This window comes from Hippocampus bargibanti, linkage group LG01 (assembly GCF_051943395.1).
Source record: "Hippocampus bargibanti isolate YZ-2025 linkage group LG01, ASM5194339v1, whole genome shotgun sequence".
Classification (NCBI taxonomy): domain Eukaryota; kingdom Metazoa; phylum Chordata; class Actinopteri; order Syngnathiformes; family Syngnathidae; genus Hippocampus; species Hippocampus bargibanti.
Window position 1 is genome coordinate 21,063,521 of NC_142734.1, and position 243,793 is coordinate 21,307,313.

At 42.3% G+C, this 243,793-nt stretch overlaps 11 protein-coding genes across 18 annotated transcripts in view; 6 read left to right on the plus strand and 5 right to left on the minus strand.

Annotated features, from left to right (window-relative positions):
• igf3 (insulin-like growth factor 3) overlaps nucleotides 1–4,470 on the plus strand; it is an 8,576-nt gene extending 4,106 nt beyond the window's left edge. Inside the window, exons 2-4 of the mRNA XM_089003342.1 lie at nucleotides 1–97; nucleotides 1,404–1,591; nucleotides 2,376–4,470. The exon at nucleotides 1–97 is cut by the window's left edge and continues 36 nt beyond it. Coding sequence (XP_088859468.1) covers nucleotides 1–97; nucleotides 1,404–1,591; nucleotides 2,376–2,567 — 477 coding nt within the window. The 3' untranslated portion in view covers nucleotides 2,568–4,470. The remainder of the gene's footprint in view (nucleotides 98–1,403; nucleotides 1,592–2,375) is intronic.
• A 30,527-nt stretch (nucleotides 4,471–34,997) lies between these two features.
• LOC148903474 (uncharacterized) lies at nucleotides 34,998–43,839 on the minus strand. Its single transcript, XM_089003361.1, has 2 exons — nucleotides 35,392–43,839; nucleotides 34,998–35,352 (listed from the first exon to the last, which is right to left on the minus strand). The coding sequence occupies exon 1, from the start codon at nucleotides 42,726–42,728 to the stop codon at nucleotides 39,975–39,977; it is 2,754 nt and encodes a 917-aa protein (XP_088859487.1). The 5' UTR covers nucleotides 42,729–43,839; the 3' UTR covers nucleotides 34,998–35,352; nucleotides 35,392–39,974.
• Nucleotides 43,840–70,071: 26,232 nt separating this feature from the next.
• On the plus strand, nucleotides 70,072–96,173 carry LOC148903475 (DENN domain-containing protein 2D-like). The gene is made up of 14 exons (XM_089003374.1): nucleotides 70,072–70,367; nucleotides 79,361–79,399; nucleotides 79,955–80,047; nucleotides 80,314–80,489; nucleotides 86,781–86,893; nucleotides 87,000–87,069; nucleotides 87,146–87,223; nucleotides 87,496–87,636; nucleotides 92,921–93,069; nucleotides 94,860–95,031; nucleotides 95,157–95,207; nucleotides 95,305–95,386; nucleotides 95,466–95,711; nucleotides 95,886–96,173. Exons 1-14 carry the CDS (start codon nucleotides 70,304–70,306, stop codon nucleotides 95,951–95,953), a joined length of 1,542 nt encoding a protein of 513 aa, XP_088859500.1. The 5' UTR covers nucleotides 70,072–70,303; the 3' UTR covers nucleotides 95,954–96,173.
• Nucleotides 96,174–97,287: 1,114 nt separating this feature from the next.
• Nucleotides 97,288–119,274, plus strand: LOC148903476 (serine/threonine-protein kinase 38). 3 transcript variants are annotated; one of them, XR_016115876.1, is made up of 15 exons: nucleotides 97,288–97,370; nucleotides 98,804–98,941; nucleotides 99,064–99,115; nucleotides 99,196–99,318; nucleotides 100,589–100,672; nucleotides 100,747–100,870; nucleotides 100,962–101,116; nucleotides 104,244–104,346; nucleotides 104,848–104,909; nucleotides 108,143–108,260; nucleotides 108,367–108,490; nucleotides 108,670–108,765; nucleotides 109,207–109,301; nucleotides 115,236–116,047; nucleotides 116,416–119,274. XR_016115876.1 is itself a non-coding variant. In XM_089003397.1 (14 exons), exons 2-14 carry the CDS (start codon nucleotides 98,811–98,813, stop codon nucleotides 115,274–115,276), a joined length of 1,308 nt encoding a protein of 435 aa, XP_088859523.1. In that variant the 5' UTR covers nucleotides 97,288–97,370; nucleotides 98,804–98,810; the 3' UTR covers nucleotides 115,277–119,274. The 3 variants fall into 3 exon arrangements, 2 of the variants coding, with proteins under 2 accessions (XP_088859523.1, XP_088859514.1); XM_089003397.1 differs by having other exon boundaries at nucleotides 115,236–119,274; XM_089003388.1 differs by lacking the exons at nucleotides 115,236–116,047; nucleotides 116,416–119,274 and adding an exon at nucleotides 110,602–113,222 and having other exon boundaries at nucleotides 97,289–97,370.
• A 136-nt stretch (nucleotides 119,275–119,410) lies between these two features.
• Nucleotides 119,411–136,268, minus strand: LOC148903477 (mitochondrial carrier homolog 1-like). 2 transcript variants are annotated; one of them, XM_089003408.1, is made up of 12 exons: nucleotides 136,055–136,268; nucleotides 134,073–134,157; nucleotides 130,951–131,057; nucleotides 130,794–130,859; nucleotides 126,546–126,603; nucleotides 123,173–123,224; nucleotides 122,780–122,839; nucleotides 122,588–122,684; nucleotides 121,472–121,519; nucleotides 121,323–121,390; nucleotides 120,567–120,642; nucleotides 119,411–120,484 (listed from the first exon to the last, which is right to left on the minus strand). In XM_089003408.1, exons 1-12 carry the CDS (start codon nucleotides 136,133–136,135, stop codon nucleotides 120,419–120,421), a joined length of 864 nt encoding a protein of 287 aa, XP_088859534.1. In that variant the 5' UTR covers nucleotides 136,136–136,268; the 3' UTR covers nucleotides 119,411–120,418. The 2 variants fall into 2 exon arrangements, with proteins under 2 accessions (XP_088859534.1, XP_088859545.1); XM_089003419.1 differs by having other exon boundaries at nucleotides 130,794–130,856; nucleotides 136,055–136,266.
• A 7,475-nt stretch (nucleotides 136,269–143,743) lies between these two features.
• On the minus strand, nucleotides 143,744–157,897 carry stk35 (serine/threonine kinase 35). 2 transcript variants are annotated; one of them, XM_089003453.1, is made up of 4 exons: nucleotides 157,153–157,897; nucleotides 155,013–155,830; nucleotides 145,503–145,601; nucleotides 143,744–145,416 (listed from the first exon to the last, which is right to left on the minus strand). In XM_089003453.1, the coding sequence occupies exons 1-2, from the start codon at nucleotides 157,706–157,708 to the stop codon at nucleotides 155,088–155,090; spliced, it is 1,299 nt and encodes a 432-aa protein (XP_088859579.1). In that variant the 5' UTR covers nucleotides 157,709–157,897; the 3' UTR covers nucleotides 143,744–145,416; nucleotides 145,503–145,601; nucleotides 155,013–155,087. The 2 variants fall into 2 exon arrangements, with proteins under 2 accessions (XP_088859579.1, XP_088859571.1); XM_089003445.1 differs by having other exon boundaries at nucleotides 143,752–145,601.
• A 190-nt stretch (nucleotides 157,898–158,087) lies between these two features.
• pdyn (prodynorphin) lies at nucleotides 158,088–194,879 on the plus strand. Of its 2 annotated transcripts, none has more exons than XM_089003487.1 (3): nucleotides 158,088–158,268; nucleotides 193,290–193,426; nucleotides 194,135–194,879. In XM_089003487.1, the coding sequence occupies exons 2-3, from the start codon at nucleotides 193,304–193,306 to the stop codon at nucleotides 194,684–194,686; spliced, it is 675 nt and encodes a 224-aa protein (XP_088859613.1). In that variant the 5' UTR covers nucleotides 158,088–158,268; nucleotides 193,290–193,303; the 3' UTR covers nucleotides 194,687–194,879. The 2 variants fall into 2 exon arrangements, with proteins under 2 accessions (XP_088859613.1, XP_088859604.1); XM_089003478.1 differs by lacking the exon at nucleotides 158,088–158,268 and adding an exon at nucleotides 192,450–193,112.
• Nucleotides 194,880–195,373: 494 nt separating this feature from the next.
• Nucleotides 195,374–202,939, minus strand: gmeb2 (glucocorticoid modulatory element binding protein 2). The gene is made up of 10 exons (XM_089003433.1): nucleotides 202,673–202,939; nucleotides 202,360–202,496; nucleotides 202,197–202,279; nucleotides 201,877–202,001; nucleotides 200,922–201,025; nucleotides 200,452–200,648; nucleotides 200,039–200,101; nucleotides 199,802–199,939; nucleotides 199,558–199,680; nucleotides 195,374–197,049 (listed from the first exon to the last, which is right to left on the minus strand). The coding sequence occupies exons 2-10, from the start codon at nucleotides 202,485–202,487 to the stop codon at nucleotides 196,457–196,459; spliced, it is 1,554 nt and encodes a 517-aa protein (XP_088859559.1). The 5' UTR covers nucleotides 202,488–202,496; nucleotides 202,673–202,939; the 3' UTR covers nucleotides 195,374–196,456.
• A 539-nt stretch (nucleotides 202,940–203,478) lies between these two features.
• tpk2 (thiamin pyrophosphokinase 2) lies at nucleotides 203,479–207,821 on the plus strand. Its single transcript, XM_089003464.1, has 8 exons — nucleotides 203,479–203,792; nucleotides 203,867–204,108; nucleotides 205,340–205,403; nucleotides 205,466–205,596; nucleotides 205,881–205,999; nucleotides 206,459–206,591; nucleotides 207,053–207,149; nucleotides 207,256–207,821. The coding sequence occupies exons 1-8, from the start codon at nucleotides 203,723–203,725 to the stop codon at nucleotides 207,324–207,326; spliced, it is 927 nt and encodes a 308-aa protein (XP_088859590.1). The 5' UTR covers nucleotides 203,479–203,722; the 3' UTR covers nucleotides 207,327–207,821.
• Nucleotides 207,822–217,273: 9,452 nt separating this feature from the next.
• Nucleotides 217,274–225,717, plus strand: tpx2 (TPX2 microtubule nucleation factor). Its single transcript, XM_089003521.1, has 15 exons — nucleotides 217,274–217,402; nucleotides 217,575–217,725; nucleotides 219,266–219,352; nucleotides 219,430–219,505; nucleotides 219,613–219,672; nucleotides 222,366–222,480; nucleotides 222,703–222,871; nucleotides 222,954–223,077; nucleotides 223,314–223,527; nucleotides 223,628–223,726; nucleotides 223,804–223,974; nucleotides 224,059–224,205; nucleotides 224,296–224,407; nucleotides 224,837–225,003; nucleotides 225,186–225,717. Exons 2-15 carry the CDS (start codon nucleotides 217,614–217,616, stop codon nucleotides 225,294–225,296), a joined length of 1,764 nt encoding a protein of 587 aa, XP_088859647.1. The 5' UTR covers nucleotides 217,274–217,402; nucleotides 217,575–217,613; the 3' UTR covers nucleotides 225,297–225,717.
• Nucleotides 225,718–225,862: 145 nt separating this feature from the next.
• Nucleotides 225,863–241,990, minus strand: plod1a (procollagen-lysine, 2-oxoglutarate 5-dioxygenase 1a). Of its 3 annotated transcripts, XM_089003512.1 has the most exons (20): nucleotides 241,778–241,990; nucleotides 240,289–240,380; nucleotides 240,070–240,200; nucleotides 239,603–239,766; nucleotides 239,201–239,313; nucleotides 239,037–239,100; nucleotides 238,122–238,219; nucleotides 235,757–235,858; nucleotides 235,516–235,647; nucleotides 234,968–235,089; nucleotides 232,702–232,806; nucleotides 232,443–232,568; nucleotides 232,213–232,354; nucleotides 231,991–232,104; nucleotides 231,640–231,705; nucleotides 229,896–230,000; nucleotides 229,574–229,720; nucleotides 228,538–228,663; nucleotides 228,155–228,280; nucleotides 225,863–226,514 (listed from the first exon to the last, which is right to left on the minus strand). In XM_089003512.1, the coding sequence occupies exons 1-20, from the start codon at nucleotides 241,962–241,964 to the stop codon at nucleotides 226,359–226,361; spliced, it is 2,418 nt and encodes an 805-aa protein (XP_088859638.1). In that variant the 5' UTR covers nucleotides 241,965–241,990; the 3' UTR covers nucleotides 225,863–226,358. The 3 variants fall into 3 exon arrangements, with proteins under 3 accessions (XP_088859638.1, XP_088859627.1, XP_088859624.1); XM_089003501.1 differs by lacking the exon at nucleotides 228,155–228,280 and having other exon boundaries at nucleotides 241,778–241,987; XM_089003498.1 differs by lacking the exon at nucleotides 228,538–228,663 and having other exon boundaries at nucleotides 241,778–241,985.
• Nucleotides 241,991–243,793: the final 1,803 nt, after the last annotated feature.

The window sequence follows — 243,793 nt, forward strand, 5'->3', positions numbered from 1 at the left end:
AGCGGGCCTCTTTGCTGTGAGGGAGCCAAGCTTCGTTGCGGCTCAGAACTCCTCAATGACCTCCTGTTTGTGTGTGGTGATCGTGGGTTTTACTTAGGTATGTGCAGCTTCTTGAGTTCTGTTGCTTAGTTGATTTTTCATCCTTTCCAGGGGTATGTTTTGAAATGGTGCAGTTTTACTCATGCTGACCGAATGTATTTTGTATTTACATCAACTGTAAACAAAACCACTCATCTTTTTGATTCAAGCCGACAAACATTTGACAAAAAAGTGCTCCTTGGACATAATTCCTTTTTATTTTTTGCGACATAGGACAGCGATGTCAATTTCTTTTCCACATATTGTGTTCATGATTCCAATTTTAAAAATGATAACACGATGATAGAGCATTCAGTGATTGTTTACTTGGCAGGTGTCACCTATATGCATGGTCAGAAAGTGACATGGCACACATGCATTGTCATTCCCGAGTACATATTTATCCATACCAAATATTAAAATGAAGACTAATTCATTTCACATTTGCACAACGAAAGTCACCCGTGGGCCCTTTCACCCAATTACCTTTCTCCTCTTCTGACCGAGGCTGCGGTCTCCGTCTGGTATCAAAGTGGTGGCAATATTTCAAAATGGGAGCAAACCCACCGGTGCACCGTGCCACATCGTGTGATAGCATTATTGTTGTAGCACTTGCTATCTGAGAGGATCTTTGTTTTCAGGGAAAGGTACAGGAGGGAAAAGAGAGAGAGAGAAAGAGAACAGTGCTGACTGACACTAACACTGCCTGGATGGCAGTATTACGATTATGGAGCCCATTTTAAATAGTACCGATGTTGTGATTTAGTTGCTAAAGAGTCAACATTGTACCACCATTGTGAATCAATATAACAATATAACCTCATAATACCCATTTTATTGCTTCTTACTTGATTTAGGGCCCGGGGGCCAAATCTAGCCCCCCATATCATTTTATTCGGCCCGCGAAAGCAAAACAAGCATGTCAAGTGCAATGATGCTTGCTAAAGTCCAAACCAAAATTTCAAATTGTCGTATGTAAAACACTATAACAGTCATTATTCTGACTTCAGATTTGAACACTTGTTATTCATTCATATGTTGTGCATTCTGTATGTAATATATGGGGAGATGAAACATTGTAATGGTTTCCCCAAATTCATAACGGCCCCTGAGAGTCAACTGTAACTACAATGTGGCCGTGGCAAAAAATATGTTCCACACCCCTGATTTAGAGTAATCTTATTTTGCTTGTCATTGTCTCATTCAGTGTATTGAATTACTATAAAAAAGTAAAATGTGCATCTTAGTCACCGAGCACAGTCCAGAACATTTACAGCCAAAATTTTGAAAACAGACCCTAACGGATTGTGTTTGTCTTATGACAGGCAAAGGTACGTGGTCTGGTTATGGTTCTCGACCCAGAGGGAAGGGGATTGTGGACAAATGCTGCCGCTCAAATGGCTGTGACCTGCATCATTTGGAGCTGTATTGTGCTAAGGCAAAGAAGCAACAGCCGACTACAGCATGGCCAACTACAAGTAGTCAAGGCCGTACCACGCAACAAACGAAAGTGGTAAGAACAGCATTTACTGACAATAAAAGCATGCGTTTTGTTTAACGAGTGAGGAAATGTGCATCAGTACATCAACCTCGCGATTCACACCTCTTGCCCAACATAATTTGTGGTAGGCTCCAGCTCATCCGTGATCCCCTTGAGTGCCATCAATGACGAATTAATTTGATATCAATAGTCATCCATTAATGCCCATGCGAAGTGAAGTTAATTTACACTGAACTACTATGGGGAGCGATTTCTTTCCTGGTTTTTAATCAGAATGTTGGTATGCCTCAGCTGTTGAATAAGGTGATACGTTTTGTAAATGTAATTTACTCAACAGCTAAACTAATTTATTGAAGCACTTCACATTTAAGCGACAATGTAGCAAAGAAAATGAAGATCAGAATCAGAATACCTTTATTCGTCCCACAATGGGGAAATTTGCAGTCCACAGCAGCAATTGAAAAGGGATGGGGGTGGGGTGAAAGGATAGAAAACAAGATATTCTAAGATGATTGTTTCCATTCACTGATCATAAACGTCTTACTAAATAGGTGAGCAAAACATGTCTTAATTATGTCAGTCTGTTAAAATGATCATGTCGAAGGAAAATAATCATTTACCAGATAATAGAATGTAAATAAAAGCATGCGCTTAATAATGCATGAATCATAACAAGTTCGTGCCAACCCATCAAATCAGTTCAGGTCATACAAAGGCCCAAGGTCATCTGATGCAGAAAAGACGATGGTTTCCAAGTCCTTGAAACGCTTTATTGTTCCTTATCGTTGTCTTGCAGGCCTATCAGTTCCAAGTGGTTTTTCAGAAAAGACTTTTACAGCACCTGGGGCCAACCGACAGTCCAGAGCGAGAGACTTATAGGAGAAAAATAAAAGCCTCATCACGCAGGAAGACGACCCGACAGCATACGATATCAAGGGAAGACCCGTTGATGACCACAACAAGGACAGGCATCCTTTTAACCGGCTGAGCTCTTGGGATGATGTTCTGTCACCATTTAAGTGAGTCTATCCAATGGAGTCTCCTTCTAGAACTGCCCTGACTCTCACCATAGGGTGGTTTATATCATGTAATCATTTTGTATTTTGGGAAAATGCTGCTGTTCATTTCATATTGTATATTTCAGTTAAGTATAACCTGCATCACTGATGCAGTAAATCACACGGGTGACTTCAAAGCTGCATGTTCAGGTTGCTTTACGATGAAAGATGTTTCGCTCATTCGGAATGGAAACTTTCCATGGGGATTAATCAGAATTTGGGGGAATTTAGTTTCAAACATTGAGGCTGTCTTCAAATAGGGAACATAATTATTGGAAGTGAAATTATATAATTTAACTCATTCACTGCCAGATGTGCGTCCACTGCAGAATGTGTCCACTGCAGTTCCAGGGATTTTGTCATCCTCACTCAAATTGCAGGACCCACAGAATATTGTGTTTTAAATTGTATGGGTCTGGAGTTATATGAGCTTGATATGTACAAAAAGCAAATACTGCCCCCTTGTGGAAAAAACATTGCCAGGGGTCTGACCAACGTTTTATCGGCACCCCCGGCAAGATAAACCAAAATGCAAACAAATTTGGGAATGGTGCTCCACGCCACATTTCAACTCCCGAATAAATTTGTGAATGGCAGCGACCTAGTTAATCCTGACAAAAAGCTCCCAATCAGCTGTAAAATAGATTTCAAAATTCTTGGTTGATTTTGGTTTATAAATCACTGAATGATGTGTGTCCTGAATACACTAAAGAAATACGAATTGAGCATGAATTTAGTCGGAGTATGAGATCTGGGACTCACGTAAGTGGAGGCCATGTATCAAACAGTGACGTGCGGTGAGGTTCATGGCTGGTGAGGCACTGACGTCATCATAGTCAGATTTACAAACATATGAATTCTACAGAGTAGTTTATTCACCATTTGATTGGCAACAGTTAACGTATTTTGTTTAAAATTTCATGTCAGCATTCTTTATATATACAAACTGTAGCATAGAAAAAAATAATTAAAAAAAAAACGTTTTTATCGTGTTACCTTTAGTCCATGCGCCGCTCCTTCTGAAGAAAGGCATCGATAACTCCTTTGTAGAAGCCCTCCTTATCTTTCTTCAGTTTTAAAAGTCTCTCTGTCTCAACGGAGATCACTGCCAGTGAAGAAAGTCGTCCTTGATCAGTCCTGTTCCGACTGTATATTTTCAGTGCTGAGAATGACAATCTCGTCTACTTCTACAGCAACAAATGGGGCTGCACCGATCTCCTTTTTAATGTCATTTCTAATGACATCACCAACTGCTTCAATTAAATCGTTCTGTATTCTGTTTCACAGGCTAGAAAATATAGTGGATGTCCCAAAATGCTAGCCTGTCATCTTTCTGAGCGAAAGCATGTAATAGTTCAACATAGTTGCCACGATGAGCAGAGCCCTTACTTTCATCATTTCCACGAAATGCCAGCTGTTGTTTGGCAAGGAAGCAGGTGGCATTGATGAGATCTTTTAAAATCTCCCGGTTCTCTTTTACCTTAGCATTGTGGATGCTGATGTTGAGTCTTCGCTCATGTTTGATGAGGCTCCGTTGTAAAATTTTCAGGTCGCAATATCCCATTTGAGTCCAGACATTGTCACAAGTTGAGAACAGAAGGCAGGAAAAGCAGAAAAGGCGGTTTCTTGCTGGACATCCACACAGCCAGCCTTTTCGTGTGTACCAGTCCGCCTGAAAAGAGCGAGTATTGTGTCCCGTTGTCTGAAGCAAACCTTTTAGCTCCGGTGTTGGTCTTCCTTTAATTATTACCTCCTGCTTCGATTGAAAGTCCAGTTTAGAAAATTCTTTAAATTTAGATATGTAATCCTCCATTCTGAAAGTGTCTAAGCAATTATTTGCTAACTGTTTACTGTAGCTTTCTGTCTCTAATTCTATTATTCTGCAGACGTGGAGTAAGAAGTATCTCTGGAATCACAAGCGCCCCCTGCCTGTCATGAGGCGGGAGAACTGTTTGCCTCACCTACGCACAGCGTTTTGATAAAAATAAAACAAAATAAACACTGTAGTACAGTGTTTATAATGTACAATGACTCTACATTATATACACCAGCTAAACTGTAGAAATTTAGTTCATATACTAAACGTGTTTGAACGCTTTAATAGCGATATGCAGAAGGACAGCAATACGGTCTCACTGCAGAGCAAGCCAGCACAGTAAGCATAGTGATTGCGCAATCCATGGTGAGGATCAGCCGGCTGGTGCCTCACTGCTCGTCTCTACTTAGTATTTGAACGGTAAATGTGAAAATTCAGCGATTTTGAAAAAAATCCTAAAACGGTGAAGTTAAATGGACAAGAACTTTAAAGTACAAATCACTAAATACATATAACCGTTTAATTTATTTTTTCATTTGATATTTCCATGACAGCTTTCCATGATGACAGGTGAGGCACTGCCTCCCCTGCCTCCACTGACTGCACGTCACTGGTATCAAACCATATACGGTGAAGGGGCACTCAGCTGTTATGCTGCATGCAAGTGGACTAAAATGCCAACCAAAATTAAGTCAAGATCAACTGTAAATTCTTTTCAATCCAAATTTGTAACTAAACCCCCATACGCCCATTGAATTTTTGCCCATTGAATCAAAATTCAATTTAAAGTACAGTATATTTGAATGGTACTTTTCATTTCTATACCATGCTTTTAAATGTCTTTAAATCTTAAACATGTTTAATTTTTTTCAATTCAAATCCCTGTAGCGAAAGTCAAGAAGCTACCTTTGTTCCCTTCACTTTGGTTTTGAATGGCTTTAGCTATTATTTTTGTAAATGTTTTTAGGTGTTGTGCTTTTGCTTTTGTGAAGCACACTGAGTTGTCTTGTCGATAAAACATGTTACCTTCCCTTAAAGGACAACCGACGTCACTTTTTTGTTTCCTGACTGACATCAGAAAAACGTTCTATAGCATCTAAAATACCCAAAACACGCAGTATGATATTTTTATTCAAATGCAAAACACCAATAAAAAGTGACTTGAAGTGTCCAAAATCTGCAAAAAATTGAGCTGCGAATTGGGCATTTTCAGAAAGTTACGCCCCCAGTTCGTGACGTCACGCCAAGATGTCTTGCATTGCTGGAGAATCAAAACAATGGTTTCAGATTCGGAGAATATGCTTTCTTGTGATACTCCAGTTATGAATATGATTCAAATAGTTCGGAAGACGAAAGCATACATGTTTGCAATCGATTAAAGAATTGATTCCGTGTCATTTTGAGGCATCTGGACCTCTTGTAGACGTGACAGTGTATTGCGTTTCCACAGGCTGATAAATTCCTTATATGGAGCTTGGACACCCTCTTCTGGCGCAACACGAGGTTTTCAGATCAAATAAGCATTGACGTGATGGAAGGACTGCTGCAATGTGACCTTTTTTTTCGGTTAGGGGCCTTTCCAGCAGCTCATGTATTTTGTTTTTCTACTTTCATTCCTTTCATCACTTTGCTGCTGTGAAATGTAAATTTCTCAACTGAGAGACTAATAAAGGCAAATCCAATCCAATCCTTCAGTGACGTCACCAACTCAAAAACAAGACTTCCGGAATATTCAGCACGAGTCTTAAAACGTAAAATATAGCTATATGCTGTGGAAACTTTGTAAAATACGCTCAGTAGAAGTAATTTGAAGCCATTTTACAAATTATGGACACAACTTGTCCAGAGACGTCGGTTGTCCTTCAAAGCCAGTTTTTAAAATGACATTAGTTACTCGTTTAGTAAGTTTACCATTTTTCTACATTCCCTCATGACCATCGTTCCCAATTTTCAGATTTGCCCATTTCAAATTCCCATGGAAATGTAAGAACTTTTCAAAAAATGTTTTGCTCCCTCTCCCAATTTGTGGAGCCTGATTGATGGGATACTTTAACTGTTTTCTATCCATTTTCTCACTACTAATCTCACACTCTCACACTTGTTTTTTTTGCTTTAAACTCTGTCATCTCCCTTTCGTGTGTGTGTGTGTGTGTTTTCTCACTCTCTCTCTATCTGTCTGTGTCTTTAATGTCTAACCCCCTCCTCCCCCCACTGCTGGGTTCTTGACCAATCACATGGCTTTAACCGAAGACGCCATTTTGTTTTTGGGAGAACGGCCTCACTCTCTGTCTGTAACCCCATGCCGCACTGCTACGTTCTTGACCAATCACGTGGCTTTAACCAAAGACTGGAGGCAGGGAATAGAGGACAAAAACAGTGGCCACCATTTTCTTGTTAGGAGAATGGGCTCATTTGTGAACGACACATCACTCATTGTGGCAGCTCCGTGTGTATCCCGAAAAATAGTTTGTATGCCAAGGTAAAATTTGCAGAAATGTAACATTCCTAAACCAAAAAGTGCGTAAGCCAAGGGGTTCGTAAACCGAGGTCTCACTGTATTTATTCCTCTTTGACAACATGGTATGACTGTTGAGATTGAAAGATGTTGATGTTACTTTTGTATTGATCGAATTGTTATCATCAAAAGAATGAATATATGGATGAAAACAACATGACTGAGTGGTTTCTTTTTGAGTGACTTGAAGCGTTTCGGGTTATGATTTTTACTTCAACGACATTTCATAACAATATGTTGTTTACCATGGCGTGACCTTATGTTTTGACTTTGAGTCTTTGTGACATGGAAAACAGCTGATCACTTTATAACAAGACTGAAGTTATCTAGTCCCTTCCCTAGAGTTCAGAAGGCCATCGCAGTAAAGTTGCGCTTGCATTGTTTAGAGAGTCGTGATATCAAAATTATGTAATTGTGAACTCCTTATCTATATTCAATTCATACGTAATGCATATGTTGTAGCATTTTGCCTTGTGCAGCTAGCACATAGACTAATTGGGGACAGGGCACAATGTTTTTAAAGCTGAGGAGATTTTATTTAGCTTCAATCAGCGATTGCTATTCCACCCAAGTGCAGTTTTCTTGCTTGTACATACCGTGAAAAACCATCAAATGTTAGCGACAGGGAAGAATTTAATTCCAAGGCTGCCCAAGGCCAATTTTTGAGCAGGCATAGTGGCCTTCTGTGCAGTCCTTGGCCTTGTCTTGAGAAGCATCCACAATCATTTTCCTCATGCTGAGCGCCTGTATCAAATATTTAATAATGTAACTTAAATTACCCCTAAAATGTTTAATCTGACTGCTTGGTCCTGAGAACATCATGGAATGACATCTTTCTCACAAACAGTTTTCATACAAACATATTTTCACTTCACGTACAACACATGCAAATAACATAAATATAAGCATCATAGAACGAGTGGTCAGTTTTCAATTTTGGATTCGAATTGACTCCATTCCAGCGATATATAATTTCTGAACTCCACGAGTCCACAACAAAGTAACTAATGTTCACTGTTGGTCTGATAAGACCAGAAGGGTGCCGTGTCTCCTGTGGGTTGCTGGTATCTCCTTTATATAGCTCCTACATTTCATTCTCCTTTTCAATCATTTGCTTGCAATGGATAAATATGCGCAATTAAAATAATGTGCAGTTAACATAATGTGCAATTAATATTCAAAACTATAAATCTACTTGCAAAAATGTCTCAATTGTTAAAATCTTGCTTTACACAGTGTCGTCTGTGTAAGCTCTCAGTCGTACAGGAGTGGTCCATCGATGAGAAGGTTTCTTCAGCCGTCATCTGTACAAAGTGAAGGTTTCGGACGTTTCGCCTCCTATCCAAGAGGCTTCGTCAGCGAACTAAAGTCTGACTGGTCGTATCGGCCCCATTTATATATCCCTAATGTCCAGACCTGGTGGCGCCGGACACAGCTATGATAGGTCCCTACTCTCAGGTTCGGGGGGGGGCGCGGGACCCCCCCCTGTGGCCCCACTGATTGTTCCTACATTCCTGACTAACGATTGGCCTATTACACCCACTCCCCCCGGTATCACCTCATCAGCATAACGACCCTCATCAGCATTGCGAAAGTTGCCTAACCTGTTTTGCCTGAGCAGGCTATTGTATGAACGATCCAAATTGAACCTCACACCACCAGACCGGTTTAATGAAGGATTTTGTTGTTTTATAAGAATCGCCTCTTTTACCCCCCTTTCAAACCATCTATGTTCTTTCGCTAAGATTTTAACTAATTTTTAATTTTACACAGTGTCTGAAACTCGTGACAAAAAGTTAGCAGAAACCAGGGCAGACAACTCTGAAAAGTTGCCTGCCCGGCCATAAAGTTGCCTGCCCCATTTTTCACAACTTGAAACACAGACGACTAATCGCAAAAAAAAAAAACAGTATTAAGGATTTTTTTTAAATTAAGGATGTACCTACCACAAATGCTCCCTTGCTTAATTTATAGTAACTATCCCTTGCTGAAGATTTTGCTCCAGTTGTCGTTTGTCCATACACTTCCCGGCAGGTTGCACAATGCAATGTTTGCGTTGTGTTGTCTGCTACACACCACGTAAACTCCTCTTTCCACGATGCTTTTAATAATAATACATTTAATTTCTAAGCACCTTTCAAAACTCTCAAGGACACTTTACAGTCCTGGATAATGTACGTTTATGTTTTGTAGCGTCATAAATTTCTTTAGCTTCATTTGAATCTTTTTTCTGGGGCTGAGGTTCTGTGAATCTACTTTGGAAAATGATATGCGAATGCACAACCTTATAACACTCGGGGAAGCACGAAGCAGGGTTCTGATTGGCTGCCGTGTCGAGTATGCAAATTGGCAAACGAACCGAAATTCCAAAATTTCCAAATCGAACGAAGATTTCGAAATCGGAATAATTTATTCAGATTTTGAAATCATTCAAACGTTTGCTTTATTGAATAAAGCAAACGGTTGATTCGAAAAATATGTACAGTAAAGTCTCGTTATATTGATATTCAAGGGAGTCCGAAAAAATATCGATATAACCGGGACTATCGATATATCCGACCCTGTTTGCATGTAATTTTCTCCGTGCGTGCATAGAAATAGTATCGATATAACCGGGACTATCGGTATATCCGATATCGATATAACGAGACTTTACTGTATATATATTTGAAGAAGTTGTCGGCCACCCGGGCGGAGACGTTTTGTAAGTTGTACGCCCGACGTAAAAGTTGCACGCCCCGAGCGTCCGGGCAGACGTTATTTCAGACACTGCTTTATGTAATCATGAGCCTGGTAGTGTGGTTGTACAATTGTTAACACTGCTGCCTCTCAACAGTTAGATTCAAGCTTGGACATGACTTGTATGATTTAAGGAGACAAGACGACGTAAAGCACAAAATAATATCCATTCTTCCGTCCATTTTCTGATACACCATATCCTCACAAGTGTTGATTTTTTTTACACATACTGTGATGCCTATTTCTGTTTTGCACATCTTCATGGTGGTCGGAGTGTGACATGAGTTCAGATGACTGATAATGTCCGAAAAATGCAGACATTCATCAAACTAAAGATGTTTTTGTTTCTATCACGTTTCCGTGTGCGACTAAAAGGTAGCGCTGTGTGGGCCCCGCCTGCAGCTACACAGGTGTTGTTCGTTTTAATCAGTGGCAGTTAAAAGGACTCCCGGAACGACCATTCAGTGTCGGGTCATTGTTTGTTTCACCATGTCAGGTTTGTTTCGAGTTGTCATGTTTTATTCATGGTTTTGTTTGCTACTTTGGACCTTTTAGTTCCGAAGACTTTGTTGTTTGAGATTCGACTTTATTTAATACAGTTTGTGAAATACACCCCGCTCCTCCCTCCCTCCTGCCTGCATTTTTGGCGTCCACCACCAATCACCACCTTGCAAATTGTGACAATTTCTCATAGTACTAAGAAAATGTCAGCGTGTGACTATGTCACACGCCGATTGTATGTATGTCAATTGTCAATGTAAAAGAAAACACTTTCAATGACCGCTGTTTGTACTTGAATTGAAGATGCACCTGTCGGCGTCTGACCTATGCGGTGTGAATTTCACCCAACAGAGTAGCCACCTGTCTCTACTCAGTGTGTACTAAGTGATGTTGATAACAAATGAACAGTGTACGCACTTTATATACCTTGCACTCAATGATAAACATTCAACGGCACACCTGCAATGCACATGAGCTTCATAACCGTAGAATGATATGATAAACTAAAGTTGATAAAATCAGCCACGACAATGAGTACGTCTGCATTTTAGATCAGATGCCTCGTGGCTGTCTATAGTATCAGCATAGCTTCAAAAACAGATTCTGATGTGCATGAGTAACATTCACAGGAGCCAGCTATTTAACTTTCATGCATTCACATTTTATCCCTTGCAGTGAGACGAGAGCGTACTCGTCTAGTTCTGTCGTGTCTGTGGTGTAGCACAGAAATTTCTTATCTGCAGGATACACAAATGATTCAGCCAGTGGGAAAAACCATTCCTCCAACCATCTGCTCACATTTGGTTCAACAATCTAACAACAGATGAGATCAAGCCACCAAACACACAAAGACACTGAGGAATTTGTTCGGCAGGACATGATGTCTATGTGTCTTCATGCCACTGTCATATCAGAGAACAGTTTGTGTTTGTTTCAACTGATTCACTGCACCTGTTGTGTGGCTTGAGTTTTCATTGTGTTGGTTCCTTAAGCCATGAAAAGGGGTCAGCCTATATAAAATCTTGAATGTCATTTTAGGGTAGCTTGTCAGTTTTTCAATTTCTCTCCTTTTGATCGTGTCCATGTTTACTAACACAAATGAAGGAAGCGGTTGAGAAAAACACATTTCATTTAAAGAAATTAATTAAAATAAAGTGAGATGGTGTGCTGACATTTTTAGGTGAGTGTATAAATTTGTGTCTGGTACTGTTGCAGATACAGTAGATCACTTTAAAGAGTCAATCCCGCTTAGCTCCATATTGGAATGTAATGGGAATGTGTGTGTGTGTGTGGGGGGGGGGGGGGGAGAGTTGCATACATATTTGGAAATCACTGTTTGCTCACCAACCATGTGAGAACATTAAGAAATCCTGTTGTTGAAATGTCACTAACAGAAGAGCCTCTTGGGCCCTTTTCCACCACGCTGGTGGTAGTGCCCAGTTTTCTTTTTCCAGCACCACAATTGGCGCGAGGACTCATTCTGGTGCTTGAAACTGGTCCTTAAACTGGCCCCATTTATTTGTTGGGCCAAATTGACACCATGGGGTGGGGGGCGGGGCTATCACAAAGATGACAGAATTAGAGGAAAGACTGCGTAGACCAGCGGTGCTCACACTTTTTCAGCATACGAGCTACTTATAAAAACTACCAAGTCAAAATGATCTACCCACGACAAAAATGCAAAACATAATTATTTTCAAATGTTTTAAGGATTCTTTGTATGTACAATGTATGTTGATGTACCTTGCATAACTGAATAAGCCAATATTGCACAACACACATAACTACATATACATAACATAATAAATAACTTAACATTTTTTGTAATTACCTGAGTTTACTTTGATGACTAGCCCTGAATTAAATCAGCCAGGGATGCATAGTCCGGACAGTAGCTGCTGACAGCCAGCCTCAAGCCCATTTCCAAATGTTCATCATTCATGGTGGAACGGTATTTGGACTTAATGATCTTCATGTAGGAAAAGGCTGACTCACATAAATAAGTGGAGCCGAATAATGCAGTCAAGGAGGTAGCACATTTCCTCATGTTGGGGTACTTTTCCTGTGTGAGTAAGTTACAGAACTGTCCATGAGCCCTGGACTTCAGCAGTGAGAACACTCACAATCTCTGATGTCTTTCCACATTTGCTGGGTTAAATCCTCAGCCAGGGCTTCACAGCGCCGTGTAACTGCATGTCTTGACAGCTGCAGAGCTTTGATTAAAGATAATATCTCAGAATCAGAATCAGAATCAGAATCATCTTTATTGCCAAGTATGTAGAACACACAAGGAATTTGTTTCCGGTAGAACACGCTGCACTAGTATCGTTGTCAAAAAAACTACTAAGTGGTCTGCCTTATTTTTAAAGTCTTTGAACAAGGAGTGAGCTGCTTCAACGAGTGCTTCTTTTACCTCTCCTCTTTATCTCTCCGTCTTGGAAGGACTTATTGTTTTTAACGATGGCGTGACTCACCCGGAACGATGCTTCGGTGGCGGCTTTCGCTTTTGAAGTATGTTGAGTGAAAAATGACTGCTGTCCGGACAACTGGGATTTTAGTTCGTCCACCGTTCTCTTTCTCAGCTAGCTTTTCGGCGGGAAGTCAATGTCGTATTTTCCATGAACAGTCCGAAAATGACGCTCCACATTTTCCCATTCCGTATGAAAGTAATATGTTTTGCCCCCTTACTTGGTCCCGCTTTCTCACTCATTTTGATCACCATATGTTTTAGCAAGGGCTTAAAATCTGAGGTAATTCGCTGACTAGCTTGTAAATTTTGTTGCGTTTAGCGCCGTTGTTTACGCATGCACGGCGACCTAAAGGTAAAAATTCAATTGTCATCTGAATGGTTGCCCTGTATGTCAATCAAGTGACGGGACGTTTGATAGGCTGACAAATGTTTTTTTTTACTGTCACGCTGCGATCAACCAGTACTACCTCCGATCGACCAGTAGATCGCGATCGACGTAATGAGCACCCCTGGCCTAGACACACGAACGTTTTGCACAAATGGTTGAGAGGTAAACTCTGGCACAATTGTGTCCCGACCAAAAGAGCGATTGCGGATCTTCCCAGATAGCATGCGATACCCGACTCACATTGATTATCTACAGTGATGAGGAAATATATATTTGCTCATTGCATGTCCCTGTTATATATTACATAGCTGCACTGTATAAGTATAATTGACTCAATGCTAAATTGCCTACCAGTTGCTTACAACGCTTTATTATTATTATTACTTTTTATTATTATTACTATTTTTATTGTTATTATTATTGATGAAAAGGTTTCTTCAGCCGTCATCTGTAGTTCTTTGAAGGTGTCGGATGTTTCGCTTTTTATCCAAGAAACTTCGTCAGCATACTAAAGTCTTACTGGTAGTTTAGCCCCTATATAGTCTGGACAGTAGGGATATATGTATAGGGCCTAAACTACCAGTAAGACTTTAGTTTGCTGACGAAGTTTCTTGGATAAGAAGCGAAACGCCCGACACCTTCAAAGAATTACAGATGACGGCTGAAGAAACCTTTTCGTTGATGGACCACTCCTGTACGACTGAGAGCTTACACAGATGTATTATTATTATTAATATTAATATTATTATTATTATTATTATTATTATTATTATTATTATTATTATTATAAATTCAGCCAATTGTCACCATTGTAATCATTGCACTTTTTTTCATTATTCAAATGATTTCAACATTATTATTAATATTATTGTTATCATTGCTTTTACCATTGTTATTATTGTTGTTGTTATAAATATTGTTGTTTGCTGACGAAGTTTCTTGGATAAGAAGCGAAACGCCCGACACCTTCAAAGAATTACAGATGACGGCTGAAGAAACCTTTTCGTTGATGGACCACTCCTGTACGACTGAGAGCTTACACAGATGTATTATTATTATTAATATTATTATTATTATTATTATTATTACTATTATTATTATTATTATAAATTCAGCCAATTGTCACCATTGTAATCATTGCACTTTTTTTTCATTATTCAAATGATTTCAACATTATTATTAATATTATTGTTATCATTGCTTTTACCATTGTTATTATTGTTGTTGTTATAAATATTGTTGTTATTGTTGTTATTGTCATTATTGTTATTATTAAGCATAGCAATACTGTTCTAAGTATTCAGATTTACATATTGCCTATCAAGGAACTCAAACATGCTTCAAAATACAGTATCTAATGTATAAAATGAAAACAATGAGTATGTTATAACAACACGCAAGCAGTTGAGGGTTTTTTTTTTTCTGGATCAACCTCCAAATTGTAAAGCTTGCTAATGTGAGTTTTGGACCATTGGACCATGACTCACTTCAAGCAAGTTTAAATTGTTGTCAAAGTTTTTGCTGCGGCCATTTGAAACATCTGATATAGTTGAGGCCCAGTTAAAGTTCTTTTACTTCAGACAAAAGGTGCAAACCACATTTTAAGATGTTTGCATCCGGTCTATTCTTGCAATATTGTGTTAGCAGCTGAATGTGACTGGCAATGAGCTATCTGCATTGCCATGTTTGAACTTTAACATGATGCAGAAAACATTGTTTCATCATCTGTCTAAAATCGCAACAATTGTACGTCATAGATAAATTTGAACATGTGGGGCAAGGACTGTGATTAGATGCAAGTTTCTGTTGCAAGTTGTTTGTGATCTGTTTCTCAAATGTCCAGATTATGCGTCTCCCACTCAGACAACTCCACTCAATAGCTCAACCATGATGCTGTATGATTAAACAGATTGAACATCAGAAAAAGACGCATTTGTTGCAAATGTGTGTGATGACAATGAGATCAAAGCCATGCAAGTTCTGCTGAATCAAATGCACATAAGCACTCTTTTGCGGACCTTTGCATAGAATTGTCCAAATATCTCCAATCCATCGTGATTGTCTGTACAATACAGTGTCGGGGAATGCCATGCAAATATACAAATGTGTAGTGTTTGATTCTGGTTATATTCTTTGTAATATGTGTTATATTACACTGGTCAACAGCAAATTTTAATTAGAGAAGGCTCTATGTGTATATTTGTATTTTTGACACTGATTTTTTGTTTTTCAAGCACACCAGGTTATTGAGATATTTTCCTTTTTTGTTGTTTTTAAATTTAACCTGTACAGATACATGCTTGCATAAAACATGTGCCACGCATTGGAATTTATCGCCATGATGTGTCAGAAAATAAAAATACAAATAGACTGATGAACCTATAGCTATGCAATTTGTTCCGATGGCTAGTTCAATGGATGGATGGATGGGTAGATGGATGGATGGGTAGATGGATCTCTGGCAGCCGGACGGGCGGATAGATCAGTGGTTGAAAGATGCAGATGTTCATTACATCAAGTTGAAAACTGAAACACAGCTCCATGCTGCCCTATGCTGGACAAAACTGACATGCAAAAACTCTCCACTTAATTTGTTTTGAATAGATCTTAGCATACCAAGACACATTTTATTATTGTATTTTAAACAACAACAGTCACACATTTGTTGTTCCTATTTTTAACTGGTGGGTGTTTTTCATCAGAATGTTAAAAATATAATTTCTCTTTGGTAGATGACACCACTCTAGTGCAAACAAGCAACTCCTGCACAATCTATATCAGTGGTTCTTAATCTTGTTGGAGGCACTGAACCCCACCAGTTTCATATGCTCATTCACCAAACTGTTCTCCCAATGACTGTGCCTACTAACTGCAGACGAGTCTGAGGGATGGACCTCTGTGGCGGAGGATCTCCCCTGAGACCGACTCACCGAACCTCTCGGGTTCGATCGAACCCAGGTTAAAGGACATAATCACAACATTTATTATTCAAGTAATCTTTTGAAAAATCATCCCCCATATACTTTTTTTTATGTAAATACATTTTTCATGACCATTTAAAACGTTATCACAGTGTACCATAACTAGCTGATGCAGATATTGTAACATTTGTACATATGAACCACTAAGACACACGCACACACTTCCAAAGTGCAAAGTGTATTTAGTGCTTATTGGCTGGATTATTTAACTCCAGTTTGCAACAAACGTGGAAAAGCAAAACTGATAGAGTGCTTTATGCACATTAGCAAACATATTATCTTATTTCACATTTAGATTAGTAAATATGTTATTCACGTTTAGATTAGTAAACATATGTTATTCATGTTTAGATTAGTAAACATATTATGTTATCCCATGTTAGTTTAGTACAGGGGTCGGGAACCTATGGCTCGCCAGCCATACATGGCTCTTTTGATGATTGCATATGGCTCGCCGATAAATATTACATATTATAATACATATTGTCATTTTTTTCGCCGTTCATTTCCCGTTGGGGCTGCAGTTGGCGGAAAGCACAATTTTGATTGGATGACACTGACCTAGAATGGCCGAAAGCGCCATGTTGATTGGATGATAGTGGCCTTCATGTTGAAACAGGTAAACGGCCCTTTAAATGAGCCCAACTTGTGCACTTCAGCCTGAATGCACTGGAGCATTAGAGGAGAGAAAATGTTCTGATTCTAATTTGCAATGAAACAATACCATCGATGAAACAGTCGAATGTCAGTCACATTTTAACAAGCCCCATGTTAACGTTATCATCGACATACTTCTGCGAGAAGTAGATTGCAGACAGCAAGTGTGGAAGCTTATGAGCCATGTGCAGGCTAGCTAGCAGTAACTTCGCCTCTGGACCGGCAAATTGAATTTCATTCCGATTGTTTTCTTGGATTTTTAAATAAGTTATAGTTACAAGTTATTTTAAATAATACATTCTGATATTTTGTTAAAGTGGCCGCGCGTGCGTGTGTGTGCGCGCGCGCGCACGTGCGTGTGGCTCTCGCTGAAAAACATTTCTAAATATTTTACTTTTATGGCTCTCTTAGTCAAAAAAGTTCCCGACCCCTGGTTTAGTACATATGATTATTGCATGTTTAATTTAGTTTACATGAAGTACTGAAGTTTAAATGTGCAACAGGAGGGAATGATAGTGTTTTATGCACATTAGCAAACATATTATCTTATTTCACATTTAGATTAGTCAACATGTTATTCACGTTTAGATTAGTAAACATATGTTATCCCATGTTAGTTTAGTACATATTATGATTATTGCATGTTTAATTTAGTTTACATGGCATTATCAAGCTTATTAGTTGAATAGTTGTTGCAAGAGGCAACAACTCCAAATTTCAGTCTAAGTTCCTCCCAACATACTTGTCCGTAGCCGATTGGACAGAAGATCGACTTGTCCGCAACTGATTGGTCAACAGACTGTCGCGGTATTCTTTAAACTAAGCCTGAGGAGGCAGGCGGTTGTTCTTCTTTTGTCCAGCTCCACCTAGAGATGTTGCTCTCGATTGTTACTGAATAAAGTAGTTTTTGCTGTGTACCAACTATCGACTCAACTGGCATTTCATCAAGAAACTCGACGAACTCCGAACCAGACAAAGATAAATGAATTTTACCCAACATTAATTGGTGCCGAAACCCAAGCCATAGTCGGGTCCCCGACAGAGAAAGAGTCCCCGGCGCGTCGCTAACGAGAGGAGACGGAGGATCCCTCCGGTGGAGCCAGTCCGAGAATTCTTTCACGGGAGACAGATAGAGATTTAATCTCACTGGTGGCACCTGCCTGCTTGCTGTGACGTGGTGGAGGCTCCCATCCATTCTGACGACCTGAAAACACGGCTGACTTTGTTCGAGTTTCTCGGTGAGTGATGCGCTAGCGAGTTAGCACGCAGCCATTTTGTTGAATGTGTTAAGAGATTCCTTTTAGGCCTAAAGGTGTCTTTTTCATGTTAATCCATGTATTTTGAAGGGCTTGTGACGCGGGATCTGGATATCACCCGGTTCTGATTCCAGCTTGATTCTGGTTTTAGATCCGGTGGTTTGACCGAGCGGGTCTCCAGACTCGGGCCCCGGTGTATTAACGTACAAATACACGCGACTGATCGATACTAATACAGTGAGATCTCAATTTACGAACTTAATTGGTTCCCAGACAGAGTGTGTAAGGCGAAAAGTGTGTATCTCAAAAAAAGAATTCCCATAGGAAACCACTAAAATGGGAATAATCCGTTCCCGGGTTTCCATAAAATATAGTTTTTAACTAAATAAGCCTTAAAACTACACACAACATACCTTATTATATGTAGACAAAAAAGTGGAACCTGGGGTTTGGAGAATGGTGCATGATTTGCGACAGATAAATAAATCTATACAATCACGTGCTCCGTGTGTGCCAGACCCGCACACATTATTGAACAGTTTAAAACCTGTCAAAAAAATGGTTTACAGTAATTGATTTGAGCAATGCCTTTTTCTCCATTCCGTTACACAAAAATTCACGTCATTGGTTCGGATTTACATTTAATGGGAAAAATTATACATATACAAGATTGCCACAAGGGTTTACAGATAGCCCTACAATTTTTTTCACAGGAAATGTCTTCGTGTATTGCTGATTTTAAACATCCTGAAACTTCTCAAATTCTTTTGTACGTTGACGACATCTTAATTGCTTCACCGACTGAAGACGAGAACAAGACTGTATCAATAGCTTTGTTCCAATAATTAGCGAATACAGGTAACAAAGCTTCTTTGGATAAGTTACAGTTTTGCCAAAAATAAGATGTTTTTCTGGGACATCTTTTGTCAAGAAAGGGAAGAGAATTGACAACTAAAAGAAAACAAGCAATTTTGCAGGTTCCCTGACCTAAGACGAAAAAACAGATGATGACGTTTTTGGGACTGTGTAATTATTGCAGAACTTGGATTCCGCATTATGCACAAGTCACTCAACCATTATTGACACTTATATACCAAGACGAAATGGCACTGAAAGACTCTAGTCCAGGGGTGGGCAAACTTTTTGACTCGCGGGCCACATTGGGTTCTAAAATTTGACAGAGGGGTCGGGCCAGGAGCATTTGGAGGGAGTGTTTGGGCCGGAAATACTCCGAACAAGTTATGTCCATAATTTATAAAATCACTTCAAATGACTTCGACTGAGCGTATTTTACAAAGATTCCACAGCATATAGCTATAGTTTACGTTTTAAGACTTGCGCTGAATATATGAAGTCTTGTTTTCGAGTTGATGACGATCATCATGTGACGTCACGTTTGGACCGCCCCTGACCGAGAAAGCGACATACAATGCATTTTGGGTACTTTGTTTGGTCTGAAAACTTCGTGTTAATCCGTGTTGATCCGTGTTGATGGCGAAATTAGAAGGAAAACACATAAATAACGCCATGGTGAATCGTTGTGTGTTGCACCAAGACAACTACAGTAAAGTCTCGTTATATCGATATCGGATATATCGATAGTCCCGGTTATATCGATACTATTTCTATGCACGCACGGAGAAAATTACATGCAAACAGGGTCGGATATATCGATAGTCCCGGTTATATCGATATTTTTTCGGACTCCCTTGAATATCGATATAACGAGACTTTACTGTATTTGATATTCGCTGACACAAATTCCCAGCTGACAAATCAGCCCATTTCCAACGGCGCTTGGGCGCCATCTTCTGCTTTTTCTGGGTGCTACATTGCTGTCATTGACGGCTCGAATTGATATGGGAGGACTCCTAGAATCAATTGCAAACATTTATGCTTTCCTCTTCAGAAGAACAAGAACAAGAAAACATCTTCTCCGAATCTGAAGCCATTGTTTTGATTCTCGAGCAAGGCAAGACGTCTCGGCGTGACGTCACGAACAGAGGGGTGGGACCTTCTGAAACTGACCATTTCCGGATTCATTTTGAAGTCATTTTTATTGGTGTTTTTCATTTAACTAAAAATATCAGCCTGCCTGATTTGGGTATTTTAGATGCTATAAAACGTTTTTCTGATGTCAGTGGGAAACAAAAACAAAAAATGGTGCCGGTTGTCCTTTAAATGTAGTATGTACAAACCTCATAGCACAGTAAGAACACTACAACCCAATTTATTAACTGTCTTTCAAATGTGAAAAATATCCCTGATCAGTTAATAAATTTGTCTCAAGGAATATGCAAGATATGGCATTTACAGACTATTTCGCATATACTTGGAGGAGGAAATGGAAATAGATTAAAATGACATATGCACTGTGATTTATCAAGATTGCGTCTGTTTTTAAGTTTCCATCGAAGGGGCAAAGTTAAAGAAATCAACATTTATTGAAAAATGGAATCACTTTCAACATTCAAAACATATTATTCCACAACGAAATATTCAAGCTCAATAATACCTACTTGTGTTAAATTCCGCCAAATCATAGATGGTTTGTCCTGACCGCGCGCTCAACAAACTCCTCACTGACGCCCTCGCCTTCACGCGCAAACAATACACGTGTACCGTCGCCGAGCACACAAACATAGACTACCTGCAGTTGAAATTTGCATACTCGGCACGGCAGCCAATCAGAAGCCTGCTTCTTTCTTCCGGACTTTCGCAAGCGTTATAAAGTTGTGCATTTGCATGTCATTTTCCAAAATAGATGCACAGAACCTCAGCCCAGAAAAAAAGATTCAAAAGAAGCTAAGAACATATGTGACGCTACAAAACGTAAATTTACATTAAACCGTGACTGTAAAGTGTACGTGAGACTTATGAAAGGGGCTTAGTGGCTCGTAGATAGCAAAGCAGACGTTGCATTGTGCACCTCAATGACAATCGACTACTGCAGCACAATCTACAGCCATGCACATTTACCGTAAATTAAGCAAGGTAGCATTTGTAGTAGGTACGTTCTTGATTTAAAAAAAACTTTATGCTTTGTGACAATGTTTTTTAATGTGATTAGTTGTCTCATTGTGCTTCAAGTTGTGAAAAATGGGGCAGGCAACTTTTCAGTTATCTGCCCTGTTGTTCGCTAGCTTTTTGTCATGAGTTTTAGACACTGTTTGTACTATAATTTGGGCAAGTTCGGCGGGCCGGATTGAAAAGCCTAACGGGCCGTATGTGGCCCGCGGGCCGTAGTTTGCCCATGTCTGCTCTAGTCAGTGGACTGAAGAGGGCAGTAAAGCATTTACAGAATTAAAAGATTTGATAGCCAATACTAGTGTTTTGGCCTTGCCTGACTATGACAAACCTTTTGTTCAAACAGTTGACTGCAAAGACAAATACATTACTTCAGTCTTGTTACAAAAGCATGGACAAAAGCTGAGACCAGTTGCATTTTATTCTAAAAGACTGGATCCAGTGGCTGCAGCTCTTCCAGCATGTGTTAGAGCAGTGTGTGTCGCAGCATTGGCAGTTCAGTCGTCAGCTGAACTCGTAATTTTCCATCCCACAACGCTGATGGTACCACACTCAGTTGACTTATTGATTACAGGCACGAAAATGACCTTCTTGTCACCAGCACGACATTTGTCTATTGTCCGGTTAAAACTTCGTGCTACAACACTGGGTCCCCTTCACGCATTTGTTGATACAAAACCTTTGCGTAATTCACCTGAGAATTAGTTATCATATTCATTAGCATTGTTCTTAAGCATGGAATAATACAACCAATGACTAAGAAAATAAGTACAATCACAATTGCGAATGGGATAAACAGTCTGAGCAAAGTCTTATACCAAGAGCCCCCAAAGAGCCCGTCAAAGATCCACGGTTGATCAGGCCGGTGATCTTTGGCCATGGCATCTCTGAGATCCCTGACAACAGACAGAGCATCAGTCATGTTTATGGAATTCGCTTCTTCGGGTATGTACGTACAACAAGTATCACCCACCATAGCACAGACGCCCCCTTGTGGCGCGGTCAAAAGGTCCAAAACCATTCTATTTTGCAGCACCATTTGTCTAATTGCTGCAATTTCAGTGTTTTGCATTTCATCTACTTCCAAACTGGCGTTTACAAACACTTGAAACCTGTAGTCAATTGTTTCAATTCGTAGCATGTTTTTAGCTACTCCAATTTGTGGAAAAAGAGCTAACATTACCTTACTTCCCGTGCTATGGTGTTTGAATTGTTCTGGAACATCAGTTCCCCAGATCGAATCGTGGGGCTTAAACGACACTCTTCTTTTCACATGATGGTGTGCTGGACGACTGGTAATGATGAAAGTATTGTCAGTCACAGTAACAGGTGCGCACATACCGTAGGCTTTCGGAGGAATAAAAGAATATACTTTCCAACCACATAACCACCAAAGATGTGAAGATACAGGTAAAATGGTGACATTGGTGTTTAACGGTAGCACGTATAAACATCTATTCTCATCTATAAAACCTAGGTTTTGACCTGTACCGTACATTGCAACGCATACTGGTAATCGCAATCCGCTCTCGGTCATAACCTGATTTTCAGTTTCCAAAATGGTATCCAAACTTGGAACAATCTCTCCTCTCGAAGCATTGCGAAGAACTGGAAAATGTTGGTCAGGTTTATGCGAAGATATTAACATATACGCAGCTCGAGCCATTTTATCTCCAAATACCTTTGAATGCACTCTTTGTTGCGTTACAGAATGTGGCATAAAAGAACAAACAAAGCAATTACTTTTCCTATTTTGTTTAGCAATTAATGTAGCATAACGATACCACGTGTTTGATAACAACGGATTCCAGTCATGTTTTTCTCCTGCAAATGGTTGATATAATGCGTCCATGACATCTGAATTTTGGGCTTTTTTGTCAGGTGTTTCCATCCAGGCTGTCGGTTTGATATGCGGTTTGCGCTGGAAAGGCGATGTCACGACTGGTGTTGTCAAAGATGACAACATGCATATAGTTACAGGAAAACCAGTGTGATGTTCACGAAAATCAGGACAGAGTCTCAAGTCCATGCATCCCGCAACCTTGTGGGTTACGATAACGAGTTGGATATCTGTCATTGTGCCAGTTCCAGTTCCTAACCAGTTCCCTTGAGTTATCTTTCTGACAATTCGTTTTGCTTCTTGGGCACAGCTATTTTGAACCCATTTTGTTTTGGGCTCAGAATGGACCACAACTGAGTCCCAACCAGTGGTCCAAGTCTTCCCTGACTTGATACGAGCGTACCAAGGACCATGAGGGTAATCACTTCCCGTTTGTCGTGCTTCGTTCCTGAGGATGTTAAGAGGAAATGAGATGATTCCTGCATCTTGTAGTGGCAAGCAGGCTACAGGATGTGCCATGCTAGGGCACTTTTCTGTCATCGTTGGTTGCAATGGTGGAGTTTGGCAGGCTGATGGAATGGGAGGCTTTACGTGCGTCATCTGGATTGCCTCCACTAATTCATACAGCAAGATGATGTGGACCAAACCCATGGCTATTGAGTGGTTTGGCTCCGTCTCTCTTCCACCTGCTCCGGATCTGGTTGGTGAACGATTTTGCAGTGGCTTTGATGCACCCAGGTGGACCTCTCGGCGATTTTGATGGCAGTTGGCGTTGTTATCAGCACGGTGAATGGCCCCTCCCACTTTGGCGCAGACCTTGATCAGCGCCTTCGGGGAGCCCAGCAGCCTCTCTGTTCCTGCAAAGGGAACACAGGACTGCGGCAGTACATGTGCTGTGGACCTCTTTGTTGTTGTACAACATTTCACACAACCATTTTGCCAACAAAGCGCCTGGATCTGAATTATTCTTTTAGAATAAAATGCAACTGGTCTCAGCTTTTGTCCATGCTTTTGTAACAGGACTGAAGTCATGTATTTGTCTTTGCAGTCAACTGTTTGAACAAAAGGTTTGTCATAGTCAGGTAAAGCTAAGACGCTAGTGTTTGCTATCAAATTTTTTAATTCTGTAAATGCTTTACTGCCCTCTTCGGTCCACTGAATAGAGTCTTTCAGTGCCATTTCGTCTTGGTATATAAGTGTCAATAATGGTTGGGTAACTTGTGCATAATGCGGAATCCAAGTTCTGCAATAATTGCACAGTCCCAAAAACGTCATCATCTGTTTTTTCGTCTTAGGTCGAGGAACCTGCAAAATTGTCTGTTTTCTCTTAGTTGTCAACTCTCTTCCCTTTCTTGACAAAAGATGTCCTAAGAAAACTACTTCTTGTTGACAGAACTGCAATTTATCCAAAGAAGCTTTGTTACCTGTATTCGCTAAATATTGGAACAAAGCTATTGATACAGTCTTGTTCTCATCTTCAGTCGGTGAAGCAATTAAGATGTCGTCAACATACAAAAGAATCTGAGAAGATTCAGGATGTTTAAAATCAGCAATACACGAAGACATTTCCTGTGAAAAAATTGTAGGACTATCTGTAAACCCTTGTGGTAATCTTGTATATGTATATTTTTTCCCATTAAATGTAAATCCGAACCAATGACGTGAATTTTTGTGTAATGGAATGGAGAAAAAGGCATTGCTCAAATCAATCACTGTAAACCATTTTTTGTCAGGTTTTAAACTGTTCAATAATGTGTGCGGGTCTGGCACACACGGAGCACGTGATTGTATGGATTTATTTACCTGTCGTAAATCATGCACCATTCTCCAAACTCCAGATTCCACTTTTTTAACAGGAAATATCGGTGTATTACATTCACAAGTTGGGTCTTCAATCAAAATACCAGCTTTCACCATATCCCGTATTACAGGGGTGATGCCAATAATAGCGTCCTGTTTCAATGGATATTGTTTAAGTCTTGGTCGATAAGTCGTTTTAGGCAATACTTCAACTGGTTTCGCTGTTTTAAGTAAGCCCACATCAGTTTTTCCCGATGACCAAAGGGTGGCAGGGACGTCTGGAAAGTCCTCCGCCCCTAAAGTGGCCATCAGTCATAATTCTAATGAATCGACCTTTACTGGGTCCCCCATAGCGTCAACTACGAAGGACTCCAGAAAATTCACTTTTTTGGGTTTATACCCTTCTTCTGTTGGTATTAAAGCTATTTGCAATTTTTGTAACAGGTCTCTCCCCAACAAATTTATAGGACACTCTCCACTCAAGACCATAGTGACCTTGTATGGACTTAGTCCCTCATCTAAAATTTTTATTGGTTTAGAAATCGGTAACAATGTCACTTTCCCATCTGCAGATACCACAGAAATTTGTTGTCGACTCGGAGTGACACCTGGAATGGTGTCTCTTAACACTGATCTGCATGCACCACTATCGCAAAGAAATTTGACATCCTTTTTCCCGATTTTTAGCCAATAATAAGGTTTTTCGTTTTCCGGTAAAGTTAAGGCAAACACATTAGTCAAATCCAAGATTTCAACTGGTTTTATTGATTCCCATTCCTCACTGTTGTGACTGTTGTCATCAGTGTTGAAATGGGGTTCCTCGCGTCAATCTGAATGTTTTGTTTTATGTCCTTCACCATATCGCGTATTATATGGTGGAGGTCTGTAAGATTTCCCATGTTTCCTCTTCGGTATAGGTTTCTTTTTGCAGTGGCGAGCCATATGCCCTACACTGCCACAACTGTAGCATCGATCATTGTGCGGCATCCGTCTCTTCATCCGATCCTGGTATAACACGTTCTCCATTATGTTACCCATGGTAGATGCCATCACATGTTCCATCGGCGAATCTGCACCATTTCCCCACTTTTTTTCTCACCACTTCTTGGGCGTGTATTGCCCATTCCATGAGATCAACCAACCTTCCAGTCCGGTGTTGGACATAATGTTTGCGAATGAAATCTCCAATTTCCGGCGTCAAATTCTGCAAAAATGTTTGCTTGAATTGGTTGACATATATAGAATTCTCATCAGCAGATTCAGGAATACAGCAGTGGTTTCGAAAAACATTTTCCAAGCGTCCCCGAAAAATGTTAATATCTTCCCCACGTAACTGTCTACAATTCTGAATCAAGCCAAAGTTTGGTGTTTTCTTCCATAATGTTCGGATGTTTTCACAAACCAATCTTCGTTGGGTTGACGCTTCCTCGTACGTCATATTTGTTCCCATCGATGTTTTCCCAGTAAAGTCACCTTTCACCCGATTCCAATGGTGTCCCAAGCATCTCCTGAAAACCTTAAGTGTTTCTTGTCCATTCAACTGATAAGAAGCACATAATTCCTCAAAATTCTCAGTCCAACTTTCTGCATTTTCAACAACATTACCTAGTCCTTTACACGCCTCTGCAACATCACTGTCGCCCCATGGCCGATAAACCAAGATAGTTTGATCATGTATGCTTGAAGAATTAGGATTTGCTACCTGAATCAGTGGCAAAGCGTCACAGTCGCTTCCATTATTCATTTCAGTTCCATTCAACTCTTCAAACGGATACAATTGTCCAGAACAATTTGCTTTGCTCCTCGTACGCGAAGAGACACAATCAGCGGCAATCTGATTTGCCATCTCAGGTTGTAATCCTCGTATTCCTCCAGTAGGGGTCATAAACGCTCCATTCTGCTGGTCTGCCCAACAGACATTTGGAGTCATCACCTGGGGGGCCCACGCAGGGGGGCCCACCCGCCCCACAGGGGTTGAACAAATGGCGTCCTCCCCCTTCTTCAGCTCCGCGGAGGATGGGTAGAAGGAGTGGTAGGAGGGGGGTTGCTTGGGGCAGCCCCCCGCCTCTCCCCCTCGCCTCCCGTGGGGGAGCCCTGGGGTTTGAAACAATGGCTGCTCTCCATTTTCCACCAACTTTTCATTGGGACGTGCAACAGACGAAGCCACAGTTTCATCGTCAGAGCTCACTTTGGAAGACATTGCAACTATCGCTTTCTCCTCTTTTTTCATCCGTTTGGCTTCCATTTCTCTCTCTCTGATTTTTGCTTGCGCAATCCAAGCTTCGCAGGCAATTATCTCGGCACGTATCTTTCCAAGAGATTTTTTTCATCGCGGATGCTTCTTGAAGTTTCAATAGAAACAAAACTTCCTTCAAAGGCTGGAGTCGCAATGCACCAGAGAACGTACTACAGTCCATCCACTTCTTGCAATAAAGTTCGCTACCTGGGAACTTTTTGGACATAAACTCTACGTCCCTATGAATTGGGGTCTTTTTAGAAAAAATAGCACCCATTTTCACGATTGCAACAACAAATTCCTTCTTCAGCTATCACAAGAAAGGAAGCACACCTCGCGATGTTGATTCAAACCCAAGAACAAAGGGCGTGATTCGCGCCAGTCCTCAGCCAGGATGCGCGTTCACGCACACACACAAGGAATGCTCTCACGCACACACACACACACCAACACACACACCAACGGCTCAAATGACTTCGCCCCCACCCTTTCTTCTCTCCGAGACAAAGAACTTTCTCTGAGCCACGATGCTAGCATAGACAAACCAAGTTAAGAATGTATTTTTGATCTTATTTCTTTCCTCTCGACTCAGTACAATAGCAGCTGCCCTAAAACACTTCCGCTCTACAGACTAAAAGCGGTCCACCACACAAACTGAATCCCAGCTATCACCACCTTGTGAACAATATTCTTTCGCTGGAAAACTTCCGATTCACATTTCGGCGTGTGGATATTGCGTGCACCTTAATATGCACTCCTCCACCGGCACACGTATTCTCATTTGGCCACCTTGCCTAACGAAAATCGCTTCACACCGGTCCGTACGTGAGTCAAGTGGAAAAGAGACTCTCTGGCCAGGAGGTCTCACAATGCATTCAAACAATGGCTGCTAGCTAGCGCGCTACTTACTTAGTGAACTTTTGAATGCTGCCGTGTAGTCCTTCAGCCAGAACGCGAGGAGCACAACTGCCACCAGAAAGTTGTGATTCCTTCTGTCTCTCGCGTGGAGGATTTTCCGCGAACAGGCTTTAGTGAAGAACGAAAAAAAAAAACTTCGTTTCTTCCGTAGGTCGCCCCAATCAAAGCGCAGATTTGACGCGCATCTCAATGCGGGTCTCCCGTCGAAAAATCATAAAACGGGTCAATCGCCAAGAGCTTCTTTAGCTCCCGTCTCGCTTTGACTGGTCACCCAGGTTGTGGTCCTCGAGCAAAGGCTGGTCGACGTAGCACGGGTTTTTCGGCACCAATTAATGTCCGGTTAAAACTTCGTTTTCTCTCCTGGTTCGCGCATTGTCTGGAGTTCACTTGATAAAAATATCAGCAAGTACAATAGATGGTGGACAAACATCTACTTTATTCTAATGAGGCAGAGAAAGCACTTCTCCTCTCGGTGGAACGAAGACATGAGCACAAGAGCACAAAGAATAAAGAGAAAGCAAGAGCGCAAAAAAGCAAAAGAGAACGAGCTCCCGCTCCTACAAGTTTTAAACGTACAGAGTGGCGATCTGTTGTCCAATCAGTTGCGAACAAGTCGACCTTTCCCGTCCAATCGGTTACGAGCAACTCAGTGTTGGGCGGGTCTTAGATTGAAGTTGGAGCCGCTGCTTTTTTCCTTCCACGGCTATTGTACTAATAAGACTGATAGTTTTATTTAACTAAATTAGACTGAAATTAACCGTGCACAATTCATAATATATACTAAGCTAAACATGAAAAAACATATGTTTACTAATATAAACATGAAATAACGTAATATGTTTACTAATGTGCATAAACACTCTATCACTATCATGACAACTTTGCTGGAACAACCACATATAACTGTTGAGAGGTGCAATAGCATTAACCCAGCGACACTTGTACCTCTACCTGTTGACGGACAACCACATTCATGCGTTGACAGAATAAATGAGAACTGCAAACCACGGCCAGACTTGAAAGACACACCCTTACCTGACAGCATCCACCTGTATGTTGACGGCTCTGCGTCTAGGTCAGATGCAGGGGCTAACAGGGTAGGCTATGCTGTTGTGTCCGACTTTGAAATCATTGCTGATGGCTCATTACCAAACACGTATTCAGCACAAGCAGCAGAAATTGTTGCATTGACTGAAGCGTGTAAATGGGTGGAAGGAAAAACAGTGACGATTTTTACAGACAGTTAATATGCGTTTTCCACACTTCACTGCTTTGCAGCTCAGTGGAACCGCAGAGGAATGACTACATCGAACGGAAAATCTGTTGAACATGCAGATTTATTGAGAGGCTTATTGAAAGCTATCCTTCCAAAAAGTGTGGCTGTATGCAAATGTGCAGCACACACAAGGGCTAAAGACAGGATCAGTATCGGTAATGCAAGAGCAGATGCGGCCGCCAAGAAGGCTGCTCAGACTACTTTCAATCTAGTAAATCAAGAGACACGTGAATTAGTGCCCACACAAGTTTTGAAGGATATGCAAGCGTTGGCTACAAAATCCGAAAAAGATTTGTGGCTTGCCGATGGTGCTAAGCTAGTTGATGAGCTGTATAAAATAGACAACAAACCATGTTTACCGAGAAACATGTTCCCTACGGTGGCTCAATTGAGCCATGGTAGGTAACATGTATCAACAGGGGGCATGGTGTTTATAGCAGGGAAAGTATTCCATTCAAGCAGAGGTTTCAACTCGTATGCAAAAAACTTGTTGGAGTTGTTTGATATGCTGTAAACATAATCCACAGGGTAATATGCGACCAAAAAGAGGAAAATTTCCACAGGGGTAACACCCCTTTGAAGTGGTCCACATGGATTTCATTGAACTAAGCACAAGTAATTCTTATAAATACTGTTTGGTGTTAATTGATTCATTCACCAAATGGGTGGAAATTGTGCCTTCAAAGAAAGCCGATGTATTATCCGTTGCAAAAGCATTATGCAAACATAATATTCCAGAACATGGCATACCAAGAATAATTTGGAGTGATAATGGGCCACATTTTGTTAATGACGTAATACCCAAAATTTCTGAACATTTAGGTATTAAATTAAAGAACCACTGTGCATATCATCCACAGAGTGCAGGATTAGTTGAAAGAACAAATGGTACGATAAAAAATCGACTCAGAAAAACTATGGAGGCAACAGACTGTCATGATCTGGTTGGCGACCAACGGGGGGCGCTGTCGGCCCTGCCTACACCTGCACAGGTGCTGTTCGTCCCGATCAGATTGGCGACCAGCGGGTAGCGACGTCAGCCCTGCCTGCAGCCTCGCAGGTGCTGGTCGTTTAATCATTGACACTTAAAAGGACACCCGGCACGATCATCCGGTGACGGTTCATTGTTTGTTTGCTGCTTGTTTGCGGCATGCATTGTGTATGTGTTTGTTTAACCTTGGCGGACTTTTACTTTTGGTCTTCTGTTGCTACTTTGTATTTTTTCCATTCAGATGATTTTGATGTTTTACATTTTGTTCCTGCTGACTTTATTTTAATACAATTTCTCAAACAACCTCCCGCTCCCTCCTGCCTGCTTTTTGGGACCCGCACCCGTCATCACCACCTTGCAAACCGTGACTCAGGCAAACAATGGCCTGAATCTCTGTTTTTGGTTAAATTATATATGAGAATAACGCCTACGAATAACGGCTTAACGCCTTTTGAGATCTTACATGGCAGACCTTTCATCCTCCCATTATGGGAAGGTGTGCCCTGGCAAGAAAATGAATCAGATCCAGGCGCTTTGTTGGCAAAATGGTTGTGTGAAATGTTTACAACAAAAGAGGTCCAGTCAGCATGTGTACTGCCTGTTAGGTTAAAATATCACAGGCTACTATTAGAATTTAACGGTTATCTTAAAATTGTAAATATTATGAACGGAATTAAATATTTACCTTATTGCGCAACGTTATAACCTAACAATTATGCAAATTGGAAGGGGTCATGGGTGGGTGGGAGGGCAGCCTTGATGTGGTTCATAACTAGCCGCTCGAAGCACTTCATGAGGATGGGAGTGAGTGCGACCGGGCGGTAGTCATTGTGGCAGGTGGGGGACGACTTCTTCGGGACCGGGATAATGGTGGTGGCTTTGAGGCACGTGGGCACAACAGCCTGGCTCAGAGAGGTGTTGAAGATGTCCGTGAAGACATCTGTGAGCTCCACAGCGCAGTCTCTCAGAACACGGCCAGGAATGCCGTCGGGACCCGGGGCTTTTCGTGCGTTGGTCCCTCTGAGGGATCGCCTCACGCTGTCCTGGGACAGTGTCAGCACCTGTTCGCCGGGAGGTGGTGGGGTCTTCTGTGCTGGAGTGCTGTTGTCTGCCTCGAAGCGGGCGAAGAAGTCGTTCAGCTGGTTCAGCAGAGTGGTGGAGTTCTCGCAGGTCTGTGGAGTGGGCTTGTAGTCTGTGATGGTCTGTATCCCACGCCACAGGTTCCTGGTGTCACTGCTGTCTTTGAAGTGGTTGGCGATCCTCCTGGAGTGCTGTCTCTTGGCCATCCTGATGCCACGTGACAGGTTGGCCCTGGCTGTCCTCAGGCCCCGCTCATCGCCAGCTTTGTAGGCAGCGTTCCGAGCCCTGAGGAGCCTGTGGACTTCACCCGTCAGCCATGGCTTCTGGTTGGCCAGGATGGTGACAGATCTGGTGACAGTCACGTCATCCATGCACTTCCTCATGTAGGAGGTAACAGAGTCTGTGTACTCTTGGAGGTCGGTGTTGTTGTTGTAGGTGGCCGCTTGTCTGAACATGTTCCAGTCAGTGTTGGAGAAGCAGTCTTTGAGTGCCTCTGACGACCCATCAGGCCACACCCTTATCTGCTTCTTGACTGGTTTGATGACTTTGACAAGAGGCCTATATGCGGGCATTAACATGATAGTGGAGTGGTCCGAAGCTCCTAGGTGGGGGAGGGGGTAGGCTTTGTAGGCTCCTTTGTGTGTGGTGAAAACATTGTCCAGAATGTTGTTACCTCTCGTCGGAAAGTTAATGTGTCCATGGAGATGTGGAAAAACACTTTTCGGGTTGGCGTGGTTGAAATCGCCAGCCAGGATAAGGAAAGCATCTGGGTGGGCTGTCTGTTGCTCGCTGATGTACTGGTAGAGTTCATTCAATGCCGCGCTCCTGTTGTTAATTGAGCTTGGGGGGATGTAAACTGCTACCAGCAGTATGGCACTAAATTCCCTCGGCAGGTAGAATGGCCGACATTTTATGACCATAAGTTCCATCAGTGGCGAACAGTGTTTGCATACCACAACAGCGTTGCGGCACCAGGCATCACTGATGTAAACACAGAGTCCCCCGCCGCGAGTCTTCCCCCCCTCGACGAGCGCTCTGTCTGCCCGGAAGCTAGTTAGCTGGGCTAGCTGGATGGCACTGTCCGGTATGCTGTCGGTCAGCCATGTTTCCACAAACACAAAGGCACAACACTCACCCACGGTCTTGGAAGTTGAGCGGAGAAGTCTGATGTAGTCCATTTTATTGTCCAGCGAGCGCACGTTAGCCAGCGTGATGGTAGGAATGCAAGGCCGGTGGCGGCTAGCCGCGAGCCTAATGCGAATACCTCCACGCTTTCCCCTCTTTTGTTTCCTCATACAGCGCTTGTGGCGCCTCCACTCTGGGTTGGGTGCAGGAGTGGGGGTCGGTGGAAGAGTGGGGCTCAATGGATGAGCCGACTCCCTGAGCAATCCATGCTTGCGTAGCACTTCTGCTTCAGCTGGTTTAGGTTTTAAAAATGAACTCTTTCAACTATAATTACCAATCTTAATCCTTTGAACAATGCTTCACAAAGAGGTCGCGGAACACTACACAGACACTGATATATTCATTTCACTGTTATTTCACACACTCTCAACAAATCAGCGCCCACAGACAAACCCCAACGCACATTTCACATTTTCATTCAATTTTGTATTCGCCTGAAGTCGGATCACAAAATTATTTGCCCCGATCGCAAACAAAATATTGGAATCCTGACTTCAAGATGTTCAATTCTTTTAGTGACAACACTTGATCCAATCTAACAAACAATACTTTACTTTTGTGCCTACAAATTCACTCCAGTTCAGCCTGTTTATTCATTTATTTGTTGGCTTATTTATCTGTTCATTCAGTCATTTGTCTATTAATTTATTTATTTAACTCACCTTGTCATTACTTACCAGTTGATGTGTCTTAATTTTGTCTTCTGTCATTCGCACACCTATGCTTTTTCAAGTTGGGTATGACACGCCTTTCCAGTTCACTCATCAATCTGTCAAAACTTCTTATCCTATCTATCAAGTCATATCTATCCTCACAGTCTGTCGCTTCTTTTTTCTTTCCTGTCGCCTTACTTACATAGCTCAGCATTTTCTTCTGCTGCTTAACCCACGAGTCGGCCTCTTCTTTCACATCCCCCTCCCCTTCTCTTTCTTGACACTGCCTCCAGTCTCGGCCATTCTTAAAGAGATCTAATGCACATTTTAACATACCCACTTCCTGTCTTTCAACTTCCGCCTGCTTTTGTAACTTATCATTTTCCTCCAATAAACGTCTCGCAGTCTGTTCTGGCGTTTCTGTCATGTTATGTCTTAGTGTCTGCGGCGTGTGTGTCAACCTGAAACGGGGATGCCATTGTCGAGTCAGTTTGATCCTTTCGCACTCTCTGTCGCTCGCGGTTTATAGCTTGTTCAATCAATTGTATTGTTGACGAGTCCATGTGTTCGTTCTCCCCCGCAATGTCCATAATCATTCTGCCCCCCAGCGTCACCACGGGCGCCATGATGTCATTCTGTTGTCTTTTCCCAATTAGTTCTTGATACGCGGGGGGTTTACTGTCAACAATCTGGTTTTCTAGGGCTGTTGGCATTATTTTATCGAACTGGGGATAAATCCCTGTATACTTTTCAGCGTTATTGGCCACTTTCAATTCACTTTTTCGCTGGACTTTTGCCTCTTTAACAGCACATAATGCAGTGGCTGCGGTGGCCAAATTGTGTATGCTGCGTCGCATTTCCTCAATTTCTTGCAATTGTTTTCCAATACTGCCTTTGTTGCGCCACCCCATCACCTTTTTCTCTCTCTCCAATTCCAGTTTTTCTTTGCCCAAATCCAATTCTTTTATCTGCAATTGTTGTGCCAACACTTTCAATGTCCAATTACCTTGCAATCCAACAAATAATGGATCATTTTCCAATTTCTTAAACACTTTTAAGTGTCGTTCTCTCTCTTTTTTAACATTTTTTATATTCACCCCACTCATAATTTGTGTCTCCAATTCTTTGTAAAATTCCACAATTTCTCTCCACTCACTCATTTCATTCATCTTATCAATCACTCTGGATGCATCCATTGTCATTCTTTCACACACACGCACACACCCAAGTGCATACGTTTACACCCACACGAGCACTTACTAAAAAACACCCAAACACACATTCGCCGCACGCGTGCCCACACACAAAACCCTAGGCCAAATTACTTTTTCGAATTAATGATTTACTGTGAGTCTTTGGTAACATCCCACAAAGAAGATCCTTCGTTTACGACTGATATAATTTAGGGAAGCTTTTCCCAGAGGATCTCAAAACTCGCTTTATTTGTAAGTATTCGTCAATACATTACGCTCGCCCCTGCGGAACAATAGTTCACTGAACTATTTTGCACACTTATTACACAAAACATAAACTTTTAAGGATCGATCAATCGGACCCAACACTCCTCTTTGATTTACAGTGTTCAATGGCAGAATTTTGATTGTAACGGGTATTCTGCTTACCTTTTTGTTTGTGGGATCCCTTAGAGGAGCGATAAATCCAAGTGATGGTCCTGAAATTTCCTTGCCATCCACGGTTTTAACTAGTATTGAACCGCGCTTCTGTGTGCACCAAGAGGACTCTGCCTCGACTCAAACATTCTTTTTCTCGAGCAACGCACCTTGCGTTGATCAGCCGTAACTTGCAAACCCCAATCGACAAAGGACACTTGTGATACACAGGTGATCTTCTCAACGCGACGGGGTCACCATAAATTGTTAGGTTAAAATATTACAGGCTACTATTAGAATTTAACGGTTATCTTAAAATTGTAAATATTATGAACGGAATTAAATATTTACCTTATTGCGCAACGTTATAACCTAACAATTGGTATGTTCGTTGTGAGAGAGATCACCAAAGAAGCCGGCAAGTTACTCACAGATGATTTATTCCTAACAAATTGATCTAATGCAGAATTCTGGGTCTCAGCTGCCTGACACAGAAAATATTCGTGTGCCCCAAATCAGTAAGAGAGACAAAAGACAAAGACTGAGACTGAGCAGCCCAGATTTAAAGGTGTCCCACATGCATATTCAAATTTGGCTCAAACAAAGAAATCAGCAGTTGATTGGATCCCTCTCCTCTGATGTCGTCATCCTTTTGGTGGGGTGTTGTGGAGACGGTTCCAGTTGCTTTTCCTCTCCCTTGGGTGATACGAATCAGCGTGGAGACATCTCGAGTTGCTCCTGCCCGGTCAGCGTTCGGTCAGGTCGTAACCTTTCACCTCCTTCGTGCAGTTTCGGCTAAGTCGTAACTTTTCTACTTCCTTCGTGCAGTTTCGGCTAAGTCGTAACTTTTCTACTTCCTTGGGTGACAAGGACCAGCTGACCCCTCGACCCCTCAGTGCCTGCAAAAACAGAACTCCGACACACATTCCACATTTGCTCCCTCATCCATCCACTGAAACCAAAGCACCATTTATACTGATTAACTCACTATTTTAATGTTCATCCTTCAATGTTTAAAATGGCTAACTAAATGTATTTATCTCCTTCATTCCCTCTCTTGGCCTCAAACAAGAGGCCACCACTATAATTGCCTAAATAATAAACTATTCTAACCAAATAAGTGGGTGAAGTAAAGACATAACAAAAGTGAACAATGGATAATATAACCAAATTAAGAAATGTGACACAAGTGAAAAGAGAAAATAGCAAAAATGTGATTAAAATACAAATTATAAGGCATGCAAAAATTAAAAGAAAATATAAAAACAATTGATAAGAGCAACACATGAAATATGACGACATTCCATTTCCCTCATGGCCCATTTCTGGGACCACATTCACATTATATCCTCTCAACCAATGGAACATCGACACGTCCATCTGAGTCCATGACAACATTACATACTGGCCCCCCGGTGGGAGCGGTCCAACAGTCGTTCCAATCAATCGAAGAGTGAGGGTCATCTTTTCCCTCAAAGTCCAAATTCGTCAAAAGCCTTAGTCAATCGTCCACCAGGCGCTGTGTCGTTTGGAATGAAACTACAAAACCACAGTAACAGACATTAATAGGGACATAACATCACAGTCACTTGATGAATTCTTAGGAAAGCAGTCGTGTCGTCTATTATCACCACAACAGGCACACATCTGCACGAGGCAAGGGAGAATCAACCGATGATGACAAAATAGTCGTGCACCAATCACGTGTGACATTTCCTACTTCATTACCCACACCTAGTAATTTCAAACATGTAAAATTTTGTCTGGCCACTACCTTATCGAAACTTGGCTTGCACTTGTCTGGTGTGGCTAGAAAAACAATAACCTCATAAATCATTGCCTTTTAACAGCCATACCATCTCTGGCCTGTGTCCAATTAAACAGTTGTACTTCCAAATCCATATTATTTTCTTTGCATTGAGCTTTGAGCAAAATTTGTTCTCCCTGTGTCAGCTTCATTTGTGTGGTGATTTGTCCCTTGACTTGTACATTACCTCATTCTTTCACGTGTCTTTCATGCACTTCAAAGTCTGATCTGGTCAGGTCAGTCCGAAGTCACCCATTCTGTACAGTTTAACAACAAAGGTCCCACAGAAAAAACACAAAACAAAACGAACAAACATAATTTCCATTCATAAAAAATTGTATTGGGCAGGGTGAATGTACACCCTCCCTCTCTGGCCCGGTCGCTAGACCGGCCACTCAAGGACATATCTTCTGTCGATCTGAAAGAAGCTGGTTAGCGCGGAAGTCTTATATCATCCAATTTCTAATTCCGCTCGAATCTCTGACCGTTGCGCGTGCCAATTTAACCCTCTAGCCAATTACACAATTTCCAACTAAAATGTCGAGAAACCTCTCTAATATGTGTACTGCACTTAAATAATAATAACCACAATAACAAAAATAATCACAATAAGTTACACTGCCTTAAGTCGTAACTATAAACTTCTTTTGAACCGACAAATTTCACCACTGTTTGCAAAAGACAGCCAGAAGATCTTTGAACATCTTGCTATTTTAAGAAACACTCGTTTAACATTATCGCATCCCCAACTTGTTGAATAATTTTCGTTTGATCAAGCCCAATTTGTCGTTGGTTTATGCGTTGTTCACTCCACATAAAAAGGGGGCCATCAAGCGGCCCACATCTCGCAAAAAAAGAATCATCAGTGAATTGAACGAGTACAAGGCCGCCTATAGTGTCCAGAAAAAGAGAAACAAAAATCCAACTGTCCAAAGTTCCAATTAAAAATCCAATTGACAAAATTAAACACTTGGTGCAATTAAGCACAATTTAACCCCGAGATGGCTGGATGAGAAATCTTCCTTCAGCATTCTGAACGTCTGGCATAAAAAATCTGCCTGAAAAATTATGCGGAAAAAATATGTGCAAAATAGAAATTGTTGTGCATTTGAGAAAACGGAAAAAATATACTTTTAGAAATGTATACTATTATCAATAGGGGCTTTGTCATTCATCCCAAACCCTCAGTTGGGTGTGCCAAACTCTAGACGTGCAGGTGTAGTCCACCAGCTTATGCGGCTTCTCGTGTCGGATATCCTATGAAAATTGAAACGGAGATTAAATTTTGTTTCCAAAGACATCAAGAAGCAAAATGCAGTGCGGATGTTTGAATTGGGATCCAGTAGCGTCTGTGCCGAGAAAATCACAGGATGCCAAGCCAGTAGTGTTTCAAGGCAGAGTTCAGTGGTGTCCATCAGCTGACTTGTGCAATCGTCAGCCTTTTGTCAACAGTCCTTGTGAGCTGCAGTCTTGGAGAGTGTTAATTTGGGCTCTTTGACTTCGAGTAGTCCATTTCTGCAGCAAATCGTGAGTCAGCATTCTCCAGTTCAGTGGACGATGTCTTTGTGAGGCCAGCAGCGAGCCTTTGAAGTTGGGGAGTTTCGCACCCATGGAGCAGATGGGTGTCGTTCGTCCTTGTGGAGATAGCTTGGCTTGACAGTTCTTTGTGGAGGAGAAGGAGTAGCTTGTTGATCAGAGGATGGGTGGATGCAAGTGGCTTGTGCATCTCACAGTCCATTGTTTCGTGTCACCACAAATTGAACAGCCAGCCTGGCACCAAATGACCTCTCTGCACATTACCACTTTCACACAATCAACATCCTCAGAGCACTTACGCCTTTGTGCTCTTGGTCAGATTTTCCAAATTAGACTTTTGCATGTTTTACAAATTTCCCAATGTATGATGCAATTAAAAACAGTTCTCATCTCGTCTTCTTAAAAATGTTTGAAGTCATCCTGCAAATTGAACAATTTCTCAAGCACCATCCTGGCTCTGTTTGCGAATTGTCGCGGCTTACATCATCTGCATAAAAGCATAATGAAAAAAAAATAGTCAATAGTCATCATATTTTGCAAATCAACCTTGTACTCTTCAATTCAATTTCTCCATTGGGAAACTAATAAAGATAAATCCAATCAAATCCAATTCCATCTCACCATCAAATTCAATATATATCGCATGTATGAATCATCTGTCCTTTGACTTCAGTGGAATAATTTGTCAAGTCAAAAATTATCAATACGCTTATTCACTATCAACATTTTAGAAAATCTATAAAGCTATTTTTCATGAAAAGGGCTCATAATTTCAATGGGTGAATTTCTATTAAGTAATCAATTATTAGTGAATCTAGCAACATCTACCTTGCCAATTTCCCCATTGTGGGACTATAAAAAAGGCTTTCCGATTCTGATTCTGGTTTGCCAATTCCACCCAATTCGAGATAAATGTTCCTGTCATTCAGTCTAATTTTCATTCCTATTTTATTTACTTTCTATTATATATTTTTCAATTGACCTGTATTGAGCAAATTGGTCATCCCCAACACACAGTGAACTGTGGTGGGGTCGGGGGGCGCAAAATCGCTTCTATGTGTTAAACCTCTCTTTGAAATTCTGTGGTGATAAAAACCCTGATAACAGGTGTCGTAAATAACTCTGGCTTCTTTCAAATGGCTTAATCAAGCCGTATCCAAAACATATTTTAGCTCAATCTAAACGCCAATACTCCTATAATTTTATAAATTCACTCTTTCACTTTGTCGTTTCATACAATTTCTATTTCATTCATTCATCTTCCATGCCCATTTGTCCTCACAAGAGTCATGAGGGGTGCTGGAGCCCATCCCAGCCGTCTTCGGGCACTCACTCAGCATGGGGGCCCTCGGAAGAGGACACTGACACACACACTCCACTCTATTGTTTCTTCTGCGTTCCTGTACCTCAAAAACAAACTAACAATATTAATGTCACAAAAAACATGTCCAATCATTTGGCAATCATCATCACAATTACATATAATTCCATTGTAACCTCGCGGGTAACTATTTTATCTATATATTCTGATTCTCTCAACTGGTCAGCAAAATCAAATTATAACATTTTATTATATATATATATATATCCTTAATTGTCGTCTTATTAATAAGAGCACAATAGTTCTTTGGGAACTTCACATCCAAATTTGATCATGTTGTCAGACATAAGTCAAAGTCAAAGTCAAAGTCAGCTTTATTGTCAAATATGCTAATATGCATGACATACAGCACAGATGAAATTAATGTCCTCTCGGACCCAGCGTGCAAGACATGCAAGGCACTTATAACGTGGCTAAAAAAGACATACAATTGACAACAAACAATACATGTAATTTCTGTATGTAAAGTGAGGTAGTGTCGTCTGGAAAGTGAGGCAGTGACATATGTAAAGTGAGGTAGTGACATATGTAAAGTGAGGAAGTGACGTACATAAAGTGACGTAATGTCGTAATTGCAAAAACAAACAACTAGAAAGGGTTGAAGTGAGGTCTTGTCTAATGAGAAATAACAAAAAAATAGAGTTCAGGATGATCGTACAGCACGTAGCGTGTACTCAGAGTTCGGTGAGTGTGGCAGTGGGAAGGGGCAGGCTGGGCAGGGCTGGGAGGGAGTTGAGTCTCCGGACTGCCTGGTGGCAGAAACTGTCCTTGAGCCTGCTGGTCTTGGCTCGGAGACTCCGCAGTCTCCGACCCGATGGCAGCAGGCTGAAGAGGCTGTGGGAGGGGTGGGTGGGATCGCCAGCGATCCGGATGGCTCTGCGGGTGAGGCGGGTGTTGTAGATGTCCTGAAGGGGGGAGAGAGAGACACCGATGATCTTCTCAGCTGTCCTCACGATGCGCTGCAGAGTCTTACGGCAGGACACGGTGCAGGCGCCGTACCACACAGTGATACAGCTGGTCAGGATGCTCTCTATGGTACCGCGGTAGAAGGAGGTCGTGATGGGGGTCGGGGCTCCAACTCTTTTGAGCTTGCGGAGGAAGTACAGGCGCTGGTGGGCTCTCTTGGCCATTGATGCCGTGTTGTGGCTCCAAGACAGGTCTTCGGATATGTGCACTCCCAGGAACTTGGTGCTGCTCACTCTCTCCACTGCAGCACCGTCGATGGTTAGTGGAGCATGCTGGGGGCGCACTCTCCTGAAGTCCACAACAATCTCCTTCGTCTTCTCCACATTCAGACGGAGATTGTTGTCCTTGCACCACGTGGCCAGGCGGCTGACCTCGTCCCTGTAGGCTGTCTCCTCGTCGTTATTGATGAGGCCCACCACAGTCGTGTCATCTGCAAACTTTATGAAGAGGTTGGAGCTAGGTGATGATGGTGAGCAGTCGTGCGTGAGCAGAGTGAAGAGGAGGGGGCTCAGCACACACCCCTGGGGGGCCCCTGTGTTCAGCGTGATGGTGCTGGAAGTGTTGTCGCCAACTCTGACTGCCTGTGGTCTCCCCGTCAGGAAGTCCAGCAGCCAGTTGCACAGGGAGGTGCTGATCCCCAGTTTGCTCAGTTTATTGGTGAGTTGTTGGGGGATGATTGTGTTGAATGCTGAGCTAAAGTCGATGAACAGCATTCTGACGTAGGAGTCTCTGGTCTCCAGGTGGGTGAGCGCTGTGTGGAGAGCAGTGGAGATGGCATCATCGGTCGAGCGGTTGGGCCGATATGCAAATTGGAAGGGGTCATGGGTGGGTGGGAGGGCAGCCTTGATGTGGTTCATAACTAGCCGCTCGAAGCACTTCATGAGGATGGGAGTGAGTGCGACCGGGCGGTAGTCATTGTGGCAGGTGGGGGACGACTTCTTCGGGACCGGGATAATGGTGGTGGCTTTGAGGCACGTGGGCACAACAGCCTGGCTCAGAGAGGTGTTGAAGATGTCCGTGAAGACATCTGTGAGCTCCACAGCGCAGTCTCTCAGAACACGGCCAGGAATGCCGTCGGGACCCGGGGCTTTTCGTGCGTTGGTCCCTCTGAGGGATCGCCTCACGCTGTCCTGGGACAGTGTCAGCACCTGTTCGCCGGGAGGTGGTGGGGTCTTCTGTGCTGGAGTGCTGTTGTCTGCCTCGAAGCGGGCGAAGAAGTCGTTCAGCTGGTTCAGCAGAGTGGTGGAGTTCTCGCAGGTCTGTGGAGTGGGCTTGTAGTCTGTGATGGTCTGTATCCCACGCCACAGGTTCCTGGTGTCACTGCTGTCTTTGAAGTGGTTGGCGATCCTCCTGGAGTGCTGTCTCTTGGCCATCCTGATGCCACGTGACAGGTTGGCCCTGGCTGTCCTCAGGCCCCGCTCATCGCCAGCTTTGTAGGCAGCGTTCCGAGCCCTGAGGAGCCTGTGGACTTCACCCGTCAGCCATGGCTTCTGGTTGGCCAGGATGGTGACAGATCTGGTGACAGTCACGTCATCCATGCACTTCCTCATGTAGGAGGTAACAGAGTCTGTGTACTCTTGGAGGTCGGTGTTGTTGTTGTAGGTGGCCGCTTGTCTGAACATGTTCCAGTCAGTGTTGGAGAAGCAGTCTTTGAGTGCCTCTGACGACCCATCAGGCCACACCCTTATCTGCTTCTTGACTGGTTTGATGACTTTGACAAGAGGCCTATATGCGGGCATTAACATGATAGTGGAGTGGTCCGAAGCTCCTAGGTGGGGGAGGGGATAGGCTTTGTAGGCTCCTTTGTGTGTGGTGAAAACATTGTCCAGAATGTTGTTACCTCTCGTCGGAAAGTTAATGTGTCCATGGAGATGTGGAAAAACACTTTTCGGGTTGGCGTGGTTGAAATCGCCAGCCAGGATAAGGAAAGCATCTGGGTGGGCTGTCTGTTGCTCGCTGATGTACTGGTAGAGTTCATTCAATGCCGCGCTCCTGTTGTTAATTGAGCTCGGGGGGATGTAAACTGCTACCAGCAGTATGGCACTAAATTCCCTCGGCAGGTAGAATGGCCGACATTTTATGACCATAAGTTCCATCAGTGGCGAACAGTGTTTGCATACCACAACAGCGTTGCGGCACCAGGCATCACTGATGTAAACACAGAGTCCCCCGCCGCGAGTCTTCCCCCCCTCGACGAGCGCTCTGTCTGCCCGGAAGCTAGTTAGCTGGGCTAGCTGGATGGCACTGTCCGGTATGCTGTCGGTCAGCCATGTTTCCACAAACACAAAGGCACAACACTCACCCACGGTCTTGGAAGTTGAGCGGAGAAGTCTGATGTAGTCCATTTTATTGTCCAGCGAGCGCACGTTAGCCAGCGTGATGGTAGGAATGCAAGGCCGGTGGCGGCTAGCCGCGAGCCTAATGCGAATACCTCCACGCTTTCCCCTCTTTTGTTTCCTCATACAGCGCTTGTGGCGCCTCCACTCTGGGTTGGGTGCAGGAGTGGGGGTCGGTGGAAGAGTGGGGCTCAATGGATGAGCCGACTCCCTGAGCAATCCATGCTTGCGTAGCACTTCTGCTTCAGCTGGTTTAGGTTTTAAAAATGAACTCTTTCAACTATAATTACCAATCTTAATCCTTTGAACAATGCTTCACAAAGAGGTCGCGGAACACTACACAGACACTGATATTCATTTCACTGTTATTTCACACACTCTCAACAAATCAGCGCCCACAGACAAACCCCAACGCACATTTCACATTTTCATTCAATTTTGTATTCGCCTGAAGTCGGATCACAAAATTATTTGCCCCGATCGCAAACAAAATATTGGAATCCTGACTTCAAGATGTTCAATTCTTTTAGTGACAACACTTGATCCAATCTAACAAACAATACTTTACTTTTGTGCCTACAAATTCACTCCAGTTCAGCCTGTTTATTCATTTATTTGTTGGCTTATTTATCTGTTCATTCAGTCATTTGTCTATTAATTTATTTATTTAACTCACCTTGTCATTACTTACCAGTTGATGTGTCTTAATTTTGTCTTCTGTCATTCGCACACCTATGCTTTTTCAAGTTGGGTATGACACGCCTTTCCAGTTCACTCATCAATCTGTCAAAACTTCTTATCCTATCTATCAAGTCATATCTATCCTCACAGTCTGTCGCTTCTTTTTTCTTTCCTGTCGCCTTACTTACATAGCTCAGCATTTTCTTCTGCTGCTTAACCCAAGAGTCGGCCTCTTCTTTCACATCCCCCTCCCCTTCTCTTTCTTGACACTGCCTCCAGTCTCGGCCATTCTTAAAGAGATCTAATGCACATTTTAACATACCCACTTCCTGTCTTTCAACTTCCGCCTGCTTTTGTAACTTATCATTTTCCTCCAATAAACGTCTCGCAGTCTGTTCTGGCGTTTCTGTCATGTTATGTCTTAGTGTCTGCGGCGTGTGTGTCAACCTGAAACGGGGATGCCATTGTCGAGTCAGTTTGATCCTTTCGCACTCTCTGTCGCTCGCGGTTTATAGCTTGTTCAATCAATTGTATTGTTGACGAGTCCATGTGTTCGTTCTCCCCCGCAATGTCCATAATCATTCTGCCCCCCAGCGTCACCACGGGCGCCATGATGTCATTCTGTTGTCTTTTCCCAATTAGTTCTTGATACGCGGGGGGTTTACTGTCAACAATCTGGTTTTCTAGGGCTGTTGGCATTATTTTATCGAACTGGGGATAAATCCCTGTATACTTTTCAGCGTTATTGGCCACTTTCAATTCACTTTTTCGCTGGACTTTTGCCTCTTTAACAGCACATAATGCAGTGGCTGCGGTGGCCAAATTGTGTATGCTGCGTCGCATTTCCTCAATTTCTTGCAATTGTTTTCCAATACTGCCTTTGTTGCGCCACCCCATCACCTTTTTCTCTCTCTCCAATTCCAGTTTTTCTTTGCCCAAATCCAATTCTTTTATCTGCAATTGTTGTGCCAACACTTTCAATGTCCAATTACCTTGCAATCCAACAAATAATGGATCATTTTCCAATTTCTTAAACACTTTTAAGTGTCGTTCTCTCTCTTTTTTAACATTTTTTATATTCACCCCACTCATAATTTGTGTCTCCAATTCTTTGTAAAATTCCACAATTTCTCTCCACTCACTCATTTCATTCATCTTATCAATCACTCTGGATGCATCCATTGTCATTCTTTCACACACACGCACACACCCAAGTGCATACGTTTACACCCACACGAGCACTTACCAAAAAACACCCAAACACACATTCGCCGCACGCGTGCCCACACACAAAACCCTAGGCCAAATTACTTTTTCGAATTAATGATTTACTGTGAGTCTTTGGTAACATCCCACAAAGAAGATCCTTCGTTTACGACTGATATAATTTAGGGAAGCTTTTCCCAGAGGATCTCAAAACTCGCTTTATTTGTAAGTATTCGTCAATACATTACGCCCGCCCCTGCGGAACAATAGTTCACTGAACTATTTTGCACACTTATTACACAAAACATAAACTTTTAAGGATCGATCAATCGGACCCAACACTCCTCTTTGATTTACAGTGTTCAATGGCAGAATTTTGATTGTAACGGGTATTCTGCTTACCTTTTTGTTTGTGGGATCCCTTAGAGGAGCGATAAATCCAAGTGATGGTCCTGAAATTTCCTTGCCATCCACGGTTTTAACTAGTATTGAACCGCGCTTCTGTGTGCACCAAGAGGACTCTGCCTCGACTCAAACATTCTTTTTCTCGAGCAACGCACCTTGCGTTGATCAGCCGTAACTTGCAAACCCCAATCGACAAAGGACACTTGTGATACACAGGTGATCTTCTCAACGCGACGGGGTCACCATAAATTGTTAGGTTAAAATATTACAGGCTACTATTAGAATTTAACGGTTATCTTAAAATTGTAAATATTATGAACGTAATTAAATATTTACCTTATTGCGCAACGTTATAACCTAACAATTGGTATGTTCGTTGTGAGAGAGATCACCAAAGAAGCCGGCAAGTTACTCACAGATGATTTATTCCTAACAAATTGATCTAATGCAGAATTCTGGGTCTCAGCTGCCTGACACAGAAAATATTCGTGTGCCCCAAATCAGTAAGAGAGACAAAAGACAAAGACTGAGACTGAGCAGCCCAGATTTAAAGGTGTCCCACATGCATATTCAAATTTGGCTCAAACAAAGAAATCAGCAGTTGATTGGATCCCTCTCCTCTGATATCGTCATCCTTTTGGTGGGGTGTTGTGGAGACGGTTCCAGTTGCTTTTCCTCTCCCTTGGGTGATACGAATCAGCGTGGAGACATCTCGAGTTGCTCCTGCCCGGTCAGCGTTCGGTCAGGTCGTAACCTTTCACCTCCTTTGTGCAGTTTCGGCTAAGTCGTAACTTTTCTACTTCCTTCGTGCAGTTTCGGCGAAGTCGTAACTTTTCTACTTCCTTGGGTGACAAGGACCAGCTGACCCCTCAGAACTCCGACACACATTCCACATTTGCTCCCTCATCCATCCACTGAAACCAAAGCACCATTTATACTGATTAACTCACTATTTTAATGTTCATCCTTCAATGTTTAAAATGGCTAACTAAATGTATTTATCTCCTTCATGCCGCAGTCCTCTTTGTTTCTTACACGGGAACAGAAGATGCTGCGCCCCGGAGACGAGGTGCTGATCAAGGCAATTAAGAGGAAGTCCTGTTCTGCACCAAAGTGGGAGGGGCCATTCACCGTGCTGATCACGCCAACTGCCATCAAGATCGCCGAAAGAGACACCTGGGTGCATCAAAGCCATTGCAAGATCATTCACCAACCAGATCCTGAGCAGGTGGAAGAGGAGCTACTCAATAGCCATGGGTTTGGTCCACATCATCTTGCTGTACGAATTTGTGGAGGCAATCCAGATGACACACGTAAAGTCTCCCATTCCATCAGCCTGCGAAACTCCCAACGACGGCAGAAAAGTGTCCAAACATGGCACATCCTGTAGCCTGCTTTCCACTAGAAGCTGCAGGAATTGTGTCATTTCCTCTTAGCATCCTCGTGAACGAAGCACGACAAGATGGAAGCAATTATCCTCAAGAGTCTTGGTACGCTCGTATCAAGTCAGGGAAGGCTTGAACCACTGGTTGGGATTCCGTTGTGGTCCGTTCTAAGCCTAACACGGAATGGGTTCAAAATAGCTGTGCTCAAGAAGCAAAACGAATTGTCGTCAAGATAGCTCGAGGGAACTGGTTAGGAACTGGAACTGGCACAATGACTGATATCCAACTTGCTATCATAACTCATGATGTTGCAGGATGCATGGACTTGAGACTCTGTCCTTATTTTCGTGAACATCACACTGGTTTTCCCGTAACTATATGCATCATGTCATCTTTGACATCACCAGTCGTGATATTGCCTTTCCAACATAAACTGCACATCAGACTGACAGCCTATGTTGAAATACCTGCCAAAAAAGCCCAAAATTCAGGTGTCATGGACGCATTATATCAACCGTTTGCAGAAGAAAAACATGACTGGAATCCGTTGTTATCAAACACGTGGTATCGTTATGCTACATTAATTGCTAAAAAAATAGGAAAAGCAATTGCTTCGTATGTTCCTACATGCCTCATTCCGTGATGCAACAGCGCGTGCATTCAAAGGTATTTGGAGATAAAATGGCTCGAGCTGCGTATATGTTAATATCTTCGCATAAACCTGATCAACATTTTCCAGTTCTTCGCAATGCTTCGAGAGGAGAGATTGTTCCAAGTTTAGATACCATTTTGGAAACTGAAAATCAGGTTATGACCGAGAGCGGGTTGCGATTACCAGTATGCGTTGCAATGTACGGTACAGGTCAAAACTTAGGTTTTATAGATGAGGATAGATGTTTATATGTGCTACCGCTAAACACTAATGTCACCCATTTACCCGTATCTTCACATCTTTGGTGGTTATGTGGTTGGAAAGTATATTATTTTATTCCTCCGAGAGCTTACGGTTTGTGCGCACCTGTTACTGTAACTGACAATACTTTCATCGTTACCAAGCGTCCAGCGCACCATCATGTGAAAAGAAGAGTGTCGTTTAAGCCCCATGATTCGATCTGGGGAACTGATGTTCCAGAACAATTCAAACACCATAGCACGGGTAGTAAGGTAATGTTAGCTCTTTTTCCACAAATTGGAGTGGCTAAAAACATGCTACGAATTGAAACAATTGACTACAGATTTCAAGTGTTTGTAAATGCCAGTTTGGAAGTAGATGAAATGCAAAACACTGAAATTGCAGCAATTAGACAAATGGTGCTGCAAAATAGAATGGTTTTGGACCTTTTGACAGCCCCACAAGGGGGCGTCTGTGCTATGGTGGGTGACACTTGTTGTACGTACATACCCGAAGAAGCGAATTCCATAAACATGACTGATGCTTTGTCTGTTATCAGGGATCTCAGAGATGCCATGGCCAAAGATCGACGGCCTGATCAACCGTGGAGCTTTGCCGGGCTCTTTGGGGGCCCTTGGTATACGACTTTGCTCAGAATGTTTATCCCTTTCGCAATTGTGATTGTACTTATTTTCTTAGTCATTGGTTGTATTATTCCACGCTTAAGATCAACGCTAATGAATATGATAACTAATTCTCAGGTGAATTACGCAAAGGTTTTGTATCAACAAATGCGTGAAGGGGACCCTGTGTTGTAGCTAGGAATAGTACACCATGGCCAGAGTTTGGTTGCTCCAACAAACAAAAGCAAAAAAAGAAACGGAGAGCCGAGGAGTTTTCCTCATTAAAATTCAAAACTCTCACAAATGGAGAGGTTGCATATCACAGCAGCAAAGTTGTGATAGAGGTTTTTCGCCTTCTCCATGGTGTTAGATTAGGTTAGATAATATCAGATAATGTTAGATAGATTAGATTAGATGAGTAAAGTAAAAATATAAAGAATGGTTCCCTGTGCAGTTCGTATGATGTGCATGCATGAAAACCGATTTGGAAATGTATGTACTGAAGTTTAAATGTGCAACAGGAGGGAATTATAGTGTTTTATGCACATTAGCAAACATATTATCTTATTTCACATTTAGATTAGTAAACATGTTATTCACGTTTAGATTAGTAAACATATTATGTTATCCCATGTTAGTTTAGTACATATTATGATTATTGCATGTTTAATTTAGTTTACATGGCATTATCAAGCTTATTAGTTGAATAGTTGTTGCAAGAGGCAACAACTCCAAATTTCAGTCTAAGGTCCTCCCAACATACCTGTCCGTAGCCGATTGGACGGAAGATCGACTTGTCCGCAACTGATTGGTCAACAGACTGTCGCGGTATTCTTTAAACTAAGCCTGAGGAGGCAGGCGGTTGTTCTTTTTTTGTCCAGCTCCAACTAGAGATGTTTCTCTCGATTGTTACTGAATAAAGTAGTTTTTGCTGTGTACCAACTATCGACTCAACTGGCATTTCATCAAGAAACTCGACAAACTCCGAACCAGACGAAGATAAATGAATTTTACCCAACAAAAACCTACACCAACGCTGGTGGTGTCCAAGACACTGGCACTTTTCCATTCTAGAGGTGTAACTGTACAGGTGTGCTCAAAGTAGCAAGGAACTACCCAGTGTGTCCAAGACCTTTCAAGTACATGTATTGTATGTCAATGTGGCTAATTCATTCTGCCATTTAAGTCAGTCAAACCAGTTGGACGACAATACCGCTCCTGTGAGTGGCCCTGCCTCAACGGACTCACCAATTCCCAACCAGTAACTAAAAACATACTTTCTGAATCGAGTGGGCATCAGTTATTGGATTGGATTGGATTGGATTTGCCTTTATTAGTCTCACAGTGGAGAAATTTACATTTCACAGCAGCAAAGTGATGAAACGAATGAAAAAAAGAAATACATGAGCTGCTGGAAAGGCAGCCGCTCTCGCGGCGCCGTCTTGAAGTCAAAATAACAAAAAAAAAAAAAACTAAATAACAAATAATATGACAACACAAAGACAACATGACAAACAAAGACACAGAGAGTGATTCATTCTTCAGGACTTGCTGTATCCTCTTTGTGATGACATGAAGCAGTTCTAGATGAAAGAAGAGAGGATCAAAGCGTCTTTCCACCAGTGGATCAGGGACATCATGATGGAACGTGCACGTCGACTACAAGCTAAATGTTGAAAGCAAACACGCAGCTGTAGCATCCATTGACGAAAAGAGATTGTCTCAAATCTCCTGTCCCACATAAATCTGCTTCAATTCCAAGCCGCAACAGTTCCACATACGCATCGGCGCTCTGCGCTGACGCTCCTTTTTATCGCGGGCTCCTCAATCCATGCATCCATCCAGACTGTCCAACGGCACCGACCTTTCCGCTGAACAAAGCGGGTCTGTGAAGATGCTGCCCATTACAGGCGCAAAAAAAAAAAGCACAATGGCCCCTTTGGTGTCCAGCGATGGCAGTCGACCATCAGACCTTTCACACTGGGTGCGAAGGAACAATGTAATTTGTGTTTTGGCAAAGAACGCATTCAAGCAGATGACATTACGGTACATTTGGATCCACTTGATGAATAATCACTTTGAGCAGCTCAAACATGGGTACATCACAGCACACACGGGAGGTGTTTTAAGCTTTCATAAGCATTGCTCTTTGCGTTGTAGTTATGCTTTGTTTCAGATGTCATCCATTGAAACTGATTAGATAAATTTTACAGTAATTTTGTATTAACATTTATTTGAACAGGTGAAATTTTCCATATCCTAACTGTGGTGGAAGCTCTAAGGCATACCAAGCCAACAATGTGAAGGGAAAAAAGAAAAAGAGATGTTGATTTACATTGTATTCTTGTTTTTTTGTTTGTTTGTTTTTTGTAAATTAATGTTTTTTTAGTGCATGTGTTGCGCAACACAACATAAATATGTGACATTATGTGGTTGAATTTCTCTTCAAGGCATAGTCAAATTAAATGGAATCAAATTAATGCACTGTGGAGTTTGTATAGTCTTCCCTTTCAAAAAAGATCAAAACAAACCTTTATTTGTTCAGATATATATATATATATATATATATATATATATATATATATATATATATCTTCACTTCACTTCATCCCATGGCCTAGAAGGCCGTAGGGGTGCCATGATGGACGTCTGGGCAGTCAGAGATCTCCAGCGCTCTCAGTGTTCGTGGGTAGCGCGGTCGTTGTTTTTCCGGGCCTCGGCCGATCCGGCATGAGTGATCCTGACTGTTTGTACATCGTGACATTTCAGTAGGCAATTAAACTTGGTGGTGCCTATCTCCTCTCCAAGCTTTTCACCAGGAGTTCCGGAGCCCCCCTGGTTACCCTTGTCTAGTTTAGCCTGCCGGTCGAAGCGGTTTGCCGTGGTGTGGCCGCAGAACCTCTGCTACTTGGAGCCATAGACAAGAGCTGGGTGATGGTGAGGACCAGTTAGGGATCAACCAGCTATAAAGCATCAGCAATACAGCATCAGCAATACAGCTGCGACCGTATCTCCCTCAAAGGTACTACCTCTCCCATACACCACATATATATATATATATATATATATATATATATATATATATATATATATATATATATATATATATATATATATATATATATATATATATATATATAAATCCTCGTCTCAACCAAGTGATGGAAACATCAGAAAGAAGGAACATGAGAAATTCGAGAAATACCAAGGGCTCAGAGAGGAGCTGGAGAGAGCCTGGAAGGTAAAGGTGACAGTCGTGCCTGTGGTGGTCGGAGCACTCGGGGCAGTGACCCCCAAACTCGACGAGTGGTTGCAACAGATCCCGGGAACAACATTGGAAATCTCGGTCCAGAAATGCGCAGTGCTGGGAACAGCACGGATACTGCGCAGAACCCTCAAGCTTCCTGGCCTCTGGTAGAGGACCCGAGCTAAAATGGGGGACAGACACCACCCATGGGGGGTGAGACGAGGAGTTTTTTTTATATATATTCAAAGGGGCCGAATACTTTTGCAATTCAAAGGGGCAGTTCAAAGAGGCCGAATACTTTTGCAAGGCGCTGTGTGTATATATATATATATATATATATATATATATATATATATATTGTGATATCATGAGAGGCTAGCTCTCAGCGGGACAGGACAAGAAGTGCAATGGACGACAGGTTTGGATACAAACAAAAGGTTTTAATCAATGGTTCCAGGGGGAATTCACAAGCAACAAAGGTTTGAATAGTGTCTCTTCCAATACTTCTCAAAAATAAAGTCTCTTCTGATATTTAATTCCAAATAAAGTCTCTTCTGATACTTAAATCCAAATAAAGTCTCTTCTGAGGTAAAACTGAAGACGGAGTTCTTTTCCAAGAGTCTCTAGGCCTCACCCCTCTTGACGTCCTCCTCATGTAGCCTAGCCACCTTAGCTAGGTTCAAATCCAGTGTCCAGTCGTGTGGTCCCAACTGGCGATGAGTTCCACGCAGCAATCAACTTCTTCACAGAGCACAGCAATCGAGCTTGTCTTTCCCCAAGCTCCACACTCAGAGGCTCTCTGCCTTAAGAGCCTCGCTTGCCAATCAAGCCGTGATCAGCCGCAGGTGTGTGGTTTGAATTGCTGCCTTCCATCAGCTGGGGCCAAGACTCTCTCTGGGTGGAGCCATCTTAGGGGGATGTATTTCCCCTCCAGGACACAGCCTCTCGTGACATCACACATCCCCCCCCCCCCTGAGACCGACGTCCTCGGCGGGGTGAAGGATGCGAAACAGGCCAGGAAGGCCTCCCTTCGGGAGAGGGCATCCGCATTGCCTTGGCGCTTGCCAGCCCTGTGGACAACAGAGAAGTTAAAGGCTTGCAGACTTAAGAACCACCTGGTTACTCTGCTGTTGGTCTCCTTGTTCCTGGCCATCCATTGGAGAGGAGCATGATCAGAGATCACTGTGAAACGTCTTCCCAGGAGATAGAAGCGTAATGACTCCAAAGCCCGTGTAATGGCAAGGCAATCCTTCTCCACTGTGGAATAGTTCTTTTCCCTGGGCAACAGCTTCCTGCTAAGGTACAGGATGGGATGTTCCTCTCCTCCATGTACTTGTGAGAGTACAGCCCCCAGACCAACTTCTGATGCATCAGCTTGGACAATGAAGTCCTTGCTCAAGTCTGGTGCCACCAGGATCGGGCTGGAACACAGCGCCTTTTTTAGAATGACAAAGGCCATTTCGGCCTCTGGGCTCCATTTCACCAATCGGGAGTGTTTTTTGGTCGTCAATTCTGTCATGGGGGCTGCTATAGTTGCAAAGTCAGCGATAAAGCGTCTATAGTAGCCAGCCATGCCTAAAAACGACCTCACCTGCTTCTTGGTAAGGGGTTGGGGCCAATCTTGTATAGCCTGGAGTTTTGCTTCTTGAGGCTTCACCAGCCCCCGTCCTATAGTGTAGCCCAGGTAGTTGGTCTCGCCAACCTGCACTTTTTCGGGTTTGCTGTGAGACCTGCTTTTCTGAGGGAGTCAATCACAGCTTGCACTCGGGGTAAGTGACTCTCCAAGTCAGGACTCTGTATGACCACATCATCCAAATATGCTGCCGCGTACCTCTTGTGGGGGGTGAGAATCCGATCCATTAGGCGCTGAAACGTGGCGGGTGCTCCATGGAGACCAAACGGGAGCCTGGTGTACTGGGAGAGTCCCTCAGGTGTGGCGAAGGCTGTCTTCTCCTTTGATGCTGGGGTCAGGGGCACCTGCCAATAACCCTTTGTGAGGTCGAGAGTGGTGATGAAGCGTGCCTGTCCCAGGGAGTCAATAAGATCATCAACACGAGGCATCGGATACGCATCAAATTCAGACACCTCATTCAACTTCCGATAGTCATTGCAGAATCGTATTGACCCGTCTGGCTTGGGAACCAACACGATCGGGCTTGCCCAGGCACTTTGGGACTCCTCAATTACACCAAGTTCCAGCATCTTCCTTATCTCCTCCTGAATCGCGACCTTACGGGCCTCCGGCACACGCTAGGGACGCTGGTGTACTGTTTTTCCAGGTGTGGTGCGTATCTCAAGTTGCACCACCTCTGTGTGCCCAGGTATGGAGGAGAAGACGTCTTGGTTACGCTCGACCAATTCGAGCGTCAGCTGGCGTTGGTGTGGGGACAAACTTGGACCCATCTGGACTTCTTCTCTTGCCGGTTCCTTAGCTTTGCTGGGGGGGAGACAGCTGAACAGCGCCTCTCTGGCATGCCATTTCTTTAGGAGGTTAACGTGGTAAATCTGCTCAGGTTTCCTCTTACCAGGTTGCCTCACCTTGTAGTTTACCTCCCCCATGCGTTCGATGACCTCAAAGGGCCCCTGCCAGGATGCCAGGAATTTGCACTCCACCGTTGGCACCAAGACCAGTACTCGGTCCCCTGGCTTGAACTCTCGAGGCTGGGCAGGTCTATTGTAGGAGGCTTGCTGCTGTCGCTGGGCCGCTTCCATGTGCTCTCGCACTATCGGATAAATGGCCTTCATCCTTTCCCTCATGTCCCCCACATGCTCGATGAGGGTACGTTGTCGGCACGGCTGCTCTTCCCACGCCTCTTTGGCGATATCCAGCAGGCCCCGGGGTCTGTAAGAGTACAACAGCTCAAAGGGTGAAAAACCAGTAGAAGACTGTGGTACCTCCCTCACGGCAAACAGCAAATACGGCAGCAGTTGATCACAGTTTCGGCCATCTTCTTTGATCACTTTCCTCATCATGGCCTTGAGGGTCTTGTTGAACCGTTCTACCAACCCATCCGTCTGTGGGTGGTAGTTGGAGGTTCTCAGTTGCTTGACCTTGAGCAGGGCACATAGTTCCTTCATGACCTTGGACATAAAGGGGCTTCCTTGGTCTGTCAGTATCTCCTTTGGGATTCCCACCCGGCTGGTGAGAGCAAATAGTTCCTTGGCAATCAGTCTAGTGGTAGCCTTTCTGAGGGGAACAGCCTCTGGAAACCGAGTGGCATAATCAACGATAACTAAAATATATTGGTGTCCCCTAGCACTTTTTGGTAGAGGTCCAACTATATCCAGCCCAAGCCTCTGAAAAGGGGTCTCAATGATGGGTAAGAGAATTAGCGGGTTTCTGTATGTGGGCTTGGGCGCCAACTGTTGGCACTCGGGGCAAGAACGACAATAGTTCTCCACATCCTTGTGCACCCCTGGCCAGAAGAACCGTTGCAAGATTCTCTCTTTTGTCTTTTCCACCCCTTGGTGTCCCCCTAGCAGGTGTGTGTGTGCCAAGTCCAGTACTGTAGCTCGGTGTGGTTGTGGTACGAGAAGTTGTTCACGTACTTCACCATTTTGCTTCGTTACCTGGTATATTAACCCACGGTCCACAGCAAAATGGGGGTATGTGGGACTCGTCCTCTCCCCCAGTACTACACCCTTTAAGACTTGCACATTTTTCATGGCGTTGGCAAGGGTAGGATCCTGCAACTGGGCTGTACCATACCGGCCTGTTAGGGGAGGCAGCTTCTGGGTCCCTGGGTTCTCATCACCACTGGAAGCCGGGAGATTTTCTAAGACTGGAGTCTCCTCGGCTGTCTCTGGGCCAGACTCCGTCTCCGGTGGTGCATTTGCTGTCCCTAGGAGAGCACAGGCTGGGGAGAGTGAATCAGGGGGGTAGGCTTGAGCATTCACGACACGCGTCTTACCCCTCTCCTTCCGAGGTAGTCGGGCCAGTCTTTCCTGTGTTTCTCTCCACAGTGGGTGAAAGGCCGGGCAGTCGCGTCCAATCAGGAGGGGGACAGGGAGAGAGTCAACCACGCCAGCTACTATACGGATGATTCCCTTGGTTGTGGTCATGGTGAGTTCGGTGGTGTGGTACTCTCTGGTGTCTCCGTGGACACAGGAGACTGGGAGGGTTTTCTCTGGAGACAACCTGGTTGGATCCACCAGCGTTTGGCGCACCAAGGTGACCAGGCTTCCGGAGTCCAGCAGGGCTTCAACATCCTGTTGATTTGCTGTCACTGGACAGGTGGGGGGTCTTGTTAGCGAGCTTTCACTACCCCCAGGAGGGAGGCATAGTGAGCAGGGTGGGCACTGGAAGAGTCAGCGGTCGGCATGGACTCTTCCGTTGGTTTTCCACACTGCCGTGAGATGTGTCCCGTCTCTCCGCATCTGTAGCATCGTCTGGGCCCAGTGCCCCCGGGTATTTGCCACTGCCTGGGTGGGCTTCTGGTGCCGCCTGGAGCTATCTTGGCTGTGTTGGGGAGCTTGGGCGCCTTTGTGCGGGCCATTCCAGTCCTGGGTGGGGATGTGTTGCCGGTTTCCTTCCTGGTCGTTCGCAGCATCTCCGCTGTGGCCTGGTACTGTTCCACTGCTGCCACTGTCTGACAGGCAGTAGTCAGCGACTGCTGGCTGATGATCTTTTTTGCCTCATAGGGCAGGGCTCGTAAGTAGCGATCCACGACAATGGCCTCGACCACCTCAGCTGCTGTGCTCCTTTCTGGTTCCAGCCACTTCCGGGCGATGCGGGCCAATTTGTGCATCTGTGCCCGTGGAGGTTGGTCTGGCTGGAACGTCCAGGTGTGGAAGCACTGTGCCATTCCGAATTTGTCGAGCCCATGTCTTACAAGAAAGCATATGACTCGATGCCACACACATGGATCACTGAATGCTTGGAGTTGTATAAGGTCAACAGGACCCTGAGAGCCTTCGTTGCAAACTCGATGAGGATGTGGAAAACCACACTTGAAGCCAATGGCAAGCCACTAACGCAAGTGTCCATCAATTGTGGCATATACCAAGGTGATGCAATCTCCCCACTGCTGTTCTGCAGTGGGGAGAGTGCCAATCGCCAAGACAGGCTATGGATACCGCCTCAGAAATGGAGCTACGATCAGTCACCTCCTCTACATGGATGACATAAAGCTGTATGCTAAGAGCGAAAGGGACATAGACTCCCTGATCCACACAACCAGGATCTACAGCAGTGATATCGGAATGTCATTCGGGCTGGAGAAATGTAGTCGGATGGTGACTAAGAGGGGCAAGGTAGTCCACACTGAAGGGGTATCACTCACGGAAGGAACAATAGCAGACATTGAAAACAGCTACAACTACCTTGGTATACCACAGGTCAATGGCAACCTCGAACGAGCAACAAGGAAAGCGGCTACGACCAAATACCTCCAGCGGATGAGGCAAGTCCTCAGAAGCCAGCTCAATGGCAAGAACAAGACCCGGGCAATAAACAGCTATGCCCTGCCAGTGATCAGATACCCTGCAGGAATAATAAGGTGGCCAAAGGAAGAGATTCAGACCATGGATGTTAAGACCCGAAAACTCCTCACCATGCATGGAGGGTTCCATCCCAAGTCCAGCACCCTGAGACTGTACACAAGCCGTAAGGAAGGAGGCCGGGGACTAGTGAGTGCGAGAGCCACTGTCCAGGATGAAACATCCAAGCTGCATGAATACATCAAAGAGAAGGCTCGAACGGATGATGTACTAAGAGAATGTCTCAGACAATGGGGAACAGAGGATGAGGTGCTGGAAGAGGGACAATCATGGGAGGAAAAGCCCCTACACGGGATGTACCACCGAACAATAGCAGAAGTGGCTGATCTCAAGAAGTCCTATCAGTGGCTAGAGAGGGCTTGCCTAAAGGACAGCACAGAGGCACTCATCCTGGCTGCTCAAGGGCAGGCCCTGAACACCAGAGCCATCGAGGCAGGGATATACCACACCAGACAAGACCCAAGGTGTAGGTTGTGCAAAGAGGCACCTGAGACAATCCAACACATAACTGCAGGGTGTAAGATGCTGGCAGGGAAAGCCTACATGGAGCGTCATAACCAGGTGGCTGGCATAGTCTACCGAAACATCTGTGCGGAGTATGGACTGGAAACCCCAAGGTCAAAATGGGAAACACCTCCCAAGGTGGTAGAGAATGACCGAGCAAAGATCCTGTGGGACTTCCAGATACAGACTGACAAGATGGTAATGGCCAACCAACCAGACATCGTGGTCATAGATAAAGGGGAAAGGAAAGCCGTTGTCGTGGATGTAGCGGTCCCGAGTGATGGAAACATCAGAAAGAAGGAACATGAGAAAATCGAGAAATACCAAGGGCTCAGAGAGGAGCTGGAGAGAGCCTGGAAGGTAAAGGTGACAGTCGTGCCTGTGGTGGTCGGAGTCGGGGCAGTGACCCCCAAACTTGACGAGTGGTTGCAACAGATCCCGGGAACAACATCGGATATCTCGGTCCAGAAAAGCGCAGTGCTGGGAACAGCACGGATACTGCGCAGAACCCTCAAGCTTCCTGGCCTCTGGTAGAGGACCAGAGCTAAAATGGGGGACAGACACCACCCATGAGGGGTGAGACGAGGATTTATATATATATATATATATATATATATATATATATATACATACACAGTGCCTTGCAAAAGTATTCGGCCCCCTTGAATCCTGCAACGTTTCGCCACACATATATATATATATATATATATATATATATATATATATATATATATATATATATATATATATATATATATATATATATATATATATATATATATATATATATAACGAATAATCTTCTGCGCTCACATTCACACCTAGGAACAATTTTGATTGTTCAATCAGTCTACCATGCATGTTTTGGGAATATGGGAGGAAACCGGAATACCTGGAAAAAATACATACCTGTACATATGTAATTTTTATTTGTTTCATGTTCTAATAGAGAACAGTGCAGCCGATGTCCCGAAACGGCAGGAAGAGCTTCAGCGTGTCATCGTTACGCAATAAAAGTGAGCTTTTCAAGTCATTGAACGCAAAGTTGATTGGGAAAATGTGTTGTCAAAGTCAAAAAGTCAAAGTCAGCTTTGTTGTCAAATATGCTAATATGCATGACATACAGCACAGATGAAATTACTGTCCTCTTGGACCCAGCATGCAAGGAACTTATAATGACTTTAACAAACATAATAAACATAAAAACACCAATTTGCCAGGAGAGGGGAGCCGCTGCGTGTTCACGCGCCGCCATCTTGGGGAAAAAAAAAAAAAAAAAAAAAATAACAAATATGACAACACAAAAACAAAACAAAAACAGAGACAATCATTCTTCAGGACTTGCTGTACCCTCTTTGTGATGACATGAAGCAGTTCTAGATGAAAGAGGAGAGGATCAAAGCATCCATGTCAGCAGTGGATCAGGGACGACATGGTGGAATTTGTACGTCTACTACAAGCTAAATGTTGAAAGCAAACACGAAGCTGTAGCATCCATTGACAAAAAGACATTGTCTCACATCTCCTGTCCCACATAAATACGCTTCAATTCCAAGCCGCGACAGTTCCACATAGGCATCGACGCTCTGCGCTGACGCTGTCGTGGTCAAAAATGCTGAAAAAACAATCTGTATCCGTTCTACGTGACGCACAACAACATAAAGTGACAAAAGAAAACACAATAACAAGACAAAAACAACAAAAAAAGCAAGGCTCATGAGAGCACTTGCTGATGGCTGCCTACTCAGGCGCCATCTTGGAAAAAAAAATTATGGTAACTCTTTCTACAGAAAGGAACAACAAAATCAAAGAAGGTGGACTCTCACAGCAGAGAGGTGCATGGCCCTCAGCAAGAGAGTTCTCAAGAAAAGGTAAATGCCAAGATTGTTTTTTTCCACAACATAAAATAAAAAGATCTTTATAATAACCTCTATTAGAAAGAAGTATTAATTGTAACCATCAACATTCATCCATCCATTATCCGATCTTCTTCTTCTTTTCTTTTCGGCTTTTCCCCTCAGGGGTCGCCACAGCGAATCAATGTCCTCCATCTATCCCGGTTTTGTGCATCATCTTCTCTCACACCAGCTACCTTTATGTCCTCTTTGACCACATCCATAAACCTCCTCTTTGGTCTTCCCCTCGGTCTACTGCCTGGCAGTTCAAGGCTCAGCATCCTTCTCCCGATATAGTCACTCTCTCTCCTCTGGACATGTCCAAACCATCTCAGTCTGGCCTCTCTGACTTTCTCTGCAAAGCCTCTAATATGAGTTGTCCCTCTAATGTACTCATTCCTGATCCTATCCAACCTGGTCACTCCCAAAGAAAACCTGAACATTTTCAGCTCTGCTACCTCCAGCTCTGATTCCTGTCTTTTCTTCAGTGGCACTGCCTCCAGTCCAATCACACTACTGGCACCTGTTAATACGTTGCCATCTCTATCCTTAATCACTCGAACCTGCTGCAGGTCCTTACCATCTTTGTCTCTCTTTCTTGCCAGCCTGTAAAGATCAGTCTCACCTTTCTTGCTGTCCAGCCGAGCATACAAGTTATCATAGGACTCTTGTTTGGCCTTTGCCACCTTTACTTTAACCGTGCACTGCATCTCCTTGTACGGTTGTCTACTCTCGTCCGTCCTCTCAGTGTCCCACTTCTTTGCTAACCTCTTTCTCTGTATACAGTCCTGCACCTCCCCATTACACCACCAAGTCTCCTTATCTACCTTTCTTCCACTCGATACACCAAGTACTTTCCGACCTGTGTCTCTGATTATGTTTGCTGTAGTTTGCCAGTCATCTGGAAGAACCTCTTGCCCACCCAGTGCTTGTCTTACCTCCTTCCTAAATGTCATGCAACACTTCCTTTTTCAACTTCCACCATTTTGTCCTCACTTCAGCCTTTGGTTTCTTCATCTTCCTCACTGCCAGCGTCATCCTACACACCACCAACCTATGCTGTCTGGCTACACTCTCACCAACCACTACTTTGCAGTCACTGATTTCCTTTAGATGGCGCCGTTGACACAAAATGTAGTCTACCTGTGTACTTCTGCCTCCACTCTTGTAGGTCACCCTATTGCGTGAGCCGGGTGAGCCAGGAAGGGAGGGGCCCGCTCCCAGGAGCAGCGGAGGAGGAGACAGGAGGGGGGGGGGGGGCATCTCAGCTCTCCATGATGGTGCCTCCTTGGATGGCAAAAGAGGCAGTGACTTCCGAGGGTGATGGTGGGGAGCAGGCTGAGGAGAACGCCACTGTAAGTACATCCAGCTGCACTGAAGTTTGCGGAGAGGGCTTGCATGGAAAGTCATCTTCCAAAATATGCCTGGTCAATGTGTATCCCAAAGGATATCCTGAACAGAAGAAGAAAATTTATGTTATGCTGGACAACCAGAGTAATTTGTCTTCGACATGTTTAACGTTCAGGGAATGGTCTCTCTATATATACATTGAAGACATGTTCTGGCATGACAGAAACCAGTGGAAGAAGTTCATCATCGAGGCTATTGATGGTGGAGTATCCATGGTACTGCCAAAACTCATTGAGTGCAATTGATACCTAATAATAGAGAGGAGATACCAACTCCAGAGGTTGCTACACATCATCGCCATCTCAACACAATTGCTAACAGGATACCACCGCTTGATGCCTCAGCCGAAATCCTTCTGTTGCTTGGAAGAGATATCACAAGGTTCACAGTCAGTGTAATGGGCCACACAATGCCCCATATGCCCAACTCCTTGATTTGGAATGGGTAATTATAGGAGGCGTCTGCCTCAGGGGAGCCCACAAACCCACTGTGAACACTTTCAGGACGAGTATCCTAGAGAATGGTCGAATTAGCTTCTTCAGACCCTGTGAGAGCAGCATCTACATAAAGGAGAGATTCACAGGAGAGCAGCCTAAACAACCGCCTCAAAAGCCAATTCAAGATGGTCTTGGCAAGCAGATCTTCAGTCACACCATTGAGGATGATAAACTGGCCCTCTGTCCAAGATGAAATCTTCCTCCAAATCATGAATAAGCTAGAAGGCAGTTTGGCTTTTGATATTGTCTGTCTTCTGCCCTGACCAATATGTTGGTGTGTAGACAGCGAGCTTAACATTCTTACAATAAAAAACACGAAGATGAGAATAACATATTGGACCCTCGGAAGTCACTGCCTCTTTTGCCATCCAAGGAGGCACCATCATTGAGAGCTCTTAGTGCTCTTAGTGTGAACAATATCAACAAGTTATGCAACATTAACATTTAATTTCTCTGAGGAGTCCTTTTCACTGGTACAAATGAGTTGCCAGAGGAAATTTTCCTCAGTTTTCTGCCTAGTTGATGCTACACTGTTCAAATGAATGGATTCTTTTCCAGCTCCCGACACCAACAGTCACCAACTAACTTGCATAAGGAGTCAACTTTGAAAGTAGTAGTGAGTTTTGATATCCGTATGGACATGGTGGTCAGCATTCTGTATTCAACAAAGGGTTTCACCTGTGCCTTCCCACCAATATCAAAGCTGTGGAAAATTGATGGAATGAATCGACAAGCGTAAATCAAATCACCACACTGCAAATGCATCTTGTCCAAGACAACTTCTGATCAATGCTCTCCGGGCCATGTTATATGGACATGCATTCATTCCAATGAATTCATTCATAAATTAATTATAATAAATTAGACACGTGGAGGTCAATGAGAGCATGTTACGAGCACTTTGCCATTAGTGAAACATAGCAGCAGAAGGAGGCTGAGCATTGGTTCAAATGGCCAATATCAATCTAATTTAGACAAGTTATCATTACCGAATAAACACAAGAAACAAGGTCCCCAAATCAAAGTATTCACAATAGCCATTTCCATTCTCTTAGCAAAGCCAACCACCATCTGTCCTTCAGCCTTCCTCATCTGGAGTCCAAACCTGCCCATCACCTCCTCATCATCTTTGTTTCCTGCACCAACATGTCCATTGAAGTCTCCAACAATTACAACCCTCTCACTTCTCGGGATGTCTGTATGACTTCATCAAAGTCCAACCAAAATTTCTCCTTCTCCTTCTCCTACTTGTGGGGCATACCCACAAACACCTTCAATTTCTAGCTTCAGACTCATCATTCTATCTGATACTGTTTTTACTTCTAAGACATTCCTAACAAACTCCTCTTTTAAGATAACCCCAACTCCATTTCTCTTTCTATCTTCACCATGATAGAACAACTTTTTTTTTTCCAAGATGGCGGCGCATGCACACGCAGCGGCTCCTCTCTCTCCCGGCAAATTGGTTTTTTCGTGTTTATTGTGTTTGTCTTACTCGTGCAAATGTCCGTCTCCGTTGGCCTCGCTACACCCGAGGCGTACCTACTCCCGTGAGGTTCTGCTCGACATCGGCAGTTCATTTTTAAAACCTAAACCAGCTGAAGCAGAAGTGCTACGCAAGCATGGATTGCTCAGGGAGTCGGCTCGTCCATTGAGCCCCACTCTTCCACCGACCCCCACTCCTGCACCCAACCCAGAGTGGAGGCGCCACAAGCGCTGTATGAGGAAACAAAAGAGGGGAAAGCGTGGAGGTATTCGCATTAGCCTCGCGGCTAGCCGCCACCGGCCTTGAATTCCTACCATCACGCTGGCTAACGTGCGCTCGCTGGACAATAAAATGGACTACATCAGACTTCTCCGCTCAACTTCCAAGACCGTGGGTGAGTGTTGTGCCTTTGTGTTTGTGGAAACATGGCTGACCGACAGCATACCGGACAGTGCCATCCAGCTAGCCCAGCTAACTAGCTTCCGGGCAGACAGAGCGCTCGTCGAGGGGGGGAAGACTCGCGGCGGGGGACTCTGTGTTGACATCAGTGATGCCTGGTGCCGCAACGCTGTTGTGGTATGCAAACACTGTTCGCCACTGATGGAACTTATGGTCATAAAATGTCGACCATTCTACCTGCCGAGGGAATTTAGTGCCATACTGCTGGTAGCAGTTTACATCCCCCCGAGCTCAATTAACAACAGGAGCGCGGCATTGAATGAACTCTACCAGCACATCAGCGAGCAACAGACAGGCCACCCAGATGCTTTCCTTATCCTGGCTGGCGATTTCAACCATGCCAACCCGAAAAGTGTTTTTCCACATCTCCATGGACACATTAACTTTCCGACGAGAGGTAACAACATTCTGGACAATGTTTTCACCACACACAAAGGAGCCTACAAAGCCTACACCCTCCCCCACCTAGGAGCTTCGGACCACTCCACTATCATGTTAATGCCCGCATACAGGCCACTTGTCAAAGTCGTCAAACCAGTCAAGAAGCAGATAAGGGTGTGGCCTGATGGGTCGTCAGAGGCACTCAAAGACTGCTTCTCCAACACTGACTGGAACATGTTCAGACAAGCGGCCACCTACAACAACAACACCGACCTCCAAGACTACACAGACTCTGTTACCTCCTACATGAGGAAGTGCAGGGATGACGTGACTGTCACCAGATCTGTCACCATCCTGGCCAACCAGAAGCCATGGCTGACGGGTGAAGTCCACAGGCTCCTCAGGGCTCGGAACGCTGCCTACAAAGCTGGCGATGAGCTGGGCCTGAGGACAGCCAGGGCCAACCTGTCACGTGGCATCAGGATGGCCAAGAGACAGCACTCCAGGAGGATCGCCAACCACTTCAAAGACAGCAGAGACACCAGGAACCTGTGGCGTGGGATACAGACCATCACAGACTACAAGCCCACTCCACAGACCTGCGACAACTCCACCACTCTGCTGAACCAGCTGAACGACTTCTTCGCCCGCTTCGAGGCAGACAACAGCACTCCAGCACAGAAGACCCCACCACCTCCCGGCGAACAGGTGCTGACAATGTCCCAGGACAGCGTAAGGCGATCCCTCAGAGGGACCAACGCACGAAAAGCCCCGGGTCCCGACGGCATTCCTGGCCGTGTTCTGAGAGACTGAGCTGTGGAGCTCACAGATGTCTTCACGGACATCTTCAACACCTCTCTGAGCCAGGCTGTTGTGCCCACGTGCCTCAAAGCCACCACCATTATCCCGGTCCCGAAGAAGTCGTCCCCCACCTGCCACAATGACTACCGCCCGGTCGCACTCACTCCCATCCTCATAAAGTGCTTCGAGCGGCTAGTTATGAACCACATCAAGGCTGCCCTCCCCCCCAACCATGACCCCTTCGAATTTGCATATCGGCCCAACCGCTCGACCGATGATGCCATCTCCACTGCTCTCCACACAGCGCTCACCCACCTGGAGACCAGAGACTCCTACGTCAGAATGCTGTTCATCGACTTCAGCTCAGCATTCAACACAATCATCCCCCAACAACTCACCGATAAACTGAGCAAACTGGGGATCAGCACCTCCCTGTGCAACTGGCTGCTGGACTTCCTGACGGGGAGACCACAGGCAGTCAGAGTTGGCGACAACACTTCCAGCACCATCACGCTGAACACAGGGGCCCCCCACGGGTGTGTGCTGAGCCCCCTCCTCTTCACTTTGCTCACGCACGACTGCTCACCATCATCACCCAGCTCCAACCTCTTCATAAAGTTTGCGGATGACACAACTGTGGTGGGCCTCATCAACAACGATGAGGAGACAGCCTACAGGGACGAGGTCAGCCGCCTGGCCACGTGGTGCAAGGACAACAATCTTCGTCTGAATGTGGAGAAGACGAAGGAGATTGTTGTGGACTTCAGGAGAGTGCGCCCCCAGCATGCTCCACTAACCATTGACGGTGCTGCAGTGGAGAGAGTGAGCAGCACCAAGTTCCTGGGAGTGCACATATCCGAAGACCTGTCCTGGAGCCACAACACGGCATCAATGGCCAAGAGATCCCACCAGCGCCTGTACTTCCTCCGCAAGCTCAAAAGAGTTGGAGCCCCGACCCCCATCACGACCTCCTTCTACCGCGGTACCAGAGAGAGCATCCTGACCAGCTGTATCACCGTGTGGTACGGCGCCTGCACCGTGTCCTGCCGTAAGACTCTGCAGCGCATCGTGAGGACAGCTAAGAAGATCATCGGTGTCTCTCTCCCCCCCCCTTCAGGACATCTACAACACCCGCCTCACCCGCAGAGCCATCCGGATCGCTGGCGATCCCACCCACCCCTCCCACAGCCTCTTCAGCCTGCTGCCATCGGGTCGGAGACTGCGGAGTCTCCGAGCCAAGACCAGCAGGCTCAAGGACAGTTTCTGCCACCAGGCAGTCCGGAGACTCAACTCCCTCCCAGCCCAGCCTGCCCCTTCCCACTGCCACACTCACCGAACTCTGAGTACACGCTACATGCTGTACGATCACCCTGAACTCTATTTTTTTCTTCTTTCTCATTTTTTTCTGCAAGACCTCACTTCAACCCTTTCTTGTTGTTCGTTTTTGCATTACTACATTACGTCACTTTATATACGTCACTTCCTCACTACATATGTCACTACCTCACTTTACATACGTCACTGCCTCACTTTCCATACGACACTACCTCACTTTACATACAGAAATTACATGTATTGTCTGTTGTCAATTGTATGTCTTTTTTAGCCACGTTATAAGTGCCTTGCATGTCTTGCACGCTGGGTCCGAGAGGACATTAATTTCATCTGTGCTGTATGTATATAAGCTGACTTTGACTTTGACTTAAACCCTGACCCTAAGCTTCTAGCCTAGCTCCCTTTCCACCTGGTCTCCTGGACACACAGTATGTCTACCTTCCTTCTCTGCATCATGTCAACCAGCTCTCTACCTTTACCTGTCATCGTTCCTACATTAAAAGTTCCTACTCTTAGTTCTATACTCTTGGCGTTCCATTTCTCTCTTTTCCTCCGGGCACACCTCCCTCCTCTCCTTCTTCGACCAACAGTAGTCAATTTTCCACTGGCACCCTGAAGGTCAACAGTACCGATGGCGGCCGTTGTTAACCTGGGCCTCGACCGATCCGGTATGGGATTCAGAGGTTTGATTCGCATATTTGTTTTGGCAATTTTTTTATGTCGGATGCTCTTCCTGACACAACCCTCTGTATTTATCCGGGCTTGGGGCCGGCACAATAAGACACTGGCTTGTGCCCCCTTGTGGCTACATTTCATCCATCCATTATCCGATATTTTTTTAAAACAGAAAAATTCCCATATGGAGCTGCTGCCTCACCATTGCACAGCAATCAAGTCCAAATGAAGAAAACAGGTAAACCTTAACATATGGTGGTGTTTTAGAGAGACAACTGAAGGCATGTTTGTTTTTAAAAATGTATCAACCTGCTATCTGAAAACAGCATCACAGTGAGGGTTTTTTGGATCTCCCCGCAATCAACAGTCCCAGCATAAGTCTTGACTTGGACCTCAGTAACACTGGACATGATGTTATTCTGTCCGTTTGTGGTAATGGATGGTCCTCACATGAGATTTAGCCTTGATGTTGAGAGATGTGTGGGAGCTGTGCCTCAGGGATGGGAAAGTTGTGAATTTGGGACACATCATCAGTAGTGCTCCAAAGTATCATTGGGTGTTTCGGCCTTTCATCACTAGACATCCTCATCGATGGTGGCCAGCGACAGGTTGATCACGCCCACGCTTGTGTCCCATGCCCAATCAGATGTTGAGAAGCTGGTGGGGGAGGGGTCTTAGGTTGCTGACCTATGAGCCCAACAAGGGTCCTTCCTCTTCATCCAGATCGAGTGGCTGCTTCTTTCTGCCGCTTCGGAAAGTGATCTGTGTGCCGCAGAGCCTGTCCATGGATGCCCAGGTCTTTTAGCAGTTTGATGGTGAAGGAAGCCACAAACCCTCTGCATCCAACTTCAATGGGATAGACCTTGGCTTTCCATCCTCGCTGTTGCGCATCCACTGCGAGTTCTGTGTAGCGCAGCTTCTTGCGGTCGTAGGCCTCTTCAACTGAGTTTTCCCACGGGACTATGAGTTCTGTGATGTAGACAGCCTTGAGTGAAGGGGACCAGAGCACCAGGTCTGGTCTTAGGGTGGTGGCTGCAATCTCCGCTGGGAAAAACAATTGCTGGCCAATGTCAACCCGCATCTTCCAATTCCGGGCCCTGGATAGCTGGTTGGGCTTTTCCTCTCCCTCTCGGTTAAAAGTCAATGGTGCTGTGCTGGAAGTGGTGGCTCTCATGGGCAAGGAGTTGATGGTATTCCTCTTGCTCTCCAGGACAACTGCCAAATTCTTCAGGACCTGGTTGTGCCTCCAGGTGTAGCTGCCTTCTGTGAGGCTGGGCTTACAACCGGTCAGGATGTGTTTGAGAGTTCTTGGACTTGGACAGAGGTCACAGGTTGGATCTTCGCCATACCATTGGTGGAGATGTTTTGGAGATGGGAGCACATCATTAATAGCTCTGATGATGAAGATGATGTTGCTTGCCTCCATTTCCCAGAGGTCCCTCCAGCTGAGCTTTCGTTTCTCCAGGCCTTCCCACCTCATCCATTGTCCCTGCTTGGCAAGAGAGACAGCCTTCGCAGTTCTTTCAGCTTCCTCTTGGCGGCGCAGCTCTTCCATCACCATTTTCCTTCTTTCCGATGTTGAGGCCTGACGCCAAGATGGATTGTTTGTAAGCTCCCTCTTCCTAGCTGGACGTGTCCCACAATGTCGCTGAGCCTTAGGGCTGCTGTGGCCTGCTGCACCGCGATGGATGGCATCCATTTACGTCCAGTTGATAGGGGGGGTGCAGCTTGACTGATCTTTCGGTCTCTGGAGTCTGTAAGGGTCATCTGAAGTCTCACTTTAGAGCACTTGTACTCTTCGGTGAGGCTTGTGATTGGAAGCTCAGGGACCCCTTTGCCATAGAGCAGGCCCGGCCAACCCGCGGCTCCCGAGCCGCATGCGGCTCTTTGGCTGATTTTATGCGGCTCTTAAGGGGCCGACTCGCAAGGGCCGTCCACATGACAAGCGTAAAAAAAGTTTGGCGCTGGCGCTGCCATTCATCCTCTATGTACCGTAATTTCGTGACCATAGCACATGCTGCACATTTGGGAGAAAATGTAAAACTTTTAAGGGCACCTGAGAATTGTGAAGACTTTTAAGTGCACCTGATAGTCGTGAAATTACGGTATCAAGCTGACCATGTGACGTTAACACGCATGTGCGTGTGATGAAAATCAATCATTTATGTTGTAATCCACGGGTGGCCAACCAATCAGAGACTCGACACAAATTGTTTACGATGTAAACAATTCATTTGCATCAAGTTCGCTCTCAAAATGGCAGGGAAAAAATGCACAGCAAAACGAAAATATGAAGACGAACACAGGACGTTTTTAACAGAGTGGGAGAGTTTATATTTTTTTGTTGAGCGTAAGGGCAAGCCATTCTGCCTTATATGTCAGGCGTTATTGGCGCATTTCAAAGCGTCAAATCTTCAGCGCCACTTCAGCTCACTCCACGGGAACATCGAGCAAGCACAAGTTGGTCACTTTAAAAACTCAGACTGAAAAGCAGATAATTTTTTCCGAAGATTTACAAAGCAACCAGTGACCGTAACGCTTGCATCATACCAACTGGCTTGGAACATTGCGCAGTCTAAAAAGCCATACAACGAAGGGGAGTTTATTAAGAAATGCCTCAGTGACGCTGTTGAAATCTTGTCTCCTGAAAACGACAAACTAAAACAAATGGAAGCAGATGTCCAACTGTCCCGCCACACTGTTGAACGCAGAATTTCAGACATTAGCACCGCTATTGAATCACAGCTGCACTCTGACCTTCAAGCATGTGAGTATTTTAGTGTCGCATTGGATGAAAGTTGTGACATACAGGACAAGCCTCAGTTGGCAATATTTGCACGGTCTGTGACAAAGGATTGTGTGCTCAAAGTGTGTGCAAGGCACTTATAATGACTTTAACAAACATAATAAACATGAAAACGCCAAAGAGTGTTATAATATGCAAAAAAAAATCACTGTTCGGAATGTAACTGGGTTTTAAGGTTATGGTTTGAATTACACTGGGTAATCTAGTGTTGCCTAAGGTGTATTATGCAAAGGCACACGCAGTATGTTAGAATGAAGTTGGAATGTTGTGTTAAACATCAATTAAAAACACAATATAATGATATGCAAGTCCAGTACTATGCCCATCACTCCATGATTAAGTAAACACAAATCTAAGTAAAAAACAAACATCTGCCCTCGATTAATTTAATAGATTATGCTATTTTCTTTGCAGCACTTTGCTTTTGAGAACTAGTTTACTTCTATCTCTTGCACATATGCACTGGTTAACATCAAAACAGAGTATTCAATTGTCACCGACAGCTGATGCCATATTGTTCCTGCTCGTATAATGATTGCATACATGTCAACTTGTACGTTTATACGTTGTTTTATCATTTCAAATAATGTACGCGTACTCCAACTTTTATTTATATGGGAATTGTTGTTGTAGTTTTTTAATGTAAACCAATCTTACAAAGACCATTTTGGCTCAAATCCAGTTCATCTCAACTGCTGGTAGCCAACGGCAATGCTGCCGCCGATCGCTACTATTGTCACAGCAAACAAGCAACAGTAATCCTCAATCGTCTATTTTTTTATCGCGGCGTTGATAAAAGCATCATGTGCACATGCGCGGTAAACTGTCTGCATTTCCGCATGTTACCTTTTTTATCGACTTTTATATAAGAATAATCATTTATAAGGGCAGATATTAGCCAAGGTTGACTGGTATGTGAATGATAAAGATATAACACAAATGATAAAATATTCCATTAGACAAAAAAAAATGGCCAAGGGGGGTATTCAAGAGTGACAAAAGGTGGCTGTGGCCCTACTGTCCCACACTGTCGCTTCGGCCCTGTCATTCAAAAAGTTCAATAAGTATTTTCACAAATAAATGTGTAGAACGCATTCACAAAGAAATAGAGGAGGCGGACGTACATATCTGGTTTCAAAAGGAGGAAGTTGAGTAGAAAGTCAGAAAAAGAACAGCGTTTTGGAAATCAGCAGTTGAGGCGTAGCATCTTTCACTCGCTGGTGGCACTGGAAGAAAACTAAGCAACTTTAGCGGCGCAGTCACTTTCAAACAGCACTAATTCTCTGGGGAACGTTTATTGGCAAATTTCAAGAAATCCCACCGCACTAGGTTGGACATGAAGGCAGCGCTGCTTCAGCCTGTGTGTGCACACTGCACAGCACTCGTCTCATACACACACGCGATGATGGTGCGTTTAGACGTGAAGCGAAATGGGCGACATGCGCTACCTATGTTGTTTTAGGCCCTTTCTTGATACATAGAACTCAAAGTTGTCGTAAAGGAGTAAGGCAGCGATGAGTGAAACGGTCACGAGAAGACGTGCTGGACGCCGCTCGACGGACTTCAGAAGTAGATGGAGTAAGTTGTTAACAACCAATGCAGTTGCTATAGCTGCTCTTCTTTGACAGAAAGAGACATGGTTTGTAATAAAGTACAGGTGATTTCCACTGTTTTCATCGAAAGAAAGCTGTTGCTGTGTTTACCGTGTCCACGTATGGTGCTGACAGGTGCCTTTAGATGTTTTCCAATAGCTTTACCCCTTTAAATTCTGAACTATGGTCTCCAACGTTTGTATTTTTTGATGAGGGTGACAAAAACCGTAAATTAACGAACTACATGACTTCGCGGTCCTCGTTTTACAACGGAATTCTGTTTTAAATGGCGACCCAAATACGCAAGCGGGGGCGCCCGAGTCACTCGCAACGTCAACACTCAATAATAATAATAATAATAATAATAATAATAATAATAATAATAATAATAATAATAATAATAATACATTTCATTTATAAGCGCCGTTCAAAACTCCCAAGGTCACTTTACAGTCACAGGGTAAGTTTTTCTGTGGGTGAGAAGCGGCAGCCACACGCGCCAGCATTCACTGAACCCGGAAGTAACTCAGTCATTTAAGTTAGAAACGCAGATAAATATCTTTATGAATAATATTTACATGTGAAAGAAAAAAAAATACAACTATCGAAGTTAAAAACTTTCTGCCCGTGATAATAATACATTTCATTTATAAGCGCCTTTCAAAACTCTCAAGGTCACTTTACAGTCACAGGATAAGTTTTTCTGTGGATTGTAACTACGTATATAGTGAATACAATATATTGTCTGTTTACATTAATATACTGTATATAAATCTTTTGTTACAGTATGTTTTTATGCAAATGAAATGAGGTTAACCTATGAAATTTATACTTTTGTTTCGCACTGTAATTAAGGGTGCTCCAATCAGGATTTTATGCTGTCATTTACAATCGCAATTATTCACGAGTGACACCGATATCAATTCCTATCAATCGGGTGGATTAGTATCACATTTTTTACAGCTGCTCACAAACAATTATTATAAAATTCTTTCAATTATTACTTTTCTTTTTTCAATTATTACTTAGCTTTAGATACTTGTTTGGTCTGGAACATGGATTGATATGGAGAGTGTGAGGGAATGCTATAAATCAGCTATTGTAGGGAAAAAATCCTCTCCTCGTGTCCTTGTCGCACCAACAGCCCAAAATAATTTGCACAACTTTGCACAACAATGAAACCTGTCCTCAATTTGGGCCAGCTAGCGGGTTTGACATTGTTAAAATTTGTGGTGCTTGCAAACAATCAGACACTTCTAAGTTTTAAAGGACAACCGACGTCTCCGGACATGTTGTGTCCATAATTTGTAAAATGGCTTCAAATGACTTCTACTGAGCGTATTTTAAAAAGATTCCACCGCATATACCGAGATTTTACGTTTTAAGACTCGCGCTGAATATTCAGGAAGTCTTGTTTTTGAGTTGGTGACGAGTCCATACGTGACGTCACTAAAGGAACGCCCCCTGTCCGAAAAAAAAAGACACATTGTAGCAGTCTTTCCATCACGTCAATGTATTTTTCTGTATTGTTTGGTCTGAAAACATTGGGTTGCACCCAAAAGCCGCCAGAAGAGGGTGGCCAGGCTCCATATAAGGAATTTATCAGCCTGTGGAAACGGAGGTGGCCACAGGAGGTCGCCATTTTGTGCCTCTTTTCTGGCGATTGTTTCTCCCCAATGTTGCCTCAAAATGGCATGGAATTTTCTTCTTTTCCTTTCGGCTTTTCCCTTCAGGGGTCGCCACAGCGAATCAATGTCCTCCATCTATCCCGGTTTTGTGCATCCTCTTCTCTCACACCAGCTACCTTCATGTCCTATTTGACCACACCCATAAACCTCCTCTTTGGTCTTCCTCTCGGTCTCCTTTCTGGCAGTTCAAGACTCAGCATCCTTCTCCCGATATAGTCACTCTCTCTCCTCTGGACATGTCCAAACCGTCTCAGTCTGGCCTCTCTGACTTTCTCTCCAAAGCCTCTAATATGAGTTGTCCCTCTAATGTACTCATTCCTGATCCTATCCAATCTGGTCACTCCCAAAGAAAACCTCAACATCTTCAGCTCTGCTATCTCCAGCTATGCTTCCTGTCTTTTCTTCAGTGGCACTGTCTCCAGTCCCAACATCGTGGCTGGTGTTTTATACACTTTTCCTTTCATCCTAGCTGAAACCCTTCTATCACACATCACACCTGACATTTTTCTCCAGCCGCTCCAGCCTGCCTGGACACGCTTCTGCACCTCTTTTCCACACTCTCCATTGCTCTGGACAGTTGACCCCAAGTACTTAAAATCCTCCACCTTCTTTATCTCTTCTCCCTGTAGCATCACTCTTGCACTTGGATCCCTCTCATTCACACACATATATTCCGTTTTACTGCGACTGATCTTCATTCCTCTCCTTTCCAGGGCATATCTCCACACCTCTAGTTTCTCCGCCACCTGTTCCCTGTTTTCGCTAGAGATCACAATGTCATCTGCAAACATCATGGTCCAAGGAGATTCTTGTCTAACATCGTAGTTCAGCCTGTCCATCACCGTAGCAAATAAGAAGGGGCTTAGAGCTGACCCCTGGTGGAGTCCCACCTCCACCTTGAATTCCTCCGTCACACCAACAGCACACCTCACAACTGTCCTACATTCATGATACATGTCTTGCACCGCTCTGACATACTTTTCTGTCACTCCAGACCAGTGACGTGCGGTGAGGTTCATGGCTGGTGAGGCACTGATGTCATCATAGTCAGATTTACAAACATATGAACTCTACAGAGTAGTTTATTCACCATTTGATTGGCAACAGTTAACGTCTTTTGTTTAAAATTTCATGTCAGCATTTTTTATATATACAAACTGTAGCATAGAAAAAAAATAATTAAAAAAACGTTTTTATCGTGTTACCTTTAGTCCATGCGCCGCTCCTTCTGAAGAAAGGCATCGATAACTTCTTTGTAGAAGCCTTCCTTATCTTTCTTCAGTTTTAAAAGTCTCTCTGTCTCAACGGAGATCACTGCCAGTGAAGAAAGTCGTCCTTGATCAGTCCTGTTCCGTATGTTTTCAGTGCTGAGAGTGACAATCTCGTCTACTTCTCCAGCAACAAATGGGGCTGCACCAATCTCCTTTTTAATGTCATTTCTAATGACATCACCAACTGCTTCAATTAAATCGTTCTGTATTCTGTTTCACAGGCTAGAAAATATAGTGGATGTCCCAAAATGACTCGCTAGCCTGTCATCTTTCTGAGCGAAAGCATGTAATAGTTCAACATAGTTGCCACGATGAGCAGAGCCCTTACTTTCATCATTTCCACGAAATGCCAGCTGTTGTTTGGCAAGGAAGCAGGTGGCATTGATGAGATCTTTTAAAATCTCCCGGTTCTCCTTTACCTTAGCATTGTGATGCTGATGTTGAGTCTTCGCTCATGTTTGATGAGGCTCCGTTGTAAAATTTTCAGGTCGCAATATCCCATTTGAGTCCCGACATTGTCACAAGTTGAGAACAGAAGGCAGGAAAAGCAGAAAAGGCGGTTTCTTGCTGGACATCCACACAGCCAGCCTTTTCGTGTGTACCAGTCCGCCTGAAAAGAGCGATTATTGTGTCCCGTTGTCTGAAGCAAACCTTTTAGGTCTCACAGTACAGTGAGACCTCAACTTACGAACTTAATTGGTTCCCAGACAGAGTGTGTAAGGCGAAAAGTGTGTATCTAAAAAAAAAAATTCCCATAGGAAACCATTAAAATGGGAATAATCCGTTCCCGGGTTTCCATAAAATATACTTTTCAACTAAATAAGCCTTAAAACTACACGCAACATACCTTATTCTATGTACAATAAATGTGCTATTGTATTGTAATGAAAGAAATACACTGCATTGTATCATAAAGTCACTTAATTTACATTTGTGATGGTCATTGATGGCTTGATGGAATGACGTTGGAGGTCGAATGTCAAAGGGAATTGCTGTTTGGAAAGAGAGGCACATTACATGAGGACTGTAATTAAAGAAATAACGTTTTATTTACCTTTTTGATGGTCATTGATGGCTTATGGAAGGAGAGTCACCTTCCATATGGACTGTTGGTAACGTAACCTCTGGTGCTGTTCAGTCGTGTGCTTCCGCCGAAGATCACTCCGCCAGCCGTGGTGGGTGTGTATTATGAAAATAGTGCTTATTATAAGGTTTAATTTTCAGAAATTTGACGTTTGTAAGACGAAAAGTTTGTAAGATAAGGTGTTTGTAAGTTGAGGTCTCACTGTACTTGGGTCTCTTTACGACAGATTTTCCCTGGATCATACCGTTCCCGTTCCTTTTGAATTGACAGCATGCTGTTGTGACTTGTTCAGGACCCCCTGGGTGTTCGGTTTGTTGAACAGGACTTTTTTTCTCCTTTATTCAAAACGGCTCGAATCCAGTTACTTCATACTTGACAATGCTTGATTTGTTGGGACTTTTTTGTCAAAAACAATATGTGATGCTTCATAATATAACCGCAATGTTTTCAGCATGTGCATTCTGTGTTTTAGTAATTAAAATGTAAACATTATGATTTTCAAATTATGGGATTTAAAGTGCTTTGTTTACCTTACTGCAGCTAGGACATGTCCATTCTCTTTAATGACGATATAGATGAGCCAGTTTCCCGTTAATGTATGTTATACGCAGTATGTGGTAATATGTTAACGAAACACAATCTGATCCCCATAATATATATATATATATATATATATATATATATATATATATATATATATATATATATATATATATATATATATATATATACAGTAAAGTCTCGTTATATCGATATCGGTTATATCGATAGTACCGCTTATTACGATATTATTTTTGTTTCCCTTGCACATTTCTAGTCTTTTTATGTATAATTAGTACCGTTTAGTACGATACCCGGTTGTTACGATAGTCCGGTTATTACGGTGCTCCTTTTCATCCCCCGCCGGCCATTTTTGTTGTTTACATCGATATATCCGTCGCGCCATTGGTCAACTTGGTCACGTGTCTTGTTACGGGAGCCGCCATCGGTCGCGCCATTGGTCGACTTGGTCACATGAGCCGCCATCGGTCGCGCTATTGGTTGACTTGGCCGTGTGACTTTGTCACGTGACACGCCATCGGTCGCGCCATTGGTCGACTTGGTCAGGTGACTTGGTTACGTGCCCAGCACTCGTGTAGCAGAGCCATTTTCATTTTCAGACGCTAGCTCGTGTGTAGCAGACGAGATTGAAGTGTTTGTGTTAAAAGGTAAAAATGGGAAGCAGAAGAAGATTGATGACTTTTTTAAATTGTATACATAATACAGTAAGATGTAAGCGTTGCAGTTTCCCTGTTGTGTTATGTACATGCCCACTGTACTGTATATGAATGCAATCGTTTTTTGCAACAATGTTTCTTGTTTTGTCTGCTGAAGCGCGATGATTTTGAAAATTATTAACATTCCATACTGTGTATTAAAGGACAGCCGATGTCACTTTTTATTCAAATGCAAATAAAAATGACTTCACGCCAAGACGTCTTGCATTGCTTGTGAATCCAAACAATAGCTTCAGATTCGGATAATATGCTTTCTTGTTACACATCCAGTTATGAATATGTTTCAAATACACTGTAGTTCTGAAGATTAAAGCATACATGTTTACAATCATTAAAGAATTATATGTGCCATTTTGAGGCAACATTGGGGGAACAAAAAAGGGAGCTAATGGCCAGCTCCGTTTCTTATATGGCGCTTGGCTGCCCTCTTTTGGCGGCTTTTGTTTAATGCAGTTCGGCGCAGGATCGGATATATCGATAGTCCCGGTTATGTCGATATTTTTTCGGACTCCCTTGAGTATCGATATAACGAGACTTTACTGTATATATATATATATATATATATATATATATATATATATATATATATATATATATATATATATATATATATATATATATAATTTTTTTTTTAACTCACCACACTGATTCTAATTTGACATTTTTGTGGTGCAAGTAGAATTGAGCATAGTATGGATTAGTTCACAGTCCTTACTGATGTATTTATTTTTGTATCCAAGAGAGAATATAAATGAAGTTCCCTTGGATTTAATGAAGAGTGTGCATGTGTGTGTGTCATAGACGGCCATTTATTAAAATAAAGTTATTAGCCAATACATTGACAAATGTGGTTCTAGCTGTAACTGAGACTTTTCCCATCTACTAAATGTTTAACTACCGTACTTTCCTATTGCTAACATTTGTTTAGTTTGGTGATTTTCTCTTGATGACGCTTGTTTGGTATGAGTCATCTTTTGCCATCATGACCCACTTCATGCAAACTTTGCTGTAAGGTAATGAAGACGGCTGCACTGAATCAGCACACTGTCAACTTTAACCATTTGTAAATGACTAGTACTTGCTGACTTGTGGATATTCTAATATTGTTGAACTTGTTTTGTGGGACAGACTCATGTTTCTGCATGTCACAACATTTAGGTTCCCAGTATGAGTGGAGGATTTAAACATTCTTCCCAGTGGGGTTTTGGGCGACTCTGCCACTTTTTTTTGGTATTATATTACAACACATTTGTCCGAGGTGGGGTTTGTATGCATGTGTGCTTTAATTGGTTCTCTCGCTGTACTCTGGCTTTCTCCCACAATTCAAAAAGTATGCTTCTTGGGGTACTGTAATTGAATATTCTTAGGTTGTAGCTTGCGTTAAAGCTAAGTGAATTGTTTGTTTTTCCTTTCTCTTAAATAATGTTGTCTGTCCTTTTTACCATTTAAAGGATCTGTTTGAGACTGTTCATTAGAGATTGTTTCTAATCCCAGGAGATGTGAATGCAGCACAAGTATGAAAATTCTTTCCCTGCAGTCTGAAGTAAACAAATGTTTTAAGCAGCCTGCCAGTGCGTTTAGCGCGCTCTATGAATTATTGGGACAGACTAGTGAAATACTAGGTTGCCATTTCTCCAAAAACAACAACAGTGATAAAATCTCTATCAGCAAAGCAAATGTACAAGGCTATAACAAAAAAATCTTCTGAACATTAGCAATCAGCAATGCTGGAAATTCCTCCTCTTGTGTTTATGCACACATACCGCATGTGTCTTATGATTTTAGTCAGAGAACAAAATATTTTGAAAGAGCCAAAACAGCTCGAAAATTTTTCATCAAGTCACCACAAATATTTGTTGAATAAAGCTGGCAATAAATTTAATATCCCGGGCATTTGTGATTCATTCAGTGCTAATTTTTCACAGAAGATTTTATTGTCAATGAGAAAATTAATCACCTCCGACTGGTGTCTAGCCACGGTGTTCTTAAAAGAAGAGAAAATTCATAGAAAGCTGCTGTGCTTCTATGCTATTAATCTCTCAGAACAAACTTCTACTACTTTTTAGCTTGGCATTGTCAATGTTATGGAAAGTGTTGGCTGGCCCGAAGTCCTTAAAAGTAGCTGGAATCAAACCAAATCAACCTCACAGTGAGTTTTGGTTCCATTGCAGCTTATTTATCTGTTGAAAGTTTAAAGTTCTGCTTTTGGTGCTGTGTAGATAAAATAATAAAAACACAAGTGGAAGCTTTTTACGAGGAGAGGTCTCCCTGGAGACAAATTACTGCTCTGTTAACAACTAATTTATATGTGTACCATAGTTTCCGGTATATAAGGCGCACCCTCAAGGAATGTTGTAATTTCAAACTTTTTCCGTATATAAGATGTACCGGAGTATAAGGCGCAATGAATGAATGAATGAATGAATGAATGAATGAATGAATGAAAGGTATCCAAATACAGTACAGAAATATATAAAAGTTTCCAAATATAAGGCACGCCACATATAAGACACTGCAGTAGAGGCTGTGGTTATGCTTCTGCCATATACTTCTTCTATGGTTGGGGGAAATGGAGTCAGTGGCTGCTGACAGTAATTGTGAGACCTGTCGTGGCTCAATATTACTTCCGATATAAGGCGCACCTGCATATAAGTCGCAGGGTCACCTTTTCAAGAATATGAATGTTTTTGGGTGCCTTATTCACTGGAAAATACAGTATTTGTAATTCCATTTTATGTGTTTCTTTACTGTGACAAGTAAGGGTCATTTGAATTGGATTGGATTGGATTTGCCTTTATTAGTCTTGCAGTGGAGAAATTTACATTTCACAGCAGCAAAGTTATGAAAGAAATGAAAGTAGAAAACTAAAACATAGGAGCTGCTGGAAAGGCAGCCACTCTCGCGGCGCCGTCTTGAAGTCAAAAGGACAAAAAAAAATATAACAAATAACATGACAACACAAAGACACAGAGAAACATTCATTCTTAAGCACTTTCTGTACCCTCTTTGTTACATAAAGCAGTTCCAGATGAAAGAGGAGAGGACCAAAGCGTCTCTTCACCAGTGGATCAGGGACATCATGGTGGAATGTGCACGTCGACTACAAGCTAAATGTTGAAAGCAAACACGCACCTGTAGCATCCATTGACAACATCGGCGCTCTGCGCTGACACTCCTTCCTTCTTATCGCGGGCTCCTCAAGCCATGTATCCATCCAGCCGCAGACTGTCCAACAGCACCGACCTTCCACTGAACAAAGCGGGGCTGTGAAGATGCTGCCCATTACAGGCGCAAAAAAACACAATGGCCCCAGAGCTGTCCAGCAATGACAGTCGAATGGCACCGGCATTCCTCCCTTTCAAAAACAGTACTGGCATATTCATGCTGCCGAAAAGCCGCAACCGCTCAGCACAGTCTCCTCCTTGATGAATGTCGTGGTCAAAAATGCTGAAAAACAATCCGTATCCATTCCACACGACGCACAAAGTGACAAAAGAAAACACAAAAACAAGACAAAAACAACAAAAAAAGCAAGGCTCATCAGAGCACTTGCTGACGGCTGCCTACTCGGGCGCCATCTTGGACTCCTTTTTGTGTGTGTTGTGTGTGAAACAACTTTTGTAATCTATCAACTCACCTAAAGTTTCTGTGTTTTCTAGGTGAGCAGCCCAAAAGTAACTTGATCTTGGATGTTGCTGGTAAGGCAATCATCCATCCTACCATTTTAAATATTGTGACTTTGGACAAGAGGCAGGATGCACTGTCGACTAATCGTCAGCCATTCGCTGACATATAGAGAAACAGGCTTGACTTGAGACCAGAAGAAAAAAATCATTCAATATAGAAGTTGCATTGGACTAAACGTTGCATATTTTTGGAAAATGTAGTTTTCAAAAATGATACCAAGAAGAATGGAGCTCAGATTAGTGTCCCAATTCTCCATTCCCTAATTCTCTTAACAGCAGCAACAAGTTGGATTCCAAATTTCCACTCCAAACTTCGAGGAACGTTATTCTTTTTAGTTTAAAAGGGCTAACTTTAACTACAATCCTCTGTTGAATGGTGGCCAATGGTGCAATCCTGTCAGGTTATTTGTTTTTTAGTGCTATCAATACTATGCCTCTGTTGTAGACTAATAGTCTTCTCCTTGATGTATGAGTAACATTTCCGCAGTCAGTCAAAGGGTTGAATTAACGTATAGTGTTGTGTAAATATTTTTTGTATGAATTAAACTATCATTACTTCCCTAACAGGCAGGATCCCAAGTGAAGATGGGAGTGGGCGACCAAAAGCACTCAAGAGGCTGAGTGCTATGTGGTCTTCTTTCCGAAGAGGCAAAAGAGATAGTAAGTTTTACATTCTATATTCACATCACTAAAAATATTTTGCTTTTGGAGCTTCTTTCTTTTATTGCATCTTCTAACACATTTGCTTTTAAGTGTGTTGTTAGTGTTTGTGAGCAATCAGTGCTTGTGGAAGTGTAGTTTACTGCTTACTTTGGATAAGTGCCTTTTAAACTTCAGATGATGTCAAATTTGAAATATATTTGATAACGCAATGAATGATAACAGTTGAAGCAGTTCTGTTAAAACATGTCATCATGTCTTTCAAGGAGTGAAAGAGCAAGATCCTCCAGAGCCGCCAGGCCTGAAAGGGGAAGACAAATCTACTAGGCAACGACGTTTTGTCAGTGGTCAGTACTTTTTCGAGTACCTGGTGGTGGTCAGCCTCAAGAAGAACAAAGATGGCAACAGCTATGAGCCTCAGATCAGCTACCAGTTTCCGAAGGTTGGTTTGTACAATATCGCTGTGTAAACTCTCAGTCGTACAGGAGTGGTCCATCGATGAAAAGGTTTCTTCAGCCGTCATCTGTACTTCTTTGAAGGTGTCGGACATTTCGCTTCTTATCCAAGAAACTTCGTCAGCAAACTAAAATCTTACTGGTAGTTTAGGCCCTATATAGTGAGACCTCAACTTACGAACTTAATTGGTTCCCAGCGAAAAGTGTGTATCTAAAAAAAAAATCCCATAGGAAACCATTGAAATGGGAATAATCCGTTCCCGGGTTTCCATAAAATATAGTTTTTGACTAAATAAGCCTTAAAACTATACACAGCATACCTTATTCTATGTATAATAAATGTGCTATTGTATTGTAATGAAGGAAATACACTGCATTGTATCATAAAGTCACAAAGGGAGGCACATTACATGAGGACTGTAATTAAAGAAATAAACTGCTGTAAAATAAAGTTTTATCTACCTTTTTGATGGTCGTTGATGGCTTATGGAAGGAGTCACCTTCCATAAGGACTGTTGGTAACTTAACCTCTGGTGTGGCTTCTCTTCTTTTTTCTTTGGAGACTCCTCATCATTTTTGCTGATTAAAAACCTCTTAATTGACACCTGTTGCTTTCTGACTTGTAATGTCTTACGAAGCTGAGGCATCACATTATCGTTCATCATGTTGATGATTGTCATAGCCACAGTCTTTTCTGAATGGAACTGTTCGGAAAAGCCTGCACATCATTCCACTTTGCCTTTATGAGCTCACTTGATGCTGCAGCCATCTGCTCGCCCTCAGATGTTCTCGAACCATCCGTTACTGGCTTTAAAATCCTCAATAAGCGCCGAACTTCCAGGTTGGCGCATGGCGATATCGGCGTGAATTCGCCGTGCTTTCTCGCATAAAATAGCTTTACTCACGCTGTTGCCGGATAGCTGCTTTTCGTTAATCCAAATTAACAGACGTTTTTCAACTTCTTCGATTGCCCGAGACCGTCGCTTTGAGAGCACGGAAACAACTTTTGCACCAGACGCACCTTTGATGGCTTCTCCGTTCCGGAGAATTGTAGCAATGGTGGACTTAGCATAGCCGTGCTCGGCCACTAAATCAAACAAACGCACACCTCGTTTGTGTATTTCAATTATCTCCTTCTTCTCAGCGACGGTGATTTTATTTTGTGTCTTCTTGGGCTGAACACGAGCCTGTGGTGGGTTTTTTTTCGGTCCCATCTTGGTAAAATTATCAGCAAAAAGCTCCAAGTAGGCGATCGACATGTGCATTCAATGAGAGGGGGTGTGGAAAGTAGTGCCGGCTGGAGCACTATTCGGTCGTGTGCTTCCGCCGAAGATCACTCCGCCAGATCCGAAGGTTGTGTGCTTTGGTGTTCTTCCGCCGAAGATTACTCCACCAGCCGTGGTGGGTATGTATTATGAAAATAGTGCTTATTATAAGGTTTCATTTTCATAAATTTGACGTTCGTAAGATAAGGTGTTCGTAAGTTGAGGTCTCACTGTATATATATCCCTACTGTCCAGACATGGCGGTGCCGGACTCTGCTATGATAGGTCCCTGCTCCCCCCAACCTGAGAGCCAGGGACTTATCATAGCAGAGACCGGCACCGCCATGTCTGGACAGTAGGGATATATATATAACTACCAGTAAGACTTTAGTTTGCTGACGAAGTTTCTTGGATAAGAAGCGAAACGTCCGACACCTTCAAAGAAGTACAGATGACGGCTGAAAAAACCTTTTCATCATTTACAATACATTTGCAATATTACACCATTAGATTCAATTAATTAAATAGATTTGACTAGTGGAATTTTAGCGGAAGTGGGGCCCTTTTTCCACATTCCTAATACAGTGAGACCTCAACTTACGAACTTAATTGGTTCCCAGACAGAGTGTGTAAGGCGAAAAGTGTGTGTATCTAAAAAAAAAATCCCATAGGAAACCATTAAAATGGGAATAATCCGTTTCCAGGTTTCCATAAAATATACTTTTCAACTAAATAAGCCTTAAAGGACAACCGACGTCTCCGGACAAGTTGTGTCCATAATTTGTAAAATGACTTCAAATGACTTCTACTGGGCGTATTTTAATAAGATTCCACCGCATTTAGCTATATTTTACATTTTAAGACTCACGCTGAACATTCAGGAAGTCTTGTTTTTGACGTCAGAAAAGGACCGCCGTTCACCGTAAAAAAGACGCATTGTAGCGGTCCTTCCATCACGTCAATGTATTTTGCTGTACTGTTTTTTTTTTAAACCTTATTTTACATCAAAAAGCCGCCAGCAGAGGGAGTCCAAGCTCCATTGAAGAATTTATCAGCCTGTGGAAACGGGCTGATTCATTCCTCACAGCTCGGTGGCCATTTCATTGCCCCTTTTTGGGTGAGACATTCCCCCTCGCCCGTTTGCCTCAAAATGACACGGAATAAATTCTTTAATCGATTGCAAACATGTATGCTTTCCTCTTCAGAACTATTTGAATCATATTCATAAATGGATGTGTAACAAGAAAGCATATTATCCGAATCTGAAGCGTTTGTTTTTATTCTCCAGCAATGCAACACGTCTTGGCGTGACGTCACGAACTAGGGGCGGGACTTTCTGAAAATGCCCAATTCGCAGCTCAATTTTTTTGCAGATTTTGGACACTTTAAGTCATTTTTATTGGTGTTTTGCATTTGAATAAAAATATCATACTGCATGTTTTGGGTATTTTAGATGCTATAAAACGTTTTTCTGATGTCAGTTAAAAAACCAAAAAGTGACGTCGGTTGCCTTTTAAAACTACACACAACCTACCTTATCCTATGTATAATAAATGTGCTATTGTATTGGAATGAAAGAAATACACTGCACTGTATAATAAAGTCACTTTATTTACATTTGTGATGGTCATTGATGGCTCTTAATTGACACCTGTTGCTTTCTGACTTGTAAAGTCTTACGAAACTGAGGAATCACATTATCATTCATCATGTTGATGATTCTTATAGCCTTTTCTGAATGGAACTGTTCAATAAAAGCCTGCACATCAACTAACCCTAGTAGTGTTGAATGGCCTGCTTCTGCTTGTCCTCTTGAAGGCAAATCAAATTCTCTGTGTTGATGACCTTATTATGGTCAGCAACAAGGTCCTCGATGTCATCTGCATTCACTTTGAGTCCCATAGGTGCTGGCAGAGATTTTATGACAACAAAAGGCGCGAGTCCGATGATTCCACGGACGCGGAATAAAACGCGACAAAAGAAGGCGGGCGGGACGAATAAAATGGCACACTCGCGTCTAACAATCACCTCGTGCAAAGTAAACTTTTGGAGCACAAGCAAACTTTTGGAGCACAAGACATAGCGATGCACTTCCGTCGTAATCATGTCACTGGTGAGGTGCCAGTGACTTGTTGAAATGAAATGAAATTTAAGTGTCGCGAGCGACAGCCACGCCCGAGCTGTCATCTCGCACGTGACAATTTAGCGTGTCTATTGACACACTGTTCTGGTGTGTGTGAAAACACTAGCTCTGATTGGCTTACCATGACACATGACTCTACCCTTTGGCCATTCACAATCACTTCTATCGCATCTTGACAGGGGGGTGCGTTCAAGTGTAGCAACACAAAAAAGTTGGCAAGTGTTTGTCACCGCTCATTCAGTTAGACAATGCTTTCCAAACAGCCTAGAGCAGGAATGGGCAAACTACGGCCCGCAGGCCACATACATATTAGCCTTTTTAATCCGGCCCGCCGAATTTGCCCAAATTATAGTAAAAACAGTATGAAAAACTAATGACAAAAAGTTAGCGAAGAACAGGGCAGATAACGGAAAAGTTGCCTGCCCCATTTTTCACAACTTGAAGCACAATGAGACAACTAATCACATTAAAAAACATTGTCACAAAGCATAAAGTTTTTTTTAAATCAAGAACGTACCTACTACAAATGCTACCTTGCTTAATTTACGGTAAATGTGCATGGCTGTAGATTGTGCTGCAGTAGTCGATTGTCATTGAGGTGCACAATGCAACGTCTGCTTTGCTATCTACGAGCCACTAAGCCCCTTTCATAAGTCTCACGTACACTTTACAGTCACGGTTTAATGTAAATTTACGTTTTGTAGCGTCACATATGTTCTTAGCTTCTTTTGAATCTTTTTTTCTGGGCTGAGGTTCTGTGCATCTATTTTGGAAAATGACATGCAAATGCACAACTTTATAACGCTTGCGAAAGTCCGGAAGAAAGAAGCAGGCTTCTGATTGGCTGCCGTGCCGAGTATGCAAATTTCAACTGCAGGTAGTCTATGTTTGTGTGCTCGGCGACGGTACACGTGTATTGTTTGCGCGTTAAGGCGAGGGCGTCAGTGAGGAGTTTGTTGAGCGCGCGGTCAGGACAAACCATCTATGATTTGGCGGAATTTAACACAAGTAGGTATTATTGAGCTTGAATATTTCGTTGTGGAATAATATGTTTTGAATGTTGAAAGTGATTCCATTTTTCAATAAATGTTGATTTCTTTAACTTTGCCCCATCAATGAAAACTTATTAAAAACAGACGCAATCTTGATGAATCACAGTGCATATGGTATTTTAATCTATTTCCATTTCCTCCTCCAAGTATCTGCGAAATAGTATGTAAACGCCATATTCCTTGAGACAAATTTATTAACTGATCAGGGATATTTTTCACATTTGAAAGACAGTTAATAAATTGGGTTCTTACTGTGCTATGAGGTTTGTACACACTACATTTAAAGGACAACCGGCACCATTTTTTTGTGTTTCCCACTGACATCAGAAAAACGTTTTATAGCATCTAAAATACCCAAATCAGGCAGGCTGATATTTTTAGTTAAATGAAAAACACCAATAAAAATGACTTCAAAATGAATCCGGAAATGGCCAGTTTCAGAAGGTCCCACCCCCCTGTTCGTGACGTCACGCCAATACGTCTTGCCTTGCTCGAGAATCAAAACAATGGCTTCAGATTCGGAGAACATGTTTTCTTGTTACTCATCCAGTTATGAATATGATTCAAATAGTTCTGAAGAGGAAAGCATAAATGTTTGCAATTGATTCAAGGAGTCCTCCCATATCAATTCAAGCCGTCAATGACAGCAATGTAGCACCCAGAAATTGCAGAAGATTGCGCCCAAGTTCCGTTGGAAATGGGCTGATTTGTCAGATGGGAATTAGTGTCAGCGAATATCAAATAGTTGTCTTGGTGCAACACACAACGATTCACCATGGCGTTATTTATGTGTTTACCTTCTAATTTCGCCATCAACACGGATCAACACGAAGTTTTCAGACAAAACAAAGTACCCAAAATGCATTGTATGTCGCTTTCTCGGTCAGGGGCGGTCCAAACATGACGTCACATGGGGATTGTCATCAACTCGAAAACAAGACTTCATGAATAGTCAGCGCAAGTCTTAAAACGTAAACTATAGCTATATGCTGTGGAATCTTTGTAAAATACGCTCAGTCGAAGATTTTATAAATTATGGACATAACTTGTCCGCAGGCGTCGGTTGTCCTTTAATGCTTTAGGTTTAGTATTTCCGGCCCAAACACTCCCTCCAAATGCTCCTGGCCCGGCCCCTCTGTCAAATTTTAGAACCCAATGCGGCCCGCGAGTCAAAAAGTTTGCCCACCCCTGGCCTAGAGTCATAAGAAGTTGTGTGCTATTCTCGAACCTGAATGCACCCCAAGTCTTGGATGACAAATAAACAGAGCAGAGTAGACGTGTACGGCTGGTAGTTTCTTCAATTTATTCATAGTAACGCACCACATTTGAACTGAGGCTGAACACGAGCCTGTGGTGTTTATTTTCCGGTCCCATAATAGTAAAATTATCAGCAAAAAGCTCCAAGTAGGCGATCGACGTGTGCATTCAATGACAAGGGTTATGGAAAGTAGCGCCGGCTGGAGCGCTTTTCAGTCGTGTGCTACCGCCGAAGATCACTTTCGCCAGATCCGAAGGTCGTGTGCTTGATGGACCGGCCATGGTGGGTGTGTATTATGAAAATAGTGCTTATTATAAGGCTTAATTTTCATAAATTTGACGTTCGTATGATGAAAAGTTCGTATTATAAGGCGTTCGTAAGTTGAGGTCTCACTGTACTGAGGTCCATACTGACAATGGCAAAGGTAAACCTTTCGGGGACAACGGTTACTACAGTGATAGCTTATCAAGGTATCAAGGTGCATGAAAGGTTTAAATAAATTGTTCGTGTGACTGTGTCCTTGTTGACTTGTCTGCTTTTATACATGTTCATATATTCAGAGGGATGGCATGGCCAAATTTCAAAAGGAGGAAGAGGAGCGAACACTAAAGGCGATCACACTCTTCTGCTTCCCAGAAGGTATCAAATGGGCCCCTTTGACCGAATATCACAGGTACAACTGAAAACATGGCCATTCTAGAAATCATTTGACCACATTTAATTTGTGTTTCATTGGAATGCAACATCTCTCAATCATCATATTCTTCCCGTGTTGACAGTGAGACCTTCTCCTTTGTGTTAACGGAGATTGACGGCAGCCGAAGAAATGGATACTGCAGGCGTCTCCTGGTTAGCATGTTGATTGTGTGAACTAGAAATACTGTAGTCGTAATGTATCCTAACCACTTTGCGCTCCAACCTGCAGCCTGGCGGGAAGGGTGCTCGTCCCCCTGAGGCGTACTGTATCATCAGCAGCTTGGCTTGTTTTGGTTTGTTTTCAAAGGTGATTTCAACAAATGTATGTCAAGATTTTTTGGAAGAGGAAAGAAAAAAAAAAATAATAATGTATCTTTTTTGTTGCAAATAACATGCAAACATCTTGAATCTCCACGTTATACTTCAACTAGAGACCGAACTGGGATATGAGTGTGCCTTGAGCCAATTTTATAGCACAGACCTCATGATAAGATATCAAGTCCAGTACAGAGTCAAGTCTTTCCAACGTTTTTTCTATTGCTTCATTGTCTTATGACTCGTCTTTTTCTTTGTGGGCAGATATTTGATGAGGTTGAGAAGAGGCGGCAGATCTCCATGGCTATGATTTACCCATTTATGCAGAAATTACGGGAGGCTCCATTCCCAGCTCCAGGAAACACTGTGGAGATTAAAAGTTTCATTCCTGAGTCGGGCACTGAGGTCAGAGCATTACCACACCTCCACTTAGCATTATCAAAAGTCTGTGGATTGGAGTATATGAAGTGTAAATGTTACATTTCTCTTCATGTTAAACATTTATTATCGAGTGGATATAAACCACATCTTTGTTCAAATCCCGGGTTTTAGTGATGCCATCAGTGAGACCAATAAAAATATTTTCCAAACTTTTTCTGCCCTCGATGTCCAATCCAACTGAAATCTTCTTTTCCTTTCGGCTTTTCCCCTCAGGGGTCACCACAGTGAATCAATGTCCTCCATCTATCCCGGTTTTGTGCATCCTCCTCTCACATCAGCTACCTTCATGTCCTCTTTGACCACATCCATAAACCTCCTCTTCGGTCTTCCTCTCGGTCTCCTGCCTGGCAGTTCAAAGCTCAGCATCCTTCTCCCGATCTAGTCACTCTCTCTCCTCTGGACATGTCCAAACCATCTCAGTCTGGCCTCTCTGACTTTCTCTCCAAAGCATCTAATATGAGTTGACCCTCTAATGTACTCATTCCTGATCCTATCCAACCCGGTCACTCCCAAAGAAAACCTCAACATCTTCAGCTCTGCTACCTCCAGCTCTGCTTCCTGTCTTTTCTTCAGTGGCACTGTCTCCAGTCCAAACATCATGGCTGGTCTCACCACTGTTTTATACACTTTCCTTTCCTTTCAGCCTAGCTGAAACCCTTCTATCACACATCACACCTGACATTTTTCTCCAGCCGCTCCAGCCTGCCTGGACACGCTTCTTCACGTCTTTTCCACACTCTCCATTGCTCTGGACAGTTGACCCCAAGTACTTAAAATCCTCCACCTTCTTTATCTCTTCTCCCTGTAGCATCACTCTTGCACTTGGATCCCTCTCATTCACACACATATATTCCGTCTTGCTGCGACTGATCTTCATTCCTCTCATTTCCAGGGCATATCTCCACATCTCTAGTTTCTCCGCCACCTGTTCCCTGTTCTCGTTACAGATCACAATGTCATCTGCAAACATCATGGTCCAAGGAGATTCTTGTCTAACATGGTCTGTCAGCCTGTCCATCACCATAGCAAATAAAAAGGGGCTCAGAGCTGACCCCTGGTGGAGTCCCACCTCCACATTGAATTCCTCAGTCACACCGACAGCACACCTCACAACTGTCTTACAGTCATGATACATGTCTTGCACTGCTCTGACATACTTTTCTGTCACTCCAGACTTCCTCATGCAATACCACAGCTCTTCTCTGGGCACCCTGTCGTACACTTTCTCCAGATCTACAAAGACACAATGCAATTCCTTCTGACCTTCTCTGTACTTCTCTATCAGCATTCTTAAAGCAAACACTGCAACTGTCGTACTCTTTTTTTGGCATGAAGCCATGCTGCTGCTCACAAATGTTCACTTCTGCTCTTAGTCTAGCTTCAACTACTCTTTCCCAGAGTTTCATTATATGGCTCATCAAGTTTATTCCTTTGTAGTTAGTACAACTCTGCACATCTCCTTTGTTCTTAAAAATGTGCACGAGTACACTTCGTCTCCATTCTTCAGGCATCTGTTCACCATCTAAGATCTTGTTGAATAACCCAGTCAGGAACACCACCGCCACCTCTCCAAGACACTTCCATACCTCGATTAGTAAATCATCAGGCCCAAGTGCCTTTCCCCCCTTCATCCTCTTCAGCGCCCTCCTCACTTCATCCTTGCTAATGTTTGCCATGTCTTGGTCCACAACAATCACGTCTTCTACTCTTTGTTCCTTCTCATTTTCTTCATTCATCAATTCTTCAAAGTACTCTTTCCATCTCGCCATCACACTACTGGCACCTGTTAATACATTGCCATCTCTATCCTTAATCACCCAAACCTGCTGCAGGTCCTTACCATCTTTGTCTCTCTGTCTCGCCAGCCTGTAAAGATCAGTCTCACCTTCCTTGCTGTCCAGCCGAGCATACAAGTCATCATGTTTGGCCTTTGCCACCTTTACTTTAACTGTGCGCTGCATCTCCTTTTACTGTTGTCTACTCTCGTCCGTCCTCTCAGTGTCCCACTTCTTCTTTGCTAACCTCTTTCTCTGTATACACTCCTGCACCTCCCCATTCCACCACCAAGTCTTCTTATCTACCTTTCTTCCACTCGATACACCAAGTACTTTCCGACCTGTGTCTCTGATTATGTTTGCTGTAGTTTGCCAGTCATCTGGAAGGACTTCTTGCCCACCCAGTGCTTGTCTTACCTCCTTCCTAAATGTCATGCAACACTCTTCCTTTTTCAACTTCCACCATTTTGTCCTCACTTCAGCCTTTGGTTTCTTCATCTTCCTCACTGCCAGCGTCATCCTACACACCACCAACCTATGCTGTCTGGCTACACCTCACCAACGACTACTTTGCAGTCACTGATTTCCTTTAGATGGCGCCGTTGACACAAAATTTAATCTACCTGTGTACTTCTGCCTCCACTCTTATAGGTCACCCTATGTTCCTGTCTCTTCTGAAAGAAAGTATTCACAATAGCAATTTCCATTCTCTTAGCAAAGTCAACCACCATCTGTCCTTCAGCTTTCCTCATCTGGAGTCCAAACCTGCCCATCACCTCCTCATCATCTATGTTTCCTGCGCCAACATGTCCATTGAAGTCTCCACCAATTACAACCCTCTCACTTCTCTGGATGTTCTGTATGACTTCATCAAAGTCCAACCAAAATTTCTCCTTCTCCGCCAGCTCACATCCTACTTGTGGGGCATACCCACAAACAACATTGAACATCACGCCTTCAATTTCTAGCTTCAGACTCATCATTCTATCTGATACTCTTTTTACTTCTAAGACATTCCTAACAAACTCCTCTTTTAATATAACCCCAACTCCATTTCTCTTTCTGTCTTCACCATGATAGAACAACTTAAACCCTGACCCTAAGCTTCTAGCCTTGCTCCTTTTCCACCTGGTCTTCTGGACACACAGTATGTCTACCTTCCTTCTCTGCATCATGTCAACCAGCTCTCGACCTTTACCTGTCATTGTTCCTACATTCAAAGTTCCTACTCTTAGTTCCATACTCTTGGCGTTCCATTTCTCTCTTTTCCTCCGGGCACACCTCCTTCCTCTCCTTCTTCGACCAACAGTAGTCAATTTTCCACTGGCACCCTGAAGATCAACAGTACCAATGGCGGCCGTTGTTAACCCGGGCCTCAGGCCTTCAGCGGGATTCACAGGTTTGATTCGCATATTTGTTTTGGCAATTTTTTTTATGGCGGATGCCCTTCCTGACGGAACCCTCTGTATTTATCCGGGCTTGGGACCGGCACAATAAGACACTGGCTTGTGCCCCCTTGTGGCTACATTTCCAATTCAATTGAAATAAAAATAAATATTTTCAAGAGAGGGGGGAGTACAACGACAGTAATGCGGTTGCGCAAGTGTTGACATCCTCTTATAACTCATGTGGCGGTGTTCAGAATTAACCACTCACACTAAGATATGTTCAACTTGTTAAATGAGAGTCAGCATTCAGCTGCCTTTTAAAGTGCCTTTGATTAACACCAAATATAGTTCAGACGCTTAGCTAGGCTGCCACAAATTCCTGCAACTCCTTCAGTCTAGCTATCAGCCTCTTGGTTGCTTCCCTGACCAGTTTGCTTCTCGTCTTTTTCAGAATCAGAAAACCTTTATTCGTCCTACAATGGGGAAATTTGCAGTCTACAGCAGCAATTTGAAAGGGGATGGGGTGGGGGGGTGAAAGGATAGAAAACAAAATATTCTAAGCATAGCAAAATAAAAATGTCAACTGGATACTGTAATGTGCAAAACCGTTTAATAAAAAACTGTACATAGTGCAAGTATCAAGAAAGGCGTATTGATATCTGTAGCTGCATTGCATCAACCCATATTTACAAGTTTTTATCAATTTTGGGTGAATTTTTAACACAAATTCCCATCACTGTTGTTCCATATTTACGCCATTACTCTTCTCCTGACTATTACTGTACCTTTGAACAATAAAAGGCTTCTGATGCTGTCGAAACACTTGCACTTGTCCTTTAAGATGTGACTTGTATTCACAGTTTAGTTTAATCTTTTATTATTTTTACATTTTATTTATGGTTTTATTGTTCTGTGTTCATTGTTCTTTTAATTGTAAAATATCCTCGGGTGCTTTGAAAGGTGGTTGTAAATTAAGTGTATTATTATTATGATTATTATTATTATGATGATGATGATTATTATTATTATTACTAGTAGTAGTAATACAAAAATAGCAGAAAAGGCACTATTTGGCTTTAAAAGGGATAGAATGACACCATCTTAAATGTTTTTGAGATGATGAGATGAGATAACCTTTATTTGTCTCACATTGGAGAAATTCCCAATTCACAGCAGCAAAGTTATGAAATGAAGAGAGAGAAAAGGAAAAAGAATAAGTAGAATGTGAATGTGATTGGTTCATTCTAACATAGCCACACCCCCGTTACACGAGGCTCTGCCTTCTTGTGCACTCACGTTATCTCAGTTGTTCATTTTTACTTTTTCCCTGTCTAAAAGCTTTAATGTTTTTCAATTGACTTGTGCAAATGATATTTGTTAGAAAAGGGTTTTCTTTTCATGATTTATCTTTGGTCATTCCTGTCACAAAAAAACCCATTTGAACTGAGATATGTATATTTACATATTTGCGTACTGTCTGTGTGTACATTATATGCCATATTATATTATATTTTCTTATTCAATGAACATTATGTTGTTGCAACTACCCCGCCCCTGAAGTATTTCAATTTAAGCTCACAAAAAAAGTGTCACAAAATGACTGTCTTATGGCCATTTGCGGTTAGTCTAAAAAAGTTCTCCTACATTATAACAGAGGCTACATTTTTGTAATTGCTTGAAAAGACTCATCCTTCAAAGTGGGTGTCTTTGTTTGGAGGTCTGTCTCAACCTGTCCCACATTGCTCAACTTACACCTCCGAGCATGATGCCATGTACCATGTTTCAACAGCTTTCACTACTACATTTATTCAGTGATACCTGCCAATTTCTGTGCTATAATTACTGCAGTAAGTACCTAGCGGTGGAAGACCTTGAAAAAAAACCAAAAGCACCTTTTTATGTTTTGTAGATAATGTGATCAGAATAGAGAAGTAACCTGCAACAGTCCTAAGAATAAACACGATCGTTGGAAATGATACAGTGGCCGTATGATATTGAATTGAATGTCAGTGAAAATGCCAAGTCGGGTGGCGACCTGTTTTTCGTTGTGTGCCATATTAGTGACAGTGGTAACTCTCCTCCCAGATTATAAAACTGACGCGGCCATTTGATTCCTGGCTCGAACACGTCAACTTTGAAGTGCTGTTCAGATGCCTTACAGATGACGACGTGCTACTGGTGTTTGCGGCCGCAGTACTTGAAAGACGGATCATTTTCATTGCCGATGAGTTGGGGTAATGCGCATTCGCCCAGTACTCAAGCACACGCTACGATTCATATACAGTACTACCGGCAGTGAGGTGCGGTGAGGTTCATGGCTGGTGAGGCACTGACGTCATCACAGTCAGATTTACAAACATATGAACTCTACAGAGTAGCTTATTCACCATTTGATTGGCAACAGTTAACGTGTTTTGTTTAAAATGTCATGTCAGCATTCTTTATATAAACTGTAGCATAGAAAAAAAAAGAATGAAAAAAAAACCTTATTATGCTGTTACCTTTACTTATAAATGAAGTCCATGCGACGGTCCTTCTGAAGAAAGACATCAATACCTTCTTTGTAGAAGCCTTCCTTATCTTTCTTCAGTTTTAAAAGTCTCTCTATTTCTTTCAATTTAGATATGTGATCCTCCATTCTGAAAATAAGGCCAAGCAGCACAAAAAATAACTTGCTAACTGTTTACGGTAGCTTGCTCTCACTAATTCTATTATTCTGCAGCCGAGGAGGCGCAAGAAGAATTTCTGTAATCACCAGCGCCCCCTGTCATGAGGCAGGAGAACTGTGTGCCTCACCTATGCACACAGTTTTGATTAAAATAAAATAAACACTGTAGTACATTGTTTATCATGTAAAGTGACTACATTATATACACCAGCTCACCACCCGCTGTCGAAATTTAGTTTATATACTAAAAGTGTTTGAACACTTTAATAGCGATATGCAGAGCCACAGCAATGCGGTCTCACTGCAGAGCAAGCCAGCACAGTTAGCATAGTCATTGTGCAATCCATGGTGAGGCTCAGCCGGCTGCTGCCTCACCGCTCGTCTACTTAGTATTTGAACGTAAATGTGAAAATTCAGCGATTTTGAAAAAAAAATCCAAAAATTGTGAAGTTAAATGGAAAAGAACTTTAAAGTACAAATCACTAAATAAATATAACTGCTTAATTTATTTTTTTATTTGATATTTCCATGATGACAGGTGAGGCACGGCCTCACCTGCCTCCCCTGACTGCATGTCACTGACTACCAGTATATATAAACTCCTTGAAATCCGACTTTGTTGATACTAGTACTGAATAGTGTGGCTTCTTGGGTGAAACTGTTGACTTTGAATTATACTTAAAAGATTACAAGCAAACATTGATATTAGCCTATCACATGCGGATCAAATCTCTAAAGATGGAGGACACTGATTTGCTGTGGCGACCCCTTGAAGGGAAAAGCCGAAAGGAAAAGAAGATAGCTCATCATTCAATAAACTGTGGTATTTTTACAAGTATAATTATAAACAGGATAACAACATGATTTTTGATTTTGGTTCAGACAAGTCAATACAATTTATTACAAGTCATAGTAGTGCTAAGTTGTAATGTCAACAAAAAATTTGATGGATGTCTTTAAATTCAATCTTTTAAGAAATTAATGAATAAAACCATAACAGCCCCCAACAGTTATGAAGGGCACTTATAAAATGGACAGAATAAACCCTTGATAAGAAAACGCTTGTTCTCTGCATAAAAATGTTGTACTGCAACAGATAATTCATAGGTCAATATCTCAACGGTTGTATAACTATTTTAGAATTTCAATTAGCGTTTGCTTCGTCTATTTTGAATTTCGTGTATTTTCTCCACATTGAAACTAAGCTCATACAAAATGAATGATTACACGTTGCATTTTCTATTAATTTGGTGTGTACGTTGCTAAAATAAAAGAAATTATGAATTGGTATTACTTCCGTTCTGTTAACATTGGTGGGTGAATAACATTTTTCTCTCATCTTTTTTTTCTCTGCAGCACTTTATCCCAGGTCATACATGCAGTAGCAGCCCTTCTTTATCCCTTTACCTGGCAGCACACTTTTATCTCCATCGTTCCAGAGATTTTAATCGATGTTGTGATGGCACCCACACCGTACTTGCTTGGAGTACAGAAACGCCTGCTTGACCTTGTCACTGACCAAAGCGATGTGAGTGCAGTTTTCTTTGACTGCTATAACAAATTTACATTTGTGCTTCTCTTGTTCTAAAATGGCATCAGTGCGATATAACACCACGGTGACACTTCTTTCTACGTGTCTCTTATTTTTCACAGCTACTGATTGTGGATTTATCAGAGAACAAAAAGGAAACCTTCATTGTTTCTGTAAGACTTGAGATAATTTGTTGTCAGCTGCATGTAATTATTGTGCTCACCTTTCTAAAAAATTAAATGAAAAGCTTTGAAAATGATCCTGACGTAGATTGGCGATGAGAGCTCTATTCTTCCCCCAAAACTGCTCAGTGAAATCCGAGAGGCACTCGGTCAGAGAAAGAAAGCCTCGTGTAGGTCAACTGCCGTGCTTGCAAGTATCACATTTTTCTCGTTGTTCATTCAACATAACGAATGTGTCTTCTCTTTCAGCGACAGAAGATTTGAACCGTGTTGTGTCGGAGGCCTTCTTGCTGTTCTTTGTGAAAACAGTCGGTCATTATATGTCCTACATGAAATGCAGTCACACTGGAGAGCAGAAGGTGTTTGAGAAAAGGAGCTTCTATAAAGCCATCGAGTCAAAGACGACACGACACTTTGTAAAAAAGTTCATCCAGACTCAGATGTTTGATCTCTTCATCCAGGAGGTGGAGCAACAGCAGACTGGACCACAGCAAGGTGAGAGTCTTAACAAGGCTCGCGCTCTCCATTTGCTTAATTCCAATTACCGGGTACATTTAAATTCCCAAATGATACTACAGATGGTAGCTATGAATCCAGTTAATGTGCATGTCCTGATGAGAAAAAACAGTTTATCTGTCTTATGTTAACTTCCAGTTTTTATCCCCGTAGGAATATTTCACAAAAAGATTGTGGAATACCAGGAAAAGAAGAAAAAGGACAAGACCAAGAAACACTAGTTTTTGTCACATTGAGTGTATATAACAGAATATTATTTTGCAGATATTGAATTTTGCACTGTTGTTTTTCCTTGTCATGTTCTGTTAAATATTTTATTTTGCTAAGTGACAAATTGTATTGCTGCTACTTTTTCAAAACACTGGTTAACAGTCTATTGCTGGTTAGCAGGAAATAATTTCAATCAAATAAAGAAGTTTTCAAGTCCATCTGCATAGTGTGTTCATTTTTGTCTGTCGTTCCCTTTATCTTTTGTTGGTCGCTTTCGCAACATATACGTTTTCGTCATAACCTAAATTTTGATTTGATGGAATGACAAAATGTGCTACTTGTAGGAATGCAACCACACATCTGAAAAAGTAATAGCATGCACACAGGATGTGGCTGAAACACCGCCATTGATGCACAGTGCACAACAAACAAGCGATTCTTGCTGCTCTTTCACTTCCACCGTCTGCACTTCTGTGGAGGTTATAGGTAGTTAAGTCTGAGTCAGATGCTGAATTCTAATATCCGCTGTGTTTCTACTAATTCAGAATATTATTTCTGCATGCACAAGATGGAATGTGTCATATTTTAGGCACCATATTTGTCATATGGGGAAAAAAAACAAGTAGCATGACTGAATTGTCTGGCATTTAGGTGTAGAATCGTGATTTTGTAAGAGTTTTAGACATTGAAACACTCTAGCTTGATGTAATTTCCTCTGAATCGTCTAGCACGTCGATCAATACTGCATCTTTTTTCCTCTATGTGCTAAAACGGTTTTAGTCACAATGCTGTGTATATGCTGAGAGACTTTCAATGCATAACTAATGTCGACATTAATTAAATATATTTAATCTGTTATTGATATTGATGCTGGTCATTAACAATGAGGGACAGGAAAGTAAAAATGTGTAAGGCGGTGCTCAACAGCTATTTTGAAAAACATGTACTAATTTTGGTATGTGCCACAAAAAGGAAAAGTGGGTCAATTAAAATGAAAGAAAAACTGAAATAAATACTACTGTAATGTGATTGTGTCAAACAGTTGTCTCACTAAAAATGGCGACATGCCGATCAAATATACCCAAAACTACCAAATCAGATATTTAAAATAACAGCTACTAAAATCATAAAATGAAAACTTTTGTCAATGTAACTAGCCAGCTACTCTTGCCATGTTGGTGAGAATAACAAACTGGGATATGACGTAATTTATATTTGAATCTGTGGGTCTTAGAAAATATTTAAAATTGATAGCAGACTGTAGCAACGAAATGACGCTTTGAGAGAAAATGCTACAGTATTTTAAGGCTGCGCAGCGCAGCGCTTTCAAGTTTTGACCACTAGGTGTCCCACGGACTCCACACTGGGTGTTTCATTTGGAACTCTTCAGTAGAGGAAGAAGCGGCAACCACAACACCTTCGATAAAGGTAATATACGTTCAAAGAACGACCTTTCAACTTTTGATCAAAGAGAAACATTCGTATTTTGATTAGATGTCACAAGTATTGCCCACTGACATATTAAGATCGTTGTTTTCAAGTGTTCCGTACGCCAAACGCTTCGGATGTACTTTAGCAAATAAGTGGCTAACGAGGGTTAGCCAACTAACTGCCATCAATGTGTTTTTTTCATAACATGGAAATGAAGAGTTTCCGAAACTTTCAATAAAGTAAATGCTCCTTCGCGGAGGGGGACAGTAAAACCAAGTACGATATAAAATGTCTGAAGTATAAATTATGGACCGTCGTGTGTTACTCTTCAAAAGTTGACAGTCTGGAACTTTGAAAGCTAAGAGCTCAGGCTAGCAGGTAACATTTCTCTCTGAAGCGTTTGCCTCAAGGGCATCGACTCGGTCGAATTAAGGATTGCTTACGCGTAGAAATGTGTTTTCTTGAGCGTTTCAGGTGCTTGTTTTGTTTTCACACTACCTACCAACAACCTCGGGGTTGGCGATACGTGTCGACGTACCGCGCTTTATTTCGGTCGTGTTGCTTTAGTCGTGGGTGACCCTATCCAATGCAATGTCCTCCCACGCACACCTTATTTTTTACGTGACAGAACCTTACATGCGTATTACTTGGTCATTCTAAATAAAATTTCAAAAGACTTGAAATATAATGTTTCTCAGATAAACCAGTGAAGATGTCAAAAGATTTATTCTCGCGGTCCCACTGTATGGACAGACTGCGAGATGTACGAGTCATTAATCTTAGTTCAAAAGGACACAGTCGATGTCAAAATCGATTTGCAGTTTTCACACTCAGTCATAAACTCGTTCGTTTCATGTTTTAAGCCTAATGCTCCAGGCAGCATGTTTGACATGCTGCCCATGTTTGATAGTGTAGTGGTACACTAGCCTGGCTTGTTGGACATGGACAAGATGGGATCAGTTATCACTCAGTGGCTGTGTGAATCATTGTTCATTCCTAGCATCGGCTCCAGCAACCACTCGCTTTCTGCAAAATGGTGGCTAGATGGATAAAGTTTCTCAAAAACACTGCAGCGCCACAAAATGTTTTGTGAACAGACCATAATGAGCAGGAGTAAGAACAGTCAATTTTGATCAAATTGATATTTTTGAACATTTTCATGAACGTGTTTTTGTGTCCTATAATTATGTAGATGGAGTGACTCCACCTTATTCTTGCACATGTCCTTTTTGTTTCTTCATAACTCAGCTGTCACAATGGCACACACTTTCCTTCCTCTTTACGTGCTGGTCTGCACATTATATTCTCAAGTTTTCTCAGACTCTCTGTTGTAAGAAGTGAACTAGTCTTTGGCTTCAGCATTCAACACATTGGATGCAGATCACCTTAATCTTTATCTGTTCATGTGTGTGTCACTCCTATTGCTTTAGTTAAAGCATGGCAATGACGGGCCAAAGCTCATGCTCTTCCATGAGCAACCACACCAAGGAACGTGTCACCATGGCCAAGGTGACGCTGGAGAATTTCTACAGCAACCTAATTGCCCAGCATGAAGAGAGAGAGATGAGGTAACAATAACATTAATTTGTCACATTGGAGTGCTTGAAATAAGCATTTTCTGTCAAATATTTTATCTGCTAGAAATAGCGAATGTCAAAAATTGTAGTAAACTGTAAAAATTGTTGCTCAGGCAGAAGAAACTGGAGAAGGTCATGGATCAAGAAGGACTGGCTGATGAAGAAGTGAGTGAATTGTTAGACTTAGAAGTAATGGGGGGCAAAATAATATTTGCTTTGTAATAATGACAATCTTCTGTCTTTAGAAAAGTCGTCGGCGTACTGAGCATGCAAGGAAAGAGACCGACTTTCTTCGTCTGAAGCGTACACGACTGGGTTTGGAAGATTTCGATTCCCTGAAGGTGATTGGCCGTGGAGCATTTGGAGAGGTAAAACCAACATTCCTTAGTACAGTGGTACCTCGGTTCTCGAACGCCTCACAGTTCGAACAAATCTGAGTTCGAACAAAATATTCGAGATATTCTTGCTTCGGCGTTCGAACACCAATCGGTGTCACAATGCAATCAGTGTTCGAACGCCAATACGACGCGTGAGTGCGTACGCGAGGGTGGGCTGTGACCAACTGTTGTCGCTTGCGGACGTGCTGTGTTTTGCTCTAGCGTTTAATATAGGTGTACGAAGAGTTTTAGCCCCTAATCATGCCTCCAAAGAAAGTAAGTGCTGCTTAAAGTGACAAAAGAAAAGTAGTCTGTACAACTATTGCATTTAATAAATAAATAATCGCAAAATATGAAGGAGGTGTGCGCGTGTCTGATCTGGCTAGGGAATACATACAGCATGGCGAAATCTACGATCAGTACGATATTAAAGAATAAAGAGGCTGTGAAATCTAGTGATGTTACTGTGGGAGTGAGAGCAAGTGTCATTGGATAGATATTTTAAGAGAAAAGAACATCCTGTAGCCGAGTCATCCGTAGCTGTCACGTTCCGAGCGAGAGTGACAGCAGCTGACTCGTCGGTAAGTAGTGGAATGTTTGTGATCCCAAAGCAGGCGGCAGAGACGTACTACCCAAGCAGGATGTTTATTCACAAATAAAAGAAAACACAGCGAGTAAGAAGGCAGGGGGTGATCCGACCCGCTTACTACGCCAAAAAGCAAATGGCACACGAGGGTGCAAACTTACGCAATCCCGGAAGATGACATAAATTTACGGGACGCAGGGAAAATACCTGGGACCGGATACACTCGCACATCGAAGGAAGAGTCCAGGTACGGTGGCGAGTTGAGTCAATCATCCGGCATTGGCGAGGTGATCGCGAACCATATAAATGCCCGGTGTCCATGATTTGAAAATTGACAGCAGGTGGAGAACGGCCGGGAGAGGACCCCCCCCCCCCCCCAACTCGCAAGTGACAGCAGCAAAGAGATGGTTTCGGTGTTCGAAAAAATCGCTTTTCGAACAGGGTCCTGGAACGAATTATGGTCGAGAACCGAGGTATCAGTGTATTACATTTTGGATGACTACATCATGATCAATGCGTCCTCAGCCTTCTCTAGTTGGATAAGCATTGCCAAAGAAAAAAAATCATCAGTGACATGTGCAAGCACGTCATGGTCAAAGTCACACAGGCCACACGAAAACAGCTCAAGTGTTCATCAGACTTGTATCAGCAATGTTTTGTCTCGCTTTCTTGCAGGTGCGTCTGGTGCAGAAGAAGGACACTGGCCACGTCTACGCCATGAAGATCCTTCGCAAAGCTGACATGCTGGAGAAAGAACAAGTGAGGCCGCTGGTGGGGCAGTGCTGCTCCTGATCTGCTGTCATTCGCTTTAATGGCGATTTGATGCCGATTAGGTGGGTCACATACGTGCTGAGCGGGACATCCTGGTGGAAGCGGACAGCCTGTGGGTGGTCAAGATGTTCTATAGTTTTCAGGATAAGATGAACCTCTACCTCATCATGGAGTTCCTGCCTGGCGGTATGCGTTTCCCCCGCAGAAGCAAAGACCATAAATCAATGGGATGAAAGTAAGAGTGTGGTTGCATCTGGTGTTGCTTTTATCCTTTCAGGAGACATGATGACCCTGCTGATGAAGAAGGACACCCTGACAGAGGAGGCCACTCAGTTCTACATCGCAGAGACAGTCCTGGCCATCGACTCCATCCATCAGCTGGGCTTCATCCACAGAGACATTAAGCCAGACAACCTCTTGCTGGATTCCAAGGTCAATTACCAGAAAGTTTTGCTTATGATTCACACATTTAAAAACCCACTGTCAAAATCGTGATTGTTGGTACATATTGCAACCATGTGGAATATCATCACATACAATCTAAGGCTAGATAATATAATATTTTTTGCTTTTATTTTCTCACCTTCTTGGATTTGCTTCATTTCTGATGATAGCAAACAAGTTTTGAAACATGTTTTAAGATGGCAAGTTTTCCCCCCAGCATCAACTTGCCTCAACTTCACAAAAACACGAGTTGCTTCCTTTATATGGGGGTGTTTTATGAAAAATTGCCTTGTTACAGGTTCGGAGAGATCGCAGCAGAGAAATGACCACAAACAACGACTGTATATATATACAGTAAAGTCTCGTTATATCGATATTCAAGGGAGTCCGACAGTTTTCATACAAACATATTTTCACTTCACGTACAACACATGCAAATAACATAAATATAAGCATCATAGAACGAGTGGTCAGTTTTCAATTTTGGATTCGAATTGACTCCATTCCAGCGATATATAATTTCAAAGTACACAAAGTAACTAATGTTCACTGTTGGTCTGATAAGACCAGAAGGGTGCCGTGTCTCCTGTGGGTTGCTGGTATCTCCTTTATATAGCTCCTACATTTCATTCTCCTTTTCAATCATTTGCTTGCAATGGATAAATATGCGCAATTAAAATAATGTGCAGTTAACATAATGTGCAATTAATATTCAAAACTATAAATCTACTTGCAAAAATGTCTCAATTGTTAAAATCTTGCTTTACACAGTGTCGTCTGTGTAAGCTCTCAGTCGTACAGGAGTGGTCCATCGATGAGAAGGTTTCTTCAGCCGTCATCTGTACAAAGTGAAGGTTTCGGACGTTTCGCCTCCTATCCAAGAGGCTTCGTCAGCTAACTAAAGTCTGACTGGTCGTATCGGCCCCATTTATATATCCCTAATGTCCAGACCTGGTGGCGCCGGACACAGCTATGATAGGTCCCTACTCTCAGGTTGGGGGGGGGGGGGGGGGCGCGGGACCCCCCCCTGTGGCCCCACTGATTGTTCCTACATTCCTGACTAACGATTGGCCTATTACACCCACTCCCCCCGGTATCACCTCATCAGCATAACGACCCTCATCAGCATTGCGAAAGTTGCCTAACCTGTTTTGCCTGAGCAGGCTATTGTATGAACGATCCAAATTGAACCTCACACCACCAGACCGGTTTAATGAAGGATTTTGTTGTTTTATAAGAATCGCCTCTTTTACCCCCCTTTCAAACCATCTATGTTCTTTCGCTAAGATTTTAACTAATTTTTAATTTTACACAGTGTCTGAAACTCGTGACAAAAAGTTAGCAGAAACCAGGGCAGACAACTCTGAAAAGTTGCCTGCCCGGCCATAAAGTTGCCTGCCCCATTTTTCACAACTTGAAACACAGACGACTAATCGTAACTATCCCTTGCTGAAGATTTTGCTCCAGTTGTCGTTTGTCCATACACTTCCCGGCAGGTTGCACAATGCAATGTTTGCGTTGTGTTGTCTGCTACACACCACGTAAACTCCTCTTTCCACGATGCTTTTAATAATAATACATTTAATTTCTAAGCACCTTTCAAAACTCTCAAGGACACTTTACAGTCCTGGATAATGTACGTTTATGTTTTGTAGCGTCATAAATTTCTTTAGCTTCATTTGAATCTTTTTTCTGGGGCTGAGGTTCTGTGAATCTACTTTGGAAAATGATATGCGAATGCACAACCTTATAACACTCGGGGAAGCACGAAGCAGGGTTCTGATTGGCTGCCGTGTCGAGTATGCAAATTGGCAAACGAACCGAAATTCCAAAATTTCCAAATCGAACGAAGATTTCGAAATCGGAATAATTTATTCAGATTTTGAAATCATTCAAACGTTTGCTTTATTGAATAAAGCAAACGGTTGATTCGAAAAATATATACAGTAAAGTCTCGTTATATCGATATTCAAGGGAGTCCGAAAAAATATCGATATAACCGGGACTATCGATATATCCGACCCTGTTTGCATGTAATTTTCTCCGTGCGTGCATAGAAATAGTATCGATATAACCGGGACTATCGATATATCCGATATCGATATAACGAGACTTTACTGTATATATTGATAAAACACACAGCAATTTACAGCATTTCCCGATCATGAGTAATTACGCTAGACACAGACTGTCACCTCTATGCCCCCACGTAAAGACTCCAACATCACGGTTAAGATCCAGAATAGTATACCTTACCGTTGACAGAGGGCGGAGAGCCGGCAAAAACACCCCGGTAGAGTAATCTGGACTGGAAAACCCAAAGCTGGACACTCGTGCACAGTTCACAGCAGACTCTAACCGATATTGAGGAAACCCCCATCTTATAGACCCAACTCACGCAAGAACAAGTGGCCAGTTTGTCCCCTCTAGAGACGAGTCATTTCTCCCCCCTCGCTCAGCCTTGAAACCAGATGCTCCAAAAAACATGTTGTGTATGATACATCGTCGAGCGTATGAGAAAATGAGCAGTTCATGCAGGAAAATACAAAACATAGATAAGTGCGGAACAAGCGATAAAACAAGTGGTACCAGGTGTTCATGATCAGTGTGAAAGAAATACAGAAAGTGGCAAACAAATTGTATAACCATATAGGTCAGCTCAGGACACCAATTTCTTTCTTCAGGGGGATAAAAAAAATCCCATTTGTCAAAACAAATGTACTTAAACACCATCCTTAACTTGAAAATGTTCATCAATTTAACAAAATTTGCATATCTGTCGTTGGAAGAGTAATGCAGCACCTCCTGCAGCTCTCACATTATTTTCTCTAGAGCTTTTTAGGGCATCTCTGCAAAATATTTGAACTTGGAAGCACATATCACAGGTCAACCTCCATGTCAATAAATCACTGCTTTTACAACAAATAAGTGAGCATGATGTTGTTGGAAGTGTTCATCATCCGTTATTCCGTGATTGCCTTTCACAGAGATTCTTAAAAAAAATAATGTGAAAAATTATTCTGAACAATAACGTAAATTAATTGATGAATGCTTCAGCCCTAACATGACTGCAGGGACGCTTATGTGCTAAGGGTTCTCTGTGTTGATATTTCAGGGTCATGTAAAGCTGTCTGACTTTGGACTGTGCACGGGCCTGAAGAGAGCTCATCGTACAGATTTCTACAAGAACCTGAATCATAGCTTACCCAGTGACCTCAGTAAGCAACAATCGAAAAATGTCATCACTTTGATAATCGGTGACATTGTTTTCTTGATGCTGTTCACGGTTCAATTTGAAACAGATTGAAATGGTGTACAGGGTATTTTAAAAACAATTTGTTGTTACTATAATTTCGTGAAGACGTTTTTCATAAAGTGATGCAACAAAAGCCATCGTCATTCCGCTGGATAAAATGAAAAACTTGAGGAAGTCTATTTAATTAACATGTCATCAGTAGCAACAGCAAATGTTGTCAGGGCATAAGCATCAAATTATGGAGAGTCATTAATGTCTATTTACTTGAGCGCTGCTAACGCTAAACTCTGGCAACAGACGACATACAAAACAATATCAGTGTAATTCAATACTCTTTTGAACTTGTTTGAAGTAGTCAAATAATTCAAGAACCCAGAGGAGCCCGAGTTTGGTGTCCTGTTCTATCTTTTGTTGCTTTGCTTGTTTGAAAGCGTTGCAAAACTGACCGATTGTCCCTATGCAGCATTTCAGAACATGAACTCCAAGAGAAAAGCAGAGACCTGGAAGAGAAATAGGAGGCAGTTGGTATGAGCAATATCTTTATTTACTATTCAATCTTCCAAATTAAGTTGATTTTCTCTGTATCTACCCCGGTCAAGGATGACGCTTCGTACTGATGTCACAACATTTATAGTGAAACACTTGGAACACAGTGAAAACTATAAAGGACATTGAAACAACATTACAATAAATTCGACAAAACATACAGTAAATAAGTAAATCAATAACGTACCGTGTGCACCTTATTAACCGAAAGTAGATAAACGTTGACGTAGACTTTTGACTGTCGTTCTCTAGCTAGCCCAGGGGTCGGCAACCTTTACGACTCAAAGAGCCATTTGGACGCATTTCCCACAGAAAAGAAAACACTGGGAGCCACAAAATCCTTTTGACATTTAAAATGAAGACACTGCATCTTTTCATCATTGTTTTTTACCTTTATAGATGCATAAACAAACTATAGTGTGTTGCATTTATGAATCAATGAACTGTTACAGAGAAGCGAAATTACATTTCTGCACGCAACAAAAACATTTTAAACTCTGAAAAAAAGATGTTGGGTTGAAGATTACTTTCAAATATAATACTCAATGTCTATTTGAAAAAAAAAAGAATATTTGCAAAATGGCAAATACAATATTTATCACCTGGTTAATGTGATTTCTGCTCCTGCACCTCAGCGCACAGCCTCTGCACATCAGGGCTGTATGACGTTACCTTCATCTTCACACAGGACTAAGCTGTCGTCTGCCAGACGTAAGCGATGTCTGTTTGTAAGGCGAACGAATCTGCCCACGTATCATTAAACGTTCTGTTTTCTTCAGACACTTTTCTTAGATTTATCCATAGTTGACCGACCTGGGGGTCGAAAAATTCAAGAAATCGTGCGCAATTTGGCGGTTGTGACCGGATATACGTCCACTGTCGATGGTTGTGACGTATATTATGAGCGACAATTTTTTTTAATTAATATTAAAGTTTTATTTTGTATTATTTATAATCACCATAATATTCAAATTTAGAATTACATTTTAAAAACGAACGAACTAAAATAATATACATTGAATTAAATACTCATTTATTTTCTAAAGCCGCAGGGAGCCACAGCACGGGGGTGAAAGAGCCATATGCGGCTCCGGAGCCGCAGGTTGCCGACGCCTGATCTAGCCGTTACTCTGCTTCTGTCTCTCTCTAGCATTCTCGTTCTGTCTGTCTCGCCTTGCTCTCGTTTATCGAAACACATGACATGGAAGCGGAAGCGATTATGACAAAAACATTATAAAGTATCGAAGACGATTTTAAGAAAAACACACACACACACAGGTTCGCATAGAAACGTTAAACACTTTTACAGAACAAGACCAAATAAATTATATTTTGTTGTCATGGAAACCAACGACAATATACCCGCCAGTTACATTCACTTTTGGGGAATGTGGACTTAAAGGACAACCGACACCATTTTTTTGTTTCCTAACCGACATCAGAAAAACGGTTTATAGCATCTAAAATACCAAAAACATGCAGGCTAATATTTTTAGTTAAATGCAAAACACCAATAAAAATGAGTTAGTGTCCCAAAACTACTTCAAAATGACCAATGGTGAGTTTCAGAAGGTCTCGGCCTCTTGTTTGTGATGTCACGCCAGGATGTCTTGCCTGATTCAAATAGTTCTGAAGAGGAAAATAAATGTTTGCAATCGATTAAAGCGGTCCTTCCGTATCAATTTGCGCCGTCAGGACTTCAATGTAGCATCTGAGAAAATGCACAAGATGGCGCCCAAGCTCCGTTGGAAATGAGCTGATTTGTCTGCTGGGAATTTGTGTCAACTTAACACCTTTATGCGTTTTCCTGCAATTAGTAGTCTTGGTGCGACACACAACGATTCACTATCACGTTATTTATGTAGTTTTCCTTCTAATTTCGTGACCAGCATGGTGTTTTCAAATGAAAAAAAGGGTCCAAAATGCATTGGGTGTTGCTTTGTCGGTCAGGGGCGTTCTGAATGTGACGTCACGTCAGGCATCGTCATCAACTTGAAAACAAGACTTCCTGAATATTCAGCATGAGTCTTAAAACGTAAAATATAGCTAGATGCAGTGGAATCTTTGTAAAATGCACTCAGTAGAAGTCATTTGAAGTGATTTCACAAATTATGGACACAACTAGTCCAGAGATGTCAGTTGTCCTTTAAAGGACAACCGACATCACTTTTTTGTTTCCTAACTGACATCAGAAAAACATTTTATAGCATCTGAAATACCCAAAACACACAGTATGATATTTTTAGTCAAAACACCATTAAAATGACTTAAAGTGTCTAAAAAGTACTTCAATTTGAAACCGGAAGTGGTCAGTTTCAGAAGGTCCCGCCCTCATGTTCGTGGTGTCACGGCAGGACGTCTTGACTTGCTCGAGAATCAAAACAATGGCTTCAGATTCGGAGAATTTGCTTTCTTGTTACTCATCCAGTTATGAATATGATTCATATAGTTCTGAAGAAGAAAGCATACATGTTTGCAATCAATTAAATAATTTATTCCGTGTCATTTTGAGGCATCAGGGGTGGGAAATGTCGCACCTAAAAAAGGCAGAACATGGCGACAAAGTCGTGTCAGGAAATAATCAGCCCGTTTCCACAGGCCGATTAATTCCTTACATGGAGCTTTGACGCCCTCTCTGCCTCTTTGTGGTCCTACACGACGTTTTCAGACCAAAGTACAGCAAAATGCATTGACGTGATGGAAGGACTGCTACAATGTGGCCTTTTTTCGGTCAGGGGCGTTCCTTCAGTGACGTAACGTACGGACTTGTCACCAACTCAAAAACAAGACTTCCGGAATATTCAGCGCAAGTCTTAAAATGTAAAATATAGTTATATGCGGTGGAATCTTTGTAAAATACGCTCAGTAGAAGTAATTTGAAGCCATTTTACAAATTATGGACACAATTTGTCCGGAGACGTCGTCCTTTAAGCATTCGGGTATCAATATGATGCAGTTGCACCCTAGCACAAAATTGTGACTTTCAGGAGTCACAACTTCATTGAACTTCACTCTTCAAGTCCGGGCCACCTTGAATCATAATATTTATTTGACAATTTATTCTATCAGTCATGTAGAAAAGCGGCCATTAGAATAAAAAAGTGTCATTTTCTATTGTTAGTTCTCCACATCAGAATCTAATTGTTGAGAATAAAAGTTAAACAACATCTCCTGTTATTATTTCATACTTACCCGGAGTGCTTCTCGTTCAGGCCTTCTCCACTGTGGGAACGCCGGACTACATTGCTCCTGAGGTTTTTATGCAAAATGGCTACAATAAACTCTGTGACTGGTGGAGTCTCGGAGTCATCATGTATGAGATGCTGATAGGTAAGTTTTGTCATTCTCACATGACATTCAGTTGGCACGTTAACGTGGCCAGTTAAGATTAAAAAAAAAACCTGTGTGGTGTGTGTGTCTCCTGCGCTTTGTCCAGGTTATCCACCGTTCTGCTCGGAGACACCTCAGGAGACGTATAGGAAAGTGATGTACTGGCGGGAGACGCTCACCTTTCCCCCAGAAGTGCCTATTTCAGAAAAGGCCAAAGACCTCATTCTCAGGTAGGACCACTTGGATCACATCCTCATTTTGTTTACTTTTCCTTAATTGTCTTCAGTTTCATCAAAGCCTTTGTCATGGTGCCATTTTTAACGAACACATAAAATTTCTCAATAGTGGGACTATTAAAGGCTTTCTGATTCTGATAATATGATGCCTCTTTTGAATGTGACAAACTCAGGTTCTGTTGCGAAGAGGAGCACAGAACTGGTGCTGCTGGTGTGGAGGAAATCAAGTCCAATCCGTTTTTCGAAGGCGTGGACTACAACCATATCAGGTCTGACTTCTTTTCGAATTTGAGCAGAAATTTGCACAGATTCTTGATGACTAAACCTAAGAATGTGCAGAAAAGATTTGGTGGCAACACATTTGCTTGGTTAACAATGACAAAGCATTGTTGTAATTTGACATTACGGCATAGTGCGCATGTTATTTATGCACATTCATAGAATACAAGTGAGTGATATTTATCTTTGTCCTGATGAGAATATGGCGCCAAAGTGGCTGTCCATAACTTTGACAATGGCAGGGTGGAAAGCAACTTCTTCCTATTAGGGAGACAAGACCCATGACAGGAACTAGCTAAGACACACACCTGTCCTGTAATTAGAGTCTCATGTAATAGGGTGGTTCGCCCAGTGTAGTTGTACATCACACAGTCCGGAACTTTTGAGATGTCGCCAAATGACTGGACGTGACAACCTGCTTGGTTCTGCAGAGAACGGCCTGCCGCCATCCCCATTGAGATCAAAAGCATCGACGACACATCCAACTTTGACGAATTCCCCGATTCGGACATCCTCACACCAACAGGTATGATTGCGGTCTTAAGTTTATTCTAGGGACTCGGGTAACGGCCGATCATCTATTTTGAATTTGGCCTCTCGACAAGTGCAACTTGCGCTGTGCTGGGTTCTTACCTGCGCACTGAGCAATTTAGATCTCATTAATATCGAGCAACCCCAATAGTCATCAAATATGCATTTCATGCATCAAGAATGATAACCCGAGAAGTAGCTGTCCTTGAAAGGCATAAAGAACAACCAACAATTTTTTTGTTTCCTAACTGATATCAGAAAAACGTTTTAGTGCATCTAATATACCCAAAACACACAGGCTGATATTTTTAGTCAAATGCAAAACACCAATAAATTCCCCATTGCGGGACGAATAAAGGTATTCTGATTCTGATTCTGATTCTGAAAATGAGTTAGTGTCCCAAAACTACTTCAAAATGACCCCGGAAATGGTGTTTCAGAAGGTCCCGCCCTCTTGTTTGTGATGTCACGCCAGGACGTCTTGCCTTGCTCTAGAATCAAAACAATGGCTTCAGATTCAGAGAAGATGCTTTCTTTGTTATTCATCCAGTTATACGATTCAAATAGTTCTGAAGAGGAAAGCCTAAATGTTTGCAATCGATTAAAGAAGTCCTTCCACATCAATTCGAGCCATTAGGACTCCAATGTAGCGTCCCAGAAAATGCACTAGATGGCGCCCAAGCTCCGTTGGAAATGGGCTGATTTGTCTGCTCGGAATTTGTGTCAACTAGTGTCAAATAATAGTCTTGGGGCGGCAACACACAACGATTCACCATCGCGTTATGTGTTTTCCTTCTAATTTTGCCATCAACACGAAGTTTTCAGACCGAAGTACCCAAAATGCATTGTCTGTCGCTTTCTTGGTCAGGGGCGTTCCTGACGTGACGTCAGGAATTGTCACAAAGACAAGAGTGGCTGCCTTTCCAGCAGCTCCTGTATTTTGTTTTTCTACTTTCATTCCTTTCATAACTTTGCTGCTGTGCAATGTAAATTTCTCCATTGCGAGATTAATAAAGGCAAATCCAATCCAACTCGAAAACAAGACTTCCTGAATATTCAGCTCGAGTCTTAAACCGTAAAATATAGCTATATGCTGTGGAATCTTTGTAAAATACGCGAAGTAGAAGTCATTTCAAGTGAGTTTACAAATTATGGACACAACTTGGTGTCCTTGAAGACCCGACAGGTACAACATATGAAGCCAATTTTTGACTCGATTTCTACTTTGGATTGACAAGCAGTATCATTTCTAGTCAACGTTTGTTAACTTGACATACGCACGTGTGATCCTGCAGCCACTCAGGTGTCCAACCACTCGGATGCTGGCCTGAAGAATAAAGATTGGGTGTTCATCAACTACACCTACAAGCGCTTCGAAGGCCTCACCGCCCGAGGAGCCATCCCCACATACATGAAGTCCACCAAAAGATGAAGTCGCCTCAGCAAACAAGTCCTTGTCCAAACACTTGTCCTGACAAGCACCTCCGCAGCGAGACGCTTATTTTGTTTTGAAAAGGACTCCCGCCGATCACTTTGCACCGTGGAAACCGCTGCCTTCATGTTTTTCCGAATTGACTCTTTCTGATGCTTCCAGGGCAGCATTCCTACTTTTTCAAGGATTCTCTTCTCTTGACTTTTCTGCCGGCGGACATGGCGGTGAAATGTTTGTTTTGAACTGCAACACCAGCTCCGTCACATTCCCTCCTTTCAAAGCGACCATCGTTCTTCCTCTTTCCAACCAGCAGGTTCTGCTATTTCTCACCACTTTGTACGTGTTTAGTAGACACTTGACAGGTGCCGAGTGCTCTCTTCAGGGATTTTGTCCAAATATGTTGGCTATGAGTACTGCATGATGTCCAACCAAAGACTGTATGAAGAACCTCTTTTTCACGTCCCTGCATAATAATTTCAAATGGTCATTTTATACGATATTTTCTTGATGATGACAAGAGGGAATTTTAACACGCTACAGCATAATAGCACCTTATGTGATGTCCTTTTGAGAAGGGGTCTACACCCCAAGCTCCTAAAAAAATTCCTGTGAAATGAAACTAATTTCCATTAAGCAAATTCAAAAGTCTCCTCAAAGCTCCCCATAAAGATGACAGAAGCACATTCGTCTGTTTCTTGTCCAACCAAACTCAAGCAATCTGACTCCCCTTTTCTCGAGTCCTTCGTATGATTTGTTGAAAGCTTGAGTCTGCGCCATGCGTTTTATTTTTAAACCTGCTCACGGCTTGGCCGTGCGGCAACGCATAATGTTCACTTTTGATCTGTAATGAGAGGGCTAAGCAGCTCCAGCGTCTACAATATCCATACTGCTGTCTTCCAAAACGAATGTAAGTCTTATGGTTTGATTTCCGACAACAATTCCAAAAGCTGATTGTTTGAATGTACAATAATTGAAGGTAACCGTAATGATCAAAGGCTTGAATTGACATCTACAAGTTTTCCTTGGTTTTAACATGACCTTCTGTCTTTCGAATCGCCGAAGTCTTCAATTTTACCATTGGATATGACAATTATTTGATGAATGCACACACAAGTCAGGTTCCACCATATGCAAATGATGCTATCCAAAGCCGTGACATAGATTCGTGTGACAAGCACATTGTCACACTTCTGAGCCCACCGCTTGTATGACTTTTTAGCATTGCAAAGTGTTTTCTGACTGTCTCATCATATTGCCTTATTACATGACATTTAATTAATTATGTGACATTTAATTAATTTTTAATGAAAGGAAATTGTCTTCCACATCCAGTTGTGTGAACGTTTAGCGTGTGTAGTGTATGAAGAAAAAATTGAGCACATTATATTTTAGAAGAGCTTCCAGTGGACATTGTACTTTTTGTCAGGGTACTTTTCTTTTTGGGGGTGGGGGGGGGGTGTTACTGGAGTAATTGTGTTTCTTTCCAGAGCAATAGAGTGTGTTATGTGACAAGATCTGTTTGTTGTTGCAAAGGTATTTTGCTAATGTGTGTATCTGTTTTCTAGTCATCTGGAAGTGCGAGTGAAGGGATTTGGGAAGGTCGATGTACAGTATAATTATTTAAAGGACAACAGATGTCTCCGGACAAGTTGTGTCCATAATTTGTAAAATGGCTTCAAATGACTTTTGAGCGTATTTTACAAAGATTCCACCGCATCATGCTATATTTTACGTTTTAAGACTCTCGCTGAATATTCCGGAAGTCTTGTTTTTGAGTAGGTGACAAGTCCGTACGTTACGTCACTGAAGGAACGCCCCTGACCGAAAAAAGGCCACATTGTAGCAGTCCTTCCATCACGTCAATGCATTTTGCTGTACTTTGGTCTGAAAACGTCGTGTAGGACCACAAAGAGGCAGAGAGGGCGTCAAAGCTCCATGTAAGGAATTAATCGGCCTGTGGAAACGGGCTGATTATTTCCTTACACGGCTTTGTCGCCATGTTCTGCCTTTTTGGGTGCGACATTTCCCACCTCTGAAGCCTCAAAATGACACGGAATAAATTCTTTAATCGATTGCAAACATGTATGCTTTCTTCTTCAGAACTATTTGAATCATATTCATAACTGGATGAGTAACAAGAAAGCATATTCTCCGAATCTGAAGCCATTGTTTTGATTCTCGAGCAAGGCAAGATGTCTTGCCGTGACACCACGAACATGGGGGCGGGACCTTCTGAAACCGGCCACTTCCGGTTTCAAATCGAAGTACTTTTTAGACACTTTAAGTCATTTTTATTGGTGTTTTGCATTTGACTAAAAATATACTGCATCGCAGTTTTTGGTATTTTAGATGCTGTAAAATGTTTTTCTGATGTCAGTTAGGAAACAAAAAAGTGACGTCGGTTGTCCTTTAAGGGAGCAAGTAAATATCCATGTCAGACGAAAATAAAAATGACTTACAAATTTTGACACACCACAGAGAAAATTGTTACCAAGCATACCAAATTTGAATGAATTAAAAAAACACATGAAGCACAGAAAACAGGATTTGTTACCTACCGATTTACCTAATCCAGGCCACACTAACAACTGACTGTTGTATTAGTTGCATTTACAAGCATTTTCTTGCTTGGATTTAGTTGTCTAGGGCCAAATTGGACTGGTTGGAGTGGGAAAAAGGGGGAAGGGTCAAGTAGTTGAGGCACTCAGGAGGCACACGTGACCCGGTCCATCAGCACCTCCAGCTAACAGGCTTCGGGTTGCTCCTGGTGCTTGGTGCTGTTTTGTTATTTTGTTTGCTATGTGACAATGAATTACTCTGCACTTGACTGTGTTGTCTCCCTCACTGCATTTCACTATTGAGAATAATGGGCAGCCAGATTTAAAGGACAACCGACGTCTCCGGACAAGCCGCCAGAAGAGGGCATCCAAGTTCCATATAAGGAATTTATCAGCCTGTGGAAGCGGAGGTGGCCACTGGAGGTCGCCATTTTGTGCCTCTTTTTTTGGGGTGAGAGATTTTCTCCCAATGTTGCCTCAAAATGTCACATATATTCTTTAATCGATAGCAAACATGTATGCTTTCCTCTTCAGAACTATTTGAATCATATTCATAACTGGATGTGTAACAAGAAAGCATATTCTCTGAATCTGAAGCCATTGTTTTGATTCACAAGCAATGCAAGACGTCTTGGCGTGACGTCACAAACTGGGGGCGGGACTTTCTGAAAATGCCCAATTCGCAGCTCACTTTTTTTGCAGATTTTGGACACTTTAATCACTTTTTATTGGTGTTTTGCATTTGACTAAAAATATCGTACTGCGTGTTTTGGGTATTTTAGATGCTATAAAACGTTTTTCTGATGTCAGTTAAAAAACAAAAAAGTGACGGTGATTGTCCTTTAAATGAATATGAAACAAAAGTTTGTGAAGGCCTACAGTGAATAAAGGACAACCAACGTCACTTTTTTGTTTCTTAACTGACATCAGAAAAACGTTTTATAGCATCTAAAATACCCAAAACACGCAGTATGATATTTTTAGTCAAAACACCATTAAAAGTGTCTAAAAAGTACTTCAATTTGAAACCGGAAGTGGCCAGTTTCAGAAGGTCCTACCTTCATGTTCGTGGTGTCACGGCAGGATGTCTTGACTTGCTCGAGAATCAAAACAATGGCTTCAGATTTGGAGAATATGCTTTCTTGTTACTCATCCAGTTATGAATATGATTCAAATAGTTCTGAAGAAGAAAGCATACATGTTTGCAATCGATTAAATAATTTATTCCGTGTCATTTTGAGGCATCAGGGGTGGGAAATGTCGCACCCAAAAAAGGCTGAACATGGCGACAAAGCCATGTAAGGAATTAATCAGCCCGTTTCCACAGGCTGATTAATTCCTTACATGGAGCTTTGTCTCCCTCTTCTGTCTCTTTTTGGTCCTACACTACGTTTTCAGACCAAAGTACAGCAAAATGCATTGACGTGATGGAATGACTGCTACAATGTGTCCTTTTTTCGGTCAGGGGCGTTCCTTTAGTGACGTCACGTACGGACCCGTCACCAACTCAAAAACAAGACTTGCAGAATATTCAGCGCAAGTCTTAAAACGTAAAATATAGCTATATGCGGTGGAATCTTTGTAAAATACGCTCAGAAGTAATTTGAAGCCATTTTACAAATTATGGACACAACTTGTCCGGAGACGTCGTCCTTTAAGCATTCAGGTATCAATATGATGCAGTTGCACCCTAACACAAAATTGTGACTTTCAGGAGTCACAACTTGATTGAACTTCACTCTTCAAGTCCGGGCCACCTTGAATCATAACAATATTTACTTGACTATTTATTGTATCAGCCATGTAGAAAAGCGTCCATTAGAATAAATTTCATTTTCTATTGTTAGTTCTCTACATCAGAATCTAATTGTTGAGAATAAAAGTTAAACGACATCTCCTGTTATTATTTCATACTTACTTACGAGTGCTTCTCGTTCAGGCCTTCTCCACTGTGGGAACGCCGGACTACATTGCTCCTGAGGTTTTTATGCAAAATGGATACAATAAACTCTGTGACTGGTGGGGTCTCAGAGTCATCATGTATAAGATGCTGATAGGTAAGTTTCTCTTTGATTGACATCAAAGGACAAAGACATAAAGCAACGCTGAAAGGTGCTTTATACATTCCTTCATACCCCCAAGACATTTTGTCTGTAAAGAAGGCGACCACCAACGGGGCAACAGTGATATGTAAAGAAGGTAAAAATTCACTGATTACGAAAGGTGGGACAAAATATGGTATACATGTGTATGGAAAGTTGTACTATTTACATATTGAGAAAGAGACACAGATAAATGAAACAGATGAAAACACATATGATGGCATGAGATTAAGGCCTAAAACTAGTGAGGCCTTTCAGAAGCCTAATAAGAGAGCCCAAGAGTCATGTGTACAAGACAGGGATGCATGCGAAAATGCAGTCACAGAGATTAGGCCAAATGAACATAACCTCACACAACAAAGTGACACAAATGATGAACCTGAAAATAGAAGGTATCCTACTAGAGAAAGAAAGAAACCTAGTCACTTTGATGATTTTGTGATTGAGTATAGCGATAACGATGGGGCACACACCACAGTAGACTACTGTTACAGAGCTGTGTGTGGTGTTCCGCAAACATATGCAGAGGCTATGAGATCAACTTATTCACAAGAATGGGCAAAAGCCATAGATGAGGAAATTCAGTCATTAAATGACAACAAGACATTTACTGTAACAACCCTACCAGCGGGCAAGGAAACAGTGGGGGGTAAATGGGTATAAAGAGTTTGATGTTTCTCTTTATTTGTAGGTTAGGTAGGTTCGTTAAGTAGGTTCGTTATCAGATCTCCCAGGCAGGTGACGCGCAGAGATTGATCGTGGCGTGGAGTTGAGCAAGTCGTGCCGTGATGTCTGTCCGAAGCCCGGCGTTAGCCGGGCGTGAGTCCGAGATGAGTCTGATATGATTCTTCCCCGTGGTTCGCCCAATCTCTCTGTCCCGCGACAGCTTCTTTTATACAATTTGCAAGCGTGTGCTATGCGTCAGGGTGATACGCACATCAAGGAGATCAAGGAATTGAAAGACATGAAAGTGTTGAAAGGCGCACTTCAAAATCATACACTCGTGTGACGCAACAGGTATATGGGTATATGCTATCAAACGTGATGTAGATGTCAGAGACAAATATAAAGCACGATTTGTAGCAAAGGGCAAGAGCCAGGTGGAAAACAGACTATGGAGAGACGTTTTCACCAACAGCCAATCAAACAGGTATAAAAGAGTGGTGCTTCAAAAAGTAGCTCTGGAAAATGGCGAAAAGGATGATGGTCTAGTTTACAAACTAGAAAAATCACTTTACGGTTTCAAGCAATCTGGCCGAAACGGGAACAATGTCTTCCATGATTATTTAACCGATAATGAGTATAATCAAAACCCAGGTGATTATTGTATGTATGCCGAAGTGACAAGGTAATCAAAATCATATGGGATGGTGATTTCATTATTGATGACTACCAATACGCAAAAACAATTGTGTTTAAATGTGAAATGTGTAAGACAGAGTTCACATTGTTCTGTTTATCTTGGTTTACATTACAGCAAACTGAGTATAAGTGGGGGTGTTAAGAAAGTTAGATTGTATCCTCATTTTATGTAATGCTGTAATACTGAGCTGATCTGGCAACCCAGCCACTACGCGACATCACGTGACTTGACAGCGATAAAAACCAGTTTATATATACAGTAAAGTCTCGTTATATCGATATCGGTTATATCGATAGTACCGCTTATTACGATACTATTTTCATTTCCCTTGCACATTTCTAGTCTTTTTATGTATAATTAGTACCGTTTAGTACGCTACCCGGTTATTACGGTGCTCCTTTTCATCCCCCGCTGGCCATTTTTGTTGTTTATATCGATATATCCGTCGCGCCATTGGTCAACTTGGTCACATGTCTTGTTACGTGAGCCGCCATCGGTTGCGCCGTTGGTCGACTTGGTCACATGAGCCGCCATCGGTCGCGCTATTGGTCGACTTGGCCGTGTGACTTTGTCACGTGACACGCCATCGGTCGCGCCATTGGTCAACTTGGTCACGTGTCTTGGTTACGTGTCACGCCATCAGTCGCGCCATTGGTCGACTTGGTCAGGTGACTTGGTTACCTGCCCAGCACCCGTGTAGCAGAGCCATTTTCATTTTCAGACGCTAGCTCGTGTGTAGCAGACGAGATTGAAGTGTTTGTGTTAAAAGGTAAAAATGGGAAGCAGAAGAAGATTGATGACTTTTTTTAAATTGTATACATAATACAGTAAGATGTAAGCGTTGCAGTTTCCCTGTTGTGTTATGTACATGCCCACTGTACTGTATATGAATGCAATCGTTTTTTGCAACGTTTCTTGTTTTGTCTGCTGAAGCGCGATGATTTTGAAAATTATTAACATTCCATACTGTGTATTAAAGGACAGCCGATGTCACTTTTTATTCAAATGCAAATAAAAATGACTTCACGCCAAGACGTCTTGCATTGCTTGTGAATCCAAACAATGGCTTCAGATTCGGATAATATGCTTTCTTGTTACACATCCAGTTATGAATGTTTCAAATACACTGTAGTTCTGAAGATTAAAGCATACATGTTTGCAATCATTAAAGAATTATATGTGCCATTTTGAGGCAACATTGGGGGAACATCTCTCATCCAAAAAAAAGGGAGCTAATGGCCAGCTCCGTTTCTTATATGGCGCTTGGCTGCCCTATTTTGGCGGCTTTTGTTTAATGCAGTTCGGCGCAGGATCGGATATATCGATAGTCCAGGTTATATCGATATTTTGTCGGACTCCCTTGAATATCGATATAACGAGACTTTACTGTATGTTTTGGACTTCTCGTACGACGATGAACGCAGCGGTTGCTGTCTGTGCTTCGGCAATAAATATCCTACTTGTATGATCTAAACAAGAGGACTATCTCGACTCTTTATTCTCCCAAATGCATCGCGAAAGCGCTGAAGATCTCAACATAAAATACCCAAATCAGGCAGGCTGATATTTTTAGATAAATGAAAAACACCAATAAAAATGACTTCAAAATGAATCCGGAAATGGCCAGTTTCAGAAGGTCCCACCCCCATGTTCGTGACGTCACGCCAAGACATCTTGCCTTGCTCGAGAATCAAAACAATGGCTTCAGATTCTGAGATGTTTTCTTGTTACTCAGAATCAGAATCATCTTTATTGCCAAGTATGTAGAACACACAAGGCATTTGTTTCCGGTAGTACACGCTGCACTAGTATCGTTATCAAAAAAAAAAAACTGCTAAGCGGCACTATACAGTTCCATTTTGGCTACTGTTGTCATCCAATTATGAATATGATTCAAATAGTTCTGAAGAGGAAAGCATAAATGTTTGCAATTGATTCAAGGAGTCCTCCCATATCAATTCGAGCCGTCAATGACAGCAATGTAGCACCCAGAAAAAGCAGAAAATTGCGCCCAAGCTCCATTGGAAATGGGCTGATTTGTCAGCTGGGAATTTGTGTCAGCGAATATCAAATAGTTGTCTTGGTGCAACACACAACGATTCACCATGGCGTCATTTATGTGTTTTCCTTCTAATTTCGCCATCAACATGGATCAACATGAAGTTGTCAGACCAAACAAAGTACCCAAAATGCATTGTGTCGCTTTCTCGGTCAGGGGCGGTCCAAACGTGACGTCACATGGGGATCGTCATCAACTCGAAAACAAGACTTCATGAATATTCAGCGCAAGTCTTAAAATGTAAACTATAGATATATGCTGTGGAATCTTTGTAAAATACACTCAGTCGAAGTCATTTGAAGTGACTTTATAAATTATGGACATAATTTGTCCGGAGGCGTCGGTTGTCCTTTAATGCTTTAGGTTTAGTATTTCCAGCCCAAACACCCCCTCCAAACTTTGCTGCTGTGAAATGTAAATTTCTCCACTGCGAGACTAATAAAGGCAAATCCAATCCAAATGCTTCCCTCTGTCAAATGTTAGAACCCAATGTGGCCCGCGAGTCAAAAAGTTTGCCCACCCCTGTATTAGACACATTGCACAATGTTGTATAGGTCAATTTTGAAAACAAATATCTCAACAACTTGAGATGGAAGGAAGTCCAGAGACGTTTATTTTATTTTAATCAGCAGAAAAATATACTTGGGGACACACAATTTCGCCAAAGTGAGACAAATAAAGGATATATCATCGCTCTTCTCAAAGCTATCTTTGAAAATGTGTTGTTGATCAGTGTTCTTAGACGAGGCAATGGAGTTATCTCAAAGATTAAGCCATGCAAGCCTAAGTACAGTGTAACTGCGAATGGCTCATTGAATTAGTTATGGTCCTTTTGATCCCTCCGCCATTACTTGGATAACTGTGGCAATTCTAGAGCTAATACATGCAAACGAGCGCCGACCCCCGGGAACGCGCGCATTTATCAGATCCACTTGTTAGCCGTTGAAATAAACACATGTCTACGTTCAGTCTTGTGTGCTCCTTCCTCAATGGCAACACTGTCCAATAAACTCATGGTTTTAAGTCACAAAGGATTATCGTCCATGTTCTCAAACAATTGCCTCAATTTATCTTCATCATTGTTGACCACATTTTGTACAAAAGTCATGTCATGAAATCACATTTGACATATGTCCTTTTCGAAAATATGTCTTGGTGGACAGCTTTTTACTTCCTGAAGACTGGATGGGCTCTTTGAATGCTGCTTGTTTTAGCAAACTGGTTGAAACTGACAACGATGCAAAAGGCTTGTTACCATATTGATGAAAAAATAAATACAATTCTCACGAGAATGTCTATTTTGGGAATGTGGGAGGAAGTTCGAGTACTCGGAGAAAACCCACACAATCACAGGGACAACATGCAAACTCAAGATTGGAAAGCAAGACACTTGTTTAACTTCCGAAGCTCACAGCTGCGAGGCGCATGTGCCAGCCACTCATCAGTCCTTCCATCAAAAGGAAAAACAAAACAGCAAATGTCATCCTTTTTGTATTCTTTGTGACATTTGATCATTCTGTTGATATACAAACAGAAAATATGTTGTCACTTCAGTAGTGACAATCGCCATGTTCTTGGTGATGATGATGACGACGATGTCAGTCATGGATAAAGGTGACAGGCACTCGGCGAGAGAATAATGTGGATCCTCTGAACAGGAGACCCTGAAACAAAGAGCTTGGCTTCAAATGCAACCGACTCACTCTGGACAGTATCGCTCCGCTCAAGATGACAAGAACACAATACCCTGTGGCTGAGGTAATTCCAGCAGTGCAGCCAAGACGTGAAGTTGGGCGAGTGCGGAGGAAGACCTGCAGTCAAACTGCCAACAAAAATCATACAGCAAAGTATATTTCTTCATTTAAAACTGGTGAAAAATACTCTTTGATCCTCTTCTCTTTCATCTTGAACTGCTTCATGCAACAAAGAGGGTGCAGAAAAGTGTTTAGAGATTGAATGATTGTGTGTCTTGTGTCACATTTGTTTTTTTTTTACTTCGAGAGGGCACTGCGAGAGTGGCTGCCTTTACAGCAGCTCCTATATTTTGTTTTTGCTGCTGTGAAATGTAAACTTCTCCAGTGTGAGAGAAATAGACTAATGTAATCTACCGTAATCAAATCTAAAACACAATTGGCTAACATCCGCTTCATCCAACGTCATCCAGCCTTCGTTTCCACACACATTGATGCTGGTAACACATAAATAGACGCTGTTCGCATTTTCAAGCCGGAAATACCATCAGTGTTGCATTTGTGTCGGCTACATACGAAAATATAAAGTGTCCTCCACCCATTGCCCAAAGACAGCTGGGATAGGCCCCAGTACGGCCCGCGAACCTTTTAAAGAGAAGCGAACCAGAAAATGGACCTATAGTGCTATCGATGGTGTTTTACCGTGAAAAGTGTTAACAGGAAATTCAGAAAAGACCACCTTCATTTCATAGGTGTGGCATTTGTTTGTGTGAATAGTTGAATCAAAGCACATCTGACCAGAGTGACTCACCCACAGTTGTTGATGGTCATAACGTCAGCCACCACCCCAAACGGATACGTTAGGATGCTCACAGCGAACTACAGGAAAGAAGAGTAAGAAGTTGTTGACTTTGTGCCACAAACTCAACACTGTGTGCTGCGCGGGAATGTTGAACTTACATCCAACACAAACTTTGTGTAACTTCTCACAGCTGAAGACTGGCTTAACTGTAGGCAGACAACAAAACCACAACTCAAGGGAAGAGAAGTATATGGCCCTTTACAAAATGGAATATACAGTATTGTAAAATGTATTAAAGAGGAATTTAATGTTTTCATGTGGTGTGTGTCCTACAAAATAAATGAATTGGTCCTATAATATCGAGCCCAGATGGCTTAAACAATGCATCCTCCACTCTTACTGTGATAAAACCGCAACAAACTGCCCCATGTGGCCTTCTTACATTTGCTCCTGAAAGCACTTTAACTCATTCACTGCCAGATGATATGCAAAAATGTGTCCAATCCAGTTTTTGTCATTGTCACTGGAATTTCAGGACCCACAGAATATTGTGTTTTCGGACTACATAAACATTCAATGCAGCGTAAGAAATCTAAGACTCTTGTCATCAGAAAAAAAGTTAAATCATAAATTATATGGGTTTGTGGGTTTTTTTTTTTTACTTGGAGATGGAGTGGCTGCCTTTACAGCAGCTCCTGTGTTTTGTATTTTGTTTTTCTACTGTCTTTCCTTTCCTCTTCCTTTCATAACTTCTTTGCTGTGTTACTTCTGGGTAGAGTGAACGGTGGCGCGAATGGCTGCTGCTGCTCACCCAACCAAAAAAATTCTTATGCCGTGACTGTAAAGTGTCTTTGAGAGTTTTGAAAGGCGCTTAGAAATAAAATGTATTATTATTATTATCATCATCTGAGCTTGAAATGAGGGCGGCCGTTCAAAATTCAATGCAATACACAAATATTTGTTTATATAGCGCTGAAGCTGGAACAAAGTGCTAACATGGAAAAGGGGGAAATGCTGCCGCCTTGTGGAAGGGAAAAACATTGCCCGAGGCCATGGCCAGCACTTTTATCAGCACCCAAACAAGAAAAAACAAAACCCGAACAAATTCGAGAATGGCGCTCTACGTCATATTTTCAATTCCCGGAAAAAAAATTGTGAATGGCAGTGAATGAGTTAAGATCACTTGGAGGGGCTGCGATAGACACACACTTTTATTTTACCATTTAAATGAAAGGCACTCCAGAATGACGGCTGTTCGTGAAAGATGAACTTACCGTCTCGTCACCAAGAGCGTAAGTGTTAATAAAGTGCGCCAGTAGATTGCAAGACCACAAGAAGAGGACCTCGCCCACTACGTAAGGCATTAAACCACTGCAGATAGAATAATGGGTACAGCGGTTAATTGACCGGGTTCGCGGGCTAAGCTGCACGCTTTCTTGCAGGGAAATCGGCAAAGGACGTCTTACACGTAGAATCCCGCGACTCCTTCTTCTTGAAAGATCCCCCTGACACTATTGAGAATTCCACTGTGAACACAACAGAAAATTCACACCAATCACTCAAATGGCTTCAAATTTAAGTGGTATTAGTAGCTTATAGCTCCTGATGTGTTAGCCAAATGGTAGCCGAATGATTTTAAACATTTTGCCTTTTTTTTTTGTCAACATTGCAATTGTAAATTATTGTGCTTTTTTTCTACGGGACAAGAGAATTGAACAAATCTCTTTTTTCATCAATGGACACTACAGCTTCTTGTTTACTTTCAGTTAGCTCGTAACCGACAGGTGGGATGTTGTCCACGTTGAAATGAAATTCCAGACGTTTCACATAATTTGTGGATACACTGTAGAAAGCCTCACCTGTACTTGACCTCTCTGCCAACAAACTGGGCCATACAACGCACTGACATGACTGGCAAAGGAGAAAAGAGTCTTCAAGCTACACATCCATATAAAGCTCACTATTTCACAATACTTACAAGCACATTTAATACAGTAAATATGAACACATAAATATTAACTAATTTGCTGCCATCGAATTTATTTGGGAATTGAAAAGTGTGATGTACAGCACCATTCCCAAACTTGTTCAGGTTTTGGTTTTTCTTGGTGGGTGGGGTGCCAACAAAGCCCCCCCCCCCATGAGGGGGCAGCATTTCCCTTTTTTCCATGTTACCGCTTTGTTGCAGCTTCAGCTGTTGTTCAAGTGATATATAAATCAATATGTATTGTATTGTGTACATCCGGCCCCATTTCAAGTTCAGATAATTCCAGACCCATATACAGTAAAGTCTCGTTATATCGATATTCAAGGGAGTCCGAAAAAATATCGATATAACCGGGACTATCGATATATCCGACCCTGTTTGCATGTAAATTTCTCCGTGCGTGCATAGAAATAGTATCGATATAACCGGGACTATCGATATATCCGATATCGATATAACGAGACTTTACTGTAATTCATTTAGGAATTAACTCTGTTTTTTTTCTGATGAAAGAAGAGAGTCGAAGGTTTCTAACACTGTATTGAATGTTTATGTAGTCCGAAAACGCAATATTCTGGGGGTCCTGCAATTTCAGTGAAAATGACAAATAAAACAGTACTGGAGTGGACACATTTTTGCACATCGTCTGGCAGTGAATGAGTTAAATAATTTTCTTTGAAGCGATTTGGACATTAATGGCAGTGTGGTATTTTTATTCCAGAGGGGTTAATTTACACTGTTGTATAAACTGGACATTGACCACTTAACATGGTCATTTCTTCAGTTTTGCTCCAAGCTGATATCATAAAATTAGATACAAATGTCAGTTATATATTAGATACAAATGTCAGTTACTGTACTATATCATTTTTCATCATGATTTTTTACAAATAAATAAATACAATAAAATACATGTTTGGATGGGTGAAGCATCAGCATTGGGGGTGTTAGGATACCTTTGCAGGAATGTCATAGCAACACAATGCTACTCACACATCCAAGGGGATTGCTTTGAAAAGTAAATTTGGAAAATATTCACACCTGACTGTCATGTCGTTTGAATACACATTCCATTCTCTTTGAGCCTTGAAATACTGAACAAAGTGCTAACATGGAAAAGGGGGAAATGCTGCCGCCTTGTGGAAGGGAAAAACATTGCCCGAGGCCATGGCCAGCACTTTTATCAGCACCCAAACAAGAAAAAACAAAACCCGAACAAATTCGAGAATGGCGCTCTACGTCATATTTTCAATTCCCGGAAAAAAAATTGTGAATGGCAGTGAATGAGTTAAGATCACTTGGAGGGGCTGCGATAGACACACACTTTTATTTTACCATTTAAATGAAAGGCACTCCAGAATGACGGCTGTTCGTGAAAGATGAACTTACCGTCTCGTCACCAAGAGCGTAAGTGTTAATAAAGTGCGCCAGTAGATTGCAAGACCACAAGAAGAGGACCTCGCCCACTACGTAAGGCATTAAACCACTGCAGATAGAATAATGGGTACAGCGGTTAATTGACCGGGTTCGCGGGCTAAGCTGCACGCTTTCTTGCAGGGAAATCGGCAAAGGACGTCTTACACGTAGAATCCCGCGACTCCTTCTTCTTGAAAGATCCCCCTGACACTATTGAGAATTCCACTGTGAACACAACAGAAAATTCACACCAATCACTCAAATGGCTTCAAATTTAAGTGGTATTAGTAGCTTATAGCTCCTGATGTGTTAGCCAAATGGTAGCCGAATGATTTTAAACATTTTGCCTTTTTTTTTTGTCAACATTGCAATTGTAAATTATTGTGCTTTTTTTCTACGGGACAAGAGAATTGAACAAATCTCTTTTTTCATCAATGGACACTACAGCTTCTTGTTTACTTTCAGTTAGCTCGTAACCGACAGGTGGGATGTTGTCCACGTTGAAATGAAATTCCAGACGTTTCACATAATTTGTGGATACACTGTAGAAAGCCTCACCTGTACTTGACCTCTCTGCCAACAAACTGGCCATACAACGCACTGACATGACTGGCAAAGGAGAAAAGAGTCTTCAAGCTACACATCCATATAAAGCTCACTATTTCACAATACTTACAAGCACATTTAATACAGTAAATATGAACACATAAATATTAACTAATTTGCTGCCATCGAATTTATTTGGGAATTGAAAAGTGTGATGTACAGCACCATTCCCAAACTTGTTCAGGTTTTGGTTTTTCTTGGTGGGTGGGGTGCCAACAAAGCCCCCCCCCCCATGAGGGGGCAGCATTTCCCTTTTTTCCATGTTACCGCTTTGTTGCAGCTTCAGCTGTTGTTCAAGTGATATATAAATCAATATGTATTGTATTGTGTACATCCGGCCCCATTTCAAGTTCAGATAATTCCAGACCCATATACAGTAAAGTCTCGTTATATCGATATTCAAGGGAGTCCGAAAAAATATCGATATAACCGGGACTATCGATATATCCGACCCTGTTTGCATGTAAATTTCTCCGTGCGTGCATAGAAATAGTATCGATATAACCGGGACTATCGATATATCCGATATCGATATAACGAGACTTTACTGTAATTCATTTAGGAATTAACTCTGTTTTTTTTCTGATGAAAGAAGAGAGTCGAAGGTTTCTAACACTGTATTGAATGTTTATGTAGTCCGAAAACGCAATATTCTGGGGGTCCTGCAATTTCAGTGAAAATGACAAATAAAACAGTACTGGAGTGGACACATTTTTGCACATCGTCTGGCAGTGAATGAGTTAAATAATTTTCTTTGAAGCGATTTGGACATTAATGGCAGTGTGGTATTTTTATTCCAGAGGGGTTAATTTACACTGTTGTATAAACTGGACATTGACCACTTAACATGGTCATTTCTTCAGTTTTGCTCCAAGCTGATATCATAAAATTAGATACAAATGTCAGTTATATATTAGATACAAATGTCAGTTACTGTACTATATCATTTTTCATCATGATTTTTTACAAATAAATAAATACAATAAAATACATGTTTGGATGGGTGAAGCATCAGCATTGGGGGTGTTAGGATACCTTTGCAGGAATGTCATAGCAACACAATGCTACTCACACATCCAAGGGGATTGCTTTGAAAAGTAAATTTGGAAAATATTCACACCTGACTGTCATGTCGTTTGAATACACATTCCATTCTCTTTGAGCCTTGAAATACTTTGTTTCAGCATGAAGAAATAGCACAGGCACTCCACTTGTTGTCTTACCGTAAAATGGATGGACGGCTATTCTGGAGAGGCACTGGATGAACATCTCGTGAGAAGTCTAAACAAGGCAAGGCAAGTAAAACATCTTGATTTGAATACCATACCCCTGGACGTCCCAAGCATCAACATCCATAAAAACAACAGAACGTAGACATTTTAATTTGCATGAACTAATAGATTTGTAACCTAGCTAATGAGCTTTTCCTGTGACGGAGTTACCAAATCCTAAATTTTGCCCAAGGCCAGATCTCCTACCCGAGGATGATAGTATAATAGGCTGTGTCTGTTCACGTCAGATTGACCTGAGATTTTCTGTGCCCCCCATTGTGAGCCTTGTGTTCGGCCAACAAAGCATACAACATGAGACTTTTAAATATGATAACTTATATTGGGTATATTCTCTACCATATATAAAGTGATACCTCAGTTTATGAACATAATTGGTTCCCAAAAAGTGTGTGTAAGATGAAAAGTTCGCCGGCCAAACATTTCTTTCCCATAATAAACCATTAAAAATGAGAATAGTGATCCCTCACTACTTCGCGCTTCACTTATTCAGTGCATCACAGATTTTTTCAGGGAGAAAAAATGTTCAGAATAAAAAAGCCAAATGACTCAGAGGTTTTTTACAAGCATGTAGCCAGATTGGTTCCCAACAATGATGTCACTCAAGCCCCGCCCAGCACCCCCCTTTGTCCTATAACAAGGGTTATTTGCCGCTGCTCAGCCACAGAAAAATTTATCCTGTGTCTGTAAAGTGACCTTGAGAGTTTTGAAAGGCGCTTAGAAATGAAATGTATTATTATTATCATCATCATTTTTATTATTATTACTATTTCTTTCATAACTTTGCTGCTATGAAATGTAAATTTCTCCACTGCGAGACTAATAAAGGCAAATCCAATCCAATCCAATTACAGTGATCGATATCATGCTTCACCTACCGCGGCTTTGCAGACTTTTTTACAGTGATATTTTTTTTTACAGTGAATACTGATTGCCTTGGGGGCGTTACTGTTTTCTCCACGTGAAAAAAGTTGATACTGGTCATTAGACCAAAAAAGCTACGCGGCTGTAGGGCGCCATTACGGAATAAACAAATCTTCAGTTCGTTACAAAAAGGAGGAAAATAATATAAGGACGACAGCAGCAATGAGTTTTAACAAGGATGCAAAAAGAGTTGTGACAGTCCGCAACAAGGCCATTGTAAGGATGGAATCTGCGTTAGCTTTGTGGATTAATGACTGCAGGAAAAAGAGCATTACGCCGGATACCAACGTTATCTGTACAAAAGAGAAAAAAACTTTATGAGACTTTTGCTGACAGCGATGTTCTTCATGACAGCGAAGGGGAGAGGGATGCGGATCCTGGGCCATCAACAAGTGCTGTTCATGCCGTCTCAAGCACATTTAATGCCAGTCAAGGCTTTTTTGAGAAATTTCAGAAACACTTTGGACTTAAAAATATTTCTCTGCATGGAGAGGTCGCCTCCGCGGATGCAGCTGGCGTGGAGGAATACGTGAGCCAAAAAAAAACTATCATTGAGGAAGGAGGATACAGGCCTGAACAAGGACATGGATGAGACAGCCTGATTTTGGAAAAAAATGCCCTCCTTTTATTATGCAAGACGAAGCAAAGGCTTCGGTATTTAAGGCCCAAAAAGATCGCGTGACGCCGATTATGTGTGGAAATGCTGCAGGCTTTATGATAAAGCCAGGGCTCATTTATAGGTCTAAAAATCCAAGAGCCCAGAAAAACTAAAATAAGGATGCGTTGCTCGTTTACTGGATGTACAATTCAAAGGCTTGGATGACAAAAGCTCTCAATCAGGACTGGTTTAAATACTGTTTGATCCCAGAGGTCAAGCATTATTCGAGAGGAAAAACACTAGAATTTAAAGTGCCTCCACTCGCTGACGACGCCGGGGGTCACGCTGATGATTTGTCATACGATGGTGTGAAAATAGAATTTCTGCCACCGAACACGACATCACTGATTCAGCCCATGGACCAAGGAATCATCCGCGCATTCAAAGCCCTGTATACGCGCAACACGCTGCAGCATCTTGTTGAGTCCGTGGACTCGGATCCAGATTTCTCACTGAAGTACTACTGGCGCGGATACACCATTGCATTATGTCTCCTAAATATTCAGAGGGCCATTCAGGAGATGAAAACTGGGACTTTGAATTCGTGCTGGAAAAGACTGTGGCCAGAGGCAGTGCAAAACGCGACCGGATCATCTGTTGACGAGCTGCATCACTCTGCAGTGGATTCAGCTGTGGAAACAGCTCAGAGGAGATGGCTATAATGACATGACCGCTGATGAGGTCAATGACCTGATTGATGCACACGCACAACCACTGACGGACGAAGACCTGGCAGAGATGACAAAGCCACCAAGCGAGGATGGCGGAGAAGAGGAAGAAGACACACTTGTTGAAGAGGAGGAAGGACAAACAGTTGGTCGCATAGCAACCATGATGAGAATGGACACTCAACTTCAGCGCGCGGCACTAGAATGGGACCTTTTGATGTGTCGTTCATTGCAGTTCTCAAATATAATTGAAGGTGGCATGCCCGTTTATAAAAATCTTCTTGGTCAGAAAAAGAAAGAATGCCAACAACTACCCATAACGATGTTCTTCTCTCGGAGAAAGACTCCTGCGCAGCCTTCAGTAGAAAAAGACGCTACAGTGCAGCAGAGTCAGGACGAAGAGGCGCAGCAGCAGGGACTGTGAAATACGGGAGTGACAATGTTTCCTACCTTGTAATCATTACTATATAAAAAACATTGTTTTACAACACCATTCTTTAAACTATTAGTTATTTGTAAGAAAATGTTAATATTTCTATTTATTAAACAAATGTTGTGCCTGAAAAGAGGTTTTATTTTTTTGTTTCATTCTGCAGTACAGTATTGGATTGTAAAATAAATAAATAAATAAAAAAAAGAAAAGCTGACTACATTGTACTTCGCGGATTTCACCTATTTTGGAACGTATCTCCCGCGATAAACGAGGGTTCACTGTAATCCATTCCCAGGTCCCCATAAGGCAAAATTTTCTACTAAATAAGCCTTAAAACTACACAAAGTATACCTTATTTTATGTATAATAAACATGCTATTGTATTGCAATTAAATAAATAAACTGAACAGCATAATAAAGTCGTTTTTCCTTTTTCTTGATGCTATCCGAGTGAAGTTGCCGTGCTTTCTCAATGATAATACCCTCACTCACACAATCCCAAAATAGCTGCTTTTCGTTAATCCAGATCAACAGAAGTTTTTCAACCTCTCGTATTGCCTGAGACCGTAGCTTAGATAACATAGAAACACCCTTCGCCACACGTAGCAATGGTAGACTGAGCATACTTGTACTGGGACGTTAAGTCACACAAACGCACACCTCGTTCCTGATTTCCGATGATCTCCTTCTGCTCAACCGTAATTTTCTTTTGAGTCCTCTTCGCCTCAACAATAGATTGCGGTGGGGTCTTCTTCGGTCCCATAATAGCAAAAGTACGCCACTCGATAAAAAAACCACGACTGCACTCAAAGAAAGGTGGTGACAAAAACTAGTCCGCCAGCCACCGTGGTGCTGTTCGACCGTGTGGTTTGGTTCGTCCGCTGAAAACTAGTTCATATGTCAAGATTATATTTTCACGAATTTAATGTTCGCAATGTGAAACGTGAGCTAAAGTGTTCGTAAGCTAAGGTAAAGGTATCATTGTACATCTAATTATTTTAAGATCTCCGAAGACACAATATGAAGGATATTTCTTCCAGTGGCAAACAAACCTGATGACACTAAAATGTAAACCTGCATGTCATCTGCATAGGTTGTGGTGCTCCATAACCTGAGCAAGGTGAACCATATAGAACTTGAACAGAAGTGGACAAAGAGTGGAACATTGTGGAATCCCACATCTGATCTTCGTTTGATGAGAATTATGATTACCAATTGAGACAAAGCACTGATACTTCCTATCTTGCAAAAAAAGATTTGAACCAATTTAACACAGAAAAACAGCAGGAAAAGAGCACTAGTAAAGCAAAAGGTCAGACAAATACTCAGCAAAGAAACAATAGACGGTCAAGTCAGTCACAAGCCAACCCATGCATTTACACAAGAATGAAGTGCTGAAATATGGTAATGAATAAAATAAAGAAATCATTCAAACAAGTTATTTACTGATTGGAAGCCTAATGTCACATTATCTCAAAGCAGACCAAAGCTGACCTTACCTCTTTCATTAATTTCCTAAGAGGGGTTTGCTTGTTGTCATCCGTCTCGGAGTCTCGCACCAGCTTCTCAAGAAAGAAGAAAAAGACAATGTGCACTATAACTGTGGCTATTCTGTGTATTGTGCTGACAAAAGAGGAGATTCAGGTTCTCCTTTACCTTTTTTGTTTTGGTCCTGATTACAGTGGAGATGGCAATAGACACAATACGAGGTGACAGGCCTCGAAAGAGCCCCCTCTTTCCATCAACCTTAACAATGTGCCGTGCTGCAAACACATCACGCATTCATTGGACGTCACGCCGCAATGTATTTACCGCGCCAGTGTTGCCACAGTTATCTTGTACTGATTGCATGATGTTAAAAGAAGCTTGGTGAAATTACTGAATCCTACATTTGATTACATAATCTTATTTAAAAAAATATGGATTTCAACATTGACAGTTACTTGATTTTCATTTATTTTTAAATGAATCAAAATTGGTATTTCTACACTTGACTGCACATAACATACACATACAGGATGTCACTCACACAGATCTTCTTTTCCTTTCGGCTTTTCCCTTCAAGGGGTCGCCACAGCAAATCAGTGTCTTCCATCTTTAGAGGTTTGATCCGCATGTTTGTTTTGGCCAAGCTCACACAGATGTGAGTGTAAATTATGAAGTCGCATATAAAGACAATCGTTCCCCTTTATGCGTTCTGTAATGTACGGTTTGATGTGTTTTTTCATCTTGGCGTTTGGTCACCTCTTTTAATTCATTGTTAATTATTGGGTGCATGAGTTAAAATTGAAAAAGGTGCGATTCATATTCAACACTCACTGCTGACATCATGAGGCATTAACTGCATATTCACCATTTTGAATAAGTGACAGATTTCTATAAACTCTTCGACATGATGGTTAATTCCTTTGCTTTTTACTATCTTTGTGATTGCTTTATTTCCTGTATATGATAGCTGTCTATGTCAAGTGCTTTGTTTCAGCGCTATATAAATCAACATGTATTGTAAAGCATTAATTGTGATCTTGCAAAGTAACTGCACTCAGATCAGTAACAGATTGAATTCGTCATTACTGGGTAAAGGACGTTTTGTTGGGTAAGACGTTATTTTTTAAAATGTTACTAGCATCACTGTATAGGACAGACATGGGCATACTACGGCCCGTGGGCCACATACGGCCCATTAAGTCTTTTTAATCCAGCCCGCCGAACTTGTCCAAATTATAGTAAAAACAGTGTCTGAAACTCATGACAAAAAGTTAGCGGACAACAGGGCAGATAACTCTGAAAAGTTGCCTGCCCCATTTTTCACAACTTGAAACAGAATAAGACGAGTAATCACATTAAAAAAAAACATTGTCTCAAAGTAGTTTTTTTTAAATTAAGGATGTACCTAGCACAAACGCTACCTTGCTTAATTTACAGCAAATGTCCATGGCTGTAGATTTTGCTGCAGTAGTCATTTGTCATCATGGTGCACAATGCAACGTCTGCATTGCTTGCTACAAGCCACTAAGCCCCTTTCATAAGTCTCACGTACACTTTACAGTCACGGTTTAATGTAAATTTACGTTTTGTAGCGTCACATATGTTGTTAGCTTCTTTTGAATCTGTCTTCTCTGGCTGAGGTTCTGTGTATCTATTTTGGAAAATGATATGCAAATGCACGACCTTATAACGCTTGCGAAAGTCCGGAAGAAAGAAGCAGGCTTCTGATTGGCTGCCGTATGCAAATTTCACTGCAGGTAGCCTATGTCTGTGTGCTTGGCGACGGTACGCGTGTACTGTTTGCGCGTGAAGGCGAGGGCGTCCGTGGAGTTAGTAGAGTGAGCCAATCAAGTCAAGACAATCCATCCATGATTTTGCGGAATTTAACACAAGTAGGTATTATTGATCTTGAATATTTCGTTGTGGAATAATATGTTTTGAATGTTGAAAGTGATTCCATTTTTCAATAAATGTTGATTTCTTTAACTTTGCACCTTCGATTGAATCTGATTAAAAACAGACGCAATCTTGATAAATCACAGTGCATATGTTATTTTAATCTATTTCCATTTCCTCCTCCCAGTATCTGCGAAACAGTATGTAAACGCCATATCTTGCATATTCCTTGAGACAAATTTATTAACTGATCAGGGATATTTTTCACATTTGAAAGACAGTTAATAAATTGGGTTGTAGTGTTCTTACTGTGCTATGAGGTTTGTACACACTACATTTAAAGGCACCATTTCTTTTGTTTCCTACTGACATCAGAAAAACGTTTTATAGCATCTAAAATACCCAAAACACGCAGGCTGATATTTTTAGTCAAATGAAAGACACCAATAAAAATGACTTCAAAATGAATCCGGAAATGGCCAGTTTCAGAAGGTTACCCCCTCCTTGTTCGTGACAAGACGTCTTGCCTTGCTTGAGAATCAAAACAATGGCTTCAGATTCGGAGAAGATGCTTTCTTGTTACTCATCCAGTTATGAATATTATCAGAATCATCTTTATTGCCAAGTATGTAGAACACACAAGGAATTTGTTTCCGGTAGAACACGCTGCACTAGTATCGTCATCAAAAAAACTGCTAAGTGGCACTATACACACTATATATATATATATATATATATATATATATATATATATATATATATATATATATATATATATATATATATATATATATATATATATATATATATATATATATATATACACACACACACACTATATATATATACACACACTATATATATACACACTATATATATATATATATATATATATATATATATATATATATATATATATATATACAGTAAAGTCTCGTTATATCGATATTCAAGGGAGTCCGAAAAAATCGATATAACCGGGACTATTGATATATCCGACCCTGTTTGCATGTAATTTTCCCCGTGCGTGCATGTAAATAGTATCGATATAACCGGGACTATCGGTATATCCGATATAACGAGACTTTACTGTATATATATACACACACACACACACACACACACACACACACACACACACACACACACACACACACACACACACACACACACACACACTATATACACTATACTATAAATTATGGACATAACGACATCCGGAGACGTCGGTTGTCCTTTAATGCTTTAGGTTTAGTATTTCCGGTCCAAACACTCCCTCCAAATGCTCCTAGCCCGGCCCCTCTGTCAAATTTTAAAACCCATTGCGGCGCGTGAGTCAAAACGTTTGCCCACCTATGGTATAGGACATGGATGGATACTGTAAGTTTACTGACCATAGGAGAAGAAACCTGGAAGGTATAAAACTCTCCTTCCAAACATAGTTCTGCCTACAGTTGGTGGAAGAGGTTCATGTCCAACCTGAAAAGAAACAAAAGAAAAAAATACAGATCATAAGTGCGGGTAAAATCCACATTTGTACGATACACAACAGAAACAGGGTAGACGTCAATCCTGTAAGTAGCAGATTTCCGTTTGTTTCTTCGGTGTTATCAAATAAACAAGTACAGTGGGGCCTCGGCTTACGAACACCTTACCTTACGAACTTTTAGGTTTACGAACGTCAAATTTATGAAAATTAAACCTTGAAATACACACTACTTTTCGCGATACGCACACGACCAAATAGCGCTCCAACCGGCGCACCTTTCCACACCCCCTCTCTCTCCACACCCCCTCTCTCTCCACACCCCCTCTCTCTTCACACGTTGATCACCTCCGAGGAGCTATTTGCAGATAATTTTGCTATTATGGGACCGAAAAAGACCGCGCCACAGCCGAAGAAGACACAAAACAAAATCACAGCCGAGGAGATCATTGAAAAACACAAACGAGGTGTGTGTTTGTGTGATTTAGTGGCCCAGTACGGCTATGCTAAGTCAACCATTGCTACCATTCTCCGCAACATAGAAGCCATCAAAGGTGCGTCTGTTGCAAAGGGTGTTTCCGTGCTGTCAAAGCAATGGACTCGGGCAATTAAAGAAGTTGAAAAACTTCAGTTAATTTGGATTAACGAAAAGCAGTTATCCGGCGACAGCGTGAATAAAGCAATTATATGCGAGAAAGCACTGCTAATTCACGCCGATATCGCCATGCGGCAACCTGGAAGTTCGGCGCTTATTGAGGATTTTAAAGCCAGCAACGGATGGTTCGAGAACATCTGAGGGTGAGGAGGAGGAGATGGCTGCAGCATCAAGTGAGCTCATCAAGGCAATGTAGGCAAAGTGGAATAATGTGCAGGCTTTTATCAAACAATTCCATCCAGAAAAGACTGTGACTATGAGAATCATCAACATAATGAACGATAATGATGCCTCAGCTTTGTAAGACCTTACAAGTCAGAGAGCAACAGGTGTCAATTGAGAGGTTTTTAATCAGCAAAAATGATGAGTCCAAAGAAGAGAAGCCACACCAGAGGTTGAGTTACCAACAGTCCTTATGGAAGGTGACTCTCCTTCCATAAGCCATCAATGACCATCACAAAGGTAAATAAAACTTTATTTTACAGTACAGTTTATTTCTTTAATTACAGTCCTTATGGAATGTGACTCTCTTTCCAAAACAATTCACTCTGACCTCCGACGCCATTCCATCAAGCCATCAATGACCATCACAAATGTAAATAAAGTGACTTTATTATACAATGCAGTGTATTTCTTTCATTACAATACAATAGCACTTTTATTATACATAGAATAAGGTATGTTGTGTGTAGTTTTAAGGCTTATTTAGTTGAAAATTATATTTTATGGAAACCTGGGAATGGATTATTCTCATTTTAATGGCTTCCTATGGGAAGAAATGTTTGGGATACACACTCTGTCTGGGAACCAATTAAGTTCGTAAGCCAAGGTCTCACTGTAAATCATTAGCTATCTGACCATTTCACAAATATATTTTTTTTAATACATTCTCAGTAAAATTACAAATTTTTGAGTTTACTGTACATTAGTTAACACACACACTACATCACTTTGCTGCTGTGAAATTTAAATTTCTCCAGATGCGGAGACTAATAAAGGCAAATCCAAAACCAAAGCATCCAAAAATGCTTTCGGCGCAGTTTAGTACGATTGCAAGATAATGAAAGCACATTAAACACTTCGAGCTCGCACTGCAGTTGAAAGGGGGCAGCTGGTTTTACGTTTTCACGATATAAACGCCAAATTCTGAAGGGAATTAAAAACGGTTACTTTTTGAATAAAACCAGCCGACCACGTGACTGCCTCGCTGGCATAGCTCATTGGGCTAACGATACCTGAATGAGCAGCTTCACATAAAGCAGCGGATGTGTGACGGCTGTCATCCCAGCTCCCAGCAGAAGAACTTCGGCATTCATGTTTGCTCCAGTCGGGGTGGCGTCCTCCTGCACATCGCTTGTTTGCGTGGAAATGTTCTCTTGCTGAAGTATCGTTCCTCGGTTGCCCGAAACGGGAGTGGACGGAAGTCGATACGTCCTAGTAATCACTTCCGCCTTTGACTGTTCAAAATTAATTCGGTGAACAATATTCACCCATCATTCTCCAAACTCGCGAGGATCGTGGGCGGGCTGTGGAACCCATTCGAGCTGTCTTTCGCCATTAGGCGAACACAGTTTCGTGCTACTGAAACCACCTTATTTATTCTATTTACCACACCTAGAAACATTTCATATTCTGATTCATATGTTATTATTATTATTATTATTATTATTAGTAGTAGTAGTAGTAGTAGTAGTTGTAGTAGTAGTCATCTTAGTAATATTAATCATAATATTGTTATTAATAATAATCATAATACATTTTATTTCAGAATCAGGAGACCTTTAATAGTCCCACAATGGGGAAATTTGCCATCGACAACAGCAAAACTGAAAGGGTTTCATAAAAAGAAGTGTACATCATTCAAAGTCTAAAAATACAGTATAAAAAGCATATTTTATATATGTAACTGTATTGACTCGACATAAGGTGGGCTGTGCTATTTACAATGCGTGAATCCGGATTTTTTAAGTGTCTTTCAAAACTCTCAATTACACTTTACAGTCACAAGCTATGTTTTTCTATGTATTATGTATTATTATTATTATTATTATTATTATTATTATTATTATTATTATTATTATTATTATTATTATTATTAATTCAGCCAATTGTCACCATTCTACTCATTGCACATATTCTTCATTCTTCTTCTTTTCCTTTCGGCTTTTCCCCTCAGGGGTCGCCACAGCGAATCAATGTCCTCCATCTATCCCGGTTTTGTGCATCCTCTTCCCTCACACCAGCTACCTTCATGTCCTCTTTGACCACATCCATAAACCTCCACCTCCTCTTCGGTCTTCCTCTCGGTCTCCTGCCTGGCAGTTCAGTTCTTCATTATTCAAACAATTTTAACTTCCCCTTCCTCACGATATTCAAGGACTGTTTTCCACATTACTAAAATTCATCCTTTTCCCAGTTCCAAAATGTTCATGTATGTGCGGTTATACTTTGTTCTGATTAAAAGCGTCATCGAGAACAAAAAATCATTATGTTGTGGACAGATAATGCTGTATGGAGTTCGTGGACATTTAACTAATTCTGATTTGAAGAATAACCCCAATTCACTTTGGAATTGGACCATTCATCCACCAAATGTCAAAACATTTTCATTATCATGTTATTGTTTGACTGCATATCAACAATAGCAGATTAAATTAACCTCCATGTCATTTTACAGCCGCTCTCTTCACATGTTATGCGGAATTGATGAGCCTAATTCAAAGCGCATGGTCCAATTACAGTGATTGTTGTCAGGGGAAGAGTTCTCAGCACCAATACAAATTCACACTTGTGTAAGAACAGCAGATCAGATGAGAAGTTATCAAAGAGATTCACTTTTGCATTGGCTTTAACTGCAGTTCTTCCTTGATTTTCCTTTTCACTTGAGTTATCCAGATTATAGATAATATTTATGAGGTGGAAAAGTTCACATTTTTTTAAATTATTGGTAAAAAAAAAATAGTATTAGGAAAAGAGTCAGTTCAACAAAGGTGTGCACTTTCATATACTTTCATATATCAACTCTAAAGTCTTATACAAAATGTTTGCCTTGACTGCTTTTTTAAGGACATCTATTTCACATGAATGGACAAGAAAAAATGGAGGAGATAGGAATGCTTCACCCAGCGTACACAAGAAAATAACCATGGCTCTGCTGAAGAAATATGAGATATTTAATCTTACATACAGTACATGACATCTTTTATGACAGGGGTCACCAACAAAGACCACAATAGCCCACAGCCCTGTTCCCCAAAAAACACCACATCTGGGAATGGATTAAATGCGATTTTCTCAGAATGTCATACAAGTTATTATTTGAAAATGTAAACTATGGAGATTTATAGAAAATAAAGTATTTCATATTCTCAAATCAACTTTATTCATTGCAGCATGTACACAACTGCAGAAAATGAATGGATGGATTGATGGATGGACGGACGGACGGACGGACGGATGGACGGACGGACGGACGGATGGACGGACGGACGGACGGACGGACGGATGGATGGATGGATGGATGGATGGACATCCATCACAGGCACCACAAATAGTGTGAATCCCAAGGACGCAGACACCATCAAGGGCGTCAGTCAGTCAAATGTCCGATGTTACAGATATCACTTTGTCATTCAAATCCGATATGCCCACATTGTTAAGCGCATAATAGATTAAACATCTTGAAATGTGCTTCTGTAATCAGAGTTCTGTCACTCATAAAATTGGATGTCTCATTTCATCATCTGAGCTGCATTCATCTTGCCACAGCCTTTTGATGAATTACATCTTCTTATCAGATGTTTTCAAATGTCCATATCATGTCCGAAGGAGAGGCTGGTGAGGCTCTGCTTCTGGTGGTTTTGCAATCAAGAGTGCCAGACGTGGCGGAGGACGTCATCTTATCAAGGTGCCCTCCTCTTTGCGGAGTCACAGAAGTATAAACCAGTGGTTCCCAACCTAAGTATGATCGAACCTTAAAGGACAACCGACGCCTCCGGACAAGTTGTGTCCATAATTTGTAAAATCACTTCAAATGACTTCTACTAAGCGTATTTTACAAAGATTCCACCGCATATAGCTATATTTTACATTTTAAGGCTCGCACTGAATATTCAGGAAGTCTTGTTTTCGAGTTGATGACGATCCCCACGAGACGTCACGTTTGGAACACCCCTGACTGAGAAAGCGACACACAATGCATTTTGCGGTACTTTGTTTGGTCTGAAAACTTCGTCTTGATCCGTGTTGATGGCGAAATTAGAAGGAAAACACATAAATAACGGGATGGTGAATCGTGTCTTGCACCAAGACAACTATTTGATATTCGCTGACACAAATTCCCAGCAGACAAATCAGCCCATTTCCAATGGAGCTTGGGCGCCATCTTCTGCATTTTCTGGGTGCTACATTGCTGTCATTGACAGCTCGAATTCATATGGGAGGACTCCTTTAAACGGTTGCAAACGTTTATGCTTTCCTCTTCAGAAATATTTGAATCATATTCATAACTGGATGAGTAATAAGAAAGCATCTTCTCCGAATCTGAAGCCATTGTTTTGATTTTCGAGCAAGGCAAGACGTCTTGGCATGACGTCACGAACTGGGGGCGGGACCTTCTGAAACTGGCCATTTCCGGGTTCATTTTGAAGTAGTTTTTGGACAGTTTAAGTCATTTTTATTGGTGTTTTTCATTTGACTAAAACTATCCGCCTGCGTGTTTTGGGTATTTTAGATCCTATAAAACGCTTTTCTGATGTCAGTTAGGAAACAAAAAAAAATGGTGTCTGTTGTCCTTTAAGGGTTCAGTGAATCGGTCCCAGGGGTTCGATGGAACCTCTGCTTTGGAGGTTAAGACACACCCGACTCAACATGTTAATTAGTTATTGGATTGGATTGGATTGGATATGCCTTTATTAGTCTCACAGTGGAGAAATTTACATTTCACAGCAGCAAAGTGATGAAAGGAATGAAAGTAGAAAAACGAAATACATGAGCTGCTGGAAAGGCAGCCACTCTCGCGGCGCCGTCTTGAAGTCAAAAGAACAAAAAAAAAACTAAATAACAAATAATATGACAGCATAGAGACAATATGACAAAACAAAGACACAGAGCGACATTCATTCTTCAGGACTTGCTGTACCCTCTTTGTGATGACATGAAACAGTTCTAGATGAAAGAGGAGAGGATCAAAGCGTCTTTCCACCAGTGGATCAGGGACATCATGGTGGAATGTGCATGTCAACTACAAGCTAAATGTTGAAAGCAAACATGCAGCTGTAGCATCCATTGACGAAAAGAGATTGTCTCACATCTCCTGTTCCACATAAATCTGCTTCAATTCCAAGCCGCAACAGTTCCACATACGCATCGGCGCTCTGCGCTGACGCTCCTTTCTTCTTATTGCGGGTTCCTCAAGCCATGCATCCATCCAGCCGCAGACCGTCCAACGGCACTGACCTTTCCGCTAAACAAAGCGCGGGCTGTGAAGATGCTGCCCATTACAGGCGCAAAAAAGCACAATGGCCCCTTTGGTGTCCAGCGATGACAGTCGAATGGCTCCGACATTCCTCCCTTTCAAAAACAGTACTGGCATATTCATGCTGCCGAAAAGGCGCAACCGCTCAGCACAGTCTCCTCCTTGATGAATGTCGTGGTCAAAAATGCTGAAAAACAATCTGTATCCGTTCCACACGATGCACAACAACACAAAGTGACAAAAGAAAACACAAAACAAGACAAAAACAACCAAAAAAAGCAAGGCTCATGAGAGCACTTGCTGAGGCTGCCTACTCGGGCGCCATCTTGGACTTCTTTTTATTGTCACGTTTCGGTTTGCGACCAACGGTTGGCACTGTTGGGCCCCACCCGCAGCTGCACAAGTGTTGGTCGTTTTAATCAGTGGCAGTTAAAAGGTCTCCTGGCACGACCATTCAGTGTTGGGTCATTGTTTGTTTAATGCTGTCAGGTTTGTTTCATCTTGTCTGGTTTGCGTTGTTTTTAGTCATTGTTTTGTTTGCTACTTTGGACCTTTTTGTTCTAATGACTTTATTGTTTGAGATTTTGTTCCCGCCGACTTTATTTAATACAATTTGTCAAATACACCCTGCTCTGCCCCTGTCTGCATTTTTAGGGTCCACCACCACCACCTTGCAAATCGTGACAGTTATGACACACCTGCATCAGATGATCACATTATAATAATAATTCTAATAATAATAATACATTTAATTTACAAGCGCCTTTCAGAACACCCAAGGACACTTTACAATTACATTGCATCATTTGTACAATCAGTGCTGTGGGAAAGTTTTTTTTTACTAACATGCTAACAAGGTCCAGCAAAAAAACAAACAAAAAAAACGGACAATATCTACAAAATGAATTCCACGGAATGTCATGGGACTGATCGTCCTATTTGAAGGATTTGTTACACAAAGTGAGAAACTAGTCTCGCACCGGCAAACTGAACAAATAAACGTGCATATGACTGGTTAGGTATGGTACCTCCAACAAGGTTAGGACCCACTGGTATAAACCATCGGGAGACATGCAGCAACGCGACACCCGGTTTGGCATCGATCCAGTCAGTGTTTGTTATAAGCAGTATCATTCAAATAATGGATTTCTTGAGCAACGCAGAGGAGTCATCAATCGTTGTGGTGTTGTGTATTGATCTCAAATGTAAAAAAGTCCAGTGAGGTTTTATGGTCTTCGTCCACCTTTGCTTCTTCGTACTCTGAAGGGTTTCAAGAAAGGCTTAGCATCACTGATTTAAGTGCTGTTCCACCATTCCAAATAAAATACTTGGTTGGACTGATCAGACATGAGATTTTTGGATCACAACATTCATTTGAATCGAATCATTTCAAAAGACAGACACTCATTTTAGTTTGTGTGATCTATCCCTCGGTGGAATAGAAATGCAGAGGCTGCACTGGGAACTGTTCGTGCGTGGCAGAGATTAGCTACGTGCTAAATCAAAAGGTCTCACCATCTCTCCAGACGGATCTAAAATATCGTTTCAATTGCTCAGAGATGAAGGTTAATGTGTGGTGGATTCAGGGAGGAAGGCATCGTTATCTTTCATTTTGGCCTTGTTGATCTGCATATATGAAGGGTCCACTGTTTGAAATTGGTCAAAAGTATGGTGATGCTGATAGGTAGAAATTTTTTTTTTGAGCACATCAGGGTTTTCAAATATGTTTGTTTTTAAGATTGGCCTATTAAAAAAATCTGATTTGTTTAGATTAAGAAGCATAGCAAAAATATGAATAATATTGAGAAGATTACTTGAGAGTCTGACGAAAAAAAAACATTTAAAAAAAGTTTTACGACCCTAGAGAGGATTAAGTGTACTGGATTAAGTGTAAAGGCAATAAAAACAAAACAAAAAATGTTGACCAGAACATTTCAAACTGTTTTATATCCACTATGATGTAATGTGTCGCAATGGGTTGTCAGAAATAGTAGAATGCAAATCCCATTATTACGGACTCAAAAATGAGCAAAATATGGCTTGAATCTAACTTTCGCATTAGTAAGGGTCCTGTTACTTTAGTTGCATCCATCTCTCTCTGTCATATATATATATATATATATATATATATTTTTTTTTTCCTGAGACTATTAACGCAACAATGTAACAATTTTTTTTCTAACGTGGGTCTTCGTAAAATTCACAAATCTAACCTGATTATATTCTATCATATTGTTTATATATATATATATATATATATATATATATATATATATATATATATATATATATATATATATATAAAACAGATAACAATAATACAATAATAATAATAAAATAAAAACAGATAAGATAACAAAAGTAATAATAATAAAAACAACAACCCGGTAGGGGGCAGCACTGCTCCATCCAATAAACAGATTTTATGCCAACCTGTTCACAGCTGGCAGCCTGGGACATGATGTTCCAAGTGCATGCAGTGCAAACATCAAAGCTATTTTGAAAACAATATGATAGAATATAATCAGGTTAGATTTGTGAATTTTACGAAGACCCACGTTAGAAAAAAATTGTTACATTGTTGCGTTAATAGTCTCAGGAAAAAAATCATTCATTTCTTGAATTTCTACATATGAAGTTGTGAGGGAATTGTAATGCACGTTTCAAGGTGAAACAGTTTGCATACAGTTGCATACATATACTACATTAATTTAGAACATTGTTGCCCTGGGGCTAATACCTCCTGACCTGGGGTCCATGCTTGCTCATGGACCTAATTGAGAAGAGCTCAGACTGATAAACGTCACAATAGAGCTCACGATCTAGGACAGGTCACAATGACGCACTTTCTTCCCAGAGTATATTCTCACAGTGGATTAAAGTCTTGTGGATTAGAATTAGTCTCATCTATGTATACCGATGCTACCTTCAACGGCATGTTGGTGAATGGAAGAGGCCAGACCATACAGTGCGTGGAATTAGTTGTCCAGTACTCATTGGAGTAGCTCACCAGGCGTTTAACAAAAAGGCACCTCAGACAGTCTTCTGCTTGATGGTTTTTGGCAGCGTTTGAAGTTGCACCACTCGCAACTACAGTGAGACCTCAATTTACAAACTTAATTGGTTCCCAGACAGAGTGTGTAAGGCGAAAAGTGTGTATCTCAAAAAACAAATTCCCATAGGAAACCATTAAAATGGGAATAATCCGTTCCAGGGTTTCCATAAAATATACTTTTCAACTAAATAAGCCTTAAAACTACACACAACATACCTTATTTTCTCTATAATAAATGTACTATTGTATTGTAATGAAAGAAATACACTGCATTGTATCATAAAGTCACTTTATTTACATTTATGATGGTCATTTATGGCTTGATGGAATGGCGTTGGAGGTCGAAGGTCAAAGGGAATTGCTGTTTGGAAAGAGAGGCGCATTACATGAGGACTGTAATTAAAGAAATAAACTGTGCTGTAAAATAAAGTTTTATTTAGCTTTTTGATGGTCGTTGATGGCTTATGGAAGGAGAGTCACCTTCCATGAGGACTGTTTGTAACTTAACCTCTGGTGCTGTTCGGTCGTGTGCTTCCGCCGTGGTGGGTGTGTATTATGAAAATAGTGCTTATTATAAGGTTTAATTGTCATAAATTTGACGTTTGTAAGACGAAAAGTTTGTAAGATAAGGTGTTTGTAAGTTGAGGTCTCACTGTATTGCTGTCCAATTCATTACAAAGGTGTTGTAGTATTTTATAGGAATATAAAGTAGACTTTTAGTCAACTTGTCATTTTTATTTCAAGAAATGTCATCAGATACATTGACACGAAAACAAAAATCTGAAAAAATAGATATCTTACTGGCTCCTGTCAACTTCAGTAACAAAAACACGTGTTGACTGATGTACATCAAATAAACATACATCTCAGTAAACAGTAGGAAAAATTTATGGAGTTCAAAACGTATTTATTACACACAAAAATATGTCTTGTAATTTTTTCTCAGTGAAACATTTTGCATAGCGTGAAGTAGTTTGTGGAACAAGCCTGAATCTGGAATTCAAAGGAAAATGTCAACCTTTGACACTTGAGCACTGCATCAACCACAGCAAACTGAAAGCCTGGTGGCATAAGAGGTCCGTATTGAGGCTTACATTTCTCAGCCTTGCTGTATATCAATAAGAGTAATATTGTGAGTTTTTAGATTTTTTTTCAATAGAACCAAATTTAAATCTACATTTTTATGAAAAGACCAACGAGCTAATCTCAATTTTTTCCCCCAGTGGATTTGGAAGATTAAAATTTTGGATTAGACAAAAAGGGAGTTTTCGGAGTTTGGTGACATTGATTTTAAACAAGTCCATTTTAAAGCAATGGGGCGTGATCACCTAACAAATTGTGCGCGTGAGCCACATTTGAAAAATGGTTGGAAAAAAGAAAAACAAAATATCATACATTTACATTTCGTTTTAGAGATTGTCTTCACATTGGGTTCACTAACAATAACACCACCTCCTTAAAACGAGGCTATATCAGGTGAGCGTGATGAGGGCAAGAAATATGTTAGTGAGCGCTTAGGTCCAAGCCCAAACTCCACAAGAAAATGAGTCAAACACTTGCGTAGTCGTGAAGAAGTAGCCAAGAACCTGAGGATATTTCAAACCAAGTGATCGTTTAAAGGGAAAGCGTGGCTCTAAAGAGGTCGCTCCACACCACAAAAGGGGGAATACCTCAAATTTCATCACGAGTGCGGAATGACTGAAATGAAATGCTACATCATGCTTTGGTCATATACGCAATGAAGAATAAAGCTCCCTGTGTTTAGAAATTATTATTTATTTAAAAAGCCTCCGTACGCTAATCTACGCGCTCTTCCTTCCATTCAATCACCTGCCCTGTATCGCCCTTATACACACGTTGGATGGCCGAGTGAAGAAAACACACAAGTGTGACTACGTTTTTCAGTGTTGCAAGACCCTGTTTAAGGCACAATGTTGGGAAACTGATAGCAACACCCGTTCAGAGGAAAGAAGCCACCGCAGAACAAAGGTCATCTCATAAAAGGTAGGTTAGGTTGCCTGTGCTACTGCACGATACATCGCCGTGGAAAAGAAAACAAACGAGGCCTGGAAGGAGGAAAACAACAGCGACATATAGGTGGTGGTGCTGGAAGAAAATTGATTGCATACTGGTGCCAACTGAAGAAACTGACCACATTAGTCCAAAATGAACATGTTGTGTTCTTCACAGTCCCGTTTTGGTGGATTCCCTTTTTCTGTCAAGGAGTCCCCATCCATGTGGTAAACAAAATCTGCAGACAGAGAAGAGGAAAAATGTCCAAATTGTTCATTGATTACATTGTGGTAACTTGAGTAATGAAATCAGTTTGTTCAGCGAGCCTATTTGTAAAAAATGATCTCTTCACACCTGCCCTCCAGCAATAATGACCTATTAGCCTTAGTCAAACAATGAGTCATTGATGCTCTCAAGGCACTCATTTGTTGACAAACCAGTTCTGAAGATTTCACTGACTCATCGGAGAGGTGACAGATAATGGGGAGAACCAGGTCACTTTTCAAAAAAAAAATATTTTTCAGTCATGGTTTATAAATGAATTCGAATGTTTTTTTGACTGGGGAGTATTGACAGCTGACCATGAACCATCATTTTTGAGGTCTGATTCATCCATTTTTGCCACTACACATATCCTGTAATGTGCCTATCCCAATTTACTTGAGATGAAAAGTGAGCTACTGCTCGCCAGTCAGTCACAGGGCATACACACAGGTGAGCATTGTCAGAACGGTGGCCCAGTGGTTAACGCGTCAACCTCACAGTGCAGAGGGTTCAAATCTTGGATGGAGTTTGCATCTTTCCCCCGGGCCTGTGTGGGTTTTCTCCGGGTACTCCATTTTCCTCCCACACTCCAAGAACATGCATGGCAGACTGGTTAAACACACTAAATTGGTGTGAATGTGAGCGCAAACAGTTATTCGGCTCTGAGCGCCTTGCAATTGGCCGGCAACCAGTTCACGGTGTCCTTCGCTTACTGTCTGAAGACATTTGGGATAGGTTCCGGCATCCCCAGCCACCCTCGTGAGGCCACCCTCGTGAGGATAAGAGTATTAGAACATTGATGAATTGTTTGATGGCTGCATGACAATAAAACATAATCCAAGATTTTTTTCCAAACTGTATAACCGATGATGTATTAATTTTTTAGGCAAATAGAACTCTTTTAGGTTGCATAACCCACAACAGCACATGGTATGAACGCAAGTGGGTCAGCTTAGCGGCGCGCACACACACATCTTCCTGATGATGGACTGTGCAGGGGAGATGGAAAGTGGTTACATCACAGCTGAGGTGGGGCCATTTTGATCCTGTAAAAACAATGCATCATTCACCAAGTTGGCTTAACCGTGCAAGTATAACTACAATACCTACTAGCACCATGTTGCCTCTTGTGGGACTGACTGTCTTGGCACAATGACAGACATCAATTGGTTAAAAGGCAGAAACTCAAACTTGTTGGGAAACCTTTTGCTGTGTGTGGGGTAGAGCATGCGTCACACCCAAAGAGCTATAAAGGGTTTTGAATGATGCATGATAAGTTCATTTTAGCAGTGGGTTTACAAGCAACTGTCAAAGGCCAGCACTTTAAAACCAGTGGCGAATGAAGTCAATTGCCAGCCATTTGTTGTTGCATAACCCAAAAGTCAACCCTATTCAAACAAGTGGGAACTGGTATTTTAGGGAAAGTGGAGGGGCTGGGTTCCTGTAGACACCGAGGCACTTTCAGTGATTACTTGATGGAGCGTTGAATTTTTACAAGCTTTGGGTGTATTTGTAGGCGTATGGCATGCAAAAAAACCATTTCTCATGGATGCCGTTGTCGTTTAATTATCTGTTATGTAAGTGGGAGTCTGGGCCTGAAGGCTCCTCTTGCTGCAAAGATCCTCGTCACATTTTTTGTTGTTGTTTTTAACAGCAGGTTGCTGGGGGTCAAATTTTGAAGGTATTTTTTGGTCTTGTATTATTGTGGCACTTTTTGACCTAATTCCTCCATGGAACTAAAAGTTTCGTCTCGAAAAGAAATTGCTTAATGGAGGATTAAAATTGGATTTTTATTTGGAATTGCGAACTTTGAACATTTTGATGTCAAAGCCATTCAAACGCCACATATCATACATAATCCTCCCATCTTGGTCTGCCTGACGCTCTGACACCCTGTGTCCACGGTCAAAGTGGCACAAGTGTGGCACTCTGAATAACCGACCTGCACGTCCTAACAACACCGAGTTTCTGAATAGTCAGCACAACACGCTGGGCGTGCATTATCAAAAATGTCCATCTTTGATACATACGATTAATACGGTTCTGGGTTACAAAATAACGATCGAAAAATCCAACCGGCCATTATGCCAAAACAATGACATTGTGATAGTAGTTCAATTTATTTATATATGTCATATGTTTTGGGTGTACCCCACATGCTGCCCGAGGACAAATGAGATAGGTAATTCTAAACTGATTCGAAAATGGATGGATGAATGTGAAGCATGCTGTCTTAGTGGCTAAATTGCAGGAGTACGATGATTGATATCACAAAATGATATCAGACACTACGATTGATTTTAATGTTTTTATGTGCACTTTTACTTGGACTCATTTTACTTGGCTATTTACTGCACGGCTATCATTGTCAAGCAGAATCTTTTCTCCATTGCGCCTTCGATGGAGGAAGGCGAAATATAATCAAAAGCTCACCCACAGAAAAACGTATCCTGTGACTGTAAAGTGACCTTGAGAGTTTTGAAAGGTGCTTATAAATGAAATGTATTTATTATTATTATTATTATAAATTCCCGTGACGCTTGACTATGCAAGCTAACTCAGGGTGATAGGCGTTGTACACCTTTGAACAGATGGTCAGTTAATCACAGGATATTACAGATGATTTTCAAATGACGAGCAATAAAAACAACTTTCCTTTGTGGTACGCACAATGACATAGTCAGTCGCAGCAATTTGGCCGAAGAGATTGATGGCAAGTGTTTGTTATTCTTCTGTTACTCTTCTCTTAATGGCAACTACAGAGATAAGTAATCAGTGAGGGAATATTCTAGATTTTGACACCCCCAAAACCTGTCAGTTCTTCCATATTAAATATAGAGACAATGAATGGCCAATTTTGAAGCCCAATATGGCGCCCGAGTACACAGCTGTCTGCAAGTGCTCTCGTGAGCCTGCCTTTTTGTTGTTTTTGTGTTATGTTACTTTGTGTTGTTATTGCGTCATGTAGACTTGATATGTATTGTTTTTCAGCATTTTTAGTTATGACATTCATCAAGAAGGAGACTGTTTGGTGGTTGCGACTTTTGGGCAGCACAAGTTTATCAGCACTGTTTTCGATTAGGTAGAATGTCTGTGCCATTTAATTCCCATTTCTGGACAGCTGCGGCAGCAGCTTGTTTTTTACTGCGTCTGTAATGGGCAGCATTTTTTGCTGTTGCACCGTCTGCGGCTGGATGAGCATAAAGGAGAGTTAGCGCAGAGTGCCGTTGCAAATGTGAAACTGGGAGTCACGGCTTGGAATTGAAGTGAATTATGTGGGGCAGGAGATGAGACCATCTCTTTACGTCAATGGACACTACAGCTTTGTATTTACTTTCGAAACTTAGCTTGTAGCAAATGTGCAGATTTCACCATGATGTCCCTGATCCACTAGTGAAAATGTCGCTTAGATCCTCTCCTCTTTCATCTAGAACTACTTCAGACAACAAAGAGGGGGCAAAAAGAGCTTAAGATTGAATGGGTATCTGTGTCTTTTGTGTTGTGTCATATTATTTGTTATTTTGTTTTTTGTTGTTTTGACTTCAAGATCCCGCCACAAGAGTGGCTGCCTTTCCAGCAGCTCCTATACTTTGTTTTTCTATTTATTATTTTTCCTTTGCCTCTCATAACTTAGCTGCTTTGAATTTGGAGTTTCTCCAATGTGAGACAAAGAAAGGTAATCTCATCTCAATTCAGAAATTACAGTCATTTTGTAAACGGTGACGTCAGCGCAAATGTCCACTTTCAAATGAGTTCATTAGATTTTTAGGTTATGTTTGGGAGACAATTCCTAGTCATTGGAAGAAAGCAGTCACACAGACACAGCAACATCTCAAACTCCTTGGAAATAATACCAACTTTAGAACTGTCAGCCACCAAGCGACTGCTTTCACAATTTTATTGTTGCATAACCGTCAGTGCAGTTTTCACACTTACTCCCCAAATCTTGTAAATGCAGTTGGGTTTTTATGAGGCATTTCTCAGTCTCTGTGTAACAACCTGTGTTCCAACTGTGAGCGCGATTACAAAACATATCGTTACGTGTATGTATCCTGCCTTCAAGCGGTTGTCAGAGCAACTTAATTTCCTGTGAGCCCCCCCCCCCCCCCCCCCAAAAAAAAAAGAAAACTTTAAATTTACATTTTTTGTCCTGTCCTGATTAAAATGCATCCTGCTTTGGGGTATGGCGACCAGATGGTGAAAGAATGCCCTCAAAAGGTGAAAGCTGCTTGTAAACAGGCATTCAAAACACCCGTACATACAAAAACATCTAAACTGAAGAGGACTAACTCTCTTCCCGCTGTCCGAGAAATGAAAGCGGATTCACAGGCAAGGATAAACAGGACTGGGCCGGGGGCTTAAATATGGCCCCGTCCCGGTTTGTAAAGAACCGCCATACTGTCCGCAGACAGTATGGGCACAAAATGTTCCAGACACATGCCTCGATAAGCTTTGGAATAATGAGCGACACGGTCACTGTCCGAGGAAGGAGGGGTGATGTGGGTCTGTCCCAAACAGAACAGAGGTAGATCTCATCAACATTGAATGTGGCTGACTTCAAAAGGATGTTCGAATGGCTATTTTCACTTGGCATAAAAAAATAATCACACAAAGGCATCAGCTACCGATAGAATATCCTGAGGCAAATGCGCAATCACAGTTAAAGCCATGTTTAAGATCTCTACAGCATATGAAATGAGATCAAGTCAAGGAGCGAAGTCAACTATTGTCAATTGAGGGTGTGTGTGTGATAATGACAACTATGCATACAATGGGTGCAAAATTAGCAGCATTTTGCCACTCAGATTTAATTCAATCATTTAAAGTAGGGTTTTGTTGTAATTTGCTGGGCTGGGATGTGTTTGTGGAATTGAGGGAGTGGACTGAGCTTCCATTTGTGCTCATGCAGAAAAACTGACCAATTATCATTTAACTCCCGGAAGTGGAATAGTAGGTATTGACATTCTGTATTTAGCATTAATTTGCCCCATTATTATAGTCAGTAAAGTATGGTGACCATGGCTTGAATTACAGTTTGCCAGTCAAATTTAGCATTTTGAGATTCGTCATAAAAAAACATGAATGGCAAAACTGAGAATGACTAGATTTTTTTTTTATTCCTGTAACTGAACAGTCCCAAAACGTTTTGCTTTGTTGGATGGACAGGCATTCTTTTATTAAGTGACCTAGGTTCTGATCCGTGAAGGGAAAAGCCAAAAGGAAAAGAAGTGACCTAGATTCTAACCGACTGAGGACAAAACTTGTTACTGTCTTCTAAATATGTTACATTCAATTTAGCTTAGCTAAAATACCATACAACTCAGTCAGAAATACTGAGTTTAAACTCAAAGGTATATTTGTTTCTTTGACATTGCTGGAAATAGTTTTATAGATGATAAAACACTGTTTGCCACTATTCACAATTTTTTTTATTAAATAAAAATGGCTAATTATAGAAGCAAAAAAAAATTTCTTTTGTGTGACATCTCTTTGGTCGTTTTGTTTAAATCTCATTAATGCGCTCTGTTGTTAGCTACACCCCGAGTAAACCTACATGTGCCATAAATACCACCGTGTAGAACAAAGATGTGACCTCCCGCCGTCAACGTTTACAGCCCTAATCCCTTCAGCGCTGACGACATGTTTGTGACGGAATGGTCCGTTGCATAACGCATGCTCAGAGTGCATCAGCAATCACACGAGGATTGGGGGATGAGAGGTGTTATGTCATGAGGTCTTTTACAACACGGGGTTCGTCGAGGTTCGTGGCAATGATCTGAGCGCTATCTGTCACACACGGTCAAGCTCGGCCTTTGATGGTGGTTTAAGATTCAACAAAATTCCTGGTGGTTTTGTCACTTCAATTTTCAAATCGAAACTAAATACGCATGCACTTTGTGAAAAGTGTGTATTTTTGCTGCACTTGCTGGCTACCATGGCGCTTTTCTACAGTCAGAAAACTTTTACCATGACACTGTCATGTCCTTCAACAAAAAACAAGATAAAGTTGACATTCAAAGTGAGCAAATACAGTGGAAATGCCAATATTGGATTCATCTCACGTTGTATGATTTGGAATTTAAATATCATGGTCATTAACATGAGCTCCCTTCTTACATCTATTACTCCCTGGTGCTTTCTACTATCTTTGTGTGACTGCTCTATGTCCATGTTAAGCAATTTGTTACGCTATATAAATCAATATGTATTGTATTGATGACTGTAATATTGCACAATCTGCGTTTGACAAGAAATGGCCACAAAAAGAAAAAAAATATATATATATATAATTTTTTTTTTAACAGAAAATACGGCTTTATGTATGCATGGCTTGAGGAGCCCGCAATGAGAAAAAAGGAGCGTATGTGGAACTGCCGTGGCTTGGAATTGAAGTGGATTTACGTGGGACTGCGGGTTTTGGGTAATTTAGATGCTATAAAACGGTTTTCTGATGTCAGTTAGGAAACAAAAAAGTGACGGCGGTTGTCCTTTAAGGGAGCAAGTAAATATCCACGTCAGACGAAAATAAAAAGGACTTACAAATTTTGACACACCACAGAGAAAATTGTTACCAAGCATACCGAATTTGAATGAATTAAAAAAACAAGTGAAGCACAGAAAACAGGACTCGTTACCTACCTACTTACCTAATCTAGGCCACACTAACAACTGACTGTCGGATTAGTTGCGTTTACAAGCATTTTCTTGTTTGGATTTAGTTGTCTAGGGCCAAATTACTTTACCCCTAATAGGTCTTCTATCTTCTTTTCCTTTCGGCTTTTCCCCTCAGGGGTCGCCACAGCGAATCAATGTCCTCCATCTATCCCGGTTTTGTGCTTCCTCTTCTCTCACACCAGCTACCTTCATGTCCTCTTTGACCACATCCATAAACCTCCTCTTTGGTCTTCCTCTCGGTCTCCTGCCTGGCAGTTCAAGGCTCAGCATCCTTCTCCCGATATAGTCACTCTCTCTCCTCTGGACATGTCCAAACCATCTCAGTCTGGCCTCTCTGACTTTCTCTGCAAAGCCTCTAATGTGAGTTGTCCATCTAATGTACTCATTCCTGATCCTATCCAACCTGGTCACTCCCAAAGAAAACCTCAACATCTTCAGCTCTGCTACCTCCAGCCCTGCTTCCTGTCTTTTCTTCAGCGGCACTGTCTCCAGTCCAAACATCATTGCTGGTCTCACCACTGTTTTATACACTTTTCCTTTCATCCTAGCTGAAACCCTTCTATCACACATCACACCTGACATTTTTCTCCAGCCGCTCGAGCCTGCCTGGACACGCTTCTTCACCTCTTTTCCACACTCTCCATTGCTCTGGACAGTTGACCCAAAGTACTTAAAATCCTCCACCTTCTTTGTCTCTTCTCCCCGTAGCATCACTCTTTCACTTGGATCCCTCTCATTCACACACATATATTCCTTCTTGCTGCGACTGATCTTCATTCCTCTCCTTTCCAGGGCATATCTCCACATCTCTCGTTTCTCCACCACCTGTTCCCTGTTCTCGCTACAGATCACAATGTCATCTGCAAACATCATGGTCCAAGGAGATTCTTGTCTAACATGGTCTGTCAGCCTGTCCATCACCATAGCAAATAAGAAGGGGCTCAGAGCTGACCCCTGCTGGAGTCCCACCTCCACCTTGAATTCCTCAGTCACACTAACAGCACACCTCACAACTGTCTTACAGTCATGATACATGTCTTGCACTGCTCTGACATACTTTTCCATCACTCCAGACTTCCTCATGCAATGCCACAGCTCTTCTCTGGGCACCCTGTCGTACGCTTTCTCCAGATCTACAAAGACACAATGCAATTCCTTCTGACCTTCTCTGTACTTCTCTATCAGCATTCTTAAAGCCAACACTGCATCTGTCGTACTCTTTTTTTGGCGTGATGCCATACTGCTGCTCACAAATGTTCACTTCTGCTCTTAGTCAAATTTCAACTACTCTTTCCCAGAGTTTCATTGTATGGCTCATCAACTTTATTCCTCTGAAGTTAGTACAATTCTGCACATCTCCTTTGTTCTTAAAAAATGGCACGAGTACATTTCGTCTCCATTCTTCAGGCATCTGTTCACCATCTAAGATCTTGTTGAATAACCCAGTCAGGAATACCACCGCCACCTCTCTGAGACACCTCCATACCTCGATTTGTAGATCATCAGGCCCGAGTGCCTTTCCCCCCTTCATCCTCTTCAGCGCCCTCCTCATTTCATCTTTGCTAATGTTTGCGATGTCTTGGTCCACAACAGTCACGTCTTCTACTTTGTTCCTTCTCATTTTCCTCATTCGTCAATTCTTCAAAGTACTCTTTCCATCTTGCCATCACACTAGTGGCACCTGTTAATACATTGCCATCTCTATCCTTAATCACCCGAACCTGCTGCAGGTCCATACCATCTTTGTCTCTCTGTCTCGCCAGCCTGTAAAGATCAGTCTCACCTTCCTTGCTGTCCAGCCGAGCATACAAGTCATCATGTTTGGCCTTTGCCACCTTTACTTTAACTGTGCGCTGCATCTCCTTTTACTGCTGTCTACTCTCGTCCATCCTCTCAGTGTCCCACTTCTTCTTTGCTAACCTCTTTCTCTGTATACACTCCTGCACCTCCCCATTCCACCACCTCCTCCTCCTCCTCCTTATCTACCTTTCTTCCATTCGATACACCAAGTACTTTCCGACCTGTGTCTCTGATTATGTTCGCTGTAGTTTGCCAGTCATCTGGAAGGACCTCTTGCCCACCCAGTGCTTGTCCTACCTCCTTCCTAAATGTCATGCAACACTCTTCCTTTTTCAACTTCCATCATTTTGTCCTCACTTCAGCCTTTGGTTTCTTCATCTTCCTCACTGCCAGCGTCATCCTACATACCACCAACCTATGCTGTCTGGCTACACTCTCACCAATCACTACTTTGCAGTCACTGATTTCCTTTAGATAGCGCCGTTGACACAAAATGTAGTCTGTGTATTTCTGCTTCCACCCTATGTACCTGTCTCTTCTGAAAGAAAGTATTCATAACAGCCATTTCGATTCTCTTAGCAAAGTCAACTACCATCTGTCCTTCAGCGTTCCTCATTTGGAGTCCAAACCTGCCCATCACCTCCTCATCATCTTTGTTTCCTGCGCCAACATGTCCATTGAAGTCTCCACCAATTACAACCCTCTCACTTCTCGGGATGTTCTGTATGACTTCATCAAAGTCCAACCAAAATTTCTCCTTCTCCGCCAGCTCACATCCTACTTGTGGGGCATACCCACAAACAACATTGAACATCACGCCTTCACTTTACCCCTAATAGGTAACAGGCATAAAATGACAATATCTGATTGTAAAACAAAACAAACTAAGATTAGGAAGAGAGATTGTTACCTGGGAAATGAAGAGGTATTTTTTTTTGACTGGTTGGAGTGGGAAAAAGGGGGAAGGGTCAAGTAGTTGAGGCACTCAGGCGGCACACGTGACCCGGTCCATCAGCACCTCCAGCTGACAGGCGTCGGGTCGCTCCTGAGGGTTGAACGCAAGCATTTCCTGGAGGAGTTTCTTCACCTCTTCTGACATGGAGCTTCTGGCCTTCTGAGGAATGTGGAGAACCATCTTGGGGTTTTCCAACAAGGCCTCGCCGACAGGCACAATCTCAGAGCCTTGTCGTACGTAGGTGCCCAGCAGCTCCCGTTTGGACTCGGCGTCAATGAAAGTGATCCGCTCGATCATTGCCCAGATGATGATGCCCAAGGCAAAGATATCCGCCTTAGCCGTATAGTGCCCCTCCCACACCTCAGGGGCCATATAGAAGTCTGACCCGCACGCAGAGGACAGCCATAACTTGTTGAGGTTGACAATGTTGTTCTGGTTGCTCGCCCCACTGCCAACATCAGCAGCGGGCAACTCTTCAGCATTCTTAACATTGACGGTCATGCAAACTTTACTCAAACCAAAGTCAGCTACTTTAAGAACCGGTGCACCGGATTTCTGTGTGATTAAAATGTTATCTGGCTTCAGGTCCCTGTGAACAATGTTGTTCCGGTGCAGGAATGCCACAGCACTTGTCAACTGCAGCATAAAACTCCTGTTGGTCTGGGGGTCCGGTCGACGAGACAGGATATACTGATTGAGGTCACCACCTTCACAAAACTCCATGACAAACCAGAGGTAACACGGTTCTGACGGCTGACCTATTATCCGTTCCCCTGCATAGGCAGAAAAAGACAAACAATACATGCAGTCAGTCAAGAGTTGTGTTTACTACCATACAAACATAGCACAAAACCCAACGTGTGCATGGTGTTGTGGGACTACGTTGAATTTCAACCAACTAGGCAATTCAGAAGGACCCAAATGAACATTTTCAAGAAATGTTTAAAGTTGAATGTCCCAAACAAGGTACATGTTGGATTTCAACAAAATTAATTCTGCTAAAACTATGACTTTAAAGCTTCAAAATGTATCTCTGTGTGTATTTATTTAAATATGTTTTAATATTTTCAAAACTAGACAGCTCACTAACAATTCATTTGACTATGTGATTTCACAGTGGATGGGTACACTCCACAAACCAAACAATTTATATACAAGTTATTAAAAAGAAGCATTTCCACAATTTGAACTATTCTTTTACTTCTCTGTATTCTACAGTAGTCAACCTTTCTTTTCAACGTGCATGACAGGTGTGAGTGTTGAATTTTAGCAGCAGTAACAAACTGTAACTGACTCAACACAGGGTACAGCAAGTCCTGAAGAATGAATGTCTCTCTGTGTCTTTGTTTTGTCATAGTGTCTCTATGCTGTCATATTATTTGTTATTTAGTTTTTTTGTTCTTTTGACTTCAAGACGGCGCCGCGAGAGTGGCTGCCTTTCCAGCAGCTCATGTATTTCGTTTTTCTACTTTCATTCCTTTCATCACTTTGCTGCTGTGAAATGTAAATTTCTCCACTGTGAGACTAATAAAGGCATATCCAATCCAATCCAATCCAATCCACCTTCAGTCACTACAATGTGACCCAACTCCATTTTGTCTTGATGGCTCCAAAGAAGGCACACATGGAATAAATTTGGCATTCTTACATAAGAGACAAGTTACCAAAGGCAAAGCAAACATCTATAGAGATTTTAGAGTGCTGAGGCAGGACAAAAGCACACAATGAGAAGTAGGTCAAACCCGATAACATAAAACATATCACATACAATAAATTATTAAAATTTGATCCGAGTATGACACGTCAAATAAGTGTGCGGTGTTCAGTGGTTTCTTATTTTTGTGGTTGGCATGGTGTATACATACATACTTGACATGCATAGATGAGAAATAATGCTTGAAAAACAGCAACTCTTCCTAATGCAATGTGTAAAAACACGTTTGACTGAGAACAATGCATTTATGTTATGATTACTTTCGTTTGAACCTGGGAGCAAAATACAGGGTAATAACTTTACTTCTGTTATTCGTTCGAAATGTCGTTTTTAGGGGTGTCTCCATAGTAAAAAATCGAGAAATGCCAGTGATCCGTGTACCTTTCAATGAGGTCTCCACAAGCCTGAGGTATTGTTTGGACCTCTTGTTGCCATGGCTCATCTTCTGGGCCAGGCTATTCCTCTGCAGAACACACTCCTCCAGTTGCACAACATTCTGGTGTCGGTTGTCCAGGCTTGTCAAGGCCCAGAACTCAGCCAAAGCCAACTCCACGTTTTCCGGGGCATCGCACTGGAGCCGTTTCACGGCCAGCCTGGCGCCAGTTTTTCGGGCTATGGCCTCGTAAACCACACCGTAGCTACCCCGGCCCACCTCCCGGATGAGAGTGTATCTCGGTGGCACCGACAGAGGCACAGACACGGCAGGCTCTGGCCGAACCGTCCGGAGGAAGCTAGCGGAGAAGCCGTCGTCGTCCTCTTCCCCCATGGGCTCCCGGTATTTGTTATTGTCCTCCACCGTGAGGGAGCGGAGGACTTTAGTCGGCTCTCGTTTGGGCTTCCCGGCCACATTTCGCTTGCAATTGCCGCGGCCGCTTACCTTTCTCTTCTTTTTTCCGTCGCAAACATCCATGATTGAAATTTTAGGTGAAATTTGCATGAATGGTGGGCGTGTTTACATTTCATTACTTTAACTCCAAACTCATCAAAATTGTCGCCTTGACTCCCGTCTCGTAATTCTCCTGTAAATTAACGTAGCAAAATAAGCGTTGTACCATTGGTGGACCAAGTGTGGAAGTAAATTGGCTTCAAAAAACAAAATGTTCCAACAAGCATCGGACAAGGGGCGTGGTTTCCGCTTACGTATCACTAAAGACTGAAGTTGGTTGGTTGACAGTCCAAACATAGTCGCTGTGATTCCGTCGGTTCAAAGCACACAAACAACTGATTTGATTTATAAATATATCCCCTTAGAGCATATTAGACGCCTTTGTTTAGTACAAGTGGTATCAAGTTTTCCGAAAAGATATTAACTTATGATTGACACACACTCCACCGCCGTCCTTGCTTTCACTTTTGTCCATGCTGCTTCACGGCCGCGTGGGACAACACGAGCGTAGGGCAGCACGTGCGAAACGGAATGAGGATCCCGCCCCCCAAAGCATTGCATAGGTCGGTACAACACGGCCGAGCGGTGCGAAGTAACAAATAGTGTACACTGTAAGTAAAAACACTGAATTACTACATATCTGTGCATATATTTACCTCCAGATATTTCAGTACATATTGAAATGTCTGGTGCTTGTTATTTGCGTGTTTTTGAGGGCTGGGCTATTTGAAAGACGATGATGTCACAGAAAGGGTGACGAGCCAAATGAAAGAGAATGGATGGTGTTCCCCCCTCTCTTTTTTGTCAATTTCACTATGTTGTGCAGACTCAATGAAATGTAAAAACCCCTGGCACTCCCCCAATGGTTTGTATAATGATTATCTGTCAGGAACTCTTATTTCCTGTGCGATCAGGTACTGTCTCTTACGCGATTATGTCACCTAATGTATGTTGCCAACTGTTTACAAAATGTTAAGTATGCAGAAAGATTTGTTGAGACACACCTCAAATTTACTTCTAGAAGCTCCACGAGCTATTCAAAACAATTCAGTGGTTTTGTTTACTTTTGTTGTGTTTTGTTTGCAGTGTTGTTTGATTGTTTGTTTGCATTTGAAAAAAAAAAAAAAGAAAGAAAGAAAGAAAGAAAGAAAGAAAGAAAGAAAGAAAGAAAGAAAGAAAGAAAGAAAGAAAGAAAGAAAGAAAGAAAGAAAGAAAGAAAGAAAGAAAGAAAGAAAGAAAGAAAGAAAGAAAGAAAGAAAGAAAGAAAGAAAGAAAGAAAGAAAGAAAGAAAGAAAGAAAGAAAGAAAGAAAGAAAGAAAGAAAGAAAGAAAGAAAGAAAGAAAGAAAGAAAGAAAGAAAGAAAGAAAGAAAGAAAGAAAGAAAGAAAGAAAGAAAGAAAGAAAGAAAGAAAGAAAGAAAGAAAGAAAGAAAGAAAGAAAGAAAGAAAGAAAGAAAGAAAGAAAGAAAGAAAGAAAGAAAGAAAGAAAGAAAGAAAGAAAGAAAGAAAGAAAGAAAGAAAGAAAGAAAGAAAGAAAGAAAGAAAGAAAGAAAGAAAGAAAGAAAGAAAGGAAATGGATGAACAGACAAGAGGGAAGTCCGCTCTGGATTTGGTGAGCATGGGCGCGAGTTAGGGCCATTAGCAACTCCTGTATGTGTGTGCTAATTGCTACCTTTGTTGATTAAAAAGCCTGATCGGCTTTGCCAGTGATTGTGGGCATTCTCTACTACGCTGAGTAGCATTCCTTACTATTTGTTTTTACTCTTCACCTTCAGATTTGAAAAGACGTATCGACAATCTACCACTTTGTCTAAAAAGTCAAAAGCGGTTTTTATTATAAGGAAATTCTTTGTTAGTGTTGAAGAGTTGATTTAGGTCTTGGGGTCGTTGGGGGAAGTTTCAAGTCCTGTTGGGAACTTCTGAGTTGCGTGAACCCTGGTGCATCTGGCTGCCGGCGCTTACCCGCCCAAAAAAAACTTAGCCTGTAACTATAAAGTGTCCTTGAGAGTTTTGAAAGGCGCCTATAAATGAAATATATTTTATTCTAATTATTAAAAAAATACATAAATTGGCAACTCATCAGAGAAATGGTACCTTGTTTGCTGGGTACTGTTGATGTACCCTTAAAGGACAACCGACATCACTTTTTTGTTTTTTAACTGACACCAGAAAAACGTTTTATAGCATCTAAAATACCCAAAACGCGCAGTATGATATTTTTAATCAAATGCAAAACACCAATAAAAATGACTTAAAGTGTCCAAAATCTGCAAAAAAATTGAGCTGTGAAATGGGCATTTTCAGAAATTCCCGCCCTCAGTTCGTGACGTCACGCCAAGACGTCTTGCATTGCTGGAGAATAAAATCAATGGCTTCAGATTCGGATAATATGCTTTCTTGTTACAAATCCAGTTATGAATTTGATTCAAATAGTTCTGAAGAGGAAACAATACATGTTTGCAATCGATTAAAGAATTTATTCCGTGTCATTTTGAGGCAAACGGGCAGGGGGGATGTCTCACCCAAAAAGAGGCAATAAAATGGCCACCGAGCTGTGAGGAATTAAGCAGCCCGTTTCCACATGCTGATATATTCGTTTCATGGAGCTTGGACTCCCTCTGCTGGCGGCTTTTGTATGTAACACACGGTTTAAAAAAAAAACAGTACAGCAACATACATTGACGTGATGGAAAGACGCTACGATGCGTCTTTTTTACGGTGAGGAGGCGGTCCTTTTCTGACATCACGTAAGTATTCGTCACCAACTCAAAAACAAGACTTCCTGAATGTTCAGAGCGAGTCTTAAAATGTAAAATATAGCTATATGCGGTGAAATCTTATTAAAATACGCCCAGTAGAAGTCATTTGAAGCCATTTTACAAATTATGGACACAACTTGTCCGGAGACGTCGGTTGTCCTTTAATCCCACATCCCCAGATCAAATGGTGACACACCATGTACAATTTTCGCTCTTTATGGACAATCGATGAAAAGGTTTCTTCAGCCGTAATCTGTACACCTGTACAAGGTGTACAGGTGTATATATATATAGCATCTAAAATACCCAAAACACACAGTATGATATTTTTATTCAAATGCAAAACACCAATAAAAATGACTTAATGTCACATCTCGTCGCCGTCCTGGGCGCGCCCCGCCCCTCCTGTCACCTCCTCCGCTGCTCCCGGGGAGACGGCCCCTCCCATCATCACGCACCTGGGTCCCCACAGCTGATTGTCATTCCCTTGATTGTGCCTTCTGACTATATCTACCGATCGCGCTAGACAGTCGCCGTCGGAGTATTCTGAAAGCCACCCTGTTACTTCCGTGCCGTCAGATCAGCTGTCACCGATCTCCCTCACTCACCTCATCCTGCTGTCATTTTTTCATGCGTGCCTCAGTAAAGACTTTTGTATACGAGTATCTGTCTCGCCGTGTATTTTGGATCCACACTCCCCGCTTTCCTTTCGTCACTCGAGCCCAGCCCTCGAGCCTCAAGTGACGTGACACTTAAAATGTCCAAAATCTGCAAAAAATTGAGCTGCGAATTGGGCATTTTCAGAAATTGTCACGCCAAGACGTCTTGCATTGCTGGAGAATCAAAACTATGGCTTCAGATTCGGAGAATATGCTTTCTTGTTACACATCAGTTATGAATATGATTCAAATAGTTCTGAAGAAGAAAGCATACATGTTTGCAATCGATTAAAGAAATTATTCCGTGTTATTTTGAGGCGTCAGGGGTGGGAAATGTCGCACCCAAGGGAGGCAGAAAATGGCGACAAAGCAGTGTAGGGAATTAGTCAGCCCGTTTCCACAGGCTGATAAATTCCTTCCATGGAGCTTGGTCGCCCTCTTCTGGCTCTCCTCTTTTTGGTGCAACACAAGGTTTTCAGACCAAACTGTCACATCTCGTCGCCGCCCTGGGCGCGCCCCGCCCCTCCTGTCACCTCCTCCGCTGCTCCCTGGAGACGGCCCCTCCCATCATCACTCACCTGGGTTCCCACAGCTGTTTGTCATTCCCTTGATTGTGCCTTCTGACTATATTTGCCGATCGCACACTACCGTCTCCGTCGGAGTATTCTGAAAGCCACCATTGCTACTACCGTGCCGTCAGGTCTGCCTTTATCGATCAGTATCACTTACCTCATCCTGCTGTTATCTTTGCATGCGTGTCTCAGTAAAGACTTTTGTTCATGAGTATCTGTCTCGCCGTATATTTTGGATCCTACCTCCCCGCTTTCCTTCGTCACTCGAGCCCTGCCCTCGAGCCTCAAGTAACGTGACACAAACAAGTACAGCAAAATACATTGACGTGATGGAAGGACTGCTACAATGTGTCTTTTTTTTTTCGGTCAGGGGCGTTCCTTCAGTGACGTCACGTACGGACTGGCCACCAACTCAAAAACAAGACTTCCTGAATATTCAGCGCAAGTCTTAAAACGTAAAATATAGCTATATGCGATGGAATGTTTGTAAAATACGCTCAGTAGAAGTCATTTGAAGCCATTTTACAAATTATGGACACAACTTGTGCGGAGACATTGGTTGTCCTTTAAGTGCTTGTTTGTGAGCTTGAACACATTTTTCTTTAATCAATATTCATTACTGAGAATATTTGTTCACAAAGGTAGGTTGTTCCAAACATGCACAAAACTTTAGCAGCCAGGGCTGTTCATTTGGGGTAACCTGGTAGTAGATACAGATCAAATTTTCCAGCCCTCCGGAGGCAAATTTGCCCTTCAAATCTGCATCACATTGCAAATCAATTATTTCTAGCTGGATTTCGACCGCTAGATAATGACATTTTGGCGAATGTGGGTGTTCAAACCGCGGTTGAAAAAAAAAAAAACAATGCTGTTTTCTTCTATGTTGATCGAAACAGCACCAATCTTTGCATTGCATCTAATTAAAAATATGAATTCCATGTCGTCTGTGCATTTTTTCTCACTTTTAAATTATCCTGCGGGCCTGATCAAACCTCCTTGGGGGCAGGATCCGGCCCACAGGCCGTATGTTTGACACCCCTGCTCTAGAGGTTCATGATCAGAACACATAAAAATCCGAAAGAAAAAAAGAAAACATACTGAGGAAATCGTGTTTTATTTTATGCTCTTGAGGTCAACACTCAGGTACACTTCCACAAACTTTCTTACCAGTCTCTGAATGTTTACCAGAAACGTGTGCCGTGGCTTCTTATGTATGAATGTTTGCTGTGTTTTGAAGTGCTCCATAAATACAGTTGAGTTGACTGTTGTTTCTCCAACATGGGTAAGCATTTGTGGTGGCAATTGTATGACACTGGGAAATGCGAAGGATTATGACACCTATCTGTGAGTTGAGTCTGTTAACCCACAACACTTCCAAAACAGTTTCTTTTGTTCATGTTATGTTGGTCATATTGTACTACATTACAATGCCATGAGATTTGCTCATGACCAAACAGGATGGAGGTGTGTGCACAGCCAACTACAGAACACCAAGATTCATCGCTATTCATTTTGCTGGTTTTAGTTGAAATTTGAAAAAAAAACCACAAAAAAGACAAAATGAGATCAGTCATTCATATTGGTGATGGATGATACAGACTGCAGAAACACACGCACATGCACACACACACACACACACACACACTCGCACGCACGCACGCACACACACACACACACACACACACGCACACACACACACACACACACACGCACACGCACACACACACGCACGCACACACACACACACACACACGCACACGCACACACACACGCACGCACACACACACACACACACACACACACACACACACACACACACACACACACACACACACACACACACACACACACACACACACACACACACACACACACACACACACACACACACACACACACACATTTGTTAATGAAGTTAGACCTGCAAACTTCCAAATTCCTAGAGGAAAGATTCTTATTGCTATTGCTGAGCTAATGTGGGCAATATGACAACCACTATTGGCGATTAATTGTCAGACCTATATTGCTTCACTAATATAAAGATTGACTATAAAAGAGCTCGACTGGTAATTCAAGTGGTAAAGTATAATTAGCTATGTTGTTGTTTTTGTTGTGAAATCTTAAAAGGGTGATTTTTAACATCATAGTATAAATAATTTACAACTATTGAATTGCTTCTCCGTTGGAAAGGGGAGCTCTGAGGATCATTTAATTAATGGATTAATGTTTACCATACTTAGGTGATATGTCTTATTTCTTAAATTATTAAAATGAAAAACTAAAGGACTCACATTGCAGCTATATTTCATCGGTGAAGCTACCGCAACATTAACCGGGCCAAAGACAATGGGCAATTTCTGCCCTCTTGTGTTTACAGCTTGAATAACAACTATAGGTGAAACGACATTTTCGAGTGATGAACGAACGACCTTGGATTAAGATTACTTCGCCATGCGGGACACGAGAGCGTCAATTACCGCCTAGTGTTGTTTTTAATATAAATGTTTACTTTAATTATTACGTTTCTTACGTGTTGGAAGTTTAACACCTGAACGTTTTGCACATTATTATGTCAATGTTCACTTTAGGATTTGATTCGTTTTTTTAAAAACTGAAATACATTTTGCGATGCTGGCTAAAGTAATTTGTATGTTTGAATGGATTACACTGCTGGTCGACTGCTTTAGCGTTTGATATAAAAAAGTGTGGTTGAGAAGTCCAAGATGGCGCCCGAGTAGGCAGCCGTCAGCAATTGCTCTCACGAGCCTGGCTTTTTTTTTTAGTTCCTGTGTTGTTTTTGTGTTTTATTTTGTCACTTTGAGTTGTTGTGCATCATGTGGAACATATACGGATTATTTTTCAGCATTTTTGGCGATGACATTCATCAAGGACGAGACTGTGCTGTGCGGTTCCGCCTTTTCAGCAGCACGAATAATTATACCAGCACCGTTTTTGATTTGACTGTTATCGCTGGACAGCTCTGGGGCGATTGTGCTTTTTTGTGCCTGTCATGGGCAGCATTTTCACAGCCCTGCTTTATTCAGTGGAAAGGTCGGTGCTGTAGGACAGTGTGCGGCTGGAAGTATGCATGGCTTGTGGAGCCGCAATGAGAAGAAAGGAGCGTCACCGCAGAGCACCAATGTGTATGTGGAACTGTCGTGGCTTGGAAGTTAAGTGGATTTACGTAGGACAGGAAATGAGACAAGTTTCTTCTCGTCAATGGATGCTACAGCTTCGTGTTTGCTTTCAACATTTAGCTTGTAGCAGACGAGCACATTTCACTATGATATCCCTGATCCACTAGTGAAAAATACGCTTTGATCCTCTCCTCTTTCATCTAAAACGGCTACATACAACAGAGATGATGCACAAAGTGCTTAAGATTGAATGGCTGTCTGTGTCTTTTGTGTTGTGTCACATTATTATTATTTTTTACTTCAAGATGGCGCCTCAAGAGTCGCTGCCTTGAGAGGAGGTCCTGTATTTTGTTTTTGTACTTCTTCCTTTCCTTTCTTTTTACTTCCATCGCTTACTTTCATCACATACCATGACCTCCCTGATCCACTGGTGAAAAGGATGCTTTGATCCTCTCCTCCTTCAACTCGAACTGCTTCATGCAACAAAGAGTGTGCAGAAAGTTCTCAAGATTGAAGACTGTCTGCGTCTTTTGTGTTGTGTCACATTATTTGTTATTATTTATTTTGTTTTTGACTTCAAGATGGCGCTGCGTGAGTGGCTGCCTTTACAGCAGCTCCTGTATTTTGGATTTGCTGCTGTGAAATGTCAATTTCTCAACTGCCAGACTAATAAAGGCTATTCCAATCCAATTGATGAACAGTATCTGTTATCATGAGATTATCGACATTTTTACCTTCAGCAACTTAATAAAAAAGCTTGAACTTCATACTCAGTCTTTCCTTTGGACAATTATGAAAGAAAAATGAAAAAAATAAATTATTTGTCATTTAAAAACAATTAACCTCCACCAAATACATAAGATTTGACTTGGTGTGACAGTGTGAACAGAAACAATGGTCTATTTTTTAAAATGAAATTCAAGATAATTATATAATAATATTTTATTTACTGGAAACCTGAAGTGAATGTGCCTGCTTCTAACAGGTGAGCAGGTATGATTTGTATCAAAACATGTAAAGTTTTTGTTTGTTTCGTTTTTATTTTGAAGGAAAGTAAACAGCGTAATGAAGGTCCATGTGCGTTCTTTTTGCTAAATGACACAGGAGGTGTTTGTAATGGTATGCGTGGGTGTGTCATAATCATTCGGATGGGAATCGTGCGCTGTTGGTGCTCAAGATTCGTGTACGTGGGTGTGCATGTGTGTGTGTGTGTGTGTGTGTGTGTGTGCGTGTGTGTGTTTGTGTGTGTGTGTGTGTGGTTGTGACCCTTGCACAGTACTCTCTGTTTGTCTGCCTGGAGAGGTTCTGCGCCGTAGCTGTGCTCTGCCATTATTTTGCTTCAGGATGAATATCTTTCACAAGTTTCAGGGACGCTTACTTCAGTTTCTGACTCAACCACAGCTCCATGTTTCCACGGCAACCCGAAGGCCAATACTGCTGTTGGTGAATAGATGAATCATACAGATTTTAATTCAGAACACTAGAAAACCGCCTTGAGTCGTCATTTCATTCATTCTTCAATATCTTCTTCTCCCACATATAATAGAAATTGTAATCCCGTTAACGGTATTTCAACATTAACAGTTATAAAATATAAATGATACTACACATGACAGATGATGCTGTTTAAAAATACAATCTTCTTGTTTTCTTCTTTTCCTTTCGGCTTGTCCCTTCAGGGGTCGCCATAGCGAATCAATGTCCTCCATCTATCCCGGTTTTGTGCATCCTCTTCTCTCACACCAGCTACCTTCATGTCCTCTGTGACCACATCCATAAACCTCCTATTCGGTCTTCCTCTCGGTCTCCTGCCTGGCAGTTCAAGGCTCAGCATCCTTCTCCCGATATAGTTACTCTCTCTCCTCTGGACATGTCCAAACCATCTCAGTCTGGCCTCTCTGACTTTCTCTGCAAAGCCTCTAATATGAGTTGTGCTTCTAATGTACTCATTCTGATCCTATCCAACCTGGTCACTCCCAAAGAAAACCTCAACATCTTCAGCTCTGCTACCTCCAGCTCTGCTTCCTGTATTTTCTTCAGTGGCACTGTCTCCAGTCCAAACATCATGGCTGGTCTCACCAATATGTTATACACTTTTCCTTTCATCCTAGCTGAAACCCTTCTATCACACATCACACCTGACATTTTTCTCCAGCCGCTCCAGCCTGCCTGGATACGCTTCTTCACCTCTTTCCCACACTCTCCATTACTCTGGACAGTTGACACCAAGTACTAAAAATCCTCCACCATCTTTATCTCTTCTCCCTGTAGCATCACTCTTGCACTTGCATTCCTCTCATTCACACACATGTGAATAAGAGTTTGATGTTTTCCAAATTTTGTAATCATAAATGAAACATTCACATGAAAGGTTTACATCATCTTTTCACCACATGCGTCTGTGTAAGCTCTCAGTCGTACAGGAGTGGTCCATCGATGAAAAGGTTTCTTCAGCCGTCATCTGTACTTCTTTGAAGGTGTCGGACGTTTCGCTTCTTATCCAAGAAACTTCGTCAGCAAACTAAAGTCTTACTAGTAGTTTATGCCCTATATATATCCCTACTGTCCAGACATGGCGGTGCCAGACTCTGCTATGATAGGCCCCTGCTCTCAGGTTGGGGGGAGCAGAGGACTACTCCCTGAAGCTGCTCCACTGATAGTTCCTGTCGTTCTGACTAACGACTGTCTTGATTGCCCCATTTCGACCGGTATCACCTCATCAGTATTACTAATCCTATGTTGCCTAAGCAGGCTATTGTATGAACGATCTAAATTTAACCTCACCCCACCAAACCGGTTTAATGAAGGATTTAGTTGTTTTATGAAAATCGCTTCTTTTATTCCCCTTTCAAAACATCTGTGTTCTTTTGCTAAGATTTTAACCTCATTGTCGTCAAATGAGTGGTTGCTAGCTTTAAGGTGCAAATGTACTGCCGATTGAGGCCCACTAGTATTATCCTGTCACGTTTTGCGAGGTGGTGATGGCGGGTGCGGATCCCAAAAAGCAGGCAGGAGGGAGCAGGAAGTTGTTTGACAAATTGTATTAAAATAAAGGTCAGCAGGAACAAAATGTAAAACATCAAAATGATCTGAACATAAAAAATACAAAGTATCAAAGGAAAACCAAGTGTAAAAGTCCGCCAAGGTTAAACAAACACGTGCCCAGCATACAATGCATGCGATTGCAGACAAAGCATGCAACAAACAATGAACCGACACCGGATGGTCGTGCCGGGAGTCCTTTTAAGTGTCACTGATTAAAACGAACAGCACCTGCGAGGCTGCAGGCAGGGCTGACGTCACTACCCGTTGGTCGCCAATCCGAACGTGGCAGTCCGCCACTGATCGGGAAGACCAGCACCTGTGCAGGTGCAGGCGGGGCCGACAGCGCCACCCGTTGGTCGCCAACCACATCATGACATATCCCTCGATGTTGATAAAGTCTTTTTTTGAGAATTTGTTTAGTCTCCCCAATGTACTGCTCTTTACAATTTTCATTCTTATAATGTATTGAATAAACTACATTACTTTGTTTTTCATTTGGCAGCCTATCTTTTGGATGCACTAATTTTTGCCTTAGAGTGTTTATCGGTTTGAAATAAGTAGGAATTTTGTGTTGCCAAAGGACTCTTTGTAGTTTTTGAGAAACTCCTGCAATGCTACTCCTCTCCTTTTTGTATCTTCAGAATTGTTGGTTTCATTTCCTATTCTTTCTTGCTGACATTTGTTAAATGACCACTGAGGGTACCCACAGTTTGTGAGTGGTCTCCTGATATGTTTTGATTCCTTTTCACTACCTTCAACGCTTGTTGGTATTAGTTTAGCCCTATGCTGGAGGGTTCTGATAACTCCTAGTTTGTGTTGTAAAGGATGGTTAGAATCGAAAAGTAAGTATTGGTCAGTGTGCGTACAGATGTACAGATGACGGCTGAAGAAACCTTTTCTTCGATTTTCACCACATAATCACTTAGAAAACATGTTAAATGGTTTCAATCAGTCTCTCAGTTGGTTTCACTTTCCTTGAGGATTTTCGGATAGCATGTCCTGGATTTAGCGGGGTTATAACAGTCTCTGTTTGTTGACTTGCTATGGTTGGTTCTTTGAGAAGATCTCAGCGGTTTCTTCTTAAAACAGCACATTCCTCTGTCTGAATGTTGTATAACCTTGGTTGGACCTGACGCAGAACAGTCCCTTTCTGTGACCATGTGTCTGTTTTGTCTTTGTATCGTACTTGGTCACCGGTGTGTAGTTCAGGTAGGTTCCGTGTTCCTCTTTCATGGTAGAACTTCTGTTTTTCTTTCTGTTGTTCTTTGATCTTCCTCACATGCTCCCCTTCCTTTGTCTTTAGCAGGTTTTCCGGGACGGGTAAGTTGGATCTCAGCACGTGTCCAATGAGTAGCTGGACCGGGGACATACCACACTCGAGCGGCATTGTGCGATACACCAGCAAGCTCTGGTAGACATCCGTTCCGCTGTCTCTTGCCTTGTACATCAGCCGTTTCACAGTCTTGACAGAACTTTCCACCAATTCATTGGATTGTGGATAATGTGGACTTGAGGTTATGTGTTTAAAGTCCCACTCCTTCGCAAATTTTCTGAACTTCTCATTGACGAATTGTGGACCGTTATTGTTGGAATCTAAGTCCTGTTTCTCTTCTGGTTCGGAGTTAAATGGAGTTTTATGATGAAATACCAGCGGGGACGGTAGATGGTGAACAGAAAAGACTACTTTATTCTCGCAAAAAATGGAAGAACATCTCTAGTCGGTGCAGGGAGCCAAGAGCGCAAATCCAGCCCCTTCAAGCTTGTTTTACTCACACAGCAGCGATGACATCATCTCGACCAAGCCTCTAAGCTACGGGACGGGGTTGGGAGAACATTAGACTTGAAGAACATCTCTAGTTACACCCTACATACGCAACAAGTTAACTAATAAGCTACATACATACATATAGACTAAACTAAACATGAAATCACATAGGATGTTTACGGATGTGTATAAAAACACTCTATCATTCTCCCCTGTTGCACATTTAAACATCAGTACATACATCTCCAAAACGGTTTTCATGCATGCACGTCATAACTAACGGCACAGGGAACCATTCTATACCATGGAGAAGGCGAAAAACCTCTGTCATAACTTTACTGCTGTGCTATGCAACCTCTCCATTTGCGAGAGTCTTAAAGGTAATTCCAATTCAATCAAAATATTGACGAGGAAAATTCCTTCTCGGCCCTCCGTTTTTTGGTGGGAGCAACCACACTCTGGCCATGGTTTACAATTCCAAGCTACAACACAGGGTCCCCTTCACGCATTTTTTGATACAAAACCTTTGCGTAATTCACCTGAGAATTAGTTATCATATTAATTAGCGTTGCTCTTAAGCATGGAATGATACAACCAACGACTAAGAAAATAAGTACAATCACGACCGCGAAAGGCACAAACAGTCTAAGCAGAGTCGTATACCAAGGGCCCTCGAAAAGCTCCACGGGTGATCAAGCCGCCGATCTTTGGCCATAGCATCTCTGAGATCCACGATAACAGACAAAGCATCAGTCATGTTTATGGAATTCGCTTCTTCGGGTATGTACGTACAACAAGTGTCACCCACCATAGCACAGACGCCCCCTTGTGGGGCTGTCAAAAGTCCAAAACCATTCTATTTTGCAGCACCATTTGTCTAATTGCTGCAATTTCGGTGTTCTGCATTTCATCCACTTTCAAGCTGGCATTTACAAACATTTGAAATCTGTAATCAATGGTTTCAATTCGTAGCATGTTTTTTTAGCCACTTCAATTTGTGGAAAAAGAGCTAACATTACCTTACTACCCGTGCTATGGTGTTTGAATTGTTCTGGAACATCAGTTCCCCACATCGAATCATGGGGCTTAAACGATACTCTTCTTTTCACATGATGGTGCACTGGACAACTGGTAACGATGAAAGTATTGTCAGTTACAGTAACAGGTGCGCACAAACCGTAGGCTCGCGGAGGAATAAAAGAATATACTTTCCAGCCGCATAGCCACCAAAGATATGAAGATACGGGCAAAACAGTGACATTAGTGTTTAGCGGTAGCACATATAAACATCTATACTCATCTATAAAACCCAAATTTTGACCCGTATTGTACATTGCAACGCATACTGGTAGTCGCAACCCGCTCTCTGTCATAACCTGATTTTCAGGTTCCAAAACCTGGAATAATCTCTCCTCTCGAAGCATTGCGAAGAACCGGAAAATGTTGATCAGGTCTATGCAAAGATATTAACATATCTGCAGCTCTAGGCATTTTATCTCTGAATACTTTGAATGCACGCGTTGTTGTGTCACAGAATGAGGCATATAAGAGCATACAAAACAATTACTTTTCCTATTTTGTTTAGCAATTAGTGTAGCATAACGATACCACGTGTTTGATAACAATGGATTCCAGTCATGTTTTTCTCCTGCAAACGGTTGATATAATGTGTCCATGGCACCTGGACCTTGGGCCGTTTTGTCAGGTGTTTCCATCCAGGCTGTCAGTCTGATATTTGGTTCATGCTGGAAGGGTGATGTCACAACTGGTGATGCCACAGATGACATCATGCATATAGTTACGGGAAAACCAATGTGATTTTCACGAAACTCAGGACAGAGTCTCAAGTCCATGCATCCTGCAATATTGTGGGTTATGATAGCAAGTTGGATATCTGTCATTGTGCCAGTTCCAGTTCCTAAACAGTTCCCCCAAGCTGTCTTGACGACAGTTTGTTTTGCTTCTTGGGCACAGCTATCTCGAACCCATTTTGTGTTGGGCTTGGAATGGACCACAATGGAATCCCAACCAGTGGTCCAAGCCTTCCCCAACTTGATACGAGCGTACCAAGAATCTTGAGGATAATGGCTTCCATTTTGTCTTCACGAGGACGCTAAGGGGAAATAAGACTATTCCTGCACCCTGTAGTGGAAAGCAGGCTACAGGATGTGCCATGTTTGGACACTTATCTGATGTCGTTGCATGTAATAGTCGAATTTCGCAGACTGGTGGAGTGGAGGCCTCCACGTGTGTCATCTGGATTGCCCCCACGAGTCCGTACAGCAAGATGATGTGGATCAAACCCATGGTTAGTGAATAGTGTGGCTCCGTCTGTCTTCCACCTTGATGGCAGTTGGCATTTAGATCAGCACGGTGAATGGCCCCTCCCACTTTGGTGCAGACCAGGTCTTCCTTCTGATTGCCTTGATCAGCACCTCGTCTCCGGGGCGCAGCCTCTGTTCCTGTGGAGGGAACAAAGAGGACTGCGGCAGTACACATGCTTACTGAACGAACCTCTTTTGTTGTAAGCATTTCACACAACCATTTTGCCAACAAAGCACCTGTATCTGATTCATTCTTTTGCCAGGGCACACCTTCCCATAATGGGAGGATGAAAGGTCTGCCATGCAAGATCTCAAAAGGTGTTAAGACATTATTAGTGGGCATTATTTTCATATATAATTTAACCTAAAACAGACATTCAGGCCATGTTCTGGAATAATATGTTTGCATAATGCTTTCGCAACGGATAATGCATCGGATTTCTTTGAAGGCACAATATTGGCAAAATTGGCAAAAATCGTCACCGTCTTTCCTTCTGCCCATTTACACGCTTCAGTTAATGCAACAATTTCTGCTGCTTGCGCTGAGTACGTGTTTGGTAATGAACCGTCAGCAATAATTTCAACGTCGGTCACAACACGTCTGTGTAAGCTCTCAGTCGTACAGGAGTGGTCCATCGATGAGAAGGTTTCTTCAGCCGTCATCTGTACAAATGTGAAGGATTCGGACAAAAGATAGGAGGCGAAACGTCCGAATCCTTCACATTTGTACAGATGACGGCTGAAGAAACCTTCTCATCGTCGGTCACAACAACATAACCCACCCTGTTACCCCCTGCATCTGACCTCGATGCAGAGCCGTCAACATACAGGTGGATGCTGTCAGGTAAAGGTGTGTCTTTCAAGTCAGGTCATATAAATGTTATTTTTTTCCTAGAAATTCAACTTCTTTTTGGCAAAACTGTAACATAGTCAAAGAAGCTGTTACCTGTATTCACTAAATAGTGGAACAAAGCTATTGATACAGTCTTGTTCTCGTCTTCAGTCAGTGAGGCAAGTAAGATGTCGTCAAGGTACAAAAGAATTTGAGAAGTCACAGGATTTTAGAAGAAGTTAGCAATACATGAAGACATTTCTTGTGAAAAAAAATGGTGTAATGACTGAGTCTCCCCAGTAGGGGACGGGTGTGCTCCACTCTTCTCCTTTCCTGAAAACACATCTGGTCTTCTACAAGCTGCAAGGGGGGTCGGAGGGTGGGCGGGGGACAAAGAGGGCAGTCATGAGAGGGGGGTGGAGGACCCCGCGCGTAGATCCTCCTCTGACCTCTGACCCCCAAGCTCAAGCCCTCCAGCCCACAGCTCGCCCCTCTCCCTGCAGTGGTTAGTTTTATGTCTGTCCTAGTAATGGCGATTTCAAGACCATGTGCTCCTTTGTTCTTGTAAGGGAGGAGTTTCTTTATCAGCGACCATCTTTGAAGACATAGCTTTTTCATTTTTCCCAGTTTGCTTAAATTGGTTAACATATACGGAATCCTCATCAGCAGATTCAGGAATACAGCTGGGGTTTCTGAAAACACTTTCAAAGCGTCCTCTGAAAATGTTTTACATCTTCCCCACTTTTTTTATGAATTTCGTATCCTGGTGAATTGGGGTTTTCTTAGAATAAGATTGCACCCATTTTTTTTAATTAACCACAGTTCACTAACAATTCCTGCTGTTGCCTTAAGTCCCAGCAAGGCAAACACCCGCTGTGTTAACTCAAACGCAAAGAAGACTGCTGTGTCAACGTCTCCAAACAAGAGACGCGCTCACATACACACACAATGAATGCACATACACACGCACGCACTCACATGCACACACTCTCACAAACGGCTCAAATGGCCCCACGCCCAACCCCATTTGTTCAAGATCTTTCTCTCAGTCAGATAAACTTTTGTAGCTCACCATTCAGCACAAATCAGTCAAAATGAATGTACTAATATCACGGAGAATCCACGATCAATTGAAGCTGCATTTAAACAAAAAAAGAACACATAATCCCCTGGGTCAAAATTAATAAATTTTTCAATGTTTTAATTTTTCACCAGTCCTCGCACAAAGATAAATTCTAGGAGTTCACCTCTTGTGAAGAATATTTCACTGGAAGATTCCGGTCTTATGCTACGTTAGCCTGCGTGCAGAAGCAGACCGATGACCTGAAATAGCGTAAATCAGTCACACGCAAAAACTTTTTACGCATCAGTTCAGACTAGAATGATCCAACCTGATCAATTGTATACTGATTACTAACCATAGATGCGTGGATTAACCGTGAATAGAATACTTCTGGCCACAAAGAATCCCACAATACATTCAAACAAAGTGGCTGCCTGCTGTCGTCACCCACCTTGAAAAACTCGTCAAACTAAACCGTGTGGTCAGAGCAGGATGAAGAGGAGAAAGCCCACCACGTCACCACAAGCAGGTGCCACCAAAAAGAGAAGAATCTTTTTGTCTCTTGTGAGAAATCACAAGCAGGCTCCACCAAAAAGAAAAAAAACTCTTTGTCTCTCGAGGTCAGCCACGCGCTGGGACCTCCCCCCCCCCTCTCCGCTCCTGCGACTCTTGGCACGGGTTTATGTTGGAATCTAATTCCTGTTTCTCTTCTGGTTCGGAGTTCAACGTAGTTTTATGATGAAATACCAGCGGGGACGATAGATGGTGAACAGAAAAGACTACTTTATTCTCGCAAACAATGGAAGAACATCTCTAGTCGGTGCGGGGAGCCAAGTGCGCAAAGCCCGCCCCTTCAAGCTAGTTTTACTCATACAGCAGCGATGACATCATCTCGACCAAGCCTCTAAGCTACGGGAGGGGGTTGGGAGAACATTAGACTTGAAGAACATCTCTAGTTACATAGGCAACAAGTTAACTAATGAGCTACATACATACACATAGACTAAACTAAACATGAAATCACATAGGATGTTTACGGACGTGTATAAAACCACTCTATCAGTTATCAGGAAACACTTGGTTTGCAATCCTGTTTCGAGCAAATATGGCCTTCATGCATGTTATCACTGCTTCTGCTGTTGTAGCTTGCAGTCTGCAAACCTCTGGATACAAGGAGTAGTAGTCTGTGACCAAAAGATAATCTTTACCTTGACACGAAAACAGGTCAGCACCCACCTTCTGGTATGGTCTTTCTGGTGCTTGGTGTGGGTGTAGTGGTTCTGCCGGTTGATTTGCTTGATATTTGAGGCAAATTGTACATCTCGACACTTGATCTTTGATGTCTTGATTCATACTAGGCCAGGCTCTTTCATGAATCTTTTTTGAGCATTTTATTTCTCAAAGTCTTTGGAATGACAATCTTACTGCCTTTGTATATGATGTTGTCCACTACAGATAACTGCATCCTGTAATTCCAATATTCTGCTGCGTCTGGTGAACAATTTTGTTTCACTTCGGGCCATCTATTTTTGATGATTTGTTTCAATTGTTTCAGTGTCTCATCTTTGTTTGTTTCCATCCGTATAATCTCCATCTTTGCATCTGCAACTCGCAATGCACTGGTGATTATGTCAATTTTCTTTATCACATGCCTGTTCGGATGTATGACTGGTGGCACACTTTTGTCCACTCTGATTGTGTGTTCTCCTGGTAGGCAGCCTAACCCTTGAAACAAATCTTTGTACTGATCCATCAGTTGATCATATACTGTCTCTTTTTGTCTGTCCACGACAAAAACTCTCTTCACTAGGTGTAGTCTTTCACATGCCGACAATCTTCACTCGGTGTAGTCTTTCACATGCCGTCAATCCTAGTAGACCCTGCACATCCCTTGGAACTATGATGAAAGATAGCTTATGTAATTGGCCTTTATGTATCACATTCACAATGCATTTTCCTTTTATTGGTATGACTGCACCCGCATAAGCTGTTACTTTCATGTTTGCCCTATGTATTTTTGGTCTCTGTCTGATTTTCATGAAATCAGTCTCTGAAATGACATTTACATTTGCTCCAGTATTCAATTTGAATTTTCGCTGAATGTCGTTCACTTTCAATGTAGTGATCCAATCTTTTTCTTCTCTTTTATCTTTTACAGCAAGGGTCCCCTAACTTTTTCCTGTGAGGGCCACATTACTTTTCCCTTCTGTGATGAGGGGCCCGTGTTAGTTTGTAACAGAAAAAGTGTGATGATCGTCGGGGAGCTTAAAAAAATTGTTTTCCAGAAAGCCACACATAACCAAATAACCATTTCCAGGTTCTTTACAGAAAAAAAGTCAGGAAACAAATAATAACACTATTAATGAAATAAATAATAACTAAATAACCCTCTCTGAGTTCTTCACAGAAAAAAATCAGGAAATAAATAACACTATTTATGAAATAAATCATAACTAAATAACTCTCTGAGTTTTTCATAGAAAAACAGGAAATAAATAACACTATTTATGAAATAAATAATAACTAATTAACTTTCTCTGTGTTCTTCATAGAAAAAAAGCCATGGAACATTAACTTTCTGTTGTGCCATGTATGATCTTAACAGATAAAAGTTCAGCTCAGTTGTCAGAGCAGAATCTCTTTGACACATATGAGCAGTCTCTTAAAGTTCTTGTGTTCCTTCCTTATAATCCTGTTGTAGGTTCCAGTAGGCTTGTAGACACCGCTGTTTGTAGCTCTCACTCATCAACTTCCCTGTGAAAACCACAAAGGAAGCAGGTTAAGAAAGTGAACTATAAGTGATACTAACACATCACAATACACATCACAATACATTTCATTGCCAGTATGGCTGTAAAGATGGATTTTATCCCAGTAGATTTTATTATGATTTTCTCGCAGATATACGTGCTGCCAAAAACTGTGGACATTTTCATTGCATGTTTTTTTATGTTTGGATATGTGTCGTTTGGGAGGGTGGCATAGAAGTCAATGAGACTGTTGGACTTGAATGCGTCTTTCAGACCATCACAGTGCTGTAACTCAGGTCCAACTTCTCCATGGTTTGGTACACTTGGTCAAAAATATCCTCTCCCGTTGTAGTCCCTTTGTGACTTTGGAGGGCTGCCAGCTCCTCGCATATCTCAAAGTTTGCGCTAACTCCACGAATAAAAATGAGCAGTTGCGCGGTCTTGCTCTTCCAGTGCTCATCCAGTGCGAATGAAAGAAGTCAAATTCTTTCGTCTTCTGCTGCAGCTGGGCATATACATTCGTCCCGATTTCTTCACCGCGTCTGGTGATTGTACTCGTCGACAGACCTACGGCATTATATGCATCTTTCTCCTCGGGACACAACTCCTCCGCGACAGCATCCATACATTTCTTAACAAACTCTCCGTCCGTGAAAGGCTTACCGCTGCTTGCTATCAGCTTAGCAACCCGAAAGCTGGCCCGAACGGATGCCTTCTTCAGCTGAGCTTGGCGTACAAATGTATTCTGCTGAGATATTAGTCCACTTTTCGCTTTGAGAGTTTGTCTACTCGTATTTGGCCTTGCAAGCTATCGTACTTGTCTTTCTGATGGGATTCACAGTGTCAGCGAAGATTGTATTATTTGAATACCGCCACCGCCTCTTGACAGATGAGACAAACAGCCATTTCTTTGCATTGTACATAAAAATAATCGTTTGTCCACTGCAGGTTAAATACCCTGCATTCTAAATCAATTTTTCTCTTACCTAACCATTTCACCATTATTCCGTTCACTCTTTGACAGGAAGGTTTACAAGAGAAAACGGGTCTGGGACCAAATAGAGCGCCAAACTGAGCGCACCTGAATGTACCACCGGACTCCCCTCCACTTCTTCATACGTCACTTTCTTGTGTCGCGTCGCATTGTGACCGACTCCTTTAGCATTCTTTTGTGAGCAGGCGCTTTTGTATTGTTCAATCGCGATTGTAAACAACATACGTTGATTACATTGATTAAAATAGGAACAGATAATGATCGAAAACAGACCTTTGACTTGTAAAAGGCTTTTTTTATTTTTATGGAGGCCAAATAGGAAAAAAATCTGATAGCATCTCTGGTATTGTTCAGGGGGACGGACCAAATGTGCTGACGGGCCGGATACGGCCCGCGGGCCGTAGTTTGGTGACCACTGTTTTACAGCATTCACATAAAGTTCATCCACTACATAATGAACATCTACTGCATCTGCCGTGACATTCATCTCTTGGTTCCTGCAGCAACGAGCATAGTGATTTGCTTTGTCGCAGTTTTTACATATGCTGGACACTGCTTCGGGGATGTGTACGAGTACAAGATTTTTGTTTGAATATCCTTTTGTTGGGTTGTCTCACTCTTGCTTTCATATCAGCAGTCTTTTTTTTGTTGATTCTGTGTACATTTCTTTCTCCACCGCATCCACATTGCAGCTAGCCTCATTTAGCAGCTCTTTAGCCTGTGGTTTAACAGTCTCAGCGGCTCTACACAGTGCCAAGGCTTTTTCCAGATCCAGATCTAATTATCTGAGGAGCCTTTCTCTCAGTTTATTATCTGTAATGTCACACACTATTCTCTCTTTGATCAATGATTCTGTTAATTCACCGAATTCACATGTCTTTGAACTGTTTCTCAGCTTATTTGCATATTGGTCAATAGTTTCTCCAACTGTCTGTACACGTGAAGAATCTGTACCTTTCAAATGTCACATTGCGTTTCAGAATGCAGTAAGCTTCAAACTTTTCCATTATTTTTGAAAGTTTCATCTTTTCATCCTCAGCATCAAATAGACCTCTAGAGCTTCCTCTCCCACAACGTGCAAAAGCATGCATGCTTTCATCCTTGAATGGCTTTCATCAGCTCCAATCGCAGACAAATACAGTTCAAAACGTTGCTTAAATCTCTTCCAGTTTTCTGCCACGTTACCTGTTAGCTACAGAGTTGTGGGTGGACGTCAAGCTTCATTTTTGTCGTTTTCTGCCAGAGGTTGTGCTCAATGTCTTTCCTCCGTGGAATCTTCCGTTCCAAGTCCTGTTATCGTCCTCTTGTCTTCCAGACCAATTCTGACACCATGTGTTGCTTTGTGTAAGCGGGTTCGGTAAATGATACAAATTCTGGATAGAGTTGAGGTTCTTTATTAGGACGGCTGTGTTGGTTGGAGGGAGAAGGCAATTGACATGCGTGGCTCTCGTAGGCTCTCATCAGAATCAGAATCAGAATCATGTTTATTGCCAAGTATATGTAGAACACACAAGGAATTTGTTTCCGGTCGAACACGCTGCACTAGTATCATCAGCAAAAAAATTGCAAAGACTGACTTGCAGCAGCGCGCATGCTACTTCGGTCTATATCCAGGCATCACTAGTTGATTACTAGTAGTTACTATCCTCTCGGACCCAGCGTGCAAGGCGCTTATCATGACTTAACAAACATAATAAACACGAAAACGACAATTTGCCAGGAGAGAGACTTAACTTAGCGCATTACTTCATATTGTTATATGATTCGTATAGAGAATTTTAAAATGTGACTTGGTTAGCTCAGCCATATTTTCTTCCTGTGGCGGCTGATGTCTGTGTCATATCCTCGTCGTCGTCAGGAACGCGCCCCTCCCCTCCTGTCTCCTCCTCCGCTGCTCCTTGGAGCGGGCCCCTCCCTTCCTGGCTCTTCCGGCTCACGCACCTGTTCCCCATTCCCTTAATTGTGCCTACTGGCTATAAAAGCCACACCTACCTTACGGTCGTTGTCGGCGTATTCCAGGGAGTTCCCCATCACCCCTATGCATGCAGGTCTTTCTTGTCATTGCCCTCATCCTTGCCTTATTTTCTGTCAAATCATTTGTGTCTCAGTAAAGACTCTTTGTTGGAAACTGTCTCCCCGTGTATTTCGGATCCATCCTTTACCACCTTCCGTCGTCCCTCAAGTCCTGTCGTCACGCCTCGAGTGGACGGGACAGTCTGCTTACTATGCAGTTAAAATTAGTAATCACAGTTGCAAGGACATACAAAGACCAGCCTTTTTGTTGTATTCATTAAAAAAACCCTGTGGCTCAATGGGGGGAAGAATTGCACATCCAAACCTTTCCAACGTTATCAGTTATAATGCATACATGTAAGTACATGGTACTGTTGACCTTCAGGGGTCCGGTGGAAAATGAAATACTGTTGGTCGAAGAAGAAGAGGAGGGAGGTGTGCCCAGAAGATGTTGTCAAAGAGGACATGAAGGTAGCTGGTGTGAGAGAAGAGGATGCACAAAACCCGGTTAGATGGAGGACATTGATTCGCTGGGGCGACCCCTGAAGGGAAAAGCCGAAAGGAAAAGAAGAAGTACAGCAAATATGCATGATGCTCCATAATAATCCGGTAAAAAAGGGATGCCAAGACTAGGATGAAGTGTCAAGAGAACTACTCTCATATTTGATTTAAGCAATCAATTATTATTATTATTATTATTATTATTATTATTATTATTATTATTATTATTATTATTATTATTATTATTATTATTATTATTATTATTATTATTGTAATTGCATTTATGTTATGTCATTACATTTATTTTATGTATTAATAAATAATAATAATAATAAATGGTGAGTATAGTTTTGCTTTTATGATTGTTGCTGTGCCGATGACCATTTTGTGTTTGGGAGCCTTTTACTGAACGTGTTGCTTCTTCTGTAGCCACAAAGGGACATAAGTCTTCTTGTGCCAGTCCCAAGCGCGGATAAATACAGAGGGTTGTGTCAGGAAGGGCATCCGACGTAAAACAAAAATGTGAATCAAACCTCTGAAGATGGAGGACACTGATTCGCTGTGGCGACCCCTTGAAGGGAAAAGCCGAAAGGAAAAGAAGAAGAATCCTTGCAAAATGGACAAAATATTCAGTACATTTTTCCATCATATCTTCAAACAAAAGACTTAAAGCAAGGCTTGTTGAAAAGAAATTGACAACAGAGTTTTTACAGAAAAAAAGAAGTGAAGATTATAATATTTCACTGGGTTCACCATTTACCATCAGAAAATCAATAATAGTTTGTCAGAAGACACAAAGTGTAATTGATACAAATCTGCAAGTCAGCAGATGCAGCCAAGCAGGGACTTTAGTTTTTCTCATAGGAACAAGTGCATACAGCACAACAGTGACGTGCAGTCAGGGGAAGCAGGTGAGGCTCTACCTCACCTGTCATCATGGACATATCAAATGACAAAAAGAGTTAGACTTTTGGGTGCAACACGGTTCTCAGACCAAACATGTACAGCAAAATACATGTCATGATGGAAGGACTGCTACAATGTGTCATTTTTTGGTCAGGGGGCGTTCCTTTCGTGACGTCACGTACGGACCCGTCACCAACTCAAAAACAAGACTTCTTGAATATTCAGAGCGAGTCTTAAAACGTAAAATATAGCTATATGCGGTGGAATCTTATTAAAATACGCCCAGTAGAAGTCATTTGAAGCCATTTTACAAATTATGAACAGAACTTGTCCGGAGACGTCGGTTGTCCTTTAAAGTTAACTATTTAGCTTCACGCCTATTTAAGGCCTCGCCTTTGTAATTTTCTGTGTGCCACAGCATGATTTGAATGACGTGAATGACATAGTTACACTCTCCGTTAGAGATTCACTTTGTCCCTCCGAAAGGATTATTTCTGGTGTTAATGGAAGCTTTTCTTTACTGCTGCTATGGATACATAAACATCGGATTCACAGCTAAGGTTGTGCCCCCCACCTTACTTTTGTGTCATAACAGACCCAACTGATACATGTGAGAAGCGTCTTCTTTTAATTGAAACAGATGACCATGATGAGTAGGATAAGGCTTAGAGGTGGGCGTTTGTGTGTGTTTATTACAGTATGTGGGAGTAGTGAGCTAATATTGGATCTAAAATGCAGATGGCTCTAGGTGACTGGGGAATGTAAATGCAAGATGCCTGAGAAGGTTGAGTGCTGAAGAGATCCTGTACTATGCCAGTTACGCACTGCCTCGTGAAGCAGACAATCAGCTATTGTTGCATGTGAAGACGTAGGGTTGTGTTTCAGAATAACAGTGGTGTTATTGGTTAGTTGTAACTCTGCCTTAAGAAAAAAAGAGCAATATTGAATAATAATAATAATAATAAAAATAATAATAATAATAATAATAATAATAATAATAATAATAATAATAATAATAATAAATAATAATAATAATAATAATAATACATTTAATTTCTAAGCGCCTTTCAAAACTCTCAATGACACTTTACAGTCACTGGATTTTTTTTTGAGCGGGTGACAACAGCAGACTTGAGCTGGAATAGCACCTTACGTTTGCCAGAAGTTGAAGTACGCTAAATCCGAGTCTCGTGATTTGTAGGAAGTTTTCTTCTACAATTACAAATGCAAAAGAGATCTTCTTTTGGATGCGTTGACCAGAACACACAATCTGCGCTGGACATAAGCCTCTCTGTTGATATTGATTGAAAAATCGGCATACATTGGATTGGATTGGAGACTCACATTTGAGAAATTTACATTTAACAGCAGCAAAATGATGTCACGTCACTTGAGGCTTGAGGGCAGGGCTCGAGTGACGAGAGGGGAGCGGGGAGGTTGGATCCAAAATACACGGCGAGACAGATACTCGTGAACAAAAGTCTTTACTGAGGCACGCATGAAAAAATGACAGCAGGATGAGGTGAGTGAGAGACATCGGTGACGGCACGGAAGTAACACGGGTGGCTTTCAGAATGCTCCGACGGAGACGGTATTGTGCTATCGGCAAATATAGTCAGAAGGCACAATCAAGGAAATGAAAAACAGCTGTGGGAACCCAGGTGCGTGAAGATGGGAGGGGCCGTCTCCAGGGAGCAGCGGAGGAGATGACAGGAGGGGCGGGGGGCGTCCAGGACGGCGACGAGATGTGACAGTGCCCCCCCCTCAATGGACGCCTCTTGGCGGCCCACCAGGTTTGGAAGGGTGAGCCGCATGGAACGCCCGGATGATAGACGGGTCGAGGATCCTGGCACGTGGGACCCACTGTCGTTCCTCCGGTCCATAGCCCTCCCAGTCGACCAGGTACTGCACTCCTCTGCCCATGCGCCTGGAGTCCAGTATCTCCCGCACGGTGTAGACCGGTCCGTCGGCCAACATCCGGGGGGGAGGTGGGGGGGTGGGCGTGGGGGCTAAGGAGCAGGTTTCCACTGGCTTGAGGAGGGAAATGTGGAAAACGGGGTGGATCCTCATGGTGGGTGGCAGCCGGAGCCTCACCGAGACCGGGATGAGGATGGCCTCGATGGGGAAGGGACCCGCGAAGCATGGGCCCAGCTTGGCTGAAGACCCTGCCAGCCGAAGGTCCCTCGTGGACAGCCACACCTCCTGCCCGACCTGGTAGCTGGGTGCCTGTCTCCGATGACGGTCCGCCACCCGCTGGTTCCGGGATGCGGTGCGTGTCAGGGCGTCCCTGGTCTCCTTCCAGACTCGGTGGGCCCGTCTTATGTGATGTTCAATAGACGGGACCTCCACCTGGCCTTCCTGGGTGGGAAACAAAGGAGGCTGATAGCCACAGGCGGACATGAATGGGGACCGACCTGTGGCTGCGGAGACCAGGGAGTTGTGGGCGTACTCCACCTAGGGTAGTGTAGGGCCCACGACGCCGGGTTGTGGAGGCACACGCACCGGAGGGCCGCCTCTAGGTCCTGGTTCTTCCTCTCCGTCTGTCCGTTGGTCTGGGGATGGTATCCAGACGACAGGCTCGTCGACGCCCCTAGGGACCGACAGAAACGTTTCCATACCTTGGACACGAACTGCGGTCCCCGGTCCGACACGATGTCCGTCGGAATCCCACTATGGTAAGGACGACCGTCTTGCCACGGGAGGGGGGGAGGCCTGTCACGAAGTCGACGGAGATGTGGGACCAGGGTCTGGACGGCACCGGTAGAGGCTGGAGGAGTCCTGCCGGGGGCTGGTGGGAGGCTTTCCCACGGGCGCAGGTCGGGCAGGCTTTTACGAAGAGGGTGATGTCCCTCCTGAACCCCGGCCACCAGAACCGTTGGGCGATGAGTTGGATCGTCCTGTTGACCCCCGGGTGACAGGCAATCCTGGAGGTGTTCCCCCAGACGAGCACCTCCGTGCGAACAGGGGGGGGGGGGGGCGAACAGGGGATCCTTCGGACAGCCCCTGGGGATGGGGGTCGTCCCCTGGGCTTGTTGGACTTTTCTCTCAACCTCCCACCTCAGGGCACCCAGGATGCGCTGGGCCGGCAGGATGTTGGTGGTGGTCTCCTCCCTTTCTGCCGGCTCATGGATGCGGGATAGGGCATCGGACTTGGTGTTCTGTGACCCTGGGCAGTAGGTGAGAGAAAAGTTAAAACGGGTGAGGAAGAGTGACCATCGGGCCTGACGTGAGTTCAGTCTCTTGGCCGACCGGATGGCCGCCAGGTTTTTATGGTCCGTGTAGACGGTGAAGGGGTGTTTCGCTCCCTCAAGCCAGTGTCTCCATTCCTGAAGGGCCAGGACGACCGCCAGCAGTTCCCGGTTGCCGACGTCGTAGTTGGCCTCGGCGGGGCTGAGCCGGCGGGAGAAGAAGGCGCATGGGCGTAGCTTCTGGTCCGTGGGAGAGCGCTGGGACAGGACGGCCCCTACTCTGGACTCGGATGCGTCAACCTCGCCCGTGAACGGGAGATCCGGGTCAGGATGACGCAGAACAGGGGGATTGGTGAAGGGTAGACGGAGGCGGTTGAATGCCCCCTCAGCATCGGGCGTCCACCTGAAGGGAATCTTGGTGGACGTGAGGTTAGTGAGGGGGAGTGCCTTCTGACTATACCCGCGTATGAAGCGGCGGTAGAAGTTGGCAAACCCCAAAAATCGCTGAAGCTGTTTCCGCGTCTTCGGGATCGGCCATTCCACCACCGCTTTGGTTTTTAGTGGGGTCGGCCCTGAGCTGCCCCTGCTCCACGACGAACCCTAGGAAGGACAGAGAGCAGACATGGAACTCGCACTTCTCTGCCTTCACATAGAGCCGGTTTTGCAGGAGCCGTGCCAGGACCCGTCGGACGTGATGCCGGTGCTTCTCTGCGGAACGAGAAAACATGAGAATATCGTCAAGATAAACAAAAACAAAAACATTGAGGAAGTCCCTGAGCACATCATTGATCAAATTTTGGAAGACGGTGGCCGCCCCCTGAGCTGCCCCTGCTCCACGACGAACCCTAGGAAGGACAGAGAGCGGACATGGAACTCGCACTTCTCTGCCTTCACATAGAGCCGGTTTTGCAGGAGCCGTGCCAGGACCCGTCGGACGTGTTGCCGGTGCTCCTCTGCGGAACGAGAAAACATGAGAATATCGTCAAGATAAACAAAAACAAAAACATTGAGGAAGTCCCTGAGCACATCATTGATCAAATTTTGGAAGACGGCGGGCGCGTTCGTAAGTCCGAACGGCATCACCAGATATTCAAGATGTCCTAACGGTGTCTTAAATGCAGTTTTCCATTCATCCCCCTCCCGGATGCGGACGAAGTGGTATGCGCTACGGAGGTCTAATTTGGAAAAAAATGGTTGCTGATTGAAGGGGCGTGAAGGCTGAGTCCATGAGGGGGAGGGGGTATTTGTTACGGATGGTGATGTCGTTCAGACTCCGGTCGTCGACACACAGACGCAGGGTTCCGTCCTTCTTGTCAATAAAGAAGAACCCTGCGCCCAGCGGAGACCGTGACGGCCGGATGAGTCCCGCCACGAGGGAGGAGTCTATGTAAGTGCTCAGGGCTTCCCGTTCCGGTTGTGAGATGTAGAAAAGTCTGGAGTCCGGTAATGGAGCCCCTGGCTGCAAGTCAATAGCAGAGTCATACGGTCGATGGGGCGGCAGGGATTGGGCGTTGTCTTTGCTGAACACCTCCCGCAGGTCGTGGTAGCAATGTGGCACGCCCTTGAGGCAGATGGCCTCGGGCGGGCCACCGCGGGAGGGGTCTCGCCCTGCCGTAGCCGACCGTAGGCAGTTGGCGTAGCAGTAGGGACTCCAGCCCTGAATGGTGGGACCCTCCCAGGAGATGGACAGGTCGTGGGTATTGAGCCAGGGGAGACCCAATACCAATGGCGCATTCCGGGAGGGCATAACTAAAAATTGGCGGTGCTCGACGTGGTTCCCCGCTACCTGGAGTTTGAGCGGAGCCGTGAGGTGGGTGACTCGGGCTAACAGTCTGCCGTCCAGGTCGACGATCTCCTTCGGGGGGTGGAGTTCGATCAGCTGGCAGCCCAACGAGTCCGCCAGCTGGGGGTCAATGACGCACCCGTCGGCCCCCGAGTCCATTAGGGCCCGCACGGTTTGGGAGCTGGACGGGCCGATTAATTCGCAGTCCAGCTCCAACCGCGTAACTGGGGTCGTGGATTTGACTTCCAGAGGTCGCTGTGGTCGCCGTTTAGACGGGGACTTGCGTGGACCTGAGGTCTTCGCCTGGGGGCCTTGGGTGCGAAGAGCCCCGGGGGTAGTGTGGTCGTTCCTTCCCCCGATGATCATGGGTTCGGGGGATTCCTCCAGGCGCCGCACACGCTCGCCGCCGGGTGTGGTAGACCTGGACCGGCTTCGGGGCTCGTCGAGCCGCCGGCCGCGCTGCTCCCTCTGTCGCTCCCGAAGTCGGTGATCCAGGCCGATGACTATGGCGACCAGGTCGTCGAAGGTGGTGCCAGCGTCGCGCGTAGCCAACTCGTCCTTGAGATCGGTGTTCAATCCGCGACGAAACACCCCCCTCAACGCTCGGTCGCCGTAGCCGCTGCCAGCGGCCTGGATGCAGAAGTCGACGGAGTATTCCGCGTCTGAACAGGCCCCTTGGACGCAGTCCAATAATCTCCCCTCAGCTTCGGACTCTGTCACCGGATGATGGAAAACCAGGCGTAACTCGGCGACGAAGTCCGGGTACGAGGTGCGCAGCTCCGGTCGGGACTCGCGGATGGCCAGCACCCATGTCTCGGCTTCTCCCGTGAGCAGGCTGGTGATGAAGGCTACCTTCGCCTCATCGCTAACGCAGGCGTATGGATGTTGCTCAAACACGAGCGTGCACTGCATTAAAAACTGAGCGCAGCGCCCGGTTTCGCCTGTGTAGCGTGAGGGAAGAGGTAATTGCAGAGCGTGCCTACTCACGGGCGGGGAAGACTTGGCTGTGAGGGCGGAAATGCGTGCCTCAGCCGCCTCGAAGCGTTGAGCCAGCACGGAAGTAACATGGCGGACTTCCTCGATTGCTTGGGCCAGCTGGCTCGAATGCTCCGCTTCTTGGATAAGGGCGGCGATGAATCTGTCTTTGCCGGCGGGATCCATACGCGGTCGGAGCATTATGTCACGTCACTTGAGGCTTGAGGGCAGGGCTCGAGTGACGAGAGAAGAGCGGGGAGGTTGGATCCAAAATACACGGCGAGACAGATACTCGTGAACAAAAGTCTTTACTGAGGCACGCATGAAAAAATGACATCAGGATGAGGTGAGTGAGAGAGATCGGTGACGGCACGGAAGTAACACGGGTGGCTTTCAGAATGCTCCGACGGAGACGGTATTGTGCTATCGGCAAATATAGTCAGAAGGCACAATCAAGGAAATGAAAAACAGCTGTGGGAACCCAGGTGCGTGAAGATGGGAGGGGCCGTCTCCAGGGAGCAGCGGAGGAGGTGACAGGAGGGGCGGGGCGCGCCCAGGACGGCGACGAAATGTGACAAATGATGAAAGTAAGAGGAAAGGAAGATGTAGAAAAACAAAATATAGCTGATACTTAAGATAGCTGTAAAGGCAGCCACTCTTGCGGCGCCATTTTGAAGTCAAAAGAACAAAAGAAAAACAAAATAACAAATAATGTGACACAACACAAAAGACACAGACAGTCATGCAATCATAAGCACTTTCTGCACCCTCTTTGTTGTACGAAGCACTTCTAGATGAAAGACGATCAAAGCCTCATTTTCACCAGTGGATCAGAGAGATGTCAGCTGCAAGCTAAATGTTGAAAGCAAACATGAAGTAGCAATCATTGACGAAAAGAGATTATTTCATCTCCTGTCCCACGTAAATCCGCTTCAATTCCAAGCCGTGACAGTTCCACATACGCATCAGTGCTCTGCGCTGACGCTTTTTTCTTCTCGTCGCGGGCTCCTCAAGCCATGCATCCATCCTGCCGCAGACTGTCCAACAGCACCGACCTTTCCGCTGAACAAAATGGGGCTGTGAAAATGCTGCCCAATGCACGCGCAAGAAAACACAATTGGCCCAGAGCTGTCCAGCGCTGACAGTCAAATGGCACCGACATTCTTCCCAAATCAAAAACAGTGCTGGCGTATTTGTGCTGCCGAAAAGTCTCAACTGCTCAACAGTGTCTCCTCCTTGATTAATTTTGTGACCAAAAATGCTGAAAAACAATCTGTATCCGTTCGACACGATGCACACCAACTCAAAAACATGGCGGTCAATTTGTTTTTCAAGGTTTAAAATAGGTTTGGCAAATGTTGCATGTTGGTTGCACTGAAGGCAAGGCAGGGTGGGGCTGATTTATTTCAACAACACATTTCCTATACAAGTCAACTCAATGCGCTTCATACAACCAAACATGCTATAGACAAAATGTATTTTCAAACCGAACAGTTGAAGACATTCAAAGGCAAAGAGAACAAATCAGTTCGATCAAAAAGCACCCGTTGACAAGATTTAAAGGCATTTACAAAATACATCCTTGACTGTATGTAGTATGTTGGATGCGCCTACACTCCTCTATAATATGGCATTCAGATTCATATTGCAATAGTGGAATAAAATTTAAGCGGTAAGAATTGGCTGTTTGTATCAACCTCACACACTTGTGTGATTATTAGTGGATAAGGTTGTGACTTGATTGGTGCAGTGGTTGTTATGTATACCATCTGAAAAGTCAATTATATCAATCATCAAAGACTTGATTAACTGGAAAATAACGTTGCTCGACGACAAAAGCCCATTTGTGCTGGCACAATAAGCGTGTGACCTCTGCGTGTTCTTTGGATTCCTCAATAAATGCATGCTGATTGGGACTGTGGGGTGGGGGGTATATATGCGGGGGGATGTTTACAGTGTTTATTTAACATTTTCCACTTTTTTACTTATTATTGTGCAGTGCAATTATTCGAACTAGGTGATTCAATTATTGAGATAAAGCAGGAACCAAGGTTGCCGTGGCAATGACGGAAACATGGTCACCCAATCGTATTAAGGCGACAGCAACACAAGTGAGCCAAGGTTAATGAGTCTTTCTGTGGTTTAAGGAGGATTGGGAAATTATTGCAGTAGTACAGACAGTAAATGGTGATTGCAAGACACACCGCTCATGACAAATTAGCTTTAATGAGACATAAAAATGGAATTTGTTCATGTCCTTTAAGATTCAGGTTGTCGGATTTGGTATTTTCATACTCGATATGGCGTATCCTCTTAAGGATGAGATCGAACCAGTATCAGCTGACTTTGGCCGGGAGGTGCGGTACACTACGGAATGGTTGTCAGCCAGTCACAGGGCACACAGAGACCGCCGTTTACATTGACTGAAGCATCCGAGATTTAAACTCCAAACCTCAGAGGCACAATAAGATTACATACCGTCACAGCCCCAAAAAGATTTTTCATCGGTTACAATAGGTACAATGTGGGGACATTCCCACAGCCCTTTTATTTATACTGTATTTTCCAGTGTATAAGGCGCATCCAAAAGCCTTCATTTTATTCAAAACATGACCCTGCACCTTATACGCAGGGGCGCCTTATATATGAAGTCATATTGAGCCACAACAGGTCTCGCAACAACAGTCAGCAGCCATCGACTCCATTACCCCCTGTAGGAGAAATAGTGCGTAACCACAGCCTCTACTGTAATAATAATAATAATACATTTAATTGATAGCGCCTTATAATATGGTGTGCCTTTTATTTGAAAAAATATATATGTTGTGATGTCATGAGAGGCTAGCTCTCAGCGGGGCAGGACAAGGAGTGCAATGGGCGACAGGTTTGAATGAAAAAAAAAAGATTTTAATAAAGGGTTTCAGGGGGAATTCACAAACAAAAAGGCAAGAATAGCGTCCCTTCCAATTCTTAAATCATAATAAAGTCTCTTCTGAGGTGAAACTGAAGACGGAGTTCTTTTCCATGTGATACTAGGCCTCACCCCTCTTGATGTCCTTCCTAGGTAGCCTAGCCACCATTAGCAATGTTCCAAATCCGGTGTTCCGTGCTATGGTCCCAACTGGCGACGAGTTCCATGCAGCAATCAGTTTCTCAGTGTTTCTGCATAGAGGACAATAATGGAGCTTGTCTCCCCAGCTTCCACACTCAGATGCTCTCTGCCTTAAAAGCCTTGCATGCCAATCAAGCCGTGATCAGCCACAGGTGTGGGGTTTGGATTGCTACCTTCTACCAGATGGGGCCAAAATTCTCTCTGGGCGGAGCCATCTTCGGGGGATATATTTCCCCTCCAGGACCCAGCCTCTCATGACATGACACATCCCCCCCCCCCTTGAATCAAGGAAGGCCTCCCTTCTGGAGAGGGTATACACATTGCCGTGAAACAATGCAGTGACACACAGCCTCTCGTGACATCACAATACTCATATATTATATTTGGAAAACGTTTTTCATTCATTTAAAGGACAACCGACATCACTTTTTTGTTTTTTTAACTGACACCAGAAAAACATTTTGTGGCATCTAAAATACCCAAAACATGCAGTATGATATTTTTAGTCAAATGCAAAACACCAATAAAAATGACTTAAAGTGTCCAGAATCTTCAAAAAATTGAGCTGCGAATTGGGCATTTTCAGAAAGTCCCGCCCCAGTTCGTGACGTCACGCCAAGACGTCTTGCATTGCTTGTGAATCAAAACAATGACTTCAGATTAGGAGAATATGCTTTCTTGTTACACAACCAGTTATGAATATGATTCAAATTGTTCTGAAGAGGAAAGCATACATGTTTGCAATCGATTAAAGAATTTATTTGTGCCATTTTGAGGCAACATTGGGGGAAAATCTCTCACCCAAAAAAAGAGGCACAAAATGGTGACCTCCTGTTGCTACCTCCGTTTCCACAGGCTGATAAATTCCTTATATGGCGCTTGGACGCCCTCCTCTGGCCTTCTGGCGGCTTTTGGGTCCCCAGACAACACAAGTACAGCAAAATACATTGATGTGATGGAAGGACCGCTACAAAGCGTCTTTTTTATGGTCAAGGGTGGTCCTTTAGTGACGTCACATACGGACTCGTCACCAACTCAAAAACAAGACTTCCTGAATATTCAGCGTGAGTCTTAAAACGTAAAATATAGCTATATGCGGTGGAATCTTTGTAAAATACGCTTGGTACGTCATATACAGTATATGGAAAAAGTTGGAAAATACACCATTCATTGGGGTGAACCTTATACTCCAATGGACCCTATACATCGGAAAATACATTAATCTGAATGAATCACTTGAGACAGTTTATGTTTCATTCATCCCGGTGTAAGGGTGAATGGCTTGATTCGCATTAATAAATGCTAACTGGGAGCAGTATGTAACATACTAAAACTTCATTTCCACCTCAGAATATCATGATTGTGATTGCTTATAGTGTCCTTTTCGGAACTATAAACAGATCTGAACTGGTAAAAAAAGGTGTTGTTTCGATGTCAAGATGGAAAATGGAGAACTACTTCCCTCCATTTGAACAGACCTCCGATGGTTTCACCTAAGGACAGCACGTTTAGATTTAGCCTTGCTACATGGCAAGACCCCTCTTCGCATGTGCGTATATAGCATCTTGATCTTCACAAGAATGACTGAATGGAATGACAGGAGAGGGAAAAAAAGCGTTGATGTCTCCCTTTGTATAATTCATTATATTCACACCACAGGAAGTGTCCTTGGCGTTCCTTTCATAGACGCAATGTATTGATTCCTTCATTATGTTCACTCCAGCAAATACGTTAAGGGAGGGATTTTACCTTATTGAAAACAACTTGTTGGTGTCTGTTGTACGGTTTTCATCACATCTACCTCCATTGAGGACAGAGTAGTTGTCCTCATGTCACATATCGTCACAGTTCCCACTTGGTAATGACCGCTGGATAAATCTATTGGACGCAGTGCGACATCGCATGTATCTTTTTTTCCATCTGACCATTCCTGCTCAGTGAAAATCTGCTCATATATCAGCAAGGCTTTGCGGATGAGAGAGTATATGTTTTAAATTCTAATCTGATAACAAAAATAATACTCAGTATATTGTGGAGATTATTGCCAAATCTGCTGTCATTTTTCTTTTAAACATTCCTTAATTACATTTGGGGACCTTGTAGAGCACCAGTGTCACAGTCAAAGTCCAGGGGCCGGATTCGGCCCGTCACATCATTTTATGAGGCCCATGGGAGCAAATCACGTGTGTCAAGTTTCATAACCCTTGCTGAAATCTGTACTGAAGTATTGTCATGGGCACAAAATAAAGTTGAGATATTACATTGGCCCTCTGATGGAAGCCGGAACTCCAAAGTGTGTGTGTATGTGTGTGTGTGTGTGTGTGTGTGTGTGTGTGTGTGTGTGTGTGTGTGTGTGTGTGTGTGTGCGTGCGTGCGTGCGAGCGTGCGTGCGTGCGTGCGTGTGTGTGTGTGTGTGTGTGCGCGTGTGTGTGTGTGTGTGCGCGTGTGTGTGTGTGTGTGCGTGTGTGTGTGTGTGTGTGTGTGTGTGTGTGTGTGCGTGCGTGCGTGCGTGCGTGTGTGTTTTATCCTCCAAAATGAAGCATTGTTCTCTGTCGATACAAGCACCAGAGTCAACAGGGAGAGAGCAAGCAGACATTTGATGGTGGTTGCACCTCCGCACATTTGATCAACTCTTGAGGTACTCCACAAACTTTCATGGTTGTCTTCATTGTATTTTGACAACACTAAACACACACTTCTGTCGTTGTACTCTGGACCTTTTTTTCCAAGTGAGAGTTACATACTTTTTGCATCATCGTGAAACTAACCCTCACAGCAACATATTTAACAGTTTTGGTTTTTATGTGTGTTGTGAGAGTGCATGATTACCCCATCGCTTACCCCATGCCCTATTTTCTGTGCGTGGGTGTTGCCAGAATCTCCCCAAGTATATTTACGGACTCAGGTTCTCTCTCATTGGTGCACTGGGGTACTGCGTTGATGCGCATGCAGTGACTCTTGTGATCACGGTGATAAAAAGAGAGGCAACGAAGAGAAAACAAGCACCAGAGTCATCAGGGAGAGAGCAAGCAGACATTTGATGGTGGTTGCACCTCCGCACATTTGATCAACTCTTGAGGTACTCCACAAACTTTCATGGTTGTCTTCATTGTATTTTGACAACACTATACACACACTTCTGTCGTTGTACTCTGGACCTTTTTTCCAAGTGAGAGTTACATTCTTTTTGCATCGTCGTGAAACTGGCCCTCCCAGCAACATAGTTAACAGTTTCGGTTTTTATGTGTGTTGTCAGGAAATTGGTGAAGGATGGAGTGGTATGTCTTGGTGCTGATGCTGAGCTTGCCCCACTGTATGCACGCGCATTGTTCTTCACAGTGTTACAAGTGCTTGCAGCATATCCTCAAGCCCAACAGCGCCTATAGTAGCTTGGTAAGAAGATGGGTAACTCTACACTACAAGTTATCATTATTTCTTTTTAGCTAAGTTCTTGTATAGCTTTTCTTACATACTATATGTCTATTTGATTTTACCTCAAGACATAAAGAGTATATCTTAAAAATATATATCATATATCAATGTGCAATTGTGTCATTTTGCAAAGGATGCAAGTCTATAGTTATTTCACGGCTTTTTGGGGGGGTATTTGTCGAATATTGTATCACTTCATATCAAGATTTTTTTTATGCTGTAATATATACTTTTTTCAACACTATGAGAGACCCAAAAAAAGAATGAATGAAGGGATGATTGATAGCATAACCTCCAATATCATACTACTGTATATCAAACGTATATTATTTTGGTTTCATTGCATTTTCATTGAATGTACCCTGGTGGAAATTATGCTTAGTGTTACACATTTATACATATTTATGCGGAGGTTGTTTTCATGCATATATTGTTCTGTCATTTCAGACAGCTCTGAAAGGACGGGGCATTATTTTGAAAATATCATTTTGGCAGATTTTTTTCCAGAGACTATGCTTGAACAAAATTAAAATTTCTATTAAAAAAACCAAAGCATCTTAAAATAATTAAGATTTGTTTGTGCTTTTGGAAGGGTGTTGTCTTTTATTACTTATAGGAATTTAACACTTGTACCGCCAGTTACAACACTTGACCGTGATTGTTTTGCAGGGGTGTGTGGTGTTGTGTGAGGATGAACCGGCGCTGTGTGAGAGGCTGGAGGACGTGATTTACGAAGGAGAGAAGGCGCAAGGGGCTGAAGCGGTAGAAAGTGGCAGCAAAAAAGCAGACGCGCAGTTAATGAAGAGTCTGGACCAGAGCACCAAGGAACTTCTCCCCTCCCCATGGCGGTACAAGCATGTCGTCGCCAAAGTGGCGGACTTGTTGAAGAATAATACGGAGGAGAGAGCAGCGAACGATGTGGCAGAAGAAGCGGAGGACAGCCCGGAGGGAGACACGCCCCGCGGCAACGATCACGTAAAACGTTACGGCGGTTTTTTACGCAAGTTCGGCACCAAGTCCAGGAGAGGCGAGCCAGAGGAGCCCGAGGAGCTTCAAAAGCGCTACGGAGGGTTCATGAGGCGGATCAGACCCAAACTGAACAACATCAAGTGGGACAAGCGCTACGGCGGCTTCCTGCGCCGTCACTTCAAGATCTCGGTGCGCTCCGCCGAGGAGCCTTTCTCTTTCGACTACAACGACCACAGTCGAGAAACGAGATGAACTGTGTCGAAAGCACTTGACTTCGAATTCGATTTAACACAAAATAATGCCTGCTGTACTTGCTGTCTTCTCGTGTGTACCGTTAGCCATTTAAATAGAGATTGTTGCTTGTTTAATAAAATCACGAATAAAATAAATAAGACTGGGAATCATGTCCATAAAACGAAATAAAACCACATTTATTGTCCACCAACAATATTTGACAATTGTAAATGTTGTCCTTGTATTTTATCGAAAGTGCTGATGGTGAATAACTTGAATCATTTTTTAAAAAATTGACTTATCACGCTGAATTTATTGAAAAATGGGAGTTATATGTATATTTATATATTTTTTTATTTGGTAAGTATCCACTATGAGCCATATCTAGATAAAAAACATTGCTACATTTCAATGGACAAAAGATGGAAGCACTGCTTTTAATTTAAGCCAATTCAAACAAAATGTGTAATGCGCATTTCATCTCTATCCTACCACATTCCAAATTGCCATTTTGAAGGGTCTTAAAACGTTTCGGGGTGAAAAACAAACTTCATGGAGCTATTTGAACTACAGTTGATTTTTTAAAGTGTAAAAATCTTGCTAGACCGTTTATTTTATACTTTTGAAAATCTGTAATTGATGTTTTCCCTGAAAATAAGCAGCATTAATTCAAAACCACACAAGGTCATAAAAAGAGAAACAACGTTTTCATATGCAATATGCACCAAAGCATTTATTTCATAAATTAAAACGTACAAATCAAATAATTCATGTTCAAAACAAAGGTATATTTACAACACATATTTATGAGGAATTCACACTATCAAATTAAAAGTAAAGTATTTTGTTCATCAAAAGAAGTAGCATGGCAACATAAGGAAGACAAGGAACTCAACCAAGAGGAACACAACATGGGAAACATCGGCAGGACATCCACGAGTGTGTTTGTGTTCTTTTCTCTAGGCTGGTGACTTGCAAGGCAAATACATCTTCGGTTGAGGCACTTTCTGAGTTCTGATTCCCAATGTCGGCAAAAGATAAATACCAAACATAGCACTGATAAGCACAATCCTTCACAACAATGCTTTGTTATCTGGTAATCAATGACAAAAGTTGAGTATCTTCCTTTTCAAGGAAGCCTCCATTTTTGTCACGTAAGATACCAATTTGTGAGTGAGTGAGCACTGCTGCAAATTGTGAAAAATCTGTGAGCAATTGACAACATTCAAAAAACGATATTTAGAAATGCCACACGATGGCATCCAAGCACTAATAAAGCTTATTAACTCATCGATGAAAAGGTTTCTTCAGCCGTCATCTGGACCTCTTTGTGCCGGACACTGCTATGATAGGTCCCTGCTCTCAGGTTGGGGGGAGCAGAGGAGTACTCCCTGCGGCTCCACTGATTGTGATTGGCGTCTTAACCCATTTGAACACAATTCATGAGTACCATGAAGCACAAAATTGAGGTAAAGCAACACATTTATTGCTTTGACCTCAGTGAAAATGTGATCTTTTAAGCAAATAACACCGGACCACTTTAAAAAAATATATTCTTCAAATAAACAAATTTACAAATGCCGAACCGCTAAATGCGAGGATTCACTGAATGACCTTTCATTGGCTACTATATTAATTACTCTAAATGGATGAGGAAAAGGGTCAATACTGCTATGGTCTTAAATACATTTATCAACAAAACTGTTCTCATTTCAAACAAAAGAAAAAACAAATGTGTTTCTGAACATAGGAAATGCAAATTTGCCGTCATTGCTGCTCCACCAGCTGTTATATGTCATCCACTCTCACCTCATTGTGCTGCCCTTCGTTATGCTCACCAGTTTGGACTCCCTGTAGAAAAATGTCTGTGGCCGTTGCCGTGGCGTCCACCGCAGCAATGGTGCCGACCGGCTGTCCTATATTTGTGTTTTGTGCGGCGGCCATACCCTGCAGCGTCACCAACTGTAACTGAGGACTGACCATTTTGACAAAGGTCGAAGAGAGAACAGTGCTGCTCTCTGAAGACGTCCCCTCTTGACCCGCCACGGCGGAGAGCACCGTCAGGTTGGAAGCGACAGCCGCCAGTTCCGAGCCGTTGAGTGGAGAAGTCAACAGAGTGTAGCCGCCTAAATTGGTGGCAGCTGGAGGTCCCGCCATGGTTAGGAGCTTACTGAGTGGCACGGCGCTCAGCTGGCTGAGAGGCACAGTGACCTGTGTGGGCGCGGGATCTGAGGAAGCTGGGCTGGAGACAACGCGGGTCATCCGGGAGCGTTTGGGCGCCGGCGCTGCAGGCGCAAGGTTCAGGACGTTGTTGAGGTGTTGAGATTTGCTCTTCAGTTCCTTGGCTCGCTTCCTGTGCTCATCACACTGTTGCTCCAGAGCTGTAAATGGACACAAATAAAGTGCCAAAGCTCAGTTATGCCTCTTTTTTCAGAAATCCGCCTTAAAGGACAACCGCCATCACTTTTTTGTTTCCTAACTGACATCAGAAAAACATTTTATAGCATCTAAAATACCCAAAACGCGCAGTATGATATTTTTTGTCAAATGCAAAACACCAATAAAAATGACTTCAAATGTGTAAAAAGTACTTCAATTTGTTCGTGGTGTCACTAGAACAGACATGGGCAAACTACGGCCCGCGGGCCACATACGGCCCGTTAGGCTTTTTAATCCGGCCCGCCGAACTTGCCCAAATTATAGTACAGTGTCTAAAACTCATGACAAAAAGTTAGCGAACAACAGGGCAGATAACTGAAAAGTTGCCTGCCCCATTTTTCACAACTTGAAGCACAATGAGACAACTAATCACATTAAAAAGCATTGTCACAAAGTATAAAGTTTTTTTTAAATCAAGAACGCACCTACTATAAATGCTACCTTGCTTAATTTACGGTAAATGTGCATGGCTGTAGATTTTGCTACAGTACTCAATTGTCATTGCAGTGCACAATGCAACGTTTGCTTCCTACGAGCCACTAAGCCCCTTTCATAAGTCTCACGTACACTTTACAGTCACGGTTTAATGTAAATTTACGTTTTGTAGCGTCACATATCTTGTTAGCTTCTTTTGAATCTTTCTTCTGGGCTGAGGTTCTGTGCATCTATTTTGGAAAATGACATGCAATTGCACGACTTTATAACGCTTGCAAAAGTCCGGAAGAAAGTAGCAGGCTTCTGATTGGCTGCCGTGCCGAGTATGCAAATTTCAACTGCAGGTAGTCGATGTTTGTGTGCTCGGCGACGGTACACGTGTATTGTTTGCGCGTGAAGGCGAGGGCGTCTGTGAGGAGTTTGTTGAGCACGCGGTCAGGACAAACCATCTATGATTTGGCGGAATTTAACATAAGTAGGTATTATTGAGCTTGAATATTTCGTTGTGTAATAATATGTTTTGAATGTTGAAAGTGATTCCATTTTTCAATAAATGTTGATTTCTTTAACTTCGCCCCTTCGATGGAAACTTATTAAAATAAATCACAGTGCATATGTTATTTTAATCTATTTCCATTTCCTCCTCCAAATATCTGCGAAATAGTATATAAATGCCATATTCCTTGAGACAAATTTATTAACTGATCAGGGATATTTTTCACATTTGAAAGACAGTTAGTAAATTGGGTTGTAGTGTTCTTACTGTGCTATAAGGTTTGTACATACTACATTTAAAGGACAACCGGCACCATTTTTTGTTTTTGTTTCCCACTGACATCAGAAAAACGTTTTATAGCATCTAAAATACCCAAATCAGGCAGGCTGATATTTTTAGTTAAATGAAAAACACCAATAAAAATGACTTCAAAATGAATCCGGAAATGGTCAGTTTCAGAAGGTCCCACCCCCCTGTTCGTGACGTCACGCCAAGACGTCTTGTCTTTGATCGAGAATCAAAACAATGGCTTCAGATTCGGAGAATATGCTTTCTTGTTACTCATCCAGTTATGAATATGATTCAAATAGTTCTGAAGAGGAAAGCATAGATGTTTGCAATCGATTAAAGTGCATTTAATTTGTGCATTTACAAAATGCATTTCTCGAGCAAACCAAGACGTCCTGGCGTAACGTCACGAACAAGGGGGCACGACCTTCTGAAACTGAAACTTTCTGAGGTAATTTTGAAGTAGTTTTGGGACACTAAGTCATTTTTATTGGTGTTTTGCATTTGACTAAAAGTATCAGGTTTTGGGCATTTTAGATAAAACGTTTTTCTGATGTCAGTTAGGAAACAAAAAAGGTGTCGGTTGTCCTTTAACAAAAACAATGAGCCACTTTTGTGTACATTTGAATGTACTGTGCAGTTTCTACTCCACCAGTTTCTTGCATATGCTTGTTTGTATTTTATGCTACATTAATCTTTATTCAATATTTATCCAACATTAGTGTAGTGTATACTCTCTGAGAGTGCATGCATTGGAGTTGACCAAACCTCTTAGGACTAATTTATCTTCTTAGTGGAATCGACATTGCCATTATTAGTCTATTCATATTTAACTTGCGGGTAGGTTAGCACATTCACCTCACAGTGCAGAAGTTCAGCTTCAAATTCTGGCTCTTCATTAACAGGCGATAAAATTATGGCATTTTGCAACTATGTAAGTAAAATATAATTTACACCAGTGTCAGGTTTATCCCCAATGGTATGATGAATGAATGATATCCCCCATTTACATGATCACAAGTGCTGTCAAATCATTATTAATTTTTCACCAACATAACAAAAATGTAATCAGAACCTTTACTTTTATCTAATTCAATCATTGGTTGGTTGTTTTATTGTATGGTAAATACAAAAAAGTATAACCAAGCCCATCAGTCACTATGAAAAATGTAATTTGGTTTTTGAGCACAAAAGTTTACCAAGCCCTCAGTTTGTTTCAACAAACACTGACCTGCAAGGCTGCTGGTGTACTGCTCTCTATAATGGTCCATCCGGCTCTTATGACTGCTCAAAACGTTCTTCACAAGATCCAGCATTCCAAAGTTGTGCACGATGCTGTCGAGCAAAGCAGCATCTGGTAAAAGAAAACACTCCATGTCAAATGTCTCAGCTGGTTGTTGCGATACTGGATCGAATGGCCTCGTTCAAGCCTTGACATATCAAAAAACAACCTTTTAATTGAATGGGATTCTAACCTTTAACCTGCAATGATGGCTCACACACTCTTTCCTGTAGACCCTTGAGAACCTCTTGGAGCTCCTTCTGGAAGTCCTCAATCACCTCCTCCAGCAGCCCGGCGTCATTCAATGCACGCCAGAATGACAAGGCATCCTCTGCACACACAAATCCATGCAAGGAGAATGGAATCCGGAGCTGTCACTCCCGACTGCCATTTTCTTTTCAAGCGAATGGGCACAAAGATTCAGAAGCACCTCCAACGGCTGTGATTCCCTCTGGAGGTCCTTCTGATTCCTCTGGGTGGGAGTCTCCATTCACTAAAATGGAAATGATGTAATATTTCAACAAATCCCAGTTTTTTGTTTCCATTGTACTGATATTAACCAAGGTTGTAGTCTTGACACCATTTTCAAAATGCAGTTCATGTTTACAATATGCATGTTGGTGTCCAGTATCCTGACAAGTCATTTACTGCTTTCCACCAATCTTTGTGGGCAGGTGGGACATGACTCAGATTTCGACTAAGACCAAACACACACTTGGGAAGAAAAACACCTTTCTATACTGAGAGAATAAATGGAAATATAGCTGCTATTTGAAAGTTTCTATGAATTTATAAAGTACAATCTATGCAATGTTTGAGTGCTTTTTTAAGGTATATGTGTACAGGCCGTAGAGTGGGAGAGCCTCGAGCTGCAGTATTTACAAAAACCAGTGGATGAGGTGGCAGCAGCCAGGTCAGCAGACTGATCCGAGCTGCTGGCCAATTTCGTTCCCAAGAGGTCAATCTTGGTGCTGCGGCAGGTGTTAGAGCAGACCTTTGCGTGATGATAGAATTCCAGATCACCGGAATCCATGATCTTCCTGAGGAATAAAAACATGCGGTAATACATTGTCTTAATACCCTTAAAATTCTTCAACTTCAAAAATAGTTGTTACTAATGAACTGGGAGAATGTCAGTGCAACACAATACCGTTTAATAGAGGCCTGCGCTAATCGTAATTTGGTAATACGTCACCAGAATAAAGTGGGTATGCTTGTTAACCAATTGTTTCACAACTTTACTAAATTGAACCGTAAATTCAATGGGTGGAAAATATGTTAACTTTTTTTTTCAACTTTTTTTCTGTTTATACCTGAGAACGGTGCCATTCAGTCTGATGGCTCTTTTCCAATCCTTCAGTGTGGACTTGCCTGCTAGGCCCACAAACTCTTTGGGGCTGATGAGTTGATCATTAAACTGGGGGACAACGCACAAGCATGAGGGTAAATTATGTTTTTGTAGATTTAGTCAAGGATGTACAAAAAAAAAAGAAAAGTGAAATGAGAGTAGTTCAGTCTGCAAAGGATTCTCTAGGATTCAGCATGAGAAATTGGCTTCCAAAAGTGGAATGTACGGGGCCTGAACTCCCAAATGTGAGTGCTGGCAGCATAAAGATGAATAGTTTAGCGGTTTACCCATATACAGTACCAACAAATCCTGCCGTGTTATCCAGAGTGATTGATCTGCTTTGACAAGTCAGGAATTACAATAATGAATGTTAAACATGATCAAAATTCAAAATCCCAAATGTATATGTGTGTGTTATTAAAATTTGAAACAGTACGATAAGCCAGTTAAATGTATGCTGGTCCCAAACACCAACATAATGGGGTTGAGAGTTTCAACATATTCACTCTTCTAAAATTGACAATGAGAAGTTTGCCATCACAAATTATGTAAACCAACGGTTAGCCGGTTTTACTTCTTTATTTTTTCACTTTTAGTAATTTTGCTTCTTTGTATCTTTCAGCAATCTGGAAACCCTGTCATGCTATGATCCCTCTTCCAGGTTTGTAATGTTATAAAGACAGACTTCGTGTGGAGGGAATAAGATTTTCCATTGTTCAGTGTGGAGTCGGTCACATTAAAAAAATTAGTAAATATAAAAAATCAGCATATTTGTACTGTACTGTACTTTATTTGCTGCAACAACATTCAATACAGTGTTATCATTCATATGCTTTAATGTCTTAGCAACATCATTTCTTCTTTCAGTGTAGCAACTTTGGTCCATGACACTTGTAAATTATCATTTGGCTAACATGTACCTGGACACATTTCACATTAATCCCAGGGCAAACAAACTTCTTCCACACCAACGTGGCTGTGGCTTCTCCACATGTGATGGGGTACAACACATCCGCCTCCATGGCCATCTCCTCTGTTAGCTTCACTGCATACACAGAGACAGGGTCAAACTCATGAAGCCAACACTCCACAAAATACAGTATAACTTGACAGTATTATTTTTCTAAACTGCTTATCGTGTCATCATATTCACTGCTCTGGACAATTTAGAGTCTTCAATGAACCTAATAGTGGGGCAGGGGCATTGCAGATACATACAATATAATGTAAGTCACTATACCAATGACTGGTTCCTCATTGGACAAGGAATCAGTTTTAGTCGAATAATCATTTTCCAGATGAGTGACTGTGAGAACCTGCTCCCTGGAAAGAAAACCAAAAATGAATGACAAAAGTGCAACAGGCTGCAGCATTGCTGGTATCTTTTCAGTGTTCATACAAACCCTGGCTGATGGCTGAGCTTGGTTGCCACCAGCACTGCCTTGTCGTCTTCTGCTACAGACGGCTCCTCGGACACTGTCAAAATTACGACCTCACTCATTTCTGGCATTTTCACGTCAGCTGAGGCCATGGCACACAACTGAAGGAAGGAAGGATGAAAAAAGAAAGACAGATACACAGATAGAGTGAAAAGTACAGTTAGCACTATGGTTACGTGCTGTTTCGCAAACAAATAAACAGAAAGGCTAAGAGAGATAGAGCAGCCAAACTTACCTCTTTTATTACTACGCAATTGTTATTTTAACACAATCTTACCTTGTGTATCACCGAGGTTAGCCAGTTAGCGGGTACCTAGCAGAGCTAACGCCTGCTCAATGTAGCTCCGGGTGGCTACAAACGTGACCGTGTATTTAGTTATGGTGGAAAAACTATACGTAAACACATGAGCCGGTTTGTATCCGATATGATAAAGTCACTCAATACTTTGAGCGTACTCGAAACACAAATTTCCATCTTCCTGCGACTTACGAAGTGTACATTTCCAGTGGGTAGCTGACGCTTCTTCTCGACAGAAATTGTGTTTCAAATTCTAACATTATTTTTGACTAACGCCACATACTGTCGAGTTGTTGTATTGAAACTATTAAAGTGTTGCATTTAGTTGGTGGGGGAAAAGTCCCTTTTAGGAAAGGTGTTAGTTTATATTTTTAGGGGCAAGGGTAGTTTTTCTTATTTTTTTTCTGTCATAGAAAAACAAATTCAGAAATTTTTGAAAGCATTATTGCAAAACTGAAAAAACGTAATTCTGAAAATCAGGAACTCGATACTACCAAAAGAAACAAGACATGTTTTTTAATGGTAAAACACATTCCAAAAACCGAAAATATTTTTTTCTGGAAAACAGAAATCAAATCTGAAAAAAGTACAGAAATCCGAGGACGAAAAATCTGAAATGGGGTGGGGTGTGAGTAAGAAAAATAATTATAAAAACATGGAAAAAATACCAAAATATACGCGCGTTGGGGTGTGAATGTGCGTGCACGTGTGTACGCGCGTGTGTGTCAATGTGCGTATGTGTGTGTTCATGTGCGTATGTGTGCGTGCACGCGTGTGTGCGCACGCGTGTCCGTGTGCGTACGTGTGCGTGCGCGTGTGTTTGTGCGTGCGTGTGTATGTATTTTCAAGTGAACATTATAAACCGATGGATGGCGCAAAATCACTAATGCCATCAAACCACGAAGAAGAGAAGAAACAACAACAAATACAGTATTTGGATACGCATAAGGTTGCTGGTGTTGTTTTGCTCGAGTAGCAAGAGTAAAGTGAATTACATGTGAAGCTGCTCTGTTTTACCTGCAGTTTACCATGAGTACCTCTGTCTGGTCAGATAAAATACTCCAGTTCCTCCAGCGAATGAATAACTTTTATTTGCCAGGTAAATGGTTGACGTAATGTTGCGGTAACTCGGCTGGAACGCAATTCACTCACTAACTTAAGTGCTGTTCGCAGGGTCTGGGCGAGCGAATTGCCTTCGTTTTGAGGTAAACGGAATCAGAGTCGGTTGGATTGCGCCGTGCGTCGCCTCGCTGTTGGCAAGCTACGGAGATGTGTTTCAGCCACCGCTTGGTGGCGCTCTGTCACTGTGCGGCAAGCTGGACTCTTACACCAAAAGATCTGAGGCTGTGGACGTTGTTCTGTCGAACCTTAGACGTGATCCGTCACTCAACTGCCTCAAAGGTTGGCGAGATGAGGTGAGACACGTTGGTGCAGTCTTGGGGCAACATCCATCCATCCATCCATCTTCTGCCGCTTATCCGGGGTCGGGTCGCGGGGGCAGCAGCTTCAGTAGGGAAGCCCAGACTTCCCTCTCACCAGCCACTTCTTCCAGCTCGTCCTGGCGGATCCCGAGGCGTTCCCATGCCAGCTGGGAGACATAGTCTCTCCAGCGTGTTCTGGGTCGTCCCCGGGGTCTCCTGCCAGTGGGGCATGCCCGGAACACCTCACGAGGGAGACGTCCCGGGGGCATCCTAATCAGATGCCCGAGCATGGGGCAACATTCCAATTCTAATTAATTCTTATATCATCTGAATTATATTTTTTTCTCAACGGTCCAATCGTTTTCTTTCGTAGCATTTGGTCGCTTGCTACCGGTGCAGTGGTATCTTGACAAAGAATGGCAGATGAAAAGAAAGGGAAAGTGACAATGGGACACACTGACACCAAAATGAACCACTCGCAAGGGGAATGGAAAAGATCCTTACACAATGTCTGACGTCACGCACAAAGCACACGTCAATATAATACTGTACTGCAATTATGTATTGTTTGTTGCGCGATTATGTATCGCCTAATGTATGTAGCCAATTTTTACAAAAAGTTAACTATGCAGAAATATTTGTTGAGGTGCACTTTTGATTTATTTCTCGAAGCAGACTGCTTCACGAGGTGTTCAAAGCCAGTGTGTTTGATTTTGTTCTGTTTTGTTTGCACTGTTGTTTGTTTCCTTTACTTTGTTTGTTTGCATGCCATTTAAATTTAAACAAAAACTGTACTGCAATGTGCGTGACTTGGCTTAATTACACTTTATAAACCGGGTGTCTCTAAAATGTCATTGACGGTTTAATATCTTACAATACCGTGCTATTTTTTTCAAAACGAATCACCAAGTGTGATTTTTGTTTATTTTGTAGGCGGCAATGGGTTAATGATATTGTAACTCTTTTCAGAATTCAAAATTATTGTGTACACTTGTAATTTGAGTTACAAGCTACATCATGGCACAAATTAAACTCAAGTCAACGTACCACTGTACCTTTCTGTTGGATTTATTCAGTTTCACATTTTAATCAGTTTCATTGCAATGTGATCAAGGCGGGGGTTGAACCAAACATACTTCAAAGTTCAAATTTATTATTTTTTCAGATGGAATGATATACAGTAATTCAAGAAATATTAATTTGGTGACATGTTCTCTTTTCTTAGAGGTTCAATGTCATGGGCAAATTCTCAGATCCTCCAGTGATGTGGATGGAAAGATCAGCGACCAGTGAGTCACCCACATCCATTGTTGCAAAAGGCCCATCTGATGCTCATTCTCCTGTCCAACAGGCCTTTTCGGTGTTAAGTGCTATGGGGTCCATGTCAATGGTTACACCATTAGTGAGAGTGGGGACGTCTCTATGTGGCTAGCACGACGCTCTCCCAACAAGTCAACCTTTCCTGGACGACTTGACAACATGGTGAGCACAAACGGATCACATTGGTTGAAATTTAGTGTGTAGCAAAACACATCACAGAGAGAACAGACACAGGAGAGCAGTAATTTTTTGTCACCTTTTTATTAAATCTTTCTGCTTTTCAACAAAATAAAGATAACGAAAGACAAACAAAGTATCGTAGGCCTACGTAAAACACTAATTTCCTGTTCATCGAAGGCAAATTGGCTGCTGTTGAAAAAGTTACTCTTGTACTTGATTAATGTCCAGTTGGGGGATTAAAATTGATCAGCCTTGTATACTTGAAGGCAGCCGGTGGTCTGGCTGCGGGTGTGAGCATCAAGAATACACTTGTGAAAGAATGTCAGGAAGAAGCATGTGTCCCAAAAGCACTTGCAGAAAAGGCCCACCCTGTATCCACCATAAGGTACGTGTAGACTACAACACATTTGAATATTGTAAATTATTTTTGTCTTGTAGATAAAACATGAGCGTGGATGGCAGTGTAACTCCAACTAACGAAACTGGGAGGCAATTCTTGCAACCTCAAGCACAATACAGGCAGAAACTATCCTTTACTATGAGTTATTATTTTTAAAAGTCGTTTATAATAACGTGAAACTGTGTTTTTCGAGTCATTTTGTGAAACGATGGAGTACTATTGTCATCATAGTTTGGATAAAAAATCCCTACTCTCCCCATTGCAAAAGGTTATGTTTAAAAAAAAACAATAAATTGCATCAACATTGCGGTCATGATGAAAACCAGCATGTCTTTAATATTTTTTAGAACAATATAATGATAGTAGAATTTTAGCCCACTTAATCCTGTCCTTAAAATTGAAGACACATAAGTACTATTGATTGCTTTACAAATTGTTCACTAGCTACACTTATGAAGATGGAGAGGAGATCTTTTCAGAGTGTTCGTTTATCTTTGATTTGGAACTTCCACCTACCTTCAAGCCCAGTGCAGGGGATGGAGAAGTGCAGAAATTCTCCCTTCTGCCCATAGAGAAGGTAAGAGTCTGTCTAGCAACTCCCGCAATGAAACATGGTCCTACGGGCAACCCAAATTCCACATGACGTTACTGATCCACTGCTTAAATGGATGCTTTGATCCTCTCCTCTTTCATCTATTACTGCTTCATGTCATCACAAAGAGGGTACAGCAAGTCCTGAAGAATGAATGACTCTCTGTGTCTTTGTTTTGTCATATTATTTGTTATTTTTGTTTTTCCCAAGATGGCGGCGCGTGAACGCACAGCGGCTCCCCTCTCCCGGCAAATTGGCATTTTCATGTTTATTATGTTTGTTAAAGTCATTCTAAGTGCCTTGCATGCTGGGTTCGAGAGGACAGTAATTTCATCTGTGCTGTATGTCATGCATATTAGCATATTTGACAATAAAGCTGACTTTGAAAAGCTCCAGAATTCAAAGAGGATATTGTCTATTGTTAATGAATGCATTTCTTTCTTCAGGTGAAAGAAATGCTGGCCCCTGAAGATTTCAAATCTAACTCTGCCATGGTGGTCTTGGACTTTCTCATCAGACATTCAGTTATTGAGCCTGACAGTGGTCAGTCACATTCTAGAATAGAATATGTACAGATCCAATGTGTAGCCCCGATCAACCAATTCTCCATGTGGTTCTTGTTTTTTTTTTTTTTTTTTTTTTTTTTCAGAACCATCTTACCAGGAAATTGTGTCCGGACTCCATCAAGACATTTGCAATCATGAAAAGTCTCTCTTTTAATACTTGATTTGTTTTTAATTTTTTGTCAGTTTTGTTTAATTGTTTTAATTTGTGGTTGTTAAAGTGCTCTACAAATTACACAAGACAAGTTGAGTAAAGTAATTAATATGTTAAGCCTTTTCTTTGAACTTCAAACCCAGAGATAGAAGCCCCCCCCCACCCCACCCCCGCCCGAATCACCTGCCACTGCTCTCTCAAAGGAAGGTGTGTCGGTGTAATTAAAGAGATTTTTGTTAATTATGCATTGCTTCCCACTTTTGTTTACCAGGTTGATGACTTGCACACCATGTATATTGCTGTATAAATTAACTTTGCCTAATATACTGTACTTGATGTGTAAGACACAAACACAATGTCATTGTTATGAAAATATAACATTTTATGTTGTTGTGCCACTGTGTTCTTATATGGTACAATTTCTTTTAAAATGACCAATCCTTGGAAATATTTATTTCAATTTCAAAGACTGAGCGATGAATAAAGCAGTAAACTTGACCACATTGAATTTGTGTGTCAGTATGAGCGAACGTGCACATGCATGAATGTGTGAGTGTGTACATGTGTGCATGCATGTGTGATTTAACACAGGGGTGTCAAAGTGATTTTTTTGTGGCGGGCCACATTGTAGTTACGGTTTCCTCTCGGGCCGTTATGAATTTGCTGAAGCCATTCGAATGTTTCATCACCACATATTACATACAAAGCGCACAACGAATTAATTAATAATACATTTTCAGATTTGAAGTAAAAAAATACTGTTATTGTGGTTTACATACGACAATATGAAATTTTGGTTGGGACTATAGCAAGCATCATGGAATAAAAACAAGTTTGATTTGCTTTCACGCCCAAATAGAATGGTGAGGCTTGACTTTGTGACCGGTGATTTAATAGAATTCTCCATGCGTCTGTGATGTAAAACAAGACTGTGTAGAAAAAAATACAACAGAATTTAATGTTGAGACAAGACTGGCTGTCCATACATGGCCCGGAGTTGTAAATGCTTCACCCACCAACTGACCCACAGCTTGTTTGCCAGAGTCAATCCAATGTCACATTTGCCACTCAATGGCAACGCATTGTCACCTGAGCTAACTTTATTCTGTCTTTGCTATGTGAGAACCTTATGATATTACAGGACCAAATGACAATTTTGTCACAGTGTTTTTCTTTATTTGAACACATGTGAATTGTAAATGTTTGGACCACTTCAATATGCACAGTGACGTGCGGTGAAGTTCATGGCTGGTGAGGCACTGATGTCATCACAGTCAGATTTACAAACGTATTAACTCTACAAGAGTAGCTTATTCACCATTTGATTGGCAACGGTTAACGTTTTGTGTTTAAAATGTCATGTCAGCATTCTTTTTCAATTTAGCATTCTTCTTTCAATTTAGATATGTAATCCTCCATTTTGAAAATAAGGCCAAGCAACACGAAAAACTGACTGGATGGTTGCACTTAACTTGCTAACTGTTAACTGTAGCTTGCTCTCACTAATTCTATTATTCTGCAGCCGAGGAGGGGCAAGAAGAATCTCTGTAATCGCCAGCGCCTCCTGTCATGAGGCAGGAGAACTGTGTGCCTCGCCTATGCACACAGTTTTGATAAAAATAAAATACATTAAACACTGTAGTACAGTGTCTATAATGTAAAGCGACTCTACATTATATACACCAGCTAAACTGTAGAAATTTTATTCATATACTAAAAGTGTTTGAACACTTTAATAGCGATATGCAGAGGGACAGCAACGTGGTCTCACTGCAGAGCAAGCCAGCACAGTTCGCATGGTCATTGCGCAATCAATGGTGAGGCTCAGCCGGCTGCTGCCTCACCGCTCGTCTCTACTTAGTACTTGAACGGTAAATGTGAACATTCAGCGATTTTGAAAAAAATCCAAAAATAGTGAAGGTCTGTGTAAGCTCTCAGTCGTACAGGAGTGGTCCATTAATGAGAAGGCTTCTTCAGCCGTCATCTGTACTTTTTTGAAGGTGTCGGACGTTTCACCTCCTATCCAAGAGGCTTCGTCAGCAACCTAAAGTCTTACCGGTCGTATCGGCCCTATTTATAATTTAATGTTCAGACATGGCGGCGCCGAACACAGCTATGATAGGTCCCTACTATCAGGTTGGGGGGAGCAGAGGACCACTCCTTGTGGCCCCACTGATTGTTCCTACATTCCTGACTAACGAATGGCCTGTTTGCCCCACTCCCTCAGGTATCACCTCATCAGCATTACGAATGTTGCCTAACCTGTGTTGCCTAAGCAGGCTATTATATGAACGATCCAAATTGAACCTCACCCCACCAGACCGGTTTAATGAAGGATTTAGTTGTTTTATGAGAATCGCTTCTTTTACTCCCCTTTCAAACCATCTATGTTCTTTTGCTAAGATGTTAACCACATTGTCGTCAAATGAGTGGTTGCTAGCTTTTAGGTGCAAATGTACTGCCGATTGAGGCCCACTAGTATTATCCCTGCGATGTTGATAGTCTTTTTTTGAGAATTTGTTTCGTCTCCCCAATGTACTGCTCTGCTGTATTTTTTTCGGCTAAGTATCCGGGTTGCAGGGGTGCTTGCTATTTTGCCAGCAGACAAGGGCAGATGCACAGTGCTTCTCAACACATTGGATTAAGAAGACAACATAAATAGGTTAATCAGTGATTCTCACACTTATGAGCAACTAAAAAGGGACCCTTACAATATATACAAGAAAGAAATGATAGACTTTGTAGTTTTTCAGAAACTCCTGCAATGTAAGGTACTGCTACCTCTCCTTTTTGTATCTTGAGAATTTTTTGTTTCATTCCCTATTCTTTCTGACATTTGTTGAATAACCACTGAGGGGACACATAGTTAGTGGGTTAGTGCTCTCCTGATATGTTTTGACTCCTTTTCTCTACCTTCAATGCTTCTTGGTATTAGCTTAGCCCTATGCTGGAGGGTTCTGATAACTCCTAGTTTGTGGTTAGAATCAAAAAGTAAGTATTGGTCAGTGTGCGTAGCCTTCCTAAAGACTTCTGTTTTTAGCGCTCTGCCCTCTTTTATAATTACTTTACAATCCAAGAAGGCTAGTTGGTTTTCTTTAATGTCCTCACGAGTACATTTAATGTTGATGTCTACCGAGTTGAGGTAATCTGTGAAGGAGTGAATTTCTTGTTTTTAAATTCTGACAAAAGTATCGTCCACATATCTAAACCAGTGTCTAGGTTTTGTCCCCGGGAAGGATGTGAGGGCCTGTTTCTCCATCTCTTCCATGTACAGATTAGCCACTATGGGTGAAACAGGTGAGCCCATAGCACAACCATGAATTTGTTTATAAAATTTCTCCCGAAATTGAAAATACGTAGTATTAATGCAGATTTCTAATAATTGGCAAATGTGATCCGGTTTAAAGGACAACCGACGTCTCCGGACAAGTTGTGTCCATAATTGGCAAATGGCTTTAAATGACTTCTACTGAGCGTATTTTTGTCAGGGTTTGCGAGGTGGTGATGGCGGGTGAGGATCCCAAAAAGCAGACAGGAGGGAGCAGGAGGTTGTTTGACAAATTGTATTAAAATAAAGGTCAGCAGGAACAAAATGTAAAACATCAAAATGATCTGAACAGAAAAAAGTATCAAAAGAAAACCAAGTGTAAAAGTCCGCCAAGGTTAAACAAACACATGCACAGAATACAATGCATGCAATTGCAGACAAAGCATGCAACAAACAATGAACCGAGACCGGATGGTCATGCCGGGAGTCCTTTTAAGTGTCACTGATTAAAACGACCAGCACCTGCGAGGCTGCAGGCAGGGCTGACGTCGCTACCCGTTGGTCGCCAATCCGAACGTGGCAGTCCGCCACTGATCGGGACGACCGGCACCTGTGTAGGTGCAGGCGGGGCCGACAGCGCCACCTGTTGGTCGCCAACCAGATCATGACAGTACCCCCCCTTCAAGGGACTGCTTCCAGAAGTCCCAACAGTCTCCCAAAAGGTCCAACTCGCCTGGAAACGATGGTGGAGACGGCAACCGTTGCCTCTCCAGCATATGATGGGCGGCGGCCTGATGGGAACGGGACTCAGCCTGGGGTGGACGAAGACGCAGCACGGATCGTCATGGGCGTGAGTGCGATCCCTCTCGCACGTTCACGCGACGACGCATGGGGCGGCGTGGACGTGGACAGGTGCAGAGTGGCACCAAGCTGCAGCATGCCGGAGTCGACCATCACCTCTCATCCTGGATTACAGACTACCTCACAAACAGGCCACAGTACGTGAGGGTAAAGAACTGTGAGTCGGACAGGCTTCTCTGCAGCACCGGAGCGCCGCAGGGAACAGTCCTGGCTCCATTCCTCTTCACCCTCTACACCTCGGACTTCAACTACAACACCCCAACCTGCCACCTTCAGAAGTTCTCTGACGACTCAGCTATTGTCGGCCTCATTACAGAGGGAGACGATAGGGAGTACAGGGGACTGACAAAGGACTTTGTGGACTGGTGCCAGCAGAATCACCTCCAGATCAACACTGGCAAAACCAAGGAGCTGGTGGTGGATTTCTGCAGGAAACAATCGTCACCTGCACCATTGAACATCCAGGGTTCGGACATTGAGAGGGTGACCTCCTACAAGTACCTGGGTGTTACTCTCAACAATAAACTGGACTGGACAACAAACACGGATGCCCTAATCAAAAAGGGACAGAGTCGCCTCTTCCTCCTCAGGAAACTGAGGTCTTTTGGAGTTCAGGGGTCACTCCTAAAGACTTTCTATGACTCTGTGGTGGCATCAGCCATCCACTATGGCATTGTCTGCTGGTCAGGCAGCATCACCACCCGGGACAGAAAAAGACTGGAGCGCTTTGTCAAGCGGGCCAGTTCTGTCGTGGGCTGCTCGCTGGACTCTCTTGAGGAGGTGGGCAACAGACGGACGCTAGCTAAACTAAAAGCTATGACGGACAGCCCCTCCCACCCCCTCCTGCCCATCCTGACAGCTCTGGGTAGCTCCTTTAGCCAGAGACTATTACACCCGCGCTGCAAGAAGGAGAGGTACCGCCGCTCGTTCCTACCGACTGCTGTCAGGCTTCACAATTCCCAATGATCACATGTGAAAAAAAAAAAAAAAAAAAAAAAACTGGACACTTGTAAATATGGGTTGTTGCAATATATCTAAATGCATTTCTTGATTCTGCACTATGTACAGTCTTGTTTATAGAACGGTTTTTGCACATCTACATTTGCACAGTATACAGTTGACATTTTTATTTTGTTATGCTTAGAATATCTTGTTTTCTATCCTTTCACTCCCACCCCAACCCCATCCCTCTTCAATTGCTGCTGTGGACTGCAAATTTCCCCATTGCGGGACGAATAAAGGTATTCTGATTCTGATTCTGATTCTGATTCTGACGGCCGTATGGGAACGGGTCCCGACTGGACGTTGACGTGTACGTTACGGCTCGTGGAGTGATGCAATTCAAACTCGACGAGGCGTGGGCTAACGTGGACGCGAACCGCCCGGCACCGGGGAAATGAGACCAGTCCTTAGCCGCTTCGGGATCCAGCGATGAGTTGGGTCTCGGACTTACGTGGAACGCGGACGTTGCACGGCTCATCGTGGATGTGACTCAATTCAAACATGCACGACGACAGCATGGCTGGACATGGGCGTGCACTGCCAGACACCCAGTGTCACCCTGGACGGCCACCTGGAAGGAGGTCTCGGCCGGACGTTGACGTGGACGTTACAGCTCGTCGAGTGACGCAATTCAAACTCGACGAGGCGTGGGCTAACGTGGACGTAGCGTTGCCAGACACAGGGTGGAAATGAGACGGGTCCGTTGTACCTGCGGGATCCGATGGTTGGTCGGGTAATTCTGTCATGGTTTGCAAGGTGGTGATGGCGGGTGCGGATCCCAAAAATCAGGCAGGAGGGAGCAGGAGGTTGTGTTTGATAAATTGTATTAAAATAAAGTCAGCAGGAACAAAATCTTAAACATCAAAATCATCTGAACAGAAAAAATACAAAGTATCAAAAGAAAACCAAGATTAAAAGTTCGCCAAGGTTAACCAAACACATACACTGCACACAATGCATACAATTGCATACAACAGCGCATCAAACAACAATGACATTCAACAATTACCCGACACCGAATGGTCGTGCCAGGTGTCCTTTTGAGTGTGACTGATTGGAAACGACCTGCACCTGTGCAGGTGCAGGTGGGGCCAACAGCGCCACCCGTTGGTTACCAACCAGATCATGACCGTTTTACAAAGATTCCACCGCATATAGCTATATTTTACGTTTTAAGACTGGCGCTGAATATTCAGGAAGTCTTGTTTTTGAGTTGGTGACGAGTCCTCACGTTACGTCACGAAAGGACCCCCCCTGACCGACAAAATCTTGTATCTATTGGAAGGGTCCCTTTTTAGTTGCTCATAAGTGTTAGAATCACTGATTAACCTATTTATTTTGTCTTCATAATCCAATGTGTTGAGAAGCACTGTGCATCTGCCCTTGTCTGCTGGAAAAATGGCAAGCACCCCTGCAACCCGGATACTTCGCCGATAAAATGCAGCAGAGCAGTACATTGGGGAGACTCAACAAATTCTCCAAAAAAGACGATCAACATCGCAGGGATAATACTAGTGGGCCTCAATCGGCAGTACATTTGCATCTAAAAGCTAGCAACCACTCATTTGACGACAATCAGGTTAAAATCTTAGCGAAAGAACATAGATGGTTTGAAAGGGGAGTAAAAGAAGTGATTCTCATAAAACAACTAAATCCTTCATTAAACCGGTCTGGGGTGAGGTTCAATTTGCATCGTTCATACAATGGCCTGCTTAGGTAACACAGGTTAGGCAACATTCGTAATGCTGATGAGGTGATACCGGAGGGAGTGGGGCAAACAGGCCAGTCGTTAGTCAGGAATGTAGGAACAATCAGTGGGGCCACAGGGAGTGGTCGTCTGCTCCCCCAGCCTGGTAGGGACCTATCATAGCTGTGTCCGGCACCGCTATGTCTGCACATTAGGGATATACAGTAAAGTCTCGTTATATCGATATCGGTTATATCGATAGTACTGCTTATTACGATACTATTTCTATGAACGCAAGGAGAAAATTTACATGCCGCAGGATCGGATATATCGATAGTCCGGTTATATCGATATTTTTTCCGACTCCCGAGAATATCGATATAACGAGACTTTACGGTATAAATTGGGCCGATACGACCAGTAAGACTTTAGTTCGCTGACGAAGCATCTTGGATAGGAGGCGAAACGTCCGACACCTTCAAAAAAGTACAGATGACGGCTGAAGAAACCTTCTCACCGAAAAATGGTCAAGTTAAATGGAAAAGAACTTTAAAGTACAAATCACCAAACAAATATAACTGTTTAATTTATTTTGTCATTTGATATTTCCATGATGACAGGTGAGGCACGCCCTCACCTGCCTCCCCTGACTGCACGCCACTGGTAATCTGTGAAGGATTGAATTTCTTGTTTCTTAATTATGACGAAAGTATAGTCCACATATCTAAACCAGTGTCTAGGTTTTGTCCCCGGGAAAGATGTGAGGGCCTGTTTCTCCATCTCTTCCATGTATAGATTAGCCACTATGGGTGAAACTGGTGAGCCCATAGCACAATCATGAATTTGTTTGTAAATTTTCTCCCCAAATTTAAAATACATAGTATTAAGTCAGATTTCCAATAATTTACAGATGTGGTCTGGTTTAAGTTTAATTCTTTCATGGAGAGAAACGTCCACCAGTGGTGTCTCAGTGGTGAGAATGAGACTGCTGGCGACGTTTCTCTGCATGAAAGAACCAAACTTAAACTGGACCATATCTGCCAATTGTTGGAAATCTGCCTTAATACTACGTATTTTCAATTTAGGGAGAAATTCAGTGAATACTTTGGCAACACAAAATTCATACTTATTTCAAACCGATAAACACATTAAGGCAAAAATTACTGCATCCAAAAGATAGGCTGCCAAATGAAAAACAAAGTAATGTAGTTTATTCAATACATTGTAAAAATGAAAATTCTAAAGAGCAATACATAGGGGAGACTAAACAAATTCTCAAAAAAAGACTTTATCAACATCGCAGGGATAATACTAGTGGGCCTCAATCTGCAGTACATATGCACCTAAAAGCTAGCAACCACTCATTTGACGACAATGAGGTTAAAATCTTAGCGAAAGAAAATAGATGTTTTGAAACCCTAACCCTAGAAGCTATTTTCATAAAACAGCAAAATCCTTCCCTTAACCCAGGGGTCTCAAACTCAATTTACCGGCTGGAGACAGCTGGAGACAGAGTCTGGGTGAGGCTGGGCCGCATCAGGATTTTCACAAGAAAAGCACAGATAAAACATTCCAATGTTCTCAATATCTTTATTTTTAACACACACAAAAATGAATTAAATGAATAAATTGAAAAATGAATAAAAATAAATTAACCAGTAATAAAAAAATGAAATAATTATGATGATCATAAGGCAGATACAGACGACTGAAAAAAACACAGGAAATTAATTATTTTAATAAAGTTTCAAATGTCTTTATTCACAGTCCTTTAATCTTTAACTTTTTGAACATAAATAAAATATTAAACATGAACGGTCCCAAACATGGCTTCTCTTGCCTACTTCTTGCTCCTAGAGACCTGGCAGTGGTTCTTTTCACAAAGCCGAGCCACATTTGGCTTGAGGAGGAGGCAGTGGAGACTTTGAGTAGGGCTTGAAGATGCTACTCAGTAAGTCTGGACCTGTACTTGGACTTATTGAAGTTAAAGGTGGAGAAGAGTTACTCACATAAGTATGTGCTCACAAAAAGACACATTGTCCGCTTGAACATTCGGGAAAGTTCAGGGAAGCTGGGGGTTAACTCTCTCAAACATTGCCCAAGCTTTTCTGCTTCTCCATTCACATTCCTAAACTTGGCTTTGAGTGCAGAGTAGCACTGTAGGTCACAGAGCTCCATTTGGAACACAGGAGGGGCATCTTGCACATCAAAAGAGAATGGGTCTGCAAAAATTTGAAATGTGACTTTGTGCGTCTAGAAGTCTGCAAATCTGTGATAAAATTCCCTCTGTAGCTCCAAAATGGTGGTTTGTTCCATGGTTTGTTCAGCGGTTTGTTCTGCTCCACACATAAGTTTCATTCATATCAATCATGCGGGCCGCACTAACATTAATCTTTCATGTCAAGGCGGGCCGCAAAATATTCATTCGGGGGCCGCAGTTGGCCCGCGGGCCTCGAGTTTGAGACAGTTGCCTTAACCGTAATGGTGGTGTGTGGTTCAATTTGGATCGTTCGTACAATAGACTGTTTAGGCAACATAGGATTAGTCATGCTGAGCCTTGTACTGCCAGGCAGGAGACCGAGAGGAAGACCAAAGAGGTTTATGGATGTGGTCAAAGAGGACATGAAGGTAGCAGGTGTGAGAGAAGAGGATGCACAAAACCGGGATAGGTGGAGGACATTGATTCGCTGTGGCGACCCCTGCAGGGAAAAGCCGAAAGGAAAAGAAGAAGAGGAGGAGGATTAGTCATGCTGATGAGGTGATACCAGGGCCAATTTGGCAATCAGGCCTGTCGTCAGTCAGGACAATAGAAGCTATCACATGGAGCTGCAGGGATTAGTCCTCTGCTCCCCCAAACCTGAGAGCAGGGACCTATCATAGCAATGCCATGTCTGGACAGTAGGGATATATATAGGGTCTATACTACCAGTAAGACTTTAGTTCGCTGAACGAGCATCTTGGGTAAGAAGCGCAACGTCCGACACCTTCAAAGAAGTACAGATGGCGGCTGAAAAAAACCTTTTCATCTTTTCATTATTTGTTTTATTTTTCTCAGAAAAACGCGCACAGCGACTGCGACTTCCTGTCTAGAGGTCGCTGTGAACGTTGTTTTTGTGTGAACTGTGAACCAATAAGCGTTGAGGTAACAAGCACGAAGTCAGCAATTGGACAGTTTAAAAAGCACCGCCATAACATTTTTACTTGAGTTTTACTGTTCAAACGCAGCCTTCGTCCACTCTCTCTGACGCATATACGCCTACGGTAAGTGTAACGAAACTAAGGTGAATTTTTAGAACTTGTAACTCTGTGCTAACACTTCCCCTAAACCGTACCCTATAATTAGCTTCACGGAACAGGCCGGCTGTTCTGTGTTTATTCGTCAACCGAACATTGCTCGGTTCCGCGACAAACTGACCTTTTGTTTATTTCTTAGGTCGTTTTGTTCGCTGAGTATATACGCACTTTTATTGAAATGGCCGACGACTGCGCCCGTGAGCCACCGGGCAGATATGAATTCGATGCGCCTTCCCACGTAGTCGACTTCAAGCAGTTGGCCGACGAACCTTGCGACGATGCATGGTTCGGTAAGCATTCACTACAACTTGTTGATGTTCTTGAATTAAAACCAGCACCGGCCAGTGGACGGCAGAAACGTCTGGTTGTAAATGTGTTATGACTTTGGTATTCGATGTTGATGCTCTTGAGCTGATAATTATGCGGCCATATACGAATGGTTCTGGTGTTATTTATTTCCCTCCAAGCGGACACTGGTTTTGGTTCACATTTGCTGTACTTGAATTATTACTCGAGGTATATATACTGTATATATAAACTGATATCAAAACATTTAATCTACTTAAGGCAAAAGTCAGAAATTCACCCTGCAGTCGAGAAGTTAAGTTGAAAGTGAAACATCAACATTTATACTCTGGCCCGCTTTATCATCAGGGGGAGGGGAGTTTGGATTGGATTAGCCTTTATTAGTCTCGCAGTGGAGAATTTTGCATTTCACAGCAGCAAAGTTGTGAAAGGAAGAAATAGAAAAACAAAATACAGGACCTGTGTAAAGGCAGACATTCTCGCAGCACCATCTTAATGTCAAAACAACAAAATGAAAAAACAAAATAACAAATATGAAACACAAAGACACAGACAATCTTTCAATCCATAACACTTTCTGCACTCTCTTTGTTGTATGAAGCAGTTCTAGATGAAAGAGGAGAAAATCATAGCGTCGTTTTCACAAGTGGATCAGCGACGTCGTGGTAAAATGTGCACGTCTGCTACAACCTAAATGTTGAAAGCAAACACGAAGCTGTAGCATCCATTGACAAAAAGAGATTGTCTCACATCTTCCATCCCACGTAAATCCACTTCAAATCCAAGCTGCGACAGTTCCACATACTCCTTTCTTCTCATTGCGGGCTCCTCAAGCCATACATCCATACAGCCGTAGACTGTGCAACAGCACTGACCTTTCTGCTGAACAAAGCGGGGCTGTGAAAACGCTGCCCATTACAGTCCCAAAAAAGCACAATCGTCCCAGATCTGTCCAGCACTGACACTAAAATGGCACCAACATTCCTCCTAAATCAAAAACAGTGCTGGCATATTCGTGCTGCCGAAAAGGCGCAACCGCTCAGCACAGTCTCCTCCTTCATGAATGTTGTGGCCAAAAATGCTGGAAAAATGATGACTGTCTGTTCCACATGACGCATGACAACACAGTGACAAAAGAAAACTCAAAAACTACCAAAAAAGCAAGGCTCGTGAGAGCACTTGCTGACAGCTGCCGACTCAGTCGTCATCTTGGACTTTTTCTGCTGCATCCTATCTGTCTTTGAGCGCGAGGCCCGGGGCACCCTGAATGGCATTGGTATGCAGCTATTTTGGGTGGTTGGTAGTCAATCTCTTAAAATGAGGATTAAAAAATCATCTCCGATTTCAACTCACGATATTTGGTCCACACAAATGTTGATAAACAAGAGTTTTGAATCTAAAAATATTTATATCTCAATGTTTTGTTAATATCCTTGATTAGTCAAAATACAAACTTCTATGTAGAAATACATTTATGTTTCTCTGTTGTCTTGCTCGTAGTCTATATTTGACTTCTTTTTGCAGATCGTAGAGCTGTTGATCACCCACATTATGCAACACCTAAGCACGCAGCCACTGTGGGACCGATGAGAATTGCCGTAAAACATGCTGGTCAGTTTTGGTTAATGTTGTTTTATGCTAATTACCAAATGACAGAGGTGCCTATGAGATTTGTGTGTGGTTTTCAGTGTCTAAGGCTGCTAAGTCCACACCACCTCACTGCAGTGCAGTGGCAAAGATACAGAAGGGAGATGAACCACGCAGGTACCTGTTTAATGCCTGCATCTTTATGTACCAAAAAGACTGAGCTCAAGTAGTTGGAATGACATGTGCATGTTACTATCTCAACCGGCTCACATTTGGTCTATTAGGGTTTCAAAGCGCAAGCGGCCTGTTGGTTTGTCTTCTCAAGATTCAAAAAAATCAAAAAAGTAAGTGCTGTTTTATCTTCATTTTCTCATGTTGTATTCGGGAGTAACTAAAGGGTCAGAAATGACTGGCATTTGCATATGGACATATTGAAGGAAAACACTGCACTGGTGCATTGACTTATTAGTGTCCCAATTTAGAGGTCTTTAGAAGAGCAAGCTGTCAATTTGGAAGTGCCATAAATCGCTGCTAATGCAAGGCAGAAAAAAAACAAATACAGTGATACCTCCGCTAACGAATGCTTCAGCTCATGAACTTTTCGCCTCGGGAACATTAAATTCGGGACCATATACTGTAGTCTCGGCCGACAAACTAAACCACACGGTGCCACGGTTGCTGGCGGACTAGTTTTCGTCACATCCTTTGACGTGGTTGTTATAGAGTATAGTACTTTTGCTATTATAGGACCGAAAAAGACCCCACCCCAGGCTAGTGTTAAGCCAAAGAAGACACAAAAGAAAATTACGGTCGAGCAGAATAAGGAGATCATCGAAAAACACATACGAGGTGTGCATTTGTGTGATTTAGCGTCCTAGTACAATTACGCGAAGTCGACCGTTGCTACCATCTTAAGAACAAGGAAGCTATTAAGGGTGTTCTGTGTTGTCTAAGCAACATTGTCAGGCAATAGAAGAGGTTGAAAAACTTCTGTTAATTTGGATTACTGAAAAGTTGCTAGCAGGGGACAGTGTGAGTGAGGGTATTATCGCTGAGCAAGCATGGCAACGTCACTAGGATATCACCAAGAGGCAACTACATCGACCATCACAAAGGTAAATAAAACAACTTTATTATACTGTTCAGTTTATTTATTTAATTGCAATACAATAGCATGTTTATTATACATAAAAAAGGTATATTTTGTGTAGTGTTAAGGCTTATTTAGGAGAAAATGATGTTTTATGGGGACCTGGGAACGGATTATTCTCATTTTAATTGTTTATTATGGAAAATAAATGTTCAGAAGACGAACTTCGCCTCACACACACACTTTCTGGGAACCAATTAAGTTTGTGAGCTGAGGTATCACTGTATTCTGATTTTTGTTTTAGTTCATTTTTTCATTTTTTCCCCAACCATAATTTTGGAGCCAATCGAAGAGCCTAAAAAATGAACTAATAGAGCCATTTAAAGGACAACCGACGTCTCTGGTCCATAATTTGTAAAATGGCTTCAAATGACTTCTACTGAGCGTATTTTAATAAGATTCCACCGCATATAGCTATATTTTACGTTTTAAGACTCGCGCTGAATATTCAGGAAGTCTTGTTTTTGAGTTGGTAACGAGTCCGTACATGACGTCACTAAACGCCCCTGACCGAAAAAAAGACACATTGTAGCAGTCCTTCCATCACGTCAATATATTTTGCTGTACTGTTTGGTCTGAAAACCTTGTGTTGCACCCAAAAGCCGCCAGAAGCCAAGCTCCATGGAAGGAATTTATCAGCCTGTGGAAACAGGCTGATTCATTCCTCACAACAGCTCGGTGGCCATTTTTGGGTGCGACATTCCCCCCCGCCGTTTGCCTCAAAATGACAGGAATAAATTCTTTAATCGATTGCAAACATGTATGCTTTCCTCTTCAGAACTATTTGAATCATATTCATGACTGGATGTGTAACAAGAGAGCATATTCTCCGAATCTGAAGCCATTGTTTTGATTCTTCAGCAATGTAAGACCCCTTGGCGTGACATCACAAACTGGGGGCAGGACTTACTGAAAATGCCCAATTCACAGCTCAATTTTTTTGCAGATTTTGGACACTTGAAGTCATTTTTATTGGTGTTTTGCATTTGAATAAAAATATCATACTGCGTGTTTTGGGTATTTTAGATGCTACAAAACGTTTTTCTGATGTCAGTTAGGAAACAGAAATATGGTGTCGCTTGTCCTTTAAAGGACAACCGACGTCTCTGGACAGGTTGTGTCCATAATTTGTAAAATGGCTTCAAATGACTTATACTGAGCGTATTTTACAAAGATTCCACCGCATATAGCTATATTTTACGTTTCACTCGTGCTGAATATTCCGGAAGTCTTGTTTTTGAGTTGGTGACGAGTCCGTACGTGACGTCACTGAAGGAACGCCCCTGACCGAAAAAAAAGGACACATTGTAACAGTCCTTGCATCACGTCAATGCTTGTTTGGTCTGAAAACCTCGTGTTGCGCCAGAAGAGAGCGTCCAAGCTCCACATAAGGAATTTATCAGCCTGTAGAAATGCAATACACTGTCATGTCTACAAGAGGTCGCCATTTTCTGCCTCTTTTTGGCTGAGACATTCCCCCCCCCCCCAATGTTGCCTCAAAATGGCACGGAATAAGTTCTTTAATCGATTGCAAACATGTATACTTTCCTCTTCAGAACTATTTGAATCATATTCATAACTGGATGTGTAACAAGAAAGCATATTCGCCGAATCTGAAGCCATTATTTTCATTCTCCAGCAATGCAAGATGTCTTGGCGTGACGTCACGAACTGGGGGTGGGACTTTCTGAAAATGTCCAATTCGCAGCTCAATTTTTTGCAGATTTTGGACATTTTAAGCATTTAAACACCATTTTTATTGGTGTTTTGCATTTGAATAAAATATCATACTGCATGTTTTGGGTATTTTAGATGCTATAAAACGTTTTTCTGATGTCAGTTAGGAAACAAAAAAGTGACGTCGGTTGTACTTTAACTTCTCATCAGGACAGATAACCAAGTGAATAAAAGCTGTGATGTCAACAGTGAAGCTGAACAGATTTGTGAGGCAGAAAATGAATTGACTTCATTTGACAGGCAATCTCAAGAAGAATCTTCATCAGTAAGTAACATAACCAGTAAGATTTTTGCAAATCCCATTAAAAATGTTTTCTATTTTAAACCGCGTTTAACACACCGACTATGTAGGAGCTTTGAAATGCATGCAGTTTACAACCTCAACTCGATAAATATCTGTTACTTCGTCGCACATGCTGAAAAAAACGGATCGTGTATGTGACCAATTTGGACTCTTCCAAAATAATCTTGCGTTTATTTTGGATAGGCAGATGTGCTCAGTGGTTACAGTGCAGTCAGACCTAGGAGGCTTCTGAGAAGCAACAAGAAAAAGATGACCAAAAACCCCTATGTACCAGTGGCCGAACGTATAATGCAGTTACAGAGGCAAACCCCTCAACGTTTCCATGAGCTAAGTCGGCAGGAAAGAGCCAAAGGTGCGTTCATTGGGTCTTTTTTTGAAACAGTATTTCTTGGGTGGCTTTGTGAGAGATGAGAAATTCACTCGGCGTTTAACAGGGCCACCCAAAGCTAAGGTGCAACGGCTGCGGCTCACTCGGCCTCAGTCGCCAAAGTTCTCAACAAGACTGAAGAGCCGACCACCCACTGTTAAGAGCAGTGCTCAACTAGAGGAAGAACTCAAGTAAGATCAAAACTGAGTGCTCATTTCACTTTTGTATGTGCTTTCAAGTACAGTTTTACTACTTTAATACTTTTTACATACTATTTATTATAATGCCCTCACATGTGATAAAAGACAACCTCAGTCTTTGACGCACTCTTCAGCCATTTATTGAACACAGAGAGACCAGTAAAATGTGTTTAAAGCCTATCAGGGGTAATAATTTATTTTCATCAAGTCTGTTGCTGCATTTCAAGGTCAAATTTCAAGGCTCAAGCGCTGAACAAAAAGATTCTTGAGAGAAGAGATACTGTGAAGAAGCCAGTGGTGAAGGAGTCCACTGTCCAAGAGGCTTTCACCATGCACATTGAAAAGAGGCTCCAGGAGAGGCAGAATACCAAGTCCCAAGCTGAGCCAGAGTCCACTTTCAAAGCGCAAGAACTGCCAAAGAAAATCCTGGAAGGAGTCGTGGTGGGTGTCTATTATTTAGAAAAGCATTGACTCTCAGGTAGCATGAACTAGATTTGCGATCAGGGGCTGTCACCTTTTATGCTTGTTGATATGTCAACAGGGGGTGCCAGAGAGGAAAGTGAAGCAAGCAACTGTGCCACATTCGCCAACTTTTACAGTCACGAAGAAAGATCGTCATATTGACGCAAAAGCCGGAGAGGTGAGGACCTAGTGTCAAGTTTTTGAATGGGATTCTTTGAACAACCCGTATGGAATGACAATGAACCCTCTTTTCAGGTGAAGCCTCTCCCTCCAGTCAAACATACCCCGGTTCCTCAATTTGGCACGCCATTCCAGCCAATGCTGCAGGATAAGCGACATACGGAGGTGTGTCCTTTCTCTTTTGAACAGAGGGAACAAGAGAGGAAAAAGCTCAAGGACATCAGAGAGCAACAGGAGGAAGAGGAGGTGAGATGAGATGGGATTAGCCATTTGGTCCTCCAGATAGACATTTGCTGAAAAGCATAATTTGAGGGTGAATGTCACGTCCAGGTTCCACTGTTCAAGGCTCAGCCACTGCCACACTTTGACAAAGTTAGTCTTCCTGAAAAGAAAAAGCTGGATGCCACGAAGCCTGAGCCCTTCAGACTTCTAGTGGATGAACGTGGCACAATCAAGAATGACCGCTGGGAGAAAATGGTACATGAGTACATACGGCAAACGCTCTAGTACACACATAGTTTCCATCCATCGTTTTTTGTTGTCCTGATTTTTTTTATTTTGGGCTAGATGAAAGAGGAGCAGAAAAAAATAAAGGAGACCGCAACATTTAAAGCCAGGCCGAACAAAGTCACCCAAAAAGAGCCATTCCAGCTGAAAAAGGATGATCGCCCTGCAGTGGGTAAGACGCTTTCTGACTCCCCAACATAGAGTTTGAATAAAGGGGAGGGGGCTGAAAATAAAGAAATACCATATTTTATGGTGTATAAGGCACAACCTTAATAAATGGTGTATTTTCAAACTTTTCCCCTATAGATGAAAAAAGTTATCCCAAAAAAATGTATAAATATATCAAAGTTTTCCAAATATAAGGCGCAAACCACATAAGTTGCTACAGTAGACAATGGGGTTATGCACTACTTACAGGGTGAAATGGAGTCGGTGGCTTCTGACAGTAGTTGCGAGACCTGTTGTGCCTCAATATGACCTCACATATAAAGCGCACCTGCGTATAAGGCGCATTGTCGTCTTTTGAAGAAAATGAAGGCTTTTGGGTGTGCCTTATACACAGGAAATTACGGTACTTTACCAGCTGACTATTCTTCCACAGTTGTGGACTCCTTTGAGCTGGCAACGGAGCAACGTGCCCGAAACCGTGATGAGTTTCAGCAGCATCTCTGTGAGAAGGAGGCCGTCGCAGCGCTTCGAAAAGAGAAACTGCGTGAGGAGGAGGAAGAGAAGCAGAAAACTGATATCGCTAAACTTCGACAACAACAAGTGCGTACTAGATTCCGCACACCTGCTTTTTGGGGTGGGGAGGTGGAATTAACCAGTTTTTTAAATATATAAATGAAGTCTCAACTGTAGTTAAAGATAAAACCATGTTGTTTTCTGTGTTCTGAAAATTTGGCTCCTCCGAGGTTCCTTGTTCAGATGTTGCCCTCCTCTTCATACTACAGGTTCACAAGGCACAACCCATTCGCCATTACAAGAGTGTGGAAGTGAAGAAGAGTGACGTTCCACTCACAATCCCACAGTCTCCAAACCTTTCTGATCGCTTTCGCTTATAATCATTCTTCTCCGCTGTTTTTATATCCATGTTCCACCGTATTTGCTATTCTTGTATTAAAGTTTGCATCTTTAAAATACCTTTCCAGTTTTATAACCACACATGGAAATTTGAGTCCCCTTTGGGATCTGCAGTAGTTTGCACGCTACCATGCTGCGATTGCAACAAAGGCCTCCCTCAATTTCAGCAGGCCCTTCACAACAAGCGAAGATGGCTACATCTTACGTGCACTACTTTTGTTTTTTGACATTTGGACCACCTCCAAAATGGCTTAATTCCTAAGCGATTTTCATTTTCTGTCGACCACAAAGGGCAAAGTGGCCACCCTTGGCGATAGGTGTGCATGTGGATTTCACTTAATTCATATTCCACAAACGCAAGAGTGAGTGCATGGAACGTTTTTGTTACATGGGGTGTTGAGTGATTGTTTCCAAACTCAACGATTGAGATTTCCATCCCCAGCCCTGTCAGTGTCTTTTAATGAGCCACTGAAGGTCACAGAACCTTTTATAAACACATTCTTGTTTCGCAGTCAGCTGTAAGTGCTTAAATGTTGACACTCCACGATCAGGTTTGACAGTAGATGTTTTATTGCTCTCATCTTCGTGAAGACAAAAAAAGGCACAATACTTGAACATTGTGGCTGTTGATAGTTTTTTTTGTAATAAAAAGGCATCAAGACATTTGTGGAAAATGATACCATTGATACGTCAGGTACAAGACTCACAGTGGCAACATTCACACCTGACGTGCATCCATCCATTATCCAAACCGCTTGTCCTCTAGGCAGGGTCATGGACATGCTGGAGCCTCTTCTGGCTGTCATTGGTCAGTGGGCATGGTAACAATAAATATGTGACAGTACGGATGTGTCACAAACACTCGTATGTACAATCTAAAATTCCCTGGCTCAAATTCCCTTTTTTGAATTTTTAAAATACACATCTTGGAGAAAATCACAATAGCAGGTGAAGTCAAGTGAATTCTGAAGCCGTCAAAACCCGCTGTGATGCTTTAATCCAATGCATCTTAAATATACTGCATGTGGGTGAGGCGCACAAGTTCAGGGATCCACAAATGACACTGCAATGTATCGGACGCCAGATGTGGTGGGCAGGCCTTCGTGGTAATGGGTGAGGCGGCCAGGGTGCATAAGGGCCCAGCCTTTCCGGGGTGCCTCCACGGCGCAGTCGTAACGGAGGAACCTGCATCCGCCGCCCTGAGGTCACAGTCACACGTTAGCCATACACACGCAATGTTGTGGAAGAAGAGTTCCTTTTTCCATTGGCATTCTTGGGAATATTTTTTTTAATCCATCTGAAGAGAATACCATTTAAGATGAGACCCTTTTAACTAAATCCCAGAAGTTTCAATTTACCACAGTGATGTCATTGTAAAGAAATCTATTGGCAGTAGGGTGTTGATTCATCCAAAATGGATATGACACCTGGTACTTAAGTAAATTAAGAAAACAGGTTGCTAACTTGGGAAATACCATACAATGTATGGTATTTTTGTATGGTCCATACATGCATAATTTTGATTTGGAAGATGTTCATTTATCTTACCTGTCATTTTTTAAAACACTCATTATCGAACTAATTGCAACTACAAAAATACATACTATATACATGAATGGGCAGTATAACAGTTACACTGCACAACAATTTAATGCAATATCATTATAGCTGCTATTAATTACAAGAAAACAACTCCGCGAAATAGCCCAGCATATTGAAGATGCAGGGAAATGAGATGGATGCAACAACCACTTAATACATGCAAAAAAGAAACTTATGAATGCAGAAATGAATATAATGGAATGGAAAAGCGTGAAAAACCAGGAATGTAGATTGACATGCGAGCCAAAGAATGGTGATATGCTTTTCATGAAACTATTCTTGGGTGACGGTACTACTAGTTACTAACTACCCTACAGCAGGCATTCCCAAGTCTCCTATATCTATTACATCTACAGTATAGATTTGTTTGTCTTCTCATATAAATGATGAGACAAGGAAAGCCTGCTGTAGGGTGAAGAACAAATGTATTTACTATCAGTGCTCTTGAAGGGCTTTGGGCAAAAATTAATTGTATGGCTCCCATTCAATCAACGGATCTTCTAGTTTTGTTTTCTTCCATATCATATGTATAGACGCTCCACACCTTACGAACAAGATGCGTTCCGAGCGGTCGTTCGTAAGGTGAATTTGATCGTAAGTTGCTTCAGTGCTATATTTTGTATGGAATTTATGTTTAATTCAAACACTGAATGGGGAAGGAAAAAGCAAAGACGCTCTTAACAGTCGTAAAATAAATTCACACCTAGTGTAGTGCGACAACATATATCCGTGGGTCTTCAATAAGCCATTACTGAAGCTGCTGGAACGTAATTACCGAATTACGTGCCATTGATTTTTGTTATGCATCGCCATTTGCATCCTCCCTGGAGCGTCAACTGGGAAGAGGGATTTCATCCCCGCCCACATACTCTACGCTGCCAATCGTAAGCAAGCTTGGCAGATCGGAGTCTGAACTTGTTGGCAACAATTTATCATAGCAGGCCTTGGTGTTCGTCGCGTAAACATCCAGCCCTTGAAACCTCTAATGTGTCTGCGTGCGTGTGCAGCCAATCGCAAGCGAGGTCAGCCAGAAATAGGCGCGCAATACAAAATCTAACTTACAGAATCTGTACGAACATTTTTCAACATACTGTACCCGCAAAAATGTTCATATGTACCATCAAACTCGAATGTTTGTAAGTTTGAAAGCGCCTGTATTTTTCCCCCCTATGTTCTGGGACATTGTATCCTAACCGATCAAAATGTCCGATTTGTACCAACCTCCGATGCCACTCACCTCGTAATCAGGCCCCCTCTGATTGAGTGCTATGTTTATAGTGAATGTGGAGGCGTCATGATGTGGCCTCAAAAAGGGCTGCTCATCGGGCTTATATCTAACTACAAATGCCAAGTCAAAATGAGCCTGCAAACACACATAAGAAAGGAGGAAATCATGCAAGCATTCACATGGAAACTTCAAGTGGCCACACCAGGGCAGTGTGTCGGGCGTATGTACGCCAGGCGCAATTGTTGCTCGATAAAGACAAGCTAAAAGGCTGCTTCCACATCCAGCATTCAGGCTCACAGAGGGAGGAGAAGAAGCGGAAAGTGGTGCAACATCACCCGCATCGTCACTTGCTGAGGCTTGTAAAGGATGCCACCTTCTCATCCTCTGTTTACCTGATAGTCAACATCTTTGCTGTTGAGAGCAACGTTTATAGTGAATGTGGAGGCGTCATGGTGAGGCTCGAGCAGGGGCTGCTCGTTGGGTTTGTACCTCACCACGAAGTTCAAGGGAGAAGTACACTGGAAGGAGACATGTTTCGTCAACACAAGAGTGAACTGGAGGGAACGGATGAGCAACGGGTGACTCGGCTGCTTCTATGAAACTTAACAGTAAATCAATTTCGGGTTCCAGGCTTGTGGTCCTGCGATGTCGTGAATTTTTCTTGCACAAGTAATAACTCGTTTGAATCACCTGGATGTAATTCCACCATCAAGCACTGGACAGGGGTTTAGTTTGGATGGATGGAGTTTTTTTTCTTTTAACTGTGTAAATAGCAAAGAACCAAACAGGAACTACAAACATTGCAGCACAACAGAGTTTTTGTTAAATGTTGGTGGCTGAATGGTTCATTGGGTGGGTAGTACCCTGACTTTGGACACCAGGCTTTGGGAATGACATCCTAGTCAGGGGCGAATGAGGCTCTCAAATACAGTAAAGTCCCGGTTATATCGATACTATTTCTATGCACGCACGGAGAAAATTACATGCAAACAGGGTCGGATATATCGATAGTCCCGGTTATATCGATATTTTTTCGGACTCCCTTGAATATCGATATAACGAGACTTTACTGTAATTGAAATATAAATTAGACCTTCTGTAATCCTGCTTTTGACATCCTCAGAAAGCGATGACTATCGGTTAATTATACATCTACAAAGTACTTTCGGAAGTATTGATGAAAGTTGTGTGGGTGTCGGTGGGTTACTATATAGGCTACCAGCGATCACAATAGCTTCAGCACAGCTTATCCATTCATATCCTGAAATTAATCTCAAAACCCCTGCAAATGGAAGATATTGCTTTAGAATCCAAAGTGCATCCTTACCAAAATCCATTTTCCCGTGTTTGTGGACGCACGGCTCCTGCTGTAGCGCACATGTAGTACTGAACACTTGTTTTATTCCACATAAATGTCTGAGGTCTTACCTTGGTATAGTAACCAGGGTACATTTGCTCTGTTATCGGCGCAATGTACTCCAGTAAAAACTGGTGCCATTCCTTATCAAAGTTGACTTGATTCATGTGGATGTCGATGGTGGGGACATTCTCATAGCCGCCTTGGATTCGAGTGTCCTGGCAGTCCAAAAAAAAGAGAGGAAACAGTTTTTGGTGAGTTATACGCCCAGTTACAATTGATGACTGACTCATTAGAGAGCAAGAACAAAATGCGTTCTCTCAGCATCCATGACGACAACAGAGGTTAGAGATTTATTTATTGGAGACAGCAGAAAACAAATGGTGACATTACCGCATTCCCGCCTCCTGACCACTTTCCAAAGTGTTCCATTTCTTCAACCAGGTGGTTGCAAGCAATATCGCTGAAAACTGGAAACCAGTATACATCTGGGCAAGGCTGAGGAACAGAAAGGGTAAGGCAAAACTAAGCCACTGAAGGGTTGCATGGCCAGGTTTTGCAACATTGGAAAAAGGTAAATTGATTGTCTCCACCATCCTTGTCATGATCTGGTTGGCGACCAACGGGGGGGGGGGGGGGGCGCTATCGGCCCCGCCTGCACCTGCACAGGTGCTGGTCATTTCCAATCAGTGACACTCAAAAGGACCCCCAGCACGTCCATTCGGTGTTGGGTAATTGTTAAATATCATTGTATGCAATTGTATGCATTGTGTGCAATGCATGTGTTTGTTTAATCTTGGCGGACTTTTAATCTTGGTTTTCTTTTGATACTTTGTATTTTTTCCGTTCAGAAGATTTTGATGTATTTAGATTTTGTTCCTGCTGACTTTATTTTAATACAATATCTCAAATGCTCCCTCCTGTCTGCTTTTTGGGATCCGCACCCGCCATCACCACCTTGCAAAACGTGACAGAATTACCCGACCAACCATCGGATCCCGCAGGTACAACGGACCCGTCTCATTTCCACCCTGTGCCTGGCAATGCTACGTCCACGTTAGCCCACGCCTCGTCAAGTTTGAATTGCGTCACTCGACAAGCCGTAACGTCAACGTCAACGTCCGTCCGAGACCTCCTTCCAGGTGGCCGTCCAGGGTGACACTGTGTGTCTGGCTGTGCATGCCCACGTCCAGCCACGCTGTCGTCGTGCATGTTGAATTGAGTTGCATCCACGACAAGCCGTGCAAAGTCCGCGTCAACGTCAGTCCGAGACCCCATTCACTGCTGGATCCCGGAGCAGGACTGGTCTCGTTTCCCCGGTGCCGGGCAGTTCGCGCCCACGTCGGCGTCCGGCCGAGACCTGTTCCCATATGGCTGTCCGGGGTGCCACTCTGCGCCTGGCAGTGCAACGTCCACGCCGCGCCATGCGTCGTCGCGTGAACGTGCGAGAAGGATCGCACTCACGCCGACGACGAGCCGTGCCGCGTCTTCGTCCACCCCAGGCTGAGTCCCGTTCCCCTCAGGCCGCCGGCCATCATATGCTGGAGAGGCAACAGTTGCCGTCTCCACCATCGTTTCCGGGTGAGTTGGAACTTTCGGGAGACTGTTGGGACTTCTGGAAGCAATCCCTTGAAGGGGGGGTACTGTCATGATCTGGTTGGCGACCAACGGGGGGGCGCTGTCGGCCCCGCCTGCACCTGCACAGGTGCTGGTCGTTTCAAATCAGTGATACTCAAAAGGACCCCCAGAACGTCCATTTGGTGTCGGGTAATTGTTAAATGTCATTGTATGCTGTTGAACGCATTGTATGCTGTTGTATGCAATTGTATGCAATTGTATGCATTGTGTGCAGTGCATTTACATACTTTTGATACTTTGTATTTTTTCCGTTCAGAAGATTTTGATGTTTTTAGATTTTGTTCCTGCTGACTTTATTTTAATACAATATCTCAAATACAACCTCCTGCTCCCTCCTGCCTGCTTTTTGGGATCCGCACGAGCCATCACCACCTTGCAAAACGTGACAATCCTAATCTTACTTTTATGAAAACGAGAATTTTTCTCGCATTTACAAAGAGGTAGAGATTAAACACAGAAAAAACAGAATTTAGAAAGGTGCTGTATGTTAAAAACTCACAGTTTCAACTGTTTTTCCTTTCATGATATGAGTATAGTTCTCATGAATATAACGCTCCTCCCAATCCTGAAATAAACACAAAGCATAGTTTTCAGGCCACTAAACAATTGGATAACTGGTTAAAAAAACATTACACAATGGATATTATACCGGCGTGGACAATTATGAAATATTTTGAAATATCTCTAACTTTAACTGCAGATTTTAATGTTTCACACTGCACACTACATACCATCACAAAGTTTCAGAAGTAGCCATTATGACTATGACACAGACAATAACTTGAACTTGTTTCCAAAGATATAAAACAGGATAGCATACTCCCATCAGGACCCACTGATGGATTCTCACCTCTGGATTTTCAAAGATCTGCCAGAGATCGTTATGCAGATGACTGGTCTGATAGTTTTCTATTGATAGGATGCGTCCAAAAGTGTCCATGTTGGTTACATACATGAAGACTCCCTGAGGAAAAAAAGGCAGGGTAATTTAGGTTCCAAATGTTTTTACATACTTTTAAAAGATAAAAACTATTTCAGGAAGACAAATATGTTTCTATTTATTTGAAAGCACCTTGTTTCGAACATGTTGGCAGAAGGCCATGTCCGGGTCCATCAAATTTGAATGATATAGATTGTCATCTGAGAGCTCCGAGCGGAGGAGGCTGGCCTTCATCAAGTAAACGCTGGTTATATATGGAACATTCCAAATTCCCCTGCAAATAAGAGCGCCTTCATCCATTTACAGCACATACTGAATTTATCAACAGAAATATAAACTTCATCAATATTGAAGCATCTTACACCCTGCGTCCTTTGACGAGGTCCACGTAGTCCTCAGACCTGGCATAGTAGCCATCGGCGCTCAGGGCACCCCAAAAGTTGCTCCAAAGTCGGCCAGTTCGCGTCAACAATGGCGCTACGATCGGCCTGACGAGCATTTGAAGTCGTGTTACAATAAACAAAGTCATCCTCACCCACAACTTCAACTAAATATGTAACCATTAAAAATATTGCATGCGTAGTTAGGTGATCATGATTAATTTTCCAGAAATATACTTGCAGGTTTTGTTCAATGAGAATTTTGAGTGTGTTTTCATTCTTCAAAGCAACGTCAATGTCCATGTTGAAAAAATAGCCACAGTCCTTTTGCTTCCTGCACATATCGCTGAAATACAGAGAAGAAAAAAATCCCCACATTACTTTGCATACACCAGCAATAATTCCACTTATCAAAAATGTCTTTTTTTAATTACGTAAATAAATCTAAGTAGACTCAGTAGGCTTGGAGATCCTGAATCTGCCTTTTTTATCTTATCCCAACCTATATTAATAATAATAGTAATAACAATAATAATAACCTACGTCCAATTTCGCATCTTCCATTTATCGCTAAAATTCTCGAAAAAACAGTGCAGTGCATGTGTTTGTTTAATCTTGGCGGACTTTTAATCTTGGTTTTCTTTTGATACTTTGTATTTTTTCCGTTCAGAAGATTTTGATGTTTTTAGATTTTGTTCCTGCTGACTTTATTTTAATACAATATCTCAAATACAACCTCCTGCTCCCTCCTGCCTGCTTTTTGGGATCCGCACGAGCCATCACCACCTTGCAAAACGTGACAATCCTAATCTTACTTTCATGAAAACGAGAATTTTTATCACATTTACAAAGAGGTAGAGATTAAGTCAACTCCTGTCAACTCCACTCTCACCTCACTCACAATAACCTCTACAAACAATTCCAGTCTGGTTTTCGTCCCGGCCACAGCACTGAATCAGCGCTCATAAAAATCACGAATGACCTTCTCATAGCAGCAGATACCGGCTCCCTCTCTATTCTCATCCTTCTTGATCTATCTGCGGCCTTTGACACCATTTCTCACCCCATCTTGCTCAACCGACTCTCCAGGCGTGACACACACCCCACTTAGTTGGTTTCACTCCTACCTCACTGGCCGCTCACAGTTTATCCAAATTACCTCATTCACTTCACGGTCCTCCCCTGTGTCTTCTGGTGTGCCCCAAGGGTCTGTTCTGGGCCCCCTTCTCTTTATTATATGCCTTCTTCCCCTTGGTGATATCTTCCGCAAATTTGGAATTCATTTTCACTGCTTCGCGGATGACACCCAGCTCTACCTCTCCAGTAAACCCGACGCCTCTCTTCCACCTGCATCCCTTACACTTTGCCTCTCAGAAATCAAATCCTGGTTTTCTCATAACTTTCTCAAACTAAACAGCGAAAAAACTGAACTTCTCCTTGTCGGTACAAAATCCACCCTTCACAAAGCAAATAGTTTCTCTCTTACCATTGACAGTTCTACCGTGTCCCCCGCCCTTCAGGTTAAGAGCCTGGGTGTCATCCTTGATAGCACACTATCTTTTCACTCCCATATAAATAACATAACCCGGTCTGCATATTTTCACCTCCGCAATATCAATCGTTTCCGTCCCTCTCTCACCCCTCACACCACTGCTATCCTCGTCCACAGTCTCGTCACCTCCCGTATCGATTACTGTAATTCACTTCTTTTCGGGGTCAATCAAAAATGTCTCCATAAACTCCAACTAGTTCAAAATTCCTCAGCCCGGATCATCACAAAAACCCCCTCATTTCACCACATCACTCCTGTCCTCCAACAGCTCCACTGGCTCCCTGTTAAACTCCGTATTGAATTCAAGATACTTCTGTTTACATTTAAAGCCATCCATAACCTTGCCCCCCCCTATCTGTCTGACCTAATTCAAATCTCCGTTCCTTCTCGGGCCCTCAGATCCTCTTCCTCCCTCCACCTCTACATGCCCTCTGCCCGTCTCACAACAATGGGGTGCAGAGCTTTCAGCCGCTCCGCTCCTAAACTCTGGAACTCACTTCCACCCAACATCCGCAACATTGACTCCCTTCCTACTTTCAAATCACACCTGAAAACCCACCTGTTTAAACTTGCTTTCATGGTCTAATTTATTCTGCTGTTTTATTATTTATTGTTTTATGCATGATTTTACTGTTTTGTGTGTTGTCTTTGTTGTAAAGTGTCCTTGAGTGTTCAGAAAGGCGCTTGTAAATTAAATGTATTATTATTATTATTAATATACAAAGTAACATTCAGCAAGAGGTGCATTTTATCCTAAATGTCATTGCTATAAATGACAATGCATTGGTAGAAGCATTTGCATAACCTTTTATCGGTCAAACTTAAAAATAAAAAATATCTGAAGACCATGATGGACGAGAAAACAAATTAAGACATTCTCCTATTTCGGGACAAATAAATCCAGGCCTGATTAAAATTTGCTGTTGACCCAAGTTAATGGGACTCGGTGACTCACAAAGCCATGTTGCGGGCAGCTGTGTCTTCCATCTTTTCTTCGGGCCCAATAAATTTGACATCTAGATAGAGGCTTCCGTAGTTCTGGAGAAAAGCGCTGACCTCATGATCGTGATGAGGTTCCTCCAGCAGAGAAATAAAATGGGAACGTTTATAGAAGTATAGAGCAGGAGGAGATATTTTGTTCATTAAGACATAGAATGGATATTCTGCAAGAGTTTTGCCTTTTTTCTTTGGAACGTGTGATGACAATCCCCCAAGAATGCATCCATGTAACAAACAAAGTTGTTTCAACAAAGTTCTGACCTCTATTTAAAACATGTAGATACATGTCCTAAATAAATATTTTCAATAATTAGTTCAATAATGATTAACAAATTCTCAAATTTTACCAATAATCAGACATGCTAACCAGTTAACCACTGCACCACCCAGATTTCCAAGAGTTTTCAAAGTTTCATGCGGTCATTCATCAGCACAATTATGACCAAAATTCCTTCGCAGCAAAGTCACAGAATCAAATTGGTGGACTCCTTTTTGTCCTGTTACCTTGTTGAAAATAAAGAGCTTGAGTCTATTCTTGGGATACTGAAGCTTCAGGAGGCGTTCAAAAAACACGGTGACAAATGGAGTGGGCTGCTGGATGAAGACACCAATCACCACCAAAGGAAATTCATTTTCCTGAATGAAGAAAAAAGTGAGGAATAAAAACAATATTGAGTGCAAGGCAAAAGCATTGAATGTTATAATAATATCAAGATCGTATTACAGCCAAAAACCTGTGACCAACCTTAAGGTTCCTAAGTGGGAGTAGATCGTTATGGCACACTGTACAGCCCGTTTCAAATGTCCACACGTTTGGTATGTAGTTTCCAAGGTAGTTGAGCTGAAGCTGCAAAGCAAAGTCTTGTTTGAGCTCATCTCAACTATGTTTGCTATATCTCTTATCACACCCATGAAGAGAATTTTTGTTCTCATGGAGAACGCTGTGAAATCATTGGCACATACAAAACATTGACATGTTTCACAGGATGTTGAAAATGTCTTTATGTTGAAGCCTGTCGATACTGAATTATGTGTATGGAGCAGGGAGAGAAGGGAATAGATTTTCTTTCTGCATACATGTCAACCTGTACGTTTTTGCTGTGCAAAGTACGTTTATTATGCATTTTAAGACGTGTATGAAGTACAAGAAAATCTGTACGGAAAAACGCAAATTTGTCAATTATGGGTACCTTCCGGTATACACCGACTATCACGAAACGGCAAATCAATCAAGTCAAACGAGTTCGCCGCGGTAACCTCTATCTCTGTATTGTTTTTTTCATTGCAAATGAAGCGAGCGGTTTGATGCTGCCGTGCGCATGCGTCTGCCGCCTAGGGATTTCCCATTGCATCATTCCAATCACACGTGAACAACGCGAAAGCAGAGCAGTAGGCCCACATTACAACATAGTTTTGAATTTTCTTTGGATACAATCATCAAGTCGCAATGGCCGAACCTGAATTAAAAGTTAAATGGAAGAGGCAAACATCACAGAGAGTGGGAGCAAATGTCAGGACGATACGAGGGATTGATACGAGCTTCGAAGAAAGGTGTGGAATATTCGTATTGTGTTGCTTGAAAAAAAGACATGAAAGTAGCTGCCTCCGGTTTCCATGATTTAAAGACGTGAAGATGAATTACCCTGGCAATTGTTGTGACCTTCAACCATCAAAAGATATGCTCATGTCAGCAAAGAAGGCAACAGTGGCATACAATAGAGAACACTGTCGTAATTAAGCAACACTTTTAATTTCATCATTTATTAAGAATATGTACAGACATGACATGTATATAATGAAACACATGTACAATATAACATGTTAAACTACAGTGAGACCTCAACTTACGAACTTAATTGGTTCCCAGACAGAGTGTGTAAGGCGAAAAGTGTGTATCTAAAAAAAAATCCCATAGGAAACCATTGAAATGGGAATAATCCGTTCCCGGGTTTCCATAAAATATAGTTTTTGACTAAATAAGCCTTAAAACTATACACAGCATACCTTATTCTATGTATAATAAATGTGCTATTGTATTGTAATGAAGGAAATACACTGCATTGTATCATAAAGTCACAAAGGGAGGCACATTACATGAGGACTGTAATTAAAGAAATAAACTGTGCTGTAAAATAAAGTTTTATCTACCTTTTTGATGGTCGTTGATGGCTTATGGAAGGAGTCACCTTCCATAAGGACTGTTGGTAACTTAACCTCTGGTGTGGCTTCTCTTCTTTTTTCTTTGGAGACTCCTCATCATTTTTGCTGATTAAAAACCTCTTAATTGACACCTGTTGCTTTCTGACTTGTAAGGTCTTACGAAGCTGAGCCATCACATTATCGTTCATCATGTTGATGATTGTCATAGCCAGTCTTTTCTGGATGCAACTGTTCGGTAAAAGCCTGCACATCAATGGTTGACTTAGCATAGCCGTGCTCGGCCACTAAATCAGACAAACGCACATCTCGTTCGTGTTTTTCAATTATCTCCTTCTTCTCAGAGACAGTGATTTTATTTTGTGTCTTCTTGGGCTGAACACGAGCCTGTGGTGGTTTTTTTTCGGTCCCATCATAGTAAAATTATCAGCAAAAAGCTCCTCGGAGGCGATGGACGTGTGCATTCAATGAGAGGGGGTGTGGAAAGTAGCGCGGGCTGGAGCGCTGTTCGGTCGTGTGCTTCCACCGAAGATCACTCCGCCAGCCGTGGTGGGTGTGTATTATGAAAATAGTGCTTATTATAAGGTTTAATTTTCATAAATTTGACGTTCTTAAGATGAAAAGTTTGTAAGATAAGGTTTTTGTAAGTTGAGGTCTCACTTTACATAAATAAACACGTTTGAAAAAAATGGTGTAAGATTATTTTGTATTTTGTAAAAGTATGACAGTTTGTAAGGGCATGAAGCCGTGGAGTTTGACAGGTATGTTTCTGGGACCCTTTGACGCGTAAGCCAATCGGACCTCTTACACAACTCTACTATGTATAATTCATTGTGAAGAAATGACATGTTGAAGAAAATAAGCATCTTTATTATACGTTGTTGTCTATGTGAATCTGTAGACGTGCATGCCATGGCATTGTTCTGACTTGTGTAAGGACTTGTAGTCGGTACCTTGGTTGGTCCATTCCCATGGATGATGACAGGTAGCGTATCATACAGCAAATGTCTTGCTCGTACACGTCGATCCTCAAATTTAAGCACCACTTCGTCTGGAATCACAACACACAAATGAATTATAAAATGCATAACAAGTGAAGCGTAATCACATAGTGCTATGCATTTTGGGTGGGTTGTTCATGTGAAGGTAGTTGAAAGCCAAAATGGGGAGCTTTGTCAGCCCCGCCTCACCCACGCAGCAGAGTATGTTTACAAGAGCTGAAATGCGTGTGTGTGTGTGTGTGTGTGTGTGTGTGTTCATGATTGGCATAAAATGAGTCCAAACAGGGTGGATTTTTGAATAGGTGATTTTAATAAAATTCTTCTGTCAGGTTATGCAGACATTTTAAAAATTTACTAATGATGTTTATTGAAAAGTGGAAATTGGAAATCCACCAGTGTAAATCTTTTCGTGCTAATTTGAAGTGTTTTGCTCTCCATGTAACACACTGTGAGTGTTCCGCTTGAGGTACACACAGAGACACACACACATACACACAAAGGGATGTTTTGGTTGTTTTTCATCTTGGTCACACTCCCTGGTTCTTTCAACTATCTTTGTGACTGCTTTATTTCCTGTATATGATACCTGTAACGCAAAGTTTTTTTTTTGCAGTTTCAGCTGTACAAATCAATTTTTATTGTATTGTGTTGTATTGTATTGTATTGTATTGTTTGTGTCAGATTCTCTAGGGCATGACTGAGAATGTCAGTTTAAAGTAAAGGTGTGAGTGGAAAAGTACACTTCACATTTTTAACACAGTAAACAGCACAGTGCATCGCGTGTGTTGTGCAGCACACAGTAATGTCAACTACCGGTTAGTTTCAATCGGTTTCACCACAGTTGGACAGTAAAAGTCTCTCACTCACCAAGAGCGCCGTGAAGGTTCTGGAACAATCTGCATTTGCTGTCCAGTGTGATATTTATGGATTTCTAAAAGACATTCATAAATGTTGAACTCAATAATTGATCTTTTTTGTGATAATATCAAACAACAATAATCCCCAAAAGAGAAAAAAAAATCAGTATTTACTCTTTTTTCAGGATCAATAAAAATCTTAGTAAAAAACAGCTGATCACTGTCACCATCGTCTCCGGCCCACTCAGCAACCATTTCTTTGATGTTTGGAAGGTAGCCAATAAAGCCTGGGGGGAACGATAAACTCATGTTAAAAGGCGCTCTAACTTGCTGTTTGCTTCAGACACGTAACTTTGAAACTACCGGTTGCTCATTACCACGACCGTGTTTGCTTTTTTTGTGCTTATAAAACCGTGTTTGTTCTCCCCCCCAAAAAAATAAATCTCCAGCTGTGAATATGCCACAACACTGTGTTGTAACCTTCTGCTAAAACAGTCGTCTAAACTCGGACTGGAACTGTAAATTAATGATTATACACAAAATAAAATGTGTCATGGAAAAAAATGCGCAGCATACCTCCTGAGCCAAGGAACCTGTTGCCCTCCCGGACATGTGGATATTTGTCTTCTAAGTGTCTATCGGGCCAGATCAAGGTCTCAGAGGAGAATACCACCTTGTGTTTGGCCTGCACAAACTTCTTTAGCAGCTCTTTCGGACCGGATGCGAAAATCACATCATAGCTGTGGAAGGAAAGTTACAAGATGATACTGACACAGCAGTGGTGCACGCCAGTGTCCAACTAATGCAGGAAAAAAAAGTTGTTTACACTAGATTCTCCTTTGCTGAGGTTACTGTGACAACATTGAGAGCAGAATGCAGAATGCAGTGGAAGCTTTACTTGAATATTAAGGTCATACGGTTTGGAATTCAATCCAAATTTCCATTTACTTCCAAATGGAGGACATGCTTCCACACCAGTGGTTATGAGGGACATTACTAAATTTGTAAATTATATATTTATTTTTAAAACAAATACACATTACCTGTCAATAAAAACAATGATTTTAATCTCATCCTTCATTGACTCGAGGGCAGCTTTAAGAATTTGCACTTTCTGACCTCCCCCAGGGGACAAGTAGTCGCCTCCTTTCCATTTTTGACCACGACCGAGAACCTGTAAACACACAAATAATGTGCAAATTTATTGGTTTGGTGTGTTCCACACTAAAACAGTATAAAAAGTTCAAATTGGGGATCCCTACCTTGACAGTGTAATTAAAATGTTTCGCTGATCTCATGAAACGTTTGAAGCCATCAGTCTCCTTAGTTGCAATGGTCACAACTACAATTTGATCTGGATGACAGCATTCAAGAGGAATTAAGTCAGAGATTCATGGTGGCATCTGAAGACTCAAATTCTACATACTCTCACCATGATACTCATGTTAACTCTTTTTCTAACATTTATAAAAAGGTTTAAGAAAACGTCACATTCAATGTACTGTACAGTATAGTGCAGTTTCAATGTTATTGATCTAATTAATTCAAAGCAGCTTTTGAATTGCAAATTTCCCCTTTGTGAGACGATTCAAGGCTTTCTGATTCTGAACTGAGTATAACACTGTGTTGTACAAAGTAGTTGCAGTGTATCCATCTGCTTCATGGTAGACACCAGGTTTTGGTTCCTTAGAAATGTAAGCATGTTTTGTATCGTCAATTCTGGAGATTTATTTCTATGCTTTTCAAGTCAGACTACTCTGGTGGCCACTTTAGAAAAGTCCAGAACAACATCCATGCAAACAACTCCAACAGTCCTATTTCGAAAAATCTCTGCAATTGTTTACATTTTCAGCAACAACATTTCCAAAGATATCAATGTCCCATAACTGTACTGCTATTTTCAGAACAAGCCTGAAGTCTATTCCAGTCCTGTGGGGGAGTCTTGCTTCTAAGAAAATATTTAACGACTATAACATATAAAATACAGTATTGGGACATTTGCTCTGATGTTTTTAGGGGTGAGGGTGAGCACAGATAACGAAGTCCAAACAAATTTTGGTTCTGATTACAGTTTTCCCGACATTTGGTGACGTGCAGCTTTGTTTTAGACTCAACGTTAAGCGTTGCAGATTGTCCCAATTTTTTGCATTTTTTTACAGTATGTAATCTGCAGTGGGGGTCGAATACCTCGGATTGCATCTGTTTAAGCGACATGGCTGTTTACAAACTTCCAGCAAGACCTACGTGTTTTTTCGTAGTTGTGAACCTCAAACATTCTGCATATCCCGAGGAAGGAAGGATGTCTCTATTTAGGGACCGTGCTTATTTTCGTCTAATTCATGATTGTCTTCCACCGGCTGTTCCGCTCCACGCTAAAATTCCATCCCATGGGAAAGTGAGGCGGAAACAAACAAGAACAGCTCCGTCCACGTCAGCGGCACGGTGGAAAACTCAACAACTTTTTTATTTCAGCGGGGGTCCCCGCAAACAAACAGAACTCCCTACTTTGCTCTCAGTTATGCTTTAACCTAGCCACGGATATTAATTCAGCAAAATGCTAGCTTTCTCTCCACTACAACCAAATTAAGACGAGTAACACGAGGAGGGAGATATAACACGTATTATGTCTGACATATATATATATGCCTAATGAATGTGTCGAGTGGCTTCAAGTGTGACGCCATTTGCCACTTATACGAGTGTAACTAAAACGGACAACCCAGCAGCGTAGCACCGGTTTTCCCGTTTTACCTTCGCGGATTTGCTGTTGTTCGTCGCAGTAGCGTAGAGGAAAGAGTGTGCAGATGAGAAGGACGGAGAACAACACCAACAAAAGTTTCATGGTCAAATTAGATGCTAGCTCAGAGGGATGGAGTGTGGAAGGAGCGAGTGAGTCGGGATCACTTTCCCCGCTGACCCGGCTATGTAACCACCCCATCTCTCTCTCTCTCTCTCTCTCTCTCTCTCTCTCTCTCTCTCTCTCTCTCTCTCTCTCTCTCTCTCTCTCTCTCTCTCTCTCTCTCTCTCTCTCTCTCTCTCTCTCTCTCTCTCTTCTATCACCTACTCTGCCTCCCCCTTCCTATTTCGCTCTCTCTCTATCTCTCTCTCTCTCTCTCTCTCTCTCTCACACACACACACACACACACACACACACACACACACACACACACACACACACACACACACACACACACTGTCTCTCTCACACACACTGTCTCACTCTCACTGTCTCTCACTGTCTCTCTCTCCTTCTCTTTCTCTCTCACCTATCTTCTATCACCCACTCTGCCTCCCCCTTCCTATTTCTCTCTCTCTCTCTCTCTCTCTCTCTCTCTCTCTCTCTCTCTCTCTCTCTCTCTCTCTCTCTCTCTCTCTCTCTCTCTCTCACCTATCTTCTATCACCCACTCTGCCTCCCCCTTCCTATTTCTCTCTCTCTCTCTCTCTCTCTCTCTCTCTCTCTCTCTCTCTCTCTCTCTCTCTCTCTCTCTCTCTCTCTCACTGTCTCTCTCTCGCTCTCTTTCTCTCCTCTTTCTCTCTCACCTATCTTCTATCACCCACTCTGCCTCCCCCTTCCTATTTCTCTTTCTATCACTCCGGACTCAAATGTTTGAGACCAAACGTGCAAATCAGACCTTGGTGCTTTGTGCAGACTACCATGACCTAATGTCTGAGATTCGACACAAGAATGCTAAATGTACAATCTGTGATTTGATTCCACAGTCATCGCAGCTGTCTTGTGCCGTGAACGTGAGTTTCTGTGGGCTGTCTCGTCACAGGGTTCCCTGGATTCTTTTGATCTGCCCGGAAAATCCATTTATTCACACACACACACACACACACACACACACACACACACACACACACACACACACACACACACACACACACACACACACACACACACACACACACACACACACACGCATACACGTTTTGCAACATGGTGGGGACATGGTGTGCAAATGTTTTGACCCGTGGGAACCCAAATTAAAAAACATGAAAAAAACATATTTATGAAACTCATAAAAAATTTCAGTTTCCGCTCAAGGTCAGACATAGTCAGCTCCACATCCGGATGTGTCGACGATGTAACTCTCAAAGTAAACGCAGTAAGTGGCATCTTAGAAACTTCCCCTTCTCTTCTCCGGTTGAAAAGGATAATTTCGCAAGGTGTAACTTTTGAAAGTTCTCCCCAATGTTTCCTACTTGTGTCTTTGAGTTTTGTTTGGTACACCTGTTTTTGGACCTCAAGATACTCATGCATCTTTTTCACATCTTCGGTAAAAGGCAGAAGTTGAGGAACATTCCATTTTGCCTCACGCAGGTTTCTGAGGGCCTTTGATGACACGCATTCACTCCATCTGGTGCAACAGATTTGTTTGAACACCCGTGCAATTCCTGAGGTTGTGGCCTAACTTGTGTGCTCAGGACGGTATTTTGAAGCATTTAATTGCTCATTTAAGACAGCCACCTTGCCCACTGCTTCGATCACACGAGGGAAATTTACTTGGATGAAGAAATCCACCATGTCTTTAAGCTTGCCATTTTTCTTCCCCTGTAGAAGCAGTCGTCTTGTCTCACGGATCTTATGTCTGATGTAGTCATGTTTTGAGAGATCATGCCCATGCTCATTGAAGAGGTGTTCCCCAAATTCCATAATCACCATCACGCACAGCATTTGTGATTGCATCTTGATGCATAGCAAGCACCATTTTCCAAGACTGTTCATTTACACCATCTGGAACTGGCTGAGCATATTCACACAA

What these genes read in the sequence shown, in the direction of transcription:
- gmeb2 (XM_089003433.1), bottom strand. Translation starts at nt 202,487, where the DNA reads ATGGCCTCAGCTGACGTGAAAATGCCAGAAATGAGTGAGGTCGTAATT. An exon ending in AAGCTCAGCCATCAGCCAGG is followed by an intron (nt 202,280 to 202,359) that starts GTTTGTATGAAC and finishes TTTTCTTTCCAG; the next exon opens with GGAGCAGGTTCTCACAGTCA. An exon ending in GTACACCAGCAGCCTTGCAG is followed by an intron (nt 197,050 to 199,557) that starts GTCAGTGTTTGT and finishes GTCCATTTACAG; the next exon opens with CTCTGGAGCAACAGTGTGAT.
- plod1a (XM_089003512.1), bottom strand. Translation starts at nt 241,964, where the DNA reads ATGGGGTGGTTACATAGCCGGGTCAGCGGGGAAAGTGATCCCGACTCA. An exon ending in GAACCTTCACGGCGCTCTTG is followed by an intron (nt 238,220 to 239,036) that starts GTGAGTGAGAGA and finishes TTGTGATTCCAG; the next exon opens with ACGAAGTGGTGCTTAAATTT. An exon ending in CTCGTCAAAGGACGCAGGGT is followed by an intron (nt 232,355 to 232,442) that starts GTAAGATGCTTC and finishes TCTTATTTGCAG; the next exon opens with GGGAATTTGGAATGTTCCAT.
- LOC148903475 (XM_089003374.1), top strand. Translation starts at nt 70,304, where the DNA reads ATGAGTGAAACGGTCACGAGAAGACGTGCTGGACGCCGCTCGACGGAC. An exon ending in CCTTTGACCGAATATCACAG is followed by an intron (nt 86,894 to 86,999) that starts GTACAACTGAAA and finishes CCGTGTTGACAG; the next exon opens with TGAGACCTTCTCCTTTGTGT. An exon ending in GATACTGCAGGCGTCTCCTG is followed by an intron (nt 87,070 to 87,145) that starts GTTAGCATGTTG and finishes TCCAACCTGCAG; the next exon opens with CCTGGCGGGAAGGGTGCTCG.
- tpk2 (XM_089003464.1), top strand. Translation starts at nt 203,723, where the DNA reads ATGAGTACCTCTGTCTGGTCAGATAAAATACTCCAGTTCCTCCAGCGA. An exon ending in GAATAACTTTTATTTGCCAG is followed by an intron (nt 203,793 to 203,866) that starts GTAAATGGTTGA and finishes TGCTGTTCGCAG; the next exon opens with GGTCTGGGCGAGCGAATTGC. An exon ending in CACCCTGTATCCACCATAAG is followed by an intron (nt 206,000 to 206,458) that starts GTACGTGTAGAC and finishes ATTGTTCACTAG; the next exon opens with CTACACTTATGAAGATGGAG.
- pdyn (XM_089003487.1), top strand. Translation starts at nt 193,304, where the DNA reads ATGGAGTGGTATGTCTTGGTGCTGATGCTGAGCTTGCCCCACTGTATG. An exon ending in ACAGCGCCTATAGTAGCTTG is followed by an intron (nt 193,427 to 194,134) that starts GTAAGAAGATGG and finishes ATTGTTTTGCAG; the next exon opens with GGGTGTGTGGTGTTGTGTGA.
- tpx2 (XM_089003521.1), top strand. Translation starts at nt 217,614, where the DNA reads ATGGCCGACGACTGCGCCCGTGAGCCACCGGGCAGATATGAATTCGAT. An exon ending in TCGGCAGGAAAGAGCCAAAG is followed by an intron (nt 222,872 to 222,953) that starts GTGCGTTCATTG and finishes GGCGTTTAACAG; the next exon opens with GGCCACCCAAAGCTAAGGTG. An exon ending in AGCAACAGGAGGAAGAGGAG is followed by an intron (nt 223,975 to 224,058) that starts GTGAGATGAGAT and finishes TGTCACGTCCAG; the next exon opens with GTTCCACTGTTCAAGGCTCA.
- stk35 (XM_089003453.1), bottom strand. Translation starts at nt 157,708, where the DNA reads ATGCAAATTTCACCTAAAATTTCAATCATGGATGTTTGCGACGGAAAA. An exon ending in TGTGGAGACCTCATTGAAAG is followed by an intron (nt 155,831 to 157,152) that starts GTACACGGATCA and finishes CTGCCTATGCAG; the next exon opens with GGGAACGGATAATAGGTCAG.
- LOC148903476 (XM_089003388.1), top strand. Translation starts at nt 98,811, where the DNA reads ATGGCAATGACGGGCCAAAGCTCATGCTCTTCCATGAGCAACCACACC. An exon ending in ACATGCTGGAGAAAGAACAA is followed by an intron (nt 100,673 to 100,746) that starts GTGAGGCCGCTG and finishes GATGCCGATTAG; the next exon opens with GTGGGTCACATACGTGCTGA. An exon ending in GTGGACTACAACCATATCAG is followed by an intron (nt 108,766 to 109,206) that starts GTCTGACTTCTT and finishes TTGGTTCTGCAG; the next exon opens with AGAACGGCCTGCCGCCATCC.
- LOC148903477 (XM_089003408.1), bottom strand. Translation starts at nt 136,135, where the DNA reads ATGAATGCCGAAGTTCTTCTGCTGGGAGCTGGGATGACAGCCGTCACA. An exon ending in GGAGTCGCGGGATTCTACGT is followed by an intron (nt 122,685 to 122,779) that starts GTAAGACGTCCT and finishes TTCTATCTGCAG; the next exon opens with TGGTTTAATGCCTTACGTAG. An exon ending in ACACAAAGTTTGTGTTGGAT is followed by an intron (nt 121,391 to 121,471) that starts GTAAGTTCAACA and finishes TCTTTCCTGTAG; the next exon opens with TTCGCTGTGAGCATCCTAAC.
- LOC148903474 (XM_089003361.1), bottom strand. Translation starts at nt 42,728, where the DNA reads ATGAGGAAACAAAAGAGGGGAAAGCGTGGAGGTATTCGCATTAGGCTC.